General features: G+C 46.9%; 4 protein-coding genes and 3 pseudogenes across 9 annotated transcripts in view; 3 read left to right on the forward strand and 4 right to left on the reverse strand.

The window, feature by feature from the left end:
* Nucleotides 1-3,793, reverse strand: part of LOC146036275 (uncharacterized) — a 15,273-nt gene extending 11,480 nt beyond the window's left edge. Inside the window, exons 1-2 of the mRNA XM_083160187.1 lie at nt 3,641-3,793; nt 205-249 (exon numbers count right to left, since the gene is read on the reverse strand). Coding sequence (XP_083016313.1) covers nt 205-207 — 3 coding nt within the window. The 5' untranslated portion in view covers nt 208-249; nt 3,641-3,793. The remainder of the gene's footprint in view (nt 1-204; nt 250-3,640) is intronic.
* Nucleotides 3,794-14,589: 10,796 nt separating this feature from the next.
* On the reverse strand, nt 14,590-14,708 carry LOC146039896 (5S ribosomal RNA; annotated as a pseudogene).
* Nucleotides 14,709-27,034: 12,326 nt separating this feature from the next.
* On the forward strand, nt 27,035-35,246 carry LOC146036276 (major histocompatibility complex class I-related protein 1-like). Its single transcript, XM_083160188.1, has 4 exons — nt 27,035-27,888; nt 33,616-33,891; nt 33,976-34,251; nt 34,806-35,246. The coding sequence occupies exons 1-4, from the start codon at nt 27,519-27,521 to the stop codon at nt 34,940-34,942; spliced, it is 1,059 nt and encodes a 352-aa protein (XP_083016314.1). The 5' UTR covers nt 27,035-27,518; the 3' UTR covers nt 34,943-35,246.
* Nucleotides 35,247-44,670: 9,424 nt separating this feature from the next.
* LOC146036278 (class I histocompatibility antigen, F10 alpha chain-like) lies at nt 44,671-170,290 on the reverse strand. 6 transcript variants are annotated; one of them, XM_083160192.1, is made up of 10 exons: nt 170,270-170,290; nt 158,905-158,948; nt 145,911-146,221; nt 96,649-96,909; nt 92,830-93,108; nt 82,203-82,475; nt 60,448-60,558; nt 58,759-58,794; nt 57,055-57,094; nt 44,671-45,669 (listed from the first exon to the last, which is right to left on the reverse strand). In XM_083160192.1, exons 3-9 carry the CDS (start codon nt 146,062-146,064, stop codon nt 57,057-57,059), a joined length of 1,152 nt encoding a protein of 383 aa, XP_083016318.1. In that variant the 5' UTR covers nt 146,065-146,221; nt 158,905-158,948; nt 170,270-170,290; the 3' UTR covers nt 44,671-45,669; nt 57,055-57,056. The 6 variants fall into 6 exon arrangements, with proteins under 6 accessions (XP_083016318.1, XP_083016320.1, XP_083016317.1 ...); XM_083160194.1 differs by lacking the exon at nt 170,270-170,290 and adding an exon at nt 165,134-165,205; XM_083160191.1 differs by lacking the exons at nt 145,911-146,221; nt 170,270-170,290 and adding an exon at nt 165,134-165,313 and having other exon boundaries at nt 57,027-57,094.
* LOC146036468 (protein TFG pseudogene) lies at nt 107,793-108,919 on the forward strand (annotated as a pseudogene).
* Nucleotides 170,291-197,347: 27,057 nt separating the features above from the next.
* The window catches only part of LOC146036277 (class I histocompatibility antigen, Non-RT1.A alpha-1 chain-like), a 116,130-nt gene continuing 25,119 nt past the window's right edge, over nt 197,348-288,358 (reverse strand). Inside the window, exons 2-7 of the mRNA XM_083160189.1 lie at nt 283,867-284,127; nt 266,821-267,099; nt 232,400-232,672; nt 220,929-221,039; nt 220,380-220,415; nt 197,348-207,155 (exon numbers count right to left, since the gene is read on the reverse strand). Of these exons, the coding sequence (XP_083016315.1) occupies nt 207,151-207,155; nt 220,380-220,415; nt 220,929-221,039; nt 232,400-232,672; nt 266,821-267,099; nt 283,867-284,127 (965 nt within the window). The 3' untranslated portion in view covers nt 197,348-207,150. The remainder of the gene's footprint in view (nt 207,156-220,379; nt 220,416-220,928; nt 221,040-232,399; nt 232,673-266,820; nt 267,100-283,866; nt 284,128-288,358) is intronic.
* Nucleotides 250,684-250,820, forward strand: LOC146039977 (U2 spliceosomal RNA; annotated as a pseudogene).

Raw genomic sequence — 288,358 nt, forward strand, 5'->3', positions numbered from 1 at the left:
CCAGCCAGGTCCCCAGGTCCTAGGTAGCAGGGTTGGATTGCCGGCAAATTAGCCCGGTAATTTGTCCCGGGTACCTTTCACACCAGAGGTAGTACCGGGTTGTTCCCGGACTCAAAACGGGAATTTAGGCTGGTGTGAAAGGGGTATAAGATAACGGAGACTAAGATGCATATAGCATAGTACTGTGTGTGCTACTGTACTCACCATCACTCTGGGCGCTGCACTCTGTATACACCAGGATTGTGGCTTCTGCAAAACAGGGGATTATACTTTCATAATGAACTACAATACGTGTGGTTTTGTAACATTGCTTTACACGGGATACATACAGATGGCCAGCTGGTATTCCGATCGAGAGAATCCCGACAGGGGTCAGGTATGTATACTTAACCTCCACCTACCCCCCTTGCTAGAACCAGACCCTAACCCCTGTACCCCACAGACTAAATGTACACTTTCTTTATACAGAAATATCATTTTTCATTATCAGGGTCCTACTGTAATGCTTGGGGTTAGAGACCCCCTCCTACATTAAATTGGTAAAGTACCCCTGAACATCTCATCAAGATGACCTCATTCCGGTGGGTTCCTACACTACAAAATAGTGAGCAAATGTTATCTGTAACATTGCCTACATAACACAAAGAATGACAAATATAAACACAGCGATTGGCATAAAGACGCAGATGATGCATTACGAAGCCTGGCGCGGGCACTTGTATGGGACCTGACTCTTGGCTGTACAACCTGGATTTTGTACATTTTCTTTCATTTTGTGTTCTAGTTTCTTTATAGTTCCTGGTGCTGGTGTGACTGTAATGCTGATGCGGCAGCCATCCTTTTCAGTGACGGAGCAGTGAGACATCACAAGTGTAGTTGCCAACCACAAGTGAGACGTCCGCCGAAGCCATCGCAACATGTAACTCCACATAGTGGGGCAGATGAATTTAGCCTTAACAAGAGATACATGCAAGGGTGATTAAGAGAAATAAACGTCCAGCCTATCACCTGCTAACTGCCATGTTACAGGCTGTGTTTGAAAAAAGTCAGTAAGGAGCTGATTGGCTGGACGTTTATCTCTCGTTAAGGCTTAATACATCTGCCCCACTGTCACAGCTGGGACGCAGATGTGTGGAACAGCGACTCTTACAAATCCAAAGGCAAAGGATTTGCGACGCTGGCATGTTTGCCGTGGCTTATAAACAAAGTCTGTGGCACGATTTGAGGATAGGTGACTGTGTATACATCTGAAATGTCTGCATTCCCAAATTCATCAAATACTGTATAATGAGACACGTGCTTCACTGTTTATGGGTTGTTCATAGTGCACCACCAATTACGCAGTGCTGTAGAGACTACAATTCCTCATTCATATCAGTCACATTTGCACTTCCCTAACACATATAAGATGGACTGACGCGCTACGCAGCCGGAAAGGAAAATATCCTCATGTAAATCTCCTCCACCAATTCAGAGACGTAATGAAAATAAATGAGGCTGAAATCCATAGGAAAGCATCTATTCTCCTACAGACAGCAGACTCCTAACTATACAATGATCCTGCAGGAGGTGTGAAATTAAAGCATTAGTAAAAGATCAATTCCATTAAAAGTGGGATTACGGTCATCCAACAAGGGCACATAAAGATAAACACCCCCCCCCCCCCCCCCCATATCTATGCAATCACCCAATCTTGTTTTACTACAATTACAAAGTACCACAGAAAACCTTCAGATAGATAAAAGTTTATACATAAAGGGGCAGATGTATTAAGCTTTAACAAGAGATAAATCCAAGGGTGATAAAGAGATAAATGTCCAGCCAATCACCTGGTAACTGCCATGCTACAGGCTGTTTGAAAAAAGTCAGTAAGGAGCTGATTGGCTGGATGTTTATCTCTCCTTATCACACTTGCATTTATCTCTTGTTAAGGCTTAATACATCTGCCCCATTATCCTTAAACCCATATATATTACTGATGTCCCCATCATGTGTAATCAGTGCTCCAGCTGATAGACTGATGGTGTAACATCCCAGTGTGTGGATACCAGTCAGAGTGTGTGGCCATAACTAGGAACTTGATGGTGTAACATCCCAGTGTGTGGAATACCAGTCAGAGTGTGTGGCCATAACTAGGAACTTGCTATTAAAAGGTTTTTTGGTACTCTTTACCTAGCACGGCGCCCACGATGTCCATCGCGGTCATCGGGGGTAAAAAATCGCGAGCATCGCGGCAATCACATGCACTAAAAAACCGGGTGCGACGCGATTTCCCATAGGGATCAATGTTAAAAGTGTGATTAGACGCGATTTTACTGTTCAATGCCCGCGATTTTTCCATAGGAAACAATGTTAAATGGGCCACAGAGCCCTAATAGTCCCCCTGAAGTCTGAAATGGCCCCCACAATTGTTAACGCCACCCCACGATCAACGTGAACCCGAAGTGTGGCAAGCGCAGCGAGCCCGCGAGGGGCGGCGGTACGCATCCTCCGACCTTTTCATACCCCCACTATCCACGTCGGCGTGGAGTTGAGAATAGAATAGTGTGGCGAGCGCAGCGAGTCACCGAGCCCGAAGCGTGGCGAGCGCAGCGAGCCCCGCGAGGGGACGCGTTTACCTGTGAAGGTATCCGCGTGCGCTCGCCACGCTTCGGGCTCGGTGGCTCGCTGCGCTTGCCACACTATTCTATTCTCAACTCCACGCCGACGTGGATAGTGGGGGTATGAAAAGGTCAGAGGACGCGTACCGCTGCGCTCGCCACGCTTCGGGTTCACGTTGATCGTGGGGTGGCGTTAACAATTGTGGGGGCCATTTCAGACTTCAGGGGCACTATTAGGGCTCTGTGGCCCATTTAACATTGTTTCCTATGGAAAAATCGCGGGCATTGAGGCATTGAACAGTAAAATCGCGTCCAATCACACTTTTAACATTGATCCCTATGGGAAATCGCGGGCATCGCGGCCATCGCGTCGCACCCGTTTTTTAGTGCATTTGATGGCCGCGATGCCCGCGATGGGCGCCGTGCTAGGTAAAGAGTAGCGTTTTTTTTTTTTGGAAATAAACCAAGCGCGCAGATAGAAGGAAACATTCTCGGTGGAGGCACAGCTGCTGCAGAACTACAAGTCTCAGCATGCCGTGATAAGCTGGTAGAGTATGCTGCGCAGGCGGTACACAGCGGAAGACTATTTGGTGTAATCTTTAATTCTTAGACCAGTTCCAGAGAATGACAAGAATCCGCAAACACAATTTTGTAAATGAATAAAATAAGTAACGGCGCGTTTATCTCTGAACTATGCCTGCACTGCTGGGATTTATAGTTCTACAGCAGCAAAGCCACATACAGTGATTGCTATTCTGCAGCTGCACAAAATCTAGGATAGATAGATAGATAGATAGGAGAAGGACATGCACAGTGGGCAGCATCCCCACCTCACACCCCCAGCTCATGTACAATAGAGTCTCAGCCCCGGAGTTGGTTGGCTGCCCCGGGCTGAGGCTCCTGCTTTGTGTCCAGCAGCAGGCAGATCCCCGGGCAGGAGCAGGCACACTACCCCGGCACCACTACCAGGGCAGGAGGCCGTACCGTACACACATACTCCCAGCATTATATATATATACCACAGTAGAGGCCACATTTACCTTTATTCTGCGGCTGCTGCCACTGAGAAGGGCGTCACGTGACCCCGGAGGGCCGCAGTTGGCCGGCCGCTGCGTGACGTCACCCACCGCCGCTGCGCTCTCTGGGAGCGGTAGTGCTGGCGGGCCCGAAGCGCGCCAGTGCGGGCGGGCGGCGGGACTGCAACTCCCAGAGCACCCAGCGAGCGGCGTGACCAGGTGACCTCCCCCAGCCAATCAGTGTCACTAATTGCTGCTGCAGCGAGAGAGAGAACGAGCGCGTGTCGCGAGGAATGCCCCTTCTTGGTAGTTGCTAATTTCTAGTGGGCTAAACTAGGACCTTCCACGCCCATGACCTCTTAGAATCACAGACAGTGTCTCACAGTACACACACACACATTGGGGGTTATTCTTATCCATTCGGTCTGATGGTGCGTTTCTGCGCATGTGCAGATGTAGGGTGCGTGCACCCACGGCAAACTTTCGGTTCGCCGGGTGCATGCACCCATGTCGGCGTGCGGGGGGGGCGCCAGGCTTCCCCATTACCATATGGGAACGCCCAGCGTTCCATGGGCGTTCCCATGAGAACGCTAGGCATTCTCATGGTAATGAGACAGTGATGCGGGGGGCGGGCAGCTGTCATCACCGGATGTCAGCTGCCCGCCCATATCCACGCTAGCGTGCACGCATATGTAAGTGACTTAAAAGTCACTTATATATGCGTGCACGCACCTCATCATTCGATGGTCGGCGACCATCGAAAGATGTGGGTGGTTACCCGAGGCATGCGAATGGATGTTTATGCAAAACATCCATTCGCAGCCTGTGCGGGCGAAGCCGCACTTCTAGGGGGCGGCGGTTGGGCGTTCATTCGCCGGGCGGGGTTTGGTGGACTCGCAAGGCTGCGAATTTGCAGCCTTACGAATTAACCAGAATAACCCCCATAGAACGTTCGAGGCTGCAACAATGCCATACCCTCCAGCATACCTCCCAACTTTTTCAATAGAAGAATAGGGACACTCGCGCGGCGAAGCCCAAAAGGGGGTGTGGCGTATGCAAATGAGGGCACTGCTTATGCAAATTAGGCTGCGCCCCCGTTTTCAGCCACTGCGCTGCTGAATAGACGCTGTCAGATTGGGGGGTTCATGTAATTTTCATCCCATTTCCACGTGTTCCAGATGAGGCAGCCATGTTGGGCGCACTACGAAGGTTACACTGTGGGAGATGAGCCATATGAGGACACAATGCAGATATGGGAAAGCGGATGCTTGTGTAGTAGTATGATACACAGCGTATGGAAACATCTGCATAATGCACAGCCTGCCCGCAGAGGAACCATCCAAGGCAACCAGCCGGGGTGGACTGCGAAGAGGGTGTGCAACCTGTGGAGGTATACATTACAGGAATAGCACATGGTGAGGTAGAAATACACTGTTGGAGGGGAGGGGGATCTTTGCATCTTTGCAGGAGACCACGAAAGGGGGATAATTTGGGATTCATCATTTCAATAAAATCATACATGTCCTGGTCTCATGGGAGCAGAACAGGTGGGTGTGAGAAGGTGGGGAGCACTGGAAGTGTTTCTACGTAGGCTGGCCCCAGGGGGGGGGGGGGGGGGGACAAGTGTGATGGGCCCCAGCGATTTTAAGGGCCCCGGAGCTTTCATGCCCCAGCCCAGCTGCCTGTATTAGCTGTGAGTCAGTGACCCACGTGACCTGGCCGTCTAATGTGTCCACCCGTCTCTGTGTCTTATTTTGTATGGCGTCTGTGTGTGCGCTCGTCCGGCCCGCAGCCGCTCAGCGCTCGGAGACAGAGAGCCAGCTGACTCCTGTCTGCACTGGCAGTGCACCCACTGGCTGCTGCTGTGTAAGCTCCAGTTCCTGCATGTTTACTGCGCATGCGCATCACCCAGGTCATCTGTTCCGCACTCTCGGCTGCCTGCTCACCGCAACAGCCAAGAAGATGGATGTAGTATGGGAGAAGTCAAGTTCCCGACTGAAAGCAGGGCACTGGAAACATGAAAGTTTAGGTGAGGTCCGGCACGGGAGCTCAACTCTGCAGTTACAGTGAGTGATAGAGTCTCAACGATTGTTTTTTATCAACTCCAATGGGTTAAACTAGCTCAAAATAATATAAGGAGCACTAGGGGTATTATGTGATCAGTAAGAGTGTGCACCTGTAAAAAAGTAAAATTGGTTGACACACCTGTGGAGTGGTAGAAAACCTAACTGCCCCTACAGGAGCCTGGCTGCGGCACAGCTCGGCGATTGTTTGTACTTCAGCTGCGGTTTCTGGTCTGTAGTCTCGCTACTACAAGCCGAACATACCTCCCACTGCACTCCGACACACACAGGACTACAGACCGGAGGCCGTGAATGAATTACAACAGCCGCCAAGATGTGTTGCAACTGCCGCCACGGGGGGCCCCAGAAATACCAGTATACAAGGCCCTAAGATTTCTGTTGCGAGCCCTAGCTGGCCCTGGTACTCACACCCACCCCCCCCCCCCCCAGCTTCCTGCCGTGGCTCCAAAACCAGAAGCCGCCTGAGGTCCCCGCACAGCCGCGCACGCACACATTGGACGGTATTCAATGTGAATACCGGCGACGTGCAGCGAATCCTATTTAGGATTCGCTGCACATTCGCCACTGCTCGCTGCGTTCCGGAGCCTCGCCGGCTCCGGTATTCAATGAGTCAGGGGCTCGCTGCCCCTGACTGGCAAATTTGAGCTCCTGCGGCGGACGCCGCAGGGAGCCTGAGGACGGTGGCAGGCAGGGAGATGGAAGTCTCCCTGCCTGCCCCAGAACGTTTGTTGGGGGGAGGTTATCTCCCCGGGTGCCAGGCAGCACAGGCTGCCCCCCGGGGGTGCCAGCAGGGGACCGGGTATATTCACTACACCCGATCATGCATATGTAATGATCGGGTGAAGTGAATATATGAATATCTAATGAGCGTCTCGGCTCTGGCCCCCTGCTGGCTGGTCTGTGTAAAAAAAAAATATATATATATTTTTTAAATTAAATAAATTATCATGTGCTTACAGCACATGAATAAAAATAGCATGCCCCTCCTCAGAATAAAATTCCAGATTTTTTGACACCAATTGTAAAAAACAAAACACTTTATTCTAAAAGTTCACCTTCCACTTCACCATAAAAAGAAAGCGATTGCTACTTGGTGAATCATGGCGAAAAAAACCTTGAAATGTATTCGCCATCTGGTCATTGAATAGGGTGATTCACCGTTTTAGTAAAAAATTCGCCTTACAGCACAAAATCGCCATAAAAACCTGGCGAATCAGTCGCATTGAATACCGCCCATAGTGTGGCGCGTCATCAGCAGGCGACATGGAGAGAGCGTCCCGCCTTAGGAGCCCCCGTGGCAGGGTGTGTAAGCAGGGAGCGCCTGCAGGAAGGCCCCTGTTGTGTCCCCACCTGGAGGAGCAAGGAGCTGGACCGGACTGGACGGAGCTGCTGTGCCCTGGAGCAGCAAATCGCAGGAGAGGAGAAGGTAAGCCCTCAGTGAGGCTTTCTTTAACTGCATTTCTTGTGTAGCTAGGCTGTGTGTGTTCATTGTAGTTAGCCTGCATTTCTTGTGTAGCTAGGCTGTGTGTTCATTGTAGTTAGCCTGCATTTCTTGTGAAGCTAGGCTGTGTTTTAACCCTGAGGCCAATTGTTGGTTTACTGTGCTTTACCACAGGTACGCTGCATTTCAGGCCTAGCCAGCGTGGGTATTGTTATCAGCTGCATGGTGTCAGGTTGTTTAGAATTGCGCTAGGCCGCAGGCTATCCAGGATTGCGTAGGCCACGGGTTGCTTAGGTAGGTGCTAGGCCGCCAGCTGCGCAGGATTGCGTAGGCAGTGCCGTTTTGTGCTAGGCCGCAGGAGTCAACTTGCTAGTGAAGTTGCATTGCCCATTGTGTTGTTTGTGCTCCTTCCCCTCCCCAGAGTGGTTCCCTCCCCGAGTTACATCGGCCGTGTTTCACAAGCGGGTGTAACCAGTCTGAGGCCAGTAGTGCCTGTGATGACCATCCCCTCCCCCCATAGTGGGATTCTCCTTCCCCGTTTCCCCTACAGGTGGCGTTGCATCGGGAGCCAGAAGAAGTATCGGGACCATCATCGGTCCGAAGACGAGAGACTAAGAGTGGCGAGGTGAGTACGCGTGGCGAACGTCGGCGTAGGTCACGCCCCCGTGCCTCTCACATTTTGGCATAGTAGGCAGGATCTGATTGTCCCAGCGCCATGAACGACGTCACCCCTCCCACGGGGAACGTGGCGCCCAACCAGGGCACCTCTGGCCTAACCACAGGGACCATGCCGTCCGACCAGTTGATTGGAAGGATCAACTGGATACCACCCTCCAACAGCATCGGGTACCCAAATCCAAACAGGTGGACGTGGCCCTCGATACCCTGCAAGGGGACGCCAAGAGGACCCTACTGCGCTGGCCAAAAGACCAGAGGACTACCGCTGAGCAGGTATTCGCAATCCTCAAGTCCGTCTAAAGAGAGAAGCCCACGACTACAAGTCTCCAGAAAAGTCTGTTTGCCCAGGTGCAACGAGAGGATGAGAGCATTTCCCAGTTTGCGAATGCCCTCCAGGAATGTATGGAAGAAGTAAAGGCCTAGCCAGATGAAAACCTACTGACAGGCGACCCGGATCGCGCCCTGCGAGGCCTACTTGTGGAAGGGCTCAGGAACCAGAGGCTGTGGGCCCACCTCCAAGCCCGGATTGAGGGGACTCCCGGACTGACGCTCTACCGAACCCTCCCCCCAGCCCCGAACCTACACTGGGCCCCGGTGAAAACCAGCTCGCCGACATGTTGCGAAAGATGCAAGAACACCTAACCCAGCTGGCCCTGTGGGCGGACCAAGTAGAGGACCGACGTACCAGCGCCAGACCTGAAACAGGAGGGCCAGAGCGGAGGTCTGAGCCCCGCTCCCCCACACGCTCTCGAAGGTGGGAGGCGCCCCCCAACCAAGGGACTGACGGAGCCCGGGGAAGAGACACCCACGGACCCAGGTGTTGGGCGTGCGGTCAAACTGGACACATCTCCCGGGAATGCCCCGCTGGAAGGCGATATGGACACTCCCGCCGGAGGCCTTTAAACTAACCTCCCTCGCGATTGTGGGCCAAACCACGAGGAAAAAGGCAGAGGTGGTGGACATCAACCACTCCTCTGACTTAATTGGAGATTGCCCTACCATAATAGCCCGATTAGCGGGAAAGGACCAGTGATGCCTCTTGGACACGGGCTCGCAGGTGTCGACCATGTCCCAGCGATGCTTCCAGGAACACTATGCCCACCTGACCCAGACCAGCGTCGGGAACTGGGTGACCCTCAAGTCCAGACACTGGGGGTTTTTTTGTCAGAAAGAGAGACCGAGAGAGACCGACAAAGAAAGACAAAAACGCTTTTTGGGCGCTGTAACGATCAGATCAGGTGATCGATCAAATTAACGTATGCCTCCTGTTAGGATTATCTGTCCGGTCAATGTACAGTATGTCTGATATTGGTGTAATAGTTATGTCTCCTGTGAGTATTGGAATCAGGACATGTCTTGTATGTAAACTGTAGGTGACCCTGGTTTGAGTTTGAGGCCTGTATTCCCTCAGTGTGACATCTGTGGACTCCTCCGGAGTTAGGATGTAAGATAAGATCTGAGCCCCTCATAAACCATGGTCCAGGAGAAGAGGTTAGAGTTTGTCCCCTTCCTTCACATCTCTTATCAGTGGGTCTGCTATGCAAGGAAGGAGGATCAATCACTTTAAAAACAGCAGACTGTCAAGGATACATTGCCAGGGACCTTCCACACTCTTTCAGCATGGAAAGAGTGGAATCCCAAGGGTGGGAGGGATGAGGGAGTCTGCAAGGTATAACTAAGACCTTTCTCCCTATAGTCAGTGTCACTACCTGGGGGTCTAGCAATCAGGCTGTAGGCGACGAGAGATTTCTTGTGGAGAACCCCCCCACTTCAGGATTGTAAGATACGGTTCTGTCATTTTTCTCTTTTTATTTTATTTCTGAAATTGCATTCAAAACTTGTGTGTACTTTTAAAATCATTGTAATGTCTTGTAACCATTTTGTTTAAAGCTCTGTAGTATTTCTAGGAATAAATAATACATATCCCCAGTTCTGGTTCTGTGTTCCTAAGACTCATTAGCCTCAGGAGAGAAAGGCTGGAAAACGTTACCATTGTTATCTTGTATTGTGTGGTCAGGGGCGAGCCAAGCCGCCCCTTGCGCAGTTTCAGGCGCTAAAATCAGGTTTTGGCTGGTGGCAGTGTACCTCAAGGAAAGGACCCGAGTGTCCTGAGTGAACCCCAGTCACGGCCGGCGCTGCTCAGATTGACGTATCGGAGCAGGCGACCGGTGGGTCCGTGACATTTGGCGGCAAGCGGTGGGGTGGAGAATTCATTTTTCTCTTTAAGAACTTAAGTGAGTGTGGGTAGAATTTTGTGCAAAATACCCACATCACCAGAATCAGAACTCAGAGCTTTACTATAGTTTTAAAAGTCACACAGTGGATGCAATTTCTGTTCCCTCCCTTCTCTTGTTTTTCTTTCCTATCATTTTATTTGACAAGTGTGAGACTCCGGATGGCTGATTACCAGCAGATGAGGAGAGATGACCTGGCGGTCGTGTGTGTGCAGAGGAATATCCCTTGGTCTGGCCAGAGTAGAAAACGTATGATTCAGGCACTAGTGGATGCCGATAGGACTATTGCTTGCTGGAGGAAACCAGTCCATGGACAATCCTACCCCAGGGGCTCAGTCAGCACTGGACAGTACAAACGATTCCGCGCCAGGGTCAAACACTTCTGCTGGACCCAGCAAGTCTACACTGCCGAGCGACCTTCTAGCTGTTATCAGGCAAATTAAGAATGTGAACCCCGTATTCGCTTTGCAGCTGGTGCAGTTCTGCCAAGGCATTGTCGACAGAGAGGCTGCGGAGCGCAAAGCCACTGTGGACAGAGAGGCTGCGGAGCGCAAAGCCACTGTGGACAGAGAGGCTGCGGAGCGCAAAGCCACTGTGGACAGAGAGGCTGCGGAGCGCAAAGCCGTACGAGAGGCTGAGGAGCGCAAAGCCGTACGAGAGGCTGCAGAGCGTCAGGCTGAGCGTGAACACCAGTTGGTGCTGGGGAGGCTCAGAGGCCTGATCGCTGTTGGTGAACCAGTGGAGGATGATACAGGGCATCATGATGGCGAACCTTTACGTGAGACTTTATCTGCCGTGGCTACTGAGTTAGCAGGAGATGGGCTTCGTACTGAACTTTTACTGTCTGCGGAAGTAAATAATGTGTTGGATCATGATGTGGACTCTGTTATCAATCATGGGGAGCCTAACAAGGGACAGAGGTCCCAAATGACCGCTGACGCGAATTTCACCGGACCGCGTCATGCACAGTTCCCTGTCTTGGAAGCAGACAGAGGAAGCCAAGTGAGTGTCAGCTTGGTTGTGAGTAAAGAGCTGGCCCTGGACACTACCACCGATGCTCAGAGAGCTGACATCTCTGCTAGCACCAGGGAGACTGTAGGATGTGTGGCAGTCAGGGAGACTGCAGAGTACAAATCCCCTACAGCACCAGAAGAGCCCAGTGAGTATTCTGACTGCATAGTGAAAGTATGCAGGGAAGAGACTATGTCGGAAATAGGAATGGGACTTTCTGACTGTATGCACACAAGTATGTGTGGGACTACTGATGTGGGACTTTTATTAACTCCACACATATCTGTCGCTAACCCTTCTGAACCATATGATGCATCTCAGGTAGTATGTAACCATGCTGAACATTGCAATGTTGTTATTTTGTGTGAAGCCCCTGGGATGATCTGTGATAGTGCCGTACCTTCGGTGGAGGTGGAGGGTGAGTTAGAGACAGGTATAGTGGGTAATCCTTGCCAGTTTGTGGGGTTAAATGAATGCCCTAATCTGGTTGGGAATGAGACACCCTCACTCATCAGTGGTAGGAGTGCTGATGGTGATGTCATTAAGGTTGCTGTGCCAGACGTTAACCCTGTTCTTCCAGTGATGTCTGGTTGTGACATCGTGCCAGGGGTCGCTAACTGCACAAATGGGACAGATCTGAGTTGGTTGCAGGCAGAGCATGTACCTGCCAATAAGTTACTGGTGACAACATGCTCAGATAACCCCATTCCTGCTCAGAGACAATGGGATCCAGATATAGCGGTTTTGCCACGGTGCAATTGTAAGCCAGCAGGATGGGCCCCATGTGTTGTGGAAGATGCACAGGCTAATTTGCAGGTATTGCAGGATGTCTCCCCAGGTTATGATATTGATGTTACTGTTGATAATGTGATGTCTTGCGCTACTGTGGGAAATGTGGTACCAGGTATAATAAGTGACCCGGTGGGTCCTGTGTGCACTGTAGACCTGTCAGATAGGGAGAGAGTGTCCCTTACTGCAGCTTTCCCCCCAAACCCCCCTCCTTACTGTAGCCACACAAACAAAGATACAGGAACACAGCAGGGGTTCCCTCCAGACACTGAGAACCCTCCAGAGAGTGCATTTTTCCAGCATCACTGGATAACGGATGCCTCTCCTGAGAACCTCAGTGGCACCACCCCAGCCACAGAACCTGCGGGTCTGGGAGGGAAGGTCAGGCTCAGGAAGGTGTCCTGGACTGCCATGGAAAGCTTGGCTTTCCACACAGAACTGAGAATCAACCCTGCACAGGCTGCCCCATACCTGGGAAGTGGGAAAGATACCCCTGGGTACAGTAAGAGGGTTGTTTCAGGAATAGAGCCAGTGGCTAGTAGGGAAGCTGCTGTGTGTAACCAGAAGGGTGGGAGGGCCCGTGAAGCACAGGTAAACTCAGCTCCATTAACCTCAGGAAAGCTGAGCTGGGATGTTCCCAAGACAGGGGACAAGGACCTGCTGGTATTCCCCCTTGCAGAAACGTGCCCCCCTTCACAATTCACACACACAGACACAGAGAGCGAATCTCACAAAAGGATGAGGTGTGAGGTGTTGAGTGAGTGGACCTTCCCCCCAGTGAAGGGGAGGGGGGGTCAGTCAGCTCAGGAGAGGTGCTGGGAAGACATTTTTAAGTCTGTATATAGTGCTGGGAGAATGCCCCACACCTGTGGTATAGTTAAACGCGCTGAGTTACGAGTCCCGGCGGGATGGCCATTTGGGGTGTGGCGGAATGGTCTGGTACTGATCTCAGTGAGTAAGGCCAAACTGCCAGCTGCAGGGGAGAATCCGTGTCCAGGAGTCCGACGCACAGCTGTGGTGGGCTGTGTCAATACCAGCCGGGATGGACACAGCTCCCCCTATATCAGTGTGCTCACAGACTATGGGTTCGAGGACACCTGTGTGCTTTTAGTTTGCCATCTCCTGCGAGAGGGACAGGGACTATGCCCATTGCCCACCCTAGCCACGGCTATGGCGTCAGGTGGTGCCATGACAGACGTCAAGTATAGTGAAGTGTTAGTACAGATCCCGCAGAATCAGTGGCAGTCTGTCTCAGCACAGAGACCACTGCTACCTGTCCAGGTGATGTAGTTAATAGCGCACTGATGAGACGGTGACGTGGGTCACCGCCTCTGTGCGCCATTTTAAAAGGGGGAGGTGTAACGATCAGATCAGGTGATCGATCAAATTAACGTATGCCTCCTGTTAGGATTATCTGTCCGGTCAATGTATGTCTAATATTGGTGTAATAGTTATGTCTCCTGTGAGTATTGGAATCAGGACATGTCTTGTATGTAAACTGTAGGTGACCCTGGTTTGAGTTTGAGGCCTGTATTCCCTCAGTGTGACATCTGTGGACTCCTCCGGAGTTAGGATGTAAGATAAGATCTGAGCCCCTCATAAACCATGGTCCAGGAGAAGAGGTTAGAGTTTGTCCCCTTCCTTCACATCTTTTATCAGTGGGTCTGCTATGCAAGGAAGGAGGATCAATCACTTTGAAAACAGCAGACTGTCAAGGATACATTGCCAGGGACCTTCCACACTCCTTCAGCATGGAAAGAGTGGAATCCCAAGGGTGGGAGGGATGAGGGAGTCTGCAAGGTATAACTAAGACCTTTCTCCCTATAGTCAGTGTCACTACCTGGGGGTCTAGCAATCAGGCTGTAGGCGACGAGAGATTTCTTGTGGAGAACCCCCCCACTTCAGGATTGTAAGATACGGTTCTGTCATTTTTCTCTTTTTATTTTATTTCTGAAATTGCATTCAAAACTTGTGTGTACTTTTAAAATCATTGTAATGTCTTGTAACCATTTTGTTTAAAGCTCTGTAGTATTTCTAGGAATAAATAATACATATCCCCAGTTCTGGTTCTGTGTTCCTAAGACTCATTAGCCTCAGGAGAGAAAGGCTGGAAAACGTTACCATTGTTATCTTGTATTGTGTGGTCAAGGGCGAGCCAAGCCGCCCCTTGCGCAGTTTCAGGCGCTAAAATCAGGTTTTGGCTGGTGGCAGTGTACCTCAAGGAAAGGACCCGAGTGTCCTGAGTGAACCCCAGTCACGGCCGGCGCTGCTCAGATTGACGTATCGGAGCAGGCGACCGGTGGGTCCGTGACAGGCGCACTCCTTTGTAAATGATTAAATTTGATAATTAATACATAACTTTTATTTAGACTTTATTTAAAATAAGGTGGCACAGAGAATTATTTTATATTTGAAATATTAAAGATGTAGTGTGATCCTTGGACTGGTTTAGTTCAAGGAATATTCGCAGATTGGTCACACATTTAATATGTCATTTGAGCACTGTTTTTATCAGAGGTACAATTACCAGTGATAATAGGCAGTGAAATGATTCAGTTCCCCTGAATGCACACAATATTATGCTTAATAGCGTCCGGTAATACACCTAAATTGGTAGCATGGGGAGAAAAAAGTTACACAGCCTCTGTATATGATTAATATTCTTTAATAAACACTCACTCTGGCAGTCATTATTACAGGTGTTATTTGATACGGCGGCTCCTACCCCTTGTTATAATGTTGCCACACCTGGGCTTCCCCGGGGGTCTCCCACCTGGGTACTGTCCTGGCCCTCCACTGCTTGGCTTCCAAGTTCGGAGAGGGTTTGGGCAGACCAGTGGGGTATGGTGGCAATATCTTTGAGTTCGGTATCTTATCAAATTTAGCCTGTTGGGCTGCAAGAGGGGATCACTCACCAGGCGCAACAGGTGAATCCTACTAATGCTGAAAATGAATGCTTGGGGCTGCACTTGTGGGTGATTAGTTCTTAAATTTAACTAGATTGCAACTAAGTTGTTATTAAGTATCTCAAAATTGAAAAAAGATATCAATGTTACAACTCGTATTGGTTTGGGAATAAGCTGTCCCTAGATACTTCAGCAACTGAAGAAAAGGGTCAGCATCATAATAAACATAGCTCTTATATTTCACTGGGTACATTTGGGTTTAGGTAAGATATAATTTGCTGGTAGCTATGTATGATCACCAATCTATGGCAGTTGCATGTTTGTTAGTTGCAGAGTTTAGAGATATAATCACGAGCGATGTGTGCACCATTTGAATAATGCCACACACTGTGTGGTTGCGGATTTTAAAGGTATAGTTACCAATGGTACTTATCCAGTTCGTGGCAATGCATTCAAAGAAGGCATAGGTAGCTTGTTGCAAAGATGAAATAGACACAATTTAGGCACAAATGGCTACAGATATTAGAGGCACTACCCAGCTGCTTGCCGCAGTGAGGGAGCGCTTGTCTGACCTGCTGCCGCTGCCTAGGTTAGCGGCTGACGTGAGGAGATCAATAGTCCCGTTGCTGGCTGACCGCACAGCTGTTCACAAAGACGGAGATGTGACCCACCGGATGCTGTGTGCCGGAGCTGGACGCGGGGACTTCGTGATGTCAGGCTCACTGGTTGGCAGAGCTGGAGCTCGCTGGTGAGCGTGTTGGTGGCGGCGTATGGGAGCCGTGGGTCGCCGCTGATGTGCTGTTTGATGGCCGGAGGAGTAAGAGGCTGGAACTTTGGACTGGACACGTGTTTCGCCTATCGGGCTTCTTCCTGCCATTTTGAATGACGGCAGTTGCCCTTACTTTTATTCTCTCTCATTTTGATGGACAGCCTGTTGAACCTATCGGATGTTAATAGGGCTGCTGATTTCAATTTTTGATGTTTAATCCTTTAATAAGATTGTCTTGCATTTTATTAGGAATATACATGTGTATATATATATGAAAATGGATCGTGCCTTGGGCAGATATAGTCTTATGAAACAAAGATGGTTATATTGATGCGTTAAATTGACGGGTTGATTTGAAAGGAAAAAATTAATTAATTATAATAGTATCCGCACTCGGCGTGTGGCTGTTAATAAACTGGATACTGGTGCCAGAGTTGGTTGACAAAATTGTGAGCAGTTTTTTAACCCGTGAAATTAATGCAGATATGTGAGAATGATTGTTATGAAAGCAATCATTGGGATTTGCTTCCATGTGAACTTATCTTTGTGATTAGGGGGTTGCTAGGCAGGGGGATGTGATAACGTGATGGTGCTAAAATGGAAAACAAAATGAATACCGTGCAACCGTGCTTGTGACATGAGGGAGGTCTAAGCCCCTATGTGCAAATTAAATGATGGTGGTATAGTGAGGTATCATACTCACGTGGAGCGTTTGGGCTGGGTGTATCAGGTGAACAGGGAAGGTTGGTACGGGATAATGGTGTTCCTACAATTGGATGTGAGGTCATAGTGATGGGGTGCCTGGGCACTAAGGTGTGTCAAAGGGATTGCCTTATGTGGGTATGTGCAGACAATTGGTGGGGTTTGGTAGTAGAAGTTTGATAATGGGTGTGGATTACCCTGTGATAAGGTATAAAGCTTAGAGGGTATAGTTGTTGGTGGTTTTATTTCAGGAAGGATCCATATTTGATGTCCTCGTTAAGGCCATCAGGGGCCAGGGATCCTAAACAAAAAATCCATTTACTTTCTTTTTGGAGAAGTATCTGGTTCAGGTCCCCTCCCCTTAGTCCTAGGTGGATCTGTTCCAAACTGCATATCTGGAAACCAGCTGGTTTTCCTTCATGTGCTTTCAAGAAATGTCTGGCTACCGTGGTCAGTTTTTTCATTTTTATGACGTCTGATGGAGCATTACGGATATTGCCTAGATGTTCTAGGGCTCGCTGTTTGAGCATCCTTGTAGTTAATCCCACGTATTTCATGTTGCATTGGCATGTTATACAGTAAATTACATTTTTGCTCCTACAATTGAAAAAATCCTTGATTGTGATGGTGTTGTCATATCTGTCATTTATTGTGATGGTCTTATTGACATAGGGGCAGATTTTACAGCCTCCGCAGGGGTGGGTGCCTTTGGGGAGTGAAGATTTAGTTGTTCTATTGGTGAAGTGGCTGTGTACCAATTGATCTTTCAAATTTGGGGCACGCCTCCAACTCATGTCCACTTGGGGTTTCACTTTTGCAGCCAGGTCAATGTCACTAAGGATGATGGGCCAATGGTTTTGAATGATGTTTTTTATTTCTTTCCATTCTGAGCAGTAATTGCCTACGAATCTGATGGTATTATCAGTAGGTTTGGATGGAGGTCCTTTGTCTTGGAATAGCATTGTTGATCTATCCGTGGAAATTACCGTTCTTTCTGCTTTCTTGATTGCCCTGTTAGAATATCCTCTCTCTTTTAACCTCTTAGTAAGGTCTTTGCAGTTGGATTTATAGGTTTCATCATTGGAGCAGTTCCTGCGAAGTCTTAGAAACTCTCCTTTCGGAATGTTATTTACAGTAGGCGGAAAATGCGCGCTTGATTGATGGAGAAGACTATTGGTAGCCGTTGTCTTGCGGAACAGTTCTGTTTCTATCATGTTTTGGGCCCCTCTGTAAATTTTTGAGTCCAAAAATGAAATACTGGAACAGTCGTGGGTATACGTCAGCTTGAGGTTTAAGGTGTTTGTATTCAGGTGGTTGACAAATTCTTTGAGTTGTTGTTCACTGCCCCTCCATATCATAAAGATATCGTCTATGTAACGCATCCATGTTGTGACCCTCAAGTCCGCCAAGAACCTCCCCATCCCCATTGTAGGGGTCATATGGATCGAAATGGAACTGTATGGCCAGGCCCTGGGCAAGAAGGGCGTGATGGTAGTTGTCGGGGAGGAGTTAGCCCATGGCCCCATCATCCTGGGCATGAATATCCTACACTGCATGGATAAGGCCCTGGTCCAGGAAAAAGGCCCTCGCTATTGGAAACACCTCCGAGTGCAGAAGCCGGTCCAACAGGCCCTCCAGAGGGTGGTGCAGCTGTGTAAAGAGCCAGGGGCCGCTGAAAGAATGGGGCTGATTAGTCATGTCAAGACACAGCATAAGCAGAATTTGAAAATTCCCGCCCGGCAGGAGGTGATCCTGGACTTGCCAGTGAGGTCGCAGCGCCGGTTGGAAGGGAAGGAAGTACTCATCGAGCCCTGTTGGTTTCGACAAGCAGAGGCTGGCCTCATCGTGGCCCAGGCCCTCGCCATGGTCAAAGGTGTGACGGTGCCAGTCAGGATATGCAACCTGGGGAGCCACCCTGCCCCGATCCCTGCCAGGACCACCATGGCTCTAGTACACACGATTCCTGCAGACCGCATCATACCCCAACGGGGCGTGACACTCCACCCCGATGCTAAGGTGCCCTGGACGCTGTCCGTGGGCATGGAGGAACAGGAGGCCCCCACTGACAGCTGGAACGGTCGGGTCATCCTGGAACAGACGGACGTGACTCTGGACCAAATTCACCCGGCAGATGCAAAGCGTCTGGAGCGGCTGTTGTGGAAGAGACAGGATTTTGGCTACACCCGCGAGATAGAACACAAAATCAACACAGGGCCCACCCCTCCAGTCCGTGAATGCTACCAACCAATACCACCCTGGTTGTACCAGGAGGTAAAGCCCATGATTCGTTAGATGTTAGAAAACCGGGTCATTAAGGAGAGCAAGAGCCCCTGGGCTGCGCCAATAGTCCTAGTCAAGAAGAAGGACGGGGCCCTCTAGTTCTGCGTCGACTACCGGAAACTGAACAGCTGCATGGTAAGGGATGCCTACCCCCTCCCCCGCATCGAGGAATCATTAGCCGCCCTAGGCCAGTCTCGCTATTTTTCAACGCTGGATCTGGCCAGCGGGTACTGGCAAGTACCGATGGTGGAATGTTACCAAGCCAAGAGTGCTTTCATCATCCCCATGGGGCTCTTTGATTTCTGCCGGATGCCATTTGTGCTCTCCAATGCACCTGCCACATTCCAACGCCTCATGGACCATTGCCTGGGGGACCTAAATTTCGAAGCCATCCTGATCTACTTAGACGACATCATCGTCTTCTACCCCACGATGGACAAACACCTACGGAGGCTCGATTTGGTCCTACAGCGCTGGAGAACTACGGCCTCAAGTTGAAACCCCGGAAATGTCACCTGCTGAAGACCTGCCTAGAATACCTAGGCCACGTGGTTTCCGAGGATGGTGTGCAACCAACCCCTGGAAAGCTGGCCACAATACAAGGATGGAAGGCGCCGACTACCGTAACCGAAGTACGTGCCTTCCTGGGCCTAGTAGGTTACTATAGGAGATTCATTAAAGGTTTTGCCAAGATAGCGGCCCTGCTTCATGAACTGCTAAAAGGTGTAGCCACTGACACTCGAAGGAGAGTGGTTGAGTGGGGTCGCAGGCAAGACGACGCGTTCCACCAACTCAAGGAAGTCCTCACGCAGGCGCCAATACTGGCATGCGCGGACTTCGACAAGCCGTTTATACTCTACAACGACTGGAGCCACAAGGGACTGGGGGCCATTCTGTCACAAGTTCAAGGAGGCCAGGAGAGAGTGATTGTCTACGGATGTTGAAGCCTACGGGACACCAAGCGCAACCCCGACAACTACAGCTCGTTCAAGCTGGAACTGCTGGCCCTGGTGTGGGCGGTCACCGAGAAATTCCCAGAATACTTAACAGCGGGCGAAGTTGAAGTGGTCACTGACAACAACCCCCTAGCCCACCTAAACACAGCCAAGCTCGGGGCCCTAGAACAACGCTGGAATGCCCGGCTGGCCAAGTTCCCCCTGAAGATACACTACCGACCGGGAAAAGAAAATGCCGATGCGGATGCCCTGTCCTGGTTCCCAGTGGATGTCCCCACCGGCCCCACGGATGAGGAGCGGGAGGGACTCGAGATGCCCCAGTTTGCCAAGATAGGCCCACCGCCGACGATCCAGCAGGCCACCTCATGTGGCCTACAATTGCAAAGGTTGGGCCACGGAGCAAGGACAAGACCCCACCTTGAGGGCCATTTGCGACTGGAAGGAACCTCACGAGAGAAGCCGGCCAGGGTGTGCTGCACCAGTAGGACCGACTTGTGGTCCCAGAGGGGGTGTTGTATCGTCGCGCCTACCTGGAACAAGAGCTCCGCACAGTGTAGCAGATTGTGGTCCCGAAACAAGTCGCCGGGGAGCTAGCTAAGAAAGCCCATCAGGAGGGTGCCCACCTTGGAGTTGCCAAGACCCTCTAGTGGTTACATCGGCAATACTTCTGCCCAGGGCTCCAGCAGATGGTGGAGGAAGCATGTCGGGCGTGCGAAAGATGCAAGGTCACCAAGCCCATGGAACAGAGGGCACCTGTGCAGACCATCGTCACCACCCAACCCCTACAACTCCTCATGATCGATTACGTGCTCGTCGGAGAGTCAGTGCAAGGGCACCAGTACACCCTCGTGATGACCGACCACCACACTAAGTTCACAGTTGTCGCCCCCACTCGGGATCAGACTGCAGACACCGCAGCCAAGGTGATCTTTGACCAGTTCATCCGGCGGTACGGCTGCCCCGAACGCATCCACTCTGACCAGGGGGCGTGTTTCCAAGGCCGAGTGATGGAACACCTGTGCCAGACCTACGGCATGCAGAAGTCCAGGACCACGCCATATCACCCAGAAGGTAACGGAGCCTGTGAACGCTTTAACCGGACCCTCCTCCAGATGCTCAGGACCCTGAAGGTGGAACAGAAACGGCGGTGGCCAGACTTCGGCCAGGAGTTGGTGTGGGTCTGCAATAACAGAGTCCAGCGCACCACAGGATTCTCCCCTTCCCTCATGATGTTCAGTAGGCCAGGGAGAGAAGTGCAAGACCTCGACCTCTCCCTGGCGACAGAAGAACAGATAACCCCCAGTGGGTGGGTGGAAGAGCTAAGAAGCCACTTACGGACGACTTGGGAGAGATTGGCAAGAGAAACATGGGGACCACCACCCACCCCCAACCAGGACGAGCCTTGGGAGGACCCCTAACCATGGGTCAAAGCATCCGTGACAAGCGGCCACAGAGCAAGTTGAGCGACCGATGGGAGACCCAGGCCTCTGTGGTCCATCGGCAATTGTCCCCCGATAATCCCGTCTATGAAGAATGAAGAATGCAATGAAGAAGGCAAGTCAGATGCTTGGTTGCATAGGGAGAGGTATCAGCAGTAGAAAGAAAGAAGTAATAATGCCACTGTATAGGTCATTGGTACGACCTCACCTAGAGTATTGTGTTCAGTTCTGGAGGCCATATCTCCAGAAAGATATAAATACATTAGAGACTGTACAAAGAAGAGCAACTAAAATGGTGCATGGCCTACATCACAAAACGTACCAGGAAAGACTAAAAGATCTTAATATGTATACTTTAGAGCAGAGAAGGGAAAGGGGGGACATGATAGAAACTTTCAAATATATCAAGGGCTTTAACAAGGTACAGGTGGGAGACATTCTTCACAGGAAGAGGAGCAACAGAACACGAGGACATGCACTGAAACTAGAGGGAGGAAGATTCAGGGGAAATGCGAGGAAGAATTTTTTCCCAGAAAGAGTAGTAGATAAGTGGAATAGCCTCCCAACAGAGGTGGTAGACGCAAATACAGTAGTACAATTTAAACATGCTTGGGATAAGCATATTGATATCCTTACAAAAAAATAAGGATCAAATATGGTTTGAGGTAACATGTTTAAAAAAAGGGGCAGACTAGATGGGCCAAGTGGTTCTTATCTGCCGTCAAATTCTATGTTTCTATGTTTCTATGTGGTAACCAATGAGGGTGGCAGCCGAAACAGCTGCGTCCTTCACTGAAACATGCTGCGGCCCTGTGGTGCACCCACGCCCTGTCCTCCGCAGCCCACCCCGGAAGGGATTGACACAGCTCCCGCCATGCTGTATTGGTGGCCTGCGCCCCTCCCAGGGCTCCCCACCATAACAGTGACCCCACCCGCTCAGGACCCCCCTTCGACATGCCGAGGCTTCCCCAGCCAGGACCAGATACCCTATCGCCAACCCCTCAGCACCATGAAGAAGGCGCCCCGACGACGGTTGACCCAGCCCGGCGCTCACACCGTACTACAAGGGCGGTTCCCGCCCCACGGTATGCCGACCCATCTTTCGACTGGTCCATGGACCACAAAGGAAAAGGAGGGGGGGAGTGTGGAGGGGCACAGAGGCGCTCCTCCCCCCCGGCACCTGGCCGTGGCTCCAAAACCGGAAGCCGCCCGAGGCGCGTTATCAGCGGGCGACGTGGGCTCGCCCAGCGGAGGCGAGCGTCCTGTCCCAGGAGCCCCCGCGGTGGGGTATGTAAGCAGGGAGCACCTACAGGAAGGCCCCTGTTGTGTCCCCACGTGGAGGAACAAGGAGCTGAGGTTGACTGAGTAATTTTAACGCTGCACGTCGCCCGCACGAATGGCCACCCCCCTCGCCAACCATCGAATGATTTCTACAGCGCTGGCAGATGTAAGACACCTCTCTGGTGTAACTAGCTCATAGTATTAAGCTCTTATGGGGCCTACACACGGGGAGATGAGTGTTCTGAGCGATGCTAGAAAATGCCTGGGAATCGTTAAGTTTGTAGGCCCCATTAGTCCCTTATATTACTGGCACCAAGAGCTTTACCCAGGGTTGCCTACCCTCCCAGAGTGGCCGGGAGGGTCCCGAAAATTGGGTCCCCCTCCCGGCCTCCTGGAAAGGTGGGCAACCCTCCCGGTTTCTGGGGGACCCCCGCTCCCCCATGCTACCTCACCCCTGACCGTGCCGGTTAAATAACTGGATATGCCGATCTCTGATGAGAAAGTGTCAGAATTGCGTCATTTTAGCCGACTTTCTCGGCTCCTGATTGGCCGCTAGGCGGCCAATGAAATCATTCTGAGGAGAGGCGCGGAAGATGAAACATCTCTGCGCCTCTCCAGTCCGTGAGCGGGTACCACAGCAGCCGGGAACAGCGCGCCTGGAGCTGAAGATGCCGGGGTCGTCGCCGGGGACCAGGTGAGTAGGATTTCCTTCCTCAGGTACCCCTGTGGACTACTTTGGATCCTGGACCCCGGATTCTTCAGCCCAGGAGCCCCGGACCAGCCCCGGAACCAGGACCAAGGCCCCGGAACCGGACTCTTCGGCCCTGGAGCCCGGACCCAGGGACCGACCTACGGGCTCAAGGTAGGTAAGTATCAGTATGTGTGTGTTATGGATGTATTAAACTTTTATTTTTCAGGGTGTCAGTGTGTTTTATTTAACTATTTTTTGTACTGTAGAACTACAAGTGCCAGCGGGCCCTTTAATGCTCCGCATGCTGGGACTTGTGGTTCTCCAAGTCCCAGCATGTGGGGTAGGCTTGCTGGGACTTATAGTTCTACAGTAGAAAACAATAGTTTATATTCTTTTTTTTACACTTTACATCAGCCCGATGCCCACCGCCCAGGGGCATCGGGGACAGCCCCGGACTTTCAGCATGGGCTGGTAAGTCCTGGAGGGGGGGACCCCTTCTTTGGGGGGGTCCCCACTTCCCCAGGACCCCTGCCCATGCTGACCAGCCAGGGGGTTAATGCTTTGGCCGCGGGACCTTATATAATAAGTGTCCCCCGGCTGTGGTATTACCCTGCTGGCTAGTTGGGTCTGGTGCTGGTTCTTAAAATACGGGGGACCCCTAGTCATTTTGTCCCCCGTATTTTGGGAACCAGCGCCGGACCTTGAGCCTGGTGCTGGTTGCATTAAATCAAGGGGACCCCTATTTGTCGGGGACCCTGATTTTATGTCACCAGCACCGGCTCAATGAGCCCGGGGCTGGTTATGCTCTGGCGGGGGACCCCGCGCTGGTTTTTTTTTATTTAAATTTGCGATTTAATGCAAACGTGCGATTTTCAGACATGAAAATCGCACATTTTCAGGACTAAAGACATCGCACCAACTCGCACTATTTGGCCCGTTTTTCGCACCTCATTAAATATGCGAAAAACGGGCCAATCTTGCGATTTTAAAAAGGGCGAAGTGGTGCGATAAAAAAAATGCGCATTTATCTCAAACCATAGAATGTCACCCAAAGTGTTTTATTTTCTCCCTGTGCTCTGTGGCATAAAGTGACTGATATTGTCCAGTAGAGGGCAGTAAGAGTTTTTTTTGTGTTGTCCTGCTGTCTACTGATTTGTACTTGTGTTTTCTATCATGATTTTCATTCATAAATAAAGTAAAATTGGCTGATTTTTTAATTTAGTAAATTTCCAATGTGGGATTCCCGGCCCAGGAATGGGAGATTTTTACCCATTTGATCTATGTAAATTTCCCCTTACAAGTGCAAGTTTTTGGATGGTGCCTGGAAATAGCTTCCAGCACTTGCGGCAGGCATTGGTTAGTATACCAGTCCCCAGTGATGATGCACTGCTACACAAGTGGTACAGTAGCTATGTAGCCAGTCTTGGCTACAAAAACAACCACCATCTGCTTGGCCATGCTGCGCTCACATCGGAACTTCACCTCCAACCATTCAGTCTCGGGGTTCTAACTGTAGGTCTAGGAGGCATCTCAACTGATCATCTCCTAGACAGAGTTTGAGCAACCATCACCAGTCCTGTCCAGCATGTTGCAGCACCATGTCCCCCAAGCCTTCTTCCATTCTCAAGTCTTCTAATTTGGCCCAGCAGGCAGAAATGTTGCTCAGGCCAAGATTTTTGTGGAGTATCAAGAGAAGAGATCCCGAGGAGATGCCTATCTCCTCTAACTGGGCCATGGTCACTATGGTGTCCACCTCAACTATGTCCCAACGGCCGCAGCATTCCCCGTCTTCCAGGGACCGTCTCCCCTGCCGAAATTCTGCAAACCATACAAAGACAGTTTTTCGGGACGTTGCTTTCTCCCCAAAATTAACTTTCAGTTGGTCAAAACTGTCCTGCTGTTGTAGACCACTGTTGTAGTCCAAGGTCCAGATGGTCAGTGCCAAGAAATAGCACATCAGCAATGATGATTGTACTGCGTGTGGTAAGATAGCTGATGCCATCCGGTGTATGGACAAGACTTTTCCAGCTCAATGTATGGACACAGATCTGCTGGTAAAGCTGGGTACATTTGCCAAACGATGCCAGGGGTTTTTAGAGTTTAGACATTATCTTGAAAAATGTCTAATTAAAATACTTCTAAGAGCTGGGGAATTTGGCCCTACATAGGAACACAGAGACAACACAACGTACAGCGATAATCACAGATAATCACAGATATATAAACTTCCATCTCAGGTGGATTTTGTGCTTACTTTAATTCTGAATATAATGACATAGTTAATAGGTGATTGGAAACATAATACCACCCGAGGATTTTCTGCCTTCTCTCTGCAGACTACTCCCATACATTCCATTTCTCATTTTCTTACTTATCCCAACCTGTATTACTAGGTGGCGTCAGCCATGGTTTCACCTGAACCCGTGGGATAATGTGAGGTATGCACATTATCTCCTATAGTATGATGGAACGTTTCCTGGCATTGCCTGGCATCCAGAGACCTTCCCCTAAGCTGACAGTTTGCACCATTTGGGGGTGGGGGGGGGGATAGATGCCAGCCGTAGGTTACACCAGTATTATCAGGATCAGAAACACAAGAACTCTACGCAGTCTGCACCTGCTTAATGATGGAGATATATAGAGTGCTTGGCGTTCTTATGCCTTTCCTATCTGCTCCCTGTGTCTTTGCAGGTAAGGTCACAGAGCTAGCACTCAGTATAAGGTTATTATTTCTTCTGCACTTGCTGAGGTTTACATTTGTTTACATTTACTGTTCCAACCCGATTTTACCTTTGCTGAGTCTAGTAGAAATGTGATAAAGCAGTGGTTCTCAAACTGGGTCCTCAGGACCCCACACAGCTCACGTTTCCCAGGTCACCCGGCAGGTGCACAGGTGCGCTCATTACTCACTGGAACATTTTATATGATCCACAAGTGGAGCTAGTTACATGGAATCATGAACTGTTTGGGGTCCCGAGGACCGAGATTGAGACCCTATGAGATAAAGGTAAGGAAGCCTTCTTACACGGAAATGTAATAAGTATTACTCTGTATTTGGTGTTAACCCAAAACGGTACTTGTGTAATATGTGGGCGCCCGATTTTTTCATCGGGTCGGAAAAATCGGGTCGATCGCATCGCATGCGACCAAATCCCATGTGATGCGATGCGATGGCCTGATTTTTACATTGGATCCAATGTTAAATGGTCCCTGAGACCCGATTTTACATTGGGTCCAATGTTAAATGCCCCCCAGACCCCATTTTTTATTGTATACCCACCCTGTTCATACCCCCACTATCCACGTGGGCATGGAGTTGATTTTATATAGTGTGGCGAGCGGACAAGGAATACATGTTATAGTGCTCGCCACACTATATAAAATCAACTCCAAGCCCACATGGATAGTGGGGGTATGAACAGGGTGGGTATACAATAAAAAATGGGGTCTGGGGGGCATTTAACATTGGACCCAATGTAAAATCGGGTCTCAGGGACCATTTAACATTGGATCCAATGTAAAAATCGGGTCCATCGCATCTAATTGTATGCCTTAAGTTAAGGCATACAATCAAAACCTCTCTCCAAGATACGGAGCCCATCTGTAATGTCTCTGTTACGTCTCTGTAATGTCTTATTGAGTAAAAGGCAGAGACATTTCTTCCCTGCAAGCATATTATGGAACATTGGGGCAGATTTATTAACCCCTTCAGTGGTGTTTTTTTTTTTCTTAGGGAGCGCTCCCCAGTGGGTGAGTTTTTCCTGGGGAGCGCTCCCTAAAAAACCCCCACCGCTGTGTCCCTGGGTCCTGGCTGCGCCGCTGAACTGTGTATCAGCCGCTGCCCGGCCCTGCACCCTGGCACCCCGTACCTTAATGCAGCAGCCCGGCTTGTCATAAGTAAGGGGGGTAAGGAGGAGGCGCGGTGGAGGAGAGGGAGCCGGGCAGCGCTGAAGCCGAAAATACGGCAATTCGTATTCGTATTGATAGCACATCAATACGACTACGAATTGCCATATTTTTGGGATAGTAAATGTCAAAAATAAGTGTATTTCTGGATACAAATACACCTATTTTTTACAAATTTCCTTTAGTAAATTCCCCCCATTTTCACTTCACCGAACTTAATAAATCTGCCCCATTATGTACTATTACGTATGTACCAAGGCTTGGAGAGTGATACACTGGCAAGAGATACATCAGAGATAGATAAAGTACCAGTCAATCAGCTCCTAGCTGCCATGTTACATTGTGGTGCTGATTGGTTTGTATTTTATCTCTCTCCAAGCTTTGATACATAGGCAACCAATCTTTTATAAGATAATAGGATCTCATTAGTTGCTAAGGGGAACATTCCATCTTCAATAGAACTTCTGGAGCCTGTTTGTGGCAGATGTATGAAGCAGCGTTATAGGGTAGAAGTAGTATCAGCACTATCTCCACAGCAGGGACAGTGCTGTCTGTGGCGACCACGGCTGCGCAGGAGATGTTGCGATAATAGCAAGATCTCACGCATGCCCAGTACAGCTGGCCGGACATGGACAGACAGCCCGCCGTTGTGCGGTGTCCGATCAAGGAGGCTTTGCCAAAGGGGGTTTTGCTCCTCCGCTGTGACGTACAAGATGATACATTGTCCCTTCGGTAATGAGGCGAAGCAGGGAGATTTATTGCCGTTATAATACATCTGCCCCTTTATGTTGTATGAGACATCACCCTCATTATGACCGTTATGTGTGTGTCATTTCCTCCCGTGCAGACAGCCACTCCCATTATTTATTTGCGACCGTCACCAATGATCCTACGCCTGATATCCCCTCATTCTACGCAACAAGGGCGATAGATGACATCACTCTATACTGGTATGACAGCATCAATGAAATAGTAGAGCGCAGAGTTCCGTGGTTCAGAAGCACCTCTGCCACATTGCTGGATGCAAGTCTCCATCACTACTACCTGCAGAATGTCCTGCAAAGGTTCCTACAGTCTGTGATGGAGCACCTAAATGATACGGAGGGTAAGTAGCCTTTATGTAATACACAGCATCTCCCAAACTATCACTACTGGATTTACATATAAGCTAGTCATATAGAAACGGCCAAAGCCAAGTAATGTACCTGAAATATATAATGATCAAATAGATCTCTGCCACCAAAGGGCATAGGAACAGGTGACATTGCAGGCCATAAGGAAATGGAGACCTAGGGACTCTGTGTAAGTTGCGGTGTGGGAACGCCTGACACACCACCGCTACACTATCCCTAACTTTGTGCGGACATCACATATTCTCTAGACATAATGATATTATATGATGAAGAGTTGGGTGGATGATGGTGTTAAGTCACATACACACTAGAGGATTCACTCCATTTAAAGTGACATTGTTACTATGATCCTCAGATTATAACACTATCATACTGTATATTTGGAAAAAAAATTACAAAAATTGTTACATCCACTCGTCTCTTATACAATGACCTGTAGGTAGTGTCACAAACTTGGGGTGCACTACCACTCGGGGATTGGCTAGACCTGACACAGGGGCGCGGAGTCTAACCGTGCCGGGGGTTTTCTGCCAGTGACCCCTCCAAGCGGGATATGGGCTTCTGCGGCACCCGACACGTCGGTCGCGGCCCCCTGGTCAGGTTCCCCGTATGAGTGGCGGTAGCTTGTGAAATATGGAATCGTGGTCGTCTAGCCGAGTTGGTATCAGTGCGGGCAAGTAGGAACACAAGGGAAATGCAAAGGAGTATCCAAGGACAGGCCGGGTCATACACTGGAAGCACAGTTCGCGGTACACTGGGATAAGGCTGAAGAATAGTCAAACGGCAAGCTGGGTCATACACAGAGTCACTGGATACGGTACCAAAGGATCAGGCAGGAGAATAGTCAGGAACAAGCCGGGGTCAAAATATGGTAATCAGGAAACTGGAAATATACTAAGCACAAGGACGCTGGAGCTGGTGTGAACCTATACTCTGGCAGCTTCTGTCTCCCAGAGGCTGCCCTTTATAGGAAGCACAGGGAACCCACAGGTGAACTTAATCAATGGGCTGAGCATGCTCAGTTTACACTGAACTCTCCTGCAGGAGAGAGTTACCCAGGTGTAACTAATTAGCTGAGCTCAGATCTCACAGCACAGTTCAGCTATACAGAGATTGTCAGCAGCAAGGACTCCTCCAGGTGCTGTAATTAGCAAAGCTCAGGCCACACAGAACTTCCTTGCAGCATGGAGCAGGCTGAACAGACAGGAGAAGCCACAAACCAGGTAAGAAACAATACAATAACTGAATGTTGTGACATTACCCTCCCCTCTAGGGGTGGGCTCCGAACACCCCACATGGATACTTTCAAGGTCGTCTGCGGTGCTTCGTCTTTTTGGAAGATCGTTTGGATTTGGTTGATTGAGATGTGGCCTTTGGTTCTACAAAACGGGCAGTAGAGAATATTGGACGTCCCAACAAAGCAGTGACATCATGATCTGAGCCACACTCTGAACTTGAATCCTTGTCCATGATCAGTGTAGGGAGTTCATGAGGATCCACCACCAACTTGGAAGAACCTACACATATAACTCCACCTCTTAAATTCAAGGAATCTGGTCTCAAAAAATTTTTTGGAGATGCTCTGGGAATTTTAGAATGTAGTCTAGCTGACTCACCACTCTGACTGATCTCAGGTGCGGCAAGGATAGACCTATCACCAGGAGTCTTGGGTCCAAATCTTTCAACCACAGCCCTGGAAAAAGAAATTAGGTCTTTTAGCCTGGGATCATGAGTCTCAATGAGTGGACTAACCCACTCCATAGCTTCTCCCTTGAATGACAACACTAAGTACTTGACAATGTTTGCCAAATTAACCCCAGAGGATGGATCAGAGTTCATAGCATCTAAATAATAGTCTGCTAGGGCTTGAAAATGGGTGAGATTTCCATCAAATTGGACGAACCGAGGCTCTTTAGATGGATCTAATTGAACTGGATTCCCCTGAAGAATGGACTGGGAGGACAGTTCGGGTAGGGTAGGGACTTCCAGCATGGCAGGTAAATCTTCCTGAATGGCAGGCATTGGAACCTTAGAGACCCTGATGGTACTGGAGACAGGTCCGGAGGCTGCGGAGGAAGACCCGGAGACCTTGGAGGCAGGCCCGTAGGCCATGGAGACTGGCCCGGAGGCTGTGGAGACTGGCCCGGAGGCTGTGGAGACTGGCCCGGAGGCCGTGGAGACAGGCCCGGAGGCCACGGAGACAGGCCCGGAGGCCACGGAGACAGGCCCGGAGGCCACGGAGACAGGCCCGGAGGCCGTGGCACATAGGTCCTCATGCCCGGAGGCAAGGGCAGATGGGTCCTCATGCCCGAAGGCAAGGGCAGATGGATCTCTACTGGGAGTGACACACTCGGAACTCCCGTCTGGAGTGAAGGACTCGAAACCCCCATCTGGGGTGATTGGCTCGGAATCCCCTTCTGAGGTGATTAACTGGGGACACCCTTCTTGGGTGCTTAACTCGGAACCCCCTCCTGGGGTAACGGACTCGGAACCCCCACCTGGGGTAACGGACTCGGAACCCCCACCTGGGGTAACGGACTCGGAACCCCCACCTGGGGTAACTGACTCGGAACCCCCACCTGGGGTAACTGACTCGGAACCCCCACCTGGGGTAACTGACTCGGAACCCCCACCTGGGGTAACGGACTCGGAACCCCCACCTGGGGTAACGGACTCGGAACCCCCACTTGGGGTGATAGACTCGGAACCCCCACTTGGGGTGATAGACTCGGAACCCCCACTTGGGGTGATAGACTCGGAACCCCCACTTGGGGTGATAGACTCGGAACCCCCACTTGGGGTGATAGACTCGGAACCCCCACTTGGGGTGATAGACTCGGAACCCCCACTTGGGGTGATAGACTCGGAACCCCCACTTGGGGTGATAGACTCGGAACCCCCACTTGGGGTGATAGACAGAGCCCCTTCTTGAGGCAAAGTGCTCGGTGGCCCTACTTGGGAAGCCACACTCAGAGACTCCTCTTTGGGTGTGACGTCCAGAGGGTCCTTTTGGGGTACCACCTTCAGAGACACCTCTTGGGGTGCAGTGCTCAGGAAACCCACCTGGGGCGCAATGCTCAGAGACCCTGTTTGGGGTGTGGTACTCTGAGACCCTGCTTGGATCCTGACAGTCTGAGACCCCTCCTGGTGCACGACACTCTGAACCCCTTTCTGTGGCTTGAAGTTTTGAGAACCCTCCTGGGAATTTACCCTCCGAGACCTCTTCTGAGGTGAAGTACTCTGTATCCCTTCTTGGGGCTCACTATTCTGAGATCCCTCTAGGAACTCGACGCTGTGAGGATCCACTTGGGGTGTAGTACTTTGATGCCCCTTCTGGAACACAACACTTGGAAACCCTTCTTGGGGCAAAATGCTTGGGAATACCCCCGTTGGGGTTGGAGACTTTGGGCATCTGGATGTGTGCAGACCCCCACTTGGGGCTGGGACCGACAGGATCTCCTCTTGTGGCTTGCCCAAAATTTTACTGTCTTTATGTAAAACGATCTTAGTTCTGGGACCCCAGTGATAACCACGGAACTTTTCCGGAGTGAGCGTAGAAGCAGTACTCTTAATCCTGGCCTCACGGAGGGAACAATCCTGGATAAAATGGTTCTGGGCTCCACAATAGAAGCACAAGTTCAAGGACCTGCGCCGCTGGCGTTCCTCATCTGTCAGCTGAGGACGAGGCTGACTCAGGAACCTGTCCTTACAAGACACAGATGCATCTGCCGATGGGGTTCCTGGACTAGAATCTAAGGGTCTAGCAGGTACCAAACCCATAGCGGAATCGCCAAGCAATTTAATGACAAGAGTGAGGATGTTGGCCAGCAGCCCCTGTAACTGCTGTATTAGCTGGCGAAGCACTCCAATAGTGCCTGGATCTGATATAGCAGGTGTTGGAGAGGGTGGAGCGAAGTCCATTTGCTGCTGCAGAGTCTGCAAGCTTTGCATAATCAGAGCTTGGTCCTGTTCTTGCTTGTTAACCCTGGCCAGCAGGAGTTCCAGGAGTTCTTTCTGAGACAAACCACTAGCGGACTCCATATTCCAGTTCGGCCAGAGTATTCTGTCACAAACTTGGGGTGCACTACCACTCGGGGATTGGCTAGACCTGACACAGGGGCGCGGAGTCTAACCGTGCCGGGGGTTTTCTGCCAGTGACCCCTCCAAGCGGGATATGGGCTTCTGCGGCACCCGACACGTCGGTCGCGGCCCCCTGGTCAGGTTCCCCGTATGAGTGGCGGTAGCTTGTGAAATATGGAATCGTGGTCGTCTAGCCGAGTTGGTATCAGTGCGGGCAAGTAGGAACACAAGGGAAATGCAAAGGAGTATCTAAGGACAGGCCGGGTCATACACTGGAAGCACAGTTCGCGGTACACTGGGATAAGGCTGAAGAATAGTCAAACGGCAAGCTGGGTCATACACAGAGTCACTGGATACGGTACCAAAGGATCAGGCAGGAGAATAGTCAGGAACAAGCCGGGGTCAAAATATGGTAATCAGGAAACTGGAAATATACTAAGCACAAGGACGCTGGAGCTGGTGTGAACCTATACTCTGGCAGCTTCTGTCTCCCAGAGGCTGCCCTTTATAGGAAGCACAGGGAACCCACAGGTGAACTTAATCAATGGGCTGAGCATGCTCAGTTTACACTGAACTCTCCTGCAGGAGAGAGTTACCCAGGTGTAACTAATTAGCTGAGCTCAGATCTCACAGCACAGTTCAGCTATACAGAGATTGTCAGCAGCAAGGACTCCTCCAGGTGCTGTAATTAGCAAAGCTCAGGCCACACAGAACTTCCTTGCAGCATGGAGCAGGCTGAACAGACAGGAGAAGCCACAAACCAGGTAAGAAACAATACAATAACTGAATGTTGTGACAGGTAGCCAGAATATCAGACTTCGCTAGATAAATTTGCCAGGCTTGGGTTCTCTGGTCTGGGAAGGGTCCAGTGCACTGAGAATGTCTCCTCTGAGCGGTGAGGAAGTGGAGGAGGAAGGGAGGAGCAGCGGGCGCAGTAGGAGGGGGGACCGGCCCTCCCAGTGTCACTCAACATCTCGGGACGTTGCTTTCTCCCCAAAAGTAACTTTCAGTTGTTCAAAACTGCTACATTATTTCTATAATGCTATGTCTTGCTAGACCGCTAGACCGAAGAAGACCAAAAAAAAAAGACCAAAAATAATTTGCATTACATTAAGGTGTGTGTGGGTGCGTCCCAGTGCATTTCATCCTGTCTTGGGACTTTTCAAGTCATGTTCCAAGATGGGATAAAATGCCCACACACACCTTAATGAAATGCAAATACTTTTTTGGTCTTTTTTAGTTTATTTGTTTTATTTTGGCTTCTGGTTTTGATCTATTGATACAACTGACCTGTATTTTCATTCAGTGCTTGTTTGGAGTCAATAACTACTTTTCACGAATTGGCAATTGAATAGGGGAATCACCGGTGTGTGCATACCCAGTATAAGTTCTGTTTTTACAGCTTTCGCAGCAAATACGGAATCGCTGTAAATGATCATGATTTTTTGACTAATTGAATTCACCTTTGTTTACTTTCTGTACACCCCTTTCAGTGTACTGTATGTCTCATTCCCATGTTGGCGTTAGACTCTCATTCCTATTTATATTAAAAACAAAAGACCGTCATTGCCAAATGGCCCTGACCGTCTGTGTAAGCACTATTACATTGTGACTTGTAGGATACCACATTCTGCAGCTGTTGGAGGGATGTACGGCCTATGAGAATGGCACAGCAGAGACAGTGGCCAGTTACCAGTATGATGGGAACCCTTTTATGTCTTTCAATATGACGACGGCAAAGTGGGCAGCGAGTTCCACTGACGCTCGTTACTTTGCAGAGAGGTGGAATAAAAACACGACAGTAGCTGAGGAGATCAGGAATATCTTATTGAATTCATGTATTCCACACATACAGGAGCTGCTATTATCAGGCAACTGCACGTTTAATAGGAGAGGTAAGTCTGAGCTATATACATATATATATATATACACACACACACACAATCTCCACAGTCACGGCTGTTATTTTACGCCCACAGAACAGCCCGTTGTGAGAGTGGCTCAGGTTCCTATTACCAATGGCAGTAGCAGACTGTACTGCCGGGCGTACGGACACTACCCTAAGGACATTGCCATGATGTGGTACAGGAATGGGCAGAGGATACCAGGGGATGCGATGGACAGAGTGACTGTGCCTCTTCCTGATTTGGTGTATCTAACCTCCTTGTCTCTCACCATCACCCCATTGGCTGGTGACACTTACACCTGCAACGTCTCTCACAGCAGCCTGATGTCACCATACATACATGATTGGAGTAAGTGTGATGTGTCATTGTCTATACTATGAGTAATCTAGGACTGTGATAGGGAGAGAGAGATAAACTGATCCTCCAATGTTATTCCTTATTACCCTGGTCCCCTCAGCCAATAGTGGGGAGAGCCCTAGTGTTTATCAGAGCAGGGTGGGTGGTTCCCTGGAGGGAGAAAGGACGTATTATGCTTTCTCTGGCCTCTGCCACTGAGGAGGTGCGATCAGATTAGATAGTATTATGGATAAGCCTGGGCCGGCAAGCAGTATGATCCGGACGAGCCCCCTTCTCTGTCTGGGCCCGAGATTCCAGTCGTCCCCCCCGATGGCAGCCCTGGTAACTTATAATATTGTGATAGTATAAACAGCACAATGGAGACTCCCGATGGGACTAGTGGAGGTAAATAAGAATCGTTTGTGTCATTCCCCTGCACATCCTCTATTCCTTCCGTTAGACACCACCCCTAGAACTTACTAGTATCGTCTTAGCACATGGTGGTAACTGGATGCAGCTGGTCTCTGTGACTCTCTAATAATTGTATCTGTATTGTCCTTATGCAGAATTCTCAGGTGATCCCCCACATCGCCCCAGCGGTCCCTCTATCGGGGCAGTGATTGCTATCTGTCTGGCGGCCATCTTGCTACTGGGACTCATAGTAATTGGCTCTGTGTCACTGGGAAGGAGCAGGAGGCAGTGATGTTATAGTCTCACGAATCCATACGGGTGCTGGATCTTATATCACCAACATATATACGTATTACCACAGCTGTAAGGTCCGGAACCAGAACTTGATGATGGCTTTATTCATGCTGCAACATGAAGGATGTACTGACGGCCTGCACTTCTGTCTCTGACCTGGGATCCTGGTGGTGTAATTATTTTTAACAGGTGTCATAATATAACTGATATATCACTTATGTGCTCACCTATTAATAGTGAGAATGCATTCTGTCCCTATATATGTATAAATGATCTTACCATGTGCTGCTACAGTCCTTTGGCTTGCATGTTTGTGTAGCTCCTATGTGTCCCAGACTTCTTTATGTCTTTGGACTATCTATACTGATCAATAAGTACATTAAGGACTGCAATGACATAGGGACTGGGTTCCGGACCACAGCATCTGTGACTGGTCCTGCAAGAACCAGTGAGAGTTGGCTCTGGAGATCTGGCTCATCCTGTGTGTCTACTGCCCAGCAAAGCAATTCTGTACAATATTCCTCTACTGTCTACCGCAGACAGGATTCCGCAGAGGTAGTCCTGCCTGGATCATCACACAAAAGTCCAGAGCCTGATAGAAAGAATCGGGGGGCAAGAGATTAGAACAGTGGTTCCCACACCTTTTTAATCAAGGTGCCCAGGAAACGCCCCCTGCCCGCCTACTACATGCCCCCTCCTTTGCAAGCGCCACGGAGACTATACAAGTATCCGCAGGCACCCACAGAGAAGCCCTATACAGATGGAGCCGGCTCTATCTTTGCAGTGGATGGCGATTCTACCGCCATCCACCGCCAGGGGCGTGTACGAGACGCTTATGCGCCTGTGGCAACGGAGTTTGGTGGGGGTCCCCAGTGCCTCCCCCGCCATCGCCACCAGTCCCCCTCGCCGCCCCAACCCCCCACCGAACTGGGCAGTGTCTCCCTGAAGCCGGGACGGGCAGGATACGCTGCCCAGCCACCGTGATACTGGGGTGCGCGCGAGACGCACGCTCGTCCCAGTCTCTATCACCGACGCTCGCCAGTGAAAGACATCTGGCGAGCGCTGGCCAAGGATGAGCCCGGATCCATCTGTACATGCACATAAGTGAAGAGCTTCACCATTGAACCCCTGTGCAAATGTATGGGTGAGTTCACAAACAAGAATGACCACCAAAAGCCCAGAGCCTGATAGAAAGAACCATAGATTAGATCAGTGGTTCCCAAACTCTAGAGCAGCGGTGGCCAAAGTAGTCCTCGAGATCTACCAATGGTCCAGGTTTTAAAAATCACCTAGCTGGTTCACAGCTGTAGTCATTACTAACTGTCACATTTCCCAGATCCCCTAGCTGGTGCACAGCTGTAGTCATGACTTACTGTCACATTTTCATGCTGCATTCATTCCTACTGTAGACCCACAGGTGGCCTGAAAAACATGAGCTAGGGATGGCCATCGTTGCCTTTGCCATCAAAGTGGCCATCGATAGTGTATAACTATGCAATGGATGACCATTGATGTTTTTACATATCGATAGTCACCCAATGTCTTTGACTGATTGACCTGTGGGCCAATCAGATTACGGAGGGCGGGGCTTCATGAATCCCGGCACCTTGGGGAAAAAGCAAAAATATGCAAAACAAACCTATTCGTTTAAGCTTGACATCGATGGTGGGAAACCATCTGGTTCTCCCCCATTGATGTCAAAACTATTTGACATCGGCCATAAACCATCAATATTTTCTAAACATCGATGTTCGATGGCCATCCCTAACATGAGCTGTTGGTAGATCTTGAGGACAGGTTTGGCCAGCCCTGCCCTAGAGTATCAGAATTTTCTCTAGTTGGAAAGCAGCATTTTTTAGAAGAAAAGGTAAAAAACAGTCAATCTATTCAATCTATCCAACTGCCACAGGAGTCGTCCTATGGTCGAATCTGCATGGCAGAAAATGCAGTGGAAAATGACAGTATTGAATATGTATGTGCCGGTATATCCGGCTGCTGGAAATATCAGCACGCATTGAATCCACCCCACCCTATGGCAGTGGGCAAAGAAACATAACAGAATACTGATAGAACTATTCATCATCACATCACAACCTGATACTGAGCGATGGGTTCTGCGTGTAGGGGTCACACCCAGCCAGCGGAGGGATAACGCTGTATGTCAGGGGTCACACCCAGCCAGCGGGGGATAATGCTGTATGTCAGGGGTCACACCCAGCCAGCGGGGGATAACGCTGTATGTCAGGGGTCACACCCAGCCAGCGGGGGATAAAGCTGTATGTCAGGGGTCACACCCAGCCAGCAGGGGGATAACGCTGTATGTCAGGGATCACACCCAGCCAGCAGGGGGATAACGCTGTATGTCAGGGGTCACACCCAGCCAGCGGGGGATAATGCTGTATGTCAGGGGTCACACCCAGCCGGCAGGGGGATAACGCTGTATGTCAGGGGTCACACCCAGCCGGCAGGGGGATAACGCTGTATGTCAGGGGTCACACCCAGCCAGCGGGGAGATAATGCTGTATGTCAGGGGTCACACCCAGCCAGCGGGGAGATAACGCTGTATGTCAGGGGTCACACCCAGCCAGCGGGGGGATAACACTGTATGTCAGGGGTCACACCCAGCCAGCAGGGGGATAACGCTGTATGTCAGGGGTCACACCCAGCCAGCGGGGGGATAACACTGTATGTCAGGGGTCACACCCAGCCAGCAGGGAGATAACGCTGTATGTCGGGGGTCACACCCAGCCAGCAGGGGATAACGCTGTATGTCAGGGGTCACACCCAGCCAGCAGGGGGATAATGCTGTATGTCAGGGGTCACACCCAGCCAGCAGGGGGATAATGCTGTATGTCAGGGGTCACACCCAGCCAGCGGGGGGATAACGCTGTATGTCAGGGGTCACACCCAGCCAGTGGGGGGATAACGCTGTATGTCAGGGGTCACACCCAGCCAGCGGGGGGATAACGCTGTATGTCAGGGGTCACACCCAGCCAGCGGGGGGATAACACTGTATGTCAGGGGTCACACCCAGCCAGCAGGGGATAACGCTGTATGTCAGGGTCACACCCAGCCAGCAGGGGGATAACGCTGTATGTCAGGGGTCACACTCAGCTAGCAGGGGGATAATGCTGTATGTCAGGGGTCCCACCCAGCCAGCGGGGGGATAACGCTGTATGTCAGGGGGTCACACCCAGCCAGCAGGGGGATAATGCTGTATGTCAGGGGTCACACCCAGCCAGCAGGGAGATAAGGCTGTATGTCAGGGGTCACACCCAGCCAGCGGGGAGATAACGCTGTATGTCAGGGGTCACACCCAGCCAGCAGGGGGGATAACACTGTATGTCAGGGATCACACCCAGCCAGCAGGGGATAACGCTGTATGTCAGGGTCACACCCAGCCAGCAGGGGATAACGCTGTATGTCAGTGGTCACACCCAGCCAGCGGGGGGATAATGCTGTATGTCAGGGGTCCCACCCAGCCAGCAGGGGGATAATACTGTATGTCAGGGGTCACACCCAGCCAGCAGGGGGATACCACTGTATGTCAGGGGTCACACCCAGCCAGCAGGGGGATAACGCTGTATGTCAGGGGTCCCACCCAGCCAGCAGGGGGATAATACTGTATGTCAGGGGTCACACCCAGCCAGCAGGGGGATACCACTGTATGTCAGGGGTCACATCCAGCCAGCAGGGGGATAACGCTGTATGTCAGGGGTCACACCCAGCCAGCAGGGGGATAATGCTGTATGTCAGGGGTAACACCCAGCCAGTGGGGAGATAACGCTATAGGTCAGGGGTCACACTCAGCCAGCAGGGGGATAACGCTGTATGTCAGGGGTCACACCCAGCCAGCAGGGGGATAATACTGTATGTCAGGGGTCACACCCAGCCAGCGGGGAGATAACGCTGTATGTCAGGGGTCACACCCAGCCAGCAGGGGGATAACGCTGTATTTCAGGGATCACACCCAGCCAGTGTGGGGATAACGCTGTATGTCAGGGGTCCCACCCAGTCAGCGTGGGGATAACGCTGTATGTCAGGGGTTCCACCCAGTCATCAGGGGGGATAACGCTGTATGTCAGGGGTCACACCCAGCCAGCAGGGGGATAACGCTGTATTTCAGGGATCACACCCAGCCAGTGTGGGGATAACACTGTATGTCAGGGGTCACACCCAGCCAGCAGGGGGATAACGCTGTATGTCAGGGGTCACACCCAGCCAGCGGGGGGAAAACACTGTATGTCAGGGGTCACACCCAGCCAACAGGGGGATAATGCTGTATGTCAGGGGTCACACCCAGCCAGCAGGGGGATAACGCTGTATGTCAGGGGTCACACCCAGCCAGTGGGGATAATGCTGTATGTCAGGGGTTACACCCAGCCAGTGGGGATAATGCTGTATGTCAGGGGTTACACCCAGCCAGTGGGGATAATGCTGTATGTCAGGGGTCACACCCAGCCAGCGGGGGGATAATACTGTGGGGGAAATTTACTAATAATACGAGTACAAAAAATCATATTCGTATTCTTAATACGATGACTATGACTGCATACGGCTGTTTCAGCCGTATGCAAAGTCGTGTTCCGGAGGGGAATTTACAAAGCAGTCAAATACGACTGCTTTGTAACCCTCCGATGTCGTATTAATTTGTATTAACAGCCGTATATACGGCCGCTAATACGAATTCGTGCAGGCAGTGTGCACGGATCAGTCAGATCCGTGCAGGCTGCAGTGTGTAAAAAAGAAAATAGAAAAGTAAATAAATCGTCGTGGGGTCCCCCCCACGGCCGTAACCAGCAACAGGCTAAAAGAGCCGGGGCTGGTAATAAAAAAATCAGGAAACCCGGCAAATAGGGGTTCCCCGATTTTTTACAACCAGCTCCACTTCCGGGGCTGGTTCCCAAAATACGGGGTGGGGGACCCCCCCAATAAAGGGGTGTCCCCCCCTCCAGGACTTACCTGACCAGGCTGAAGCCTGGTGCTGTCCCCGGTGACCCTGGAGCGGTGGTCACCGGGCTGATTCTGTGTAAAAAAAAATAGAATAAACTATTGTTTAATACTGTGGAACTATGAGTCCCAGCAAGCCTCCCCGCAAGCTGGGACTTGGAGAACCACAAGTCCCAGCATGCGGGGCATTAAAGGGCCCGCTGGCACTTGTAGTTCCACAGTAATAAAAATAGTAAAATAAACACACACACACACACACACACACACACACACAGACACAATAAAAATAAAACTTTAATACATCCAAAGCCCACACATACTGATACTTACCTATCTTGAGCACGTCGGTAGGTCCCTGGGTCCGTGGTCTGGTGCTCCTGGGTCCAGGTCCGGGGCTCCATGGTCCAGGGTCCGGTGTCTTGGTTCCTGGGCTGCAGAGTCCGGGGCCTTGGTTCCTGGGCTGCAGAGTCCGGGGCCTTGGTTCCGGGGCTCCAGGACTGAAGAGTTCGGGGTCCTGGATCCGAAGAAATCCATGGGGGACCTGTGGAAGGAAATCCAACTCACCAAGCTCCTCCTGCAAAGATCTGTCCTCTTTGTTCCGAAGTAGTCATGGTCTTCTCCCAAATGCTGGTGATTCTGGCAGCTCCCCGCATTGGACTGAGGAGAAACGCAGAGATGTTTCAGTCAGCCTGGTCAGGTAAGTCCTGGAGGGGGGGACCCCTTTATTGGGGGGGTCCCCACTCCCCCGGGACCCCTGGCCAGGCTGACTGGTCGGTAGGGTTAATGCTTTGACCTTATATAATAAGTGTCCCCTGGCTGTGGCATTACCCTGCTGGATGGTTTGGCCTGGGGCTGGATCTTAAAATACGGGGGATTTTTTATTACCAACCCCGGCTCTTTCAGCCTAGTGCTGGTTACAGCCGTGGGGGAGACCCCACGCCGATTTGTTTATTTATTTATTTTACCTTTTTTTTTTACACTGAAGCCTGCACGGATCTGACTGATCCATGCAGGCTAAACCAAATACGACTGGAAAATAAAGTGTGTTTTCCTGCCGTATTTGGCCGGCAATTTACGGCCGTTTCACACCAATTAGCGGATGTATTGAAAATACGGCCGCTTAGTAAATCAGGAATCACCATTCTTTTGAATGGTGATTTCTGTCGTATTCTTTTGATGGTGTAATCATTCGTATTTGTAAATACAAATACGAATGTCCCATCAATAAGAATACGAAAATTCTTATTTTTGGCATAGTAAATGCCAAAAATGACTATACGGCAAAAAAAATTGTATTTTCGTATCAAGATACGATTTTCCCCCCACAAATTTTTGTTAGTAAATTTCAACCTGTATGTCAGGGGTCACACCCAGCCAGCAGGGGATAACACTGTATGTCAGGGGTCACACCCAGCCAGCGGGGGGATAACACTATGTCAGGGGTCACACCCAGCCAGCAGGGGGATAACACTGTATGTCAGGGGTCACACCCAGCCAGCGGGAGGATAACACTGTATGACAGGGGTCACACCCAGCCAGCGGGGGGATAATGCTGTATGTCAGGGGTCACACCCAGCCAGCGGGGGGATAATGCTGTATGTCAGGGGTCACACCCAGCCAGCGGGGAGATAACGCTGTATGTCAGGGGTCACACCCAGCCAGCGGGGAGATAACGCTGTATGTCAGGGGTCACACCCAGCCAGCGGGGAGATAACGCTGTATGTCAGGGGTAACACCCAGCCAGCGGGGGATAATGCTGTATGTCAGGGGTCACACCCAGCCAGCGGGGGGATAACGCTGTATGTCAGGGGTCACACCCAGCCAGCAGGGGATAATGCTGTATGTCAGGGGTCACACCCAGCCAGCGGGGGGGATAACGCTGTATGTCAGGGGGTCACACCCAGCCAGCGGGGGGGATAACGCTGTATGTCAGGGGGTCACACCCAGCCAGCGGGGGATAACGCTGTATGTCAGGGGTCACACCCAGCCAGCAGGGGGATAACGCTGTATTTCAGGGATCACACCCAGCCAGTGTGGGGATAACGCTGTATTTCAGGGGTCCCACCCAGTCAGCGTGGGGATAATGCTGTATGTCAGGGGTCCCACTCAGTCAGCGTGGGGATAACGCTGTATGTCAGGGGTCCCACCCAGTCATCAGGGGGGATAATGCTGTATGTCAGGGGTCACACCCAGCCAGCGTGGGGATAATGCTGTATGTCAGGGGTCACACACAGCCAGCGGGGGGAAAACACTGTATGTCAGGGGTCACACTCAGCCAGCAGGGAGATAACGCTGTATGTCAGGGGTCACACCCAGCCAGCAGGGGGATAACACTGTATGTCAGGGGTCACACCCAGCCGGCGGGGATAATGCTGTATGTCAGGGGTCACACTCAGCCAGCGGGGGGATAATACTGTGGGGGAAATTTACTAATAATACGAGTACAAAAAATCGTATTCGTATTCTTAATACGATGACTATGACTGCATACGGCTGTTTCAGCCGTATGCAAAGTCGTGTTCCGGAGGGGAATTTACAAAGCAGTCAAATACGACTGCTTTGTAACCCTCCGATGTCGTATTAATTTGTATTAACAGCCGTATATACGGCCGCTAATACGAATTCGTGCAGGCAGTGTGCACGGATCAGTCAGATCCGTGCAGGCTGCAGTGTGTAAAAAAGAAAATAGAAAAATAAATAAATCGTCGTGGGGTCCCCCCCACGGCCGTAACCAGCAACAGGCTAAAAGAGCCGGGGCTGGTAATAAAAAAATCAGGAAACCCGGCAAATAGGGGTTCCCTGATTTTTTACAACCAGCTCCAGGCTCCAGGTTCGGGGCTAGTTCCCAAAATATGGGGGACAAAATGACTAGAGGTCCTCTGTATTTTAAGAACCAGCCCCAGGCCGGGGCATATAAGGTCCCGCGGCCAAAGCATTAACCCTACCGACCAGTCAGCCTGGCCAGGGGTCCCGGGGGAGTGGGGACCCCCCCAATAAAGGGGTCCACCCCCCTCCAGGACTTACCTGACCAGGCTGAAGCCTGGTGCTGTCCCCGGTGACCCTGGAGCGGTGGTCACCGGGCTGATTCTGTGTAAAAAAAATAGAATAAACTATTGTTTAATACTGTGGAACTATGAGTCCCAGCAAGCCTCCCCGCAAGCTGGGACTTGGAGAACCACAAGTCCCAGCATGCGGGGCATTAAAGGGCCCGCTGGCACTTGTAGTTCCACAGTAATAAAAATAGTAAAATAAACACACACACACACACACACACATACACAATAAAAATAAAACTTTAATACATCCAAAGCCCACACATACTGATACTTACCTATCTTGAGCACGTCGGTAGGTCCCTGGGTCCGTGGTCCGGTGCTCCTGGGTCCAGGTCCGGGGCTTCATGGTCCAGGGTCCGGTGCCTTGGTTCCTGGGCTGCAGAGTCCGGGGCCTTGGTTCCGGGGCTCCAGGACTGAAGAGTCCGGGGTCCTGGATCAGAAGAAATCCTGTGGAAGGAAATCCAACTCACCAAGCTCCTCCAGCGAAGATCTGTCCTCTTTGTTCCGAAGTAGTCATGGTCTTCTCCCAAATGCCGGTGATTCTGGCAGCTCCCCGCATTGGACTGAGGAGAAACGCAGAGATGTTTCAGTCAGCCTGGTCAGGTAAGTCCTGGAGGGGGGGACCCTTTTATTGGGGGGGTCCCCACTCCCCCGGGGACCCCTGGCCAGGCTGACTGGTCGGTAGGGTTAATGCTTTGACCTTATATAATAAGTGTCCCCTGGCTGTGGCATTACCCTGCTGGATGGTTTGGCCTGGGGCTGGTTCTTAAAATACGGGGTCATTTTGTCCCCCGTATTTTGGAAACCAGCCCCGGACCTGGAGCCTAGGCTGGTTGTAACAAATCGGGGAACCCCTATTTGCCGGGTTTCCTGATTTTTTATTACCAACCCCGGCTCTTTCAGCCTGGTGCTGGTTACAGCCGTGGGGGAGACCCCACGCCGATTTGTTTATTTATTTATTTTACCTTTTTTTTTACACTGAAGCCTGCACGGATCTGACTGATCCATGCAGGCTAAACCAAATACGACTGGAAAATAAAGTGTATTTTCCTGCCGTATTTGGCCGGCAATTTGCGGCCGTTTCACGTCAATTAGCGGCTGTATTGAAAATACGGCCACTTAGTAAATCAGGAATCACCATTCTTTTGAATGGTGATTTCTGTTGTATTCTTTTGATGGTGTAATCATTCGTATTTGTAAATACAAATACGAATGTCCCATCAATAAGAATACGAATTTTTTTATTTTTGGCATAGTAAATGCCAAAAATAAGTATACGGCAACATTTTTTTATTTTCGTATCAAAATACGATTTTTTTCCCCACAACTTTTTGGTAGTAAATTTCCCCCTGTATGTCAGGGGTCACACCCAGCCAGCAGGGGGATAACACTGTATGTCAGGGGTCACACCCAGCCAGCAGGGGGATAACACTGTATGTCAGGGGTCACACCCAGCCAGCAGGGGGATAACACTGTATGTCAGGGGTCACACCCAGCCAGCAGGGGGATAACACTGTATGTCAGGGGTCACACCCAGCCAGCGGGGGGGGGGGGGCAACACTGTATGTCAGGGGTCACACCCAGCCAGCAGGGGGGGATAACGCTGTATGTCAGGGGTCACACCCAGCCAGCAGGGGGATAACACTGTATGTCAGGGGTCACAGGGTTATTGTCACCGTCAGTGATGGAATCAGTCTCATAAACACCAACAACAGGAAAATTCATTTAAAACATGTTTATTGATGATTCCATGACACATCTGACAGTATTCAGCCAATCACAGGTCTCCTTTATTCCTGTTATATCCATAAACACCGCTGTCACATTGTATCAGTACAGAAATGAGAAGAGTTTATGTTATGGGTGTTATTAGAAAGCCTGGCTATACAAGTTGTGGAACTATATAGCAAATTATCATTATTGTAATTGTTACTTATACTGTAGTAAGGGGGAACTGGAGAAACGCTTCATTTTATCATTGTGCTTTCAGTTCATTTATCTGTATTGTATCTTGTCTTACAATGTTAGCACACGTGTAATGTCACATACGTGTCGCACAGTGTAGGACTGAGGAACTAGGAGATATGTATCATCCTATCACCATGAGAACTTACACAGCCCATCAGATAAATACATCACACAAATGGAAGAGATAAAATGTCTCACGTAGGTATAAAAGCAGTAATGAATATACAAATCACCCCTAATACACATGACACTGATCTGATCAGTTACAGTTAGACTCCCTGCACCCTATCGGCTGGGGAATGCATTTGAAATTGTAAATATTATTTTTAATTAAATTCTATCATCACTATAGAAAGCGTCCTGGAACTTATAAGGAAGATTCTTCATTTCTAAATGTAATTATTCATTGGAAATAATAAACACATTGGGACAGATGCAGAGGTTTGGTAGCAACATGGGTTTAAATTCATAAAAGATATATATATAATTCCGCTATCTAATTGCGCATCACTATATAACACAATCACTATCTGGGCACACGCAGTGTGAAAGACGCAGAATAAGCCCCATTATCTGTAGAGAGTATGTAGGTTTCCTAATCCAGCAGAATTATCAGTAATATATCGCACAGCAATCGCATCACAGTGTACACTCAGCAAGCAGGAAATAATCACAGGTGACATTAATACTAGTAGCCAGAACAGGACGACTCGTTAGCTTCCTGCGTGATGCTCCTCAGTGGTTCCTTATGCTGTAAAGAAAGAAGATTACATTAATGTGTGCTGCTGTGTTTCCTGCTTATTGCACATGTTGTACTCAGATTAAGGGGCCTATTTATCAAGTAACATTTGCGGCTAAATCCCCGAAAACACCAGTTTTCGGGGGTTAACCGCAAATATTATGTATCACTGAAATGTATTAAAGGGGGACAGCAGCAGGGATCTCCGATCCCTGCTGCGATCCCCCCCTGCAGCGCCGCCGGACGCATCCCCCATAGGTTTCTATGGGGGATGCGAAGCTGCCCGATGTATCAACATCGGGCAGCCCGGCTTCGCATCCCTGGGCTATCGCCATTCTGATAAGGACGATAGCCCATTGTAGCCTATGGCTACGGGATCGCACTACGAGCGGGGCAGTGCAGTCACAGGGGTCGGCGGGGGTCAGCGCATAACCGCGCATGCGCAGACCTCCCAGCTTCCGGGGCAGGGCTTCGCAGGGACGGGCTCCTATCGGAGCCCTGTCCCTGCGCCCTCAAATTGATACATCCAGGCGGTATCAGATGATACCGCAATGCGATGCCTGGCGGTGTTATCACGCCGGCATCGCAATACAATGATAAATGCGCCCCTAAAGCTGTAATCACTGGTGCAGGGGAGGGGGGGGGGGTACTAATTACATGGGCTCAGGCTTGTTGGAGGGCCCAGACAAATCCCTGCATGTCACTTTACCCTGCTACCCAACCAGGGGCGTAACTAGAAGTGTGTGGGCCCCATAGCAAACTTTTGTAAGGGCCCCCCACCATTGTCAATAAAGAGAGAGAGTCATGGAGAGAGACAGGGAGTGAGAGATGCCGAGAGAAAAAGAGAGAGACAGAGGGGTTTATTCTAGTTCATTCTTTCTGACAAAATCCTTCTTAGATGGACAAAACCATGTGCACTGCAGGGGGGCAGATGTAACATGTGCAGATAGAATTAGATTTGGGTGAGTTATTTTGTTTCTGTGCAGGGAAAATACTGACTGCATGATTTTACACTGCAATATAGATCTCACTTTGAAGAAAAACCCCACCCAAATCTAATTCTCTCTGCACAAGTTACATCTGCCCCACCCGCAGTGCACATGGTTTTGTCTATCTAAGAAGGATTTTGTCAGAAAGAATGAACTAGAATAACCCCCAGAGTGAGGGAGAGTGTCATTAAGAGAAAGAGGGAGAGATGGAGTGAGAGATGGTGTTAGGGACTGACGGAGTGAGAGAGAAGGTTTCAAGTAGAGAATGGGAGACTGTCTAAGTGAGTGACTGAGCGGAAGGAAAGAGTGAGGGTAAGTGTGGGAAGAGAGAGAGGAGAAAGAGACTAGGACAGAGAGATATAAAGAGAGAGGGGAGAGGGAATGCGAAAGAAAAAGAAGGGCATGGGAAAGAGGAGAGAGAGCAGGGGAGAAAAAAGGGGGAGAGAAAAGGGGATGAGGGAGAGAGCAAAAAAGAGGAAAGAGACAGGGTGGGTGAGAAAAAGGAGTGAGAGTGGGGGAGAGATAGAGGGATTGAGGGATGAGGTGTACCATGTCTCCTGTGTGCAGTGTGCAGGGGCTCCTGCAAGCAGCTCCTGAAGTGTGCGCCAGGTATTCTCACCAATCAGTAGCACCAGCAGTGGCTGCATCCTTAGCCCGGGGTGGCTCCTGCTCTCTCCTGCGCCGAGTCTCTTACAATATGCGCAGGCATCTGCTGCTCTACTGTGCACCAGCTCCTGCAAGCGGCTCCTGTGCCCGGGTGTCTGTGCCGCCGATCTCCGACCTGAGTCCTAGATATGCTGTACGCAGGTGCTCCAGCCTCCTGCAAGCAGCTGAGGAAGCGGCCGGCCAGCCGCCAATCTCATGTGCGCCTGGAAGCCCTGTGGGCACGGTCTCCTGCAAGACACGCAGGCAGCCGCCGATCTGCTCTCTGCTGTGCAGGGAGATGCTGGACAGCGGTGCAGCCTTTGCCCGCGCTGCAGCAGTATACTGTATGGGGGGAAAAAAATCAAAAGGGTGCAGGGGATAGCCTGCTGGGTGTTCGGGCCCCCCAAAGGCCCGGGCCCCATAGCAGCTGCATCCCCTGCACCGTCTGTAGTTACGCCACTGTACCCAACGGCCTCACTGACATCTATGGCAGCTGGGAGTTATGTGTTACATGCAAGGCTGCAGCCACATGAAGATCTTTATTTAGAGGGTCCTCGGGCATGTATCTCTTATACGGTAGTCAGTCCTGCTAAGCCCTGCCCCTTATAGTTTAGGCACTAGAGTAAGCTGCTGGTTCACGTCCTGGGTTCCTGTACCTAGAGCCTATCCTGTGGATACTCTGCCCATTTGGTGAGTACTCTGCCTAGGATGAGTGAGTATAACTGGACTCGCCAGTACACTGCAGTGCACTTCAACAGCACTGACGGGAGTCTGCCGACAGACACTTCACCCCCGAGTTCAAGGCAAAGGTACAGTACTCAGCATTCAAGCACCCGCACCCACCAACATCCATCTTTGCTCAAATTTGAGCCTAAGCGTATATCACAAACATTGAAGGACAAGAAAAAATTAAAAATTGGTAACGCAGTGACAATTTGGGGGAAATTTACTAATATGAATTAGTGGGAAAAAATAGTATTTTCCTAGGAAAATACGATTTTTTTGGGGTGTATTCGTATTTTTGGCATTTACTATGCCAAAAATACAAATATTCATATTGATGGGACAGAATGTCTAAACCATCGTTAGAATACGACAGGAATCACCAGTCAAAAGAATGGTGGTTCCTGATTTACTAAGCAGCCGTATTGAAAAGACAGCTGCTAATTGCCGTGAAACAGCCACGATTATACGGCAGGAAAATAAATCTTATTTTCCTGTTGTATTTGGCTTTAGCCTGCACGGATCAGTCAGATCCGTGCAGGCTGCAGTGTAAAAAAAATAAATAAATAAATAAATGAAAAAAAACCAGCGTGGGGTCTCCACTACAGCTGTAACCAGCACCAGGCTGAAGGAGCCGGGGCCGTTAATAAAAAATCAGGGAACCCGACAAATAGGGGTTCCCCGATATTTTACAACCAGCCCCAGGCTCCAGGTCCGGGGCTGGTTTTCCAAAATACGGGAGACAAAATGACTAGAGGTCCCCCATATTTTAAGAACCAGCCCCAGGCCAAACCAGCCAGCAGGGTAATGTCACAGCCGGGGGACACTTATTATATAAGGTCCCGTGGCCAAAACATTCATCCCTACTGACCAGTCAGCCTGGCCAGGGGCCCTGGGGGAGTGGGGACCCCCCAATAAAGGGGTCCCCCCATCCAGGACTTACCTGACCAGGCTGAAGACTGGTGCTGTCCGCAGTGGCCCTGTGCGGTGGCCACCAGGCTGATTGAAGTGTAAAAAAAGAGATGAAAAACTATTGTTTAACCCCTTCCCGACATTTGACGTATATATACGTCATGGCCGGGATGTACTTCCCGACACATGACGTATATATACGTCATGACTTCAAACTGTCACTGCGTCTAGAGACGCAGTGACAGAGGGACGATGTCTGCTGTCCCTGACAGCAGACATGTCCCTGCATGCCCAGGGGGGGCGGCGATGTCGCCCCCCCCGTCGGCGATCGCTGTGATTGGCTGTTCAATGTGAACAGCCATTCGCAGCATTTTCCTGTGTTACCGGCGAATCAGACGCTCGGTAACACAGGTGTCAATCACCGCCGGGTGTGAGGGGGCATGAGGGGGTCATCGGTGACGACGACACCTCACCCCACCTGCCCCCAAGGCTGTGATTGGTCCGTCGGACCGACGGACCAATCACAGCCAAGGCGCGCCATTTAAACTAACGGTGACTGCGCTGCAGACGCCATTCCGGTCTGGAATTGCGTGCAGAGCGGTCACCGGCCACTCTGTCCTGCTATACATACCTGAACCTTGCCTGATACTTACCTGATCACCGCTGATCACCGCTGGTAGCGTGCTGCCAGCAGCTGGATGCTTCCTGGATCTTGTGACTTCCTGTGTCCTGCTGCTGCAGTGTTATAGAGTCACAGATCGTGAGAGATAGTCAGAGATAGTCAGATATAGTGAGAGAGAGTGATAGAGAGTGCTATATTTTGTGTCTGCTGCACCCCCTTTTGTGCTGATCACTATATCTGAGCTGATCAGCAACTTTTTGGGGGTGCAGAGGTTTTTTTTTTATATATATACCTGTCAGTTGCACCAAAGGTTGTGCTGCCTGTGCAACTGACTGCTGCCCCCCCTGCTTCCCCCCCTTTTGTGCTGATCAGTTTAAATTAATTAATCAGCAACTTTTTGGGGGTCCAGGGTTTTTTTTTTTATATATATACCCTGTCAGGTTGCACCCACAGTTGTGTGCCTGCTGCCCCTCACTGCATCACAGATCTGCAGTGTTGCATCACTGCATCACAGATCTGCAGTTTTTTTTTTTTTTTTGGAGAGTGTAGTGGGGTTTTGTTTTTACACCCACGTTGCTTTTGTGGGTGTCCTGTGGCCGCTGATCAGTGACGTACAATCACTGAACAGCATTTTTGGCACAGGGTTGATATAATTTTTTTTCTGCAGTTTTTTTAAATTGTTTTTTTGTTTTTACACCCACGTTGCTTTTGTGGGTGTCCTGTTGCCTTTGAGCGCTGTTCAGTGACGGACGTTACTGACCAACATCTGTGCTCAATTTTTGGCGCAGGACCTTTTATTTTTTTTTTTTTTAACCCCTTCAATTTTTTTTTTTTTATTGGGATCAAATTCCTGTATAAAGTATTTTTTTTTCGCCACTACATACACACTACACACTACATACCCCCCGTGTTGAAATAAAGTTTGTACCCCCCCTACACTATACACGTGTTGAAACATTACACTTACAGAAACACAAAAATAAAAATGTCAGCCCAAATGTCATCCCAAATGTCATCCCAGTCATCCAGAAGAATGTATTCAGCGGAGGAGGCATATGCCATGCTTGCCTCTGACTCTGACACAGCCAGTGATGCAAGCGGGGAATTTGAAGGATTCGTCTTAAGCTCCTCTTCCTCCTCTGGTGATGAGGGACCCCCTCAAAGACGCCCCCGTAGAGCAGCTGAGACCCCCCCCCAAATGATTGATCCCGTATGGACCCCACCACCAGACAATTTTTAGCCCCAGGTTCCTGAGTTTTTGGCCATCCCAGGAATCCAATTTGATTCAACAGGTCTCAGAGAAATTGACTTTTTCAAATTATTTTTCTCTGATGATTTTATAAATTTAATGGTGGACCAAAGTAATTTATATGCCCAGCAGTTTATTGCTCAAAACCCCACGTCATCATTTGCTAGGTGGACCCCTGTAGATGCAGTAGAGATGATGATGTTTTGGGGTCTGGTGTTACATATGGGCATAGTAAAAAAGCCAGAAATTAGGCAATATTGAAGTACAGATGTTCTGTACAGCACCCCACTTTACCGTATGGCCATGACTCAGACTCGTTTTGAGATAATCCTTAAATTTTTACATTACACCGATAATGCACAGTGCCCACCCAGAGATGATCCCACCTTTGACCGGCTATTCAAAGTCAGGCCGGTCATTGATCATTTCAGTGCCAAATTTGCAGAGATGTACATCCCTGAAAAATTTATTTGTATCGACGAGTCCCTTATACATTTTAAAGGAAGGGTTAAATTCCGCCAGTACCTTCCCAGTAAGAGGGCAAGGTATGGCATAAAAATGTATAAACTGTGTGAAAGCACCTCAGGGTACACCCACAGGTTTAGGGTATATGAAGGGAAGGATTCAAGAATTGAACCGCCAGAATGCCCCCCCTCCCTCGTAGGTGTTAGTGGAAAAATTGTCTGGGATTTAGTGCACCCCTTCCTGGATAAAGGTTATCACCTCTATGTGGATAACTTTTACACTAGCATCCCCCTGTTTAAGGCTCTTGGTTTAAGAGGTACAGCAGCTTGCGGTACTGTGCGCAAGAACCAAAGAGGCCTCCCAAAAACGCACATTGCCCAAGTACTGAGAAGGGGTGAAAGCAGGGGAATATGCACCGAAAATATGTTGTTGGTCAAATATAAGGACAAGAGGGATGTCCTTATACTGACAACAATTCATGGAGACAGTACCACCTCCGTCCCTGTACGAGGTACCAGTACCCACACCTCAAAACCTAATTGTATCCTAGATTACAATAAGTACATGGGCGGAGTGGATCTTTCAGATCAGGTACTGAAGCCGTACAGTGCCCTGCGGAAAACAAAAATCTGGTACAAGAAGCTGGCCGTGTATATCATCCAGATGGCACTGTATAACGCTTACGTGCTATTCCGTTCTACCGGCCAGAGGGGGACATTTATGCACTTTCAAGAGGAAGTCATAAAGGGCCTAATATTTGGGAACCAGCAGGCAGAGGGCCCCAGTACTTCTAGTACTGGCCCCCGTATTGTACCAGGGCAGCATTTTCCAAACGAAATCCCCTCCACTGCAAGAAAGGGCAGGACACAAAAAAGGTGCAAAGTTTGCTATAAAAAGGGAATAAGAAAGGATACTATTTTCCACTGTGAAACTTGCCCCGACAAACCCGGCCTATGTATAAAGGAGTGTTTTAAAATATACCACACATCTATGGATTATTAGGTTCATCATTTCACTGTGCTTCGGGGGTCTTGCTAATGCCACATAGCACCCACCATTCATTCCACCAGAATCTGAGCTGCAAAATCCAAAAATCACTCCTTCCCTTCTAAGTCCTGCCATGCACCCAACTGGTATTTTTTGGTCACATATGAGGCATTGCCATACTCGGGAGAAATTGGGGCACAGATTTTCGGGTGCTTTTTCTCCTTCATACCTTATGAAAATGAAAAATTGAGCCAGAACTGCATTTTTGTGTAAAAAAATGTAATTTTTCATTTTCACTGCCCAGTTGTATCAAAATTGGTGAAACCCCTGGGGGTTTGAAATGTACACTATACCCCTAGATGAATTCCCTGAGGGGTGTAGTTTGCAAAATGGGGTCACTTGTGGGGGGGTTCCACTGTATTGGTGCTTTGGGGGTCTTGCTAATGCGACATAGCACCCACCAACATTCCACCAGAATCTGTGCTGCAAAATCCAAATATCACTCCTTCCCTTCTGAGTCCTGCCATGCACCCAAATGGTATTTTTTGGTCACATGTGAGGCATTGCCGTACTCGGGAGAAATTGGGGCACAGATTTTGGGGTGCTTTGTCTCCTTCATTTCTTTAAGAAAATGAAAAATTTTGAGCCAGAACTCCATTTTTGTGTAAAAAATGTAATTTTTCATTTGCACAGCCCAGTTGTATCAAAATTGGTGAAACCCCTGGGGGTTTGAAATGTACACTATACCCCTAGATGAATTCCCTGAGGGGTGTAGTTTGCAAAATGGGGTCACTTGTGGGGGGGTTCCACTGTATTGGTGCTTCGGGGGTCTTGCTAATGCGACATAGCACCCACCAACATTCCACCAGAATCTGAGCTGCAAAATCCCAAAATCACTCCTTCCCTTCTGAGTCCTGCCATTTTTTGGTCACACATGAGGCATTGCCGTACTCAGGAGAAATTGGGGCACAGATTTTGGGGTGCTTTGTCTCCTTCATTCCTTGTGAAAATGAAAAATTTTGAGCCAGAACTGCATTTTTGTGTAAAAAATTTAATTTTTCATTTTCACTGCCCAGTTGTACCACAATTGGTGAAACCCCTGGGGGTTTGAAATGTACACTATACCCCTAGATGAATTCCCTGAGGGGTGTAGTTTGGAAAATGGGATCACTTGTGGGGGGGTTCCACTGTATTGGTGCTTCGGGGGTCTTGCTAATGCGACATAGCACCCACCAACATTCCACCAGAATCTGAGCTGCAAAATCCAAATATCACTCCTTCCCTTCTGAGTCCTGCCATGCACCCAAATGGTATTTTTTGGTCACATGTGAGGCATTGCCGTACTCGGGAGAAATTGGGGCACAGATTTTGGGGTGCTTTGTCTTCTTCATTCCTTGGGAAAATGAAAAATTTTGAGCCAGAACTGCATTTTTGTGTAAAAAATGTAATTTTTCATTTTCACAGCCCAGTTGTACCACAATTGGTGAAACCCCTGGGGGTTTGAAATGTACACTATACCCCTAGATGAATTCCCTGAGGGGTGTAGTTTGCAAAATGGGGTCACTTGTGGGGGGGTTCCTAACTTTTAGCATCTTATGGTGCCTAGAAACCTACATGGTGCCTAAAAAATAATCTCATAAAAAGGAGGCTCCAAAATCAAGTAGGTACTCCTTCTATTATAAAAGCCTGTGGTTTGGTCAACGTGCACACTAGGGCCACATATAGGATATTTATGAAAACAAAAGAATTGGGGGAATCAATTTTTAGTCACATTTCTCTAGTAAAATCTACTGTGTTCCTTAGAAAAATGTATTAAAATTGCAAATCTGCAAAAAAAATGAAATTTTGAAATTTCACCTACACTTTGTTTTAATTCCTGTGAAACACCTAAAGGGTTAACAAACTTCCAAAATGCTGTTTTGAATACTGTGAGGGGTGCAGTTTTTGAAATGGCATCATTTATGGGGGTGTCTCACATACAAGTCCCTCAAAGTCACATCAGAACTGAACTGGTCCCTAAAAAAATCAGTGTTTGAAATTTTCTGGAAAATTTGAGAATTTGCTATTCATATTTTAAGCCTCCTAGTGTCCAAAAAATTTAAAAGGAAGTTGAAATAATGATGGAAACATAAAGTAGACATATGGTCTATGTTAGTTATTAACTATTTTGAGTGGTATGATTATTTGTCTCACAAGCAGAAAATTTAACATTTTGCAAATTGCTAAATTTTCCATTTTTTTACGACATTTTGGTATTTTTCACAAAAAAACACAGACTGTATCGACCCAAATTTACCACTAACTTGAAGTACAATGTGTCACGAGAAAACAATCTCAAAATCACTGGGATAAGTAAAAGCAAAAAAAAGTTATCCCCACTTAAGTGATACATGTCAGATTTGAAAAAAAGGGCTCTGTCAGGAAGGCAAAAACTGGCTGCGTCAGGAAGGGGTTAAAACTGTGGAACTATGAGTCCCAGCAAGCCTCCCCCGCAAGCTGGGACTTGGAGAACCACAAGTCCTAGCCTGCGGGGCATTAAAGGGCTGGCACTTGTAGTTCCACAGTACTAAAAATAGTAAAATAAATACACACTGACACAATGAAAATAAAACTTTAATTCATCCAAAGCCCATACATACTGATACTTACCTATCTTGAGCCCGTAGGTAGCCCTCGGTCCTGGTGTCCGGTGTCCTGTGTCGTCCTCCATGTCGGCGTCCGTGTCGTCTTCCAGGTCCATGGCGGTGTCCGGGTCCGAAGTAATCCATGGTGGAGCTGTGGAAGGAAATCCTACTCACCTGGTCCTCTGGCGAAGAGGTCTTCTCTTGATCTGCCGTAGTCCAGGTAATCTTCAGCATGTCGGCGCTCCCCGCACTCTCTGCATCGGACTGAGGAGACACGCAGAGATGTTTCATCTTCTGCGCCTCTTCTCAAAATGATTCTATTGGCCGCCTAGCGGCCAATCAGGAGCCGACTTTCTTGGCTCCTGATTGGCCGCTAGGCGGCCAATAGAAATCATTATGAGAAGAGGTGCAGAAGATTAAACATCTCTGCGTGCCTCCTCAGTCCGATGCGGAGAGTGCGGGAAGCGCCAACATGCTGAAGAATACCTGGACTACGGCGGATCAAGAGAGACATCTTCGCCAGAGGACCAGGTGAGTAGGATTTCCTTCCACAGCTCCACCATGGATTACTTCGGACCCGGACACCGCCATGGACCTGGAAGACAATTTTAGCAAACCAGACTAATCTCTGTATGTGGTTCGTTCAACCTTGCTTATAACCTGTTTTTTTTTAAGAATATTTGACTCTACCTTATACTGTTAACTGAGAGTTAATATCATCTAAATAAAATTGTCGCATTTATACCCACCTTAGTCTGATTGTTCCTTTTGATTCTATGCAAAAACCTCCATTCTAAGTGTATGCGAGCGCAGAGTGACACCTGTTGGTGTACCCCCATTCTCAGAAGTCATCTCCTGACCTGAACACTTGACTTGTTCCTGTTTTGTAAAGATTTGTGTTCTCTTACAGTGCATTTACCCAGTGTTCAGTCTCCAAGTATTCCCAACTGCACAGTGTGTCTCACAAACTCACTGTATCTTATCTGAATCCATTGAGATCCTGACCCTGACCTGCCATACCTCAAATTTGTATATTACTTCAACCAATAATCCTGCAATCTCCAGCCAACTAAGTAATACCCTGCTGTTAGAGGTGTAAGGCTTGGCAGCATCCTAAGTACCGGTGTAAATATCTAACACTAATGGAACAACAGGCAGCTGTTATAGGCGGAAACCCCTCTCATTGGCTTTAGGGTTCTTACACAAATGTGCTGGAATCCCCTAACATTAACAGGGGTTGGAAAACAGGTCATCATTCAATTAGAGAGCTCAAAGGTGCCCACAGAAAATATCTGGGGGTGATTCAGTTAGGTGTAAGTTGCTTAGAACCCTGTTATAAACAAAATAAGGTGCAGGATGAGTAGCAATTAGATGTACCCGGATCCTCCTCGCAACTTAAAAATGGATAGGAAGTGTGCAAAGATACAGTACCAGACAATCAGCTCCTTACTGTACATTTTCAAATACTGTCTATAACATGGCAGTTAGGAGCTGATTGGCTGGTACTTTATCTCAGTCAACTTGATCTCCTCCCAAGGCTTAGTAAATAGAACCCTGAATCCTAAATTAATGCTAATGTTCCATCACGCCTTGTCAAAGTTTTGCTACTATGGAATGCTGGGATCTGTAGTTTCACAACAGCTGGAGGGCCACAGTTTGGACATGCCTGCCTTAGACGGAAGGTTTTGGCAATGTTACCGTTACAGGAGGCACAGTGCCTCTTCCCTGCTTTAAATTTTACATCAAATCAATCATCAAAACATTTTTTTGGTTTGGGAGTAATAGTGTGTACCCACTGTGCGATATGGCTTCCGATGTTGCCGATATAGTGAACATCGGAAGCCATATCGCATGCTGATTGTGTGCTTTTTTAAGGCTTGCGAGCCCGATGCGCGCTCCCTTGTCAGTGAAAATCGTCAGTCAAATAGAGAGGGCAGCCAAGACTATATAGCCAAAATTGTGCCTCTGCATGCATGCCGTGCTATGCAAGTCCCGATACGATCTGATCGCATCAGGACTCGCATAGCACGGCATATCTACCGTGTGTACACACCTTAACTGTGCCAATATTGCTGTTACTACTCCTTGAAGTGATCTAACGTGATTACACAACATTTAATGTAAACAGCATTAAAGAAGAGAGATGGACTCGTCCAGGCAGTCCAGGGCTCAGGAACTTACACTCAGATTCCAGAGGAGGCAGAGGAGCCATCTTCTTTGTCTGTAGGAGGAGAGTATAGGATGTATGAGATTGTTCTTACTGTGCAGTAATATCAGCCACCATCACCACACAGAGACATCTGTGCTTACTATACACTACTGACCACCATCACACACAGGGACATCTGTGGTTACTATACACTACTGACCGCCATCACACACAGGGACATCTGTGCTTACTCTACACTACTGACCACCATCACCACACAGGGACATCTGTGGTTGCTACACACTACTGACCACCATCACCACACAGGGACATCTGTGGTTACTACACACTACTGACCACCATCACCACAAAGGGACATCTGTGGTTACTATACACTACTGACCGCCATCACCACACAGGGACATCTGTGGTTACTATACACTACTGACCACCATCACCACAAAGGGACATCTGTGGTTACTATACACTACTGACCACCATCACCACACAGGGAAATCTGTGGTTACTATACACTACTGACCGCCATCACCACACAGGGACATCTGTGGTTACTATACACTACTGACCACCATCACACACAGGGACATCTGTGGTGACTATACACTACTGACCACCATCACCACACAGGGACATCTGTGGTTACTATACACTACTGACCGCCATCACCACACAGGGACATCTGTGGTTACTATACACTACTGACCACCATCACCACAAAGGGACATCTGTGGTTACTATACACTACTGACCATCACCACCAAACAGGGACATCTGTGGTTACTATACACTACTGACCACCATCACCACACAGGGACATCTGTGGTTACTATACACTACTGACCACCATCACCACAAAGGGACATCTGTGGTTACTATACACTACTGACCGCCATCACCACACAGGGGCATCTGTGGTTACTATACACTACTGACCACCATCACCACCAAACAGGGACATCTGTGGTTACTATACACTACTGACCACCATCACCACACAGGGACATCTGTGGTTACTATACACTACTGACCACCATCACCACACAGGGACATCTGTGGCTACTACACACTACTGACCCCCATCACCACACAGGGACATCTGTGGTTACTACACACTACTGACCACCATCACCACAAAGGGACATCTGTGGTTACTATACACTACTGACCACCATCACCACCAAACAGGGACATCTGTGGTTACTATACACTACTGACCACCATCACCACACAGGGACATCTGTGGTTACTATACACTACTGACCACCATCACCACACAGGGGCATCTGTGGTTACTATACACTACTGACCACCATCACCACCAAACAGGGACATCTGTGGTTACTATACACTACTGACCACCATCACCACCAAACAGGGACATCTGTGGTTACTATACACTACTGACCACCATCACCACCAAACAGGGACATCTGTGGTTACTATACACTACTGACCACCATCACCACCAAACAGGGACATCTGTGGTTACTATACACTACTGAGCACCATCACCACACAGGGACATCTGTGGTGACTATACACTACTGACATCAGCAGGGAAGTGTCTGTATAATTCTGTATGCATGAAGCAGTAGCCACCTTATTTTCCCATTATCCCCTTCATATGCACATTCACACACTCTATATATCAGCATGTTACACGTATCCCACACACCATACAGATGAGGAGAGCAGATAATAGCAATGTTACTTACTGGGGGTAGAAACATAGACATTACTAGGAGTCTTCCCTAGAATGAATACAAGACACTGGGGTAAGTACAGGAAAAGCAGAACATGTTACAGTCACATCACAGAGGAGATGAATGAGCAGCTACCATTAGAGCTGTATTACCCAGATACCTGATCCAGTAATTGTCCTCACATGCTCACTCCTGCACCCAGATCCCTGATCCTACCCCCCTCCCCCCCCCCCCACCATCTATACAGTTTGCTAGAAAGAGTAGGCAGTTCTCACAGTCAGAGCTGTAGGTCTGTGTGTCCCCGGGCCAGTGCCAGGACCATGTTCCCCCACAGCAGCTGCAGGACTGTGGCAGGTCCATGCAGAGCCAGAGCCGGACTGGCCATCTGGCACTTCTGGCAAATGCCAGAAGGGCCGATGGCCTTGAGGGCCGTTTTTTTGTGAAGACTGCAGCGGTGCAGTAGCACCGCTGATGCCTTCATTGTGTTGAGCGCACGGAACTCCGGGGTCAGCGCAACGCCGGGTGACGTCACCGGAAGCCGCCTTAGCTTCTGTTGAGCTCTGTGCTGTGGGGACGGATGCTGCCTGCGGTGCACGCAGGAGGCAGCTACACCAAGGACACCGCCGAGGGACGGATCAAACTACAGGGGACCTGTGGTCACACTACATCCGCCAAGGTACTGCTGTGGAGGCTGACTATAAGTGACTTGGACGCCAGTTCAACTTAAGCAGCTCCTGAGATCTGCCTGTATCTGGCACTGTGGGGCATGTGTATCTGGCACTGTGGAGCATGTGTATCTGGCACTGTGGGGCATGTGTATCTGGCACTGTGGGGCATGTGTATCTGGCACTGTGGGGCATGTGTATCTGGCACTGTGGGGCATGTGTATCTGGCACTGTGGGGCATGTGTATCTGGCACTGTGGGGCATGTGTATCTGGCACTGTGGGGCATGTGTATCTGGCACTGTGGGGCATGTGTATCTGGCACTGTGGGGCATGTGTATCTGGCACTGTGGGGCATGTGTATCTGGCACTGTGGGGCATGTGTATCTGGCACTGTGGGGCATGTGTATCTGGCACTGTGGGGCATGTGTATCTGGCACTGTGGGGCATGTGTATCTGGCACTGTGGAGCATGTGTATCTGGCACTGTGGAGCATGTGTATCTGGCACTGTGGAGCATGTGTATTTGGCACTGTGGGGCATGTGTATCTGGCACTGTGGGGCATGTGTATCTGGCACTGTGAGGCATGTGTATCTGGCACTGTGAGGCATGTGTATCTGGCACTGTGGGGCATGTGTATCTGGCACTGTGGGGCATGTGTATCTGGCAATTTGTAATGGGCATTACGGTGTGCTCAATAATGTGTAATGCCTCCTTTTTGTGATGCCACACCTCCTTCCGTGAGGCCACGCCCCCTTTTGCAGCACGGCTTCGCCGCAAAATGGTCCCGCCCGCGTCAGGTGGGCCTGTGTGCTCAAAATGCCAGGGCCTATTTCTGGTCCCAGTCCGGCCCTGTGCAGAGTCCTGTACAGCTGTAGATATGTGCGCCCCAGTACTCAGGTGCTGAGAGGGGAGGGGTATATGTCCCCACATTGTACGTCTCTGTACAAATGTAGGTTTGTGTCTACATTACTTCTATGCTATATACAGTCCCAGTGTCTCTGCCTGTATCACCCTGTGACTGTCTGTCACACTCACCTGAGCGTCTCCTGTACAGAACGATCCCAGTTACAGCAATGACCAACACTAGAAGAACAGCGATGATGCCACCAATAATCCCAATGTATGATGCCCGGTTCTCATTAGGATCTAAGAGAGAAAGGAGGAAATATAGAATAAAGTGTCCTGTAATTACTGATGGATATCAGACAGTTACATAGAATCAGATAGTTTATGGGGGGGCATGTTGGGATATAAAGTAGGCAGGTGTCCCTGGTGAATACCTCTGCACCCCTGGTTTGGAGTTCAGACAACACCCACGTAGGTTGGTATGAGCACAATCACTATATACAACCAGCTACGCTCCCAGCAGAACAGTCTCCAGCCATTCCAACTGCATGACCAAAGGTAGATCCACAAAAAACAGTCCTTGTGACACTGCACATTGCAGGAACAGGCTAAGATCCTGCCCAGATCGTATTGAATATGTGATCGATCGTAAATGGGCCCCTAAGTCCAAGTTACTGGGTAGATTCAGAAAATTATGTTACACATTCTGACATTAAGTGCCAAAGCAACTGAACCAAGGAAATCATTCTCTGTGAAGGAATGAGATTTCATTTGGGAATACTTCAGGATCCAACCATAAGCCTTCAAGGTGACCACTACCACCCGCAGATGTTTTAGCAGCAAGACTTCCAAAAGGTGGCTTTATCAGAAAGTGGTTCAAATAAGGGATGAAGGGGATTCTTCTACACCTCACCAATAATACTATGTGGGCTGTTCCCTTTGAAACCCCCCATAACACCTGGAACTAAAAATGAAGATCTCTCACTTCAAAGCAGAAGTTGGGGATATCCTTTCTAGATTGGAATATGAAGATATGCCTCCTCTTTATCTATTGATGCTAAGTATTCCCAGCCATCCACTGTACTGCTAACCTCAATATTCCTGAATTCTGTAAAAAAAAATCAATGGAGATTTAGTTGCTTTACATTCAGAATCGGCTTGCTTACTGGGATGACAAAGTAAATCCAGAGCCCTTGCTAGCTTAAAGGAACCAGAACAATAATTCCAGAATCTAAAGGCCTATACATACTAGGCGGTTTTGTCGAGTGTGTATTCCGAGTGATGATGTAAAAATTTCTGGCCGATAAATCACTCACGGCATTAAGACTGACCAATTTTCACCCGACCCAGCAATTTTTCACAGGGGGAAAGGAGGAAAGTGGTTTGGCCGGTGATGATCGCCTAGTGTGTATTTGTCTTAAGAATGTACCACAGCCTAAAAGGCCATCCTTCTGGCTGGATTGTGATGCAGAAGAGTGTGAAAAGTCTCCTGGTTTTGGACCCTGCTAAGTGCAGCATGTATAATGTATTCTCAGGACATCATGATGCTCACGCAAAGGTCTGTGAAGGATTGCATCTAGATCCCCCCCATAATCTGAGCAAGTCTGCCCCAACCACCCAAGAGGAATCGAAAAAGGACGGAGATACAGTATACCTCTGCCAGGGAAGCAAAAGTAACAACATGGAGGCATTGAGATCAGAAGATACAGGCTTTCCCTCCAGTAGCCAGAGTTATAATTTAAGTAAGTTCAGGACTAAAGAAGAATTCCACTTCAAAAGTAAACTTTGACTCTGGGTCAGTGTCAAATGATCTCAGTCAAATACTGTAGATCTTCTGGCAGACATGGCCAAGCCAGAGATGTGACTATAGAAAAGCAACATCTAGAGAAGCCTCTCCAATTCCAATATACAGTAAGCATGCACATCACAAAGCTGCTTGATCAAAGCAAGGAGCTCTAAAGCATCTACTTCTGCCTGTATTCTTGAAGCCAGCTGTTCCGTCCAGGACTCTATGGTCTTGTTAACCGAGGCATTGGCCAAGATGGGATAAAGAGAAGAAAAAGTGCTAGCAGAAGGAAATGGTGATGGTCTGCACCATAGGAATGGTTGTGGCTTTATCTACCATAACTATAGCAGCCTCCACATGAGGTAGAGCTTCCCAAACTGAGTCCTCATCCTTAAAAAGGGTGAAGGATCCTCTAGGGAACCTGAAACTTCCTATCTGACTTGAGATCAGCCTCCAACAAGAGATCAGAGAAATGGATAATTACTTCTTCTTATGGTTAAACAAGGAAGAACTAGACTCAGGAACTTCTGTATCAATTGGGTCACAGACACTAATGCTGGAAGATGCATCCTCCACCAATCCTGATGCATCCTTCCAAAAAGATCCATTAATTCACTTTCCTCTTGTGAGGAACCTACAGAATCAGACTCCAGGTAAACATCTGCCACAACTGCTACTTATAACTGCTGAGGATGACAGAACCCTACCCATAGATACAGGCATGTTAGAAAGGCACTTTCCGTTATTACAGGCCTGTAATGGCTCAGCAGAAGGATCATATAGAAGCTGAGGGACCTTCTGGGCACAAGGATAACAAGTGTCACCTCTATCCTTAACCCTTAACATTTCTGCAATGGCTTGAGCCATGGACTTCCAGCCATTCCGCTAGTACCGATTCATCCATTGAATACCGGTACCCGGCTTACACCTTACAAACTGTACACAAAAACAAAGAGAAAAGATGACTCTCTTTTTGGGGCACTCTTTAAATATTTTTTATAATCTACTGATATATGTATTATAGCATTATAATTGACAGCTTAATTACGTCTGGGTACACAAATATTGCCAGCTAAACACTTGACCACGTGTCAAAAAAATGTATAAATGTATCAGCAGGGATATTTGATGTTTCTCAGATTGCGGGTTAACACAACCCTATGAGACATTCATAATCCCCGGCTGAATTTTATGTGCAAGGGGTACAAATCATAAAGGTAAAACGATTTTTTTGAAATTTTCTGATGCAATTAAAAAGCTTGACGAAATCTTAACATGCTTGCGCTTATTCTGATGGGGTACCTATGTTCATGACCCTCTTAGATAGAGACACTCATATAGTCATGTATAGGGACATCTGGAGAGTCAAAAAATGAAGTAAAGATAAATGCAGCTCACCAATAGATTTCCCTTGGTGGGCCTTTTATACTCAGCCGTGTGTCCGAAGGACAGTGAACGGAGCTGAGAGGTTTACCTCCAATTGTCGGGGTCTCTATTGGATGAGTGAAGAAAGATATGGGGATCTGCTGTTGCTGACAGAACCCAGTGGCACCCCTGTTAGTTTACCCAGTGCAAGGGTACTCTCTCTGGGACCGGCAGCAATGAGAGTCCCCTAATTCAAAGAGAAGAGAAGAGGACAGTATTATTCTGCTGGGTTTAATTAATATTTTCCATAACCACAAAAGATTTTGTCCCCTTTAAATCTCAATGCCAAATATTCTAAACAAAGGCTTAATATTCTAGTGATCTCTACTTATGATGTGGATGTTTTTATAATATCATAATTCTGACAAACTTAAGTTATTCAGGTTATACCAGTAGTGTCTCCCTGATACTCCTGAAGGGAGTAGTCTGGCGGCAATTTGAAAAGGTTTTTTTATATATATATTTTTTCCAAACACGCAATCTCACCATATCCTCAAAATTGCTCAGTGTGTATACTAAGTCTTGGCGAGTAGGTCATGCAAGCCTGGGATACACAGACAAGATTTGCATATGTTTAGAAATAAGGTTGGCAAGTCGGCAGAAATATACTGCCTTTTCTAATGATCTGATTAATTTCCAAAAATATATAAACACACCTTATTCACAAAATTTAAAAAATTGACATCAGTGGCACGTCATTTCCATCATGTACATAACAACTCATTCACAGGCACAAAAGTATTTGGCCTGGAGAAAGTGAAATTAGGCATCAGAGGTGGGGACCTACAGAGAACCCTACTACAGAAAGAAAGTGAATGGACATTCAGATTAAATGCATTGGCTCCGCAAGGCTTAAATGAGTATATAAACTATCAGGTTTTTATCTGAGGCCAAAACTACAATATAGAGGGACCGTTTTCCGGATCATAAGAACATCAGACCAATGAGAACCTCAAAACACATATATCAACATCCTCTTCTTTTTCCTCTTGTTTTATTAATTTTATTTTTGTTTATTTATTATTACCTTCTACTCTCCGCTTCCCCCCTGGTCCCCTCCCCTTCCCTCTTCCCCCTTCTGTCTTCCTGCTGGCATAACCGATATTTATATAATGATTAGTATACCAGCTAACTACAATCAAAATAAGGAATGATGCCAATTAAATTAATTTATGATAGTGACTTGAGCTAGGATAATCAAACCTTTGTTATCTATTTGTAAGAAATATCTCGTATGTCAGACAAGACATGGCTATACGAAAAAAACATGTATAAACAATCTGGTAGCAGAATAACATCAATATATAAAAAATAAAAAGGAAAGAACAAAAAAGGAACCAGTGTTCATAGATAGAATTTCCTCCTGCTTAAATTTAATATATTCTTTCACCACATCTTTTTCACGTTTTTTTTAATAGTATTTAAAAAAAAATTTGCACGTCATTTTTTGGTTTGTACAGCACTAACGTTCTCCAACTCATCCACATGATCACATAACTGTGATATAAAAATCACAATTAGGTGAGAACTAATATGGATCCACGTACACAATTATGCAGTAATAAGCATTTTCAACCACTTAGCTATAAATGTCACTTATCTTATATTTATTTTACAATAATTTTTATTATAACACAATTAAGGGTGTCAGTAGCGTAACTATAGCTCCGCAGCCCCCGCGGTAGCGGGGGGGGGGGGGGCGCAGAGAAATTGGGGGTGCCGCCGGGGGGGCTGCGGGGCTATAGTTACCCGCGGTCTGCGTCTCGCCCGGCTCTCTGTCGGGACTTTCCTGACGTCACGGTCCCGGCCGGCTCCTGCTGCAATGAAAACTGACAATTAGAGAATGGCTGCCCCCATACTGCAGACAGTTTTCTGTCTGCAGTATGGGGGCAGCCATTTTCTAAAAATCCGTTTTAATTGTAGCAGCAGGAGCCGTCCGGGACCATGACGTCAGGAAGGTCCAGACAGAGAGCCGGGCGAAACGCAGACCGCGGGTAAGAAGGGGGGGCAGGTTAGGTGCGGCGGGGGGGCCCCCCCCACGTGCAGCGGGGGGGGGCGCTAAATATTTAGTTACGCCCCTGAAGGGTGTATTCCTTCTGTCTTCTTTATTTCGTATTCACAAATATCATGCACATATATATTTCACCATTAAATATTATTAAACATATATTAAAAAACCATTTCATATTTATCTAATATTTATATTATTTTTATTTATATTAATATAATAATTTGTTATATTCTTTCTCAAGAGGAATAAATCAAATAATCTTAGAATAAGTGCAGAACTATCTGACAGTAATATAGCCATATAATTATATAAATGGTTATAAATAAGCTATAACAGAACACAGCAAGAACATACGTAACTACCGATTTAGCGTATAGTAGAGATTAGCTTACACATAAACCTGTGGGGATAATGTCATTTCCTCAGAAACAGGTATAGACTACGACAACACAAGCAATTGTGAACAACTTTGGAGGTAACTAAGCAACGTCGCTCGGGGAAGATGCTTAGGCACGTAGGGACCCAGGGAAGCTTAAAATTAGAGAACGTCAAGGCGTCTTGACGTATACTGACGCACACAGGGAACAGGGAAACAGCGAGCCGGTCCCACGTGGGGGAGGCAGCCAGAGAAATAATAACCCAATCAGGAGAAATACGATCTCCTACGTCACAGATGAAGCGCCAACATAGCGCTATAAAATACAGTCCAGCGGCAGCGATACCACGTGGGTGAACAAGCCTCGGTATTCAAGGCAAAACGCGCGTCCATCACGCATATGCTTATTCTCTGATGGGACCTAACATATGGATTGGGACGGAGGAGACCATATAACAGAGTCATCAAAAGGCTAAGTGATTCTCCTTTGTGTGCATGATTAGTAAAATGTTTCTCTGAAATTGGCAACTTTGTTTTCAGATAGACTGTATCTATGTTTGGGTATTTCAGGCTAGTATAACTGAGCCGTCAATATCCAGTCTATATGCTAAAATGTCTCTCTCTGATTTTCACATGTATTGATACATACTTGGCGGTATCTTCCTACTGATCTGGCAACATTATTTCTAAATAGATGGAATTCCTATCCATGTATCCTAGGCTTGTACAATCAAGCCGTTAACACTTGGCACACACACAAGGCGATTTTGTGAATAAGGTGTGTTTATATATTTTTGGAAATTAATCAGATCATTAGAAAAGGCAGTATATTTCTGCCGACTTGCCAACCTTATTTCTAAACATATGCAAATCTTGTCTGTGTATCCCAGGCTTGCATGACCTACTCGCCAAGACTTAGTATACACACTGAGCAATTTTGAGGATATGGTGAGATTGCGTGTTTGGAAAAAATATATATATAAAAAAACCTTTTCAAATTGCCGCCAGACTACTCCCTTCAGGAGTATCAGGGAGACACTACTGGTATAACCTGAATAACTTAAGTTTGTCAGAATTATGATATTATAAAAACATGCACATCATAAGTAGAGATCACTAGAATATTAAGCCTTTGTTTAGAATATTTGGCATTGAGATTTAAAGGGGACAAAATCTTTTGTGGTTATGGAAAATATTAATTAAACCCAGCAGAATAATACTGTCCTCTTCTCTTCTCTTTGAATTAGGGGACTCTCATTGCTGCCGGTCCCAGAGAGAGTACCCTTGCACTGGGTAAACTAACAGGGGTGCCACTGGGTTCTGTCAGCAACAGCAGATCCCCATATCTTTCTTCACTCATCCAATAGAGACCCCGACAATTGGAGGTAAACCTCTCAGCTCCGTTCACTGTCCTTCGGACACACGGCTGAGTATAAAAGGCCCACCAAGGGAAATCTATTGGTGAGCTGCATTTATCTTTATCTTTACTTCATTTTTTGACTCTCCAGATGTCCCTATACATGACTATATGAATGTCTCTATCTAAGAGGGTCATGAAAATAGGTACCCCATCAGAATAAGCGCAAGCATGTTAAGATTTCGTCAAGCTTTTTAATTGCATCAGAAAATTACAAAAAAATCGTTTTACCTTTATGATTTGTACCACTTGCACATAAAATTCAGCCGGGGATTATGAATGTCTCATAGGGTTGTGTTAACCCGCAATCTGAGAAACATCAAATATCCCTGCTGATACATTTATACATTTTTTTTGACACGTGGTCAAGTGTTTAGCTGGCAATATTTGTGTAATCAGACGTAATTAAGCTGTCAATTATAATGCTATAATACATATATCAGTAGATTATAAAAAATATTTAAAGAGTGCCCCAAAAAGAGAGTCATCTTTTCTCTTTGTTTTTGTGTACAGTATACCCATGACTCTTGGGAGCACCACCAATCAATAATATATACATTTGTGTATGATAAATGAATTTATACATTGGTTTCAAATTGTTACAGTAACATTTTCAGTCAGTGCGAGAATCTTTTTCCCTTCCCCCCCTCCCCCCCCCCTCCTCCCTCTTTTTCCCTTTTTAAGACCTTACAAACTGTGCAGGGTACTCCGGGTTCTGTATGACCCTTGGAAAAATGTTGTTCCAGATTTGGAACATAAATAATATACACAATGCTTTGGAAGCCTTTTCTGTTTTCCTGTCATGTTATGTAAAATCAGACACAGAAAATAACAATAAACCTGCCTAACTATCATCTAATGAATGACTAGTGTAGGCAATAAAGCTGAAACTAACTAAACAACTAAATACTGCCTAGAATCCTAATAGCAGAAGAAGCAGATGGTAAGAATGATGTAGCGATGCTGAAATGCGATAATATTTCGCCCAGATCGCATTGTAAATGCGATCATTGTTAAATGGGCCCCAAATAAACAAAACAATCCACTGGAGAGAATATTTAGGTTTAAGAACTGTAATAAGTTTTCGGTACTTGTGTAATATCTGGGCGCCCGATTTTTTTTATTGTATTGCATCGCATCGCATGCAGTATAGTCACATACAATTCATGCGATGCGATTTTTCATTGTAAAGACCCGATTTTTAATTGTGTAGTCACCCATGGGTGATTTCATACCCCCACTATCAAACTACGCATGGAGTTGATGTTATATAGTGTGGCGAGCACAGCTAGCCACCGAGCCCGAAGCGTGGCGAGCGCAGCGAGCCCAGTGAGGGGACGCTGAATACATGTAAAGTAATACGCGTCTGCTCACCACGCTTCGGGCACAGTGGCTCGCTGCGCTCGCCACACTATATAAAATCAACTCCATGCGTAATTGGATAGTTGACTATACAATAAAAAATCGCATCGCATACCTTAAGTAGTGGCATGAGATGAAAAAATCGGGCGCCCAGATAATACACAAGTACCAAGTTTTCTTTCATCAGAGTTATGAAATCTTGAAGAAAGCTTCTCACAGCTCTGAAACGTTGAGATTCTAATCAGGAGATTGTCGTGTTTATTCACCAAATCCTCCAGAGTGACAGCTTTCTAATGTGTTATTTGTATCCATTACCCTGTGTTAAGTAATAGTAAGGCACCAGCCACCAATGCAGTGCCGCCTTATTTGTATATCTGTGTGTCAACAATGATCAGCAAGTTGTTGTTATTATTACTGTAGTATTAGTTTCTTTTATAGCGCAGCATATTCCGTGTGCTTTTCAATTAGAACAATAGAGGTAGGAAGGCCCGGCTCACAGGCTTACTCTCTATATGGATATAGGTGCTACCTGTTCCAGAATAGTCCAGCCAGATTGCAGAGGCTCTGGCTGGGCTGTATGAAATGGTCACCATGTAATGTCAGGAGGATGTGAAAGTGAAGAAAGACCAAAAATGCGAGGTTATGTGTGGATTGTACAGAGGGGATGTAATTATATAGGGAGGCATTGAAGGTTATGTGGGTGGATATGGAAGTTGATAAGCTGACTAAGGAGGTGAGCTATCAGAGAACATTGGAAGGTTGGAGACTAGAAGAGAGCCATGTTGAGCGTGGGAGGGAATTCCAGAGCACAAAAAAGTCCTGTAAGTGAGAGCAAGTAATGCATGTGGATGAGACGCAGATCTTGTGCAGAGCGAAGATGTTGGGTAGGGAGATACTTTGAGATGAGTGAAGATATGCACCATTTTTTTCAGATCCTATCAATCTTGTCCATAATATGGGAAATGGGATCTTGTGCACTAATAGTAAAAGTTGTTGGCGTTAAAGAGCCACACACACTGGGCGATTTTGAGCTGAAAGCAGCTGTTTCACTGTTTGAGCTGCTTTCAGTTCAAAAGCCGCACAGTGTGCATGCTCCCGCACCATCGTTCATGCTATGGAAAGCCATCCAGCGATTTTAGCGATCATCGCTGTGAATGCAAAATTGCCCAGTGTGTATGCACCATAAGAGTCTAGACTGGTCTATATGTGAGGGAGTTACATGGAATACAACTTACCCAGTGATGTTCTACTTTATATGAGATGTTATAGGTATCCTGTGAAGGTAGAGTGCCATGGTTGACATCTAAGGTTACATGGAGTGTGATGAGTAGCTGGAGCCACTAGGAGTGCTATTTCTGTGTGATACAGATGTCACAGGAGAGGTGAATGTAGAAATCGGTGAGAAGATTTGTTGCAGAGCTGGATAGTTGGAAATAGGGTTAGGAATGGAGTCTGCGCTGGATCCTTCCCTTAGTCCCAATCCATCAATAGAGTGATGGGATAGTAGTCAGAGGACAAATTGATGTACAGTATGGTACCCAATCTTATTTTGTGTCACCAGATTGGTAAGTGGTTACAAGTGGGTGGTGCTCCCCAGAGTCAGATATTTAAATTGACAAGTAAGGAAAGAAAAAGAAGACTGTTTGTTCGGGGCATTCGTTGAAATACAATAATGTACTTTTATTGGTCAATTGAAATACACAAACAACATAAAGACATCCACCTATGTGTTAATGGTACACAATGAGTTTTTTTTTAAAATGTATTAGAGCTGGATAGAAGCTGGATAGTAGCTCTACAGCTAATAGCGTTAATCTCTCTGCGGGATGAGGAGGCTTGGGGCACTTTAATGACAGAGTTTGATGTAATAGAGAGCTTTCAGGTGATAAGGTTGTGATCAAAGAGGGAAAGGAGAGTAATGGGCCCCATACATCAGCAATCACAATTTATGGATTTCCAGATCCAGGGATTTTTTGGCCAGATAAATGGATTTTACAATCTATCTGACTTTGCCCACACATTACAGATTTATTTCAGTGATCGGCAGATTTTTCCATCTAAAGATTGCATCTTCATATCTGGAAATTGCCCAATCGGTTGTCATTTCAGCCGTTCATAATGTAAATAGATGAAGAAGACTAATTGGGAATGCCCACACATATAAAAAAGATCTGCAGATAATACCAGATTATTAAACATGTTTATAAATTTGATTAAGCAATCGATTGGCGATTTTGATTGGGATTGCCAAAAGGGGGAGCCCACACATCTAAAATTAATTGTGGCAATCATCTCCATATCTGAAAATTGTCACAATTAATTGCTGATGTATGGGGCCCTTAAGTAAATGTAAAAACTGCGCATAGGGGGTCATTCAGACCTGATACCAAAGCTGCTTTTTTCAGATAAGGGTGGGGTCACTGTTGTGTGTTGAAACTGAAATCTAAATTGCAGTGTAAAAATAAAGCAGCCAGTATTTACCCTGCACAGAATAACTTACTCCAAACCTAACTCTGCACATCTTCCCCACCTGTAGCGCAGCCTGATTTTATCCATTTGAGTAAAAAAGCAGCTTTGTGATCAGGTCCGAATGACCCCCATAGTCTGGTGAATACAAGATCAAGGCTGCTTCCCTCATGATGAGCATTGGAGTCAGTCCATTGGGAGTGTCATATAGAGGAGGTTGGAGAGAGTAGTTGGAGGCATGGGGAGATTAGGGACTGGTAATAGGGGTATTGAAATTGCCCATATGATCATGGGGAAGTCAGTGGATAAGAAGTAGTTACATAGTTACATAGTAGTTAAGGCTGAAAAAAGACTTGCGTTTTTATGTAGCAAATTCTGATATTTTATTTTAAAGACAGATTGTTTTTCTTAATTGTACTCCTGGATGTTTTTAATCAATAAATGTTTGTCCAACCTTATTTTAAATTTTTTTATTGTGTCTGCCCACACAACCTCACCAGGGAGAGAGTTCCACAGTTTAGTTGCCCTGCCCGTGAAAATTTTTTTCCTTCTAAAAGGTGCCCATACACGGTTCGTTTATCGGATCTGTTTTGTGCTAAATCGCATCGCATCGCATGCCTTGTGCATGCAATGTGATGCGATGAAAAGCAAGTACAAAAAGTATGTGCAGCACATACTTTTTGTACTGTACGATGAGATGCCGCGGGAGCGCATCTCAAAGTACAAAACGGATCCGCCGCAAACGGACTGTGTATGGGGACCTTAAGGGAACAAAATCTTTTCTCTTCTAATCTAAACTCATGCCCACGTGTCCTAGAGTCCTTCCTTGTAGTAAAAAGTGCACTGGACAGTTCCTTATATTGTCCCCTGATATATTTGTACATGTTGAGCATGTCCCCCCTTTAACGTCTCATCTCTAGCGTAAAAAATCCCAATTTGTTCAATCTGACCTCGTAGCTTAAATTCTCCATTCCCCTAATAAGCTTTGTTGCTCTTCTTTTGATTCTTTCCAGTTCTATGATGTTCTTTTTATAGTGCAGGGACCAGAAATGTACTCCATATTCAAGATGTGGTCTAACCAATGCTTTGTACAGTGGCGTAATTACTTTTGAGTCCCTAGTCTCCATGCCCAGGGGCGTAACTAGACCTTTCTGGGCCCCATAGCAAAATTTAGAATGGGGCCCCCCTCATTATTGCAGATATGCTTCCGAGCAGTGTACAAAATGGGAATTTAGAAGTGGGGAAATGGAAATAGGATCATCCTAGGTATCCCTTTTACATGCTCTCCTTTGTGTCTGGTCACATGTGTCTCTCTCCTTTAATAACTCATATACAACTCTCTCCCTACCACCCTTTCAGCCCCTTCTTCCCTCTCAACTCCTCCACTTCTCACTAAATACCTCCACCCCTTCACCCCCTACTCAAGTCTTCCTCTCTAACCCCTAGTCTTATCCTCAGTGCTTTTTTCACCCACTTCTTTTGAAATAGTGTTCAGTGCCAGGACAAATACACACTGCATTGCACAATGTCACAGTCACTGTCACACATGGCACGCACCAACTGTCACACAGGTCCCCAGCGTTGTATCCAGACACATCTTGATGAAGCTATGCAGATGTCAGGGTGGCCGGGGTCTCTAAGCGCGGCTCCGCTCCTCTGTGTGAGAGCCGGCCATCACTGCTACATCAGGGGGGGGTGGATATCGCACCGGGTTCCAGTGCTGCTGGTGCAGTTGAACTAAATGGGGAACGGCGCGTGTGGGAAGTGAGACTATGCCCCGCCCACTTCCAGCGCTGCTTCTGTTCTAATCTACACTACAGAATCCGATTACTCTGCAGCGCAGCCCCACAGAAGCCCGGCTCCGGAACCCTACATGCTGCAGCATGGAAGAGGGTGCAGGGGATGATCTGCTGGACCGCCCCCCCCCCAAGATGACAGGCAGGCGGGCCCCATAGCAGTTGCATCCCCTGCACCCTCTGTAACGCCACTGTCCATGCCCCTTTTTATACATGCTAGTATTCTATTTGCCTTGTTAGTTGCTATATGACATTGAGCATTGCACCCCAATATGTTATCTATTTGGACTCCTAAGTCCTTTCCAAGTTCTGAATTACCCAATGCCTCCCCACTTAGGTTATAACTAGCACACTGGTTATGTCTCCCAAGGTGCATAACCTTGCATTTATCCACATTGAACCTCATCTTCCACTTGTTTGCCCAATCATCTAGTTTATTAACCCCTTCCCGACATTTGACGTATATATACGTCATGGCCGGGATGTACTTCCCGACACATGACGTATATATACGTCATGACTTTAAACTGTCCCCGCGTCTATAGACGCGGTGACAGTTTAAACATGTCTGCTGTCCCTGACAGCAGACATGTCCCTGCATGCCCAGGGGGGGCGGCGATGCCTCCCCCCCGTCGGCGATCGCTGTGATTGGCTGTTCAATGTGAACAGCCATTCACAGCGTTTTCCTGTGTTACCGGCGAATCAGACGCTCGGTAACACAGGTGTCAATCACCGTCAGGTGTGAGGGGGCATGAGGGGGTCACCGGTGATGACCACACCTCACCCCACCTCACCCCACCTGCCCCCAAGGCTGTGACTGGTCCGTCGGACCGACGGACCAATCACAGCCAAGGCGCGTCATTTAAACTAACGGTGACTGCGCTGCAGACGCCATTCCGGTCTGGAATTGCGTGCAGAGCGGTCACCGTACCAATCTGTCGTGATATACATACCTGATCCTTGCCTGATACTTACCTGATCACCGCTGGTAGCGTGCTGCCAGCAGCTGGATGCTTCCTGGATCTTGTGACTTCCTGTGTGCTGCTGCTGCAGTGTCATAGAGTCACAGATCGTGAGAGATAGTGACAGAGAGTGACAGAGAGTGACAGAGAGTGCTATATTTTGTGTCTGCTGCACCCCTTTTGTGCTGATCAGTATATCTGTGCTGATCAGCAACTTTTTTTTTTTTTTTTATTTTATATATATACCTGTCAGTTGCACCAAAGGTTGTGCTGCCTGTGCAACTGACTGCTGCCCCCCCTTTTGTGCTGATCAGTTTAATTAATTTAGATCAGCAACTTTTTGGGGGTCCAGGTTTTTTTTTTTTATATATATACCCTGTCAGGTTGCACCCACAGTTGTGTGCCTGCTGCCCCTCACTGCTAATCAGTGTTGCATCACTGCATCACTGATCTGCAGTTTTTTTTTTTTTGGAGAGTGCAGTGGGGTTTTGTTTTTACACCCACGTTGCTTTTGTGGGTGTCCTGTGGCCTCTGATCAGTGACGTACATCACTGAACAGAATTTTAGGCACAGGGTTGATATAATTTTTTTTCTGCAGTTTTTTTAAATTGTTTTTTTTTTTGGAGAGTGCTGTGGTTTATTACACCCACGTTGCTTTTGTGGGTGTCCTGTGGCCGCTGATCAGTGACGTACATCACTGAACAGAATTTTAGGCACAGGGTTGATATAATTTTTTTTCTGCAGTTTTTTTAAATTGTTTTTTTTTTTGGAGAGTGCTGTGGTTTATTTTTTTTTTAAATTGTTTTTACACCCACGTTGCTTTTGTGGGTGTCCTGTTGCCTTTGAGCGCTGTTCAGTGACGGACGTTACTGACCAACATCTGTGCTCAATTTTTGGCGCAGGACCCTTTTTTTTTTTTTTTTTTTTTAACCCCTTCAATTTTTTTTTTTTTTAATTGGGATCAAATTCCTGTATAAAGTATTTTTTTTTCTGCACTACATACACACTACACACTACATACCCCCCGTGTTGAAATAAAGTTTGTACCCCCCCTACACTATACACGTGTTGAAAAATTACACTTACAGAAACACAAAAATAAAAATGGCATCCCAAATGTCATCCCAAATGTCATCCCAGTCATCCAGAAGAATGTATTCAGCGGAGGAGGCATATGCCATGCTTGCCTCTGACTCTGACACAGCCAGTGATGCAAGCGGGGAATTTGAAGGATTCGTCTTAAGCTCCTCTTCCTCCTCTAGTGATGAGGGACCCCCTCAAAGACGCCCCCGTAGAGCAGCTGAGACCCCCCCCCAAATGATTGATCCCGTATGGACCCACCCACCAGACAATTTTGAGCCCCAGGTTCCTGAGTTTTTGGCCATCCCAGGAATCCAATTTGATTCAACAGGTCTCAGAGAAATTGACTTTTTCAAATTATTTTTCTCTGATGATTTTATAAATTTAATGGTGGACCAAAGTAATTTATATGCCCAGCAGTTTATTGCTCAAAACCCCACGTCATCATTTGCTAGGTGGACCCCTGTAGATGCAGTAGAGATGATGACGTTTTGGGGTCTGGTGTTACATATGGGCATAGTAAAAAAGCCAGAAATTAGGCAATATTGGAGTACAGATGTTCTGTACAGCACCCCATTTTACCGTATGGCCATGACTCGGACTCGTTTTGAGACAATCCTTAAATTTGTACATTACACCGATAATACACAGTGCCCACCCAGAGATGATCCCACCTTTGACCGGCTATTCAAAGTCAGGCCGGTCATTGATCATTTCAGTGCCAAATTTGCAGAGATGTACATCCCTGAAAAATTTATTTGTATCGACGAGTCCCTTATACATTTTAAAGGAAGGGTTAAATTCCGCCAGTACCTTCCCAATAAGAGGGCAAGGTATGGCATAAAAATGTATAAGCTGTGTGAAAGCACCTCAGCGTACACCCACAGGTTTAGGGTATATGAAGGGAAGGATTCAAGAATTGAACCGCCAGAATGCCCCCCCTCCCTCGTAGGTGTTAGTGGAAAAATTGTCTGGGATTTAGTGCACCCCTTCCTGGATAAAGGTTATCACCTCTATGTGGATAACTTTTACACTAGCATCCCCCTGTTTAAGGCCCTTGGTTCAAGAGGTACAGCAGCTTGCGGTACTGTGCGCAAGAACCAAAGAGGCCTCCCAAAAACGCACATTGCCCAAGTACTGAGAAGGGGTGAAAGCAGGGGAATATGCACCGAAAATATGTTGTTGGTCAAATATAAGGACAAGAGGGATGTCCTTATACTGACAACAATTCATGGAGACAGTACCACCTCCATCCCTGTACGAGGTACCAGTACCCACACCTCAAATCCTAATTGTATCCTAGATTACAATAAGTACATGGGCGGAGTGGATCTTTCAGATCAGGTACTGAAGCCGTACAGTCCCCTGCGGAAAACAAAAATCTGGTACAAGAAGCTGGCCGTGTATATCATCCAGATGGCACTGTATAACGCTTACGTGCTATTCCGTTCTACCGGCCAGAGGGGGACATTTATGCACTTTCAAGAGGAAGTCATAAAGGGCCTAATATTTGGGAACCAGCAGGCAGAGGGCCCCAGTACTTCTAGTACTGGCCCCCGTATTGTACCAGGGCAGCATTTTCCTAACGAAATCCCCTCCACTGCAAGAAAGGGCAGGACACAAAAAAGGTGCAAAGTTTGCTATAAAAAGGGAATAAGAAAGGATACTATTTTCCACTGTGAAACTTGCCCCGACAAACCCGGCCTATGTATAAAGGAGTGTTTTAAAATATACCACACATCTATGGATTATTAGGTTCATCATTTCACCGTGCTTCGGGGGTCTTGCTAATGCCACATAGCACCCACCATTCATTCCACCAGAATCTGAGCTGCAAAATCCAAAAATCACTCCTTCCCTTCTGAGTCCTGCCATGCACCCAACTGGTATTTTTTGGTCACATATGAGGCATTGCCATACTCGGAAGAAATTGGGGCACAGATTTTGGGGTGCTTTTTCTCCTTCATACCTTATGAAAATGAAAAATTTTGAGCCAGAACTGCATTTTTGTGTAAAAAAAATGTAATTTTTAATTTTCACTGCCCAGTTGTATCAAAATTGGTGAAACCCCTGGGGGTTTGAAATGTACACTATACCCCTAGATGAATTCCCTGAGGGGTGTAGTTTGCAAAATGGGGTCACTTGTGGGGGGTTCCACTGTATTGGTGCTTCGGGGGTCTTGCTAATGCGACATAGCACCCACCAACATTCCACCAGAATCTGTGCTGCAAAATCCAAAAATCACTCCTTCCCTTCTGAGTCCTGCCATTTTTTGGTCACACATGAGGCATTGCCATACTCGGAAGAAATTGGGGCACAGATTTTGGGGTGCTTTTTCTCCTTCATACCTTATGAAAATGAAAAATTTTGAGCCAGAACTGCATTTTTGTGTAAAAAAATGTAATTTTTCATTTGCACAGCCCAGTTGTATCAAAATTGGTGAAACCCCTGGGGGTTTGAAATGTACACTATACCCCTAGATGAATTCCCTGAGGGGTGTAGTTTGCAAAATGGGGTCACTTGTGGGGGGGTTCCACTGTATTGGTGCTTTGGGGGTCTTGCTAATGCGACATAGCACCCACCAACATTCCACCAGAATCTGTGCTGCAAAATCCAAATATCACTCCTTCCCTTCTGAGTCCTGCCATTTTTTGGTCACACATGAGGCATTGCCGTACTCGGGAGAAATTGGGGCACAGATTTTGGGGTGCTTTTTCTCCTTCATACCTTATGAAAATGAAAAATTTTGAGCCAGAACTGCATTTTTGTGTAAAAAAATGTAATTTTTCATTTGCACAGCCCAGTTGTATCAAAATTGGTGAAACCCCTGGGGGTTTGAAATGTACACTATACACCTAGATGAATTCCCTGAGGGGTGTAGTTTGCAAAATGGGGTCACTTGTGGGGGGGTTCCACTGTATTGGTGCTTCGGGGGTCTTGCTAATGCGACATAGCACCCACCAACATTCCACCAGAATCTGTGCTGCAAAATCCAAAAATCACTCCTTCCCTTCTGAGTCCTGCCATGCACCCAAATGGTATTTTTTGGTCACATGTGAGGCATTGCCGTACTCGGGAGAAATTGGGGCACAGATTTTGGGGTGCTTTGTCTCCTTCATTCCTTGTGAAAATGAAAAATGTTGAGCCAGAACTGCATTTTTGTGTAAAAAATGTAATTTTTCATTTTCACTGCCCAGTTGTACCACAATTGGTGAAACCCCTGGGGGTTTGAAATGTACACTATACCCCTAGATGAATTCCCTGAGGGGTGTAGTTTGCAAAATGGGGTCACTTGTGGGGGGGTTCCACTGTATTGGTGCTTCGGGGGTCTTTCTAATGCGACATAGCACCCACCAACATTCCACCAGAATCTGAGCTGCAAAATCCAAAAATCACTCCTTCCCTTCTGAGTCCTGCCATGCACCCAAATGGTATTTTTTGGTCACATGTGAGGCATTGCCGTACTCGGGAGAAATTGGGGCACAGATTTTGGGGTGCTTTTTCTCCTTCATACCTTATGAAAATGAAAAATTTTGAGCCAGAACTGCATTTTTGTGTAAAAAATGTAATTTTTCATTTTCACTGCCCAGTTGTACCACAATTGGTGAAACCCCTGGGGGTTTGAAATGTACACTATACCCCTAGATGAATTCCCTGAGGGGTGTAGTTTGCAAAATGGGGTCACTTGTGGGGGGTTCCACTGTATTGGTGCTTCGGGGGTCTTGCTAATGCGACATAGCACCCACCAACATTCCACCAGAATCTGAGCTGCAAAATCCAAAAATCACTCCTTCCCTTCTGAGTCCTGCCATGCACCCAAATGGTATTTTTTGGTCACATGTGAGGCATTGCCGTACTCGGGAGAAATTGGGGCACAGATTTTGGGGTGCTTTTTCTCCTTCATACCTTATGAAAATGAAAAATGTTGAGCCAGAACTGCATTTTTGTGTAAAAAAAATGTAATTTTTCATTTGCACAGCCCAGTTGTATCAAAATTGGTGAAACCCCTGGGGGTTTGAAATGTACACTATACCCCTAGATGAATTCCCTGAGGGGTGTAGTTTGCAAAATGGGGTCACTTGTGGGGGGGTTCCACTGTATTGGTGCTTCGGGGGTCTTGCTAATGCGACATAGCACCCACCAACATTCCACCAGAATCTGAGCTGCAAAATCCAAAAATCACTCCTTCCCTTCTGAGTCCTGCCATGCACCCAACTGGTATTTTTTGGTCACATGTGAGGCATTGCCGTACTCGGGAGAAATTGGGGCACAGATTTTGGGGTGCTTTGTCTCCTTCATTCCTTGTGAAAATGAAAAATTTTGAGCCAGAACTGCATTTTTGTGTAAAAAATGTAATTTTTCATTTTCACTGCCCAGTTGTACCACAATTGGTGAAACCCCTGGGGGTTTGAAATGTACACTATACCCCTAGATGAATTCCCTGAGGGGTGTAGTTTGCAAAATGGGGTCACTTGTGGGGGGGTTCCTAACTTTTAGCATCTTATGGTGCCTAGAAACCTACATGGTGCCTAAAAAATAATCTCATAAAAAGGAGGCTCCAAAATCAAGTAGGTGCTCCTTCTATTATGAAGCCTGTGGTTTGGTCAACGTGCACACTAGGGCCACATATAGGATATTTATGAAAACAAAAGAATTGGGGGAATCAATTTTTAGTCACATTTCTCTAGTAAAATCTACTGTGTTCCTTAGAAAAATGTATTAAAATTGCAAATCTATAAAAAAAATGAAATTTTGAAATTTCACCTACACTTTGTTTTAATTCCTGTGAAACACCTAAAGGGTTAACAAACTTCCAAAATGCTGTTTTGAATACTGTGAGGGGTGCAGTTTTTGAAATGGCATCATTTATGGGGGTGCCTCACATACAAGTCCCTCAAAGTCACATCAGAACTGAACTGGTCCCTAAAAAAAATCAGTGTTTGAAATTTTCTTGAAAATTTGAGAATTTGCTATTCATATTTTAAGCCTCCTAGTGTCCAAAAAAATTAAAAGGAGGTTGAAATAATGATGGCAACATAAAGTAGACATATGGGCTATGTTAGTTATTAACTATTTTGAGTGGTATGATTATTTGTCTCACAAGCAGAAAATTTAACATTTTGAAAATTGCTAAATTTTCCATTTTTTTACGACATTTTGGTATTTTTCACAAAAAAACACAGACTGTATCGACCCAAATTTACCACTAATTTGAAGTACAATGTGTCACGAGAAAACAATCTCAAAATCACTGGGATAAGTAAAAGCAAAAAAAAGTTATCCCCACTTAAGTGATACATGTCAGATTTGAAAAAAAGGGCTCTGTCAGGAAGGCAAAAACAGGCTGCGTCGGGAAGGGGTTAAGATCATTTTGAAGCGCGGAGACATCCTCGGTTGATCTAATAACTCTGCTCAATTTTGTGTCTTCAGCAAAGATGGAAACTTTGCTGAGACTTCCCACCCCAATATCATTAATAAATATGTTAAATAAAATGGGCCCTAGTACCGATCCTTGTGATACTCCACTTAGTACTGGTATCATATCTAATACTGCGCCATTCACAACCACTATCTGTTCTCTATTACACAACCAGTTCCCTACCCACCTACAAATTATTACCCCTAGTCCCAGTTCCTCCATTTTGTTTATCAACCTCTTGTGCGGCACTGTATCAAAGACCTTAGCAAAATCTAAGAAGACCACATCTACAGCATTTCCATTATCAAGATTTTTTCTGACATCCTCATAGAAGCCTAGTAAATTTGTTTGGCATGAACAATTTTTCACAAACCCATGTTGGTTGATACGAATTAAACTATGAAGATCTAAATATTCCAGGATGCCATCCATTAAGAAACCTTCAAATAATTTACCCACTATTGATGTTACGCTCACAGGCCTGTAATTAGTTGGGTCATCCCTTTTTCCTTTTTTGAATATTGGCACTACCTCAGCTAATCTCCAGTCTTTTGGTACTTACCTGATGTTAGTGAGTTATCAAAAATGTAATACAGAGGGGTTGTTAATTCCTCCCTTAATTTATTTAGTACCCTTGGATGAATCCCATCTGGTGATTTGTCTGTTTTTATTTTGCTGAGCCGCAATTATATCTAGCTACTGTACAGATGGGTCAGGTCCCATCCTGGCTGGCGGGTCGCCAGAACGTCCGCGCTGGCGACCCGCCAGCAGCCGCGCCAGCGAATACACTGAGACGCGCGTGCGTCTCACGCGCACGCGCGTCTCAGTCTCCGTCGCCAGCGCGACGGAAACCCTGTCCGTCTCCGCCTCAGGGAGACGGACAGGGTTAGGGGGGGGTTAGGGGGGGGATGCGGGCAGGTGGCGGGGACCCCGGGTTACCGCCGGCAAGCCGGCGGGGACCCGGGGGAACGGATGGAAGCGCTGTCGGAAGGGGACGCGCGTGCCTCTCGTGCGCGCGCGTCCCCTTCTCACCATCGCCATGGCGCTGGCGGGGGATGGCGGCTGGCGACGCCAGCGCCATCCCCTGCCAAGATGGGACCAGACCCATCTGTATATTTGTTTAATATTGATGTGTTTGAAAAACTTCTTGGGATTGGTTTGCTCTCAGAGGCTATGCACTCCTCATTTTCCCTTTTAGCTACTTTGATTACCCCTTTAAAAATTGTATTTAATTCTTTGTTTTTGCTGAATGCCTCGTCATTCACATTATCCTTATAAAATTTAAATGCTCTTGTCTTATTGTTGATTACTGTCCTTACTTTTTTATCCAACCATGATGGCTTTTTCTTATTAAATTTACCTTTATTGCTTTTTGGGATGTATTTAGTTGTTAGTGATTCAAGCACATTTTTTAGTGTTTCCCACATTTCCTCTGCATTCTGCCCCTCAAATAACGCTTCCCACTCAATATCTTTTAAAGATTCCCTTAATAATTCGGAGTTAGCTTTCCTAAAATGTAATATTTTAGCCTTTCCTGTATGTTGTAGTTTATTTCTAGTGAAACCATGTTATGGTCACTGTTCCCTAGGTGTTCTATTACTTTGGTATTTGAAACTAGATCTATGTTGTTTTTTAATACTAAACCCAATAGTACCTCCTTCCTAGTTGGAGTTACTACCGATTGTGTGATAAACTGATCATTGAGTAAGTTTATGAACCCTCTGCTTTTTTCTGACTTACATGACTCATTTGTCCAATCTATGTCTGGATAGTTAAAACCCCCCATAATTAATGTTAGTACTATGCTCTAATGCACACATGCCCCAAGCACAGCTGACACTCACCCCACAGGACATTCAGTGACTCCTCCAGGCTGCTGTGATCCACATAACAGGAGTAAGTGTCCTCATCCCTGAGTATGACTTCCACAGAGGCTCTGGTCTGATAGGTGCCGTCAGGATGGGGGAGGATCTTTGTAGCTTCATGTGAGGGAACCTCGTCTATCCCATTCCTCATCCACTTCACATCCACTGCTCGGGGGTGAAACCCGTACACCTGACAGTGGAGCTTTGTGATACCATCTGATTGGTGACTGGAGACCTTCACCTGTGGGCGAACTGGGAGGGAGACAGAGATCCAGATGTTACATAGAATGATCTATGGACTGTCACTCAGTGTTCCTGTGTGAGAGCGCTCCGTCTACATGTGATCCTGGGGGATGGCGGCAGGGAGTACACTGGCTGCAGCTCACTCACTCACTGGTGTGAGACGCTCTTCTGCTTCCCACTCAGTCTCTAAATACTTACTGACCAGTTCTCTATCCTGTGACTGGCTGCATCCTCTGTACTCTGCTTCCCACTCAGTCACTCACACTGTCTCTCACCACCCTCTATCCTGTGACTGGCTGCATCCTCTGTACTCTGCTTCCCACTCAGTCACTCACACTGTCTCTCACCACCCTCTATCCTGTGACTGGCTGCATCCTCTGTACTCTGCTTCCCACTCAGTCACTCACACTGTCTCTCACCACCCTCTATCCTGTGACTGGCTGCATCCTCTGTACTCTGCTTCCCACTCAGTCACTGACAATGTCTCATGGTTGTCTATCCTGTGACTGACTGCATCCTCTGTACTCTGCTTCCCAATCAGTCACTCACACGGTCTCTCACCGCCCTGTTCTCTATCCTGTGACTGGATGCATTCTCTGTACTCTGCTTCCCACCCAGTCACTCACACTGTCTCTCACTAACCTGTTCTCTATCCTGTGAGTGGCTGCATCCTCCATACTCTGCTTCCCACCCAGTCACTCACACTGTCTCTCACCGCCCTGTTCTCTATCCTGTGACTGGATGCATCCTCCATACTCTGCTTCCCACCCAGTGACTCACACTGTCTCTCACCGCCCTGTTCTCTATCCTGTGAGTGGCTGCATCCTCTGTACTCTGTTTCCTATAGTACTATACTATGCAAACCACTGCACCTATGGGATCATGAATTGGAAATAAAGTGATATATTTGTGAAGCAAAAGGCACTTTTTCTCCTTGAGTTGCACCTTAAAATATATAGTGGCAATAATATTAATTGTGACGTCCGGCGTGTGTTGCACATAGTATTCCTGCCACTTGTCTTTGTAAATATACCTGATGGCGTCAGTTCTCCAGAAGGGGATATGAGAAGAGGCAGCGCACTATGGGTTTGTGTCCTGTTACTTCCTGATGGGCCTTATAGTTTAACTGGCTGCTGACCGATGACATCACATAAGTGAGATCACTGAATATCCCACTTTGGATTTATTGGTAGATGCCTACAGGTTGGTGGGTGCATAGTGTATCTGAGCAAGGCGGTTAGTCCACACACTGATGCCAATATACTAGAGGTTGTACAGAAGATAGCAGGATATAGGTGATATAAGATATACAGCAGCCAGTATAAGGTACCAGGTGCAGTAACTGCTGATGCTGGATATGATCACGCACTATGATGGGCTGTCTGATACCACCGGCGAAGCTACTGCGCACAAGCCTTAATACACTGCACTATGTCACCTTGTTAGGGAATAAATATGCTGCTTTATACTGCCTGAAGACAGGTGAGTGCCCTGCTTTACAATATGTAAGTGGAATTTAACCAGTGGATGGATAATGTTCACCTACGGTGCCAACCCCCAGCCGTCCATTATCTCTAGCGGTGAGTGCATTGGATTCTAATGGTATTTATATTTATTATACACACAAAATCCATTTACAATAATATACATTTCATTAAACTCCATAAAACCCTGTTTGTGTGACGTAGATGTCCCCCATGCTGCACACACAATGTATTATAGTGGGTTATATACACTAGGTGGGTATGGAGACACACAGGAGCACCAGATACATAGGATGCCACCTGATACATAGGATGCCACCTGATAACACAGCCTATAAATTCCCTAGTACTTCCCAGTGCACAGTTACCTGATTATTAGGACAGCCCACAACATGGCGGCCTCCACTGTCAGAAACCTCTATGTGTGGAGGTGATAGATGCACTTTTATACATTGAGAAAATACTCAAAATAAAAGGTTCACAAGCAGGGCCGGACTGACCATCTGGCAAATGCACACAGGGGCTGGCTGCCAACTTTCAGCCTTCGGGGGAAAACACAGGGATGTGGCCAGGGCCGGATTATAGTGGGGGAACAAGGGGTCAGTACCCCTGGGACCCCCTCTAGCTAGGGGCCCCCTGTGGTTGGCATGTATTTAAAAAAAAACAAATATTTTTAATTTATTAATTTTTTTAGCTAAGGGTTTTCTGCATGGGAGTGCGATAGTGCTGCAGCTTTACCTATCTGCCAATGTGACAATGATTAATGGTGCTGAGCATCGGGAGCCAAGGCACACTGACTGCACAAGTGTGCAGTGCATTACTGGGAGTTGATTAAGTCCCATGACACTTTGCACCAGAGGGCAGAGGCTGAGACGTTTGTGCTGAGCTCTGATTGGTGGAGATCATTACATGCTTCTCAGGTCATATCCTCATGTGTAATGAGACACATGAGGACATGACCAGTATAACTGATAGGGATGTATGATGGGGTGTAATATAAATGTGATACAGGTATATAGATAAAGTGTATATAATGTGTGGTGTCACCTCTCTTCCCCAGATCCTCTCTCCCATTGTTACACCACTGAGTACAGGACAGTATAATGTAATGAGACACATGAGGAAATGACCAGTATAACTGATAGGGATGTATTATGGGGTGTAATATAAATGTGATACAGGTATATAGATACAGTGTATATAATGTGTGGTGTCACCTCTCTTCCCCAGATCCTCTCTCCCATTGTTACACCACTGAGTACAGGACAGTATAATGTAATGAGACACATGAGGAAATGACCAGTATAACTGATAGGGATGTATGATGGGTGTAATATAAATGTGATACAGGTATATAGATACAGTGTATATAATGTGTGGTGTCACCTCTCTTCCCCAGATCCTCTCTCCCATTGTTACACCACTGAGTACAGGACAGTATAATGTAATGAGACACATGAGGATATGACCAGTATAACTGATAGGGATGTATGATGGGGTGTAATATAAATGTGATACAGGTATATACAGTGTATATAATGTGTGGTGTCACCTCTCTTCCCCAGATCCTCTCTCCCATTGTTACACCACTGAGTACAGGACAGTATAATGTAATGAGACACATGAGGATATGACCAGTATAACTGATAGGGATGTATGATGGGTGTAATATAAATGTGATACAGGTATATAGATACAGTGTATATAATGTGTGGAGTCACCTCTCTTCCCCAGATCCTCTCTCCCATTGTTACACCACTGAGTACAGGACAGTATAATGTAATGAGACACATGAGGATATGACCAGTATAACTGATAGGGATGTATGATGGGTGTAATATAAATGTGATACAGGTATATAGATACAGTGTATATAATGTGTGGAGTCACCTCTCTTCCCCAGATCCTCTCTCCCATTGTTACACCACTGAGTACAGGACAGTATAATATAATGAGACACATGAGGATATGACCAGTATAACTGATAGGGATGTATGATGGGTGTAATATAAATGTGATACAGGTATATACAGTGTATATAATGTGTGGTGTCACCTCTCTTCCCCAGATCCTCTCTCCCATTGTTACACCACTGAGTACAGGACAGTATAATGTAATGAGACACATGAGGATATGACCAGTATAACTGATAGGGATGTATGATGGGTGTAATATAAATGTGATACAGGTATATACAGTGTATATAATGTGTGGTGTCATCTCTCTTCTCCAGATCCTCTCTCCCATTGTTACACCACTGAGTACAGGACAGTATAATGTAATGAGACACATGAGGATATGACCAGTATAACTGATAGGGATGTATGATGGGTGTAATATAAATGTGATACAGGTATATAGATACAGTGTATATAATGTGTGGTGTCACCTCTCTTACCCAGATCCTCTCTCCCATTGTTACACCACTGAGTACAGGACAGTATAATGTAATGAGACACATGAGGATATGACCAGTATAACTGATAGGGATGTATGATGGGGTGTAATATAAATGTGATACAGGTATATAGATACAGTGTATATAATGTGTGGTGTCACCTCTCTTCCCCAGATCCTCTCTCCCATTGTTACACCACTGAGTACAGGACAGTATAATGTAATGAGACACATGAGGAAATGACCAGTATAACTGATAGGGATGTATGATGGGTGTAATATATATGTGATACAGGTATATACAGTGTATATAATGTGTGGTGTCACCTCTCTTCCCCAGATCCTCTCTCCCATTGTTACACCACTGAGTACAGGACAGTATAATGTAATGACACACATGAGGTAATGACCAGTATAACTGATAGAGATGTATGATGGGTGTAATATAAATGTGATACAGGTATATACTGTGTATATATTGTGTGGTGTCACCTCTCTTCCCCAGATCCTCTCTCCCATTGTTACACCACTGAGTACAGGACAGTATAATGTAATGAGACACATGAGGAAACGACCAGTATAACTGATAGGGATGTATGATGGTGTAATATAAATGTGATACAGGTATATACAGTGTATATAATGTGTGGTGTCACCTCTCTTCCCCAGATCCTCTCTCCCATTGTTACACCACTGAGTACAGGACAGTATAATGTAATGAGACACATGAGGAAATGACCAGTATAACTGATAGGGATGTATGATGGGTGTAATATATATGTGATACAGGTATATACAGTGTATATAATGTGTGGTGTCACCTCTCTTCCCCAGATCCTCTCTCCCATTGTTACACCACTGAGTACAGGACAGTATAATGTAATGACACACATGAGGTAATGACCAGTATAACTGATAGAGATGTATGATGGGTGTAATATAAATGTGATACAGGTATATACTGTGTATATATTGTGTGGTGTCACCTCTCTTCCCCAGATCCTCTCTCCCATTGTTACACCACTGAGTACAGGACAGTATAATGTAATGAGACACATGAGGAAACGACCAGTATAACTGATAGGGATGTATGATGGGTGTAATATAAATGTGATACAGGTATATACAGTGTATATAATGTGTGGTGTCACCTCTCTTCCCCAGATCCTCTCTCCCATTGTTACACCACTGAGTACAGGACAGTATAATGTAATGAGACACATGAGGATATGACCAGTATAACTGATAGGGATGTATGATGGGTGTAATATAAATGTGATACAGGTATATAGATACAGTGTATATAATGTGTGGTGTCACCTCTCTTCCCCAGATCCTCTCTCCCATTGTTACACCACTGAGTACAGGACAGTATAATGTAATGAGACACATGAGGAAATGACCAGTATAACTGATAGGGATGTATGATGGGGTGTAATATAAATGTGATACAGGTATATAGATACAGTGTATATAATGTGTGATGTCACCTCTCTATCCCATATCCTCTCTCCCATTGTTACACCACTGAGTACAGGACAGTATAATGTAATGAGACACATGAGGATATGACCAGTATAACTGATAGGGATGTATGATGGGGTGTAATATAAATGTGATACAGGTATATAGATGCAGTGTATATAATGTGTGGTGTCACCTCTCTTCCCCACATCCTCTCCCCCATTGTTACACCACTGAGTACAGGACAGTATAATGTAATGAGACACATGAGTAAATGACCAGTATAACTGATAGGGATGTATGATGGGTGTAATATAAATGTGATACAGGTATATAGATACAGTGTATATAATGTGTGGTGTCACCTCTCTCCCCCAGATCCTCTCTCCCATTGTTACACCACTGAGTACAGGACAGTATAATGTAATGAGACACATGAGGATATGACCAGTATAACTGATAGGGATGTATGATGGGTGTAATATAAATGTGATACAGGTATATACAGTGTATATAATGTGTGGTGTCACCTCTCTTCCCCAGATCCTCTCTCCCATTGTTACACCACTGAGTACAGGACAGTATAATGTAATGAGACACATGAGGTAATGACCAGTATAACTGATAGGGATGTATGATGGGTGTAATATAAATGTGATACAGGTATATAGATACAGTGTATATAATGTGCGGTGTCATCTCTCTTCCCCAGATCCTCTCTCCCATTGTTACACCACTGAGTACAGGACAGTATAATGTAATGAGACACATGAGGATATGACCAGTATAACTGATAGGGATGTATGATGGGGTGTAATATAAATGTGATACAGGTATATACAGTGTATATAATGTGTGGTGTCACCTCTCTTAACCAGATCCTCTCTCCCATTGTTACACCACTGAGTACAGTACAGTATAATGTAATGAGACACATGAGGATATGACCAGTATAACTGATAGGGATGTATGATGGGGTGTAATATAAATGTGATACAGGTATATACAGTGTATATAATGTGTGGTGTCACCTCTCTTCCCCAGATCCTCTCTCCCATTGTTACACCACTGAGTACAGGACAGTATAATGTAATAAGACACATGAGGATATGACCAGTATAACTGATAGGGATGTATGATGAGGTGTAATATAAATGTGATACAGGTATATAGATACAGTGTATATAATGTGCGGTGTCACCTCTCTTCCCCAGATCCTCTCTCCCATTGTTACACCACTGAGTACAGGACAGTATAATGTAATGAGACACATGAGGAAATGACCAGTATAACTGATAGGGATGTATGATGGGTGTAATATAAATGTGATACAGGTATATACAGTGTATATAATGTGTGGTGTCACCTCTCTTCCCCAGATTCTCTCTCCCATTGTTACACCACTGAGTACAGGACAGTATAATGTAATGAGACACATGAGGATATGACCAGTATAACTGATAGGGATGTATGATGGGTGTAATATAAATGTGATACAGGTATATACAGTGTATATAATGTGTGGTGTCACCTCTCTTCCCCAGATCCTCTCTCCCATTGTTACACCACTGAGTACAGGACAGTATAATGTAATGAGACACATGAGGAAATGACCAGTATAACTGATAGGGATGTATGATGGGTGTAATATAAATGTGATACAGGTATATACAGTGTATATAATGTGTGGTGTCACCTCTCTTCCCCAGATTCTCTCTCCCATTGTTACACCACTGAGTACAGGACAGTATAATGTAATGAGACACATGAGGATATGACCAGTATAACTGATAGGGATGTATGATGGGGTGTAATATAAATGTGATACAGGTATATACAGTGTATATAATGTGTGGTGTCACCTCTCTTCCCCAGATCCTCTCTCCCATTGTTACACCACTGAGTACAGGACAGTATAATGTAATGAGACACATGAGGAAATGACCAGTATAACTGATAGGGATGTATGATGGGTGTAATATAAATGTGATACAGGTATATAGATACAGTGTATATAATGTGTGGTGTCACCTCTCTTCCCCAGATCCTCTCTCCCATTGTTACACCACTGAGTACAGGACAGTATAATGTAATGAGACACATGAGGAAATGACCAGTATAACTGATAGGGATGTATGATGGGGTGTAATATAAATGTGATACAGGTATATACAGTGTATATAATGTGTGGTGTCACCTCTCTTCCCCAGATCCTCTCTCCCATTGTTACACCACTGAGTACAGGACAGTAAAATGTAATAAGACACATGAGGATATGACCAGTATAACTGATAGGGATGTATGATGAGGTGTAATATAAATGTGATACAGGTATATAGATACAGTGTATATAATGTGCGGTGTCACCTCTCTTCCCCAGATCCTCTCTCCCATTGTTACACCACTGAGTACAGGACAGTATAATGTAATGAGACACATGAGGAAATGACCAGTATAACTGATAGGGATGTATGATGGGTGTAATATAAATGTGATACAGGTATATACAGTGTATATAATGTGTGGTGTCACCTCTCTTCCCCAGATTCTCTCTCCCATTGTTACACCACTGAGTACAGGACAGTATAATGTAATGAGACACATGAGGATATGACCAGTATAACTGATAGGGATGTATGATGGGTGTAATATAAATGTGATACAGGTATATACAGTGTATATAATGTGTGGTGTCACCTCTCTTCCCCAGATCCTCTCTCCCATTGTTACACCACTGAGTACAGGACAGTATAATGTAATGAGACACATGAGGAAATGACCAGTATAACTGATAGGGATGTATGATGGGGTGTAATATAAATGTGATACAGGTATATACAGTGTATATAATGTGTGGTGTCACCTCTCTTCCCCAGATCCTCTCTCCCATTGTTACACCACTGAGTACAGGACAGTATAATGTAATGAGACACATGAGGAAATGACCAGTATAACTGATAGGGATGTATGATGGGTGTAATATAAATGTGATACAGGTATATAGATACAGTGTATATAATGTGTGGTGTCACCTCTCTTCCCCAGATCCTCTCTCCCATTGTTACACCACTGAGTAACCCTCTCTTTCACCCCCCACATTCGTGCTCTCTCACAGTCTTGCCGCTTTCACCTACGCAACATCTCACGCATCAGACCATTCCTCTCCACTGACGCGACCAAAATTCTCATTCACTCTCTTGTCATCTCCCGCCTTGACTACTGCAACATCCTTCTCTCTGGGCTACCTCTCACCCGCCTCGCACCTCTCCAATCCATTCTTAACGCTGCTGCTAGGCTCATCTTCCTCTCCCGCCGCTCTACCTCCGCCTCCCCCCTCTGTTTATCTCTTCACTGGCTCCCCATTCCTTTCCGAGTTCTCTTTAAACTCCTCACCACCACCTACAAGGCTCTCTCCTCCTCCACAGCTCCCTACCTCTCTTCACTGATCTCTATCCACACTCCCTCCCGTCCTCTTCGCTCCATCGCTGACCACCGACTGACCTCTCACCTAATCACCTCCTCCCACTCCCGTGTCCAAGATTTCTCTCGCGCTGCCCCCCTGCACTGGAACAACCTCCCGCCACCCATCAGGCTATCTGATTCCCTTACCTCCTTCAAGCGCTCCCTCAAAACCCACTTTTTTCGACTAGCCTATCCCTCCTCCTAACCTCTTTTGATCCTCCTATCCTGCCTCCGTTCCCCTCCGTTCCTACTTATCCTATTGTATTTCGTTCGTCCACCCACCTATTTTTAGTATGTTAACTCTTATGAGCAGGGCCCTCCTTCCTCACGTACTCACCCTACCTCATTACCTCACCTGTGCTCCTGTCCTGTTCTTCCCTTCCTCTACTTCATCTTCGGTCTCCTTGACTATTTTGACACCTACTTCTGAACTGATGCTGATTTTAGTTCTACCAGCTATACCCCTATTTATACTGTATCTTTCTACACACCCTGTACGTTACCTTGTAATTTGTTTTTTGTTTTTGTTTGCTATGTACGGCGCTGCGGACACTTTGTGGCGCCTTATAAATAAACGTACTACTACTACTACTACTGAGTACAGGACATTATAATGTAATGAGACACATGAGGAAATGACCAGTATAACTGATAGGGATGTATGATGGGTGTAATATAAATGTGATACAGGTATATACAGTGTATATAATGTGTGGTGTCACCTCTCTTCCCCAGATCCTCTCTCCCATTGTTACACCACTGAGTACAGGACAGTATAATGTAATGAGACACATGAGGATATGACCAGTATAACTGATGGGGATGTATGATGGGTGTAATATAAATGTGATACAGGTATATACAGTGTATATAATGTGTGGTGTCACCTCTCTTCCCCAGATTCACTCTCCCATTGTTACACCACTGAGTACAGGACAGTATAATGTAATGAGACACATGAGGATATGACCAGTATAACTGATAGGGATGTATGATGGGTGTAATATAAATGTGATACAGGTATATAGATACAGTGTATATAATGTGTGGTGTCACCTCTCTTCCCCAGATCCTCTCTCCCATTGTTACACCACTGAGTACAGGACAGTATAATGTAATGAGACACATGAGGATATGACCAGTATAACTGATAGGGATGTATGATGGGTGTAATATAAATGTGATACAGGTATATACAGTGTATATAATGTGTGGTGTCACCTCTCTTCCCCAGATCCTCTCTCCCATTGTTACACCACTGAGTACAGGACAGTATAATGTAATGAGACACATGAGGAAATGACCAGTATAACTGATAGGGATGTATGATGGGGTGTAATATAAATGTGATACAGGTATATACAGTGTATATAATGTGTGGTGTCACCTCTCTTCCCCAGATCCTCTCTCCCATTGTTACACCACTGAGTACAGGACAGTATAATGTAATGAGACACATGAGGAAATGACCAGTATAACTGACAGGGATGTATGATGGGTGTAATATAAATGTGATACAGGTATATAGATACAGTATATATAATGTGTGGTGTCACCTCTCTTCCCCAGATCCTCTCTCCCATAGGTGATGTATTTCTTCAGTGACTCTATACAGCGATTCTGTAGAGCAATCTTCCATCTCTCCCCCTCTTGTACATCGGGGCTGTTCCATGTCTGTGTAGTGATCTGAGCCTCGTGCATGGTGGGGATATAGATCCATCTCTCTGTGTCCAGGTGCATGAAGTCTCTCCCGTCATATCCGTGCTGATCATACCCCGCGGTGCTGCCGTCATCTCTCAGCTCACAGCCTGACATCTCCTGGGCGGAATGGAGACCTGCACACAGCACAGGAACATGTTACACGGGAGCACAGAGGGTGGTGTCATGTGTGTGACATGTGTAACATGCAGTGTATGTGTGACACATGTAATATAGTGTGTCTGACATCATGTGTCTAACATGTTACACGGGAGCACAGAGGGTGGTGTCATGTGTGTGTCAGTGTGTGACACGTGTGACATGCGGTGTGTGTGTGACATTACTACATGGATCACATTTCTCTGTTATCAGGGAATACATTGCTCACAGCTCTACCATAGCCTGGACTCTGAGGTGATTGGGTCACATGATCCAAACATCCAATAGAATTGGAGAAAGGCAAATTAGTATTTTATCACTGAGGAGCTGCTCTTCCCTGATTGGTTGTCCTTAGCTGGCAAACAATTCCCTCAGCCAATTAGGGGTGTAGTCTTGTGGCAGGCAGCTTATTGGCTCTAGCTTCCCTCCAATTTCTAACAACCAATCACGCAGGGAGTGGGACAGAGTCAGGCAGAATGTACCATTGTGTGATACAGGAGGGGGAGCAGTCAGTGCAGAGCTGTGTGATGTGTCACCGCTATATACATACATGATAGGGTACTCTTTACCTAGAAGGGCGCCCGCGATTGAAATCGCGGGCGTCGGGGGTAAAAAATCGCGGGTAAATCGCGGGTACATTAAAAACGGGTGCCCGCGATGACCGCGATTTTCCCATAGGGATCAATGTTAAAAACGGTGATTGACCGCGATTTTAATGTTAAATGCCTCAATGCCCGCGATTTGCCCGCGATTTCAATGTTAAATGGGCCACAGAGCCCTAATAGTCACCGTGAACTCTGAAATGGCCCCCACAATTAGTTAACGCCACCCCACGATCAACGTCAACCCGAAGCGTGGCGAGCGCAGCGAGCCCGCGAGGGGCGGCGGTACGCGTCCTCCGACCTTTTCATTCCCTACTATCCACGTCGGCGTGGAGTTGAGAATAGAATAGTGTGGCGAGCGCAGCGAGCCACCGAGGCCCGAAGCGTGGCGAGTGCAGCGAGCCCCGCGAGGGGACGCGGATACCTTCACAGGTAAACGCGTCCCCTCGCGGGCTTCACAGGTGTCCGCTTTTCGCCACGGACGCGTATAACTGTGAAGGTATCCGCGTCCGCTCGCCATGCTTCGGGCCTCGGTGGCTCGCTGCGCTCGCCACACTATTCTATTCTCAACTCCACGCCGACGTGGATAGTAGGGAATGAAAAGGTCGGAGGACGCGTACCGCCGCCCCTCGCGGGCTCGCTGCGCTCGCCACGCTTCGGGTTGGCGTGGATCGGACAAATTTGGGGGGACATTTAAGTGTTAATTGTGCCTATTTGGGCTCTGTAGCCCATTTAACATTGATTCCTATGGCCAAATCGCGCCCATTGAAGCATTGAATGTAAAATCGCGGGTAGCACTAAATTTAACATTGAACCCTATGGGAAATCGCGGTGATCGCGGGCGTCGCGGCCGTTAATGTACTGCCCGCGATGCCCGCGATCACCGCGATGGGCGCCCTTCTAAGTAAAGAGTACCCATGATAGTAACTGGGACACATACCTCCCAACATGACCCTCTCCAGGAGGGACACAATGCTCTGTTTCTGGACTTCCCTCCAAATGTAAGATTGCCATTACCTGTGTTGAACAGGTTAATGGATAAGAAAGATGCTTCATCACAGGTGATGGCAATCATAAAGTAAGAGGGAAGTCCAGGAACAGAGCATTGTGTCCCTCCTGGAGAGGGTCATGTTGGGAGGTATGGGGACATAACTGTGAGATTCACATCACATCAGGACTCTGCACTCGTGGATGGGCACACTCTAATCCAGTGATGGGCACCAGACAGCCCTACCCCCCGCCCCCCCAATTCTGCTTTGGTATCACTTTGGTATCACATCGCTGTGAAAGCTGTTCATCTACTGGTTATTCCAGCAGATGAGCGGCTTTCAGGACGGCTTTGCATAGCGCTCCGCTATGTAACGCTGTTCTCCCCCCTCTGTCAGTGCCGGGCAGGGGGAGTGCGGCTCAGTGTGTGTGCACTGAGCGGCTTTCCCCTCAGCAATGAGGGGAACAGTACTGTTCATTAAATTAGTAGGATGCACAATATAAAATATATATTTAATTCTAACTAATGTGTATATACAGTGTAGTGTGTGTGCCATGTGTATATACAGGGCAGTGTGTGCATGTCATGTGTATATACAGTGTAGTGTGTGTGTGCTATGTGTATATACAGTGTAGTGTGTGTGTGCTATGTGTATATACAGTGTAGTGTGTGTGCCATGTGTATATACAGTGTAGTGTGTGTGCCATGTGTATATACGGTGTAGTGTGTGTGCCATGTGTATATACAGTGCACAGTGTGCGTGTCATGTGTATATACAGTGTAGTGTGTGTGCTATGTGTATATACAGTGCAGTGTGTGTGTCATGTGTATATACAGTGTAGTGTGTATATAGAGTGTAGTGTGCGCCATGTATATATACAGCGCAGTGTGTGTGTGTGTCATGTGTATATATACAGTGCCATGTGTATATGTAGTGTGTGCCATGTGTATATACAGTGTAGTGTGTGTGTGTGTGTGTGTGCCCCATGTGTGTATATACAGTGTAGTGTGTGCGCCATGTGTATATACAGCGCAGTGTGTGTGTCATGTGTATATATACAGTGCCATGTGTATATGTAGTGTGTGCCATGTGTATATACAGTGTAGTGTGTGTGCCCCATGTGTGTATATACAGTGTAGTGTGTGCGCCATGTGTATATACAGCGCAGTGTATTTGCCATGTGTATATACAGTGTAGTTTGTGCCATGTGTATATAGTGTAGTGTGTGTGTGCCATGTGTATATACAGTGCAGTGTGTGTGTCATGTGTATATACAGTGCAGTGTGTGTGTCATGTGTATATACAGTGAATTGTGTGTGCCATGTGTATATAAAGTGCATTGTGTGTCATCTCTTATATATTTGGCTACATCTGTCACTCAAAGTGTGTGAGTGTGTCTGTAACGCTGGGTGGAGCCTCTGACTCACATGACAGAGAACCAGCCCAGTGAGCCCACATTGCCAGATACCCACTGCCTCCCCATGCTGCCATGACACTGCTACTCCACAGCCACCAGGTTAGCGCCCCCCCCGCAATTCACGGCACCCCCCCTCCCGCGATTCACGACAAACACCCCCTACCGCACGATTCGCGGCAACCCCCGCCCCCCCCCCGGGACCCCCCCTCCTCTCTGCGACACCCCCTCTCCCGCGATTCACATTTTTTCTTGTGGCTAATCGCGGCAACCCCGCCCCCCTGCGATTCGCGACACAGTGTAGTGTGTGTGTGCCAGATGTATATACAGTGTAGTGTGCGATGTGTATATACAGTGTAGTGTGCGATGTGTATATACAGTGTAGTTTGTGTGCGTGTCATGTATATACAGTGTAGTGTATGTGTCATGTGTATGTATAGTGTAGTGTGTGTGCCATGTGTATATATAGTGTAGTGTGAGCCATGTGTGTATACAGTGCAGTGTGTGTCTCACCTCCAGTCTGGTTGAAGCGACTCATCGCTGTCCTCACATTGTGTTTGAATGCAGCCTCATTGGTTCTACCAATCTGTGTCTGTTCCTCCCAGTACTCCGGTCCCTCATTATTCATCCACGGAGCCACAGGACGTGCAACACGAGAGTCACTGTTATAATTATCAATCTGTCGATCATCCACATATCCAACTATAGAGAACTCCGGCAGCCCCGATCCTTTACCTGAGACCACGGTGTAATAATACTGCAGCGTGTGACTGTCTGAGAGAGACACAGAGACTGTTACATATCACATATATTATACACAGGACACAGACCACAGCCATGTACAGCCCGGTATTACCTGTATACATACATATATCTTATAGTGTAATAATACTGCAGCGTGTGACTGTCTGAGAGACAGAGACTGTTACATATCACACATATTATACACAGGACACAGACCACAGCCATGTACAGCCCGGTATTACCTGTATACATACATATATCTTATAGTGTAATAATACTGCAGCGTGTGACTGTCTGAGAGACACAGAGACTGTTACATATCACACATATTATACACAGGACACAGACCACAGCCATGTACAGCCCGGTATTACCTGTATACATACATATATCTTATAGTGTAATAATACTGCAGCGTGTGACTGTCTGAGAGACAGAGACTGTTACATATCACACATATTATACACAGGACACAGACCACAGCCATGTACAGCCCGGTATTACCTGTATACATACATATATCTTATAGTGTAATAATACTGCAGCGTGTGACTGTCTGAGAGACACAGAGACTGTTACATATCACACATATATTATACACACAGAGCACAGCCATGTACAGCCCGGTATTACCTGTATACATACATATATCTTATAGTGTAATAATACTGCAGCGTGTGACTGTCTGAGAGACACAGAGACTGTTACATATCACACATATTATACACAGGACACAGAGCACAGCCATGTACAGCCCGGTATTACCTGTATACATACATATATCTTATAGTGTAATAATACTGCAGCGTGTGACTGTCTGAGAGAGACACAGAGACTGTTACATATCACATATATTATACACAGGACACAGACCACAGCCATGTACAGCCCGGTATTACCTGTATACATACATATATCTTATAGTGTAATAATACTGCAGCGTGTGACTGTCTGAGAGACACAGAGACTGTTACATATCACACATATTATACACAGGACACAGACCACAGCCATGTACAGCCTGGTATTACCTGTATACATACATATATCTTATAGTGTAATAATACTGCAGCGTGTGACTGTCTGAGAGACACAGAGACGGTTACATATCACACATATATTATACACACAGAGCACAGCCATGTACAGCCCGGTATTACCTGTATACATACATATATCTTATAGTGTAATAATACTGCAGCGTGTGACTGTCTGAGAGACACAGAGACTGTTACATATCACACATATTATACACAGGACACAGAGCACAGCCATGTACAGCCCGGTATTACCTGTATACATACATATATCTTATAGTGTAATAATACTGCAGCGTGTGACTGTCTGAGAGAGACACAGAGACTGTTACATATCACATATATTATACACAGGACACAGACCACAGCCATGTACAGCCCGGTATTACCTGTATACATACATATATCTTATAGTGTAATAATACTGCAGCGTGTGACTGTCTGAGAGACACAGAGACTGTTACATATCACACATATTATACACAGGACACAGACTACAGCCATGTACAGCCTGGTATTACCTGTATACATACATATATCTTATAGTGTAATAATACTGCAGCGTGTGACTGTCTGAGAGACACAGAGACTGTTACATATCACACGTATTATACACAGGACACAGACCACAGCCATGTACAGCCCGGTATTACCTGTATACATACATATATCTTATAGTGTAATAATACTTCAGCGTGTGACTGTCTGAGAGACACAGAGACTGTTACATATCACACATATTATACACAGGACACAGATCACAGCCATGTACAGCACGGTATTACCTGTATACATACATATATCTTATAGTGTAATAATACTGCAGCGTGTGACTGTCTGAGAGACACAGAGACTGTTACATATCACACATATTATACACAGACCACAGCCATGTACAGCCCGGTATTACCTGTATACATACATATATCTTATAGTGTAAAAATACTGCAGTGTGTGACTGTCTGAGAGACACAGAGACTGTTACATATCACACATATTATACACAGGACACAGACCACAGCCATGTACAGCCCGGTATTACCTGTATACATACATATATCTTATAGTGTAATAATACTGCAGCGTGTGACTGTCTGAGAGACACAGAGACTGTTACATATCACACATATTATACACAGGACACAGACCACAGCCATGTACAGCCCGGTATTACCTGTATACATACATATATCTTATAGTGTAATAATACTGCAGCGTGTGACTGTCTGAGAGAGACACAGAGACTGTTACATATCACACATATTTATACACAGGACACAGACCACAGCCATGTACAGCCCGGTATTACCTGTATACATACATATATCTTATAGTGTAATAATACTGCAGCGTGTGACTGTCTGAGAGACACAGAGACTGTTACATATCACACATATTATACACAGTACACAGACCACATCCATGTACAGCCCGGTATTACCTGTATACATACATATATCTTATAGTGTAATAATACTGCAGCGTGTGACTGTCTGAGAGACACAGAGACTGTTACATATCACACATATTATACACAGTACACAGACCACATCCATGTACAGCCCAGTATTACCTGTATACATACATATATCTTATAGTGTAATAATACTGCAGTGTGTGACTGAGAGACACAGAGACTGTTACATATCACACATATTATACACAGGACACAGACCACAGCCATGTACAGCCCGGTATTACCTGTATACATACATATATCTTATAGTGAAATAATACTGCAGCGTGTGACTGTCTGAGAGACACAGAGACTGTTACATATCACACATATTATACACAGGACACAGACCACAGCCATGTACAGCCCGGTATTACCTGTATACATACATATATCTTATAGTGTAATAATACTGCAGTGTGTGACTGTCTGAGAGAGACAGAGACTGTTACATATCACACATATTATACACAGGACACAGACCACAGTCATGTACAGCCTGGTATTACCTGTATACATACATATATCTTATAGTGTAATAATACTGCAGCGTGTGACTGTCTGAGAGACACAGAGACTGTTACATATCACACATATTATACACAGGACACAGACCACAGCCATGTACAGCCCGGTATTACCTGTATACATACATATATCTTATAGTGTAATAATACTGCAGCGTGTGACTGTCTGAGAGACACAGAGACTGTTACATATCACAAGTATTATACACAGGACACAGACCACAGCCATGTACAGCCCGGTATTACCTGTATACATACATATATCTTATAGTGTAATAATACTGCAGTGTGTGACTGTCTGAGAGACACAGAGACTGTTACATATCACACATATTATACACAGGACACAGACCACAGCCATGTACAGCCCGGTATTACCTGTACACATACATATATCTTATAGTGTAATAATACTGCAGCGTGTGACTGTCTGAGAGACACAGAGACTGTTACATATCACACATATTATACACAGGACACAGACCACAGCCATGTACAGCCCGGTATTACCTGTATACATACATATATCTTATAGTGTAATAATACTGCAGCGTGTGACTGTCTGAGAGACACAGAGACTGTTACATATCACACACATATTATACACAGGACACAGACCACAGCCATGTACAGCCCGGTATTACCTGTATACATACATATATCTTATAGTGTAATAATACTGCAGCGTGTGACTGTCTGAGAGACACAGAGACTGTTACATATCACACATATTATACACAGGACACAGACCACAGCCATGTACAGCCCGGTATTACCTGTATACATACATATATCTTATAGTGTAATAATACTGCAGCGTGTGACTGTCTGAGAGACACAGAGACTGTTACATATCACACATATTATACACAGGACACAGACCACAGCCATGTACAGCCCGGTAATACCTGTGTAGGGCCCACAAGGAGGAGTTACCTTATGGGTACGGCGGTGCCGTGCTTCCCCAATATCCGGATCTCAGTCAGGAGTCTTCTCAGGATGCAGGAATGGACACAGAACACTCCACTATCAGATTAGATTTACCTTTTAATTTTAGGTAAAAAGGAAATGCTTTACGGTGCAATAACCATTCAGGTAAAAGGAAATGTTTTACAGTGCAATAAACATTCACGTAAAAGGAAATGTTTCACAGTGCAATAAACATTCGAGTAAAAGGAAATGTTTTACGACACCTTTCTCTGTACTAATGACGTATCCCAAACTAAGCTAAAGTTACCAGTAACTTACTCAACTTACACCTGACAACCCTTCGCAACAATTTTACAACGTCCTAACTCGCAGGCCCTAATGGCCCGACCTGTGCACAGGGGTTTGGCTGGGGCCCATGGTGGTGCACAAATCCAGTCGTAGGACAGGGGTAGGGTCTGCCTAATGTCTTGGGTATTTACTGGCCCGTATGCAGTCTTAGCAGCAGTGAGGAGGCCTTCTCGGCCCTTATAGTGAACGAGTTTCCTCACTGGGTAGGGCGGTCCGGGGGAAGAAAGGCCGGTGGCCTGGAAGTTGCGGGCAGGCCACTAACAGGGGGGGTGCCCAACTCCAAGGATGCAGGGTCTTCCCCTGTGTTGGGTATGACTCTGGTGGGGCTTAAAGTAGGTGTAGTGCCGGATCCCTAGGGGCCTCAAGGGCAACACTCACGGTTAGGTGCTCCTGCTCAGGAGGGGTGACAAGATGGCGGCCAGTCCTTCTCAATCCTGAAACCTCAAGATGGAGGCAGTCTCCCTCAGCGATCCTGTAGACTCAGCCCAACCAATGCAGCAGCCTACAGGGCCTCTCTCACTCCTCTGGCGTGCGGGCAAGGTCTCAGCACTGTCGCACTAAGCCCCTATAGCGTGGGCAGTGCACTGGCTCTCTCCTCCGCGCTGGGGATTGCCGCTCCGTCACACGCCGCGGGTCCCGGGTCTGGCACTGTCAGGCTGCTCCTTGCGTGTCTCTCGAGGTCAGCGGGGGTCGCGTGACGTCACCCGTCTCTCCCTTCTGGCGCGCTGGTGCTGGCTCGCTGCTGGGGAGGTCAGCGGGGGTCACCGCCGTGCAGCCCGCTTCTCCGTGCCAGGCTAGAGGATGGGGAGGCGCGCCGCGTCCCCTCTCTCTCTCCCTTCTCCTAGAGGTCGGCGGGGGTCACCCGACGTAGACCGCGTCTCGTGCGGCTGTGACAGGCACTTACTCTGCCCGTCTTCTCCACGCTGCTGCGGCTCCTCTCCTGTCTCTCTCTTCGCGCTTCCTCACTCCACGTGAGTCACCCTGCCCCTTCCTCCTACCACGCTGTCAGTCACTCAGCGCCGTCACTGGGGGTTAACCCCTTCACTGTCCTGGGGCTTACATCTGCCCATACTTTTTTGTGGTTGTGTCCTCACACCACGCTACTGGAGCCACAAGTCTGAACCGTTCAAAAAGTTCGGAATCAATAAAGTCTCTTTCACAGTCCACATACTTTCAGTAAGGAGGACAACCTATTAACCGTTATCACAGCAAAATTATAAGCAAACAACCTACACATACATATTTTGCATAACATTAGAACGGCATTATACATAACGGTAGGACACATTTAGATACAATGCTGATAGCGCCCTAGGGCGTGGGACTTAAATATTGAGACCATGCTGGTAGTGTACCCACAACACAGTTGGGCCTCGTCTGGTATTCCGCTTCCGTGGACTTCGACCACTGCCCTCGGTTTCTTGGTGACCATGTAGGGCTCGGCCTCCCAGGTATGGCGGACTCTACGCCGTGGGCGTCTGTTAACCATAGGGGTGCGGCAATTCCACTCCTCTTCAGCGACCGGCTTCTGTCCTCTATTGGCGGGGACGAGGTTCACTTCTGAGAATGAATGCCGCGAGACTGGCCTGAGGGAAATCGATGCCGCCATCTGCTCACTTTGACACCGATGGGTACGCCTGCGGAAAGGACGCCTGTCGAGGTCCGGCCGGTTTCTTCTCGCTGGCAGCCCACCTGGACCAGTCACGTCCACCGCTTTGGCACCCTTTTCCTCCTCTACCACGTCGAACTCCACCGCCTCGCCTTCTCTGAGACTGTACGAAGATCTCCGCGAGTGGCTCCTCCTAAGGGCTGTAGGGGGACAAAAATGTCATCCTTCGTGTCGTTCCGGTTGATGAAGCCATACCCCCTTCGGACGTTAAACCACTTGACCGTCCCTTGGGTACGCGGGGCCAGCACTCTCTCGCCCACTTGGCTCCCCTGGACACAGATGATATGCTGTTGGGTGAACTCTCCAGCTTGGTCTTGGTTAACTGGTTCTTGTTTTAACGCTGCAATCAGCTCCTCAGGGCAATTCCTTAATATGTTCATGCCCAGGATGATGGGGGCGACTCTCCCTTCCCCACAGGTGATCACTAAATACCCCTGCCTGGGTAAACATGTTCGTCCAATCTGTAAATCGGCTTCCCAGTACCCATTGCATATGACCTCGCGGCCATTGGCAGCGACCACCTTCACCTGAGTGGGGGGCTGTCTGAGCGGTACTTCTTTTCCCCAATACTTTTGGAGAGTGGGTAACTGTATCATGGATACCTGTGACCCAGTGTCGATCGTGGCCACTGCCTCTATCCCATCGATCACCACTGGGATCCTCGGGCATTGTCCTACATATTGGGCCCACCATTCCTCCGGGTCTGAGTCTACTCCCGGCATTCTCCCCGAGGTTCGGCCCTCTCCCTCGGGGCATTGGAGTTTAAATGGTCGGGCGAGGGGCAGATTCTCTCGACGTGCCCGGCCTCCTGACAGTGGTGACAGATGGGTCGACCTTGATGGTCAAATTGATCCGAGGCTCGCCTCCCATATTCCCGAGGCGGGTCCCATCACCTCCGGTTTGACGGCTGCCTCTCCGCCCTCCATCTGGCTTCCTCGTGGTCCGGCGTGGTCTGTTGCACCAGCTGGCGTATGTCCCGCTGCATAGCTGCCATCCCGAGGGCCAGGTCTTCTACCTGACGTTGGAGGGCCTGCTCTGAATCATCCGCTGGTGGTTGGCCACCCCGGCTGGCTGGGCCCTTCAGTCGGCCGACTTGTTCCGAGCTCGAGGCTACGGCTCCTCGGGCCCCCACCATCTCCGGGTATTCCACCTCGGGGTCCACGTGGTTCCCGACGGTCAAGATGGCGGCGTTCTTAAAATCAGCAAAGGACTTCCCCGACATCTGCATCCTTAGGAGTCGCAGTTGGGTCTTAATGTTGGAGTTCGACACCCCTTCCACGAATTGGAGTGTGAGCGCCTCATCACTGTTACGCACCTCATCCTTGTCGGCCGCTTGGATGAGCCTCAGGGTCTTTTGTAGACTTATGGCGAAGTCCCGGAGGTTTTCGCCTGGTCGCTGTTTCCGACCGTAGAGTTGCATCTTCAACTCCGGGAGGGTGGCGGTCTCGAAGATCGTGGCTAGCCGAGTCAAGATCTGGTCGGCGTTCTTCTTTTGGTCGTCCTCCCACGATTCGACCTCGCTAAGGGCAGAGCCCGTGAGTTGGCCAACTAATATCTGCACTCTCTGCTCTTCACTTGGGGTATAGAGCTGACCCATGGACTTCATCTGATTCCTGAATGCCGTGAACGTGGCGCCTTTGTTGGGATCCCCACTGTAGGTCAGCATCCATGGGGCCCCAAAGTAATAGGGTAGCGTGATGGGGGCGTGAGGAGCTGCTGCTGGAGCAGGCACTGCCACTGGCGGGGCAGCCTGTTGGTCGCCGTTGGGGGGCACGTCGGGCGGTTGCCCACCCCCGGCCTGTGGTGCGTCCATCCTGGGATCAGATTATACTCCGTGTCGACTAGATCCTGTTCGTGACGCCAGAAAACTGTAGGGCCCACAAGGAGGAGTTACCTTATGGGTACGGCGGTGCCGTGCTTCCCCAATATCCGGATCTCAGTCAGGAGTCTTCTCAGGATGCAGGAATGGACACAGAACACTCCACTATCAGATTAGATTTACCTTTTAATTTTAGGTAAAAAGGAAATGCTTTACGGTGCAATAACCATTCAGGTAAAAGGAAATGTTTTACAGTGCAATAAACATTCAAGTAAAAGGAAATGTTTCACAGTGCAATAAACATTCGAGTAAAAGGAAATGTTTTACGACACCTTTCTCTGTACTAGTGACGTATCCCAAACTAAGCTAAAGTTACCGGTAACTTACTCAACTTACACCTGACAACCCTTCGCAACAATTTTACAATGTCCTAACTCGCAGGCCCTAATGGCCCGACCTGTGCACAGGGGTTTGGCTGGGGCCCATGGTGGTGCACATATCCAGTCGTGGGACAGGGGTAGGGTCTGCCTAATGTCTTGGGTATTTACTGGCCCGTATGCAGTCTTAGCAGCAGTGAGGAGGCCTTCTCGGCCCTTATAGTGAACGAGTTTCCTCACTGGGTAGGGCGGTCCGGGGGAAGAAAGGCCGGTGGCCTGGAAGTTGCGGGCAGGCCACTAACAGGGGGGGTGCCCAACTCCAAGGATGCAGGGTCTACCCCTGTGTTGGGTATGACTCTGGTGGGGCTTAAAGTAGGTGTAGTGCCGGATCCCTAGGGGCCTCAAGGGCAACACTCACGGTTAGGTGCTCCTGCTCAGGAGGGGTGACAAGATGGCGGCCAGTCCTTCTCAATCCTGAAACCTCAAGATGGAGGCAGTCTCCCTCAGCGATCCTGTAGACTCAGCCCAACCAATGCAGCAGCCTACAGGGCCTCTCTCACTCCTCTGGCGTGCGGGCAAGGTCTCAGCACTGTCGCACTAAGCCCCTATAGCGTGGGCAGTGCACTGGCTCTCTCCTCCGCGCTGGGGATTGCCGCTCCGTCACACGCCGCGGGTCCCGGGTCTGGCACTGTCAGGCTGCTCCTTGCGTGTCTCTCGAGGTCAGCGGGGGTCGCGTGACGTCACCCGTCTCTCCCGCTGCCTCCTTCTGGCGCGCTGGTGCTGGCTCGCTGCTGGGGAGGTCAGCGGGGGTCACCGCCGTGCAGCCCGCTTCTCCGTGCCAGGCTAGAGGATGGGGAGGCGCGCCGCGTCCCCTCTCTCTCTCCCTTCTCCTAGAGGTCAGCGGGGGTCACCCGACGTAGACCGCGTCTCGTGCGGCTGTGACAGGCACTTACTCTGCCCGTCTTCTCCACGCTGCTGCGGCTCCTCTCCTGTCTCTCTCTTCGCGCTTCCTCACTCCACGTGAGTCACCCTGCCCCTTCCTCCTACCACGCTGTCAGTCACTCAGCGCCGTCACTGGGGGTTAACCCCTTCACTGTCCTGGGGCTTACACCTGTATACATACATATATCTTATAGTGTAATAATACTGCAGCGTGTGACTGTCTGAGAGACACAGAGACTGTTACATATCACACATATTATACACAGGACACAGACCACAGCCATGTACAGCCCGGTATTACCTGTATACATACATATATCTTATAGTGTAATAATACTGCAGCGTGTGACTGTCTGAGAGACACAGAGACTGTTCCATATCACACATATTATACACAGGACACAGACCACAGCCATGTACAGCCCGGTATTACCTGTATACATACATATATCTTATAGTGTAATAATACTGCAGCGCGTGACTGTCTGAGAGACACAGAGACTGTTCCATATCACACATATTATACATAGGACACAGACCACAGCCATGTACAGCCCGGTATTACCTGTATACATACATATATCTTATAGTGTAATAATACTGCAGTGTGTGACTGTCTGAGAGACACAGAGACTGTTACATATCACACATATTATACACAGGACACAGACCACAGCCATGTACAGCCCGGTATTACCTTTATACATACATATATCTTATAGTGTAATAATACTGCAGCGTGTGACTGTCTGAGAGACACAGAGACTGTTACATATCACACATATTATACACAGGACACAGACCACAGCCATGTACAGCCCGGTATTACCTGTATACATACATATATCTTATAGTGTAATACTGCAGCGTGTGACTGTCTGAGAGAGACACAGAGACTGTTACATATCACACATATTATACACAGGACACAGACCATAGCCATGTACAGCCTGGTATTACCTGTATACATACATATATCTTATAGTGTAATAATACTGCAGCGTGTGACTGTCTGAGAGACACAGAGACTGTTACATATCACACATATTATACACAGGACACAGACCACAGCCATGTACAGCCCGGTATTACCTGTATACATACATATATCTTATAGTGTAATAATACTGCAGCGTGTGACTGTCTGAGAGACACAGAGACTGTTACATATCTCACATATTATACACAGGACACAGACCACAGCCATGTACAGCCCGGTATTACCTGTATACATACATATATCTTATAGTGTAATAATACTGCAGCGTGTGACTGTCTGAGAGACACAGACTGTTACATATCACACATATTATACACAGGACACAGATCACAGCCATGTACAGCCCGGTATTACCTGTATACATCATACTTGCCTACTTTTCAAAATCAAAATGAGGGAGATTTTAGATGCTAGCAAAATGCACCGAGCTCAGCGTTGCAACATTGAAGGGGTGTGTCATGTTTCGACCAAAGGGCGTGTCTAGTGACACATGAGCGTGTCTATTTCCACCCAGGGGTGTGTCCTACAGTTCTTGGTAATAGAGATATAGATATATATATATACACACACACACACACACACATATACATACATACACACACACACACACATATATATGCAATATGGCGAAGGCGGTACGGAATTTGCATTAAAGAAGTCTCTGAGTGCCGCCTTCGCCATATTGCATGTCTGTGGGCCTTTCAGAAGGCACCAGGGCAGGTTGCATGTGTATGTATGTATGTATGTGTATATATATATATATATATATATATATATATATATATATATATATACATACACACACACACACGTCAGCTCTGACTTATCATTTGCTATACAGTGTAGTAGGATATTGAAACTGACTCTATTTGTTAATGGACAACCACGTCCTCTAGAATCCAGTCAGATGAAGTATCTATGCTGAGATCTCGTAGAACTTAGTTACAAAGTCAACCATCTGCTGGATTGTTTAGCGCCTCCTATGGAACCTGGGATTCCAAGCAGCTTGCAGGACACTGAATCTGTGGATGGTTGTGAACCCACTGCTCCAGACTCCTCTGTTAAGCCCTCTAATCAAGTTATGGATGCAGCATGTCTGCTTTTGATCCCCTCAAGAATATAGTAAATCAATAAAAATGTCATGTCTGCTTTTGGACTAACAGAGGACCAAGTTACTGGGCCTCCCAGCGCTCCAGTAGAGGAACGCTCAAGCACACCTGATCGTATTGCCTCCTCCTCCTCTGCTCATCCTCCAGGGGTCCAGCCTCAGCAACAGCCATAGCCCAGAGCTCAGCAGCCAGGTCAGATGGAAGGCCAAATGTATCAACAGTATCCACAGCAGCCTGTATATCCATCAGTTCAAGGTCAACCCCAGCCTCAAGCTTAGCCCCAGCAGCAGTATGGCATGCAGTATCCTGTTAAAATCAGCAGTTTCAGGGCTATAGTCAGCAGGCTGCACAGGCTCCTGCCTTTGGATTTCAAGGCCAGTCACAGCAACTACCTTAAAAAACATCTCAACAGTACCCATCTGGTTCCTACCCACTATGTACTATTGCTATGTACGGTGCTGTGGACACTTTGTGGCACCTTATAAATAAACAAACAAACTACTACTACCCACCACAGACTTACACTACACAAGCCTTTCAGCCTGCCAGTTATAACGTCCCACCTGCTTTCCAACCTGGCATGGCACAAAGCCAGCCAGGGAACTATCAGCCTAGGCATACTCCACCCCTTGGTAGCACTGTAACTCTCCCTCCAAGTGGGCCTAACCCGTATGCCCGTAATAGTCATCCATTTGGTCAGGGGTATGCCCAACCAGGACCTGGATACTGATAAATCCAATATCATTGCCAAGGCATAGGCTGCTAGATATATTTCCTTCCCAACAGACACTAATATTAAGCTTACAATTAATGATATTTTAATACATTCCGCCCATAGCAAAAGTTCATCACAACTTCTCCAGTGCAAGCAGCAGCACAGGGAATTGTGCCCAGGCTCAGGGTGACACCGCCACAACCACTAGTGCCATGCAGACCCTGCTGACTACATACACATGAGTGCAGAGGAGGAGAGGCGGTGCGTGCATTGGGATTTACATAACTGACAGAACCCGCTAGCAAACATTACCGACCCCGCTAGCAAACATTACCGATCCCTCTGGCAAACATTACTGACAACCCCCCTCCCCCCCCCAAGCAAATTTTACTGAAACCCCCAGCAAACACTACTGACAACCCCACCAGCAAACCAGCAAACATTACTGATCTCTCTTCCCCAGCAAGATTTACTGCCCCCCCAATCAAACATTACTGACAACCCCCCCCCCTCAGCAAACTTTACTGAAACCCCCCAGCAAACATTACTGACAACCCCCCCCAGCAAACATTACCGACAACCCCCCCCCCCCAGCAAACATTACCGACAACCCCCCCCAGCAAACATTACCGACAACCCCCCCCCAGCAAACATTACCGACAGCCCCCCCCCAGCAAACATTACCGACAACCCCCCCCCAGCAAACATTACCGACAACCCCCCCCCCAGCAAACATTACCGACAACCCCCCCCCAGCAAGCATTACCGACAACCCCCCCCCCCAGCAAACATTACCAACAACCCCCCCCCAGCAAACATTACCGACAACCCCCCCCAGCAAACATTACCGACAACCCCCCCGAACAAACACTACTGACACCCCTTCCAACAAACACTACTGACACCCCCTCCAGCAAACACTACTGACACCCCCTCCAGCAAACACTACTGACTACTGAGGTACCGGCACGGGGTAAGTCGACACGGGGGGGGGGGACGCCGACACGCGGGGGGGTGGGGTGGGGGCGTCGACACGCGCGGGGGTGTCGACATGCGCGGGGGGCGTCGACATGCGCGGGGGCGTCGACGACGTGCGCGGGGGGCGTCGACATGCTCTCGGTCGACACGCGCGAGGGGGGGGAGCTGCACGGAGGGGAGGGCTGAAGGCTGCACTGGCTTTGACCCTGTATTTGGAAAGGTTCCAAAAACGGGTCTGCCAGTGTCAAAAAATCGGCACTTAAACGGTAATATACCGTTTAAGTGCTGCGGTGTGAAAGGGGTTTTATCTGGCAGACCTGTTTTTGGAAACGTTTCCAAATACAGGGTCAAAGCCAGTTATGCGGTCTGAAAGCAGCATGAGAGACACAGAGACTGTTACATATCACACATATTATACACAGGACACAGACCACAGCCATGTACAGCCCGGTATTACCTGTATACATACATATATCTTATAGTGTAATAGTACTGCAGCGTGTGACTGTCTGAGAGACACAGAGACTGTTACATATCACACATATTATACACAGGACACAGACCACAGCCATGTACAGCCCGGTATTACCTGTATACATACATATATCTTATAGTGTAATAATACTGCAGCGTGTGACTGTCTGAGAGACACAGAGACTGTTACATATCACACACATTATACACAGACCACAGCCATGTACAGCCCGGTATTACCTGTATACATACATATATCTTATAGTGTAATAATACTGCAGCGTGTGACTGTCTGAGAGACACAGAGACTGTTACATATCACACATATTATACACAGGACACAGACCACAGCCATGTACAGCCCGGTATTACCTGTATACATACATATATCTTATAGTGTAATAATACTGCAGTGTGTGACTGTCTGAGAGACACAGAGACTGTTACATATCACACATATTATACACAGGACACAGACCACAGCCATGTACAGCCCGGTATTACCTGTATACATACATATATCTTATAGTGTAATATAACTGCAGCGTGTGACTGTCTGAGAGACACAGAGACTGTTACATATCACACATATTATACACAGGACACAGACCACAGCCATGTACAGCCCGGTATTACCTGTATACATACATATATCTTATAGTGTAATAATACTGCAGCATGTGACTGTCTGAGAGAGACACAGAGACTGTTACATATCACACATATTATACACAGGACACAGACCACAGCCATGTACAGCCCGGTATTACCTGTATACATACATATATCTTATAGTGTAATAATACTGCAGCGTGTGACTGTCTGAGAGAGACAGAGACTGTTACATATCACACATATTATACACAGGACACAGACCACAGCCATGTACAGCCCGGTATTACCTGTATACATACATATATCTTATAGTGTAATAATACTGCAGCGTGTGACTGTCTGAGAGACACAGAGACTGTTACATATCACACATATTATACACACAGAGCACAGCCATGTACAGTCCGGTATTACCTGTATACATACATATATCTTATAGTGTAATAATACTGCAGCGTGTGACTGTCTGAGAGACACAGAGACTGTTACATATCACACATATTATACACAGGACACAGACCACAGCCATGTACAGCCCGGTATTACCTGTATACATACATATATCTTATAGTGTAATAATACTGCAGCGTGTGACTGTCTGAGAGACACAGAGACTGTTATATATCACACATATTATACACAGGACACAGACCACAGCCATGTACAGCCCGGTATTACCTGTATACATACATATATCTTATAGTGTAATAATACTGCAGCGTGTGACTGTCTGAGAGACACAGAGACTGTTACATATCACACATATTATACACAGGACACAGACCACAGCCATGTACAGCCCGGTATTACCTGTATACATACATATATCTTATAGTGTAATAATACTGCAGCGTGTGACTGTCTGAGAGACACAGAGACTGTTACATATCACATATATTATACACAGCACACAGACCACAGCCATGTACAGCCCGGTATTACCTGTATACATACATATATCTTATAGTGTAATAATACTGCAGCATGTGACTGTCTGAGAGACACAGATACTGTTACATATCACATATATTATACACAGCACACAGACCACAGCCATGTACAGCCCGGTATTACCTGTATACATACATATATCTTATAGTGTAATAATACTGCAGTGTGTGACTGTCTGAGAGACACACAGAGACTGTTACATATCACACATATTATACACAGGACACAGAGCACAGCCATGTACAGCCCGGTATTACCTGTATACATACATATATCTTATAGTGTAATAATACTGCAGCGTGTGACTGTCTGAGAGACACAGAGACTGTTACATATCACACATATTATACACAGGACACAGACCACAGCCATGTACAGCCCGGTATTACCTGTATACATACATATATCTTATAGTGTAATAATACTGCAGCGTGTGACTGTCTGAGAGACACAGAGACTGTTACATATCACACATATTATACACAGGACACAGAACACAGCCATGTACAGCCCGGTATTACCTGTATACATGCATATATCTTATAGTGTAATAATACTGCAGCGTGTGACTGTCTGATAGACACAGAGACTGTTACATATCACACGTATTATACACAGGACACAGACCACAGCCATGTACAGCCCGGTATTACCTATATACATACATATATCTTATAGTGTAATAATACTGCAGCGTGTGACTGAGAGACACAGAGACTGTTACATATCACACATATTATACACAGGACACAGACCACAGCCATGTACAGCCCGGTATTACCTGTATACATACATATATCTTATAGTGTAATAATACTGCAGCATGTGACTGTCTGAGAGACACAGAGACTGTTACATATCAGATATATTATACACAGCACACAGACCACAGCCATGTACAGCCTGGTATTACCTGTATACATACATATATCTTATAGTGTAATAATACTGCAGCGTGTGACTGAGAGACACAGAGACTGTTACATATCACACATATTATACACAGGACACAGACCACAACCATGTACAGCCCGGTATTACCTGTATACATACATATATCTTATAGTGTAATAATACTGCAGTGAGTGACTGTCTGAGAGACACAGAGACTGTTACATATCACACATTATACACAGGACACAGACCACAGACATGTACAGCCCGGTATTACCTGTATACATACATATATCTTATAGTGTAATAATACTGCAGCGTGTGACTGTCTGAGAGACACAGAGACTGTTACATATCACACATATTATATAGAGATGAGCGGGTCCGGATCCCCGAGATCCGACAGATCCGAATATCGGGGATCCGGGCCAGATCCGAGCCGGCTCGGGTGTTTCCGCCTGAATTCCGGACCAATAACGAGGCCGAACGTCATCATCGCGCTGTCGGATTCTCGCGGGAGCGGGATCTTATAAAAGACGCACGCGCGCCCGCCATCTTCACTCCAATCTTGGAGAGGGAAGAGGGTGGTTGGGAAGCTCCGTGTGCTCCGTGCTGTGCTCTGTGCCATGTGCTCCGTGACCTGACCTGTGCCCTCACTGCCCTGTGCTGTGCTCCGTGCCATGTGCTCCGTGCTGTGCTCCGTGACCTGCCCTCACTGCCCTGTGCTGTGCTCCGTGCCATGTGCTCCGTGCTGTGCTGTGCCCTGTGTTGTAGACTTGTGGCCTGAGCCCTGTAGTGTGATTTAACTAACTAGGTGCTGTAGTGCTCACACGCAGGGGCTGCAGTGTCCACTGTCCAGGGGCTGTCCTGTGGCCCGTGCCCTGATGTGATTTATTTAGCCCTAAGCCCTGTGTTGTGATTTATTTTATTTAGCCCTGAACCCTGTGTTTTTTTTTGTGATTTAACTAACTCAGTGCTGCAGTGCTCACACACAGGGGCTGCAGTGCTGCTGAGTAGTACACTGTGTACAGGGGCAGCATTAATACAAGGGGCTGTGTCCAGTGTGACGGCCTATATCTTATCCATTGTCCAGTGTCACAAGTCACTCACGACATATATCCTGTGTCCTGTCCTGTGTGACGACTGACGACATATCCTGTGTCCAGTGTGACGACATATATCCTGTGTCGTGCTGCAGTGCTCACACGCAGGGGCTGCAGTGCTGCTGAGTAGTACACTGTGTACAGGGGCAGCATTAATACAAGGGGCTGTGTCCAGTGTGACGGCCTATATCTTATCCAGTGTCACAAGTCACTCACGACATATATCCTGTGTCCTGTCCTGTGTGACGACTGACGACATATCCTGTGTCCAGTGTGACGACATATATCCTGTGTCCAGTGTGAAGACATATATCCTGTGTCGTGCTGCAGTGCTCACAAGCAGGGGCTGCAGTGTCCACTGTCCAGGGGCTGTCCTGTGGCCCGTGCCCTGATGTGATTTATTTAGCCCTAAGCCCTGTGTTTAGCCCTGAACCCTTTGTTTTTTTTGTGATTTAACTAACTAACTCAGTGATGCAGTGCTCACACACAGGGGCTGCAGTGCTGCTGAGTAGTACACTGTGTACAGGGGCAGCATTAATACAAGGGGCTGTGTCCAGTGTGACGGCCTATATCTTATCCATTGTCCAGTGTCACAAGTCACTCACGACATATATCATGTGTCCTGTCCTGTGTGACGACTGACGACATATCCTGTGTCCAGTGTGACAACATATATCCTGTGTCCACTGTGACGACATATATCCATTGTCCAGTGTGACGACATATATCCTGTGTCCAGTGTGACGACATATATCCTGTGTCCAGTGTGACGACATATATCCTGTGTCCAGCGTGACATATATCCATTGTCCAGTGTGACGACATATATCCTGTGTCCAGTGTGACGACATATATCCAGTGTCCAGTGTGACGACATATATCCTGTGTCCAGTGTGACGACATATATCCTGTGTCCAGTGTGACGACATATATCCTGTGTCCAGTGTGACGACATATATCCTGTGTCCAGTGTGACGACATATATCCTGTGTCCAGCGTGACATATATCCATTGTCCAGTGTGACGACATATATCCTGTGTCCAGTGTGACGACATATATCCTGTGTCCAGTGTGACGACATATATCCTGTGTCCAGTGTGACGACATATATCCTGTGTCCAGCGTGACATATATCCATTGTCCAGTGTGACGACATATATCCTGTATCCAGTGTGACGACATATATCCAGTGTCCAGTGTGACGACATATATCCTGTGTCCAGTGTGACGACATATATCCTGTGTCGTGCTGCAGTGCTCACACGCAGGGGCTGCAGTGCTGCTGAGTAGTACACTGTGTACAGGGGCAGCATTAATACAAGGGGCTGTGTCCAGTGTGACGGCCTATATCTTATCCAGTGTCACAAGTCACTCACGACATATATCCTGTGTCCTGTCCTGTGTGACGACTGACGACATATCCTGTGTCCAGTGTGACGACATATCCTGTGTCCAGTGTGACGACATATATCCTGTGTCCACTGTGACGACATATATCCATTGTCCAGTGTGACGACATATATCCTGTGTCCAGTGTGACGACATATATCCTGTGTCCAGCGTGACATATATCCATTGTCCAGTGTGACGACATATATCCTGTGTCCAGTGTGACGACATATATCCTGTGTCCAGTGTGACGACATATATCCTGTGTCCAGTGTGACGACATATATCCTGTGTCCAGTGTGACGACATATATCCTGTGTCCAGTGTGACGACATATATCCAGTGTCCAGTGTGACGACATATATCCAGTGTCCAGTGTGACGACATATATCCTGTGTCCAGTGTGACGACATATATCCTGTGTCCAGTGTGACGACATATATCCTGTGTCCAGTGTGACGACATATATCCTGTGTCCAGTGTGACGACATATATCCTGTGTCCAGCGTGACATATATCCATTGTCCAGTGTGACGACATATATCCTGTGTCCAGTGTGACGACATATATCCAGTGTCCAGTGTGACGACATATATCCAGTGTCCAGTGTGACGACATATATCCTGTGTAACGGGCTGTGTCGTGCTGCAGTGTCCAGTGACCAGGGGCAGTGTCCAGTGTCACAGGCTGTGTCCAGTGTAAAAAATCAGAAAAATAAAAAAAAGTATTAAAATTTTTTTTGGGGGGGGAGGATGATGGAGGAGGAAATAGTGGGAGATCAGCAACCTGATAGAACTTCTGAAGCTGCTACCACCAGTCAGATTCATGATGGCAAGGCCGATGGTCAAAGGCCTAGAGGCCATGTAAAAGCAAAGCAGAAATCAAATTTTACAATGGTCCATAAAAAAAAAATTAAGTCACGTGCGGAGAAAAATAAAATTGGCAATATGCCGTTCACCACACGCAGTGGGAAGGAAAGGCTACGGCCTTGGCCTTTGTTTCTGACTGATGGTACAGCGTCTCAGAAGAATGATGGTAGCCCTTCTGCTACTACAAAAAAAAGAATGAAAGTTTTTAAGACAAAGGCGAGTTCACAAATGTCACAAATCCCAGAGGAGAGTCTAAGTGTGTCCGCGGATGCCATATGTGAGCCGGACCTTTCAAATACTGTTTGTGAAGAGGAGGTTCATTCCACCATTTGCATGCCCTCTGCAAGTGTGTGCAAGAGCATCCCCAGTCAAGATTTTGACCTGGTTATTGAGGATGCTTCTGAGGAATTGGATGTGGATTCTGTTGGTGAAGCTGGCACACAGAGGGATGCGGATGATGACGATGTTGGGGATGATGTTGTTTGTTTTAAGGCACCGACGGAGACAGTTGTTGTCCGGGGTGTGGAAAAGCCCATTGTCATGCCAGGACAAAAGACCAAAAAATCCACCTCGTATGTATGGAATTATTTCTACCCAAATCCGGACAACAACTGTCAAGCCGTGTGTAGCGTTTGCAAAGCTATTGTAAGTAGAGGTAAGGACGTGCAGTACCTTGGGACCTCCTCACTGTTACGGCATTTGCAGCGCATCCATCAGAAGTTTTTGTCAAAAGAAACTGTGAACAAACATGTAGCAGCCCGCCCAGCGTCACCGTCCTGCTCCCCTTTCTCTGTTAAATCCAAGGTCCTGCAATCTCCTCAAACAACTGCATCATCCCCATCCTCAGAGATTATGGGATTGGGAAGTAGTCCTGCACCCAATGTCATGATCCTGACTGAATCCTCTCCTATCCTGGATTCCTCAGAAGCATCCTTATCAGGTACACCTGTTGCTTCTGCTGCTGCTGCTGCTGCTGCTTCAAGGAAAGGGACCAGGAATGCTAGTCCTGATCACTTAGCCAAGCAACTGACTGTAAGTCAATCCTTTGAAAGGGGGATGAAGTATGCCAGCAGTCACCCCGTTGCACAGCGTATTACTGACGCCATAACAACTATGTTGGTAATAGACGTGCGTCCAGTATCCGCAATTAATTCTGTGGGTTTTACCCAGTTGCTAGAGATCCTGTGTCCCCGTTACCAAATTCCATCTAGGTTCCACTTCTCCAGGAAGGCAATACCCAGGCTGTACACGGACATTAAAAAAAGCGTTGTTACTGTCCTTAAAAATGCATCTGTACCCACTGTCCACTTAACCACGGATATGTGGACAAGCGGAACAGGGCAAACAAAAGACTACATGTCTGTGACTGCTCACTGGGTGGATGTATTGCCTTCAGCAGCAGCACCAACAGCAGCAGCAGCAGCAACATCATCTCCCATTGCTATTCAGAGGCAGGCTACACTGTGTATCACCGGTTTCAGTAAAAGGCACACAGCGGAAAACCTCCTAGAAAAACTACGGGAAGTCATTGCGCAATGGCTTACCCCACTTGGACTCTCCTCGGGATTTGTGGTATCCGACAATGCCACCAATATTGTGAGTGCATTACATGTGGGCGAATTCCAACATGTCCCATGTTTTGCTCACACAGTAAATTTGGTGGTGCACCATTTCTTGAAAAAGGACAGGGGTGTTCAAGAGATGTTGTCCGTTGTTCGGAAAATTTGTGGACATTTTCGCCATTCTGCAAGTGCGTGCAGGAGATTGCAAGACTTGCAAGAAAAGCTAAATTTGCCCTGCCATCAGCTGAAGCAAGAGGTGGAATTCCACCCTCTATATGCTTCAGCGGATGGAGGAGCAGCAAAAGGCCATCCAAACCTACACCTCGACCTATGACATAGGGAGAGGAACGGGAATGCACCTGAGTCAAGCTCAGTGGAGAATAATTTCCGTGGTGTGCAAGATCCTGCAGCCCTTTGAGGCTGCTACACGCGAAGTTAGTTCTGACACTGCCAGCTTGAGCCAGGTCATTCCCTTGATAGGCCTTTTGCAAAAGCAGTTGGCGAAATTGAAGGAGGAGTTGAAGCACAGTGAATCTGCAAAATATGTAGGACTAGTGGATCACGCTATTAGTTCACTTAGCAAGGATCCAAGGGTCGTCGATCTCTTACAATTAGATCATTATATTTTGGCGACAATACTGGATCCTAGGTTTAAGTCTTACATTGTGTCTTTGTTACCAATGGGAACAAATCTGCAGAGGTGCAAAGACCTCTTGCTCCAAAATTTGTCAGCTGAAGCGGAAAGTGGCAGGCACACAACTTCTCCTTCAATTTCTACCACTGGGGTTGCGAGGAAAAAGCTAAATTTTCCTAGGAGACCCACTGCTATTCAGTCCGGAAATATATTTGACATCTGGTCCGGACTGAAGGAGCTTCCTAGCATAATGGACATGTCGACTGCTACTGACTATGATGCTATCACAATTGAAAGAATGGTGGATGACTACTTTGCAGATAGCATCGATATAGGTATGTCAGATTGTCCATTCCATTATTGGCAAGAAAAAAGAAAAGAAGGCAATGTGGCGTCCTTTGCACAAACTGGCTTTGCTTTACTTAAGTTGTCCACCCTCCAGTGTATATTCTGAGAGAGTCTTCAGCGCAGCTGGGAACCTTGTAAGCGATCGGCGTAGGAGGTTACTTCCCCAAAACGTGGAGAAGATGATGTTCATAAAAATGAATTTCAAATTCCACGAACTTGACCTCCTTCACCAGCACTTATGTCCTCCTAATACACACAGTCCTCCTGTATTGGTTGATTCCAGCGACGACGAATTAATTGTGTGTGAAGAAGAGGATGAGGCTGAGGAATCTGATGCTGAGGATGACATCTTGTAAAGCCAGTTTGTGCAATGGCCATTGCCATTTATTTTTCGTGGGGGCCCAAACAAACCAATCATTTCAGCCACAGTTGACAGTCCCTGCCGCTGAAGTCCCTGTCGCTGAAATGATTGGTTTGTTAAACAGTGCATGTCCTGTATACTACATAAGGGTGGGTGGGAGGGCCCAAGGACAATGTCATCTTGCACCTCTTTCTGCGTCGTTTTGTTGGCTGTTGTAGCGTCCTAATTTTTTTACCTCTTTGGTGGATGAATGTTGGGGAGATGGGTGATTTCTCTCTCCACATCATCTATTATGGATGAAAATATGTCCTCATGGACATCCATGGTCTCATCCATTCCTATCGTACTTCTTTTTTGGATGGGATGTGATGGATGGATGGCTGGGTGGCAGGGCCCCAGCAAATCTTTTTCTTGCACCTCTTTCTGCGTCATTTGTTGGCTCTTTGTAGCGTCCTAAATTTTTTACCTCTTTGGTGGATGAATGTTGGGGAGATGGGTGATTTCTCTCTCCACATCATCTATTATGGATGAAAATATGTCCTCATGGACATCCATGGTCTTATCCCTTCCTATCGTACTTCTTTTTGGATAGGATGTCCCGGATGGATGGATGGCTGGGTGGGTGGCAGGGCCCCAGCAAATCTTTTTCTTGCACCTCTTTCTGCGTCATTTGTTGGCTCTTTGTAGCGTCCTAAATTTTTAAATCTTTGATGGATGAATGGTGGGGAGGTGGGTGGTTTCTCTCTCCACATCATCCATTATGGATGAAAATATGTCCTCATGGACATCCATGGTCTTATCCCTTCCTATCATACTTTTTGGATGGGATGTGATGTGATGGATGGATGGCTGGGTGGCAGGGCCCCAGCAAATCTTTTTCTTGCACCTCTTTCTGCGTCATTTGTTGGCTCTTTGTAGCGTCCTAAATTTTTAAATCTTTGATGGATGAATGGTGGGGAGGTGGGTGGTTTCTCTCTCCACATCATCCATTATGGATGAAAATATGTCCTCATGGACATCCATGGTCTTATCCCTTCCTATCATACTTTTTGGATGGGATGTGATGTGATGGATGGATGGCTGGGTGGCAGGGCCCCAGCAAATCTTTTTCTTGCACCTCTTTCTGCGTCATTTGTTGGCTCTTTGTAGCGTCCTAAATTTTTAAATCTTTGATGGATGAATGGTGGGGAGATGGGTGGTGTCTTTCTCCACATCATCTATTATGGATGAAAATATGTCCTCATGGACATCCATGGTCTTATCCCTTCCTATCATACTTTTTGGATAGGATGTCCCGGATGGATGGATGGCTGGGTGGCAGGGCCCCAGCAAATCTTTTTCTTGCACCTCTTTCTGCGTCATTTGTTGGCTCTTTGTAGCGTCATAAATTTTTAAATCTTTGATGGATGAATGGTGGGGAGATGGGTGGTGTCTTTCTCCACATCATCTATTATGGATGAAAATATGTCCTCATGGACATCCATGGTCTTATCCCTTCCTATCATACTTTTTGGATAGGATGTCCCGGATGGATGGATGGCTGGGTGGCAGGGCCCCAGCAAATCTTTTTCTTGCACCTCTTTCTGCGTCATTTGTTGGCTCTTTGTAGCGTCATAAATTTTTAAATCTTTGATGGATGAATGGTGGGGAGATGGGTGATTCGCTCTCCACCCCATCCATAATGGATGAAAACATGTCCTCAGGGACATCCATGGTCTTATTCATTCCTAGACCGAGTGCGTGGCTTCGGGAGGAACACACGTGATTTGGTGAAGTGGTGAGGGAGGTAAGGGAAAACACACCTAGCCAGCCAGCTCAAACAAATTAACCTTAGCGGTGAATTGGGTGACAGATGTAGCAGACTAATTGACCCTACTACATAGATAGCGGTCTATAAGGGTAGACCTATATAGGGATCTCCTAACCTGGGGTCCTAGAGAGGTGGAGGCCACCAATTACCCCACCCCTGCCACCAATTACCCCACCCCCCTCCACCCATTAGGTGATGGATGAGGAGGCAACTGGTAATGCTCCCAGCGTTCAGAAACCACGTGACCTCACGCCAGATAGGGGTCTTGTTAGATATTAAACTGATATAATCAGATACTACCTTGCAGACTAAATAAGTGCTGCACGAAACGCCCACTGCTCCTTGGCTGAACATGAGGAAGAGTGCTCAATCAAGCCAAACAGGGGTTTTGGTACTTGATTGGATCTTCTACCAGAGGAGCGCAGCTACTAGTATAGCTTTGAACGAAGATCGGTCCTTCTCTATTGGGGAAGAATAGATGTCATCAGTGACATCCAGAGTATATCCTCCTTTTGGGATAGTATGGATGGATTGATAAATGTTTGGGAAGAAGTAGTCCCAACAGCTGCTGAAGGTCAGTGTACTAGACCAAGTGCGTGCCTTCGGGAGGAACACATGTAATGTGGTGAAGTGGTGAGGGAGGAAATGGAAAACGTACGCCTAGCCTGTCTGATCAAGTTTGATAAGGAGGTATCTTCACAAACCACGTGACCTCACGCCAGATAGGGGTCTTGTTAGATATTAAACTGATATAATCAGATACTACCTTGCAGACTAAATAAGTGCTGCACGAAACGCCCACTGCTCCTTGGCTGAACATGAGGAAGAGTGCTCAATCAAGCCAAACAGGGGTTTTGGTACTTGATTGGATCTTCTACCAGAGGAGCGCAGCTACTAGTATAGCTTTGAACGAAGATCGGTCCTTCTCTATTGGGGAAGAATAGATGTCATCAGTGACATCCAGAGTATATCCTCCTTTTGGGATAGTATGGATGGATTGATAAATGTTTGGGAAGAAGTAGTCCCAACAGCTGCTGATGTTCAGTGTACTAGACCAAGTGCGTGCCTTCGGGAGGAACACATGTAATGTGGTGAAGTGGTGAGGGAGGAAATGGAAAACGTACGCCTAGCCTGTCTGATCAAGTTTGATAAGGAGGTATCTTCACAAACCACGTGACCTCACGCCAGATAGGGGTCTTGTTAGATATTAAACTGATATAATCAGATACTACCTTGCAGACTAAATAAGTGCTGCACGAAACGCCCACTGCTCCTTGGCTGAACATGAGGAAGAGTGCTCAATCAAGCCAAACAGGGGTTTTGGTACTTGATTGGATCTTCTACCAGAGGAGCGCAGCTACTAGTATAGCTTTGAACGAAGATCGGTCCTTCTCTATTGGGGAAGAATAGATGTCATCAGTGACATCCAGAGTATATCCTCCTTTTGGGATAGTATGGATGGATTGATAAATGTTTGGGAAGAAGTAGTCCCAACAGCTGCTGATGGTCAGTGTACTAGACCAAGTGCGTGCCTTCGGGAGGAACACATGTAATGTGGTGAAGTGGTGAGGGAGGAAATGGAAAACGTACGCCTAGCCTGTCTGATCAAGTTTGATAAGGAGGTATCTTCACAAACCACGTGACCTCACGCCAGATAGGGGTCTTGTTAGATATTAAACTAATCAAATGTTCTTGCTAATGGTGTGGAGGTTCTAAAAGAGGAGTGCAGCTACAAGGGGGGGGGGGGGGTTTATTAAACTGCCACAATGTCTGCCCCTGTAGTGCTGCTCTGCTTCCGACATGTGCCAGGTTGGAAGTGTAAGGTCCACATGTATGTGATGCCCACTGCTGTCGCCTAGCTTAGTCATCCAGCTACATCGGGATAACCAGGGCTATTTTTGTGCAGGCTCCAGCAGGAACTGTGGCCCTTATTCTAGTTCACTGTTTCTGACAAAATATTCCTCAGATGGACAAAACCATGTGCACTGCAGGTGAGGCAGGTGTTACTTGTGCAGAGATAATTAGATTTGGGTGGGGTTTTACACCTGCCTCACCTGCAGTGCACATGGTTTTGTCCATCTGAGGAATATTTTGTCAGAAACAGTGAACTAGAATAAGGGCCTCAGTTCCTGCTGGAGCCTGCACAAAAATAGCCCTGGGGATAACCTTATGGCCCTACTACAGTAAATGAAAACGATTTTGTGAGCTGTGAAGTGATCAAAATTGTCTAGAAATGAGTGGAAACTAATGTTATTGAGCTCAATAACACTTTAGGGGCAAAAACAGGCCTGAAAACTATTATTTTAGCAATTTTTAGCATTTTTCCAAATAAATCCAGATCCAAAACCAAAACCAAAACCCGCAAGGGTGGTTTTGCCAAAACCAATCCAGATCCAAAACACGAAGGGAGATCCAGATCCAAAACCAAAACCAAAACCCGAAAAAGTGGCCGCCGCACATCTCTAATATTATACACAGGACACAGACCACAGCCATGTACAGCCCGGTATTACCTGTATACATACATATATCTTATAGTGTAATAATACTGCAGCGTGTGACTGTCTGAGAGAGACACAGAGACTGTTACATATCACACATATTATACACAGGACACAGACCACAGACATGTACAGCCCGGTATTACCTGTATACATACATATATCTTATAGTGTAATAATACTGCAGCGTGTGACTGTCTGAGAGACACAGAGACTGTTACATATCACACATATTATACACAGGACACAGACCACAGCCATGTACAGCCCGGTATTACCTGTATACATACATATATCTTATAGTGTAATAATACTGCAGCGTGTGACTGTCTGGGAGACACAGAGACTGTTACATATCACACATATTATACACAGCACACAGACCACAGCCATGTACAGCCCGGTATTACCTGTATACATACATATATCTTATAGTGTAATAATACTGCAGCGTGTGACTGTCTGAGAGACACAGAGACTGTTACATATCACACATATTATACACACAGACCACAGCCATGTACAGCCCGGTATTACCTGTATACATACATATATCTTATAGTGTAATAATACTGCAGTGTGTGACTGTCTGAGAGACACAGAGACTGTTACATATCACACATATTATACACAGGACACAGACCACAGCCATGTACAGCCCAGTATTACCTGTATACATACATATATCTTATAGTGTAATAATACTGCAGCGTGTGACTGTCTGAGAGACACAGAGACTGTTACATATCACACATATTATACACAGGACACAGACCACAGCCATGTACAACCCCGGTATTACCTGTATACATACATATATCTTATAGTGTAATAATACTGCAGCGTGTGACTGTCTGAGAGACACAGAGACTGTTACATATCACACATATTATACACAGGACACAGACCACAGCCATGTACAGCCCGGTATTACCTGTATACATACATATATCTTATAGTGTAATAATACTGCAGCGTGTGACTGTCTGAGAGACACAGAGACTGTTACATATCACACATATTATACACAGGACACAGACCACAGCCATGTACAGCCCGGTATTACCTGTATACATACATATATCTTATAGTGTAATAATACTGCAGCGTGTGACTGTCTGAGAGACACAGAGACTGTTACATATCACACATATTATACACAGGACACAGACCACAGCCATGTACAGCCCGGTATTACCTGTATACATACATATATCTTATCTCCTATATATTTGGCTACATCTGTCACTCAAAGTGGGTGTCTGTGTCTATAACGCTCTGTTCCTGGACTTTCCTCTTAATGTGTGATTGCCTTCATCTGTGCTGAACACCTTTCTGAGAAATTAACCTGTTTAAAACAGGTGATGGCAATCATACATTAAGGGGACGTCTAGAAACAGAGCATTGGGTCCCTCCTGGAGAGGGTCATGTTGGGAGGTATGTGACAGAGAACCAGCCCAGTGAGCCCACAGACAGTGCCAGACACCCTCTGCCTTCCCATGTTGCCCAGCACTGCTACTCCACAGCCACCAGGTGAGCGCCCCCCTCCCGCGATTTGCGGCAAAACCTCCCCTCCCACGCGCCCCCCCCCCCTCCCGCGATTCGCGGCAAAAACACCCGCTCCCCCGCGACCCCCCCTACCGCGATTCGCAGCAAAAACACCCCCGCGACCCCCCCTCCCGCGATTCGCTGCAAAAAGAACCCCCCCACGACCCCTCCCGCAATTCGCGGCATAACCACCACCCCGTGACCCCCCCTCCCGTGAATCGCGGCAAACCCTCCCCCCGTGACACCCCCCCCCCCGATTCGTGGAAAAAACACCCCCCCCCGCGACCTCCCTCCCGCGATTCGCGGCAAAAAGAACCCCCCCGCGACCCCCCCTTGCACGATTGGCGGCACCCCCCCTGCGACCCCCCTCCCGCGATTCTCATGTGTCGACATGGACACCAATGAAGTGCCACACTTATGTCAACATTTACATGTGTTGACCTTTCTGTGTTGATTTTTTCTTGTGGCGATTCGCGTCACACCCCCCCCGCAACCCCCCCTCCCGCGATTCGCGGCACCCCCCGTGACCCCCCACCTCCCGCAATTCGCGGCAACCCCCCACCGGAACCCCTGTGAACCCCGCCCTCCCGCGATTCGCGGCACCCAACCCCGCGCCCCCCCCCTCCCGCAATTCGCGGCACCCCCCGTGATTCGCGGCAGCTCCAGAATTAAATTGCACATGGAAAACACTGACATGGCTATGGTCGACAATGAAAAAGGTTGACATGAGTTTTTGAAGTTTTTTTTTCATTTTTTTAATATTTTCATATTCATTCTCATGTGTCGACGAGGACACCAATGAAGTGCCACACTTATGTCAACATTTACATGTGTTGACCTTTCTGTGTTGATTTTTTCTTGTGGCGATTTGCGTCACCCCCCCCTCCCACAACCCCCACTCCCGCGATTCACGGCACACACACACCTCCCCCGCGATTCTCAGCACCCCACCCCGTGACCCCCCCCTCCCGTGATTCACGGCACACCCCCGCGACCCCCCCTCCCATGATTCGCCGCAACCCCCGCCCCTTAACCCCCCTCCCGCGATTCGCGGCACCCACCCCCGCGACCCCCCTCCCGCAATTCGCGGCACCCCCCCGCGATTCGCGGCAGCTCCAGAATTAAATTGCACATGGAAAACACTGACATGGCTATGGTCGACAATGAAAAAGGTTGACATGAGTTTTTGAAGTTTTTTTTTCATTTTTTGAATGTTTTCATATTCATTCTCATGTGTCGACATGGACACCAATGAAGTGCCACACTTATGTCAACATTTACATGTGTTGACCTTTCTGTGTTGATTTTTTCTTGTGGCGATTCGCGTCACACCCCCCCCCCCACCCCCCCTGCAACCCCCACTCCCGCGATTCTCGGCACCCCACCCCGTGACCCCCCCTCCCGTGATTCACGGCACACCCACCGCGACCCCCCCTACCATGATTCGCCGCAACCCCCGCCCCCGTAACCCCCCTCCCACGATTTGCGGCAACCCACCCCGCGACCCCCCTCCCGCGATTTTCTGCAATCCCAACCCCCCACCGGAACCCCTGTGAACCCCGCCCTCCCGTGAATCGCAGCATCCACCCCCCCACAACCCCCTCTCCTGCAATTCGCGGCACCCCCCGCGACCCCCCCTCCTGCAATTCGCGGCACCCTCCGCGACCCCCCCTCCCGCGATTCGCGGACACCTAAGTTGCAATACAGGGCATCTTTCATACAGTTCTAACCATATTTCTCATGCGTTCACAAATTAAGGGGGCGCAGCCCCTTACGACGGTGTGAAGAGCGCCCGTAGGGCGCGATGAATCACCTAGTAGTGTAATAATACTGCAGCGTGTGACTGTCTGAGAGACACAGAGACTGTTACATATCACATATATTATACACAGGACACAGACCACAGCCATGTACAGCCCGGTATTACCTGTATTCATACATATATCTTATAGTGTAATAATACTGCAGCGTGTGACTGTCTGAGAGACACAGAGACTGTTACATATCACACATATTATACACAGGACACAGACCACAGCCATGTACAGCCCGGTATTACCTGTATACATACATATATCTTATAGTGTAATAATACTGCAGCGTGTGACTGTCTGAGAGACACAGAGACTGTTACATATCACACATATTATACACAGGACACAGACCACAGCCATGTACAGCCCGGTATTACCTGTATACATACATATATCTTATAGTGTAATAATACTGCAGCGTGTGACTGAGAGACACAGAGACTGTTACATATCACACATATTATACACAGGACACAGACCACAGCCATGTACAGCCTGGTATTACCTGTATACATACATATATATTATAGTGTAATAATACTGCAGCGTGTGACTGTCTGAGAGACACAGAGACTGTTACATATCACACATATTATACACAGGACACAGATCACAGCCATGTACAGCCCGGTATTACCTGTATACATACATATATCTTATAGTGTAATAATACTGCAGCGTGTGACTGTCTGAGAAACACAGAGACTGTTACATATCACACATATTATACACAGGACACAGACCACAGCCATGTACAGCCCGGTATTACCTGTATACATACATATATCTTATAGTGTAATAATACTGCAGCGTGTGACTGTCTGAGAGACACAGAGACTGTTACATATCACACATATTATACACAGGACACATACCACAGCCATGTACAGCCCGGTATTACCTGTATACATACATATATCTTATAGTGTAATAATACTGCAGCGTGTGACTGAGAGACACAGAGACTGTTACATATCACACATATTATACACAGCACACAGACCACAGCCATGTACAGCCCGGTATTACCTGTATACATACATATATCTTATAGTGTAATAATACTGCAGCGTGTGACAGAGAGACACAGAGACTGTTACATATCACACATATTATACACAGGACACAGACCACAGCCATGTACAGCCTGGTATTACCTGTATACATACATATATCTTATAGTGTAATAATACTGCAGCGTGTGACTGTCTGAGAGACACAGAGACTGTTACATATCACACATATTATACACAGGACACAGACCACAGCCATGTACAGCCCGGTATTACCTGTATACATACATATATCTTATAGTGTAATAATACTGCAGCGTGTGACTGAGAGACACAGAGACTGTTACATATCACACATATTATACACAGGACACATACCACAGCCATGTACAGCCCGGTATTACCTGTATACATACATATATCTTATAGTGTAATAATACTGCAGCGTGTGACTGTCTGAGAGACACAGAGACTGTTACATATCACACATATTATACACAGGACACATACCACAGCCATGTACAGCCCGGTATTACCTGTACACATACATATATCTTATAGTGTAATAATACTGCAGCGTGTGACTGTCTGAGAGACACAGAGACTGTTACATATCACATATATTATACACAGGACACAGACCACAGCCATGTACAGCCTGGTATTACCTGTATACATACATATATCTTATAGTGTAATAATACTGCAGCGTGTGACTGTCTGAGAGACACAGAGACTGTTACATATCACACATATTATACACAGGACACAGGACACAGACCACAGCCATGTACAGCCTGGTATTACCTGTATACATACATATATCTTATAGTGTAATAATACCTCAGCGTGTGACTGTCTGAGAGAGACACAGAGACTGTTACATATCACACATAATATACACAGGACACAGACCACAGCCATGTACAGCCCGGTATTACCTGTATACATACATATATCTTATAGTGTAATAATACTGCAGCATGTGACTGTCTGAGAGACACAGAGACTGTTACATATCACACATATTATACACACAGACCACAGCCATGTACAGCCCGGTATTACCTGTATACATACATATATCTTATAGTGTAATAATACTGCAGCGTGTGACTGTCTGAGAGACACAGAGACTGTAACACATCACACATATTATACACAGGACACAGATCACAGCCATGTACAGCCCGGTATTACCTGTATACATACATATATCTTATAGTGTAATAATACTGCAGCGTGTGACTGTCTGAGAGACACAGAGACTGTTACATATCACACATATTATACACAGGACACAGATCACAGCCATGTACAGCCCGGTATTACCTGTATACATACATATATCTTATAGTGTAATAATACAGAAAACCGATGGCTGAATAAGCTGGAGGTAACATAAACTACCGAAGGAGTCTGAGATGCCTGCACTTTGGTTGTGGTTTGTGTTTAGGCTATGATGCTGCAGCTATAGCCAATTAGGGAGTAGGGAGGAGTTTCCTGTAGTAGGAATAGCCAGAGAGTCAGGTGATCTGCACTCTGGTCCGGTTTTCCAAGGAGCAGGTTGGTTTCAGACTCTCTCCTGTACTTATTCCTCTTTCATCGCTACTTATTCCCCTGCTGTCAAACCTACTTCTCTCTCATTTCCTTTTTGCACCTATCTCTCTCTCTCTTTCATTCCGGCTGCTCCTTGGGGGATTTGGGCCAGATAGTGTAGCGCTGCTGCTGCCCGGCCTAACCATGCCGTGCCCGCGTAGGAACACTCACCCACCCGCCCGATTTGCACAGCCCGGCTCCCCCTCTGCTCCTCCAACAGCCAGCGTCCCGCAGGCCGGACGGGGAGGCAGAGCGTCGGCGAGAACGGGACCACAGCGGCGGGGCGCGGTCCGCGTCATCGGGCGATGACGCGGTGGTACGCGGCGTTAGGCCGCAGGCTAATAGAGCGGGTAGCGCTCCCGCCCGGGGTAGCGGAGGCACCCCCGGCGGACGCAGTCAGCGTGGCAGGCGCACGCGGTCTCAGGGGCCCGCAGCAGCAGGTTCAGGTGCGTCCGCGTCTGCCCAAGATGGCCGCCGGACGCGAGCAGCGGGTCCTGGGCCTCAGCCAGGGGACTCTGCTTCCCTGTCAGCCCAGCATACTTTGCCCACGCAGGGTCACCCCTCCACGGGGTCCCCCATGACTCCTCTAAGGAGGGCAAGGAGCGGGTGGCTCTCTAGGGCGCGCTTGCTATCCCAGCGCGTCAGGCTGACCCAAGCGGCGCAAGTGATCTCAGCCACGGCCGCAGGGCCGGTGCTCCCTGGCGTTGCGCAGGCACCCTCCACAGAGGTGGACATGGTGGTGGTTCGGCAGCTGGTGGCGATGCTGACGCCGCGGGCGGGTCAGCAATCTGTACAGCCAGGGTCTGGGGATCAATCTCCTGCTATCCTCCCTTCTGCTCTTTCCAACCGGGACCCTGCTGCACACGTGATGGCAGCTCTGGGCACGCCATTCACAAGGATGGGATCCACGCCTCCAAGGGACGCAGTTGTGCCGACACCGTCACAGCACCAGGTAGAAGGGGCCATTGCCGGGCCGACAGAGGTGGCTGGTCCTTCCGGAACAGCGGGTGCGGCCACAGCGGGAGCTGTGTCAGGTGGGTCTGCCAAGGCACGCAAGAAGCGCAGGCGCCGGTATTCCCGTACCTCCTCCTCCTCGGGGTCGGAGTCAATGACCTCCGGCGAGGAGGGGGGACGTAGATCCAGACACAGGCGCAGATGCTCTGGGAGACGCCGTCGGCGCTCGCAGTCCTCTAGTGGCGACTCGGGCTCCCCGTTGTTTCCTAGAGGGCAGGTGGTACACTGCGAGAATACGGCAGTGCTAAGAGGCCTCAGGCGCAGCGTAAGGGATAGGATAAGGGAGGGCAGATACGTCAGCTTCTTTACCATGACGGCGCAAGATGAGAAGGATTATCGCGAAGCGAAGCGTAAAGGGGGGATTGGGGAGGCTGCGTACTGCACGTACCAGAGATGGCAAGTGGGGCTGTTTATGTTTGCTGCATGTTACTTGGAAACCAGACCCCAGGAGCATATGAATGTGATTAGATACATCCATATGATGCATGCCATGTATATGGACGACGGCGAGAACGTCTGGCGGGCTTATGATGAGCAATTCCGACGGAAGCAGTCGGGTTGTGAGATCATGGCCCTTGGGGCTAAGGATGTTGAGGTGTGGATGGGTAAGAAACCGTCGGTTTCGACCTCCGCCGCCCCGGCTCCGGTGGCCCCGACACCTGCGGCAGCCCCGCGCAGGGCCCCCTCGTCCTTTCGTGGGGGCCCTGGAGGGGGGCAGTCTGCGGGCAGATGTTTTGCTTTCAACGGGGCAGGATGCGCAGCGGGTTCCCGCTGTAAGTTTCGTCACCAATGCTCAAAATGCTGGGGAGGACACCCGGTCAAGGAATGCCCGCGTGGCAGGCAGGCTGGAGGGGCTCCCAGGCAGAATGCCGGTGCCACCCCGGCCCCTGCCCCTCCTCAGTAAGGCCCCTTCTCCGGTGCGGGGTGACCGCTTGGCCAGATGGCTGGGGCGTTATTCCCTCCGGGAGGAGGCGCAGTTTTTGGCCGCAGGTTTCTCGCAAGGTTTCCTCCTCCCCATTCAAGGGGAGGTGGCGTCCGGGTCTCCGAGAAACCTGAAGTCTGCAATCGACATGCCTCAGGTGGTCCTGGACAAGGTCGAGAAGGAGGTGAAATTGGGCAGGATGGTGGGTCCATTTCCCGAACCTCCGGTTCGGGATTTGGTGCTGTCACCTATTGGGGTGGTTCCCAAGAAAGAGACAGGCAAGTTTCGTTTGATACAGCATCTGTCCCACCCACCTGGATTGTCCGTGAATGATGCAATTCCTATGGAGTTGTGTCACGTACGGTACCAGTCCTTTGAGGAAGCGTTGGCTATTGTGCGCGGCTTCGGGGGGCGGGCCCTACTGGGCAAAGTAGACATCGAGTCGGCATTCCGACTACTGCCTCTACACCCGGACTCCTTTAGGTTCATGGGGTTTAGGCTGCCTTCCGGTTATTATGTAGACCGTTGCTTGCCTATGGGCTGCTCCGTGTCCTGCGCCTATTTCGTGTGTTTTAGCAGCTTCCTGCATTGGTGCGTCACAGAGTATACGGGCGAGCCGGGGGTCGCCCATTATTTGGACGACTTCCTGTGCGTAGGCCCGGCCGATTCCCCGCGCTGCGGGGCTCTCCTGAACGCAATGCAGCAGCTGTTCTTACATTTCGGAGTCCCAGTCGCGGCGGACAAGACAGAAGGGCCGACTGAGTGCCTTTCATTCTTGGGCATTGAGATTGACACGCGGGCCGGGTGCTGCAGGTTGCCCCTTGATAAGCTTGCACGGCTGCAAGGGGCGATCTCCCAGTCCCTGGCCTCCGGCAAACTCCGGGTACGCCAGCTACAGTCCCTGCTGGGCCTGTTTCACTTCTCTTGCCGGGTCATCCCCATGGGGAGGGTTTTCTGTCGGAAACTGGAACTGGCCATGGCAGGTCCAAATAGGCCCCAATTCTTCGTCCGCCTGAATGCGGAACTCAAACGGGATCTCAGAGTATGGGAGGTTTTCCTCCGCGACTTCAATGGTGTGTTGCTGTGGCCTAGCCCTCCGCGGTACAGCGAGGACTTACAGTTATACACCGATGCTGCGGGGGGGAATTGGCTTCGGAGCCTTCTTGCACGGCTCTTGGTGCGCTGAGACCTGGCCGGAGGAATGGGCGCTAGAAGGGCTCACCAGGAACATGCTGCTCCTGGAGCTGTTCCCTATTGTGGTGGCCCTGGAACTGTGGGGCGAACGGCTACGTGATGCCTGCATCACCTTCTGGTGTGATAACCTGGGGGTGGTGCAGGCCATCAACAGGCAGAGCTCTTCTTCCCTGCCGGTCATGCGCTTGCTCTCGCGCCTTGTATTGGTATGTCTGCGGCCTAACCTGCATTTTGTGGCCAGGCACGTTCCCGGGGTGGACAACTCGGTTGCCGACGCCCTGTCCAGGCGGGACTGGGCTAGGTTCCGGTCCCTAGCTCCGGGGGCTGATTTGGTTGGTGAGCCTTGTCCTCCTTATGTTTGGCAGGTCATCAGGCCGGCATGGAGGAACTAGCCATGCGGGCTATTGCTCCCAGGACGCTGCGTTGTTACCAAGCTGGCTGGCTGGAATGGGAACAATTCAGAATGTCCGCGTCACAACAAGGTAAGGCCCCTGGCGATGCCATGCTGGCTTTTGTGTGGAGTTTGTACTCCGGAGGGCGGTCTGTGGCGGCCGTGAGACGGCTGTTGGCCGGCGTGTCGTTCTTCTCATCGCTGCATGGGAGGATCGGACCCCGGTCGGTCTTTTCTTGTGTCTCGGGCCCTGAGGGGCTGGCGACGCGCTTCCCCTGTGGCTCCAGATAGCAGAAGGCCCATTGACGTGTCCCTGCTGCCTCCCTTATTGGGGGCAGTTTGGGATGTATGTCACTCAGAGTATGAGGTCCGACTGTTTCGCTTGGCATATGCCATGGCGTTCCATGGAGCTTTCAGGGTCGGCGAGCTGGTAGCCCCATCGAGGCATCGACCTTCTCCTCTGTTGTTAGAGGACGTATTGATTCAGGGTGATTTGGTGTGGTGCCGGGTAAGACGTTCCAAGACGGATCAGACTGGGAGAGGCCAATGGCTGTCATTGCAACCGTGCCCGGTGGAAGGGATTTGCCCAGTGGCGATGGCAAGCGCCTAAGCCCTGCTGCGTCCTGACTGCCCCGGGGCATGGTTAATGCATTTAGATGGCTCTTCATTGACAAAATACCAGTTCTGCCATGTTTTGCGACGTGCCCTGGGATCTCTTGGCCTGGATCCGAGGGAGTTTGGTACACACTCCTTTCGGATCGGGGCGGCCACATCTGCTGCTGCTGGGGGTCAATCCGACGCAGAGATACAGTCGCTGGGTCGATGGCGCTCGGCAGCATTCCGCAGATACATTCGGCCTGGCCTGTCTCTACATCTGCAAGACTGTAACCGACTGGACGCATAAGTACTCGTCTCACTTTAGCGGGAGTCTTGAGGTGGTCCACTTTCCCCCGGGGGCACAATTCGGCTTAATTCCAATCTGACATGGCGTCCTGGTTAGTTTACTCCGGGGGTTTTCTGTGCAGTGTGCCTCAAGGTCTGGTCGGTTACGGTTTCCTTTATCTTTGCCTTCTCCGGTGTGGTTGGTCTGTCAGGCGAGGTGTGATTTTGATGGCATGTGTCCTAACCTGTTTACATCTTTCAGGTCGCAGGGACTCCAAGACGGTGTGGGTGATGGGACACTCTTTTGTCCACTGGGCATCGATGGCACGTGGCAGTTTGAATGACAGTATGCGAGTGAAAGCTCAGAAAGTGCGATGGTTGGGTGTGCGAGGCATGCTTTGGGGAGCGCTGCAGGGTCTGTTGCTAAGGTCGGTGCGGGACTTTGGAGTCCCTGAGGTACTAATTTTGCACCTGGGCGGAAACGATCTAGGCCAATGCACCGCCTTGGAACTGCGGTCGATTATCATCAGAGACCTGCATATTGTGGCTCAGGCGCTCCCTTGCTGCCGACTGATTTGGTCCTCAATGATTCCTAGGCGAGTCTGGAGGAATGCTAGGTCAGGGCCCCGCTTGGATAGCGCACGGAGGAAGGTCAATGCTGCGGTGCAGCGATACCTGTTGGCTAATAGGGGTGGGGTCATCAGGCATGACTCCATCACCTATAAGCGGGGTTCCCTGTATAGGCCGGACGGTGTCCATCTGAGTCCTGAAGGAATGGCCATATTCCTGGACGATTTGTTTAGAGGTTTTTAGTTGATGTGTTGTTGTCTAGTAAGTGCTGAGCGTTTAGGGTGGCGGTGCTGCAGCCTTAAGCTTGGCTTGTGGCGGTAAAGAACGGTCCTTGTTCAAATGAAGTGTTATGAGGATAGTGGGGTGCGCTCTCCCGTCAATGATACACTTGTAGCCCATGCCCCTTGGACAGGGGTGGGATACACCACTTGCCCGAGTGGGTAGCGTGGGAGAGTTGAACACCAATGATGTATGAATGGTGTGACGTCATCTTACCCCTCTTTTCTCTATGACCGTTCTTTAGGGTCGCCACCCTCTTCTATAGATTAATATATATAGTTGTCAATTAATAAATTTGACATTCATTATTTGAAACGCCAGCACTTGTGTCTGTCTCTTTATTTGTAGTGTTAAGTTAGATAAGATTAGGTAAGTTATTAAAGTGTTATGGCATAAAGATTGCCGATGGTACGTTTAAGAAAACCGATGGCTGAATAAGCTGGAGGTAACATAAACTACCGAAGGAGTCTGAGATGCCTGCACTTTGGTTGTGGTTTGTGTTTAGGCTATGATGCTGCAGCTATAGCCAATTAGGGAGTAGGAAGGAGTTTCCTGTAGTAGGAATAGCCAGAGAGTCAGGTGATCTGCACTCTGGTCCGATTTTCCCCACCCTCCCTCCCTATTTTTCTATCCTTTTCTTGGCAGCGGTAAAGAACGGTCCTTGGTCAAATGAAGTGTTATGAGGATAGTGGGGTGCGCTCTCCCGTCAATGATACGCTTGTAGCCCATGCCCCTTGGACAGGGGTGGGATACACCACTTGCCCGAGTGGGTAGCGTGGGAGAGTTGAACACCAATGATGTATGAATGGTGTAACGTCATCTTACCCCTCTTTTCTCTATGACCGTTCTTTAGGGCCGCCACCCTCTTCTATAGATTAATATATATATAGTTGTCAATTCATAAATTTGACATTCATTATTTGAAACGCCAGCACTTGTGTCTGTCTCTTTATTTGTAGTGGTAAGTTAGATAAGATTAGATAAGTTATTAAAGTGTTATGGCATAAAGATTGCCGATGGTACGTTTATGCAGTGTGTGACTGTCTGAGAGACACAGAGACTGTCACATATCACACATAATATACACAGGATACAGACCACAGCCATGTACAGCCCGGTATTACCTGTACACATACATATATCTTATAGTGTAATAATACTGCAGCGTGTGACTGTCTGAGAGAGACACAGAGACTGTTACATATCACACATATTATACACAGGACACAGACCACAGCCATGTACAGCCCGGTATTACCTGTATACATACATATATCTTATAGTGTAATAATACCGCAGCGTGTGACTGTCTGAGAGACACAGAGACTGTTACATATCACACACATATTATACACAGGACACAGACCACAGCCATGTACAGCCCGGTATTACCTGTATACATACATATATCTTATAGTGTAATAATACTGCAGCGTGTGACTGTCTGAGAGAGACACAGAGACTGTTACATATCACACATATTATACACAGGACACAGACCACAGCCATGTACAGCCCCGGTATTACCTGTATACCAGGGCCGGATTAACAATGGGCCTGATGGAGCTACAGCTCCAGGCCCACAGTACAAATAGGCCCATTTTGAAGCTGATGGCCAGGACTTTCCAACGAGCCCGGCCCTGCGTCTCTAGCCCCCCGGGAACCAGAGATACAACCAGGCAAATCTGGAACATTTTCCCCATAACCTGGGACACCCCTACCTGGTTCCAACAGCTGCCAGCATCACAGAAGCTTGAGGTTGATCTCAGTCAAATCCAAATCGCTGGGCCTTAATCTGATACCAGGCTGGTCTATATGGGTTTATTGGTTCTAGAGATATTGTAGGTAAACCGATTTTTTCATTTCTGAAATGTAATTTCATGGCTGTTCATGTTGTTTGAGGACAGATTTCTCTGGAACTAAATGGCCCAATTTCAAAATCATTCAAAGCCCACTTAAAAGTTCTTCATGTAAATGGGTCAGTTGGTTTTGAAGATATAGCTGGTTGTTTAAAGGGGGGGTGGTTTTTTTCTCCCCCTCACACCAGAATATGCAGGGACTAGGCTGGTGTAAAAGGGGCCAGTCCCTGCATTTTCTGGTGTGAAAGGGGTATTATTTCAAATAGCCGAGACCTGTAGTGCTCTGAATACAGCCCCCTGCTCTCTGCCCATCTGTCAATGGCTGTCATTTCTGCCCGGCGGCGTCTGTCCCCCAGTTACCGCGAGCATGTATTCCCCCTTGGCAATATGCATGTAATCCCACATGGCAATGAGCATGGAACCCCTGGCAATGAGCATGGAACCCCTGGCAATGAGCATGTACAGATGGAGCCGGCTTAAACTTTTCAGGGGTTGGCGATACTTTCGCTAGCCCCGCCAGTGCCCCGTGGCAACAGAGCTTCCACCGGGTCTCCGCCACCGGTCCCCCTCGCCGCCCGACCCCCCCTAACCCTGCCTATCTACCTGAAGCGGAGATGCGCAGGATGCCGCTGCCCCGCCGACAGAGGATTTGGGCACGCGCGTCCCAGTTCAGTGTAGCCCCTGTCCACCAGCGCTCGCCAGTGGGGAGACTCTGGCGATCCCCGGCCAAAGAGGACAGGGGCTACATCTATTGATAAGCAGCACTTATGTAGAATAATTTTAATAGACATTATGGTGTCTGGCATAATAGGTAATGGAGATTATGGTGTGTGGCTTAACATGTAATTGGCATTATGGTGTAAATTTTTAATGCGCGCCTTTGGCGCACAATGCCCCTGTTTATGAAGCATGTTGTGCAATATTGCTCAATCTCTTTGGATAAAGTGTGTATTTTGGCTCAATCCATGTGGCATAATGTGTAAGAGGCAAGTACAGTATAAGGGGTTACTATTGTGCTGCATGATTTGTATAAGGGGTATATGTTGTGGTAAACTTAGGTGACCACATAAAAGGCGCTGAAATGTTGTCTACCAAGTTTCGGCTTTCAGTAATTTTTCATGACTGGAGTGCCGCCTCACCCTACAAGTATCTTAGGACATTGGGATCCTGCGGGTGCACCTTTGGAGGGCACCCGCCAATATATCTCCCTGCATTTTTCCTATGCCAGCCCCCTGCATTTTCCAGGCATATATAATTAGTTGAAAGTATTTACACAAATAGAGACACTCCCATGAGCTGACCACCCAACCAGAACACTGGTCACGCCTCCCACATTAACAGGTGCTGGCCGCAACCCCTATTATTGCGCATAATAGGCCCTTGATCATTTTCAGCTCCAGGCCCATTTAAATCTTAATCTGGCACTGCTGTATACATACATATATCTTATAGTGTAATAATACCGCAGCGTGTGACTGTCTGAGAGACACAGAGACTGTTACATATCACACATATTGCACACAGACCACAGCCATGTACAGCCCGGTATTACCTGTATACATACATATATCTTATAGTGTAATAATACTGCAGCATGTGACTGTCTGAGAGACACAGAGACTGTTACATATCACATATTATACACAGGACACAGACCACAGCCATGTACAGCCCGGTATTACCTGTATACATACATATATCTTATAGTGTAATAATACTGCAGCGTGTGACTGTCTGAGAGACACAGAGACTGTTACATATCACACATATTATACACAGGACACAGACCACAGCCACGTACAGCCCGGTATTACCTGTATACATACATATATCTTATAGTGTAATAATACTGCAGCGTGTGACTGTCTGAGAGACACAGAGACTGTTACATATCACACATATTATACACAGGACACAGACCACAGCCATGTACAGCCTGGTATTACCTGTATACATACATATATCTTATAGTGTAATAATACTGCAGCGTGTGACTGTCTGAGAGACACAGAGACTGTTACATATCACACATATTATACACAGGACACAGACCACAGCCATGTACAGCCCGGTATTACCTGTATACATACATATATCTTATAGTGTAATAATACTGCAGCGTGTGACTGAGAGACACAGACACTGTTACATATCACACGTATTATACACAGGACACAGCCATGTACAGCCCGGTATTACCTGTATACATACATACATATATCTTATAGTGTAATAATACTGCAGTGTGTGACTGTCTGAGAGACACAGAGACTGTTACATATCACACATATTATACACAGGACACAGACCACAGCCATGTACAGCCCGGTATTACCTGTATACATACATATATCTTATAGTGTAATAACACTGCAGTGTGTGACTGTCTGAGAGAGACACAGAGACTGTTACATATCACACATATTATACACAGGACACAGACCATAGCCATGTACAGCCTGGTATTACCTGTGTACATACATATATCTTATAGTGTAATAATACTGCAGCGTGTGACTGTCTGAGAGACACAGAGACTGTTACATATCACACATATTATACACAGGACACAGACCACAGCCATGTACAGCCCGGTATTACCTGTATACATACATATATCTTATAGTGTAATAATACTGCAGCGTGTGACTGTCTGAGAGACACAGAGACTGTTACATATCACACATATTATACACAGGACACAGACCACAGCCATGTACAGCCCGGTATTACCTGTATACATACATATATCTTATAGTGTAATAATACTGCAGCATGTGACTGTCTGAGAGACACAGAGACTGTTACATATCACACATATTATACACAGGACACAGACCACAGCCATGTACAGCCCGGTATTACCTGTATACATACATATATCTTATAGTGTAATAATACTGCAGCGTGTGACTGTCTGAGAGACACAGAGACTGTTACATATCACACATATTATACACAGGACACAGACCACAGCCATGTACAGCCCGGTATTACCTGTATACATACATATATCTTATAGTGTGATAATACTGCAGCATGTGACTGTCTGAGAGACACAGAGACTGTTACATATCACACATATTATACACAGGACACAGACCACAGCCATGTACAGCCCGGTATTACCTGTATACATACATATATCTTATAGTGTAATAATACTGCAGTGTGTGACTGTCTGAGAGAGACACAGAGACTGTTACATATCACACATATTATACACAGACCACAGGCATATACAGCCCGGAATTACCTGTATACATACATATATCTTATAGTGTAATAATACTGCAGCGTGTGACTGTCTGAGAGACACAGAGACTGTTACATATCACACATATTATACACAGGACACAGATCACAGCCATGTACAGCCCGGTATTACCTGTATACATACATACCGTATATCTTATAGTGTAATAATACTGCAGCGTGTGACTGTCTGAGAGACACAGAGACTGTTACATATCACACATATTATACACAGGACACAGACCACAGCCATGTACAGCCCGGTATTACCTGTATACATACATAGCAGTCAGGATGCCGTTATTTGCAGGTGTAATGCTCTGATGCTGGAAGCAGTGCGGCTGGGTACTGAGGATAGTCTCTGGTCAGAACCTGTAGTACCACAGTGCAGGTATATAGCAGTCAGGAAGCTGTTATTTGCAGGTGTAATGCTCTGATGCTGGAAGCAGTGCGGCTGGGTACTGAGGATGTTCTCTGGTCAGAACCTGTAGTACCTCAGTGCAGGTATATAGCAGTCAGGATGCCGTTATTTGCAGGTGTAATGCTCTGATGCTGGAAGCAGTGCGGCTGGGTACTGATGATAGTCTCTTGGCAGAACCTGTAGTACCTCAGTGCAGGTATATAGCAGTCAGGATGCCGTTATTTGCAGGTGTAATGCTCTGATGCTGGAAGCAGTGCAGCTGGGTACTGATGATATTCCCTAGTCAGAACCTGTAGTACCTCAGTGAAGGTATATAGCAGTCAGGATGCCGTTATTTGCAGATGTAATGCTCTGATGCTGGAAGCAGTGCGGCTGGGTACTGATGATAGTCTCTGGTCAGAACCTGTAGTACCTCAGTGCAGGTATATAGCTGTCAGGATGCTGTTATTTGCAGGTGTGATGCTCTGATGCTGGAAGCAGTGCGGCTGGGTACTGAGGATATTCTCTGGTCAGAACCTGTAGTATCTCAGTGCAGGTATATAGCAGTCAGGATGCCGTTATTTGCAGGTGTAATGCTCTGATGCTGGAAGCAGTACGGCTGGGTACTGATGATATTCTCTGGTCAGAACCTGTAGTACCTCAGTGCAGGTATATAGCAGTCAGGATGCCGTTATTTGCAGGTGTAATGCTCTGATGCTGGAAGCAGTACGGCTGGGTACTGATGATATTCTCTGGTCAGAACCTGTAGTACCTCAGTGCAGGTATATAGCAGTCAGGATGGTGTTATTTGCAGGTGTAATGCTCTGATGCTGGAAGCAGTGCAGCTGGGTACTGAGGATGTTCTCTGGTCAGAACCTGTAGTACCTCAGTGCAGGTATATAGCAGTCAGGATGCCGTTATTTGCAGGTGTAATGCTCTGATGCTGGAAGCAGTGCGGCTGGGTACTGAGGATATTCTCTGGTCAGAACCTGTAGTACCTCAGTGCAGGTATATAGCAGTCAGGATGGTGTTATTTGCAGGTGTAACGCTCTGATGCTGGAAGCAGTGCGGCTGGGTACTGATGATAGTCTCTGGTCAGAACCTGTAGTACCTCAGTGCAGGTATATAGCAGTCAGGATGCCGTTATTTGCAGGTGTAATGCTCTGATGCTGGAAGCAGTGCGGCTGGGTACTGAGGATATTCTGTGGTCAGAACCTGTAGTACCTCAGTGCAGGTATATAGCAGTCAGGATGCCGTTATTTGCAGGTGTAATGCTCTGATGCTGGAAGCAGTGCGGCTGGGTACTGAGGATATTCTCTGGTCAGAACCTGTAGCACCTCAGTGCAGGTATACAGCAGTCAGGATGCCGTTATTTGCAGGTGTAATACTCTGATGCTGGAAGCAGTGCAGCTGGGTACTGAGGATATTCTCTGGTCAGAACCTGTAGTATCTCAGTGCAGGTATATAGCAGTCAGGATGCCGTTATTTGCAGGTGTAATGCTCTGATGCTGGAAGCAGTGTGGCTGGGTACTGAGGATATTCTCTGGTCAGAACCTGTAGTACCTCAGTGCAGGTATATAGCAGTCAGGATGCCGTTATTTGCAGGTGTAATGCTCTGATGCTGGAAGCAGTGTGGCTGGGTACTGAGGATATTCTCTGGTCAGAACCTGTAGTACCTCAGTGCAGGTATATAGCAGTCAGGATGCCGTTATTTGCAGGTGTAATGCTCTGATGCTGGAAGCAGTGCGGCTGGGTACTGATGATATTCTCTGGTCAGAACCTGTAGTACCTCAGTGCAGGTATATAGCAGTCAGGATGCCGTTATTTGCAGGAGTAATGCTCTGATGCTGGACGCAGTGTGGCTGGGTACTAAGGATATTCTCTGGTCAGAACCTGTAGTACCTCAGTGCAGGTATATAGCAGTCAGGATGCCGTTATTTGCAGGTGTAATGCTATGATGCTGGAAGCAGTGCCGCTGGGTACTAAGGATATTCTCTGGTCAGAACCTGTAGTATCTCAGTGCAGGTATATAGCAGTCAAGATGGTGTTATTTGCAGGTGTAATGCTCTGATGCTGGAAGCAGTGCAGCTGGGTACTGAGGATATTCTCTGGTCAGAACCTGTAGTACCTCAGTGCAGGTATATAGCTGTCAGGATGCCGTTATTTGCAGGTGTAATGCTCTGATGCTGGAAGCAGTGCGGCTGGGTACTGATGATATTCTCTGGTCAGAACCTGTAGTACCTCAGTGCAGGTATATAGCAGTCAGGATGCCGTTATTTGCAGGTGTAATGCTATGATGCTGGAAGCAGTGCCGCTGGGTACTAAGGATATTCTCTGGTCAGAACCTGTAGTATCTCAGTGCAGGTATATAGCAGTCAGGATGGTGTTATTTGCAGGTGTAATGCTCTGATGCTGGAAGCAGTGCAGCTGGGTACTGAGGATATTCTCTGGTCAGAACCTGTAGTACCTCAGTGCAGGTATATAGCAGTCAGGATGCCGTTATTTGCAGGTGTAATGCTCTGATGCTGGAAGCAGTGCAGCTGGGTACTGAGGATATTCTCTGGTCAGAACCTGTAGTACCTCAGTGCAGGTATATAGCAGTCAGGATGCCGTTATTTGCAGGTGTAATGCTCTGATGCTGGAAGCAGTGCGGCTGGGTACTGAGGATATTCTCTGGTCAGAACCTGTAGTATCTCAGTGCAGGTATATAGCAGTCAGGATGCCGTTATTTGCAGGTGTAATGCTCTGATGCTGGAAGCAGTGCGGCTGGGTACTGAGGATATTCTCTGGTCAGAACCTGTAGTACCTCAGTGCAGGTATAAAGCAGTCAGGATGCCGTTATTTGCAGGTGTAATGCTCTGATGCTGGAAGCAGTGCGGCTGGGTACTGAGGATATTCTCTGGTCAGAACCTGTAGTACCTCAGTGCAGGTATATAGCAGTCAGGATGCCGTTATTTGCAGGTGTAATGCTCTGATGCTGGAAGCAGTGCGGCTGGGTACTGAGGATATTCCCTGGTCAGAACCTGTAGTACCTCAGTGCAGGTATATAGCAGTCAGGATGCCGTTATTTGCAGGTGTAATGCTCTGATGCTGGAAGCAGTGCGGCTGGGTACTGAGGATATTCTCTGGTCAGAACCTGTAGTACCTCAGTGCAGGTATATAGCAGTCAGGATGCCGTTATTTGCAGGTGTAATGCTCTGATGCTGGAAGCAGTGCGGCTGGGTACTGAGGATATTCTCTGGTCAGAACCTGTGGTACCTCAGTGCAGGTATATAGCTGTCAGGATGCCGTTATTTGCAGGTGTAATGCTCTGATGCTGGAAGCAGTGCGGATGGGTACTGAGGATATTCCCTGGTCAGAACCTGTAGTACCTCAGTGCAGGTATATAGCAGTCAGGATGCCGTTACTTGCAGGTGTAATGCTCTGATGCTGGAAGCAGTGCGGCTGGGTACTGAGGATATTCTCTGGTCAGAAATCATAGTACATACATTGAAAATGACAGAAACCATGTAAAGTATATTAGAAAAGCCGGAAATCATAGCAAATGCATTGAAAAAGCCGGAAACTATGTAAAGTGTATTAGGAAAAGCTGGAAATCATAGTAAATGCATTCAAAAAGCTGGAAATCATAGTAAATACATGTAAAGTATATTAGAAAAGCCGGAAATCAAAGTACATGCATTGAAAAAGCTGGAAAAGGCAGCGAATTTACCTTACAGTAGGATTTTGCTAATATTTTTGCAAATTAGCTGACATAGGTTCGTGACCCTATACAATAAACATATTTGTTTTTCTCTAGCCAATGCTATATACAAGAAGCTGCTGCTGCTCAATAAAACAGGGCCCATTTACCATAGATTGCATATGCTTTTCAATGCATTTACTAGGTTTCTGGCTTTTTTAAATCATTTGCTATGGTTTACAGCTATTCTAATACACATTACATGGTGTTTGGCTATTTCAATATATTAACTATGATTTCCAGCTTTTTCTAATACACTTTACATGGTTTAATGCTTGTATTGACCTAATGACATGTCGACCTGACCCACGTCGACCTTCAGTCATGTCAACATCCTGCATGTCGACCTTCAGTCATGTCGACCTAATGCTTGTTGACCTACTTGCTGTGTATCCAATGATCCCAACCCAATACAATTTACATGGTTTCTGGCTTTTTCAATACATTTACTATGATTTCCAGCTTCTCCTAATACATTTTACATAGTTTCCGGCTTTTTCAATGCATTTACTATGTTTGCGGCTTTTACCCTCTTCCTATTTTACACCTGATACCACATACACATACCTCCCAACATGACCCTCTCCAGGAGGGACAAAACGCTCTGTTCCTGGACTTCCATCTTTATTTATGATTGCCAGCACCTGTTTTAAACAGGTTAGTTGATAATAAAGGTGTTTCAGCACAGGTGATGGCAATCATACATTACCAGGGAAGTCCAGGAGCAGAGCATTGTGTCCCTCCGGGAGAGGGTCATGTTGGGAGGTATGCATACATGTTACTATACACCTGCTACCACATACATGTTACTATACACCTGATACCACATACATGTTACTATACACCTGCTACCACATACATGTTACTATAACTCTGCTACCACATACATGTTACTATACCCCTGCTACCACATACATGTTACTATACACCTGCTACCACATACATGTTACTTTACACCTGATACCACATACAAGTTACTATACACCTGCTACCGCATACATGTTACTATACACCTGCTACCGCATACATGTTACTATACACCTGCTACCACATACATGTTACTATGTACCTGATACCACATACATGTTACTATACACCTGATACCACATACATGTTACTATACACCTGATACCACATACATGTTACTATACACCTGATACCGCATACATGTTACCATACACCTGATACCACATACATGTTACCATACACCTGATACCGCATACATGTTACTATACACCTGCTACCGCATACATGTTACTATACACCTGCTACCACATACATGTTACTATGTACCTGATACCACATACATGTTACTATACACCTGATACCGCATACATGTTACTATACACCTAATACCGCATACATGTTACCATACACCTGATACCACATACATGTTACCATACACCTGCTACCGCATACATGTTACTATACACCTGCTACCGCATACATGTTACTATACACCTGATACCACATACATGTTACTATGTACCTGATACCACATACATGTTACTATACACCTGATACCACATACATGTTACTATACACCTAATACCGCATACATGTTACTATACACCTGATACCACATACATGTTACTATACACCTGATACCACATACATGTTACTATACACCTGATACCACATACATGTTACTATACACCTGCTACCACATACATGTTACTATACACCTGCTACCACATACATGTTACTATGTACCTGCTACCACATACATGTTACTATGTACCTGATACCACATACATGTTACTATACACCTGCTACCACATACATGTTACCATACACCTGCTACCACATACATGTTACCATACACCTGATACCACATACATGTTACCATACACCTGATACCACATACATGTTACCATACACCTGATACCACATACGTGTTACTATACACCTGATACCACATACATGTTACTATACACCTGATACCACATACATGTTACTATACACCTGCTACCACATACATGTTACCATACACCTGATACCACATACATGTTACCATACACCTGATACCACATACATGTTACCATACACCTGATACCACATACGTGTTACTATACACCTGATACCACATACATGTTACTATACACCTGATACCACATACATGTTACTCACCAGAGCAGACGCCTGACAGCCCCAGAATCAGCAGGAAGAGGGGGAACATTCTCCTGTCTGTGATATGTTGGGCTGACACCCTCCCGTGGGTGATATGTTGGGCGGGTCCTGGACCAGTAACAGAAGAAAGTTCCCAGAGAGACGCTGATATCATGTATAACACTGTCACCCAGTCACACACAGAACTCTGTGCACAGGAGGTGTGGTCTCCCTGCTGATTGGATGGTGTCTGGATTTCTAACCAATAGGAAAATTTGCAGATAGAGGATCCACAGTTACCAGGCAGACGGTGGCTGGAAAAGTTAGGAAAGCTGAGAGAGAAAGTGAAAGTGAGATGTGTCTGACTCTGACTTGGGGCCTGATTCATTTCAGGCCTGACTCAGTTGCAGATGAGTGCGAGTAGATAGCCACCACCCAGACAGAAAGAAACCCCCGATACACTAAACAATAGTGGAGATGAAAAAAAAAAAACGGTACTTGTGAGTTATCCGGGCGTCCGATTTTGAAATCGGGTCGGATCGGGACATCGCATCGCATCGCATGCGACCATCGGATGCGATGCGATGCGATGACCCGATTTTTCCATAGGAATCAATGTTAAAATGGACTGAGTCCATTTTAACATGGAATTCAATGGGAAAAAGGGTCCTTTTCATACCCCTACTATCCAAGTGGGCATAGAGTTGGATATAAACCTGTGGCGAGCGTAGCGAGCCACCGAGCCCGAAGCGTGGCGAGCGTAGCGAGCCCCGCGAGGGGACACGGAATACCGTCCCCTCGCGGGGCTCACTTCGCTCGCCACGCTTCGGGCTCGGTGGCTCGCTGCGCTCGCCACAGGTTTATATCCAACTCCATGCCCACTTGGATAGTAGGGGTATGAAAAGGACCCCTTTTTCCATAGGAATCATTTTAACATTGATTCCTATGGAAAAATCGGGTCATCGCATCCGATGGTCGCATGCGATGCGATGCGATATCGCATCGCATCGCATCTGATTGTATGCCTTAACTTAAGGCATACAATAAAAAAATCGGACGCCCGGATAACTCACAAGTACCAAAAAAACAATTGAAAAAAGAAATTTTTCTACTTTAAATATACATCATTTAATTTCTCTTGTGCATACCTCCCAACCGTCCTGATTACCGTGGGAACATCCCGGTTTTCGGAGACGTTCCCACATCCCTCCCGTGGCCGGCAGTGTCCTGCGGCAGGGGGGCGGCAGTTGCATACCCTCCAGCATGACCGCATACATGTTACTATATTAGACACAAAATACACTGTTTCTGGACTTCCCTCTTATACCCCTTTCAGACAGTAAAAAAGACCCGGGAATTTCCCTGCTCTTGCCGTGTCAACCCGGGTTTTTCTTCTGTCTGAAAGGGTCAACACGGGTCTAACGTTCCGGGACTTCGACCCAGGTATTTACCTGGGTTTTTCCCGGGTCTGTATTCCAAAAACCCCGGGACGCCGGCTGTCTGAAAGGAAACGACCCGGGTTTTTGGGATTATTACACATTGTTAGGCACTGATTGGCTCTCCTGGTGGGGTGCTGGCTGATTGGTTGTGAGGATAGGCTTCTCTGATTGGCTGGGAGGGCATGGCAATGGAGCTGGCCTCTGAGGTCATTAGGGAGTTGAAAAAAGGATAGCATGGCCCACTGGTAGAAGCAAGAATTGAGAGCTGCTGGCAGTGAGAGGGGAGGAGGATATCGGCAAACAGATGACTGGGAAAGTCAAAGATGCCACAGTGTACTCAAACATTGCAAATATACTGACAGCCATGTGAGGTAACATGTACCTTCCAGTACATAAAAACAATAAAACTTGTTTACAACATATCCTTGTGTCATGCCATGGTTAATGCAATGCAGTGAGCAGACACCTCCCACTTTTCATGATCTCATCTCTGTGTGCCTTTAAAACTGTCCTATTCTTATGACACACAGAGTTTTGCAGGAAAAATCCGGCTTCTGTGTGAAAGGGGTCGACACGGGAAATACCCGGGTTTTTGCTCCTGTGTGAAAGGAGGTCAGCCCCTTGCTGCCTAGTTGTACCCGGGTTTTTGTATCCGGGAAATACCTGGGTTTTTGGGATTTTTCTGTCTGAAAGGGGTATAAATTGATAATTGCAGTCACCTGTGTTGAACTAGTTCAGTGATGATAACGGTGTTCTGTGATATATACATATATATTTGTAGTGGGCTATTGTGAGGAGGACTGGGTACCTGCGGGGTCACGCACAGCCTGGATGGATGCCCGACGCTGTGCCTCTATCACAGCCCCGCACATGCACAGTAGGGGGGGACCTCTACAAAAGACTACATCTCCCATGAGCCATACCGATGCAGGGGGCGGCCTCAAAAAGGGAGAGGAGTGAAGCGCGCGGAGGTGGAAGCGCGAAGAGGGGAGAGGAGGAGGAGGACGCATGTGGAGAGTGGGTGAACGGAGCGCGGGAGGAGGGAGGCGGCAGAAAGAGAGAGAGAGAGAGCAAGGCACCGGGAGGTCCCAGACCTGCAGCTGACAAGCGGCGCTTCCATACCAGGAGGGGGCCGCGAGCGTGGATCGGCAGCCGCAGCAGCGAGCGCAGCACCCAGCAACAAGAGAGAGAGACACACGTGGGGTGGAGAGACCAGCAGCATTCAACTGTCCAGCGGCGGTGAGTCCCACAGTAACCCCTGGCACCTGTATGAGTACCTGGACCTCATGCCCCTAGGACTGTTTCTTAGTATCCTCCCTGTCTGGACACTTGATTCCCCCCCACTCCCAATACTGCACATTTACACCTTCCCTACCTAGAGAGAGAAAGGAACAGGCTGAGAATTATTAACCCCTTGGTTACTCCCTCCCTAACCCAGTTAAGGAAGCCTCAGGGAAGACACCTGTGCCTGCAATGGATTAAACACTCTGTTTAACCCCTTGGATTACAAATACCCCTTCAGGCCCCTGTTGGAGGCAAGGAACTTCTGTGAAAGACTCTGTTTGGGACATACCAAAGGAAGGACACATTGAGTCAAGGACTGTTAGTGATATCACTCAGGTGCCCCAAAGTGCACTTTAGGAACTTTTATTATTGCACAATAATAGCTTTTATTTGTGTACTGTGATCCACGTAATAATAATCCTGTTTATCTGTTTCTATGCAATAATAACTACTGGGTTATTTATGTAAGAATTATATTTATCGGTACTTGTTTCCTAGCACGGCCACCCCGATTTCCATCGGGGTGGTCGTGTCGGAAAAATCGCGTTGGTCGCATCGCATGCGACCAAATCGCATGCCATGCGATCGACGCGATTTTTCAATTGAATGAAATGTGAATAGGGTCCCTGGGACCCGATTTTACATTTGATTCAATGTAAAATATTCCCTACACCCCCAATTTGACACCCTCAACGCCACCCCACGATTGACGCCAACCCGAAGCGTGGCGAGCGCAGCGAGCCCGCGAGGGGCGGCGGAGCACGTCCTCCGACCTTTTCATACCCCTACTATCCACTTCGGCGTGGAGTTGAGAATATAAAGTGTGGCGAACGCAGCGAGCCACCGAGCCCGAAGCATGGCGAGCATTACTTCACAGGTATACGTGTCCCCTCGCGGGGCTCGCCACTCTTCGGACTCGGTGGCTCGCTGCGCTCGCCACACTTTAAATTCTCAACTCCACGCCGACGTGGATAGTAGGGGAATGAAAAGGTCGGAGGACGCGCACCTATTGCAAAATCGCGGGCATGGCGTTAGGGGATATGTTAATGGCCGCAACCGACGCGATGCCCACGATTTTGCCTTTGCCGGCAAAATGGACCTGATTTCAAAGGAATTTCAAAGGAAATCGCGTCCATCGCAGGCATCGTGTACCTTAACTTTAAGGTACACGATGCCCGCGATTGTGGCCGTGCTAGGAAACAAGTACCCATTTATCTGTTACTGTTGTTGATTCAATAGTATTATTTGTTGTTTATCCTGGTCTATGCAATAATCCCTACGGGTCATTCTGATTCATGCAAATGTGAAGTTTAGATAGACTTGTAGCATCAGGAACCGTAGGCGAAGTATATTCTCTCATTGATAGAAGTGGACGGTCAGAACCGTAGAGTTTAGCGATTTCTTGCAGTTTTAGTCAGTCAACTGTTATTGTGCATTTCTCGCTGTTTGATTTAAGACGCAGGTTGTGGAATACTGCGCAAGTAAAGTGTTAACCCTTTTGAGCAATACCTGTTTCCCGCCTTCAATTCTTTCCTAAGAAAAAGGAGAAAGCACACCGTTCTGCACCTGTGGTTTCACAGTTCCAACAAAGGTGAAGGAAATCCTAAATTAAGGAAGAAGTCCAGGAGCAGAGCATTTTGTACCTAATGGAATGGGTCATGTTGGAGGATATGCACAAACCTACCAACATGACCCTCTCCAGGAGGGACACAATGCTCTGTTCCTGGACTTCCCTCTTAATGTATGATTACCATCACCTGTTTTGAACAGGTTAATTGAAAAGAAAGGCGTTTCCCCACAGGTGATGGCAATCATACATGAAGAGAAAAGTGCAGGAGAGCATTGTGTCCCTCCTGGAATGGGTCATGTTGGGAGGTATGCAGTCGGGAGTCCCCCTGTCAGTTGCTGGCCAGCGGTAATAGACGCTGTGTGGATGAACACCGTCTATTTCCACAGCCAGTGGGGCTGGGGGCATGGCTAGAGGCTCATAGAGCCACTGGGCCATGCCCTCACAGCATCAAAATGGGGGCGTGGCCTCAGAACAATGCGACTATAGGCCATGCCCCCTAATTTCAGACGCACACCAGTGTCCCGTATTGCAAAACATACAAGTTGGGAGTTATGCTTGTGTCATTTTTCTGATTCAGCTGCAGCCCATACTTAGTGGGTATTTGTATAACCCCCTAGAGCAGGCATGTCCAACCTGCAGCCCTCCAGCTGTTGTGAAACTACACATGGACACAAAAACAAGAAAAAAGAAACTCGGGTGGGGTGCACGCTTGACCCCTAGAACTGTTTTGCCTACTTGCAGTTAAAACATTTTATTTAAATTCATTTTATATATGTATTCCCACACAATAAAGAAAAGGAGAAAATGTATTAAATATTAATACGCCTGCCTTGCGTTCGCGAAATATTTAAGTGTTTTTATTTTTGCCGGTCAGATTATAAATATGCACATTCCCACATCCAATTATTGTACAAGGTTGTGCAGAATAATGTGAAAAGTGTGAAAAATGACCATCATATTTCCTTATACCCGATTAACCATCAGAGCTTTTTATATTCACTCATTAGATGGTGGTAAGGATTTAGGGCGGGATGTATTAAAATACATCGCCGCCCTTCGCGGCCCCCCGCCGCGATGCTGCCGCACCTCCCTGCCGCCACGCTCTCCCCTCACGCCGGGGACAGCTAAGCATACTGTCCCCGGCGCTTCCTCCTCCCCCCTGCAGCCGGAAGGACATCCGGCTGCTTCACTAGGGGGAGGCAGGGCTTACCTTCCGGGGTCCAGGAGGACCCTTCAGGAAGGTAAGCCAGAGGGGGGGGTCGACGAGGCGGCGGGTTTGCGTCGGCGGGCGGCGAAAAGAAGCCCATAGGCTTCTATAGGGTATCGCCACCCAAAGGTGGCGATACCCTTCAGTGCGGTATCATTTTTGATACATTGGAAAATGCGGTAAAACCAGGGTTTTACCGCATTTTCCATTTGATACATCTCGCCCTGAATCATGGGTCATGCAGGGTAAGAGATATCACACAGTCTTATTACATACAGTTGGAACTTGTATGATACATCAGACTTCTGCTGCTCACTCGTCTTGCTGTAGTGTATTGGACGAGGAGTGAGAGAGTCTCATGCCATATATGATCCCAGAAAGATAGTGAGGAAGGGTGGTCTTTTAGACAAACAAACGTGGCACCCCCTTGTTTCCACCTGGCATTGCAAGGTAGGTGATCCCTGTATATTCATCAAGACCCTCCTTTGACAAAAAAGAGATATTCTCTATTTTAAGTCATAGAGGTTGGGTTTGACAGTACATTAGTTAGGGCTTCTATGGTGCACAGGGCTCCTGCTGCTCACTCGTCTTGCTGTACCGTACAGGACGAGGAGTGAGAGAGTCCCGTGCCCATACGCGGCCCTAGAGAGATAGATAGAGAAGGTGGTGCTTAAAGCGGGTAACCGGGGCACTCCCCTGTTACCACAGCATTGCAGGGTGAGTGGTCTCGGTGGATCCGCAGAAAGATCCCACCTTGAAAAAGTACAGAATGCTGTTTTATTACAGTTATCTATTGACCAATATAGGGATCAGCCAATTATTTATCTAAATCTCCTATACAGACCACTGTTGAATCACTATCCAAATTTCCTGTGTAGACCACTAATGGTTGATGATTCTCAGGTTTTTCAAACCACTATTAAATTGCTGAGTCACACAATTCACAATTTTTTTAAACCATATTACGATATTAAATCACAATTTGCAATTTAATGGACCAATATTAAATCACGTTATGTGAGGTAGCATACGGTTTTATATATACTTGTTTGTCTGATTGCAGAAGAATAGTATCAAATTCACACACTTTGCTGAGGATATACAATCCAAAATGGTTACTGTATAGTGCTTTAGGATTTGACACAAAACTGTAACAATATTCTGCTAAGTTGCAGATATAGAACTATATAGAACTATGTATCTATTCTTGTAGTTATATTTATACCCAGAATTATTCCTGCATGTTCCAGAGTCTTGACACAATAAGCCGCACTTTGCGCTCCTAGTAATAGGAGCGAGTGGCGACCAGCCGGGAGAGACCATAAACTATTAGTCTGGGCTCCCAAGGCCAGGAGGTGTGCCCCTTTGGGCGGTATTCAATGAGGCTGATTCGCCATGTTTTTATGGCGATTTCGTGCTGTACGGCAAATTTTTGACTAAAACGGTGAATCACCCTATTCAATGACCAGATGGCGAATACATTTGCAGGTTTTTTTCGCCATGGTTCACCGAGTAGCAATCGCTATCTTTTTATGGTGAAGTGGAAGGTGAACTTTTAAAATAAAGTGTTTTGTTTTTTTACATTTGGTGTAAAAAAATCAGGAAATTTAATTCTGAGGAGGGGCATGCTATTTTTATTCATGTGCTGTAAGCACATGAATATATATTTAATTAAAAAATATATATATATTTTTTTTACACAGACCAGCCAGCAGGGGGCCGGATCCGAGCCGCTCATTAGATATTCATATATTCACTGCACCCGATCATTACATATGCATGATCGGGTGTAGTGAATATACCCGGTCCCCTGCTGGCACCCCCGGGGGGCAGCCTGTGCTGCCTGGCTCCAGGGGAGCCCACGTCCCCCCCACAAACGTTCTGGGGCAGGCAGGGAGACTTCCATCTCCCTGCCTACCACCGTCCTCGGGCTCCCTGCGGCATGGCCACAGGAGTTAAAATTCACCAGTCTGGGGCAGCGAGCCCCTGACACGTTGAATACTGGAGCCGGCGAGGCTCCGGAATGCAGCGAGCAGTGGTGAATGTGCAGCGAATCCTACACAGGATTCGCTGCACATCGCCAAAATGCTCATTGAATACTGCCCATTGTCTTGCTGGTATTAGGAAGGGGGCAAGGAGATATCAGGGAAGAGATAGAGGGAAGGTAGGATAGAGCTATTGGGAGCAGGCCCCTCCCTGGGGGTGTATACCCATACTTAAGAACAGGACAGGTATAGGGGCAAGGGCGTAACTACCATAGGTGCAAGGGGTGCAGCTGCTATGGGGCCCAGAGCTGAAGGGGCCCATCTTTGCAGTCTAAGTAATATGTTTTGCATACATTTCTCACCATCAGTTGCTAAATAGGGGGCCCTTACAAACTTTTGCTATGGGGCCTCCGAATATCTAGGTACGCCACTGTATAGGGGGAGGATCAGATATAGCAACTGGTGATGCACAAAGGATTGTCCAGCAAGAACATCCAGAAAGCAGCAGAGGAATGATACAGAAATATTATGATAAGTATCTAGGGATATTTATTTGCAAGTATTTCTTCTTATTCTTTTACTTAATTCCATATTCGGTACCCTGCTGCAATCTGCTGTTACAAACTCCCAATGTCTCTGTAATTTTATGAATTCAATCTTTAATGCAGATAGAATTTTACCAATCTATTTTTCCCCTCTTTTTTTTTCAGTTAGTATATTCACACATGTTTTGTATTATGCTGGGCAACTTTCCCCTAAGGCAGTGGTTCCCAAACTTTTCTGCATCACGGCACACTAGATTATCAGAATATGTGTCGCGGCACCCCTAGGTGCAAAGTTTGCTACCGAGAATTTCAGAAAACAATATTAAATTAAATAAGTTGTGCTTATATGTTATCCTTAGGTCCAGTTATGTGGTGAAGGACAGGATTCACTTCTGTTTATCCACATATTTTAAAACTGGAAGCCACAAGCTCTGGTTTTGCCTATTACATTGACCATAAATAATTTGAATTGGTTCTGGACCACCAACCCAACACACCCCTGCAAGTGCTCCGAGGCACCCCAGGGAGCCTAGGCGCACAGTTTGGGAACCACTGCCCTAAGGAATAAAAGAAAAGCATAGAATTAGGCCCAATGTTCAGGCAGGTTATAAACAAGTCCCATCCCCCCCTCCCCCTAATTATATTACTGAGGGTTATTTTTATAATTATTAGGATATGACAAAGCATAAGTTTAGATAGGCAGAATGCAAATATGGGAACCCATGGTTTTGTTTTTAAAGTTAATATAATGCAGGAAAATTCATTATGTGGTGCAATTTTCAGCATGCAAGGCATCATAGGGGTATAATAGACAGCATTATGAAGATGTTGCTGAATGGGGAAATTATATATTGTATCGGGTTAGATTAAGCTGCAGTCAGTAATATAATATGGTGTCACATACAAATGAGTAAGTTCATTGTTACAATCGTGTATGTACAATAATAATAGTAGTACAGGATATCAATAAGTGAATTCATTACATTTGTGCATGATAAGCATTTTACTTCATATTAGACTGTTATATCTTTGGCAGGCCAGAGCAACCTTACGTTACTTCCTGAAGAGCGCTGGGTTAATCTGCTGCTTTATACAAAATCCTTTCATGTTAGAATTTTGTTAAGTCAATTCATGCAATTGTATAAGAAGAAATGAATATAATTAGGGCACAGGGGTGGAACCATAGTTCTCGCAGCAACTAAGTTTGTAAGTTAAGTTTTTTTTTTTTTTTTTTGTAAGTTAAGTTTTTAAGGGGTACATGCTTGGCCTTAGCAGGGAAGTAATATTGCTGATGCTGGGTGCAAAGCAGATGGGACCTTTAACAGATTATGCATTAAAAATAAATAAATGGATGGACGCATAACTACACCGGGCAGGTAACCGCTCAGTGCACATTAGCTTGCCAATTAGGCGGAATGTGCTGGAAATTCAGAAATGGAATAAGCAAATCAGAATAATCACAGCAAAATCTAAGTGATTTTGTGTAACATGGGTGGAAAACAGTCATAGGTGCAATAGCATGAGCAGGGTGTAGAGCAGGGGTGTCAAACTCAAATTCATCGGGGGCCGCATCAGCAGTTTGGTCACCCTCAAAGGGCCGGTTGTATCTGTAGGTCCCCCTGTATAATTATAATGCCATGACACCACAGGCTGCTCCCCCTGTATAATATAAAATGAATGCCATGACACCACAGGCTGCTCCCCCTGTATAATATAATAAAAGTAATGCCATGACACATAAATGATTATACAGGAGGAGCAGCCTGTGGTGTCATGGCATTATTATTATTATACACGGGGACACCTCAGGAAACAGCAGATATATATATTTTTTTTATTGTGAGTGTGATCCTCATCCTCACTTACTGTTTCTCCGTCTGTCCTGCAGCTGCTGCGGCTTCCAGCTTTTCTTTACTGCTTGCTGCGGCCACACTGTCCCCGACTCCCGGTCCAGCTTCCCTGCCTGCTTCTACTTCTCTACAGACGCATGGGCGGGCGGCGTCATCGTCATGACGTCCCCACCCAGTGTCTGTCACTGCCGGGCATCAGAGGGAACAGGCAGCCGGGCCCTCCTCCACGTAGCTGTGGAGGCCGGCGGCCATGTTTCTGTAGCCGCATACATATGTGCCTACAGGAACATGGCCGCCGACAGTGGAGGAACAGGTAAGGCGGCCACGGACGCGGCCTACAGCACTCCTGTTTTAGACACACTGCCCCTGCATGCTATCTCCTCGCATGGGCCACATGACGAGGTCTGGCGGGCCGGATTTGGCCCGCAGGCCTTGTGTTTGACACCCGTGGTGTAGAGCAAATTATGTATAGGAATCAGAAGGGTGCAAGGAGACCTATGCGCAGTGCACCTGCCAGCAATGTGGTGGCAACATCTTACAACCTTTATGCTAATACAAGGGATAACAGCCCCTTCTTTGGAAGCTTAGTACAGGTTCTCTTTCACGGTCATATAGAACAAAGGTAATGCACTATTTAATGAACAAGCTCCGTGAAATGTCTAATGCCAATGGGGCTTAATGGGACATTACAAATTTCCATGGGGGTAGCTATTTAGTCACTTGTATACGGATAGAGGCAGGGTAGTGTAATATCCTGTGTAAATAATGTTATGCTTAGAGTAGTATTTACATACTGTGGGCCTGTGATGCCCTAGTTTCTTGTTTTATTGTAAGATATGGTTGCTGTGTACCTATATACCACCTCCATAGGGGACATTACATGTTTCATGGACATATATAAAGATGCCTTCACAGAAGGCAATAGAGACTCTCATAGAAAGCAGTGTGTTTATTATTTATTTTATGCACTAAAGTTCCCTGGAGGGGAATGCCCTTACAGAGTTAAAATGCCCTGTACAGAGGGGATCAAAGACAACAATAAATCTCTGTGTAATAAAGTTTTACAGCACGGCGCTGAGAGCGGGAAGCTGGAGGCTCGCGTGCTGCTGGGTTATAAATAGAACACAGCTGATAACGGAGGGGAGAGTTACCTCAGGGAAGAAGGAGTTAAGACTGCAGAGCTGGGCAGCAGGAGGTCGGAGCAAGACGGAGGCTGGGCCGTGACACAGGGTCTGAGTGACAGGACGGAGGCAGAGAAGAGACGGAGCAAGAGGGCTGATCAGGAGTGATGCAGCATTGGAGTAACAGCTGCCGAGGCGGAGATTGGGGAAACCTGGAACCGAGTGACATAGATGGGGAGTGGTGAGTGATAAACCCACCCACACAGCAGCATAGCACATCTCCAGCACGGCCTCTATCTCAGTCACAGCCACTCACAGAGCCTTACTACGCAGTGACAGTTCAGCCTAAACACAGCCCTTACCCGCCCAGCACCATATAGGGAGCCATTTACCTCAGCCCTGACAGCTCACATTGTACAGCTACCTAGCAGCCCAAGCGGAGAGGGAGAGAGTGGAAGATGGACTAGTAAAGTGATATAAAATTGCCAGCTATATTGTGTTCAGTGTGAACTCCATTGCATTCAGTCTCAGGCACTGCTGATGTTCATAAGGCTGCCAGAACTCCACAGGCAAAGTGGTCCAGGGTGCATGTTATACAAGCAATAAACAGCTACCTAAGCAGCGAGTTCAATCCCTTCCCTATCACTCACAGAAGCACTCAGTGTAGCCCTAGACAGTTTATCTCCACATATCCAAGCAGAGTCAGCAAAGAGCAGTTTGTTGATCCCTCTGAGCAGGATACAGGCTATGGTCAATATACAGTTTACAGTAACTATACAGTCTGTGGATTACAGTATTTGCCAACTAAGTAAGGTCAGTCAGTGTTAACATATGGAAAGCTAACTGACAGGAATCGAGTGAGAAAACCTTACAGCATTCAGACACTCCTTACCTTTCTGCAAATATATCTGTTAGAAGTTACCTCAGGAACGCAGTGGCTCTTGCATATAAGTATTATACTACATAAAAGAGACTAACTGTTACATATTCAGCCAGCGCAGTGTATCCTAAGGGAGACTCATTTATGCTTGTCCGTTTCACACAGTGCAGCGTACTGACAGGCAGTGTATCTTCCATTTAACTGTATGTAAACAGAGTAGCTGAATTGAACTCTAATTAACACAGCACAGACTCCAGGAAGACATATAAGCCTGCTACTTTAATCATATAGCTTACAGCTTGTAATTCTGACAGGAAAGGAAACAACTGAGGCCTGTTGCCAGGGTAACCAGGGAAACACTGCTGTAGCTATAGAACTGCTTCATAGATCCGTGCTTACTGTCATTAAATTGTTTCACGAATTATAACTCGCCCAAGTAGAACAGACAGAGAACTCAGACAGTTTAGACAACTTGGAGGAAGTTTATTCATTATATCCATCTGCAAGTAAAGAGAAGAGCTAGACCCGGTTCACTGAGCCAGGGGGCGCTCCTCTGAATCTGCATACAGCTTGAAAGTGTACACTGAGTAATTTATAGCAACATCCTGAGTGGACAGGATAAGTACAAGTTACAGTGCATCTATACAAGATACCAGTTGGAGTACAAATATTTTGTGATTAGCCGTATACTACAGGGAAGTTAAACGCTGATCAAAACTATCTTGGCAAGGAGGTTAGCATAATCTGGGACTCCGAGACTCATTAACTGATTGAACTTGGCACCTCCTTGCTAGATATACAGACTGTACAAGTACCCTTGTAGAGTATCGATTTACCGTATGCTGGTTGGTACCATATCTTAAAATAATATGGGTCCAGTTGTGGGAATATAAAGATTCATTTGTGTTATCATAGAGTTAATAGATAAACTTTAACAGGTCATTGAAAACTTTTGTGAAATTGGTAGTATTCTATATCGCTGGTACGCACTTAGTGTAATTTTATCAGTATCCTGTTACTTTTCTTCATCACATAAAGTGTTACAACTGCATGTATATAAATATATGTATTGCAAATATATTCATCTGTTATATAAATAAACGTTTCATGATACACAACCGTGACTATACTTACCGAAGAAAAATTCTGGAAGTCGGCCGGGAGAGAGACAATAGAACCTGAAAGAAAGAAAAAGGTAAAGAAGCATTAATACTGAGGTTAGGATATTACAGTAGGAAACATAAAAAGGAGAATGCAGGGAGGTGGCATTATAGGATTATTGCTCAGGTTTGGGAGACTGCATGATGCAACATATTTACACACAGTACAAACTAACATGTTTTATGTCACCTCGCAGTGCAACCCTTCCTCTTCCACCTGCAGATGCCTAAGGATTGGGGGGGGGAATGGCCAAGCTGATGACCTGGACGGACGCTGAACTACGGAAATGCCGAAAGCATAGTATGCAAACGTACTCTGCCTTGACAGGAATGAGTTCTAGTGTGGTGGCAAAATGATGGTATAACCAGGTTCCAATGGCCCATACATTTCCCTCCACGTTGTGTTAGTATGTGCAAAAGTAGCAAGAGCCTTACATTCGCCATAGCGAAGAAAGCATTAGTGACAGCGGCACGGAGAAGCTGCAGGTCAGCACACATTGAGAAAGCCTCAGGGCGAAACGATCGTTTGTGGATACAAACTATACACGCTGACAGCAGAGTGAGGGGACTCGTGGATTACCCAGCCCGTCCCCTGCCATTACCTTGCACCACAGCTCGCGCTGCTCTGGCCGGCTTGGAGAGACCCCAACGGCAGCTTATACTGGAAATATTTCAGAGCGCAGTACCGAGAGCAGCATCATACAGCCGGCTGCAGAGTACTACACTTCCCCCAAGACAGCAGATGCTGTCTCAGCAAACGCAGAGATCCGCTGTGGATGCAGAGTACACACGCTGACAGCAGCGTGTGGGAACTTGGGGATTACCCGGCCCGTCCCTGGTGATTACCTTGCACCACTGTTCGCGCTGCTCTGGCCGGCTTGGAGAGACCCCAACGGCAGTTTGTTGTTTGGAACACTTCAGAGCGCAGCAACGAGAGCAGCATAGACGCGACTACACAGTCGGCTGCAGAGTATTACACTCCCTTCGCGGCAGCAGACACTGTCACAGCAGCCTTTGAGACCCGCGGCCACATTTGAGCAGGATACCCGGGCGCGATCACAGACCTGATCCCCGGGGTGAACAGTGAGGTAATCTCGGTCTCCTCCGCCCGCTCTCTTCTCTGTCTCCATCTTTACTTTATCTCTCACTATACTATCTCTCTCCCCTCCTCTTTTTCCTACTTGGTCTTTCTATCTTGCTGCATTTTACTCATATACTACCATTCTCCACTATACCTACCATTATACCTTCCTTAAAATTGTGGTATTTTTCTCTTTGCTGGCTAAACTCTATGGCACAAAGAGTTAGTATATAGCCACCATTATACTGCTATTTATTGCATTACTTAACAGAAGGGTATATTGTTTTCAAACATGCAGCGATAGATATATGCATCTTCCCTACTTCCCCTCTCTTATATAACTTTTCTTTGATACCAAACAAACTAGTAGGGTCCGCTCACCCGTTATACCTTATTGGCCCCTCAGTGTCACCTGACCCTGACAGGAAGCCTGCATTTATTTGGACCATTTGAGTACACAGAGGGGGTGACCCCTCTGCAGGAAATTTATGAGTCTAGTATTGCCACAGGTATAGAAATGGGCAGCAGCCACCCCACCTCCTTCCCACATAGATCCCTAGGCCATTTGGGGTCCGCTCACCCGCAATACCTAAAAGCCCATCAGTATCCTGACGGAAGCTAGCAAAACCTGGGACTTTCAAGTACACAGAGGGGGTGACCCCACTGCAGGAAACCATTGATCCCCAAAACTTTGCTATAGGTATATAAAGCTGGGCAGCAGCCACCCCAAGGGGACTTATAGGGAATTAAGGTTGACTTCCCACAATACCTGTAAAGGCCCACTAAAAACATACCTAGTGGTAGCTGGTATGGGGCAATGTGACCAGTAGCAGTCAAGGAGACTTGACTGAACAATTACCTTCCTATCCATACTATAGGTATACAAAGTCGGCGTAGTGTCACCTTGGAGTGTTCTGTTTTGGTTATCAATCTTTATACCTTGATTCGTTCTGCCTTCCTTTTTCCTTTTTCTTCTCTTTTTTCCTTTTTTACTTCTTTCTTTCTTTCCCTTATTTTCTGGTAGAATGGAGACCGTTTTCTTGCCTCTTTTTGCAAAATTGACTATAATACCTACTTATATTTTCGCTGAGACCTATATTATTCTCTGTGAAACTGATACACATACTGCCAAAAATTACTAGCCTTCTTTCTAAAAACCCATCAATTCTCTAAACAATTTGATAAGAGTTTATTAAACATAACTATATCAGTTGGAACTGTGTAGGAGAAGGGTGGCAATTGCAGCCTAAAACAAGGGAAATCTACATGAGCATAATATATTAAAAAGTGCAAAAACTTTGTTCTGTCTAAAGTATTTCAGTGTATCCAAACAACATTCCGAACATTGATACTTTTGATACAAGTGTGGAAACACTGTAAACTTCTGATGTAAGAAGTGACTACATATAACACTTCAATATCATAACCTTTACATAAACTGTGAAGCACTTGTTTTGTAGATTATGGAGCAATAATTTTTTCTCTGTACATACATTGTCTATGGCTGTTTTGTGTCTGACCAATTCAGACTTGTAGAAAGAAACACCCAGAAATTTGCTAGAGGGAGCCTATTCCTCAAATATCTATCAGAGGGATCACATCCCAGGTATAGTGTTGGCCTAGGCGGTTGTATCTATTCATGTTATCTGTTTGTGTGTCCATGTCTAGTGTCTAATTTTACTGTAATCTTACTAAAAGCTATATTTAAAAAAAATTAAGAATACTTGTATCAGGGAACATCCCTGAACATACCAATAGTGTATCACTACAATTTAAGGGTTTTACCACAATTGACGTAGCTGTGTCTGCCACATGCTCACCCATCTTTTCTAATTTTCTTTATTAAACTGTATTAATTACTGTATAAGAGTGCCCCGACAAAAAGAGAGTCTTTCCCTTTTTTTCCCAATACTATACTTTTACTCTCTAGGGAGCACCTCCACACTCTTTATTCTTGAATATAAGTCTTGTACTTACATCTATAAATATATAATACTGTGGATTTGAACACACTTCATTCTTTATTTTCTCATACCTGTGCCCTGGTAACCTCCCATTCCCCTTTCCCTACTACAGACAGCCGGAGAAGGGTTAGTGCAGGGAGTCCAAAGCGCATGCCGAAAGGCCAGGTCATGGGAAATTCAGGCTCATCCAACACATGTAATTCCCAGCAGGAAAATCAGTGAATGACGCCTTGGAAAAGCAGCAGTGCAGCGTCGCTTACCAGTCTTTTGAAGATGCGCTCAGAATAGTGCGCAACTGTGGGGTAGGGGCCCAATTGGGCAAGATAGATATTGCATCAGCATTTAGGCCCCTCACCCTTTACCTACATACAGTAGTCACGGATTCATGGGACTAAAGTTCAAGGGCAGTTACTATGTGGCTCTATGCTTACCCATGGGTTGCGCCATTTCATGCGCGTTCTTTGAAAAATTCAGCACGTTCCTGCACTGGTGCGTTGAGGCGGGGACGGGCTGCAGGACAATTGCACACTATCTGGATGACTCTCTAATGGTCAGCCAGGCGAACACTGACACATGCGAGCGGCTCTTAAATCCTTGCAGGCACTGTTCCACACTTTTGGGGTTCCCATAGCAACAGAAAAAACAGAGGAGCCTATGAACAAACTGTTGTATCCTGGAATAGAAATAGATACCACCGACGGGCTGTGTAGAGGACAAGGTTGCTGGCATTATGAGGCAGATTAGAGAGCAGGCCAGAGCAAACAAGATTACCATAAAACAGCTCCAATCGTTGCTGAGGTCACTGAACTTCGCATGCAGGGTTATCCCATGAGGCAGAATCTTCTGCGGACAACTGGAAAGGGCCACAGCAGGGGTAAGAAAGCCGCATCATCTGATTAAGCTGACAACAGAAATCAGAGAAGACATGTTGATGTGGGAAACATTGCTAAGGTAATTCAATGGTATTCGCATCTGTCCGGCACCGCCTGTGTCGAGCAGGAGGCTGCATCTGTACACCGATGCAGCAGGGTCTTGTGGTTTTGGGGCATATCTCGAGGGAGAATGGTGCACATCGCAGTGGCCGCAGAGCTGGGTCAGGGCACGGCTGACCAGAAATATGCTGCTGCTAGAGCTGTTCCCGATCATAGTAGTGTTGGAGTTGTGGGGTAACAGGTTAGCCAACAAGGAAATAACCTTCTGGTGTGACAACATGGGGGTGGTCCAGGCTGTCAACAAGCAGAGTGCCTCCTCCCCACCAGCGATCAATCTGATCAGGTATTTGGTATTAGTTTGCCTGAGGCACAACATTAACTTTCGCGCCAAGCACATCCCAGGGGTAGATAACATCAGAGCGGATGCCTACTCAAGGGGAAAGTGGGAAGCGGCACCTCATGCGCAGCTGCAAGATTTAACATGTCCTCCTCATTTATGGCAGGTTGTCAAGATGGCGTGAACAAGCTGGTGAAAGACTCGTTCGCGCCTGCGACATGGAGAAGCTACAGACGGGAAGTCTAGGGACAAGTGAGGGTAGTGCTGGTGGCCATTGCTTTCTTTAAAAAAGTAGCAGGGGAGAGGACATTACAAGGAGCTTTACCATCAGCCGAATGATGAAAGGTTGGGGCAGGCGGAGCCCAACGGAACCTGATACTAGACGGCCCATTACCGAGACAATGCTGGGGCAGCTCATGGCGGCAGCAAAAGACGTGTGCAAAGGGGTGTTTGAAACAGCATTGCTCAGGGCAGCATTCGCAATGGCATTCCATGGGGCATTTAGGGTAAGCGAGCCTGGTGGCTGCATCAAAAGCTTGCAAGGGGGCAGGCATGTTGGCGGGCAATGTATCAGTGAGCGGAACGGTGGTGGCCTGCAAGAGACACAGGCCTAAGACAGACCAACAAGGCAAAGGAAAATGGGTGGCATTGCGGGAAGGAAGCAACCCAGAGACCTGCCCCATTAGGTTTGTAAAATAATACTTGGCGCTCAGAGCCAACGAGGGTAAAGGAGGGGGATCTGAGGCCTTTTTGGCTCACGCGGATGAGTCCCCACTCATGGTATACCAATTTAAAATCCTGCTTAAGCGATATGTGAAGGCTAACGGTTGGCAGGAAAAGGAGTATGGTACGCACTCATTTAGAATTTGCGCAGCCACCAGAGCATTTGAAGCAGGGTGTTTGGAGAAAGAGATAAAATGCATCGGGAGGTGGCGCTCAGCTAGCTACAAGAAGTACATCAGGGAGAAAGGAATTGATGCATAGCTGACACCCTGCCTGAGCGGAGGGGCTCCTGTGGTTGGTCATTTTATGTAATTTGTGTGCAGTGGGTCCTTATGAAGGTTTGAGTCATAGGGTGAGGGAAGGTCACGGTAAGGTGGCGGGCTACGGTTCTGAGAACCTAGCGTTGGCTGAAGTACCTGTGGGCCAGCCATAGTGTAGCGCCAGGAAGCGGAGGCACCCAATAAAGAGGGTGCAAATCTCCAAAGGCCTGGCGTCGGGGGGGGGGGGGCAAGTTGGGGACCCAGGTCGGTTACCGGTTTCAGTTGCGAGAAAGGCCCCCCCCACGGTCGGCTTGATTCAGTTACGTTCGAGGGCTGGTGGACCGCAGTGCTTTCTTTGCCACCTAAGTGATTAAGATTATATTGGTAATCTGATTAATAAATGTGACCTTTAATTCGCCATAAATAAATGACTCTGTTTGGTTATTCCAGGAGAAAGGGGAGCAGGTGGAAAGGGAAGGGAGGGATGGAGGATGTTTAAGGGGGTGGGGTTTCTTAGTCTCTTTAGGGGTAAAAGTATGACGGGAGCATCAGATGCTCAGAGGTTTAATAGGAGCGAGCTGCGACTAGCCGGGAGAGACCATAAACTATTAGACTGGGCTCCCAAAGCCAGGAGGTGTGCCCCATTGTCTTGCTGGTATTAGGAAGGGGGCAAGGAGATAGCAGGAAAGATATAGGGAGAAGGTAGGATAGAGCTATTGGGAGCAGGCCCCTCCCCGGGGGCATATACCCATATGTAAGAACAGGACAGGTATAGGGGGAGGATCAGAAATAGCAACTGGTGATGCACAAAGGATTGTCCCTCCCACCCTTGGACGAAGAAGGAGCAACATCCAAGAAGCATCTAGTTATAGCAGAGATTGTCTTAACGGGGCAGAAGTACTGTACCTGCGGGCCAGCCAAAGTGTGGCGCCAGGAAGCGGAGGCACCCAATAAAGGGGGTGCAGATCTCCAAAGGCCTGGGGACCCAGGTCGGTTACCGGTTTCAGTTGCGAGAAAGGGTCCATGCCTCCCACGGTCGGCTTGCTTCAGTTACGTTCGAGGGCTGGTGGACCGCAGTGCTTTCTTTGCCACCTAAGTGATTAAGATTATATTGGTAATCTGAGTAATAAATGTGACCTTTAATTCACCATAAATAAATGACTCTGGTTATTCCAGGAGAAAGGGGAGCAGGTGGAAAGGGAAGGGAGGAATAGAGGACGTTTAAGGGGGTGGGGTTTCTTAGTCTCTTTAGGGGTAAAAGTATGGCGGGAGCATCAGACGCTCAGAGGTTTATGTATTATACCTGGGGGTACCCCGTGTGGGTGGTGTGATGCATCGCGCCCTACGGGCGCTCCTGGCACCGTTGTAAAAGGCTCCACCCTCAATCTGTGAACGCCTTTATTGCTTGAAATATGGTTTGTGCGGGAGGGGCGAGTGTGGTGTTTTCACAGGTGGATGTGGGGGTGGTGGAGTGGCGGGTGCGGTGATGTGGCGGGTGGGTGTGGTTTAGTGCTATTGGTGGGTGAGGTTGAATGGGGGTGGTGGAGTGGCGGGTGCGGGGATATTGTAGGTGGTGGAGTTGCAGGTGTGGGGGTATCCTGTGTGGGTAGGGTTGGTTGGTGTCTTGGGTGGGAGCATCGGTTAAGTAGGGTGCAGTAAAGGTAGGGGAGGTATGGGTGTGTGGGTACTGCAGGTGGGTGATTGGTGGGTGCAGTGATGGTCCGGGTCTGTGAAGGGTTACTGTTGGTTGTGGAGGTGTGCCATGAGTGGGTGCATTAGTAACGGGGGTGTGGGAGTGGCAGGTGTGGGGTTGCTGGCTGCACACCTGAAACGGAGCTATGATGCTGTGGCTGGTGTTCACTGGAGGGGATGCAGTCTCCATCTGGTAAATCAGTTAGTATAGTAGTGCAGAATATTAGGGCAGATTGTCACGTTGTGATTTTTTTTATTTAATTATTATTCGACGGCAGGCATAGGCCGCAGCTGTACACACTGCCCCATCCAAGATGGCCTCCTCCAGGGAATGACAGAAAGCCGGATCAGAAGTCCGTCTGCCTGTCCGTCCCTGAGCACCAATAAGTGAAGCACATAGTACTTAGGGGTGAGGGGGTCGGGGGGGTCATCTACAGGCAGGCGCACAGGCGGTGGGAACAGCTGTAAAATCACAGATGGCATAGTCCGCAGCTGTACACAGTGCACACTGCCCCAAGATGACAGAAAGCCGGAGCAGAAGCTCGGACACCCGTCCATCCCTGGGCCTGAACACTGCTAGGTGGAAGCACAATAGCACTGACGCGGGGCCTGTAGGCTGGATGGGTGGCCGTGCTGCAGGCCAGGGATCCAGGTTCTACCTCTGGGTCTTAGCCCAGGAGGTGTGTGTAAAACGCTGGGTGAGGGGCAAAGTTCACTCTATGACTCCACCCAGCATTATACACACACACTCACAGATTGACAGCTCTGGGCTATATATATATATATATATATATATATATATATATATATATATATATATATATATATATATATATATATATATATATATATCTCCTATATATTTGGCTACATCTGTCACTCAAAGTGGGTGTCTGTGTCTATAACGCTCTGTTCCTGGACTTTCCTCTTAATGTGTGATTGCCTTCATCTGTGCTGAACACCTTTCTGAGAAATTAACCTGTTTAAAACAGGTGATGGCAATCATACATTAAGGGGAAGTCTAGAAACAGAGCATTGTGTCCCTCCTGGAGAGGGTCATGTTGGGAGGTATGTGACAGAGAACCAGCCCAGTGAGCCCACAGACAGTGCCAGACACCCACTGCCTTCCCATGTTGCCCAGCACTGCTACTCCACAGCCACCAGATGAGCGCCCCCCTCCCGCGATTTGCGGCAAAACCTCCCCCCCGCGCCCCCACCCCCTCCCGCGATTCGCGGCAAAAACACCCGCTCCCCCGCGACCCCCCTACAGCGATTCGCAGCAAAAACACCCCCCGCGACCCCCCCTCCCGCGATTCGCTGCAAAAAGAACCCCCCCACGATCCCTCCCGCAATTCGCGGCATAACCACCACCCGCGACCCCCCCCCTCCCGCGAATCGCGGCAAACCCTCCCCCGTGACCCCCCCCCCCGATTCGCGGAAAAAACACCCCCCCGCGACCTCCCTCCCGCGATTCGCGGCAAAAAGAACCCCCCCGCGACCCCCCCTTGCACGATTGGCGGCACCCCCCCTGCGACCCCCCTCCCGCGATTCACAGCAGCCCCAGGATTAAATGGCACATGCAAAACACTGACATGGCTATGGTCGACAATGAAAAAGGTTGACATGAGTTTTTGAAGATTTATTTTTAATTTTTTCATATTCATTGTCATGTGTCAAAATGGACACCAATGAAGTGGCACACTTATGTCAACATTTACATGTGTTGACCTTTCTGTGTTGATTTTTTCTTGTGGCGATTCGCGTCACACCCCCCGCAACCCCCCTCCCGCTATTCGCGGCACCCCCCACCTCCCGCAATTCGCGGCAACCCCCCACCGGAACCCCTGTGAACCCCGCCCTCCCGTGATTCGCGGCAGCTCCAGAATTAAATTGCACATGGAAAACACTGACATGGCTATGGTCGACAATGAAAAAGGTTGACATGAGTTTTTGAAGTTTTTTTTTTCATTTTTTGAATGTTTTCATATTCATTCTCATGTGTTGACATGGACACCAATGAAGTGCCACACTTATGTCAACATTTACATGTGTTGACCTTTCTGTGTTGATTTTTTCTTGTGGCGATTTGCGTCACACCCCCCCCCCCCCCACAACCCCCACTCCCGCGATTCACGGCACACACACACACCTTCCCCGCGATTCTCGGCACCCCACCCCGTGACCCCCCTTCCGTGATTCATGGCACACCCCCGCGACCCCCCCTCCCATGATTCGCCGCAACCCCCGCCCCGTAACCCCCCCTCCCGCGATTCGCGGCAGCCAACCCCGCGACCCCCCCCCTCCCGCAATTCGCGGCACCCCCCGTGATTCGCGGCAGCTCCAGAATTAAATTGCACATGGAAAACACTGACATGGCTATGGTCGACAATGAAAAAGGTTGACATGAGTTTTTGAAGTTTTTTTTTTCATTTTTTGAATGTTTTCATATTCATTCTCATGTGTCGACATGGACACCAATGAAGTGCCACACTTATGTCAACATTTACATGTGTTGACCTTTCTGTGTTGATTTTTTCTTGTGGCGATTCGCGTCACAACCCCCCACCCCCCCTGCAACCCCCACTCCCGCGATTCACGGCACACACACACCCCCCCGCGATTCTCGGCACCCCACCCCGTGACCCCCCCTCCCCTGATTCACGGCACACCCCCCGCGACCCCCCCTACCATGATTCGCCGCAACCCCCGCCCCCGTAACCCCCCTCCCGCGATTTGCGGCAACCCACCCCGCGACCCCCCTCCCGCGATTCTCTGCAATCCCTCCCCTCCCGCGATTCGCAGCATCTACCCCCCCACAACCCCCCCTCCTGCAATTCGCGGCACCCTCCGCGACCCCCCCTCCCGCGATTCGCGGACACCTAAGTTGCAATACAGGGCATCTTTCATACAATTCTAACCATATTTCTCATATACAAACGTTCACAAATTAAGGGGGCGCAGCCCCTTACGACGGTGTGAAGAGCGCCCGTAGGGTGCGATGAATCACCTAGTATATATATATATATATATATATATATAGCAAAAAATGGGGGTTATCGGAGTGCGCTAATTGGGGTACCACCTAGCCAGATTTCACAATTAGTCCATTACACTGATGTGCTTATCAGTAATTTTAAAACACACGGCTCTTCCGTCCACTTTTTCATACAAGATGATGACTCCAAGTCAGACAAAATGGTCCTTTATTCATAAAACCCAACGCGTTTTGTCACAAGGGACTTCGTCAGGGGTATGGCTACAGTAGGTACAGATAAAACAAAGTACGATATAAGTGTTTTATACATAAACACCAAATATAAAATTATAAAAATGAAATGGTATGGGATATACATACCAAATCCGTAGTTAACCTCGCAGCAAAATTAAGTGCAGGTAAGTGTCTTCACACAATAGTATAAAATCTAAAATATAACTGATTGCAAAGTTTCTGGATCAGAGGATGGGCAGGCAATGTTGGAATGACAAAACATACAGTTGAGTATGTGAAATAGTTTCTCACCTAAGAGATTCAAGGACAACGTCCAGGTTTATGTAATGGGCAGTCGGTGTAGATGATAAATGAAGCTCTATAAAGCCTATGGGGAGGTTAAAGTGACGATCTTCAAGTGATGTATAAATCTGGGTGGTCGGGGGTCAAGCGTCCACCTACCATGATGTTAGTAGTAATGTCTTACTTTCGGTGTAACTGTCTAATGGGTGTCCTGCTCAGTCGTGGGTATCCTCAACCCAAATCCCGGCACCTCCTGTAGTGAAGGCGGGTTTAGGTCTCCTCTGGTGATCAATAATACTCTGATTAACCACTCATTTAAGGCTAACCGCGTAATATCAAATAATTCCCGTTGGGCGTAATGGCTTATTTAGCATAATTTTAGATGGTTTTAACCATTTAATATTGGCTGGATCTTAATAGAAGTCCCAATGGTAGCTACATATGATTGGATATTCCCGTATCTATCACAATGGCTCCTTGTCGTTATTACAATCGCATAAACACAGTAATATTTCACCATACTTCAAAGGTTAAAGCATATGGGACCTTCATCATATAGTTGTACCTAGTAGGTAGGGCTTCATTTGCATATTCAACAGAAATTACCATAATCTCCCCTCCATACATATTATAAGTTAACATATTATAGGTGAACTTTTTTAGGTGGACCTCTCAAAGGATAATAATTAGAAACACCAGTATATACTTTGCAATGTCCTGAGTGTGCTACTAACAGGTAACTCTTGGAGTAAATCCTATTGGAATGGGATATAAGTGAGGTCACTGGGAATCATGTGACATTAATTATTTAATTTATAAATAACTAATGTGATTCTTACCCCAGTATAAGTATCCAGTCGCTTCTGTTAGTAGACAGAATGGACTAGGCTTACCACTGGGGTTTATATGGGGTGGTGGGAAGAACGTCACTTCCGTTTTTCAATTAGGGGTATTTCTGAGATTAAATGATCAAATGAATATGGTGGGTGAAAGGGGGATATGTGGGCGGGTTGTCACTATGTGAAGGGCTCTGTGTGCCATCGCTAACTATTAGGATTCTTAAGGAATCCTTCCCTTTCGTAACTATTGGGCAGTGGAACGCACGCTAAGCGCTTCCTGCGTTCCACTGACTTCCGGGTCCGGCTGGCGCTAGGCGTCCCCCGTGAACGAAGGTAGCTTTGCATACCAAATTTTCAGTTCCTCTTTTTCTTTTGCTGTGCAACGTAGCTATAATCTCGCAACACGCCGGCGTCCTGTCTCCTCCTTCACTTCAATCAATGTGTCTGGAACGCATTGCGTTCCACTTCAGTTAAATTTCTATCTTATTAACCCCGTAGGTGCCAGTTGGACAATTTATATAGGCAGAACTCCCATTGGCGCATCTAATTATATAGGGGGACTGTGCACATCATATAGTTTATAGTACCCGATGAGACAGTATATGTATAAGGGAATTACATGATTGGTACATATAGATTATTAAAAAACAATATTTCATAATTGGTGCATATGAGTCATTAAAAAACAGTAATATATAATTACTATAGGGTATTCTTTAACGATACTAAAATGACCAAATTTGAACCCAAAGTGAGGTACGTAGGACCCCTATATTTTAGGTTTCTAGTATATAAGTGGATGCCTAAAATAAACAAACATATATGGATAGGATGAAGAAGGATATGTACAAAATGGGATTCTAAGTAAGTCAAGGTCAATTCGGACAGAGCTATGCGTAGCTGGATGGTGTAATCCTTAGTGTTAATCTGAGTTCTCTGTCCCCTCCTCTGGGGTCTTGTTTGATGTGTTCAATTACTGTGAACGAGAAATTAGATTTATCCACTTATTTGAAAATAAAGTCAGTGGTAGACATCTGCGCCTTCAGTGCATACATCCCAACTGTCACGATTCCGTCGGGACAGTCCCGATTTTCGGGTCCTGTCCCGACGTCCCACCCGCGGCAGGCATTGTCCCGCTGCGGGGGGTGGCAGTTGGGAGACCCCCCAATGTAGTAGAATAAACGCTGTGCGCATGCGCACAGCGTCTATTCTCGTATGAAAATGAGGTCGCGGCTAATTAGCATAAGCCGCGCCCTCATTTGCATACGCCACGCCCCCTTTTCGGGCGCTCGCGCGGCTTCGCCGCGCGAGTGTCCCTATTTCTTCACATGAAAAGTTGGGAGGTATGTCAGTGTAAAACGTGAATAGTGAATATACTTAAAAGTAGAGTGATGTGCGTATCGGAAAAGAAGAAAAAGATCACTCGTAGCAATGTCTTCCTTATGTCAGTCTCCTGATTGGTCCTCCTCATCCGTAGGTGTGGAACTCAGATGGAATACACGGGCCCAAAGGAGAGGATATACTTTGTTACTAGGTGATTCATCGCGCCCTACGGGCGCTCTTCACACCGTCGTAAGGGGCTGCGCCCCCTTAATTTGTGAACGTTTGTATTGTGAGAAATATGGTTAGAATTGTATGAAAGATGCCTGTATTGCAACTTGAGTTATAGGTGAAATGTGTTAAATAGAGAGCATATGATGTGGAAGGGGGGGGGGGGGTGTATTGTTTTGTTTAATTAAAAAGCGGTTACAGAGTAAGATGTACATTTGATAGTGTGGATGGTACAGTGACATTTGTGGGTGTGGGGGGGGGGCTGTGTGTGCATGTTGTTTAGGTGTGTGTGTGCAATAGTATAGTAGGGTGTTTCTGAGTCAGCGGCTCCCCACTGGTGGAGGTCACGACACAGGAAAACAGGAGGCTGGGTAGTGATAGGGGTGTGTGGGCATAAGGGGGACTAAAGAGGAGGGTGGGAGATACTGTGCAGCTTCTGCCAGTGGGTGAGGGTCCAGCGTGGCAGTACAGGAGTACAGAATGGTGGCCCTTAGTCAGTGTCTCCTCCTACTGGGTGGGAGTTCGGGTGCATGAGAGCAGGAGGCTGGGCTATGAGGCATGATAGGGGCATGTGGGCAAAACAGCGTCAGCGACTCCCCAGTGGTGGAAGTTACGTTTCAGGAGAGCAGGAAGCTGGGTAGTGATAGGGGTGTGTGAGTATACGGGGGACTAAAGAGGGGCTTAGGGGTGCCGTGAATTGCGGTAGGGGCGCGGGGGGTGCCATGAATCAAGGGAGGGAGGGGGCGCAGGTGTCGGCGAATCGCGGGAGAGGGCGGGGGTCCGCAAAGCATGGGAGGGGGCGTGAATTGCGCGAAGGGGGGTTGCGAATCGCGGTAGGGGGGGGGTTCGTGGGGGGTCCGTGAATTGCGGGAGGGGGGGCACTGGGCGCGATGAATCACCTAGTAGGTTATATATTCTTGTAGAAGGATGGTAGGATGTTGCTGTCATTCAGAATGCATTTACATAAACAGTAATAGTAGCAGTAAAAGGTCTGACTTAAAACACCTACAGTAAAACAGAACTGGTGTTATATATTATACAAAGAATTGGTTGATGATGTGTAGGTTGACGTGCACATAGTTCATAGTTGTCACAGGAAAAAAAAATGTCGACACATGAGAATGAATATGAAAACATTCAAAAAAAGAAAAATAAATCTTCAAAAACTCATGTCAACCTTTTTCATTGTCGACAATAGCCGTGCCAGTGTTTTGCATGTGCCATTTAATCCTGGGGTTGCCGTGAATCACGCGCGGGGGTGGGGGGGGGAGGTGAGGGGTGTCCGCGAATCACGGGAGGAGGGGTCGTGGGTGGATGCCATGAATTGCGGGAGGGGGGGTTGCGGGGGGGGTGGGTGGGTGCCGCGAATCGTGGGATGGGGGGGCGCAGGGAATCGCGGGAGGGTGGGTCGCGGGGGCGGGGGGTTGCCGCAATGACAGGAGTGGGAGTCAGGGGTGGGGAATCGCGGTAGGGGGGGTCGTGGTGGGCACCGTGAACCGCGGGAGGGGGGGCCGGGGGGTTTGACGCGAATCGTGGGAGGGGGGGTCGGGGGGTGCCGCGAATTGCAGGAGGGGGGTGTGTCACGGGGTGGGGCCGCGAATCGCGGGAGTCACCGGGGGTGCCGCGAATTGCGGGGGATGTGCTGCAAATCGCGGGAGGGGGGTCGTGGGGGGTGCCGCGATTCGCCACAAGAAAAAATCAACACAGAAAGGTCAACACATGTAAATATTGACATAAGTGTGGCACTTCATTGGTGTCCATGTCGACACATGAGAATGAATATGAAAACATTGAAAAAGTGAAAAATAAATCTTGTCAACCTTTTTCATTGTCGACCATAGCCATGTCAGTGTTTTGCATGTGCCATTTAATCGTGGGGATGCCGTAAATGGGGGTGGGGGGGTTAGGGAGGGAGGTGCAAAAAAAATTCTCACCAAGGGGGGTAAGAAATGGATAGTGTGATAACGTTTCAGGGATTTTAATAGATAAAAAACATAGGTAATGTGTACAATTTAACACAAGAACTGGTCTAGGACCAGATGCACTAAGCTTCAAAAGTAATAAAATTGAGAGTGATAAACAACCAACCAATCAGCTCCTACCTATCATGTCACAGGTTGGGTTTGAAAAATGTCAGACAGGAGCTGATTGGTTGGTTGGTTGGTTATCACTCTCCATTTTATCACTTTTGAAGCTTAGTACATCTGGCCCTCAGTCTCTAACATTGACGATAAATGATCTGAATTGGTTCTGGACCACCAACCCCAGGCTTCCCTGCAAGCGACCTTAGACCTTGTGACACCCTAGATCAGGGGTGGCCAGACTTTTGCGACCTGGGATCTAAGTTTGTTAACTTGCCATATTGACAAAAAAAAGCTCACTGGACTACCGGGAGTTGGTCTTCTGGGACCCAAGAAGTCATCACACGTTTTTGTTGAGTTGGTCATGATCTCCTGGTGGATGCCCTGTGTGCAACCAGTAGATTGTGATCTACCTTTGGCCACCCCTGCCTAGATTAATCTTCTTGAGCTGACAGTTCCAGTACAATCTACTGTATGATAGAGCTCGGAGCTGGGTGGCCAAAACCGGAACTCCTGTCAATGACCTCACAGCCATAGGAAAACCTCCCAATGATATTGTGGCTGGTTATAATGCTACAAAACTCATACACAACATAAATGACCAACCTATTACATCTATTGTAACTGTATGGGGCATATAAATAGGGTCAGAGTGTGCATTATTTGGGGGATACCGGACAATATCGGATGGTATTTTATAGCGGCAATCAATTACAAGGCATGGTTAGATCTGCCAGCATCCCTCGCCTTCAGCAAACTCAGACCCTGTTACATATGCCCCTCTATGGAAGATTTATCAAACTTTCTGTGCCGGGAAAACTTTTTTTTTTTTTTTTTAAATTTCCAAAATTGCTGTAAAATGTTGTCTTATGCTGCGTTAAAGGCTCAAGATTGTAATTTTTTAAAACCTCCACCATAATGTTAGAATGTGTTTGCATTGATACTCAATGCCAGCCATGAAATCAAGGGTGTTGTTGTTGTTTGAAACGCACTACTCCTGACTTCATAGCTTGTGTGTGTTGATGAATTCCACATCCACTCCTGAGATTTAGCACCTACAGTATGATGCCTTTATTTTTGTGTGTTTGTGTGCGTTGTACTGTTTTTGTGTGTGTTGTAATGTATGTGGGTGTGTGGTGTGTTGTGTTGTATTGTATCTGTCCAATGTGTAAGTGTGTGAGGTGCGTTATGTATAAATATGTGTGTGCAATAGTCGAAGTAGAATTTTTTAAGTGGGGGTATGGGAAGGTTTGGGAAATTGAAGGCTGAAGTTATGTGCACACTCCAGAAAAAGATGGTGCCGCCACTGAAAAGAGGGCATGTCCTTGAGTGTAGTGTACCATGCTGTATGCCCCTTATACACATTATGCAAAACAGTAGTAGACCCCCTTACACTTGCCCCTTAAATATTATGTGACGCGGAAAGAGCCAAAATTCCCCTTATGAATGAGCAAAAAAAAAATCACATTATACCCCCCGGATTGAGCCAAAGTGGAAGAGCCAAAATTCCTGTTATGCCAGGGCCGTCTTTTCGTATGGGCTTAATGGGCACTTGCCCAGGGCCCCCAGGTGTATAAGGGCCCTAGGCTGATAGCTGAGGATCTCTTTTTTCCAGGGATACCAGAATTTTGAAAATCGGCCCTGGGGAACTGGAGATATCCAACTTCAAAGCAGCAGTCCACATCCGACCTGTTCATTGCAATTCCCAGTCATATTTATCAGGTTCTCTCTGACGTAGCAGCTTGTCTCTATCATGCCCAGAACCAGAGATATCAGCCTCCAAGCAGCCAGTCCCTGCTCCAGCTCCAAACGTCTGGTGTACAGTTTTATATTTTTGTCAATGGATTGCTCTGGCTCCTGATCTCTGATACCCAAGTTCCCAGCACCTCCTGAAAGTTGGGACTCTAGGTTTTTATACTATTGAAGGCTAAGAAATCTGTTTCCAGATAATGGCGATATCCGCAGTCAAACAAGCTGCACTTCCACCGGAAAATGACGAATATTAAGCCCACTCCATTATCCAACCCTCCCCTGCGTATAAAACACCCCCTACCTCCCTGGAAGTCATTTACAAGGGACCCTTCATTCAGCTCAGTGCCCCCTTCCACACGTTAGTGTTCTCCCTCCCACCACCTGTGCAGTAAAGGAGTAATTAGCAGAAGTTACTGCTCCAGGTCCTACATGTTGAATGGAAGATAGAGCACCTCCCGCCACCCGTGGGACATCAAAGCTGCTGCTGATAGCACCCCACACCCCTAGGAGGGGAGAATGGGTAAGGGTCCACACTGCTGCAGTGCATTGCTTTGCCCAGGGGCCCACACTGCTGTTAAGATGGCCCTGTGTTATGTCACATAAATTGAGGCAAAATTCACATTATGCAACAAGGATTGAGGCAAAATTCACATTATACCACACAGAAAGAGACAAAATTCACTTTATGCCACACGGATTGAGCAACAATTCACATAATGCCACCTGGATTGAGCAAAAATTCACATTATGCCACATGGCAGAGACGTTGGGGTGATGCAGGGACAGAGATGGCGGGGTGATGCAGGGACCAAGATGGCGGGGTGATGCAGGGACAGAGATGGTGGGGTGATGCAGGGACAGAGATGGCGGTGTGATGCAGGGACAGAGATGGCGGGGTGATGCAGGGACAGAGATGGCGGGGTGATGCAGGGACAGAGATGGCGGGGTGATGCAGGGACAGAGATGGCGGTGTGATGCAGGGACAGAGATGGCGGGGTGATGCAGGGACAGAGATGGCGGGGTGATGCAGGGACAGAGATGGCGGGGTGATGCAGGGACAGAGATGGCGGGGTGATGCAGGGACCAAAATGGCGGGGTGATGCAGGGACAGAGATGGCGGGGTGATGCAGGGACAGAGCTGGCGGGGTGATGCAGGGACAGAGAAGGCGGGGTGATGCAGGAACAGAGATGGCAGGGTGATGCAGGGACAGAGATGGCGGGGTGATGCATGGACAGAGATGGCTGGTTGATGCAGGGACAGAGATGGTGGGATGAATCAGGGTAAGAGATGGCGGGGTGATGCAGGGACAGAGATGGTGGGGTGACACAGGGACAGAGGTGGTGGGGTGATGCAGGGACAGAGATGGCGGGGTGATGCAGGGACAGAGATGGCGGGGTGATGCAGGGACAGAGATGGCGAGGTGATGCAGGGACAGAGATGGCGGGGTGATGCAGGGACAGAGATGGTGGGGTGAAGCAGGGACATGCACCTCTGTCACACTTCATGTCACATTCATCCCACCTGCTACCTGTCTCTTTCATCTGACACGGCTCCTGTTTACATCAATGGAGGAAGCCCAACCTCCGGACTGCAGCATCCTGTGGTCAGTATGGAGGTTTGACGGGGGTCACACACAGCCTCCGCAGCTGTCTGCTGTACTCTGTAGAAAGCAGCGAAGTCAGGGAGGAGGTGAATGGATGTCTGTGTGCGGCATCCATTCACCTCGCAGACGGGGGGCTGGAGGGGTGCACGGGGGCAGTCCAGCAGCTTACTTTGGTGCTGGGCTTGCCCCCAGCGCGATGATCGGCTGTCCTGGCGGGGGTGATCGCGGTCCCAGCGCTTGGAGATTATGTCATCTTCAAGCGCCACCTCCGTCTACACTGCTGGTAGGCACCACAGTGTAAAAGGTGCAAATCCCGGATCCGACCTGCAGGGCCGGCGCCACCACTAGGCAGCTCTAGGCATTTGCCTAGGGCGCCGGCACCTGGAGGGCGGCAGTTCGTCCCTCACCCCCAGTGAACTGTATAAAAAAATTGCTGCCCCGGCGTCCCTGCAGTGCTGGGGCGGTCAGGGTCCCTACAGGGAATAGCAAATAACCAGCGGTCGGGATTCCGGCGTTCAGTATCCCGACGCCGGAAACCCGACCGCCGAAATGCCGACAAGGGGGGGACGTGGATCGCCCCCCCCCTGCGGGCTCGCTGCGCTCGCCACGCAGCGGGCCCGGTGCCTCGCTACGCTCGGCACACTAATTTATTCTCCCTCCAGGGGTGTCGTGGACACCCACGGGGGGAGAAAGTGTCGGGATTCCGGCGTCGGGATTCTGAACGCCGGGATCCCGACCGCCGGGATTTTAACTGCATCTCGTCAGAAGGCATCTCCTTGCCTGAACACTTGACTTGTTCCTGTCTTGAAAAGTTTGGTTTACCCCCTCAGTGCATTTACTAAGTGATCATTCTCCAAGTATTACCAGCTGTGCAGTGCTTCATACTCAAACTCACTGGGTGAGATTTAATAGGATGAGAGATTCAGAAAGTGAGAGAGTTGGGAAGAAATCTATAGTTTTTTTGGTACTTGTTTCCTAGAACGGCCACACCGATGTTGATCGGGTCGTTCACATTGCATCACATGCGACCAAATCGCATGCGATGCGACCGACGCGATGGTCCCGATTTTTACATTGATTGAAACGTGAATAGGGTCCCTGGGACCCTATTTTACATTGGATTCAATGTAAAATTCTCCCCAGACCCCAATTTTAACCCCCTCAATGGCACCCCACGATTGACGGCAACCCGAAGCGTGGCGAGCCCGCGAGGGGCGGCGGTACGCATCCTCCGACCTTTTCATACCCCTACTATCCACGTCGGCGTGGAGTTGAGAATATAAAGTGTGGCGAGCGCAGCGAGCCACCGAGCCTGAAGCGTAGCGAGCCCCGCGAGGGGACGCATATAACTTCACAAGTATACGCGTCCCCTCGCGGGGCTCACCATGCTTCGGGCTCGGTGGCTCGCCACACTTTATATTCTCTACTCCACACCGACGTGGATAGTATGGGTATGCTCGCCACACTTTGGGTTGGCGTCAATCGTGGGGTGACGTTCACAATGGGGGGGGGGGGCCATATACAATGAGAAATGGCCCATATTGGGTCATTTCCAATTTTTTTTCCCATTTACAATGTTAAAAATATTTTAACATTAAACCCTGTGGCAAAATTGGGACCATCGCGTCGGGTGCCATGTTAATGCGCCCGACCGACGCGATGGACCCGATTTTGCCTTTGCCAGCAAAATGGACCTGATTGCAAAGGAAATCGGGTCCATCGGGGGTAATCGTGTACCTTAAGTTAAGGTACACGATTACCCCCGATTGTGGCCGTTCTAGGAAACAAGTACCGTTTTTTTAAAGCGGCAATCATTTACAATGCAAAATCAAACTGGTTTTGCTGTGTAAATTATTGCCGCTTTAAAAAAACAGGAGATTTCTTCCCAAATATCTCACTTTCTGAATCTCTCATCCTATTAAATCTCACCCACTGTGTTTCTCCTTCCTCCACTAGGTGTCACTGGAGCGTAGACAGTGGGGATAGAAGGGCGACCTCAGGGAGCTAGGGCACTCTATTGTAAATTCAGTGTGGCCAACTCCTCCCCTTCTACTCCCCCCACGGCAGTCATAGATCGTGCCCAAGGGAGCTGGGCATGTTTCCTGATGCTCCTGGGCAATTGTTATTAGTTAGGCTTTATTATGTTATTAAAACAAGAGGACAGGCTGGCAGTATGCTGTCACTGCCAGCCTGCTACGTGGGCGCTGCCGGGGGGACCCGGCCGCCGCTACAAAGCACTGCGCTCGGGTCCCCGGCTGAAGAGACCACAGTCTCCGTGAAGACGCGCGCGCCCCATAGAGAAAATGGCGGCAGCGCGACGCTTCCACAGCCGCTCCGCCGACCGGCCAGCAGGACGGCTGTGAGTATTCTGACCTCTCTCCAGTTAGTGGAGGAGGTCAGCAGAGCAATAAGGCGGATTGCAGAGGGGTTTTTTCTATGTATAGAAGCCCTGGCACCGGAGCGCAGACGGGAGGCGGGGCTTAGCGCGGACCCCTCCTCAGTAAGGGGGGTAACGAGGCAAGGCTCATAACCTCAGTTCAGCCCCCTGCAGCGCTGCTGGCAGCCATTTTTAGACATTTGGCGCCTCAGGCAGAGCGTGCAGGAGAAGGCTGTGCAGTAATCCTGACTCCGGTGACCGTCCTGCATATACTCTACCCAGTCTGTGAGGTACACAGCGGGGGCTAGAGTAGGGTGAGCCAGATTTGGGCTGTGCTAAAGTTGTTAGGCTACAGTGCCTTTGTTGTAAGGCAAGTTTGGCCTGGCCAGCTCTTAACCCTTTCTCTGCTGTCTCCCCTGTCAGTTTCACTTCTAACCTTATTCTTACTGTTGGAAGTGTGTAGAGTGTGGTGTTATATCTCTGTTCAGTATGGCAGGAGGGAACACCAAATGTAAGGGCTGTAAGGGGAAGTTTACTCCTTCTGCTGATAGAGTTATTTTCTGTGAGAATTGTGCTGTTAACCCCTCCTCATCCACAGCTCAGGAAGTACCGGTATGGGCTTCTCAGCTTACTGAGGTAATGACACGCTTGGCTTCTGAACTTTCTGCCTCACAGAAAGACAGAGAGCAGGCAAGAGACCAGCAAATCTCTTTAGCCACAGCTGTACAGGGGTTAACAAAAGCCCTTGTCCCGCCGGCTTCTGCGGAGCAGGGTCAGGCATCTTTACTGCCCCCTCTTCTCTCACAAGGAAGGAGGCAGTTGACTCATGACTCTGGCACTGATTCAGACGAAATGCCTGAGTTAGAGGAAGGAGAATATTATATTCCTAGTGCTGCTGCACCAGAGACTCAGGATCAGCAGATGGCGGTCCTACCGGACCCTGATCCTGTGGTACATGGCTTAGAGGATTTGATTGCCATGGTGAAGTTAGCCACGGATTATGTTGATACATCTGAGACTCCAGCAAGGCCTTCTCTGTTTGGGAAGAGGCCCAAGCAGTCGTCTAGCTTCCCTCAGTCTGAGGAATTAGATGATTTTGTTACACAGGCCTGGAATCATCCGGATAAAAAATTTCAGATTCCTAGGAAATTTTATGTTTCTTATCCACTCCCTGCAGATAGTAGGAGGAAAGTGGAAACGCCTCCGGTGGTGGACCCATCGGTGACTCGTCTATCTAAGAAGACGGTATTGCCGGTGCCTGGGGCCACGTCTCTGAAGGATGCTTCTGACCGTAAGTTAGAACTAACTTTAAAGTCTATTTTCTCTGCGGCAGGAGTTTTACAGAGACCAGCGCAGGTAGGATGCTGGGTAAACAAAGCAATGGGGGTCTGGGCCTCCAAGATTTCTGAAGGTTTAAAAGACAACCCAGATCCAGCCGAGCTTAATAGGTTAGCTGAACACATACGGGAGGCCTCTGACTACCTGATGGAGGCTTCGGCTGACATTTGTAAAATGTCCGCACGTATTTCAGCCTTATCCATTTCTGCGCGCAGGGCTTTATGGCTTAGGCAATGGCAGGCAGATGCGGAGTCCAAGCGGGCGGTTGAAGCATTGCCCTTCAAGGGAGAAGTCTTGTTTGGAGCAGAACTAGACAAATGGATCTCCCTGGCAACAGGGGGTAAGTCTTCTTTCCTCCCTTCAGCAGCTCCACCTGCTCCTCGTAAGGCCTTTCAGAGTCACACTTTTAGGTCCTTTCGTCCCCAAAACAGATTTCGCGGTAGATCGAGAGGAGCTTCCGTCGCCCAGAGGGGAACTCGGGGCAGAGGAAGAGGTATGGCCGCAGTACAGCAGGAGGCAAAGTCCACCCCTAAGCAGGCATGACGGTCTCCCCTCCCTGAAGGAGACCCTCCAGGTGGGAGCGCGTTTGAGGCACTTCAAGCATGCGTGGCTTCAATCTTGTCAGGATGCTTGGGTACGGGATCTGGTGTCAGAAGGTTACCAGATAAAATTCATGTTTCTTCCTCCTCAGAGATTTTTCAAGACAGGTTGGCCAGCTTCTCCAGAAAAAGCACTCCTTTTGAGGGAAGCAATTGCCAAGCTTCAAAGGATGGAAGTGATTCTCCCAGTCCCGACAGAGGAAAGGAACCAGGGATTTTATTCTACCCTGTTTCTGGTGCCGAAACCGGACGGATCGGCTCGTCCCATCCTGAACCTGAAACAACTGAATCCGTACCTACAGCCTCTGAAATTCAAGATGGAATCCATTCAATCCGTAATTGCAGGTTTGAGTCAGGGGGAGTTCCTGGTATCCCTGGATATCAGGGACGCCTACCTGCACATTCCAATTTGCCCATCCCACCAGGCTTTTCTGCGATTTGCAGTTCTGGAACACCATTGGCAATTTCAAGCCCTGCCCTTTGGCCTCTCCTCGGCACCTCGGGTGTTCACCAAGGTGATGGCCGTAATGATGGAGATTCTTCGCTCAAAAGGTGTAACGATAATACCATATCTGGACGACCTCCTTCTGAAGGGCTCTTCTCAGGAGGAACTTTTGACAAACATCAACCTGACCAAGAGGATACTGGTAGAACACGGCTGGATCCTAAACTACGAAAAGTCCCAGCTGCAGCCATCGCAGAGGATGCAGTTTTTGGGATTGATCCTGGACACGATACAACTGAGGGTTTTCTTACCGGAAGACAAGATCAGATCACTGCAGGAGTCGGTGCGTCTAGTACTGCAGCACAGGAAGGTCTCAGTACTCCTCTGCACGCGTCTGCTGGGGAAGATGACCGCTTCTTTCGAAGCAGTCCAGTATGCTCGCTTCAGGTCAAGACCATTTCAACTAAATCTTTTGAGACAATGGTCAGGATCACACCTACACCTACAACGTCTGGTGACCCTGTCCCCGAGAGCGAGGCTCTCCCTTTCATGGTGGCTTCACTCAGCCAATCTCAGGGAGGGGAAACGCTTCGCTCTTTGGAATTGGACGGTCATCACAACGGATGCAAGTCTCCGAGGATGGGGAGCACTGACAATGGACCATCAGTTCCAGGGCCGTTGGACTTCTCAGGAATCCCGCCTACACATCAATATCCTGGAACTCAGAGCAATATATTACGCTCTCATCCAAGCACAATCCCTGCTTCAGGGTCGACTAGTCCGGGTTCAGTCCGACAATGCCACCGCGGTCGCCTATATAAACAAACAGGGCGGCACAAGAAGTCGGACGGCCATGAAAGAAGTGACCCGAATCCTGGTGTGGGCTCAGGTTCATGCGATGGCCATCTCAGCGATCTTCATTCCAGGAGTGGAAAATTGGGAGGCCGACTACCTAAGTCTACAGGATGTCCACCAGGGAGAGTGGTGCCTTCATCCTCAGGTTTTTCAGCGACTGGTTCGAAAATGGGGGTGTCCTCAGGTAGACCTGATGGCTTCACGTCTCAACCATCAACTTCCGTTGTATTTCGCACGAACTCGAGACCCAGCAGCGGCGGGAGTGGATGCCCTGACGGCTCCTTGGCCATTCAGCTTTGTATACCTGTTCCCTCCGTTTCCGCTGATACCCAAGATTCTACAGCACATAAGGAGGGAGAGGGTCTTGGCCCTCCTAATTGCTCCGGACTGGCCTCGGCGAGCTTGGTACACCAGCCTCACAACCCTGCTGGTCGAAGAGCCGTGGCCTCTGCCGTTACAAGAAGATCTTCTCAGTCAAGGCCCTTTCGTCTTCCCAGACTTAAAGCGGCTACATTTGACGGCGTGGCTGCTGAAAAGTCCATCTTAAGAAAAGCAGGGATTCCAAGAACAGTAATCCCGACCATGATGAGTGCAAGGAAAGAGGTAACATCAAGACATTACCACCGTATTTGGAGGTCGTATGTGGCATGGTGCGAAGGCCGCGGGGTCTCCACAACGGCATTCAAAAAGGCTAGACTTCTTTTATTCCTTCAGGCTGGGCTGTCTGCAGGTTTGCGTCTGGCGTCCCTGAAGGTTCAGGTGTCCGCCTTATCCGTTTTTTTTCAAAGACGGCTAGCACTGCTACCTGAGGTACAAACCTTCTTTCAGGGGGTTTTACGATTGCAGCCTCCGGTTCGCCCTCCTACGGCCCCATGGGACTTAGACTTGGTCCTTGATTATCTTTGCTCCTCGGTTTTTGAACCTTTGGAAGAGGTAGATCTCAAATACCTCACTTGGAAGACGGTTCTCTTACTAGCTTTGGCCTCAGCCAGAAGGGTTTCAGAGCTGGGAGCCCTTTCATGTCGCTCGCCTTTTTTGGTATTTCACTCAGATAGAGCCGAGCTTCGTACATCCTTATCCTTCCTTCCAAAGGTGGTTTCCTCCTTCCACCTTAACCAGCCGATCGTAGTTCCTGCATTTACCGAAGATCCTCAAGCAGAATCTTTGGACGTGGTGAGGGCCTTAAAAGTTTACGTGGCCAGAACAGCCTCAGTTAGAAGATCGGACTGTCTCTTTGTCACCTATGATCCAATCCGTCGGGGATGGCCTGCATCTAAACAGACTTTGGCCAGATGGATACGGCTGACGATAAGACAAGCATACGTGAAAGCGGCTCAGACTCCTCCGGCTTTCATTTCGGCGCATTCTACGCGTTCAGTAGGACCCTCTTGGGCGGCTGCTCGAGGGGTTTCCATTACTCAGCTTTGCCGAGCTGCTACGTGGTCGGGCAGGCGAACCTTTGTTAGGTTCTATAGATTCGACACATTTGCTTCATCGGCCTCTCAGTTTGGCCGAGCAGTTCTTGGGGGTTCTCAGCGCCTTCCCACCCATGTTGGGAGCTCTGGGATGTCCCCACTGTCTACGCTCCAGTGACACCTAGTGGAGGAAGGAGAAAATAGGATTTCTGTACTTACCGTAAATCCCTTTCTCCGAGTCCACAGGTGTCACTGGACGCCCTCCTCGGCGCTGTTGCCGACTTACCTAGGAAGGACCTTCTAGTCCTGGTTTGGGGTTTCTTCCTGCTAACTAGTTTTTGTGTGGTTAACTATGTTCAGTGTTTGTGTTATTTCATCACTGCTTGACTCAGTTTCCATGTCTGCATGAATGTTGGTTAAAAGTTTACCTCCTCTTCGGAAGTGTGTTTCTATCTTCCAGCTCCCTCTGGGCACGATCCTTGAGACTGCCGGGGGGGGAGTAGAAGGGGAGGAGTTGGCCACACTGAATTTACAATAGAGTGCCCTAGCTCCCTGAGGTCGCCCTTCTATCCCCACTGTCTACGCTCCAGTGACACCTGTGGACTCGGAGAAAGGGATTTACGGTAAGTACAGAAATCCTATTTTTATCTGCATCCACTGAGGTCCTGATGACTTGCCATAACATTTCATATCTCAAATTTGTACATCACTTCAGCCAACTATGCAATACTATGTTGCTAGAGGTGTGAGGCTTGGCAGCAACCTAAGCACTGGTGTGTACATCTAACACTAAGGGAACAACAGACAGTTATAGCCAGAAACCCCTCTTACTGGCTCTGGTTGGTACTTTATCTATGTTCTCCTTATCTCCAACCAAGGCTTAGTAAATACAACCCCAGTGATCGCAAATACGAGATATAGCGCATATTTTGACACCGGGGAATCAGTTTTACAAAATGAGTGTGTCTCCAAGGATGCACTCTGCTGGACCTGCATGGCATTGTCAGACGGTGCTGGGGAGAGGAGCCGCTGCAGCAACGAAGCCACTTGTGGAGTCCCGATGAATGTGTCAGGAGCATGCATACAGGGGCCACAGACCGGATGTTGAGAGCACCCCATCTCTAGTACCACCCAGCCAGCGGGGAGATAACGCTGTATGTCAGGGGTCACACCCAGCCAGCAGGGGGATAATGCTGTATGTCAGGGGTCACACCCAGCCAGCGGGGAGATAACGCTGTATGTCAGGGGTCACACCCAGCCAGCGGGGAGATAACACTGTATGTCAGGGGTCACACCCAGCCAGCAGGGGGATAATGCTGTATGTCAGGGGTCACACCCAGCCAGCGGGGGATAATACTGTATGTCAGGGGTCACACCCAGCCAGCGGGGGATAATACTGTATGTCAGGGGTCACACCCAGCCAGCAGGGAGATAACGCTGTATGTCAGGGGTCACACCCAGCCAGCAGGGGGATAATGCTGTATGTCAGGGGTCACACCCAGCCAGCGGGGGATAATACTGTATGTCAGGGGTCACACCCAGCCAGCGGGGGATAATACTGTATGTCAGGGGTCACACCCAGCCAGCAGGGAGATAACGCTGTATGTCAGGGGTCACACCCAGCCAGCGGGGAGATAACACTGTATGTCAGGGGTCACACCCAGCCAGCAGGGGGATAATGCTGTATGTCAGGGATCACACCCAGCCAGCAGGGAAATACCGCTGTACGTCAGGGGTCACACTCAGCCAGCGGGGAGATAACACTGTATGTCAGGGGTCACACCCAGCCAGCGGGGAGATAACGCTGTACGTCAGGGGTCACACCCAGCCAGTGGAGATAACGCTGTATGTCTGGGGTCACACCCAGCCAGCGGGGAGAAAACACTGTATGTCAGGGGTCACACCCAGCCAGCAGGGGGATAACGCTGTACGTCAGGGGTCACACCCAGCCAGCAGGGGGATAACACTGTATGTCAGGGGTCACACCCAGCCAGCGGGGGGGATAATGCTGTATGTCAGGGGTCACACCCAGCCAGCGGGGGGATAACGCTGTATGTCAGGGGTCACACCCAGCCAGCGGGGAGATAACGCTGTACGTCAGGGGTCACACCCAACCAGTGGAAATAACACTGTATGTCAGGGGTCACACCCAGCCAGCAGGGAAATACCGCTGTACGTCAGGGGTCACACTCAGCCAGCAGGGGGATAACACTGTATGTCAGGGGTCACACCCAGCCAGCGGGGGGATAACGCTGTATGTCAGGGGTCACACCCAGCCAGCAGGGGGATAACGCTGTATGTCAGGGGTCACACCCAGCCAGCGGGGAGATAACACTGTATGTCAGGGGTCACACCCAGCCAGCAGGGGGATAACGCTGTACGTCAGGGGTCACACCCAGCCAGTGGAGATAACGCTGTATGTCAGGGGTCACACCCAGCCAGCAGGGGGATAACACTGTATGTCAGGGGTCACACCCAGCCAGCAGGGGGATAACATTGTATGTCAGGGGTCACACCCAGCCAGCGGGGAGATAATGCTGTATGTCACGGGTCACACCCAGCCAGCGGGGAGATAACGCTGTATGTCAGGGGTCACACCCAGCCAGCGGGGAGATAACACTGTATGTCAGGGGTCACACCCAGCCAGCAGGGGGATAACGCTGTACGTCAGGGGTCACACCCAGCCAGCGGGGAGATAACACTGTACGTCAGGGGTCACACCCAGCCAGCAGGGGGATAACGCTGTACGTCAGGGGTCACACCCAGCCAGCAGGGGGATAACACTGTATGTCAGGGGTCACACCCAGCCAGCGGGGGGGATAATGCTGTATGTCAGGGGTCACACCCAGCCAGCGGGGGGATAACGCTGTATGTCAGGGGTCACACCCAGCCAGCGGGGAGATAACGCTGTACGTCAGGGGTCACACCCAGCCAGCGGGGAGATAACACTGTACGTCAGGGGTCACACCCAGCCAGCAGGGGGATAACGCTATACGTCAGGGGTCACACCCAGCCAGTGGAGATAACGCTGTATGTCAGGGGTCACACCCAGCCAGCGGGGAGATAACACTGTATGTCAGGGGTCACACCCAGCCAGCAGGGGGATAACGCTGTACGTCAGGGGTCACACCCAGCCAGTGGAGATAACGCTGTATGTCAGGGGTCACACCCAGCCAGCAGGGGGATAACACTGTATGTCAGGGGTCACACCCAGCCAGCGGGGGGATAACGCTGTATGTCAGGGGTCACACTCAGCCAGCAGGGGGATAACGCTGTATGTCAGGGGTCACACCCAGCCAGCAGGGGGATAACGCTGTATGTCAGGAGTCACACCCAGCCAGCAGGGGGATAACGCTGTATGTCAGGGGTCACACTCAGCCAGCAGGGGGATAACGCTGTATGTCAGGGGTCACACCCAGCCAGCAGGGGGATAACGCTGTATGTCAGGAGTCACACCCAGCCAGCAGGGGAGTAACGCTGTATGTCAGGGGTCACATCCAGCCAGCAGGGGGATAACGCTGTATGTCAGGGGTCACACCCAGCCAGCAGGGGGATAATGCTGTATGTCAGGGGTCACACCCAGCCAGCGGGGAGATAATGCTATATGTCAGGGGTCACACCCAGCCAGAGGGGAGATAACGCTGTATGTCAGGGGTCACACCCAGCCAGCGGGGGGATAACACTGTATGTCAGGGGTCACACTCAGCCAGCAGGGGGATAACGCTGTATGTCAGGGGTCACACCCAGCCAGCGGGGGGGATAATGCTGTATGTCAGGGGTCACACTCAGCCAGCAGGGGGATAACGCTGTATGTCAGGGGTCACACCCAGCCAGCGGGGGGGATAATGCTGTATGTCAGGGGTCACACCCAGCCAGCGGGGGGATAACGCTGTATGTCAGGGGTCACACCCAGCCAGCGGGGGGATAATGCTGTATGTCAGGGGTCACACTCAGCCAGCGGGGGGATAACGCTGTATGTCAGGGGTCACACCCAGCCAGCAGGGGGATAACGCTGTATGTCAGGGGTCACACCCAGCCAGTGGGGAGATAACGCTGTATGTCAGGGGTCACACCCAGCCAGTGGAGATAACGCTGTATGTCAGGGGTCACACCCAGCCAGCAGGGGGATAATGCTGTATGTCAGGGGTCACACCCAGCCAGCAGGGGGATAACGCTGTACGTCAGGGGTCACACCCAGCCAGTGGAGATAACGCTGTATGTCAGGGGTCACACCCAGCCAGCAGGGGGATAACACTGTATGTCAGGGGTCACACCCAGCCAGCAGGGGGATAACACTGTATGTCAGGGGTCACACCCAGCCAGCGGGGAGATAACGCTGTATGTCACGGGTCACACCCAGCCAGCGGGGAGATAACGCTGTACGTCAGGGGACACACCCAGCCAGTGGAGATAACGCTGTATGTCAGGGGTCACACCCAGCCAGCGGGGAGATAACACTGTATGTCAGGGGTCACACCCAGCCAGCAGGGGGATAACGCTGTACGTCAGGGGTCACACCCAGCCAGTGGAGATAACGCTGTATGTCAGGGGTCACACCCAGCCAGTGGAGATAACGCTGTATGTCAGGGGTCACACCCAGCCAGCAGGGGAGATAACACTGTATGTCAGGGGTCACACCCAGCTAGCAGGGGGAAAACGCTGTACGTCAGGGGTCACACCCAGCCAGTGGAGATAACACTGTATGTCAGGGGTCACACCCAGCCAGCAGGGGGATAACACTGTATGTCAGGGGTCACACCCAGCCAGCGGGGGGATAATGCTGTATGTCAGGGGTCACACCCAGCCAGCGGGGGGATAACGCTGTATGTCAGGGGTCACACCCAGCCAGCAGGGAGATAACGCTGTATGTCAGGGGTCACACCCAGCCAGCGGGGAGATAACGCTGTATGTCAGGGGTCACACCCAGCCAGCGGGGAGATAACGCTGTATGTCAGGGGTCACACCAGGCCAGCAGGGAGATAACGCTGTATGTCAGGGGTCACACCCAGCAAGCAGGGGGATAACGCTATATGTCAGGGGTCACACCCAGCCAGAGGGGGATAACGCTGTACGTCAGGGGTCACACCCAGCCAGCAGGGAGATAACGCTGCACGTCAGGGGTCACACCCAGCCAGCAGGGGGATAACGCTGTATGTCAGGGGTCACACCCAGCCAGCGGGGAGATAACGCTGTATGTCAGGGGTCACATCCAGCCAGCAGGGGGATAACGCTGTATGTCAGGGGTCACACCCAGCCAGCAGGGGGATAATGCTGTATGTCAGGGGTCACGCTCAGCCAGCAGGGGGATAACGCTGTATGTCAGGGGTCACATCCAGCCAGCAGGGGGATAACGCTGAATGTCAGGGGTCACACCCAGCCAGCAGGGGGATAATGCTGTATGTCAGGGGTCACACTCAGCCAGCGGGGAGCTAACACTGTATGTCAGGGGTCACACCCAGCCGGCGGGGAGATAACGCTGTACGTCAGGGGTCACACCCAGCCAGCGGGGAGATAACGCTGTATGTCAGGGGTCACACCCAGCCAGCAGGGGGATAACACTGTATGTCAGGGGTCACACCCAGCCAGCGGGGGGATAACGCTGTATGTCAGGGGTCACACCCAGCCAGCGGGGAGATTAGGCTGTATGTCAGGGGTCACACTCAGCCAGCGGGGGGATAACACTGTATGTCAGGGGTCACACCCAGCCAGCGGGGAGATAACGCTGTATGTCAGGGGTCACACCCAGCCAGCGGGGAGATAACGCTGTATGTCAGGGGTCACACCCAGCCAGCGGGGAGATAACGCTGTATGTCAGGGGTCACACTCAGCCAGCGGGGAGCTAACACTGTATGTCAGGGGTCACACCCAGCCAGCAGGGGGATAACACTGTATGTCAGGGGTCACACCCAGCCAGCAGGGGGGATAACGCTGTATGTCAGGGGTCACACCCAGCCAGCGGGGAGATAACGCTGTATGTCAGGGGTCACACTCAGCCAGCAGGGGGATAACACTGTATGTCAGGGATCACACCCAGCCAGCAGGGGGATAACACTGTATGTCAGGGGTCACACCCAGCCAGCAGGGGGATAACACTGTATGTCAGGGGTCACACCCAGCCAGCAGGGGGATAACACTGTATGTCAGGGGTCACACCCAGCCAGCGGGGAGATAACGCTGTATGTCAGTGGTCACACTCAGCCAGCAGGGGGATAACACTGTATGTCAGGGATCACACCCAGCCAGCAGGGGGATAACACTGTATGTCAGGGGTCACACACAGCCAGCGGGGGTATAACACTGTATGTCAGGGGTCAAACCCAGCCAGCGGGGAGATAACACTGTATGTCAGGGGTCACACCCTGCCAGCGGGGGGATAACGCTGTATGTCAGGGGTCACACCCAGCCAGCGGGGAGATAACGCTGTATGTCAGGGGTCACACCCAGCCAGCAGGGGGATAATGCTGTATGTCAGGGGTCACACCCAGCCAGCGGGGAGATAACGCTGTATGTCAGGGGTCACACCCAGCCAGCGGGGGGATAACGCTGTATGTCAGGGGTCACACCCAGCCAGCGGGGGGATAACGCTGTATGTCAGGGGTCACACCCAGCCAGCGGGGGGATAACGCTGTATGTCAGGGGTCACACCCAGCCAGCGGGGGGATAACGCTGTATGTCAGGGGTCACACCCAGCCAGCGGGGGGATAACGCTGTATGTCAGGGGTCACACCCAGCCAGCGGGGAGATAACACTGTATGTCAGGGGTCACACCCAGCCAGCAGGGGGATAACACTGTATGTCAGGGGTCACACCCAGCCAGCAGGGGGATAATGCTGTATGTCAGGGGTCACACCCAGCCAGCGGGGAGATAAAGCTGTATGTCAGGGGTCACACCCAGCCAGCGGGGGGATAACGCTGTATGTCAGGGGTCACACCCAGCCAGCGGGGGGATAACGCTGTATGTCAGGGGTCACACCCAGCCAGCGGGGGGATAACGCTGTATGTCAGGGGTCCCACCCAGCCAGCGGGGAGATAACGCTGTGTGTCAGGGGTCACACCCAGCCAGCGGGGAGATAACGCTGTATGTCAGGGGTCACACCCAGCCAGTGGAGATAACGCTGTATGTCAGGGGTCACACCCAGCCAGCGGGGAGATAACGCTGTACGTCAGGGGTCACACCCAGCCAGTGGAGATAACGCTGTATGTCAGGGGTCACACCCAGCCAGCAGGGGGATAACACTGTATGTCAGGGGTCACACCCAGCCAGCGGGGAGATAATGCTGTATGTTAGGGGTCACACCCAGCCAGCGGGGAGATAACGCTGTATGTCAGGGGTCACACCCAGCCAGTGGGGAGATAATGCTGTATGTCAGGGGTCACACCCAGCCAGCAGGGGGATAACGCTGTATGTCAGGGGTCACACCCAGCCAGCAGGGGGATAATGCTGTATGTCAGGGGTCACACCCAGCCAGCGGGGGGATAACGCTGTATGTCAGGGGTCACACCCAGCCAGCGGGGGGATAACGCTGTATGTCAGGGGTCACACCCAGCCAGCGGGGGGATAACGCTGTATGTCAGGGGTCACACCCAGCCAGCGGGGGGATAACGCTGTATGTCAGGGGTCACACCCAGCCAGCGGGGAGATAACACTGTATGTCAGGGGTCACACCCAGCCAGCAGGGGGATAACACTGTATGTCAGGGGTCACACCCAGCCAGCAGGGGGATAATGCTGTATGTCAGGGGTCACACCCAGCCAGCGGGGAGATAACGCTGTATGTCAGGGGTCACACCCAGCCAGCGGGGGGATAACGCTGTATGTCAGGGGTCACACCCAGCCAGCGGGGGGATAACGCTGTATGTCAGGGGTCACACCCAGCCAGCGGGGGGATAACGCTGTATGTCAGGGGTCACACCCAGCCAGCGGGGGGATAACGCTGTATGTCAGGGGTCCCACCCAGCCAGCGGGGAGATAACGCTGTGTGTCAGGGGTCACACCCAGCCAGCGGGGAGATAACGCTGTATGTCAGGGGTCACACCCAGCCAGTGGAGATAACGCTGTATGTCAGGGGTCACACCCAGCCAGCGGGGAGATAACGCTGTACGTCAGGGGTCACACCCAGCCAGTGGAGATAACGCTGTATGTCAGGGGTCACACCCAGCCAGCAGGGGGATAACACTGTATGTCAGGGGTCACACCCAGCCAGCGGGGAGATAATGCTGTATGTTAGGGGTCACACCCAGCCAGCGGGGAGATAACGCTGTATGTCAGGGGTCACACCCAGCCAGTGGGGAGATAATGCTGTATGTCAGGGGTCACACCCAGCCAGCAGGGGGATAACGCTGTATGTCAGGGGTCACACCCAGCCAGCAGGGGGATAATGCTGTATGTCAGGGGTCACACCCAGCCAGTGGGGAGATAATGCTGTATGTCAGGGGTCACACCCAGCCAGCGGGGAGATAACGCTGTACGTCAGGGGTCACACCCAGCCAGTGGAGATAACGCTGTATGTCAGGGGTCACACCCAGCCAGCGGGGAGATAACACTGTATGTCAGGGGTCACACCCAGCCAGCGGGGAGATAACACTGTATGTCAGGGGTCACATCCAGCCAGCGGGGAGATAACACTGTATGTCAGGGGTCACACCCAGCCAGCGGGGAGATAACGCTGTATGTCAGGGGTCACACCCAGCCAGCAGGGAGATAACGCTGTATGTCAGGGGTCACACCCAGCCAGTGGAAATAACACTGTATGTCAGGGGTCACACCCAGCCAGCAGGGGGATAACGCTGTATGTCAGGGATCACACCCAGCGGGGAGATAACGCTGTATGTCAGGGGTCACACCCAGCCAGCGGGGAGATAACGCTGTATGTCAGGGGTCACACCCAGCCAGCGGGGGGATAATGCTGTATGTCAGGGGTCACACTCAGCCAGCAGGGGGATAACGCTGTATGTCAGGGGTCACACCCAGCCAGCGGGGAGATAACGCTGTGTGTCAGGGGTGACACCCAGCCAGCAGGGGGATAATGCTGTATGTCAGGGGTCACACCCAGCCAGCAGGGGGATAATGCTGTATTGTCAGGGGTCACACCCAGCCAGCGGGGAGATAACGCTGTATGTCAGGGGTCACACCCAGCCAGCGGGGGGATAACGCTGTATGTCAGGGGTCACACCCAGCCAGCGGGGGGATAATGCTGTATGTCAGGGGTCCCACCCAGCCAGCGGGGAGATAACGCTGTGTGTCAGGGGTCACACCCAGCCAGCGGGGAGATAACGCTGTATGTCAGGGGTCACACCCAGCCAGCAGGGGGATAATACTGTATGTCAGGGGTCACACCCAGCCAGCAGGGGGATAATACTGTATGTCAGGGGTCACACCCAGCCAGCGGGGAGATAACGCTGTATGTCAGGGGTCACACCCAGCCAGTGGAGATAACGCTGTATGTCAGGGGTCACACCCAGCCAGCGGGGAGATAACGCTGTACGTCAGGGGTCACACCCAGCCAGTGGAGATAACGCTGTATGTCAGGGGTCACACCCAGCCAGCAGGGGGATAACACTGTATGTCAGGGGTCACACCCAGCCAGCGGGGAGATAATGCTGTATGTCAGGGGTCACACCCAGCCAGCGGGGAGATAACGCTGTATGTCAGGGGTCATACCCAGCCAGCAGGGGGATAACGCTGTATGTCAGGGGTCACACCCAGCCAGCAGGGGGATAACGCTGTATGTCAGGGGTCACACCCAGCCAGCAGGGGGATAATGCTGTATGTCAGGGGTCACACCCAGCCAGTGGGGAGATAATGCTGTATGTCAGGGGTCACACCCAGCCAGCGGGGAGATAACGCTGTACGTCAGGGGTCACACCCAGCCAGTGGAGATAACGCTGTATGTCAGGGGTCACACCCAGCCAGCGGGGAGATAACACTGTATGTCAGGGGTCACACCCAGCCAGCGGGGAGATAACACTGTATGTCAGGGGTCACATCCAGCCAGCGGGGAGATAACACTGTATGTCAGGGGTCACACCCAGCCAGCGGGGAGATAACGCTGTATGTCAGGGGTCACACCCAGCCAGCAGGGAGATAACGCTGTATGTCAGGGGTCACACCCAGCCAGTGGGGATAACACTGTATGTCAGGGGTCACACCCAGCCAGCAGGGGGATAACGCTGTATGTCAGGGATCACACCCAGCCAGCGGGGAGATAACGCTGTATGTCAGGGGTCACACCCAGCCAGCGGGGAGATAACGCTGTATGTCAGGGGTCACACCCAGCCAGGGGGGAGATAACACTGTATGTCAGGGGTCACACCCAGCCAGCAGGGAGATAACGCTGTATGTCAGGGGTCACACCCAGCCAGCAGGGGGATAACGCTATATGTCAGGGGTCACACCCAGCCGGAGGGGGATAACGCTGTACGTCAGGGGTCACACCCAGCCAGCGGGGAGATGACGCTGCACGTCAGGGGTCACACCCAGCCAGCAGGGGGATAACGCTGTATGTCAGGGGTCACACCCAGCCAGCGGGGAGATAACGCTGCATGTCAGGGGTCACATCCAGCCAGCAGGGGATAACGCTGTATGTCAGGGGTCACACCCAGCCAGCAGGGGGATAATGCTGTATGTCAGGGGTCACACTCAGCCAGCAGGGGGATAACGCTGTATGTCAGGGGTCACACCCAGCCAGCAGGGGATAACGCTGTATGTCAGGGGTCACATCCAGCCAGCAGGGGGATAACGCTGTATGTCAGGGGTCACACCCAGCCAGCAGGGGGATAATGCTGTATGTCAGGGGTCACACTCAGCCAGCAGGGGGATAACGCTGTATGTCAGGGGTCACACCCAGCCAGCGGGGAGATAACGCTGTGTGTCAGGGGTCACACCCAGCCAGCAGGGGGATAACGCTGTATGTCAGGGGTCACACCCAGCCAGCGGGGGGATAATGCTGTATGTCAGGGGTCCCACCCAGCCAGCGGGGAGATAACGCTGTATGTCAGGGGTCACACCCAGCCAGCGGGGGGATAATGCTGTATGTCAGGGGTCACACCCAGCCAGCGGGGATATAACGCTGTATGTCAGGGGTCACACCCAGCCAGCAGGGGGATAACGCTGTATGTCAGGGGTCCCACCCAGCCAGCAGGAGATAACGCTGTATGTCAGGGGTCACACCCAGCCAGCGGGGAGATAACGCTGTACGTCAGGGGTCACACCCAGCCAGTGGAGATAACGCTGTTTGTCAGGGGTCACACCCAGCCAGCAGGGAGATAACACTGTATGTCAGGGGTCACACCCAGCCAGCAGGGGGATAATACTGTATGTCAGGGGTCCCACCCAGCTAGCGGGGAGATAACGCTGTATGTCAGGGGTCATACCCAGCCAGAGGGGGGATAACACTGTATGTCAGGGGTCACACCCAGCCAGCGAGGAGATAACGCTGTATGTCAGGGGTCACACCCAGCCAGCGGGCGGATAATGCTGTATGTCAGGGGTCACACCCAGCCAGCAGGGAGATAACACTGTATGTCAGGGGTCACATCCAGCCAGCGGGGGGATAACACTGTATGTCAGGGGTCACACCCAGCCAGCGGGGAGATAACGCTGTATGTCAGGGGTCACACCCAGCCAGCGGGGGGATAATGCTGTATGTCAGGGGTCAAACTCAGCCAGCGGGGGGATAACGCTGTATGTCAGGGGTCACACCCAGCCAGCAGGGGGATAACGCTGTATGTCAGGGGTCACACCCAGCCAGCGGGGAGATAACGCTGTATGTCAGGGGTCACACCCAGCCAGTGGAGATAACGCTGTATGTCAGGGGTCACACCCAGCCAGCAGGGGGATAATGCTGTATGTCAGGGGTCACAGCCAGCCAGCGGGGGGATAATGCTGTATGTCAGGGGTCACACCCAGCCAGCAGGGGGATAATACTGTATGTCAGGGGTCCCACCCAGCTAGCGGGGAGATAACGCTGTATGTCAGGGGTCATACCCAGCCAGAGGGGGGATAATGCTGTATGTCAGGGGTCACACCCAGCCAGCAGGGGGATAATGCTGTATGTCAGGGGTCACACCCAGCTAGCGGGGAGATAACGCTGTATGTCAGGGGTCACACCCAGCCAGCGGGGAGATAACGCTGTATGTCAGGGGTCACACCCAGCCAGCGGGGGGATAATGCTGTATGTCAGGGGTCAAACCCAGCCAGTGGAGATAACGCTGTATGTCAGGGGTCACACCCAGCCAGCAGGGAGATAACACTGTATGTCAGGGGTCACACCCAGCCAGCGGGGGGATAACACTGTATGTCAGGGGTCACACCCAGCCAGCGGGGAGATAACGCTGTATGTCAGGGGTCACACCCAGCCAGCGGGGGGATAATGCTGTATGTCAGGGGTCACACTCAGCCAGCGGGGGGATAACGCTGTATGTCAGGGGTCACACCCAGCCAGCAGGGGGATAACGCTGTATGTCAGGGGTCACACCCAGCCAGCGGGGAGATAACGCTGTATGTCAGGGGTCACACCCAGCCAGTGGAGATAACGCTGTATGTCAGGGGTCACACCCAGCCAGCAGGGGGATAATGCTGTATGTCATGGGTCACAGCCAGCCAGCGGGGGGATAATGCTGTATGTCAGGGGTCACACCCAGCCAGCAGGGAGATAACACTGTATGTCAGGGGTCACACCCAGCCAGCGGGGAGATAACGCTGTATGCCAGGGATCACAGCCAGCCAGCGGGGGATAATGCTGTATGTCAGGGGTCACACCCAGCCAGCGGGGAGATAACGCTGTATGTCAGGGGTCACACCCAGCCAGCAGGGGGATAACGCTGTATGTCAGGGGTCACACCCAGCCAGCGGGGGGATAACGCTGTATGTCAGGGGTCACACCCAGCCAGCGGGGAGATAACGCTGTATGTCAGGGGTCACACCCAGCTAGCGGGGGGATAACACTGTATGTCAGGGGTCACACCCAGCCAGCGGGGGGATAACACTGTATGTCAGGGGTCACAGGGTTATTGTCACCATCAGTGATGGAATCAGTCTCATAAACACCAACAGCAGGAAAATGTATTTAAAACATATTTATTGATGATTCCATGACACATCTCACAGTATTCAGCCAATCACAGGTCTCCTTTATTCCTGTTATATCCATAGGCACCGCTGTCACATTGTATCAGTACAGAAATGAGAAGAGTTTATGTTATGGGTGTTATTAGAAAGCCTGGCTATACAAGTTGTAGAACTATATAGCAAATTATCATTATTGTAATTGTTACTTATACTGTAATAAGGGAGAACTGGAGAAACGCTTCATGTTATTATTGATGGCTTGTATTTTGAGCCCCAGGATAGTTGAAGTACTTTAGACATCACACCACACAGTTACGCTGACCGTCAGACAGATGATGGTGAAGCAGATGTGTTTTAATATCAGCTCGTTGCCTTTTATACCATAAAGACACCATTCCTTTACTCCCATAAAAGGAGTGCTTATTACAAAAACATATTCATATACAACACACCCCTAAAGTGGGGTTAACATTAAATCTTTGGTTCGACATGAGAAACGTAAGAATAGTCAGATAAATGGTATCTCTTATATCCATTAAAGGAGTGAAGTTCTATAGACTGGGAGTTGCTTCTATATTATGCTGACTCTTGCAGTAAGTCTAAGTAGAACATACGTCTTTTGTATAAACATATGAGGTCTCATACATTCCTGTACTATCTTGGTTTACATTGAAGGGGCCCATTTTCAGTAATGTCTAGTTTTTCTAATGGAAACTAGAATTAGAGAGATATACATTTATATTTAACTGTTTCAGCAGTCTGCAGAGAGAGGCACAATAAAGTTTAAGCAATACTTAATACTGGCTAGCAAGTCTAATATGATATTAGAAATATAATGTTAAGTACTATAACTCTATCATTTACTCCCTCCTTTTTATAATAATTAAACATTACAATTGAGATTACATTGTTTACATACAGTAGTAAACAAAACACACAAAAAAATTATTATAAATGTAAGAAAAAACTCATAGTGGTTGGACATCTTACAATACAAACTGCCTAACTATGCTAAGGATTAGTCACATCAGATGGTTCTAGTGGGTTATAGCCCTGAGAACAAGGTAGCTTCTCCCCGTTGTCAGAGAGCAACTGGCCGTTCGCTCACATCCATCGGAATAGACTGATCCTCTGCTTTCTGTGTCCGTCCAGATATGAGTTGTTTGTACTTGGTTGTAGTTATTGCAGACTGGCACTGTTTCAAACAGACAGAGAAAACACACATCAATATCTTGACAACAATATAAACCAGTATGCATAATCCTATAATTTTTAAGGCTGAACATGAGAATTCCCATAAACCATCCACTGATTCCCGAAAACCATGTGGATGGATTCAAGAATGATAGCCAGCCCCAATTTCCTCCTAGAGTGTCAGGTGTATTATGCTCAGTGGCATAAATCCGTTTTTCCTCTTCTATCTCTTGTATATGTTTTTCTATTGTCTCTTGAGCATTGTCAGTCTCATTGGTAATAAATGTACAACACAATATTCCTGTCTGAGTATATAAGGTCATACAATAGCCCCCTGTCTGTGCCGTTAAATGGTCCAGAACTAATCTGTGTTGTAACTGTTCTTTTTATTACCTCTTGGATTTTTCTACCTACATATCTGAAGGTGTTATCATATATTTCAGTAATGTTATCTAATAACATTGCAAGTGATTCAACTCTATAATATGGTTTTGATCCAAATAGGTCCAAAAATCCCATTCTCTCATGCCAGGGTGTGTAGATTAGCTTTCTTGCCTTTTTCCCTGCTTCTTTTATTTCCCTTCTGTCCCTGTGTATGGGATTATACTTCCCTACCAGGCCTTCTTGGCCTTTGATTATGTTTTTTTTTAAATTTAATGCAAAAAGATACATTTGGGGTAATTAGGTGTGCTAGCAGTTTAGGGGATTCTTTGCGTAAGTATTGGCTAACTGATGCTTTGAATGGTTCGCTATCTGCACGGTTATCTTCAAATAGTGCCCATTCTTCATATGTGATGGGGATAAATGTCCACTCTCCTCCTCTAGAGGTAGGACCTTGAGAGTAGATCCAACAGTTTGTAGTGTTAAGGGCATTCCCTACCAAATTATGTAATTGCAACAACATATTTTGGTTTTCTCCAGTAGGGGCCTTACACCATTCTATACATGTCTCCTCAGGTGACTGTCCACAATACTCACAAATACACCTTGAGATGTGTGGTAAATTTCTACATTCATGATCAGGGTTTGTTACTTCCCTTTTTCTCACATAATATGATTTGGGATAGACTATAGAGGTAACTTGTACTGTACTGTTGTTTTTAGCATAATCTGGTACCTCCTGTACTGTACATAACCATATTATTGCCACTATTGTGGTTGCCAAACACATAATACATCCCCATAGACTTTTATCAGATTTGGGCCCCAATAACATTTCAGCAAACTGCATCATCAAACTTAACTCGTAATTGATTACAATGGGATGAGTGTATCCCTTCCTTCTAGCTTCACTGATGTTGGTGTAGTCAGTAGAACCTGGAATGGACCATCAAATCTGGGCTCAAGTGATTTCCGAACGTGTCTTTTGAGATATACCCAATCTCCTGGCTGGAGATGATGAGGATTGTTCTCTACTGTAGAATCTGTGTCTTTTTCCTACTGGCTGGGCTTTTGCTGCTCTCTTAGCTTCTGCATCTGCAAGAGTGTTTCCTCTTGTTTCTTTTGTTTGATTCTTTGTGTGTGCTTGAATCTTGATGATGGCAACTTTGTATGGCTTCATTAATGCTTGAAAAAGTTTTTTTTTAATGAGGTCAGCATGTTGTATCTGTTTACCTGTAACTGTTTTAAAGTCTCTGCTTTTTCCAGATCAACACATAGTCCATTGTCACTCTCCAGCTGTATCTGGAATCTGTATAAATGGTCGCTGTTGTATGCTCTGCGTGCTCCAATGCTTTAGTAAGGGCCACAAGTTCAGCTGCTTGTGCTGATAAGTGTGCTGGTAGGGCTCCAGAAGTTACTACTTCAGTGTCGGTAGTGACGGCATATCCAGTGTAGGGTGTGCCATTTTCATAGTACCTGGACCCATCAACATATAGTTCGTAATGAGCATTGGGTATGGGCATATCTTGGACGTGTGGCAATGTCTGGGTTTCTTGTTCCATCAAAGCAAGACAGTCATGAGAAAAATTTTGAGTACAAGTATTTTCATCTTTGTCCTCACCGTCACCTTCTGCATCTACTTCCATTCTCTGGGCTGTTGTAGACGATACTGTGCTGCCCGAAGGTGCTTGTTCCCTCATTCTTTCTCATTCTCCCTCCTTTTGAACATTTGATGTTCATACTCCTTCTGTTCTGGCAACAGGGCTGGGAGGAGCGTTGCTGGATTTAGAGTGAGACACCTCTTGATTGTCACATTGGGTGCACTCAATAGGGACACTTCGTACTTGGTGAGTCTAGCTGCTGAAAGATGTTTGGTTCTTGCTTGTTGTAGGATTTCTGTTACAGCATGTGGTACTTGTATGGTTTGTTCATGATTAAGAACAATGTCTATGCACTTATCCTTCAATACAGCAGCCGCTGCTACAGCTTTAATACATGTAGGTGATCCTTGAATGATATTGTCAAGCCTGCTGGAATAGTAAGCAAGAGGTCTTTGTCTTGTTCCGTGGCTTTGTTGTTTACACTCCCAAAGCATGTCCTTTTTCCTTGTGGCAATACACGGTAAAAGGTTTAGAATAGTCTGGTAGGCCTAGGGCAGGTGAAGAGGCAATGGCCAACTTTAATTGCTGAACTGCTTGAGCCATTTCTTCATCTGTTGGATGTGGACCATCTGTTTTGATTGCATTGTATAATGTTTGCATGTAAACTGATGCAAGAGGTATCCAGTCCCTGCAGTAGCCCACCAGGCCTATAAATGACCTGACTTGTTTAACAGTCTTTGGTATTTTAGCTTGTAGTATTAGCTTCTTCCTGTCTTTTGTCAGGTGTTTGATGCCTTGAGAGATACAATGTCCAAGGAAGACAACTTTTTGCTTACAGAGCTGTAGTTTTTCTTTTAAAGCCTTGCAGTCTTGTTCTCTCAGGAACCTGAGTAGGGACACTGTTTCTTGCTGGCACTTGTCTTGAGTTGTTGTAGTTAACAAGAGGTCATCGACATACTGGATAAGCTGAGTTTCTTCTGAGTAAAAGGGTCTCCAAGCCTGGAGAACCAGTGACATTGCTTCAGAGTAGTCACTGGGGCTAGTGGCGCCCCCTTGAGGCAATCTTGTCCAGCAGTATTGTTTGCCATCATGTGTAAAAGCTAACAGTTCTTGAGAGTCTTTAGTGATAGGCATATCATTTGCCAAATCGGTCACCGTAAAACAGGCCCCTGATGGTGGGATCTGATTCAGCAAGGTGTATGGATTAGGCACAATGGGACAATTAATTAACAGTCTCTTGTTGACCTCTCTTAGATCATGAATTATTCGTAAAACAAAGGCGTCGACCATTCGGATCTATATTGAACAAGGATGCCGGAATGTAGATAAGCTTGTAGTTGCTTGGTGATGGCGACTCTTTGATCAGGATTCAGTGGATTTTGCTTTACGGATACTGCCACTGCTCCTGACTTTAGTTGCAGTTGGACAGGTTGTACGTTCAGCTTGCCAGTGTCTATCTTCCCCTTAGACCACAGCTTGTCCAGTACTTGGGATGTGATCCAGTCTGGGAGGATAACTTCAGCAGAATCTGTAATAGATGATTGGGAGAGAAACACATACAGCCTCTATTTGAGGTAGTAAGTCCTTGGATATATTGGATTTATATTTGATACAAAGTAGCAGTGGAGACTGTTAGTTGATAAGAGAGAAACTGCCTATACCCACAAATGACACAAAACAGACTATAAAATCCACTAATGAGCACACAAGCTACACTTGTGCAGCCTAACAGAACACTTAAGCTATAGATCCATAGGAGCAACTGTGCTCACAGATACAAGAACGATTGAATAAGGTAAAACCCCCAAAATTAATGCAAAACCTAGAAAACTAATCCGGAGAGACCATACAAACTAAACACAGAACATAAAATTTCTAATGAAATATCCAAAACAGGAATGAGCCACTCTGTGGCTTGCAACAATGTTCCAGTAAAGTATCATTGTTCATATTAGGCTATGAAAGATAACAGTCACATATGACCAATAGGAACTGTGTTTATCTTAGCACTACATTTTTAACGAAAAACTACATTTCCAAATAATGTCATAATAAAGAAATATAACATTCCCTTCAAATACTAAGTTCTTATTAAATGCACACATATGTGTTTGAGTATGTGTGCATATATCCACATATTTTCTTACTTTAAGGAAAAATTCAAGTAGTAATACCCAATGAAAAATAAGAAATATCTGATATGCAAAAAAATACACTTAATTGTACTGAAAAGTTTGCTATGATTCTATAAAAGAAAGAACAGAAAATAGCAGTCAGCTCGTATCTTTAACTTTCTACTAAGGAGACAAAAAACAAATGTTACTGTCACATAATTGTTTTTAAAAAAACAAATAAAACATACAACTTAAATACTATTCAGATTTCTAAAATAAAAATAAAAACAACAATTTTAAAGTTAGCGCATTCAATCCTATAGAATGATTCTTTTAGCTAGCGTACTGCAATAGCAGCTGTAGTCGACGTCACATGCATTGAACATAAAAAGACATTCACTGTTACATACTGCAGCTACGTAACCTTTCGTGACCTTTGGCTGTCATGCAGTCAGTTAAATCCTTAACGTGCTTAAATGTTAAATACTGAATGTTCAAATATACTTTAGTATTAAAATTCACCAAATGCAAAGATCATAATTGCATACATATGAATTTGAAATGTACACTAAACATTACACACATGTAATGTCACAAACTTGATGATTTTAGTTCATTACTTTGAACACAAAACTGAACATTTGATTCTGCTCATTGGTAATATAGGGAAAATTTAAAATATTTATTTATTCTCCTGGCCAGGATATTTTCCAAAATTACCAACTTACAGACTTTCAAACATAAAGTTTTTTTTTTTTTTTTCTCAGATCAGTTATTTGATCTGGGCACATATTTATTTATTCCTAGGATTTTTAAATAAAAAAACAAAACTTTAATTTCTTCTTATAGTTACTTTGGTTGCCATTATTTTTATCTGGATTTTTATACTCTCTGTCTTTGTTTACGATACTTATTTTTATTCTTAATTGCTTGCGTGTCCTAGCCTCAGATAACCCATCTTTGGGTGGACTTTAGTTATAATCTTTTAGCCTTATTACAGATCTTACTTCTGGGTCACATGGTAAAAACCTCTGACCCTACCCAATTCCCACAATTTGGACATTTTGTGCCTCCTTCTGATATACAAAACATACATATTGGACACTTCCTTTGTGGATAATAATTTCCAATTTTAAGGGATTGCAGATCTGAGGTTGGGTACAATTCCCCAATCCCCATGCCTGACCTGGCTATACTAGTAGTACTGCTACCTGATGTTGTAATTGTGGATGTGGTGCCCCCTGCTGTGAGCAAGTCGACTTCTGTTATGCCCTGTTCCCCAGCTGCCTGGGGTTGTTCAATTACCTGTGGGGGTTGGTGTACAAATGGTGCATTATCTACCTGATTATCTACTTGTGGTGGTGCATTAGGTCTTGGTAAGTGGTATAGTGGTGGACTTTCAAATGATAACTCCTGTTTCTGCTTTTTTTCATCTTCTAATTCCTGTGATACTGTAAGCCATATATTAACTGTATCTATATAACCTTTTTTCTGTAGTCAATGAGCGTTCGTCACTTGAAATTGCTTCCATGCGACAGGATTTAAAGTTCCATTTGTAGGAAAAATTAGCCCTTCTTAAAATCGAACCGATCGATTTGTTACCTTCCCTTTCTGCCACAACCTCTAGGGGGAGCGCTCCATGAACCTTCCACTTTTTCCTCCCATTGGGGTAATTAATCCCTCTGGGCGTGGCCTTATCCACTTGCGGAAAGTAGTGTATAACGTTGTGCAGAAAGGTATACTGTGCCCTATTGGCTGAAGTTTAATATAGATGCGGCTTTCAGTTCCCTGTATTCAATCTAAGTCAAAATATCATAACCACTTATCAGGACAATAATAAAACACCACTTTCATAACATGGACAGGCACCTTGTTCTGAGCAGTTTAAATATGAACTAGAGCGTGTTGTGTCCTTAATGCAAAGTGCTGATGTTGTCTATTTCTATTTAAGCACTTCCTCCATTGCTTATAACAATTGTTGAAGTATGGGTTTGTGTGGTCACTTTTCTGCAAAATGTTATCTCGTGTGTGTGTCACCCCAGAGTAACTGTTTTGACAAATTATTGGAAATATTTACTTCTCTATTGGTACTTATTCAAGGCAGCTTGGGTAATGTTCTCCATTTAACTGTTGCAGAGCCTCTTGCAATATGACACCCCACTCTTAAAGTAAACTCTACACCGTCAATATCAATTTCTTCATTTGTTACTTTAAAATGTGCTTGTGGTTTTACTGCAAGCACTTCTGGTTCTCTATATTGCAGGCCCAGTAAAATAAATTCTAGAACTATGCTGCATTTACACTCTGAACATGTTCCATGTGATGCATTATGAGACATGATTACATAGACCCAAGACACTTATCATGTACGTAAAACACACTTAGTTTCATAAGGGCTGTATCCTAATTGGTTCAAACTGACTGCCAGGGTCAGTCTTTGATGAAAGCCAGGTCCTGCCTATTACAGCTTCTATCAAAAAAAAAAGTCTTAACAGTCTTGTGAACACTGTTACACCTCATGACTTATATTGTGTTTACCACACATACAGACAAACAAACAAATACACTTTAGATCTTTTCAACTGAGCGTTAACCAGAAGTAATACTCAGTGTTTATTGATCATCAGTCACGCCTCGTGAAGATGGCGTCCAGTCATCCAACATAAAACATACAGATACTGACACACAGTAGACACTGACAATACAGTAAACAATGACAATACAAACACAGTACAATCACAGTACAAACATATTACAGCTATACTTAATGTTGTGTGATATCGAAGTACCTCTGGTTCTATAAAAATGAAGTCTACAAGGAAGAACTGAAATGTACATTTATATTCTGCTTACTACATAGGTAACTAACAGATCTGAGTGAGCAAAGCAGTCTTATAATTAAAAACAGATTGTACTCACTCAGATATGTAACGTAGCTTCAGCAGAGAACAATACACAGTTCTATTCCTTCAAATTTCCATCCCGGACGAGCCCCCAAATGATGGCTTGTATTTTGAGCCCCAGGATAGTTGAAGTACTTTAGACATCACACCACACAGTTACGCTGACCGTCAGACAGATGATGGTGAAGCAGATGTGTTTTAATATCAGCTCGTTGCCTTTTATACCATAAAGACACCATTCCTTTACTCCCATAAAAGGAGTGCTTATTACAAAAACATATTCATATACAACACACCCCTAAAGTGGGGTTAACATTAAATCTTTGGTTCGACATGAGAAACGTAAGAATAGTCAGATAAATGGTATCTCTTATATCCATTAAAGGAGTGAAGTTCTATAGACTGGGAGTTGCTTCTATATTATGCTGACTCTTGCAGTAAGTCTAAGTAGAACATACGTCTTTTGTATAAACATATGAGGTCTCATACATTCCTGTACTATCTTGGTTTACATTGAAGGGGCCCATTTTCAGTAATGTCTAGTTTTTCTAATGGAAACTAGAATTAGAGAGATATACATTTATATTTAACTGTTTCAGCAGTCTGCAGAGAGAGGCACAATAAAGTTTAAGCAATACTTAATACTGGCTAGCAAGTCTAATATGATATTAGAAATATAATGTTAAGTACTATAACTCTATCATTATTGTGCTTTCAGTTCATGTATCTGTATTGTATCTTGTCTTACAATGTTAGCACACGTGTAATGTCACATACGTGTCGCACAGTGTAGGACTGAGGCACTAGGAGATATGTATCATCCTATCACCATGAGACCTTACACAGCCCCTCAGATAAATACATCACACAAATGGAAGAGATAAAATGTCTCAAGTAAATACAAAAGCAGTAACGAATATACAAATCACCCCTAATACACATGACACTGATCTGATCAGTTACTGTTAGACTCCCTGCACCCTAATTCCGCAATCTAATTGCACATTTGTACACATTCACTATCTGAGCATGTGCAGTGTGAAAGATGCCATTATCTGTAGAGAGTATGTAGGTTTCCTAATCCAGCAGGGGATTAGTACCAAAATCGGCGGTCGGAATCCCGGCGTTTAAAATCCCGACGCCGGAATCCCGACCGCCGAAATCCCGACAAGGGGGGGACATGGATCGCCCCCCCTTGCGGGCTCGCTGCGCTCGCCACCTATTCTATTCTCCCTCTATGGCGGTCGTGGATCCCCACGAGGGAAAATAGCAGGTGGCTGTCGGGAACCCGGCTGTCGGTGTTTTGACAGTTGGGATCCCGACGTCGGGTAAATGCCTGTTGGGATCCTGACTGTCGGGACCCCGTCCGGCACCCGTTGTGGACACCTATAGAGGGAGAAAGGGTCGGGATTTCGGCGGTCGGGATTCTAACTGCATCCCTCAAGCAGAATTATCACCAATTACCTATATATCTCAGTAATATATCGCACAGCAATCGCATCACAGTGTACAGCAAGCAGGAAATAATCACAGGTGACATTAATACTAGTAGCCAGAACAGGACGACTCATTAGCTTCCTGCGTGATGCTCCTCAGTGGTTCCTTATGCTGTAAAGAAAGAAGATTACATTAATGTGCGCTGCTGTGTTTCCTGCTTATTGTACATGTTGTACTCAGATGATAGCTGTAATCCCTGGTGCAGAGATGAGGGGGGAGGGTACTAAATACATGGGCTCAGGCTTGTTGGAGGGCCCAGACAAATCCCTGCATGTCACATTACCCTGCTACCCAACAACCTCACTGACCTCTATGGCAGCTGGGAGTAATGTGTTACGTGCAGGGTCCTCTGGCTTCTCTGACTGGTGCATATATCTCTTATATGGTAGTCAGTCCTGCTAAGCCCTGCCGGTTATAGTTTAGGCACTAGAGTAAGCTGCTGGTTCATGTCCTGGGTTCCTGTACCTAGTGCTTATCCTGTGGATACTCTGCCCATTTGGTGAGTAATCTGCCTATCAGAAGTCATCTCTTGGCCTGAACACTTGACTTGTTCCCGTTTTGTAAAGATTTGTGTTCTCTTACAGTGCATTTACCCAGTGTTCAGTCTCCAAGTATTACCAACTGCACAGTGTGTCTTACAAACTCACTGTATTCCACTGCATCCATTGAGATCCTGACCCTGACCTGCCGTGTCTCAAATTTGTACAGTATATTACTTCAACCAATAATCCTGCAATCTCCAGCCAAGTAATACTCTGCTGTTAGAGGTTTAAGGCTTGGCAGCATCCTAAGTACCAATGTTAGCATCTAACTCTAATGGAACAACAGGCAGCTGTTATAGGCAGAAACCCCTCTCATTGGCTTTAGGGTTCTTACACAAATGTGCTGGAGTTCCCTAACATTAACAGGGGTTGGTAAGCAGGTTATCAATCAATTAGAGAGCTAAAAAGGTGCCCACAGAAAATATCTGGGGGTGATGCAGTTAGGTGTAAGCTGCCTAGAACCCTGTTATAAACAAAATAAGGTGAAGGATGAGTAGCAATTAGATGTACCGGGATCCTCCTCGCAACTTAAAAAAGATAGATTTGTCCTCAAAGATTAAGGGGACTATTTATAAAGTCTTGTATGGATAAGAAGTGCGCATAGATACAGTACCAGCCAATCAGCTCCTAACTGTACATTTTCAAATACTGTCTATAACATGGCAGTTAGGAGCTGATTGGCTGTTACTTTATCTCAGTCAACTTGATCTCCTCCCAAGGCTTAGTAAATAGAACCCTGAATCCTAAATTAATGCTAATGTTCCATCACTCATTGCCAAAATTTTGCTACTATGGAATGCTGGGATCTGTAGTTTCACAACAGCTGGAGGGCCACAGTTTGGACATGCCTGCCTTAGACAGAATGTTTTGGGAATGTTACGTTACAGGAGGCACAGTGCCTCTTCCCTGCTGTCAATTTTACATCAAATCAATCATCAAAACAATTTTTGGTTTGGGAGTAATAGTGTGTACACACGGTGCAATATGGCTTCAGATGTTGCTGATATAGTGAACATCGGAAGCCATATCGCATGCTGATTGTGTGCTTTTTTAGGGCTTGCGAGCCCGATGCGCTGCCGATGCGCGCTCCCTTGTGATGAAAATCCGCAGTCAAATAGAGAGGGCAGCCAATACTATATAATGCAGATCTGCACTATATAGTCAAAATTGTGCTTCTGCATGCATGCCGTGCTATGCGAGTCCCGATACGTTCTGATCACATTGGGACTCGCATAGCACGGCATATCTACCGCGTGTACACACCTTAACTGTGCCAATATTTTTTTTTGTATATTCTTTTTTTATTATTGAAATTACATATTAATACAGAAGTAGTGAATTGAGCAGCTCCATATAAAATGAATATTCAGGCAGTCAATATTTCTCGGCGCAGCGAGAAGAACAATTCTGTAGTTCTAAATAGTCGGGTGTTCCTGTAACTAGAGTCCCGAAAATATGCAAAGAAAAACTGTGTACAGAACAGGAGAGCTTGGGAGCCGAAAATGTTATGTTATAAATATTTCAATATTACAAACATATAAAGATGTGGGGGGAGACAGAAAGAGTAAAGAGGAAGAAAGGTGAGGGTGTAGGTAGGGGGTGGGGTTTACCTTTCCCAAGGTAAGGTGAGCTAGTAGAAGCGGATTAACGCTAAATTAATCTGGCAAAATAGTTAGTTATTCTGTTTAAGAGGTAAGGTTTTTGTATTCTCGACTTTCCTTGTATTCCAGCCAGGGAAGCCATGTAGTCATGAAAGCTGATTGTTTATCAACAGAAGATAGCATCGTGTCCTCCATAGTCATGTAGTAATCAATTTTAGTGAACCAGGATTTCCGTGTAGGGGGGGTTGTGGATTTCCACAGTGCGGGAATTACGGCTCGTGCGGCGTTACTTAAGTGTCTGCACAATGATGATTTGTATAGAGAGATCGGGGTAATGGAGAGATTAAGTAGCCAGAAGGCGGGGGTAGAGGGGAGGAGGGTATGGAGTATGTCTTTTGAGATCTTAATAACTTCTAACCAGAATGGTGTGATGAGTGGGCATTCCCACCAGACATGTAGTAGTGTCCCGGTGGCATTTTTGCACCTCCAGCAGTTTGCTGGGATATTGGGGTTCATAATATGTAATATAGAAGGATGTCTGTACCATCTCATGATTAGTTTGTACTGGGTTTCCCTGGTTTGGATGCAGATGGAACTGGCGTGTGCTTTCATAAAGATGGATTCCCATTCTTTATCCGAGATGGTCAGACCTAAGTCTCTCTCCCATGCCTTGGTGAAAGACGATGTTATTTCTGAATTTGAGTTTTGAAGGATTTTGTATATTATTGAGATTGTATGAGTGGGGTCGTGTGTGGCTACACACAATCTTTCAAATGGCGTCATCTCGCGGGAGGCTAGTGGGAGTCTAGAGTTCGTTTGTAGGAAGTGTCTTGCCTGGAGATATTTCCAAAAGTCTCTATGGGGGATCCCCCATTTAGTTTGGATATCGGAGAATGATCGTACTCCTACGGACGTAACTAGCTGACCTACCCTGAAGATCCCCTCCAAGGCCCACCGGGTGAAGTCAGGGATATTTGTTCCGGGTCGGAAGTCTGGGTTGTATAAAAAGGATGTCAGTGGACCAAATTTGGAGGATATGTAGTGTCTTTGACGCAGAAGTTTCCATGAGGCCAGGGTTGGGGGGATAGTGGGATGGGAGGGAGGGGGCTTGAGGAGTGTGGGAAGCCAAGGGAATATTTCTGGGAATTGTTGTGAGCATACACCCTCGAGTTCAACCCACTGTTTATTGTTTCGGCTCCTCGTCCAGTCCAATATTCTGTTTAAGTGTACGGCGTAATAATAGTTTTTAATATCTGGGAGTTGAAATCCTCCTCGAGAGACGGATCTAGTGAGAATATCTCTTTTAATCCTAGGCCTTTTACGGAGCCAGATAAATTGCTGGGTGAGTTTCTGTATGGTTCTGAACCAAACTTCTGGGACGGAGATTGGTAGGGCTTGAAGGATATAAAGCAATTTAGGTAGGGAGTTCATTTTGATGACGTTTATTCTCCCCAACCAGGAAAGTTGTTTGTTGTGCCATCTGCTGTAATCTGCTCTAAGTGATTTAAGGAGGGGCAAGTAGTTTAAAGCATATAGACGGGTTAGGTCGCTAGATAGTTTAATTCCTAGGTATGTAATGTGAGACGGTTGCCATATAAAGGGGAAGGATTTGTGCAAATAGGGGGCTGATGTAGGAGGTACAGATATATTGAGGATACTGGATTTGGACATATTTACTTTGAAGTTTGAAAGGGTGCTAAAACGATCTAGTTCCTGTAAGAAGTGGGGTAGTGAGGCCTCTGGGTGTGTCAGGATTGCTAACAGGTCGTCAGCAAACAATGCTAGTTTGTGTTCCCTTTCTCCCACTAGTAGTCCCGTGATATGATTGTTATTTCTGATTGCTCTAGCTAGAGCTTCCATGCAGAGGACAAAAATTAGTGGCGAGAGGGGACAGCCTTGCCTCGTTCCATTACTTATTGGGAAGGGTTCAGACAGGTAACCATTTGTTCTTACTCTAGCTGTTGGCATATGATATAGGGCGAGGATTCTGTGGAGTGTCAGAGGACTCAGACCAATGTGCTCCAGCACAGCCCGCATAAAGCTCCAGCTGACTCTATCGAATGCTTTTTCAGCATCTGTGGAGATCAGGATGGCCGGGATTTTATGCTGGGAGGCAAGATGGATCAGGCTCAGGACTTTGGTGGTATTGTCCTTCGCCTCTCGACCTGGGACGAATCCCACCTGGTCATTGTGAATTAGTGCTGGGAGGACTCTGTTTAATCTGTTTGCCATCAGTTTTGCAAAGAGCTTTATGTCGATGTTTAATAGAGATATCGGTCTGTAACTGGAGCACATGGAGGGGTCTTTTCCTGATTTGGGGATGACTGTAATGTGTGCTTCTAGTGACTGTCTAGTAAAGTGAGAGTTTGCGGAGATGTTGTTGAAGGCTTGAAGGAGTCTAGGGGTCAGGAGATTTTTGAATGTCTTATAGTATGGTGCAGTAAAGCCGTCTGGGCCTGGACTTTTCCCAGATGGCAAAGAGGATATTGCCGAGTCTAGTTCTTGCATTGTGAATGGTTGATCTATAAGTTCCCTGTCGGAGTTGGGGAGAGTAGGGAATGCTACTGATGATAGGTATTCCTTTGCTTGTAAGGTGTCATGCAGTAGATCAGTTGTACTTGGGGATGCTTTAAGGTTATATAATGCTGAGTAATAACGCTGAAAGCATGCCGCAATTTCCGGGGTTTTAAAGCAGAGTGAGTTTGTGTCGTTTTTCATCTCACTGATGAAAGAGGCCGCTCTCTGTGCTTTAATAGCCTGGGCGAGTAGACGGCCTGGTTTATTTCCCCATTGGTAAAATTTTCGCTTGCATTTGCGTATGTCCAATTTAGTGCGTTCAGAGAGCAGTTTGTTTAGGGTGGCTCGGGTTTCTGTCAGATCAACCAGTGTCTGAGGTGAGGCGTTAGATTTGTGTAAATTCTCTAAAGTGTGAATCTTGTGCAGTAGTGTGCGTATTTGCTCTGATTTTTGTTTTTTTATAAGGGTGCCAAGCTGTATGAGTTTGCCCCTTATGACACATTTGTGTGCTTCCCACAAAGTTATTGCGGATGTGTCTTCTGTGTCATTGATGCTGAAGTAGTCTGATATAGCTTTGTCTACCTCAGCTTTACAATATGTATCTTGCAGTAGAGATTCGTTTAGTCGCCATGTCCATTGGCCTGGGGAGTGTTGGGATGTCGCTATAGTCATCGAGATTGGGGCATGGTCTGACCATGTGATAGATCCAATGGATGTATCAAGAAGCAAAGGGAGATGTTTATGGCTTAAAAAAAGGTAATCTAGGCGCGAGTATGATTGATGGGGGTGTGAGTAGAATGAGTAATCTCTGCCGGAGGGGTTTAGTATTCTCCAGGAGTCTGCTAATTGCAGTTCGTGGAAAATTTTCCTGACTCTTTGGTATTTGCGGTTAGGGAATCGGTGGGATTTGGTGGATGTGTCTAGCGTTGGGTCCATAGTCCAATTTAAATCCCCTCCCATTATCACCGTACCCTCAAGAAAGGAGTCTAGGTGGGCGAGATGGGTTTGGAGAAATGTGTGTTGGTCCTGGTTCGGGGCATATATCACCACAAAAGTGTAGGGTTGCGTGAAGATTTTGCATTTGACAAGGAGAATTCTACCCGGGACTATTTTTTGTACTGACATATCGGATAATTGGAGATTTTTGGAGAATATAATTGCCACTCCTTTAGTTTTACTATTTGGGGTATTGCAATAGTAGGCGAAGGGGAAGTGGCGGTTAGAGATAGATGGGTTACGTGCAGAGAGTTTGAAGTGTGTTTCTTGTATCATAGCTATGTCTGCCTTTTCAGCTCTGAGGGTTCTGAGTAGGTTGGAGCGTTTTTCTGGGATATTGAGGCCTTTCGCATTAATTGATAGAATTTTTAATTTACCAGGTGTAGACATGTTTCTTTATGGGTGGATTATAGGTCGAGTTTTTGGGAAAGGTCAGGAAATAAGAGGATAAGAAAAGAGACATGGGGACACAGAAAAAATGTGTGAGAACAAGTAACAACAATAACTGTATTGAAATTCCCGCATTGGGATCACTAGCGTCTAAATGCGCCAGCAACCCAAATGGCATAATGGCCTAAGGCGGGTTGGGGGTAAGGGAGTCACCGCCTATGAGCAGTGTATAATAAACATTTCAAAAATGCACAATAATAATAGAGAGGGTGCAGCCGAGACATGTGTTAGAGGTAAGAAAAATTACGAGAAGAACAAGAAAAACATTTCAAAAAAGGCACCAATAAAGAGCATAGTAATCAACTGTCGGTATGGGGAGGAAGAGGGTGTGGGAGAGACATGGGAAGTATTATATTAAGTTTAAACACAGTGTTTCAATGGATTAGCATATTCACCAATCCTTCCGGGTGGTCAGACCAGGGTCTGACAGGCAATCATCAGTTGAAGGGTTTTGATTGTTCACGGAGGGTCAGCGGCGTGGGATGCAAAGTCGGAGTTAGGCTTCTTTCTTGAGTGACGAACGTCTTGCCATGGTTGGTCGTGTCTAGGTCGTCGGGTAGGAGGTGGTTCAGGGTGTGCGAATTCCCAGTTAGGGATATCGAGAGGGGGAAGGCCCAGGTTGGTGCAGAATGAGGAGAGGTCCGAAAAAGAGTTTAGGAAGTGAGTTTTCCCAGCGAAGGAGACTTGTAGGTTAAAGGGGAAGCCCCATTTATACTTCAGCTGGCGTTTGCGGAGTTCTGAAGTCAGAGGTTGGAGCATCTTCCTTTGTTGGAGAGTGTGCCAGGATAGGTCTTGATAAATCTGGATATTCGAGCCATTAAAGTCCACTCCCTCTAATTGGCGAACTTTGCGGACAATATTTTCCTTCTGTGCATAGTAATGAAGACGGCAGATCACATCGCGTGGGCGGTCTGAGGGCGCACCTCTTGGTTTAAGAGCGCGGTGGGCTCTGTCGAAGGTTATGGTGTCTGAAGGGTCATTACCCAGTACTTCATTGAAAATCTTAGTTAGAGCATCTGTCAATGCGTCTTGGGTGATGTCTTCGGGTAGGCCTCTTACTCGGAGGTTGTTTCTCCTCCCCCTGTTGTCGAGATCCGTCAGGCGTGTTTGAAGTGAGCGGATTTCTGCCGTCTGGGCAGTGAGTATTTCTGACAGAGAGTTACAGAAAGTCTCCGTCTCGTCTTGGCGAGTCTCTAGGGTATTCGTGCGGTGATTAAGCTGGGCAATGTCTTGTCGGACAAGGGCTATTTCCTGTCGGATGGTATCTTGCATATCTCGCTTAGTAGGGAGGGATTTAATGTAGGAGAGGACCTCCTTCAGGTCTGATAATTCCGATGTGAGCATGGAAATCTGGGTTGTAGATGGGGGGGTAGAAGGTGAAGGCAGGATAGGTGGGGAGGGGTTATGCTCTGGTGATTCTTCTGTGAGTCGGGACGTGGTGGGTTGTAGGAATGGTCTCATGTTTGTTTGAGACATGCTTTCTTTGAGAAGAGGAGCGGTACTCTTTTTAGAAACTTTCTTGCCTTTGACCATAGTTTGCACAGTAGATAGTATAGAAAGAAGTTTAGGTCCGATAGTTGTGTCTCGGACTGCGCTGTTGGTTGAAGCGGATTGTCACATCAGGCGGTGACCCCCAAAGGCCTGGCGTTAGTAGCACATCGTTAATTGGAAGGTAGTATAGTTAGGATCGGTTTCCTTCTGCTCCGTCTGGAGCGTTCATCTAGGGCCCACAATATAGTATTCGTGGCCCTTCGTGCACTCCTTTGAGGTATATGGGGTTATGCGAAACTGCTTCAGATAATTCTGATCAGTTAAATTTCTGTATCAGTAGTTGTAATTGTGCCTGGGACACACTAGAGGGCAGTCTTGTATAGCAGATGGAGGTTCTTTTATGCAATGTGCATTCACAGTAGGATTGGGATTGTCTGCGTCAAGGTTTGTTAGGTGTACAATTGGTAACCATAAGTGCAGTAATTATATAGCAGAGGGGGAGTGAGGAGAGGGGGATTTTGCGGTGTGGCTTTATCCCTGCTTAATATCTATCAGGGGGAAAGGGGGGTCTGTGCACACTAGCGCAGCAGCGCTGCTCCCAGGCCACCCACTTCAAGTTCAAGCCTTTATTTTGTGAAGCTGGGCTGCCCGTTAGGTCAGACCCAGAGCCTGCTGTGTGAACTCTCTGGATGGGGGGAGAGAGGGGGAGCGATTTGTCCGGCGTCAGTCTGCACAGGATCCAGCCGGCAGCCTTGCTATGTGCCCTGGCTGGGGATCCAAGATGGCGGGCGCAGCACTCACCGGCCGTCCCGCAGATCAAGTAAGCCTCTGCTGCTTCTGTGCTGGGATGGGGTCCGGTCGCAGCGGCTGCGTCGCTGGTTGCTATGCCGCAGCGCCGCTCGGTAGTAGCGGGTGTGATCTCCGCCGAGTCCGGCCGGCCTCACTAATTGAGGTCCCGGCTTGTGGGAACGGAGTAGGCCGCAATCTGCGGAGGGGCCTAGAGCCTCTCCCGATTCCGCGGGTTCCTCCTCCTTCGTCTGGATGTGTGCTCGGGTTCTCTGGAGTGTCTCCGGTCCCGGCACTGGGGTAGTATTTGGTGTTTTAGGGGTGATTTGGGGCAGAAGGGACGGGAGCCCTGGGATGATGTGTGCTTCCCTAATGTCCGCCAGGCCACGCCAACTGTGCCAATATTGCTGTTACTACTTCTTGAAGTGATCTAACGTGATTACACAACATTTAATGTAAACAGCATTAAAGAAGAGAGATGGACTCTTCCAGGCAGTACAGGGCTCAGGAAGTTGCACTCTGAATATTGGATGTATGAGATTGTTCTTACTGTGCAGTAATATCAGCAACCATCACCACACAGAGACATCTGTGGTTACTATACACTACTGACCACCATCACCACACAGGGACATCTGTGGTTACTATACACTACTGACCACCATCACCACACAGAGACATCTGTGGTTACTATACACTACTGACCACCATCACCACACCGGGACATCTGTGGTTACTATATACTACTGACCGCCATCACCACACAGGGACATAGAAACATAGAATTTGACGGCAAATAAGAACCACTTGGCCCATCTAGTCTGCCCCTTTTTTTAAACATGTTACCTCAAACCATATTTGATCCTTATTTTTTTTGTAAGGATATCAATATGCTTATCCCAAGCATGTTTAAATTGTACTACTGTATTTGCGTCTACCACCTCTGTTGGGAGGCTATTCCACTTATCTACTACTCTTTCTGTGAAAAAATTCTTCCTCGCATTTCCCCTGAATCTTCCTCCCTCTAGTTTCAGTGCATGTCCTCGTGTTCTGTTGCTCCTCTTCCTGTGAAGAATGTCTCCCACCTGTACCTTGTTAAAGCCCTTGATATATTTGAAAGTTTCTATCATGTCCCCCTTTCCCTTCTCTGCTCTAAAGTATACATATTAAGATCTTTTAGTCTTTCCTGGTACGTTTTGTGATGTAGGCCATGCACCATTTTAGTTGCTCTTCTTTGTACAGTCTCTAATGTATTTATATCCTTCTGGAGATATGGCCTCCAGAACTGAACACAATACTCTAGGTGATGTCGTACCAATGACCTATACAGTGGCATTATTACTTCTTTCTTTCTACTGCTGATACCTCTCCCTATGCAACCAAGCATCTGACTTGCCTTCTTCATTGCTTTGTTACATTGCCTACCTGCTTTTAAGTCCCCTGAAATAGTGACACCTAGATCCCTCTCTTCCTCAGTAGTTTCCATTATAGTGCCATTTATACTATATTGAGTCTTTGGATTTCTGAGACCCAAGTGCATGATTTTGCATTTTTTGGCATTAAACTGTAGGTGCCATTCTCTTGACCATTTCTCTAATCTGCCTAGATCCTCAATCATTTGTTTTACCCCTCCTGGTGTGTCTACCCTGTTGCATACCTTTGTGTCATCTGCAAAAAGGCACATTTTACCCTCAATTCCATTTGCAATATCACCAATAAAGATATTAAAAAGCACCGGTCCAAGTACAGATCCCTGGGGTACTCCACTTGTAACCTTTCCCTCCTTTGACTGTACTCAGTTTACTACAACTCTCTGTTTTCTGTCCTGCAACCACGATCTTATCCATTCAACTATCTTAGAATCCAATCCCAAGCTTTCAAGTTTATTTAACAGTCTGCGATGTGGGACAGTGTCAAAAGCTTTACTAAAGTCTAGATAAGCTACATCTACAGCCCCACCTTGATCTATTACTTTAGTCACCCAGTCAAAAAAGTCAATAAGATTTGTTTGACATGATCTTCCCCCAGTAAACCCATGCTGTTTTGGATCCTGTAAATTGCTGGTTTTGAGATATTCTACAACTCTTTGTTTTAAGAGTGTTTCCATCAATTTCCCTACTACTGATGTAAGGCTCACTGGTCGATAGTTGCTTACCTCTTCCTTGCTTCCACTTTTGTGCAGTGGGACTACATTCGCTGTTTTCCAGTCCTCTGGGATTACTCCAGTAGCTAGTGACTGGTTGAATAATTCTGTTATTGGTTTTACCAGCTCCCCTTTAAGATCTTTTAGTATCCTTGGATGTATCCCATCTGGCCCCATTGATTTATTCACTTTCAGTTTTGAGAGTTCTGTGAGGACTTTCTCCTCTGTAAATGTACTTGTCTCTCCCCTCAGTTTTCTGACTATACTTGCAACTTAACTGTGGCCCCTTCCCCTCTCTTTCAGCAGTGAATACTGAGCAGAAATAATTATTAATATTATCTGCTATTACATTGTCCCCCTCAAGAAAACTTTCACTCTCTGTCTTCAGTCTAATTATTCCACTTTTTGTTTTTCTCCTTTCACTTATATACCTAAAAAAAAGTTTTCCCCCCTTTACCCACTGACTGGGCCATTTTCTCTTCAGCCTGTGCTTTTGCACATCTGATTACCTTCTTAGCCTCCTTCTGTCTAACAAGATACACCTCTTTGTCCTCATTCTTCTGCGTCTGCTTAAATTTCTTAAAGGCCAACATCTGTGGTTACTATACACTACTGACCGCCATCACCACACAGGGACATCTGTGGTTACTATACACTACTGACCGCCATCACCACACAGGGACATCTGTAGTTACTATACACTACTGACCTCCATCACCACACAGGGGCATCTGGTTACTATACACTACTAACCACCATCACCACACAGGGACATCTGTAGATACTATAAACTACTAACCACCACCACCACACAGGGACATCTGTGGTTACTGTACACTACTATTCACCATCACCACACAGGGACATCTGTAGTTACTATAAACTACTAACCACCACCACACAGGGACATCTGTGGTTACTATACACTACTGACCACCATCACCACACAGGGGCATCTGTGGTTACTATACACTGCTGACCTCCCTCACCACACAGGGGCATCTGGTTACTATACACTACTTACCACCATCACCACACAGGGGCATCTGTAGTTACTATACACTACTTACCACCATCACCACACAGGGGCATCTGTAGTTACTATACACTACTTACCACCATCACCACACAGGGGCATCTGTAGTTACTATACACTACTGACCGCCATCACCACACAGGGACATCTGTGGTTACTATACACTGCTGACCTCCCTCACCACACAGGGACATCTGTGGTTACTATACACTACTGACCACCCTCACCACACAGGGGCATCTGTGGTTACTATAAACTACTAACCACCTCCACACAGGGACATCTGTGGTTACTATACACTACTGACCACCATCACCACACAGGGGCATCTGTGGTTACTATACACCGCTGACCTTCCTCACCACACAGGGGCATCTGATTACTATACACTACTTACCACCATCACCACACAGGGACATCTGTAGTTGCTATACACTACTAACCGCCATCACCACACAGGGGCATCTGGTTACTATACACTACTGACCACCATCACCACACAGGGGCATCTGTGGTTACTATACACTGCTGACCTCCCTCACCACACAGGGGCATCTGGTTACTATACACTACTTACCACCATCACCACATAGGGGCATCTGTAGTTACTATACACTACTGACCACCATCACCACACAGGGACATCTGTGGTTACTATACATTACTGACCGCCATCACCACTAGGGACATCTGTGGTTACTATACACTACTGACTTCCATCACCACACAGGGATATTTGTGGTTACTAAACACTACTGACCGCCATCACCACACAGAGACATCTGTGGTTACTATACACTACTGACCGCCATCACCACACAGAGACATCTGTGGTTACTATACACTACTGACCGCCATCACCACACAGGGACATCTGTGGTTACTATACACTACTGACTGCCATCACCACACAGGGACATCTGTGGTTACTGTACACTACTGACCGCCATCACCACACAGGGACATCTGTGGTTACTGTACATTACTGACCGCCATCACCACACAGGGACATCTGTGGTTACTATACACTACTGACCCCCGTCAGCACACAGGGACATCTCTGCTTACCATACACTACTGACCGCCATCACCGCACAGGGACATCTGTGGTTACCATACACTACTGACCACCATCACCACACAGGGACATTTGTGGTTACTATACACTACTGACCGCCATCACCACACAGGGACATCTGTGGTTACCATACACTACTGACCACCATCACCACACAGGGACACCAGTGGTTACTATACACTACTGACCGCCTTCACCACACAGGGACATCTGTGGTTCCTATACACTACTGACTGCCATCACCACACAGGGACATATGTGGTTACAATACACTACTGACCGCCATCACCACACAGGGACATCTGTGGTTACTATACAGTACTGACCGCCATCACCACACAGGGACATCTGTGGTTAGTATACACTACTGACCGCCATCACCACACAGGGGCATCTGTGGTTAGTATACACTACTGACTGCCATCACCACACAGGGACATCTGTGGTTCCTATACACTACTGACCGCCATCACCACACAGGGACATCTGTGCTTACTATACACTACTGACATCAGCAGGGAAGTGTCTGTATAATTATGTATGTATGGAGCAGCAGCCACCTTATTTTCCCATTATCCCCTTCATATGCACATTCACACACACACACACACACACACAGTTCTGTATATGAACACGTTACACGTATCCCACATAACATTCAGATGAGGAGAGCAGATAATAGCAATGTTACTTACTGGGGGTAGGCACATAGACATTAGCAGGAGTCCTCCCTAGAATGAATAGAAGACACTGGGGTAAGTACAGGAGAAGCAGAACATGTTACAGTCACATCATAGAGGAGATGAATGAGCAGCGACCATTAGAGCTGTATTACCAGCTGCCTGATCAAGTAACTGTCCTAACATGGTCACTCCTGCACCCAGATCAATGATCACACCCCCCCACCATCTATACAGGATTGCTAGGAACAGTAGGCAGTTCTCACAGTCAGATCTGTAGGTCTATGTGTCCTCAGGGCAGTGCCAGGACCATGTTCACCCACAGCAGGAGGTCCATGTCAGCACCCTGCTCCCTAAGGGCAGCTGCAGGACTGTGGCAAGTCCATGCAGAGCCCTGTACAGCTGTAGATATGTGCACCCCAGTACTTAGGTGCTGAGAGGGGAGGGGTATATGCCCCCACATTGTACGTCTCTGTACTAATGTAGGTATGTGTCTACATTACATCTATGTTATATACAGTCCCAGTGTCTCTGCCTGTATCACCCTGTGACTGTCACACTCACCTGAGCATCTCCTGTACAGAACGATCCCAGTTACAGCAATGACCAACACTAGAAGAACAGCGATGATGCCACCAATAATCCCAATGTATGATGCCCGGTTCTCATTAGGATCTAAGAGAGAAAAGAGTAAATATAGAATAAAGTGTCCTGTAATTAGTGATGGATATCAGACAGTTCCATAGAATCAGATAGTTCATGGGGGGCATGTTGGGATATAAAGTAGGCAGGTGTCCCTGGTGAATACCTCCATGACCCTGCTTTGGAGTTCAGCCAACACCCACGTAGGTTGTTATGAGCACAATCACTATATACGACCAGCTATGCTCCCAGCAGAACAGTCTCCAGCTGTTCCAACTCCAAGACCAAAGGTAGATCCACAAAAAACAGTCCTTGTGACACTGCACATTGCAGGAACAGGCTAAGATCCTGACCAGATCGTACTGAATATGTGGTCTATCATAAATGGGCCCCTTAGTCCAAGTAATGGGGTAGATCCAGAAAATGATGTTACACATTCTGACATTGACTGCCAAACAAGGGAACCAAGGAAACCATTCTCTGTGAAGGAATGAGATTTGATTTGTGAATAGGTCAGGATCCAACCATAAGCCTCCAAGGTGACCACTCCCATCCGCAGATGTTTTAGGAGCAAGACTTCCAAAAGGTGGCTTTATCAGAAAGTCTTTCAAATAAGGGATGAAGGGGAGTTTTCTACACCTCACCAATAATACTATGTGGGCTGTTCCCTTTGAAAACCCCACATAACACCTGAAACTAAAACTGAAGACCTCTCACTTCAAAGCAGAAGTTGCGGATATCCTTTCTAGATTGGAATATGAATATGAAGATATGCCTCTTCTATATCTATTGATGCTAAGTATTCCCAGCCATCCACTCTACTGCTAACCTCAATTTTGCTGAATTCTGCAAAAAAATCAATGGAGATTTAGTTGCTTCACATTCAGAATCAGCTTGCTTACCAGGATGACGTGTAAGTAAATCCAGAGCCCTTGCTGGCCTAAAGGAACCAGAACAATAATTCCAGAATGTAAAGGCCCATACATACGAGGCATTTTTGTCGAGTGCGTATGCCGAGTGATGATGTAAAAATAGCTGGCCGATAAATTGCTCAGAGCATAAATACTTAGCAATTTTCACCCGGCCCGCAATTTTTCACGGGGGGATTGTGGAAAGTGATTTTGCCGGCGATGATAGTCTAGTGTGTATATGATTTAAGACAGAATGTACCACGGCCTAAAAGGGCCATCTTTCTGGCGGGATTGTGAGACAGAAGAGTGGGAAATGTCTCCTGGGCATGGATCCTGCAGTGCAGCATGTATGAGGTATTCTCAGGACATAATGATGCTCACACAGAGGTCTGTTAAGGATTGCAGCTAGATCACACCCAGAATCTGAGCAATTTCGCCCCAACCACCCAAGAGGAATCGAAAAATGGACTGAGATATGCCTTTGCCAGGGAAGACAAAGTAAAAACATGGAGGCATTGAGATCAGAAGATACAGGCTTTACCCTCCAGTAGCCAGAGTTATAATTTAAGTAAGTTCAGGACTAAAGAAGAATTCCACTTCAAAAGTAAACTTTGACTCTGGGTCAGTGTCAAATGATCTCAGCCAAATACTGTAGATCTTCTGGCAGACACGGCCAAGCCAGAGATGTGACTATAGAAAAGCAACATATAGAGAAGAATCTCCAATTCCAATATACAGTAAGCATGCACATCACAAAGCTGCTTGTTCAAAGCAAGGACCTCTGAAGTATCTCATTCTGCCTGTAAACCTGAAGCCAGCTGTTCTGTCCAGGACTCTTGTTAACCGAGGCATTGGCCAAGATGGGATAAAGAGAAGAAAAAGTGCCAGCAGATGGAAATGTTAGCAGGGCCTCTCACTTCCTGTCTGTCTGATCCTTGATGGTGACGGTCTGCACCATAGGAATGGTTGTGGCTTTATCCACCATAACTATAGGAGTCTCCACATGAGGCAGAGCTTCCCAAACCGTGTCCTCATCCTTAAAAAGGGTGACGGATCCTCCAAGGAAAACTTCCTATCTGACTTGAGATCAGCCTCCAACAAGAGATCAGAGAAATGGATAATTACGTCTTCTTATGGTTAAACAAGGAAGAACTAGACTCAGGAACTTCTGTATCAATTAGGTCACAGACACTAATGCTGGAAGACGCATCCTCCTCCCTTCCTGATGCATCCTTCCAAAAAGATCCATTAATTCACTTTCCTCTTGTGAGGAACCTACAGAATCAGACTCCAGGTAAACGTCTGCCACAACTGCTACTTATAACTGCCGAGGATGACAGAACCCTATCCATAGATACAGGCATCTTAGAAAGGCACTTTCCATTATTACAGACCTGTAATGGCTCAGCAGAAGGATCAGATAGAAGATGAGGGACCTTCTGGGCACAAGGATAACAAGTGTCACCTCTATCCTTAACCCTTAACATTTCTGCAATGGCTTGAGCCATGGACTTCCGGCCATTCCGCTATTACCGATTCATCCGTTGAATACCGGTACCCGGCTTACACCTTACAAACTGTGCAGGGTACTCCGGGTTCTGTATGACCTTTGGAAAATTTTGTTCCAGATTTGGAACATACATAATATACACAATGCTTTGGAAACCTTTTCTGTTTTCCTGTCATGTTTTGTAAAATCAGACACAGAAAACAACAATCTAACAATAAACCTGCCTAACTATCATCTAATGAATGACTAGTGTAGGCAATAAAGCTGAAACTAACTAAACAACTAAATCCTGCCTAGAATCCTAATAGCAGAAGAAGCAGATGGTAAGAATGATGTAGAGATGCTGAAATGGTCTATAACGTACTATACTATATTTTACAATGCGATCCTGGGTGATAATATTTCGCCAAGATCGCATTGTAAATGCGATCATTGTTAAATGGGCCCCAAAGAAACAAAACAATCTACTGGAGAGAATATTTAGGTTTAAGAACTGTAATAAGTTTTCGGTACTTATGAGTTATCCGGGCGCCCGATTTCTAAATCGGGTCGGATCGGGCACATCGCATCGCATCGCATGCGACCATCGGATGCGATGCGATGCGATGCGATGACCCGATTTTTCCATAGGAATCAATGTTAAAATGGACAGAGTCCATTTTAACATGGAATTCAATGGGAAAAAGGGGTCCTTTTCATACCCCTACTATCCAAGTGGGCATGGAGTTGGATATAAACCTGTGGCGAGCGTAGCGAGCCACCGAGCCCGAAGCGTGGCGAGCGTAGCGAGCCCCGCGAGGGGACATAGAATACCGTCCGCTCGCCACGCTTCGGGCTCAGTGGCTCGCTACGCTCGCCACAGGTTTATATCCAACTCCATGCCCACTTGGATAGTAGGGGTATGAAGAGGACCCCTTTTTCCCATTGAATTCCATGTTAAAATGGACTCTGTCCATTTTAACATTGATTCCTATGGAAAAATCGGGTCATCGCATCCGATGGTCGCATGGCACTGTAGGGGCATATATGTGTGGCACTGAGGGGGCATATCTGCCACTGTGGGGGCATATATATGTGGCACTGTGGGGGCATATATGTGGCACTGTGGGGACATACTTGGCACTGTGTGGGCATATATTTATGGCACTGTGGGGGCATATATATGTGGCACTGTGGGGGCATATGTGTGGCACTGTGGGGGCATATGTGTGGCACTGTGGGGACATGTGTGGCACTGTGGGGGCATATGTGTGGCACTGTGGGGGCATATGTGTGGCACTGTGGGGGCATATGTGTGGCACTGTGGGGGCATATATGTGTGGCACTGTGGGGGCATAGCTGTCACTGTGGGGGCATGTTTGGCACTGTGGGGGCATAGCTGTCACTGTGGGGGCATATATGTATGGCACTGTAGGGGCATATATGTGTGGCACTGAGGGGGCATATCTGCCACTGTGGGGGCATATATGTGGCACTGTGGGGGCATAGCTGTCACTGTGGGGGCATATATGTATGGCACTGTAGGGGCATATATGTGTGGCACTGAGGGGGCATATCTGCCACTGTGGGGGCATATATATGTGGCACTGTGGGGGCATATATGTGGCACTGTGGGGACATATTTGGCACTGTGGGGGCATATATGTATGGCACTGTGGGGGCATATATGTATGGCACTGTGGGGGCATATCTGCCACTGTGTGGGCATATTAGTAAACAGCATCAGTTGTATGGCAGCGGCGTGTGGGGCATAATGTGTAATAGGCATTACGTTGTGGGGAGTATTGTGTAATTGCCATCATGGTGTGCGGCGTAATATGTAATTGTCATCACAGTGTGCCTAATGTGTAATTGTCATCATAGTGTGCGGCGTAATGTGTAATTGTCATCACAGTGTGCGACATAATGTGTAATTGTCATCATGGTGTGCGGCGTAATATGTCATTGTCATCACTAGAGACAGGATTATATGCATTTGCATATTTGCATATGCATTTGCATATTTTGCCCATTCTCACTGGTTATTGCATATTTTACCTAAAATCTAGTGATGGTGCATATTTTAGGCCCAGCCCTCTTCCCACCCGCGAGTCACAGCACTGCTTTGCCCTGCTGCTGCTGGCCAGGTAGTGGTAGAGTGTACAGGCTGGGGCAATATGTGCGCAGAGTGGGGAACCTTGAACGTACGCTATGTCTGACACTGCTCTAGGCTGCCAATCCATGTTGATAAAAGTCAGTCAGGGCAGAAGCCATTATGAAACTCCAGAACCTTTGCTTGCCCCTGGCCTGGGACCTTACAACAAGAGACAGACTTCTGCAGCAGATGAGGTGGGCAGAAGGATTGTGACATCACGCGGCGCGGAGAAAATGCTGTGTCACAGTGAGTATGCGGCGCAGGGAGGAAGCCTTCCACTGCGCCGCCCTCACACGCTATGCTGACATTTGATCCATCGGCGCTGGAGATGAGGGTCCGTGTAGTTGGTGCAAGAAGAGATTTGGATGCTGCAGTAGCCAGCATACTGACATCTGCAGATGCTGTGGGCCTATTTTTGAGGTTTATTTGCAACTAATTGTATGCTGATTTTTAAATAAATAAGTTAAAAATTACTTTTTTTACTATTTAATGTAGCATATTTTAACACTTTTCATGCATATTTTAAGTATTTTTCATGCATATTTGCATGCATATTTCAAGCTTTTTTTGTTGCATATAATCCTGTCTCTAGTCATCACAGTGTGCGGCGGTGAGTTGTGCTGCTGCTGGGATATAATATTCTAGCACTGTGGGGGCATATAGGTCTTGCACTGAGGGGGCATATGTGTGGCACTGTGGTGGCATATATGGCACTGTGTGGGCATATGTGTAGCACTGTGTGGGCATATGTGTGGGGATATGTGTGGCACTGTGGGGGCATATGTGTGGCACTGTGGGGACATATGTGTGGCACTGTGGGGACATATGTGTGGCACTGTGGGGACATATGTGTGGCACTGTGGGGACATATGTGTGGCACTGTGGGGGCATATATGTGTGGCACTGTGGGGGCATAGCTGTCACTGTGGGGGCATGTTTGGCACTGTGGGGGCATAGCTGTCACTGTGGGGGCATATATGTATGGCACTGTAGGGGCATATATGTGTGGCACTGAGGGGGCATATCTGCCACTGTGGGGGCATATATGTGGCACTGTGGGGGCATAGCTGTCACTGTGGGGGCATATATGTATGGCACTGTAGGGGCATATATGTGTGGCACTGAGGGGGCATATCTGCCACTGTGGGGGCATATATATGTGGCACTGTGGGGGCATATATGTGGCACTGTGGGGACATATTTGGCACTGTGGGGGCATATATGTATGGCACTGTGGGGGCATATATGTATGGCACTGTGGGGGCATATCTGCCACTGTGTGGGCATATTAGTAAACAGCATCAGTTGTATGGCAGCGGCGTGTGGGGCATAATGTGTAATAGGCATTACGTTGTGGGGAGTATTGTGTAATTGCCATCATGGTGTGCGGCGTAATATGTAATTGTCATCACAGTGTGCCTAATGTGTAATTGTCATCATAGTGTGCGGCGTAATGTGTAATTGTCATCACAGTGTGCGACATAATGTGTAATTGTCATCATGGTGTGCGGCGTAATATGTCATTGTCATCACAGTGTGCGGCGTAATGTGTAATTGGCATCACGGGTAAAAAGTGTATAATGATTTAAGTAGCCAGTCATTGTTTGGCCTGTGAGGCGTACTAGGTAACTGTGTGGGCCTTTATATTTTTATGTCACTGTGTGGCCTTCAGCCCGCCAACTAAGAGTGCGGGAGGACAATGTCTAGACGTGCAGGTTGCAAAAGTGAGATGTAAGGTAATTGTTTCCTGCTAGACCACGCCCTTATATTAAGCCACGCCCCTTTTAAAATAAACCACGCCCCCTATTTCGGCGCACGCCTTCGGCACGCGCAATTTCTTCTGTACCATGTTATGTATTTGGGGGGGGGGGAGCTAAATTGTCTAGAAACGGCCCTGTACAAGGGCATGAAAGTGGGAGGAGAAGAGATGAAAATAGCATTGTTTGCCGATGACATGCTCCTGTTTGTGTCAGACCCTACGACCTCCATCCCCGAAATCCTATGCCTCATTACTCTATTTGGTAACAGAGCGGGGTATAAGATTAATATCACCAAATCAGAATTATTACCCCTTAATGTACCACAGGAAGCAATACAGGACCTAACCAAGTCCACGCAACTAAATATCACCCAATAACCATTTTAAATATCTTGGAATATTGATTTCTAAATCACCTTCCGATATTTATCAGCTAAATTTCACAAAAATTATATCTACCATTCTCACAAAATTAGATGGCTGGCATGATCTCCCGATTTCTTTAATGCAGTGGTAAAAACCATCATCTTTCCAAAAATCTTCTATTTCCCTTCATTATAACTAAAGAAGACAATCAAAAATTAAAGAAAGCCATTGTACGTTTTATATGGCAAGGGAAAAAAACAAAAATTGCATTCTCCAAATTAGTTATGACCAGAGAAGACGGGGGATCGGAGATCCCGGATATATACTCTTATTCTCTAGCTATTCTCATGAGATATGCTGCAGACTGGATTCATTTGGAAAAAGACCTGATGGGGTATATGTGACCACGATAAAAACCCTGCACTCTGCACACCTGCAAGAAGTCCACCTCAAGACTCTACATAGTGCCTATATGTCCCCTAATGTTAGAACTCACTTTGTCCCAGATGAAGAAGGGCGATGCCCGAAATGTGGAGTTCTGGCAGCTTCCCTTTTCCACTGCTTCTGGGATTGCTTCAAAATCAGAAGGTATTGGAACAAATTATTTATGTTTATAAATTCTCAGCTCCATATCAAGGTCACGCCAGAAGCATGCTTATGTATTAACTTTGATGGCCGGTTGGACATGGCTCTGCGCAGAGCGGTGACTCCACTGCTCACGATCATGTTTACGATTTCAAAGAAACTGATACTAAAGCATTGGATAGCCAAGACTAGTCCGAGACTAGAAGAATTACACAGGATGACGCTGCAGCAAATGTATTATGATCGTAAATATTTACCGGATATGTCTTCTACTGGTAGAAAATGGGAGAGATACTGTACATACTAACCCTTGACACAGATACTTGATCCGAGATCTACTTATATACTGAACATCCGTCTTGGACCCTTGCGAAAAAGGGCTCCTGTCCGACGGGCTATAACAATTGAGGTACAGAGAAATGCGTCAAACTCCATCCCATACAAGTATTCATACTCACATTCCACTCTGTCTTAGTAGAGCAAACCTTGGGCGGCTCAGTCCCCTCCTTCTATTTTGTTTCTAAGGTCATACGAAACGTAGCCCTAAGGGCCTCACCGACAGTGAGTGACTTAATAGAGCCTATAGGCATTGTGCTACTTACCCCCCCATACCCCACCCCCCTCTCTTTCTTCCACTTTCTTTCATTTTCTTTCTCCTTCCTTATGTTCTATGATATAATATAAGTAAGGTGTTTATGTTTGTTGTCAGCTGAGACCGAAAAACCTCATTATATTCATACAGACCTATATATTGGGACTTTAGAATGACCCAGCTGGGACAGATTCCGGAAGCAATGCTTAAGGTTAAGCTTCATATACTAGTTATGTTAAACACATTAGATCCTATATCTGTTGCTAAGGAAAAGAGAAAATGGAAATGATAACGTATTCTATTGTAATCTGAATTTACAGTATGTCATATTCTTTCTTTTTACCGTTATAAATTCAATTGTATTCGATTGATTGTAATACTATAATGCTCAATCCTGAATAAAAATAATTTGAGAAAAAAAAACACATTAGATCCTGTGTCCCACAGGATGGATCTGCACAACAAAAATGTAACAATTGGTCTCTGATTTGTTGCTGTTTGATGTATATCGGTATCCAAATTTAAATGTGTACTTTCAATGTAATACTTCTTAAAAAACAAACGTTTATTAAAAAAAAAAAAATACGAAGATGAAAAATCGTATTTGTATTCCTAATACGAATGGATACGGCTGTTTTAGCCATATGCAAATTCGTATTCCGGAGGAAAATGTACTAATCAGTCGTATTTGACTAATTCGTATATAACCAGCATCAGGCTCAAAGAGCCGAGGCTGGTTTTAAAAAAAAACAGGGACAATTTTGCATTGGGCTCCGCCGATTTTTTTTAAACCCAGCCCCAGGCGAATACGGTCAATCGTGGACAACAGAGGCTTTAAGGTGTCTAATCCAGAGGATATAGCTAATGCCTTTGCCGCATATTATTCTAACCTTTACAACCTGGCGGCCGACCCAGAGACTCCACAGCCTACTAATTCTGCCATAGGCCAATTTCTAGCTCAGATTACGCTCCCTTCCCTTAGTGTGAATGACCTTCACACGCTAGCACGGCCCTGGTCAGTGGAGGAGATTAATTCAGTTATTAAATCACTCCCGGCCGACAAAGGGCCGGCCCAGATGGATACACTAACAAGTTTTATTCCTGCTTCAAAGATGTTCTTTCCCCTATTTTGGCCCAAATGTTCAATGAAGCATCTATGTTAGGTAGCTTCCCCAAAGAAATGCTGTAAGCCAGGATAGTTGCTTTCCCTAAACCAGGGAAGAACCCAACTATCATAACCAATTATCGACCCATAGCATTGCTTAATTCGGACGTTAACATTTATGCCAAATTGATAGCTAACAGACTCAACCCTCCCACTCTCATTCATCAGGATCAAGTGGGTTTCGTACAAGGTAGACAGTCACCTGATAACACTAGAAGAATAATCGATTTGGTTGAGGCCTTCTCTGGATCGGAGGAACCGTTGCTGTTGCTGTCCTTGGATGCGGAGAAGGCCTTTGACAGACATCATTGGGGCTATTTACATGCGGTTCTACGCAAGTTTGGGATAACGGGTCGTGCTGTGACATCCATATCTGCCTTATATTCAACCCCATCAGCTAGAGTGTTTGTGAGCGGTCTGCTTTCCTTCTCCTTTATGATTTCCAATGGAACTCGCCAAGGTTGCCCCCTGTCACCCTTAGTTTTTGCACTGGCTATTGAACCACCTGCCGAGATTATAACATCATCGGATACCGTTAAAGGTCCGAAGATATCGGGTGTGACATATCAAATATTCTTATTTGCGGATGACGTTCTGCTCTCCCTCATTGATCCAGAGTATTCCCTGCCCAATCTGCATAGGATCCTAGATGAATATTCCGCTGTATCTTATTACAAACGTGTCCAAAACTGAAGCACTCCCTATGAACTTCTACTCTGATCTCCTTCAATCCCTAAGAACTAAATTCCAATATTCCTGGCAAACTAGTAGTCTTAAATATTTCAAGCTAATTATGCCCCGCTCTTTCACAAGATCTCACTGATGTCCACTGACTGGATGATGTTGCACATCTCATGGCTAGGTAGAATTGCGGCTCTGAAAATGATGATATTAACTAAGATCTTATACCTATGAATGTCCCGGAGAACTGTCACTTTCAGAATTGGAGGAGGGGGCTCAAGATAGGCAAGTATCAGTATGTATGGGCACTGTATGTATTAAAGTTTTATTTTTCTAGTGTCAGTGTGCTTTTATCTAACTATTAAAGGGCCACATGCTGGGACTTGTGGTTCTCCAAGTCCCAGTATGTGTTCCAGACTTGCTGGGACTCACAGTTCCACAGCAAAACCCAATGGTTTTGTCTATTTTTTACACTTGAATATGCCCAGTACCTACAGGCCAGGGGTACTGGGGACAGCACCAGGCTTCAGCCTGGGCAGGTAAGTCCTGGAGGGGGGACCCCTTTGTTGGGGGGACCCCACTCACCCAGGACCCCAGCCCAGGCTGACTGGCAGAGTTAATGTTTTGGCCGTGGGACCTTATATAATAAGTGTCCCCCGGCTGTGACTGGGGCTGGTTCTTAAAATATGGGGGACCCCTATTCATTTTGTCCCCCATATTTTGGGATCCAGACCCAGCCCTGGAGCCTGGGGCTGGTTTTAAAAAATCAGCGGAGCCCTACGCCAAATTTTCCCTGAGTTTTTAAAACCAGCCGCAGCTCTTCGTGGGAGACCCCACACTGTTTTTTTTTCTTTTTTTTTTACACACTGCAACCTGCACGGATTTTACTGATCCATTCAGGCTTCTGACAAATACACCAGGAAAATGAAGTGTATTTTCCAGGTGTATTTGGCGAGCAATTACGTCCGTTTACCACTAATTTGTGGCCTATATTCAATATGGCGCTTAGTAAATTGGGAACCACCATTCTTTTTTATTCGTATTTTCCAATGGCGTATACATTCGTATTTGTAAATACAAATACGAATGCGCATGAATAAGAATACATGTATTTTTGGCATAGTAAAGTGCTAAAAATACAAATGTGCCTTAAAAAAATAAATACAATTTTTTAGACATATTTTGCTTAGTAAATTCCCCCCCCTAAGACTGTAAGAATGTATGTATGTACAGTATGGATGTGGGTACAGTATGGATGGATGTGGGTACAGTACCAATTGTAAAGCACAGCAGAATATGCTGCGCTATATAAGAAACTGTAAACAAATAAATATGGATTATGTACAGTATGGATGTATGTATGGATGTACAGTATGGATGTACGTACAGTATGGATGTATGTACAGTATGGATGTATGTATGGATGGATGTACAGTATGGATGTACGTACAGTATGGATGTACGTACAGTATGGATGTACAGTATGGATGTACGTACAGTATGGATGTATGTACAGTATGTATAGATGTATGTACAGTAAGTATGACATGTTCATTTCAAAAGTTTAATATAAATACTATGTCAGATCTCTGCATTATTACAGTATATGGTACAAGTGATACCTGGTACAATACAGAATGTTAGTACTATGCTATAATGCACACGTGCCCCAAGCATAGCTGACACTCACCCCACAGGATATTGAGTGACTCCTCCAGGCTGCTGTGATCCACATAACAGGAGTAAGTGTCCTCATCCCTGAGTATGACTTCCACAGAGGCTCTGGTCTGATAGGTGCCGTCAGGATGGGGGAGGATCTTTGTAGCTTCATGTGAGGGAACCTCGTCTGTCCCATTCCTCATCCACTTCACATCCACAGCTCGGGGGTGAAACCCGTACACCTGACAGTGGAGCTTTGTGATATCGTCTGACTGGTGACTGGAGACCTTCACCTGTGGGCGAACTGGGAGGGAGACAGAGATCCAGATGTTACATAGAATGATCTATGGCAGGGGTGGCCAAACCTGTCCTCAAGATCTACAAATGGTGCATGTTTTCCAGGCAACCTGTGGATCTATAGTAGGAATGAATGCAGCATGTTTGAAAATATGACAGTTAGTAATGACTACAGCTGTGAACCAGCTAGGTAACTGGGAAACGTGAACCGTTGGTAGATCTCGAGGACCGGTTTGGCCACCCCTGATCAATGGACTGTCACTCAGTGTTCCTCGTGTGAGAGTGTTGTGCCTACATGTGATCCTTGGGGATGGAGGCAGGGAGTACACACTGGCTGCAGCTCACTCACTCACTGGTGTGAGATGCTCTTCTGCTTCCCACTCAGTCACGCACACTGTCTCTCACTGTTCTCTCTCCTGTGACTGGCTGCATCCTCTGTACTCTGTTTCCCAGTCACTCACAATGTCTCTCACTGTTCTCTATCCTGTGACTGGATGCATCCGCTTTACTCTGCTTCCCAATCAGTCACTCAAAATGTCTCTCACTGACTGGTTCTCTATCCGGTGACTGGATGCATCCTCTGTAGTCTGCTTACCACTCAGTTACTCACAATGTCTCTCACCACCCTCTATCCTGTGAGTGACTGCATCCTCAGTACTTTGCTTCCCACTCAGTCACTGACAATGTCTCTCACCGCCCTGTTCTCTATCCCATGACTGGCTGCATCCTCTGTACTCTGCTTCCCACTCAGTGACTGACAATGTCTCTCATGGTTCTCTATCCTGTGACTGGCTGTATCCGAATTATTCCAAAAACCGTGTTTTTTTGGAATAATTCAAATTTTTTTTTGTTCCCCCCCCCCCCCCCCCCCCCCCCCCCCCCCTTACCCTCTTTTAATACTTACCAAGTCCTCCGGCGTCCACGGCATGCCTTCAGCATCCTCTCCGGTGTCTCCATCGGTCCCAGGAGTGCTTTGCACCGGCGTGCCTGGGAACTTGCGCAAAGCACTCCTGGAGACGCCGGAGACAGTGCTGGTAGCCTGCCATGGACGCCGGAGGACTCCATGGATGCCGAGGGACCATCGGGGACCCACCAGGGGCAGGTAAGTATGGCAAAAAAAAAATTATTCCAAAAACCGGAATTTTCCCTTATCCGGAATGCTCGTGGTCCCGAGCATTTCGGATAAGGGATACTCAACCTGTACTATACTACGCAAACCACTGAACCTATTGAATTATGAATTGGAAATAAAGTGGTATATTTGTGAAGCAAAAGGCACTTTTTCTCCTTGAGTAGCACCTTAAAATATATAGTGGCAATAATATTAATTGTAATGTCCGGCGTGTGTTGCACATAGTATTCCTGCCACTTATCTTTGTAAATATACCCGATGGTGTCAGTTCTCCAGAAGGGGATATGAGAAGAGGCAGCGCACTCTGGGTTTGTGTCCTGTTACTTCCTGATGGGTCTTATAGTTTAACTGGCTGCTGACCGATGACATCACATAAGTGAGATCACTGAATAGCTCACTTTGGATTTATTGGTAGATGCCTACAAGTTGGTAGGTGCATAGCGGATGTGAGCAAGGCGGTTAGTCCACACACTGATGCCAAACTACTAGAGGTTGTACTGAAGATAGCAGGATATAGGTGATATAAGATATACAGCAGCCAGTATAAGGTACCAGGTACAGCAACTGTTGATGCTGGATATGATCACGCACTATGATGGGCTGTCTGATAACACCGGCGGTGCTACTGCGCACAAGCCTTAATACACTGCACTATGTCACCTTGTTAAGGAATAAATATGCTGGATTTCCAATGCAGGCCACCATCTCTGTGGAACATTGGAGCAAGAGCGGGTGTCTGGGGGAAGCGGTAGAAGAAGCTAGTAATGACCCTGGACATTAATATACACATTAGTCTTTTTATACAGTGGATATTGTATGGAATACACTATTAATATCTAACACTATAGATGGTGTATAGCAGTGGTTCCCAACCCTGGTCCTCAAGTACCCCCAACAGTACATGTTTTCCAGGTCACCCAGCAGGTGCACAGATTATTCAGGCACATTTTAAAAGATCCACAGGTGGAGCTATTTATTTCACTGATTCTGTGTGGAAACCTGCAAAACATGCACTGTTGGGGGTACTTGAGGACCAGGGTTGGGAACCACTGGTGTATAGTATAGACTGTATCACACATATATATAATATAAAGAAGTGGTCAGGAAAAATGTTAAACATACCATAACAAACAAAAAACAAACCAAATAGGGCCAGGACTTAAATTCTTTTTTTTTTTATTTCAATACATTTTTATTGTTTTTTAGATGCATAAAGAACAAAAAAAAGAGCAAAACGCAAACGTACAAGCAAGACATAGTACAGAGGTACATGTTCACCCATCAAATAAATGACTACATTGTGCAAATATATATATAAGGTTGTATACAGATACCATGGTACAGTAGATACAATAGCAATATAATCAATACTAACATCAGAATAAAGAGCATCAAACATACCATCATTGTATATTATTTCCATGTGTGATCCCATATCGACATGCACAGGCAAGCTTATAAAGAATAATTCGAGGCACAAAGACAAGTAGATGAAGAGGCACATATTATGGCAGGTCACAATGTCGAAGTGTACTAATTTATCAGTAGACGTACAAGACAGTAGTATCCAAATGCCAGGATATAGACATATATTAACCTAGCGGTAAGGCACATTGGTCATTGTGAATCATAGGATATTTGTCATGTATTAGGGCACAAGTCCCAAGGCATTAATTTCTAGGAGTATTCTTTGTTGAGTAGTTAGACTCCAACCATTTAGACCATATGGAATGGAACTTTTTTTCACTACTTCTGGACAGGTAGACAAATTTTTCATGGCTCACTGTTTCATTGACCAGGGAGACCCAGGCCGGAATACTCGGTGCCTCCCCACCCATCCACAATCTGGCTATAACCACTTTGGCCAGGGCACATATATTAATCATAAAACGTTTATCTGAAGTAGTGAGGGCTTCCTCGTCGAAAGCAGAGAGTAAGCAAGAGACAGGGGTGATAGCATTCCCGGGGATACCTAAGCTGATCAGAAAGTCAGTAACAGCCTTCTAGTATATAGTTATCCTGGGACATGACCATAATAAATGCAAAAAGGTACCTTCTGCTAAATTACACCTGGGACATGTCGAGGAGGAGGATCATGTACACCCGGTGCAGAATATAGTACTGTATCTGTTGGAATCTAATATTAGTCGTGGATAACCTGTGGGCCTCCAAGGCACTAGACCATATCTCATCGGTCATATCTCCCAGGTCAGCCTCCCATTTTAACCTAACAGAGGGGAGAAGGTCTGAGTGAGATTTCTGCTGTATAGCCGAGTACAGTATGGATACAAGATGTATGTCCGAGGCATTCTGAATCAATGTTTTAACGGGGGAATTGTTAATAGATGGGGAGGATGAAGATCCCACTTGTTTGTTGAGGGCATGTCTTATCTGGAGGTACCTATAAAATTGCGAGTTGGGAATGGGGAAAGTGACCTGTAGTTCCTGGAAAGTTTTAAGAGTGTTGTTATGGTACAAGTCTCCCAAATTACATACATTCCACCTATTCCACGTGTTCTCCACTTCCAGAGAGGCCAACTCAGGCAAGGCACGGGTGTTAAGTAGAGAGATCTCCGGGTCCCATCCCTGGCCACCCATAGTTCTGTGAACCAGTCGCCATATAATAACTGCTTGTTTTATCAAAGGGATTCTGATATTTTTAGTGATGCTGCCTAATAAAGTTTGTAGTGGGGAAGTTCCCGGGCATTGTTGAGCAAACATTTTTACATGAAGAGTAGTATCATCCTTTACATTTAGCCATTCCCATATAAAGCACAGCTAGGCTGCATAGTAATAGTATCTGAAATCAGGTAGGGCTAGGCCGCCTGAGTTTTTGGGTCTGGTGAGGGTTTGAAGTCTAACCCTAGGGCGCTTACCCACCCATATTAGTGAGGAGAGTAAGCTTTCGATTTGTTTAAAGTGTTTCTGTGGGATATAGATCGGGGCTTGTTGAAGAATGTAAAGGAGTTTAGGTTGGAAGACCATTTTCACCATATTGATTCTTCCAGTGACTGTTAGTGGTAATTTACTGAAGAGTGGCGTTTTAGTGCGAAGATAGTTTATTTGTGGGAGGTTTAGTGGGATATAAAAGCTGGGTTTGTTCGAGACCCAAATTCCTAGGTATTTAAAGGTATCCGACCATGGAAGTGGGAATTGTACAGGAAGAGGATTCGGAATGCTGCCTCTAAGTGGTGTAATAGAGGATTTGGACCAGTTAATTAATAAGCCAGAGTATTGACCAAAATCTGTAGTAACACTGAATATTAAAGGTAATGAATTAGAGTAGTCATGGATAAATAGGAGGATATCGTCAGCATATAAAGCTATTTTGTCTTGCCTAGACCCTATTTTTAGGCCAACGATGTTTTAATTTGATATAATTAAACAAGCCAGGGGCTCGATGGCAATGGCGAATAGGGCGGGGGACAGGGGGCAGCCCTGCCTAGTGCCTCTGAATAGGGGAAATGAGTGAGATATATATCCATTTACCGATATCCTGGCCGTTGGTGAAGCGTATAGTGTTTGAATAAATCGAATAAATTTTGGTCCAAATCCAAATCGGTCTAGTACCTCCCAAAGGTAACCCCATTCGACCGAGTCGAATGCCTTTGCTGCATCGAGGGAGGCAATAGCCGAAGTGCACTGGTCATCCCTAGGAGTCTGTAGGTGTGTAAATAGCCTTAGGTTAATGGAAGTGGTTTTATTGGGTATAAAGCCCGTCTGGTCCGGGTGTATTATGTGTGTTATAATTCGATTCAATCTGGCAGCTAACACTTTGGTCAAAATCTTAACATCTGTTGGGAGTAGGGAAATAGGACAGTAGGAGTCGGGATAAGAGGGGTCTTTGCCGGGTTTGGGGAGAACGATAATTATAGCCTCTGACATTGATGTCGGAAGAATACCCTTATCAAATATTTGTTGGGAAATGTTAAGTAGGTGGGCTGAGAAGAAGTTAATGTGTTTCTTGTATAGTTTGGACGGGATACCATCGGAGCCCGGTGCCTTGCCGTTGGGGAGGCCTGTATAGCAGATGTTATTTCATCAAGCGTGAAAGGTGCTTCTAGCAGATTACGATCTTCAGTAGATAGGGAGGGGAGTGATATACTGTGTAGATATGCTCGGAGATCATCTAAGTCACATGAGGATTTGGAAGTATAGAGATTGCTATAGTACGAAACAAATTCGTTGGCGATGTCGGGGGTCTGACTGACTGCCTGGTCGCCCGCTGTGTGGAGCTCTGTGACTGTACAAGGGCCTCTCTCCCCACGCATAAGACGTGCCATGTAACTACCCGGTCTATCACTAAAGGCATAGGTCGAATGGGAAGTGAACAATAGTTTATATCGAGTTTTTTCTAAGAGACATTTTTTCGATTCTTTTTGGGCATCTAACCACTCTAATTTGGAGGATTCTAATTTGTCCGTAAGGAATTTTAACTCAGTTGCAACACACAGTGTTTCTAATTCTGACTCCTGTTTCTTGTAAAACGCTTTCAGGCTGGAGACCCTTTGGATTAAAGTCCCCCCAAGAAAGGCCTTAAAAGCATCCCACAAGATGTCTGTAGACACAGAGTCAGAGTTTTTATCAAAGAATTCCTTCCATGTCACCTCGAGGTCCAGTCCTATACCCATACGAGTCAGCCAAAAGGGGTTAAGTTTCCATATTGACTGGCCTCGGTGACAATTGAGGTCTAGATGTAACGTGATAGGGGAATGATCCGAAATGCCTCTGCTCTCATACTTAGTGTGACGGATCCTAGGTATCAGGTGCTAGGTCAATCCTGGAGAAGGAGAAGTGGGAATGTGAGAAGCACGAGTATTGTCTAGAAGTAGGATGTTTCACTCTCCAAGCATCCATGAGGCACATCTCTGCTACAACGCCCGGGAAGTGGGACGGCCGGGTTTGAGTGGGATGTGATCTCAGACATTCTATCCATCATGGGGTCTAGGAGGTTATTAAAGTCTCCCATACATATAGTGGCAGTGCTGGGAGAGGACGCCATAAATTCGGCCACCTTTTTAAGGACAGAGGGAGAATACGGGGGTGGGACATATACCACCATCAATAGTACAGGAAGAGAATTTAGTAGACAGTTTATAAAAACAAATTTACCCCAGGGGTCGATTTGCACCCCTATCACAGAGAAGGGAACAGTTTTCCTAATGAGTACAGATACCCCCCTGGAGGAGGAGGTATGGGTAGAATGATATGTCCAGCTGACCCAGGGCTTCTTGAGGGACAGCACTTTGCTACCTGTTAAGTGTGTTTCTAAAAGACATGTTACATCTGGATTATACTGCTTTAATTGTCTAAGAACTGTCATGAACCTGACTTGGTTCACCGTGATTTCCTGATGTTCCATGCCTGTTTGTTTCCTAGCTGCTGCTGTTGCAGCTGCTCTGCATTTTCAGTGATTAGAACTCCAGTGAAGCTCCCTAAATTCAGCACCAGTCACATGATCCCAGGTACTCAAGGCATACTTCCTGGTTCTGTCTGCTGCTGCAAGCTGCAGACAATCAAGCAATCACCTGGAGGAATATAAGCCAGTTTCCCAGAGTCCTCCTTGCCTTGAACAATTGCTTTACCTGTTCCAGAGTTCTCCTGTGTTCAGAGGAAGTTCCCAAGGCTCCAGGGTATCCAGGTTCACCTGTGTCCCTGTCTACAGCGTTTCTCACAGCTGCTGTTACTTTCCTGGTTCGTCCCATCTCCAGAAGTCTCCTGCGACACCATCTCTGCAGTCGAGTATAAGGTGTCTCGCTGAGCACCTCACTGGCTCTTAAGTCAGTTGCCATTTTCAGTGACTATCAACATCTTGTCCTGAACTGCCGACAGGCTCCGTCGACTCCAGGGTTGACACCCCTCTGCTGTGTATCATAGTGACTTACCATCTACGTCCTATTGCTCCAGCGTATCCCCAGAGTCTCTCACCAGCTGTCGGCACCACGGTCGACACCATTGGTCGACATCTCCTGCAATTCCCAGATTGCGTCCTCCTTGCTGAGCTCTCAAAGCTCCTTCCCGAGCTCAAGTATTCTCGCCCCAGCCTGCGTCCAGAGGACCAGGGCAGGGGGCCGCGACCTGCCTGTCAGACGCAGCTAAGTCCAAAGCTCCTTGCGGGGCTCCCTGGTGAATACCGCTGGCAGGTTAGACTCCGCGCCCCTGTTCCTGGTCTCCGCCAACACTCTGGTTCGCTGATCTCCTGTCCCTCCGTGTATGTCACACATCAAGCCTCCAGCGTTCTGCTACCCAGCGCCCTCCACTGCTCCACCACGGTCACAGCCGGGAACACAAAAGCCGCCTGCGCTGACAAGAACCAAGGACCTCTTCACCCTGTCATTGAGACCCCTCACATTCCAGGAGAGGAAGTTTAATGAAGCCATATCTTAACCCCTTCCTGACAGAGCCAGTTTTTGCGTTCCTGACAGAGCCCTTTTTTTCAAATCTGACATGTATCACTTAAGTGGGGATAACTTTTTTTTGCTTTGACTTATCCCAGTGATTATGAGATTGTTTTTTCGTGACACATTGTACTTCAAATTAGTGGTAAATTTGGGTCGATACAGTCTGTGTTTTTTTTGTGAAAAATATCAAAATGTCGGAAAAAAATGGAAAATTTAGCAATTTGCAAAATGTTAAATTTTCTGCTTGTGAGACAAATAATCATACCACTCAAAATAGTTAATAACTAACATAGACCATATGTCTACTTTATGTTTCCATCATTATTTCAACTTCCTTTTAATTTTTTTGGACACTAGGAGGCTTACAATATGAATAGCAAATTCTCAAATTTTCAAGAAAATTTCAAACACTGATTTTTTTAGGGACCAGTTCAGTTCTGATGTGACTTTGAGGGACTTGTATGTGAGACACCCCCATAAATGATGCCATTTCAAAAACTGCACCCCTCACAGTATTCAAAACAGCATTTTGGAAGTTTGTTAACCCTTTAGGTGTTTCACAGGAATTAAAACAAAGTGTAGGTGAAATTTCAAAATTTCATTTTTTTTGCAGATTTTCAATTTTAATAAATTTTTCTAAGGAACACAGTACATTTTACTAGAGAAATGTGACTAAAAATTGATTCCCCCAATTCTTTTGTTTTCATAAATATCCTATATGTGGCCCTAGTGTGCACGTTGACCAAACCACAGGCTTCATAATAGAAGGAGCACCTACTTGATTTTGGAGCCTCCTTTTTATGAGATTATTTTTTAGGCACCATGTAGGTTTCTAGGCACCATAAGATGCTAAAAGTTAGGAACCCCCCCACAAGTGACCCCATTTTGCAAACTACACCCCTCAGGGAATTCATCTAGGGGTATAGTGTACATTTCAAACCCCCAGGGGTTTCACCAATTTTGATACAACTGGGCTGTGAAAATGAAAAATTAAATTTTTTTACACAAAAATGCAGTTCTGGCTCAAAATTTTTCATTTTCAGAAGGTATGAAGGAGAAAAAGCACCCCAAAATCTGTGCCCCAATTTCTCCCGAGTACGGCAATGCCTCACATGTGACCAAAAAATACCAATAGGGTGCATGGCAGGACTCAGAAGGGAAGGAGTGATTTTTGGATTTTGCAGCTCAGATTCTGGTGGAATTTTGGTGGGTGCTATGTCGCATTACCAAGACCCCCCAAGCACCAATGCAGTGGAACCCCCCCACAAGTGACCCCATTTTGCAAACTACACCCCTCAGGGAATTCATCTAGGGGTATAGTGTACATTTCAAACCCCCAGGGGTTTCACCAATTTTGATACAACTGGGCAGTGAAAATGAAAAATTACATTTTTTTACACAAAAATGCAGTTCTGGCTCAAAATTTTTCATTTTCAGAAGGTATGAAGGAGAAAAAGCACCCCAAAATCTGTGCCCCAATTTCTCCCGAGTATGGCAATGCCTCATATGTGACAAAAAAATACCAGTTGGGTGCATGGCAGGACTCAGAAGGGAAGGAGTGATTTTTGGTGGTGGAATGTTGGTGGGTGCTATGTCGCATTAGCAAGACCCCCAAAGCACCAATACAGTGGAACCCCCCACAAGTGACCCCATTTTGCAAACTACACCCCTCAGGGAATTCATCTAGGGGTATAGTGTACATTTCAAACCCCCAGGGGTTTCACCAATTTTGATACAACTGGGCAGTGAAAATGAAAAATTACATTTTTTTACACAAAAATGCAGTTCTGGCTCAAAATTTTTCATTTTCAGAAGGTATGAAGGAGAAAAAGCACCCCAAAATCTGTGCCCCAATTTCTCCCGAGTACGGCAATGCCTCATGTGTGACCAAAAAGTGGCAGGACTCAGAAGGGAAGGAGTGATATTTGGATTTTGCAGCACAAATTCTGGTGGAATGTTGGTGGGTGCTATGTCGCATTAGCAAGACCCCCAAAGCACCAATACAGTGGAACCCCCCCACAAGTGACCCCATTTTGCAAACTACACCCCTCAGGGAATTCATCTAGGGGTATAGTGTACATTTCAAACCCCCAGGGGTTTCACCAATTTTGATACAACTGGGCAGTGAAAATGAAAAATTACATTTTTTTACACAAAAATGCAGTTCTGGCTCAAAATTTTTCATTTTCAGAAGGTATGAAGGAGAAAAAGCACCCCAAAATCTGTGCCCCAATTTCTCCCGAGTACGGCAATGCCTCATGTGTGACCAAAAAGTGGCAGGACTCAGAAGGGAAGGAGTGATATTTGGATTTTGCAGCACAAATTCTGGTGGAATGTTGGTGGGTGGTGCTATGTCGCATTAGCAAGACCCCAAAGCACCAATACAGTGGAACCCCCCCACAAGTGACCCCATTTTGCAAACTACACCCCTCAGGGAATTCATCTAGGGGTATAGTGTACATTTCAAACCCCCAGGGGTTTCACCAATTTTGATACAACTGGGCAGTGAAAATGAAAAATTACATTTTTTTACACAAAAATGCAGTTCTGGCTCAAAATTTTTCATTTTCAGAAGGTATGAAGGAGAAAAAGCACCCCAAAATCTGTGCCCCAATTTCTCCCGAGTACGGCAATGCCTCATGTGTGACCAAAAAGTGGCAGGACTCAGAAGGGAAGGAGTGATATTTGGATTTTGCAGCACAAATTCTGGTGGAATGTTGGTGGGTGCTATGTCGCATTAGCAAGACCCCCAAAGCACCAATACAGTGGAACCCCCCCACAAGTGACCCCATTTTGCAAACTACACCCCTCAGGGAATTCATCTAGGGGTATAGTGTACATTTCAAACCCCCAGGGGTTTCACCAATTTTGATACAACTGGGCAGTGAAAATGAAAAATTACATTTTTTTACACAAAAATGCAGTTCTGGCTCAAAATTTTTCATTTTCAGAAGGTATGAAGGAGAAAAAGCACCCCAAAATCTGTGCCCCAATTTCTCCCGAGTACGGCAATGCCTCATGTGTGACCAAAAAGTGGCAGGACTCAGAAGGGAAGGAGTGATATTTGGATTTTGCAGCACAAATTCTGGTGGAATGTTGGTGGGTGCTATGTCGCATTAGCAAGACCCCCAAAGCACCAATACAGTGGAACCCCCCCACAAGTGACCCCATTTTGCAAACTACACCCCTCAGGGAATTCATCTAGGGGTATAGTGTACATTTCAAACCCCCAGGGGTTTCACCAATTTTGATACAACTGGGCAGTGAAAATGAAAAATTACATTTTTTTACACAAAAATGCAGTTCTGGCTCAAAATTTTTCATTTTCAGAAGGTATGAAGGAGAAAAAGCACCACAAAATCTGTGCCCCAATTTCTCCCGAGTATGGCAATGCCTCATATGTGACCAAAAAATACCAGTTGGGTGCATGGCAGGACTCAGAAGGGAAGGAGTGATTTTTGGATTTTGCAGCTCAGATTCTGGTGGAATGTTTGTGGGTGCTATGTGGCATTAGCAAGACCCCCGAAGCACGGTGAAATGATGAACCTAATAATCCATACATGTGTGGTATATTTTAAAATACTCCTTTATACATAGGCCGGGTTTGTCGGGGCAAGTTTCACAGTGGAAAATAGTTTCCTTTCTTATTCCCTTTTTATAGCAAACTTTGCACCTTTTTTGTGTCCTGCCCTTTCTTGCAGTGGAGGGGATTTCGTTCGGAAAATGCTGCCCTGGTACAATACGGGGGCCAGTACTAGAAGTACTGGGGCCCTCTGCCTGCTGGTTCCCAAATATTATGCCCTTTATGACTTCCTCTTGAAAGTGCATAAATGTCCCCCTCTGGCCGGTAGAACGGAATAGCACGTAAGCGTTATACAGTGCCATCTGGATGATATACACGGCCAGCTTCTTGTACCAGATTTTTGTTTTCCGCAGGGCACTGTACGGCTTCAGTACCTGATCTGAAAGATCCACTCCGCCCATGTACCTATTGTAATCCAGGATACAATTAGGTTTTGAGGTGTGGGTACTGGTACCTCGTACAGGGACGGAGGTGGTACTGTCTCCGTGAATTGTTGTCAGTATAAGGACATCCCTCTTGTCCTTATATTTGACCAACAACATATTTTCGGTGCATATTCCCCTGCTTTCACCCCTTCTCATTACTTGGGCAATGTGCGTTTTTGGGAGGCCTCTTTGGTTCTTGCGCACAGTACCGCAAGCTGCTGTACCTCTTGAACCAAGGGCCTTAAACAGGGGGATGCTAGTGTACAAGTTATCCACATAGAGGTGATAACCTTTATCCAGGAAGGGGTGCACTAAATCCCAGACAATTTTTCCACTAACACCTACGAGGGAGGGGAGGCATTCTGGCGGTTCAATTCTTGAATCCTTCCCTTCATATACCCTAAACCTGTGAGTGTACCCTGAGGTGCTTTCACACAGCTTATACATTTTTATGCCATACCTTGGCCTCTTACTGGGAAGGTACTGGCGGAATTTAACCCTTCCTTTAAAATGTATAAGGGACTCGTCTATGCAAATGAATTTATCTGGGATGTACATCTCTTCAAATTTGGCACTGAAATGATCAATGACCGGCCTGACTTTGAATAGCCAGTCAAAGGTGGGATCATCTCTGGGTGGGCACTGTGCATTATCGTTGTAATGCAAAAATTTAAGGATCGTCTCAAATCGAGCCCGGGGCATGGCCATACGGTAAAATGGGGTGCTGTACAGAACATCTGTACTCCAATATTGCCTAATTTCTGGCTTTTTTACTATGCCCATATGAAACACCAGACCCCAAAACGTCATCATCTCTACTGCATCTACAGGGGTCCACCTAGCAAATGATGACGTGGGGTTTTGAGCAAAAAACTGCTGGGCATATAAATTAGTTTGGTCCACCATTAAATTTATAAAATCATCAGAGAAAAATAATTTGAAAAAGTCAATTTCTCTGAGACCTGTGGAATCAAATTGGATTCCTGGAATGGCCAAAAACTCAGGAACCTGGGGCTCAAAATTGTCTGGTGGTGGGGTCCATACGAGATCAATTATTGGGGGGGGGGGGTCTCAGCTGCTCTACGGGGGCGTCTTTGAGGGGGTCCCTCATCACCAGAGGAGGAAGAGGAGCTTAAGACGAATCCTTCAAATTCCCCGCTTGCCTCACTGGCTGTGTCAGAGTCAGAAGCAAGCATGGCATATGCCTCCTCCGCTGAATACATTCTTCTGGATGACTGGGATGACATTTGGGATGACATTTGGGATGCCATTTTTATTTTTGTGTTTCTGGTAGTGAAATGTTTCAACACGTGTATAGTGTAGGGGGGGTACAAACTTTATTTCAATGTAGTATGTAGTGTGTAGTGTGTATGTAGTGCAGAAAAAAAAAAAAAAAGGTCCTGCGCCAAAAATTGAGCACAGATGTTGGTCAGTAACGTCCGTCACTGAACAGCGCTCAAAGGCAACAGGAATTTGATCAAAAAAAATTAAAAAAAGACCCCACAGCACCCTCAAAAAAAAAAAAAAAAGGTGATCAGTGATGCGACACTGATTACCAGTGAGGGGCAGCAGGTGCACAACCTTTGGTGCAACTGACAGTGCAACTGGCAGGTATATATAAAAAAAAAAACCCTGCACCCCCAAAAAGTTGCTGATCAGCACAGATATACTGATCAGCACAAAAGGGGGGGGGGTAGCAGACACAAAATATAGCACTCTCTATCACTCTCTGTCACTATCTCTCTCTATCTATCTCTCTCTATCTCTCACTATCTATCACTCTATGACACTGCAGCAGCAGCACTGACAGTTATATATATAAAAAAAAACCTGCAGCCCCAAAAAGGGGGGGTAGCAGACACAAAATATAGCACTCTCTATCACTATCTCTCTATCTCTCACTATCTATCACTATCTATCACTATCTATCACTATCTATCACTATCTATCACTATCTATCACTCTATGACACTGCAGCAGCAGCACTGACAGTTATATATATAAAAAAAAACCTGCAGCCCCAAAAAGGGGGGGTAGCAGACACAAAATATAGCACTCTCTATCACTATCTCTCTATCTCTCACTATCTATCACTATCTATCACTCTATGACACTGCAGCAGCAGCACTGACAGTTATATATATATAAAAAAAAAAACACCCTGCACCCCCAAAAAGGGGGGGTAGCAGACATAAAATATAGCACTCTCTGTCACTATCTCTCTATCTCTCTCTATCTCTCTCTATCTCTCTCTATCTCTCTCTCTATCTCACTGCAGCAGCAGCAGGAAGTCACAAGAAGTCAGATCCAGGAAGCATCCAGCACGCTACAAGCAGTGATCAGGTGATCAGGTAAGGTATTTGCAAGGATCAGGTAAGTATTTGCAAGGATCAGGTCAGTATCACGGCAGATAGGCACGGTGACCGCTCTGCACGCAATTCCAGACCGGAATGGCGTCTGCAGCGCAGTCACCGTTAGTTTAAACGGACCAATCACAGCCTTGGGGGCAGGTGGGGTGAGGTGTCGTCGTCACCGATGACCCCCTCATGTCCCCTGACGCCCGGCGGTGATTGACACCTGTGTTACCGAGCGTCTGATTCGCTGGTAACACAGGAAAACGCTGTGAATGGCTGTTCACACTGAACAGCCAATCACAGCGATCGCCGACGGGGGGGCGGCATCGCAGCCCCCCCTGGGCACGCAGGGACATGTCTGCTGTCAGGGACAGCAGACATCGTCCCTCTGTCACTGCGTCTCTAGACGCAGTGACAGTTTGAAGCCATGACGTATATATACGTCATGTGTCGGGAAGTACTTCCCGGCCATGACGTATATATACGTCAAATGTCGGGAAGGGGATAAGGTTAGTAGGATGGGGAGTGAACAGATCAACCACCCAGCTATACCTGTGCCAAAAATCAAGGGATCCCTGCATCACTGCAATGTTAAATGAGAACAACATGAACCGGTCTTGCTGAAATAACAGAGACATATAAACAATAACATACAAAATCCTATTTCCCATCAGGGAAATGTAAACCCTGCCCCCTCCCCGTATACCAATACACAACTGTGGCATACCTGGATCCCAAAACATCTACCAATCTAAAACCTCAGAACATAAAAAAGAAAATAAACATTACCCAACTAAACCCAAGTTATTATACCTATAGTGGGGGCAAAGAATGTAATGACTACCGGTCACAGATCTCCCACCATAGCATTGTTATATAACAAGGGCGTACCCGCCCGGGGCACCAGCACATTAGTAAGATAAAAGGAGAACATCCTTAGCAGCATAGGCTGAAATAGGACTTCGCATTAAAACATGTATACATAGCTGATCTTGATAATACAGTTCAAGCAATAATATGAAGCAACATTAATGAAGTAACTACTTATCCCAGTGGATTCAAGGGATTGATGGGTGCCTAACATCAGTCATTGTTAAGCGCACGCCTCTGTGGTCTGTGTCTGTCTAGCCAGGCCGCCGCCTCTCGTGGAGTTGCAAAGAATTTTGTTTCTCCGTCAGCGATAACTCTCAGTCGCGACGGGAAAAGCATGCTGTATTGGATGTTAAGTTCTTTAAGCCTCCGCTTTATCGGAAAAAATTGCGCCCTTTCCTTTTGAATGTCCACCGCAAAGTCAGGGAACACCGAGATAGGCGATCAATTCCACTTAAGGGGGCCCGCCGTGCGGGCCAAGCGAAGGAAGGTGTCACGATCCCGGTAGTGTAGGAGTTTAGCCAGGAACGTGCGAGGTGGCGCTCCAGGTGGAAGGGGGCGCATTGGAACTCTATGCGCACGCTCAAATTGGTTAGTGAATGCCTTTGCTCCAAAAAAGTCAGTGAGGCATTTTTCCAGGAATTGTTCTGGTGAGTTGCCCTCCTCCCTCTCAGGCAGCCCCTCAAATCGGATGTTATTACGCCTAAGGCGACCCTCCATATCAGTCATTTTCTTATGGACTGCCTGCATTTGGGACTCCAGGGTAGCTGTACGTCTGTCCAGGGGGGCCACCGTGTCCTCCAACGTGGATGTACGTGCTTCTACCTCATCCACCCTCTCCCGAACTCGCTGCAGGTCATGATGAATAATGGACAGGCCGGATTGCAATTGACCTATCTTATCTGCCAGTCTTGTTTCAGTGGCCGGAACTGCATCAAGGACCCTTTGAAAGGGATCGTCAGGGGCCTCAGCAGCAGGGGTTGGGTTTGCAGGATTGCACATCGTCAGTTTGTTTAGGTTGTGGGGGCTGCCTGGAGAATTTTTCCAGCTTAGCAGCTGCTGAATTTTGATTACCTTTCACCATTGTGAGACCAGTAGGGGTCGCCAGAGGGCGAGCTGGTATTAAAGTAGATAGGCAAGGGGGCGTGGTTTGGCTGCCGACAGGACAGGACGCATAGCCGGAGAGCTCCTCCGGCTTCATTAAGAAAATTGGGCAATCTCACCACTAAATAGCCCCCTTCAGCATACTCACCTACCTGCACCCGGTCCTGTCACCACCGGAGCTGGCTGCGGAGTCCTGAGCTGTCCGGCGCACATTTACGCTCTGCGGCCTAGTACTACAGAGAAGCTGGGGACTAAATTTGTTGCCCGCCCCCGGCCGGAGATCCGGGACCGCCGCGGACGCGCCGCTGCGCCCTCCGCTGGCGCTGAAAGCCTCCACCTCACCCCTCAAGTGCCCCCCTGGTCCTCCTGGAGCCGGGGCCCGTCCAGGCCCGAAATACAGCAGATACCGGAGCTTTCTGGGAGCTGCAGGCTTTACAGAGGACATGATAGGGATGTATGATGGGGTGTAATATAAATGTGATACAGGTATATACAGTGTATATAATGTGTGGTGTCACCTCTCTTCCCCAGATCCTCTCTCCTATTGTTACACCACTGAGTACAGGACAGTATAATGTAATGAGACACATGAGGAAATGACCAGTATAACTGATAGGGATGTATGATGGGGTGTAATATAAATGTGATACAGGTATATAGATACAGTGTATATAATGTGTGGTGTCACCTCTCTTCCCCAGATCCTCTCTCCCATTGTTACACCACTGAGTACAGGACAGTATAATGTAATGAGACACATGAGGAAATGACCAGTATAACTGATAGGGATGTATGATGGGGTGTAATATAAATGTGATACAGGTATATACAGTGTATATAATGTGTGGTGTCACCTCTCTTCCCCAGATCCCCTCTCCCATTGTTACACCACTGAGTACAGGACAGTATAATGTAATGAGACACATGAGGAAATGACCAGTATAACTGATAGGGATGTATGATGGGTGTAATATAAATGTGATACAGGTATATATATACAGTGTATATAATGTGTGGTGTCACCTCTCTTCCCCAGATCCTCTCTCCCATTGTTACACCACTGAGTACAGGACAGTATAATGTAATGAGACACATGAGGAAATGACCAGTATAACTGATAGGGATGTATGATGGGGTGTAATATAAATGTGATACAGGTATATACAGTGTATATAATGTGTGGTGTCACCTCTCTTCCCCAGATCCTCTCTCCCATTGTTACACCACTGAGTACAGGACAGTATAATGTAATGAGACACATGAGGAAATGACCAGTATAACTGATAGGGATGTATGATGGGTGTAATATAAATGTGATACAGGTATATAGATACAGTGTATATAATGTGTGGTGTCACCTCTCTTCCCCAGATCCTCTCTCCCATTGTTACACCACTGAGTGCAGGACAGTATAATGTAATGAGACACATCAGGAAATGACCAGTATAACTGATAGGGATGTATGATGGGGTGTAATATAAATGTGATACAGGTATATACAGTGTATATAATGTGTGGTGTCACCTCTCTTCCCCAGATCCTCTCTCCCATTGTTACACCACTGAGTACAGGACAGTATAATGTAATGAGACACATGAGGATATGACCAGTATAACTGATAGGGATGTATGATGGGTGTAATATAAATGTGATACAGGTATATAGATACAGTGTATATAATGTGTGGTGTCACCTCTCTTCCCCAGATCCTCTCTCCCATTGTTACACCACTGAGTACAGGACAGTATAATGTAATGAGACACATGAGGATATGACCAGTATAACTGATAGGGATGTATGATGGGGTGTAATATAAATGTGATACAGGTATATACAGTGTATATAATGTGTGGTGTCACCTCTCTTCCCCAGATCCTCTCTCCCATTGTTACACCACTGAGTACAGGACAGTATAATGTAATGAGACACATGAGGAAATGACCAGTATAACTGATAGGGATGTATGATGGGTGTAATATAAATGTGATACAGGTATATAGATACAGTGTATATAATGTGTGGTGTCACCTCTCTTCCCCAGATCCTCTCTCCCATTGTTACACCACTGAGTGCAGGACAGTATAATGTAATGGGACACATAAGGATATGACCAGTATAACTGATAGGGATGTATGATGTGGTGTAATATAACGCTTCTCGGCCTTTTGGCTAAGATCAAGTGTAGTATCTGTTCTTATCAGTTGGGTATGGACTGGCCTCTGGCAGAGAATAGAGAAAGGTTGGACTGAGTAGCTGCTCTGATGGGCGGAGGGTGTGGGACCCCTCTGTTTTTTCCCGGGAGCAGTGAAAAGTCTCACTGAGTATCTTCACCTCTGCCTTTGGTAGGAGGTGTTGTTTCCGTAAATCCACTGGTAAGAGGGGGGGAGAAACACTGGGCCTAGTAGTTTGACTCTCCTGACGGGGTTTGTAGCCCCCGAAGGATGAGCAGCGAAAGGCTCAGTCTAGTATCCAATCCCAGGGAGCAGAGAAAAGCTGAGACCGAGTAGATTGGTCCAGGTTGGGGCAGGTCCTCAGCCTGGGCACAGCGAAAAGCTCAGCCTAGTATCTTAACCCTGGGAGCGGAGAAACACTGGGACTGAGTAGATTGCTCTTCCGGAGGGGGTGCAGCCCCAAAGGGAGTCTTTCGAAAAGCCCAGTGGAGTACCCATTCCCATGCCGGGGGCTGGAAAATGCCTGCTGGTGAGACAGAGAAAAGCTTGGTTGGACGCTGAAGGGTCGGCTGCCTGGAGCCCGAGGCTGCACTGTGCCCCCGGGGAAACTCGGGGGTGCCTGATTTGCACTGGTGATGTCCAGCACCATGCACTGAATGGCACACACACTGCGCACTTCCCTCTAGGTTAGGCTACACGTCCTTACCTCGTCCTTTTGGATGGGGTAGGACAATTTTTTACACCCCCACCCCGGCCTTCTGGCTAGGGCCTCTTTTATTTATTTCTTTGATTTGCACTTTTGAGCACTTCACGTTTTTCGTTAGTTTGTCACGTTTTTTTGATTTGGGTAGTGCGGCTGTACCTAACGGGCCTTCCGTTCCCCAAACGTGGCTGGGACTCTTCACCTTTTGGGGAGAGTCCCGGTCCCCTCGAGGGCAACCCCGAGCCGCAAGGCGGAGGGAAGCCTAAGCGGGTCTCTCCGAACCTTCGGGTGCGGAGGACCCACCGTCCAAAACCCTTCCGGGGGTGGAGGAAAAGCGGGTCTCTCTGAGCTTCGGCGAAGAGGACCCACCGATCCCTTTTTTCCCTTCCTCGGCCTTATGGTTGAGGGGGGTTAGGGGAACCATGGGGCCTTTCTCCTTTGGGAGAGGGTCCAAACGTTCGTACGGCTGCCCACTTTGCACGTGTTTAGGCACAGCACTGGTGGTGGTGGGAGCACACCTCGGGCTCCCTGAGTTTCTTCAAACTCATAAATGTGATACAGGTATATAGATACAGTGTATATAATGTGTGGTGTCACCTCTCTTCCCCAGATCCTCTCTCCCATTGTTACACCACTGTGTACAGGACAGTATAATGTAATGAGACACATCAGGAAATGACCAGTATAACTGATAGGGATGTATGATGGGGTGTAATATAAATGTGATACAGGTATATACAGAGTATATAATGTGTGGTGTCACCTCTCTTCCCCAGATCCTCTCTCTCTGTGTTACACCACTGAGTACAGGACAGTATAATGTAATGAGACACATGAGGATATGACCAGTATAACTGATAGGGATGTATGATGGGGTGTAATATAAATGTGATACAGGTATATACAGTGTATATAATGTGTGGTGTCACCTCTCTTCCCCAGATCCTCTCTCCCATTGTTACACCACTGAGTACAGGACAGTATAATGTAATGAGACACATGAGGATATGACCAGTATAACTGATAGGGATGTATGATGGGTGTAATATAAATGTGATACAGGTATATAGATACAGTGTATATAATGTGTGGTGTCAGCTCTCTTCCCCAGATCCTCTCTCCCATTGTTACACCACTGAGTACAGGACGGTATAATGTAATGAGGCACATGAGGAGATGACCAGTATAACTGATAGGGATGTATGATGGGGTGTAATATAAATGTGATACAGGTATATACAGTGTATATAATGTGTGGTGTCACCTCTCTTCCCCAGATCCTCTCTCCCATTGTTACACCACTGAGTACAGGACAGTATAATGTAATGAGACACATGAGGATATGACCAGTATAACTGATAGGGATGTATGATGGGTGTAATATAAATGTGATACAGGTATATAGATACAGTGTATATAATGTGTGGTGTCACCTCTCTTCCCCAGATCCTCTCTCCCATTGTTACACCACTGAGTACAGGACAGTATAATGTAATGAGACACATGAGGAAATGACCAGTATAACTGATAGGGATGTATGATGGGTGTAATATAAATGTGATACAGGTATATATAGTGTATATAATGTGTGGTGTCACCTCTCTTCCCCAGATCCTCTCTCCCATTGTTACACCACTGAGTACAGGACAGTATAATGTAATGAGACACATGAGGTAATGACCAGTATAACTGATAGGGATGTATGATGGGTGTAATATAAATGTGATACAGGTATATAGATACAGTGTATATAATGTGTGGTGTCACATCTCTTCCCCAGATCCTCTCCCCCATTGTTACACCACTGAGTACAGGACAATATAATGTAATGAGACACATGAGGAAATGACCAGCATAACTGATAGGGATGTATGATGGGTGTAATATAAATGTGATACAGGTATATAGATACAGTGTATATAATGTGTGGTGTCACCTCTCTTCCATTGTTACACCACTGAGTACAGGACAGTATAATGTAATGTGACACATGAGGATATGACCAGTATAACTGATAGGGATGTAAGATGGGTGTAATATAAATGTGATACAGGTATATAGATGCAGTGTATATAATGTGTGGTGTCACCTCTCTTCCCCAGATCCTCTCTCCCATTGTTACACCACTGAGTACAGGACAGTATAATGTAATGAGACACATGAGGAAATGACCAGTATAACTGATAGGGATGTATGATGGGGTGTAATATAAATGTGATACAGGTATATAGATACAGTGTATATAATGTGTGGTGTCACCTCTCTTCCACAGATCCTCTCTCCCATTGTTACACCACTGAGTACAGGACAGTATAATGTAATGAGACACATGAGGATATGACCTGTATAACTGATAGGGATGTATGATGGGTGTAATATAAATGTGATACAGGTATATAGATACAGTGTATATATTGTGTGGTGTCACCTCTCTTCCCCAGATCCTCTCTCCCATTGTTACACCACTGAGTACAGGACAGTATAATGTAATGAGACACATGAGGAAATGACCAGTATAACTGATAGGGATGTATGATGGGTGTAATATAAATGTGATACCGGTATATACAGTGAATATAATGTGTGGTGTCACCTCTCTTCCCCAGATCCTCTCTCCCATTGTTACACCACTGAGTACAGGACAGTATAATGTAATGAGACACATGAGGATATGACCAGTATAACTGATAGGGATGTATGATGGGTGTAATATAAATGTGATACAGGTATATACATACAGTGTATATAATGTGTGGTGTCACCTCTCTTCCCCAGATCCTCTCTCCCATTGTTACACCACTGAGTACAGGACAGTATAATGTAATGAGACACATGAGGATATGACCAGTATAACTGATAGTGATGTATGATGGGTGTAATATAAATGTGATACCGGTATATACAGTGTATATAATGTGTGGTGTCACCTCTCTTCTCCAGATCCTCTCTCCCATTGTTACACCACTGAGTACAGGACAGTATAATGTAATGAGACACATGAGGATATGACCAGTATAACTGATAGGGATGTATGATGGGTGTAATATAAATGTGATACAGGTATATAGATACAGTGTATATAGTGTGTGGTGTCACCTCTCTTCCCCAGATCCTCTCTCCCATTGTTACACCACTGAGTACAGGACAGTATAATGTAATGAGACACATGAGGATATGACCAGTATCACTAATAGGGATGTATGATGGGTGTAATATAAATGTGATACCGGTATATACAGTGAATATAATGTGTGGTGTCACCTCTCTTCCCCAGATCCTCTCTCCCATTGTTACACCACTGAGTACAGGACAGTATAATGTAATGAGACACATGAGGATATGACCAGTATAACTGATAGGGATGTATGATGGGTGTAATATAAATGTGATACAGGTATATAGATACAGTGTATATAATGTGTGGTGTCACCTCTCTTCCCCAGATCCTCTCTCCCATTGTTACACCACTGAGTACAGGACAGTATAATGTAATGAGACACATGAGGAAATGACCAGTATAACTGATAGGGATGTATGATGGGTGTAATATAAATGTGATACAGGTATATAGATACAGTGTATATAATGTGTGGTGTCACCTCTCTTCCCCAGATCCTCTCTCCCATTGTTACACCACTGAGTACAGGACAGTATAATGTAATGAGACACATGAGGATATGACCAGTATAACTGATAGTGATGTATGATGGGTGTAATATAAATGTGATACCGGTATATACAGTGTATATAATGTGTGGTGTCACCTCTCTTCTCCAGATCCTCTCTCCCATTGTTACACCACTGAGTACAGGACAGTACAATGTAATGAGACACATGAGGATATGACCAGTATAACTGATAGGGATGTATGATGGGTGTAATATAAATGTGATACAGGTATATAGATACAGTGTATATAGTGTGTGGTGTCACCTCTCTTCCCCAGATCCTCTCTCCCATTGTTACACCACTGAGTACAGGACAGTATAATGTAATGAGACACATGAGGATATGACCAGTATCACTAATAGGGATGTATGATGGGTGTAATATAAATGTGATACAGGTATATACAGTGTATATAATGTGTGGTGTCACCTCTCTTCTCCAGATCCTCTCTCCCATTGTTACACCACTGAGTACAGGACAGTATAATGTAATGAGACACATGAGGATATGACCAGTATAACTGATAGGGATGGATGATGGGTGTAATATAAATGTGATACAGGTATATACATTGTATATAATGTGTGGTGTCACCTCTCTTCCCCAGATCCTCTCTCCCACTGTTACACCACTGAGTACAGGACAGTATATTGTAATGAGACACATGAGGATATGACCAGTATAACTGATAGGGATGTATGATGGGTGTAATATAAATGTGATACAGGTATATAGATACAGTGTATATAGTGTGTGGTGTCACCTCTCTTCCCCAGATCCTCTCTCCCATTGTTACACCACTGAGTACAGGACAGTATAATGTAATGAGACACATGAGGATATGACCAGTATAACTGATAGGGATGTATGATGGGTGTAATATAAATGTGATACAGGTATATACAGTGTATATAATGTGTGATTTCACCTCTCTTCCCCAGATCCTCTCTCCCATTGTTACACCACTGAGTACAGGACAGTATAATGTAATGAGACACATGAGGAAATGACCAGTATAACTGATAGGGATGTATGATGGGTGTAATATAAATGTGATACAGGTATATAGATACAGTGTATATAATGTGTGGTGTCACCTCTCTTCCCCAGGTCCTCTCTCCCACTGTTACACCACTGAGTACAGGACAATATAATGTTATGAGACACATGAGGATATGACCAGTATAACTGATAGGGATGTATGATGGGGTGTAATATAAATGTGATACAGGTATATACAGTGTATATAATGTGTGGTGTCACCTCTCTTCTCCAGATCCTCTCTCCCATTGTTACACCACTGAGTACAGGACAGTATAATGTAATGAGACACATGAGGATATGACCAGTATAACTGATAGGGATGTATGATGGGTGTAATATAAATGTGATACAGGTATATACAGTGTATATAATGTGTGGTGTCACCTCTCTTCCCCAGATCCTCTCTCCCATTGTTACACCACTGAGTACAGGACAGTATAATGTAATGAGACACATGAGGATATGACCAATATAACTGATAGGGATGTATGATGGGTGTAATATAAATGTGATACAGGTATATAGATACAGTGTATATAATGTGTGGTGTCACCTCTCTTCCCCAAATCCTCTCTCCCATTGTTACACCACTGAGTACAGGACAGTATAATGTAATGAGACACATGAGGAAATGACCAGTATAACTGATAGGGATGTATGATGGGTGTAATATAAATGTGATACAGGTATATAGATACAGTGTATATAATGTGTGGTGTCGCCTATCTTCCCCAGATCCTCTCTCCCATTGTTACACCACTGAGTACAGGACAGTATAATGTAATGAGACACATGAGGAAATGACCAGTATAACTGATAAGGATGTATGATGGGTGTAATATAAATGTGATACAGGTATATACAGTGTATATAATGTGTGGTGTCACCTCTCTTCCCCAGATCCTCTCTCCCACTGTTACACCACTGAGTACAGGACAGTATAATGTAATGAGACACATGAGGATATGACCAGTATAACTGATAGGGATGTATGATGGGTGTAATATAAATGTGATACAGGTATATACAGTGTATATAATGTGTGGTGTCACCTCTCTTCCCCAGATCCTCTCTCCCATTGTTACACCACTGAGTACAGGACAGTATAATGTAATGAGATACATGAGGATATGACCAGTATAACTGATAGGGATGTATGATGGGGTGTAATATAAATGTGATACAGGTATATACAGTGTATATAATGTGTGGTGTCACCTCTCTTCCCCAGATCCTCTCTCCCATTGTTACACCACTGAGTACAGGACAGTATAATGTAATGAGACACATGAGGATACGACCAGTATAACTGATAGGGTTGTATGATGGGTGTAATATAAATGTGATACAGGTATATACAGTGTATATAATGTGTGGTGTCACCTCTCTTCCCCAGATCCTCTCTCCCTCTGTTACACCACTGAGTACAGGACAGTATAATGTAATGAGACACATGAGGATATGACCAGTATAACTGATAGGGATGTATGATGGGGTGTAATATAAATGTGATAAAGGTATATACAGTGTATATAATGTGTGGTGTCACCTCTCTTCCCCAGATCCTCTCTCCCATTGTTACACCACTGAGTACAGGACAGTATAATGTAATGAGATACATGAGGATATGACCAGTATAACTGATAGGGATGTATGATGGGGTGTAATATAAATGTGATACAGGTATATACAGTGTATATAATGTGTGGTGTCACCTCTCTTCCCCAGATCCTCTCTCCCATTGTTACACCACTGAGTACAGGACAGTATAATGTAATGAGACACATGAGGATACGACCAGTATAACTGATAGGGTTGTATGATGGGTGTAATATAAATGTGATACAGGTATATAGATACATTGTATATAAGGTGTGGTGTCACCTCTCTTCCCCAGATCCTCTCTCCCTCTGTTACACCACTGAGTACAGGACAGTATAATGTAATGAGACACATGAGGATATGACCAGTATAACTGATAGGGATGTATGATGGGGTGTAATATAAATGTGATACAGGTATATACAGTGTATATAATGTGTGGTGTCACCTCTCTACCCCAGATACTCTCTCCCATTGTTACACCACTGAGTACAGGACAGTATAATGTAATGAGACACATGAGGATATGACCAGTATAACTGATAGGGATGTATGATGGGTGTAATATAAATGTGATACAGGTATATACAGTGTATATAATGTGTGGCGTCACCTCTCTTCCCCAGATCCTCTCTCCTATTGTTACACCACTGAGTACAGGACAGTATAATGTAATGAGACACATGAGGAAATGACCAGTATAACTGATAGGGATGTATGATGGGTGTAATATAAATGTGATACAGGTATATAGATACAGTGTATATAATGTGTGGTGTCACCTCTCTTCCCCAGATCCTCTCTCCCATTGTTACACCACTGAGTACAGGACAGTATAATGTAATGAGACACATGAGGAAATGACCAGTATAACTGATAGGGATATATGATGGGTGTAATATAAATGTGATACAGGTATATAGATACAGTGTATATAATGTGTGGTGTCACCTCTCTTCCCCAGATCCTCTCTCCCATTGTTACACCACTAAGTACAGTACAGTATAATGTAATCAGACACATGAGGATATGACCAGTATAACTGATAGGGATGTATGATGGGTGTAATATAAATGTGATACAGGTATATAGATACAGTGTATATAATGTGTGGTGTCACCTCTCTTCCCCAGATCCTCTCTCCCATTGTTACACCACTGAGTACAGGACAGTATAATGTAATGAGACACATGAGGAAATGACCAGGATAACTGATAGGGATGTATGATGGGTGTAATATAAATGTGATACAGGTATATATAGTGTATATAATGTGTGGTGTCACCTCTCTTCCCCAGATCCTCTCTCCCATTGTTACACCACTGAGTACAGTACAGTATAATGTAATCAGACACATGAGGATATGACCAGTATAACTGATAGGGATGTATGATGGGTATAATATAAATGTGATACAGGTATATACAGTGTATATAATGTGTGGTGTCACCTCTCTTCCCCAGATCCTCTCTCCCATTGTTACACCACTGAGTACAGGACAGTATAATGTAATGAGACACATGAGGTAATGACCAGTATAACTGATAGGGATGTATGATGGGTGTAATATAAATGTGATACAGGTATATAGATACAGTGGATATAATGTGTGGTGTCACCTCTCTTCCATTGTTACACCACTAAATACAGGACAGTATAATGTAATGAGACACATGAGGATATGACCTGTATAACTGATAGGAATGTATGATGGGGTGTAATATAAATGTGATACCGGTATATACAGTGTATATAATGTGTGGTGTCACCTCTCTTCCCCAGATCCTCTCTCCCATTATTACACCACTGAGTACAGGACAGTATAATGTAATGAGACACATGAGGATATGACCAGTATAACTGATAGGGATGTATGATGGGGTGTAATATAAATGTGATACAGGTATATACAGTGTATATAATGTGTGGTGTCACCTCTCTTCTCCAGATCCTCTCTCCCATTGTTACACCACTGAGTACAGGACAGTGTAATGTAATGAGACACATGAGGTAATGACCAGTATAACTGATAGGGATGTATGATGGGGTGTAATATAAATGTGATACAGGTATATAGATACAGTGTATATAATGTGTGGTGTCATCTCTCTTCCCCAGATCCTCTCCCCCATTGTTACACCACTGAGTACAGGACAGTATAATGTAATGAGACACATGAGGAAATTACCAGTATAACTGATAGGGATGTATGATGGGTGTTATATAAATGTGATACAGGTATATACAGTGTATATAATGTGTGGTGTCACCTCTCTTCCCCAGATCCTCTCTCCCATTGTTACACCACTGAGTACAGGACAGTATAATGTAATGAGACACACGAGGATATGACCAGTATAACTGATAGGGATGTATGATGGGTGTAATATAAATGTGATACAGGTATATACAGTGTATACAATGTGTGGTGTCACCTCTCTTCCCCAGATCCTCTCTCCCATTGTTACACCACTGAGTACAGGACAGTATAATGTAATGAGACACATGAGGATATGACCAGTATAACTGATAGGGATGTATGATGGGTGTAATATAAATGTGATACAGGCATATATAGTGTATATAATGTGTGGTGTCACCTCTCTTCCCCAGATCCTCTCTCCCATTGTTACACCACTGAGTACAGGACAGTATAATGTAATGAGACACATGAGGATATGACCAATATAACTGATAGGGATGTATGATGGGTGTAATATAAATGTGATACAGGTATATAGATACAGTGTATATAATGTGTGGTGTCACCTCTCTTCCCCAAATCCTCTCTCCCATTGTTACACCACTGAGTACAGGACAGTATAATGTAATGAGACACATGAGGATATGACCAGTATAACGGATAGGGATGTATAATGGGTGTAATATAAATGTGATACAGGTATATAGATACAGTGTATATAATGTGTGGTGTCACCTCTCTTCCCCAGATCCTCTCTCCCATTGTTACACCACTGAGTACAGGACAGTATAATGTAGTGAGACACATGAGGAAATGACCAGTATTACTGATAGGGATGTATGATAGGTGTAATATAAATGTGATACAGGTATATACAGTGTATATAATGTGTGGTGTCACCTCTCTTCCCCAGATCCTCTCTCCCATTGTTACACCACTGAGTACAGGACAGTATAATGTAATGAGACACATGAGGAAATGACCAGTATAACTGATAGGGATGTATGATGGGTGTAATATAAATGTGATACAGGTATATAGATACAGTGTATATAATGTGTGGTGTCGCCTATCTTCCCCAGATCCTCTCTCCCATTGTTACACCACTGAGTACAGGACAGTATAATGTAATGAGACACATGAGGAAATGACCAGTATAACTGATAAGGATGTATGATGGGTGTAATATAAATGTGATACAGGTATATACAGTGTATATAATGTGTGGTGTCACCTCTCTTCCCCAGATCCTCTCTCCCACTGTTACACCACTGAGTACAGGACAGTATAATGTAATGAGACACATGAGGATACGACCAGTATAACTGATAGGGATGTATGATGGGTGTAATATAAATGTGATACAGGTATATAGATACAGTGTATATAATGTGTGGTGTCACCTCTCTTCCCCAGATCCTCTCTCCCATTGTTACATCACTGAGTACAGGACAGTATAATGTAATGAGACACATGAGGATATGACCAGTATAACTGATAGGGATGTATGATGGGTGTAATATAAATGTGATACAGGTATATAGATACATTGTATATAATGTGTGGTGTCACCTCTCTTCCCCAGATCCTCTCTCCCTCTGTTACACCACTGAGTACAGGACAGTATAATGTAATGAGACACATGAGGATATGACCAGTATAACTGATAGGGATGTATGATGGGGTGTAATATAAATGTGATACAGGTATATACAGTGTATATAATGTGTGGTGTCACCTCTCTTCCCCAGATCCTCTCTCCCATTGTTACACCACTGAGTACAGGACAGTATAATGTAATGAGACACATGAGGATATGACCAGTATAACTGATAGGGATGTATGATGGGTGTAATATAAATGTGATACAGGTATATACAGTGTATATAATGTGTGGCGTCACCTCTCTTCCCCAGATCCTCTCTCCTATTGTTACACCACTGAGTACAGGACAGTATAATGTAATGAGACACATGAGGAAATGACCAGTATAACTGATAGGGATGTATGATGGGTGTAATATAAATGTGATACAGGTATATAGATACAGTGTATATAATGTGTGGTGTCACCTCTCTTCCCCAGATCCTCTCTCCCATTGTTACACCACTCAGTACAGGACAGTATAATGTAATGAGACACATGAGGAAATGACCAGTATAACTGATAGGGATGTATGATGGGGTGTAATATAAATGTGATACAGGTATATAGATACAGTGTATATAATGTGCGGTGTCACCTCTCTTCCCCAGATCCTCTCTCCCATTGTTACACCACTGAGTACAGGACAGTATAATGTAATGAGACACATGAGGAAATGACCGGTATAACTGATAGGGATGTATGATGGGTGTAATATAAATGTGATACAGGTATATAGATACAGTGTATATAATGTGTGGTGTCACCTCTCTTCCCCAGATCCTCTCTCCCATTGTTACACCACTGAGTACAGGACAGTATAATGTAATGAGACACATGAGGAAATGACCAGGATAACTGATAGGGATGTATGATGGGTGTAATATAAATGTGATACAGGTATATATAGTGTATATAATGTGTGGTGTCACCTCTCTTCCCCAGATCCTCTCTCCCATTGTTACACCACTGAGTACAGTACAGTATAATGTAATCAGACACATGAGGATATGACCAGTATAACTGATAGGGATGTATGATGGGTATAATATAAATGTGATACAGGTATATACAGTGTATATAATGTGTGGTGTCACCTCTCTTCCCCAGATCCTCTCTCCCATTGTTACACCACTGAGTACAGGACAGTATAATGTAATGAGACACATGAGGTAATGACCAGTATAACTGATAGGGATGTATGATGGGTGTAATATAAATGTGATACAGGTATATAGATACAGTGGATATAATGTGTGGTGTCACCTCTCTTCCATTGTTACACCACTGAGTACAGGACAGTATAATGTAATGTGACACATGAGGATATGACCAGTATAACTGATAGGGATGTAAGATGGGTGTAATATAAATGTGATACAGGTATATAGATGCAGTGTATATAATGTGTGGTGTCACCTCTCTTCCACAGATCCTCTCTCCCATTGTTACACCACTGAGTACAGGACAGTATAATGTAATGAGACACATGAGGATATGACCTGTATAACTGATAGGGATGTATGATGGGTGTAATATAAATGTGATACAGGTATATAGATACAGTGTATATAATGTGTGGTGTCACCTCTCTTCCCCAGATCCTCTCTCCCATTGTTACACCACTGAGTACAGGACAGTATAATGTAATGAGACACATGAGGAAATGACCAGTATAACTGATAGGGATGTATGATGGGTGTAATATAAATGTGATACAGGTATATAGATACAGTGTATATAATGTGTGGTGTCACCTCTCTTCCCCAGATCCTCTCTCCCACTGTTACACCACTGAGTACAGGACAGTATAATGTAATGAGACACATGAGGATATGACCAGTATAACTGATAGGGATGTATGATGGGGTGTAATATAAATGTGATACCGGTATATACAGTGTATATAATGTGTGGTGTCACCTCTCTTCCCCAGATCCTCTCTCCCATTATTACACCACTGAGTACAGGACAGTATAATGTAATGAGACACATGAGGATATGACCAGTATAACTGATAGGGATGTATGATGGGGTGTAATATAAATGTGATACAGGTATATACAGTGTATATAATGTGTGGTGTCACCTCTCTTCTCCAGATCCTCTCTCCCATTGTTACACCACTGAGTACAGGACAGTGTAATGTAATGAGACACATGAGGTAATGACCAGTATAACTGATAGGGATGTATGATGGGGTGTAATATAAATGTGATACAGGTATATAGATAGAGTGTATATAATGTGTGGTGTCATCTCTCTTCCCCAGATCCTCTCCCCCATTGTTACACCACTGAGTACAGGACAGTATAATGTAATGAGACACATGAGGAAATTACCAGTATAACTGATAGGGATGTATGATGGGTGTTATATAAATGTGATACAGGTATATACAGTGTATATAATGTGTGGTGTCACCTCTCTTCCCCAGATCCTCTCTCCCATTGTTACACCACTGAGTACAGGACAGTATAATGTAATGAGACACACGAGGATATGACCAGTATAACTGATAGGGATGTATGATGGGTGTAATATAAATGTGATACAGGTATATACAGTGTATACAATGTGTGGTGTCACCTCTCTTCCCCAGATCCTCTCTCCCATTGTTACACCACTGAGTACAGGACAGTATAATGTAATGAGACACATGAGGATATGACCAGTATAACTGATAGGGATGTATGATGGGTGTAATATAAATGTGATACAGGCATATATAGTATATATAATGTGTGGTGTCACCTCTCTTCCCCAGATCCTCTCTCCCATTGTTACACCACTGAGTACAGGACAGTATAATGTAATGAGACACATGAGGATATGACCAATATAACTGATAGGGATGTATGATGGGTGTAATATAAATGTGATACAGGTATATAGATACAGTGTATATAATGTGTGGTGTCACCTCTCTTCCCCAAATCCTCTCTCCCATTGTTACACCACTGTTTACAGGACAGTATAATGTAATGAGACACATGAGGATATGACCAGTATAACGGATAGGGATGTATAATGGGTGTAATATAAATGTGATACAGGTATATAGATACAGTGTATATAATGTGTGGTGTCACCTCTCTTCCCCAGATCCTCTCTCCCATTGTTACACCACTGAGTACAGGACAGTATAATGTAATGAGACACATGAGGATATGACCAGTATAACTGATAGGGATGTATGATGGGGTGTAATATAAATGTGATACAGTTATATACAGTGTATATAATGTGTGGTGTCACCTCTCTTCCCCAGATCCTCTCTCCCATTGTTACACCACTGAGTACAGGACAGTATAATGTAATGAGACATATGAGGAAATGACCAGTATAACTGATAGGGATGTATGATGGGTGTAATATAAATGTGATACAGGTATATACAGTGTATATAATGTGTGGTGTCACCTCTCTTCCCCAGATCCTCTCTCCCATTGTTACACCACTGAGTACAGGACAGTATAATGTAATGAGACACATGAGGAAATGACCAGTATAACTGATAGGGATGTATGATGGGTGTAATATAAATGTGATACAGGTATATAGATACAGTGTATATAATGTGTGGTGTCACCTCTCTTCCCCAGATCCTCTCTCCCATTGTTACACCACTGAGTACAGGACAGTATAATGTAATGAGACACATGAGGAAATGACCAGTATAACTGATAGGGATGTATGATGGGTGTAATATAAATGTGATACAGGTATATACAGTGTATATAATGTGTGGTGTCACCTCTCTTCCCCAGATCCTCTCTCCCACTGTTACACCACTGAGTACAGGACAGTATAATGTAATGAGACACATGAGGATACGACCAGTATAACTGATAGGGATGTATGATGGGTGTAATATAAATGTGATACAGGTATATAGATACAGTGTATATAATGTGTGGTGTCACCTCTCTTCCCCAGATCCTCTCTCCCATTGTTACATCACTGAGTACAGGATAGTATAATGTAATGAGACACATGAGGATATGACCAGTATAACTGATAGGGATGTATGATGGGTGTAATATAAATGTGATACAGGTATATAGATACATTGTATATAATGTGTGGTGTCACCTCTCTTCCCCAGATCCTCTCTCCCTCTGTTACACCACTGAGTACAGGACAGTATAATGTAATGAGACACATGAGGATATGACCAGTATAACTGATAGGGATGTATGATGGGTGTAATATAAATGTGATACAGGTATATACAGTGTATATAATGTGTGGTGTCACCTCTCTTCCCCAGATCCTCTCTCCCATTGTTACACCACTGAGTACAGGACAGTATAATGTAATGAGATACATGAGGAAATGACCAGTATCACTGATAGGGATGTATGATGGGTGTAATATAAATGTGATACAGGTATATACAGTGTATATAATGTGTGGTGTCACCTCTCTTCCCCAGATCCTCTCTCCCATTGTTACACCACTGAGTACAGGACAGTATAATGTAATGAGACACATGAGGAAATGACCAGTATCACTGATAGGGATGTATGATGGGTGTAATATAAATGTGATACAGGTATATACAGTGTATATAATGTGTGGTGTCACCTCTCTTCCCCAGATCCTCTCTCCCATTGTTACACCACTGAGTACAGGACAGTATAATGTAATGAGACACATGAGGAAATGACCAGTATCACTGATAGGGATGTATGATGGGTGTAATATAAATGTGATACAGGTATATACAGTGTATATAATGTGTGGTGTCACCTCTCTTCCCCAGATCCTCTCTCCCATTGTTACACCACTGAGTACAGGACAGTATAATGTAATGAGACACATGAGGATATGACCAGTATAACTGATAGGGATGTATGATGGGTGTAATATAAATGTGATACAGGTATATACAGTGTATATAATGTGTGGTGTCACCTCTCTTCCCCAGATCCTCTCTCCCATTGTTACACCACTGAGTACAGAACAGTATAATGTAATGAGACACATGAGGATATGACCAGTATAACTGATAGGGATGTATGATGGGTGTAATATAAATGTGATACAGGTATATACAGTGTATATAATGTGTGGTGTCACCTCTCTTCTCCAGATCCTCTCTCCCATTGTTACACCACTGAGTACAGGACAGTATAATGTAATGAGACACATGAGGATATGACCGGTATAACTGATAGGGATGTATGATGGGTGTAATATAAATGTGATACAGGTATATACAGTGTATATAATGTATGGTGTCACCTCTCTTCCCCAGATCCTCTCTCCCATAGGTGATGTATATCTTCAGCCACTCTATACAGCGATTCTGTAGAGCAATCTTCCATCTCTCCCCATCTTGTACATCGGGGCTGTTCCATGTCTGTGTAGTGATCTGAGCCTCGTGCATGGTGGGGATATAGATCCCTCTCTCTGTGTCCAGGTGCATGAAGTCTCTCCCGTCATATCCGTACTGCTGATACCCCGCGGTGCTGCCGTCATCTCCCAGCTCACAGCCGGTCATCATCTGGACGGAATGGAGACCTGCACACAGCACAGGAACATGTTACACAGGAGCACAGAGGGTGGTATCAGGTGTGTGTCAGTGTGTGACATGTGTAATACACATTGTGACTGACATCATGTGTGTAACATGTTACATGGGAGCACAGAGGGTGGTGTCATGTGTGTGTCAGTGTGTGACATGTGTAATATACAGTGTGACTGACATCATGTGTGTAACATATTACACGGGAGGACAGAGGGTGGTGCCATGTGTGTGTCAGTGTGTGACATGTGTAATATACAGTGTGTCTGACATCATGTGTGTAACATATTACACAGGAGGACAGAGGGTGGTGCCATGTGTGTGTCAGTGTGTGACACGTGTGACATGCGGTGTGTGTGACATTACTACATGGATCACATTTCCCTGTAATCAGGGAATACATTGCTCACAGCTCTTCCACAGACTGGACTCTGAGGTGACTGGGTCACATGATCCAAACATCCAATAGAACTGGAGAAAGGCAAATTAGTATTCTATCACTGAGGAGCTGCTCTTCCCTGATTGGTTGTCCTTAGCTGGCAAACAATTCCCTCAGCCAATTAGGGGTGTAGTCTTGTGGCAGGCAGCATATTGTCTGTAGCTTCCCTCCAATTTCTAACAACCAATCACGCAGGGAGTGGGACAGAATCAGGCAGAATGTATGATGATTTGAAATCATCGATGGTTCATGGGCGATGTTGAATACTTTTGCCATCAATGGGGGAGAACCAGATGGAACAGCAAAATTATGTTTTGCTTTTTTTTTTTTTTTAAAGTGCCGGGACACGGAGCATAGCTCCGTCCCCAACACACGCGAAGCCCCGCCACCGTGTTTTGATTGGCCCACAGGCCAATCAATCAAACACAATGGATGACCATCGATATGTAAAAATATCGATGGTCAGCCATTGCATAGTTTAGCACTATCGATGGCCAGTTGCAGAATTGCCATCGATGGCAACCATCGATGGCAATGATGGCCATCCCTACAGGAGGGGGAGCAGTCAGCTGTGCAATGTGTCACCACTATATACATACATGATAGTAACTGGGATATAACTGCGAGATTCAAATCACATCAGGACTCGGCACTCTGAAGGTGGCTGTGTCCACATGGTAACTGGCCCAGGTGCCCCAAATGCTGATACAGATCTCACTAGTGGATGGGGGCCTTAAATGTAACATCTTATAAGAGCTACTGAGCAATACCATTGTCACTGCTAAATCCTGCTCTGGTCCTGGGACCAACAGGTTACAGTCACACTCTAATCCAGTGATGGGCACCAGGCAGTGCTCCCCTCCCCCCCCTCCCCCTCCCCTCCCCCCTCCCCCTCCCCTCCCCGGAGCCTGACAGTGGCAGGCAGCCAACTCACCAGGCAGTCGTGGGTGGGCCAGGGCCTGGCACCAGCAGGCGGACACAGCAGCAGCCAGCAACGCAGGGAGCGCCCAGGCAGCGCACACAGTAAAAGGAAGCCTGGGCGCGGGCGGAGGCAGGGCATGCTTGCACTCGAGTCTCACGTGCACTGACTGTGCCAAGTGCACGTGGGTGTCTGACTCCAAGTCCTAGGAGCACAGTCAGCAGCGGGCAGAGTCAGCGCGCCGAGGCAGGCGGTTGAGGCATCGCGGCAACACGTCGCAGGCAGGGCGGGCAGCTGGCTCTGCAGTTACTCGCGAGATGATGACATCACTGTCTCGCGAGTGCACCTATCAGGCTGCAGAGGCAGGCCTGACAGGAGCAATGAGGGGCATGACATCGGCTAGTATCTGGGGATGGGGAGAGCCGGCGAATAGGCCAGGAGGCTTTTCCAGACACCCGGATTCCGGGAGAATCACGGAATCCAGGAGACTGGAAAAGTCTCCTGGAGGGTTGCCACCAAAAGCGTGAGATTCCCGGAAAAACGGGAGAGGTGGCAACCCTACATGCAGGTGCCTGTTACTGAATAAAGGGATTAGTTATCTTACTACTGAGATTAGGAGTAACGTGTGGCCCCCTTGGAGGTTACAGGTCTGTACTATGGGCCCCCAGGAGTGTATCAGTTTGCCTATTACCCATCTCCTTGTGCTGAGCTCAGTATCCGGCCTCAGTGCCCTGCCTGCTACCAAGCAGCCCTGGTGTAATGTGAGCGGGCAGGAACCAGCAGCAGGTGCCCAGGCAGCTAACACACTGTATGGAAGGGTATGTGGCCACTCACAGCCGCTGAGCGGGTATCACAAGTGATCACAGTTTGCTGGATAATAGTGAAAAACCACAATATAAACAGGATCCGGACTATTTGTCTACAGCAAAAAGAGAGACAACCATTAGGTCAACACCATTAGTTTGACAAGCGAAAAGGTCGACATGTAAAAAGCTCGACGTGCAAAAAGGTCGACACTACCATTAGTTCGACAGTGGCTAGGTCGACAGTCAAAAGGTCGACATGGGTTTTTCCACTGTTTTTTGAGCAGACATGTGCCGACAGGCAGTATTTCATGCCCTACCATCCACTAGGGCGAGGTGTGAGAATAAAATAGTGTGCCCGAAGCATTGCGAGCGCTGCGAGGGGCTACGGTTCACTTCAAACTGTGCCCATGTCGACTGTGTCGACATTTGGGTAAAAAAAAAAAACTGTGAAAAACCCCATGTCTACCTTTTTACTGTCTACCTAGACACTGTCGACCTGATGGTAGTTTCAACCTTTTTGCATGTCGACCATTTTGCATGTCTACTTTTTGCTTGTCGAACTAATGGTGTCTACCTAATGGTTGTCTATCTATTTGCTGTAGATCCCTTGTTCCGGTTCCATATAAACTGGTTGTTGACATTTTAACACAGTGTGCTAATGTTCCTGGGCTGCACACAACTGGGGGATAGCTGAGTAGACAAGGGGCACATTATGTATATATATGTATATATATTACACAGGTACAATCCCAGAAAAAAATATGAGCACGTCTTAAAATGTATTTCAACTAGTGTCCACAAGATGGTGCTCTAACATGCTGCAGAGGAGGTTAGCAGCGACGGAGAAAGCCGGCTAATCCCGCTGTCACTGGGGTAGCCGGCTATGCAGAAGGGAGACCAGCGCTGGATCGGTAAGTATGTTGGTGTAAAAGTGAGGTGTGTGGTTGTGTGTAAAATAAAGTTATACTTTTCTGTGTGTGTGTGTGTCTTTTCTTTTAACATTCTCTTTACAGGTGGACTACAAGTCCCAGCGGACCCATTAATGCCCCGCATGCTGGGACTTGTGGTTCTCCAAGTCCCAGCATGCGGGGGAGGTCTGCTGGTACTTGTAGTTCTCCTGCATAAAGCAATGTTACGAATGTCAGATTTAACCCTATCAGGCCGGCGTCCACTGGGCACGGACGCCGGTGACAGCCCCAGGCTTCAGCCCGGGATGGGTGAAGCTTGGGGGGGGGCCTTTATTGGGGGGGTCCCCACTCCTCCAGGTACCCCATCCAAGGCTGACCAGCCACGGTGCTCATGTTTCGGACGGGGGACCTTATATAAAAAGTGTCCCCTGGCTGTGGCATGACATCGCGGGCTGTTGGAACCCGTGCTGGTTTCAAAATACGGGGGACCCCCAGATTTTTTGTCCCCCGTATTTTTGGAACCAGGACCGGTCCAAGAGTCCAGGGCTGGTTTCAGAAATACGGGGGACCCCTACGCTTTTTGTCCCCCGTATTTTTGGAACCAGGTCCGGCTCAATGAGCCCGGGGCTGGTTATGCTCAGGAGGGGGGACCCCACGCCATTTAAAAAAAAAAAAAAACACCTTAACACATTTTTTACCACAGGAGCATGCACAGATCTCAATGATCTGTGCAGGGTTCTGGCCAATTCGCATATCAGAACCTGGTCTGATTTTTTGGCGAATTTAAGACACATTTCCAAAATTTGCATCTCATTAAATATGCAAATTCGGGATTTCAGCCGTTTTTCGCCAAAATATCGCAAAAGTAACATTTTTGCATCTCATTAAATGTCACCCCTTGTTTGATAAGTGCACAGCGGGCTAGGGGGGTGATTCAGTTCCTGGCACTGCACACATGGCAGAGCGGTCCAGTACAGTAATATCACAGATTACCGGCGCTCTGACAACGCGCACATTGTAATTGTATCACTTTGTATTTTCTTCTATTGATAGATATGAAAATGGTTTTAATAAATCTCCAGGATTTAAATATTGCAAAAACAGAAAAAATTTAAATTCGCTCTTTTGTAAATTTCCCCCTAAATCTGCTTCTTTCCTTCTGCCAGTTACGGGATCATCTTCCCTCTAATATTAGGAACGTAGGTGCATCAGGGAACGGACATCTTGGGAAATAACCATTCCACGTTCCAGCTATCAGTGTATAAGGCGCTGACACGGGAACCTGGGGGCTACAGCTGCGTTACGGTTTCTAAGTTTTCTGTCAAATGTTTTATACTAAGGGGCCAATTTATTACACTAATTCTCCTTTCTATAGGTATGTTATTACTGGGGCTATGTAACAACCTCTGAGATTACAGTATATTGGGGCCTATTTATTACACTAATTCTCCTTACTATGGAGATTACGTATGTTATTACTGGAGCTATAAAGATTACCTATAGAGATTACCTTTCTTACAGTATATTGGGGCCTATTTACTATGGGATGGCAATGAGATGTGGCCGGGATCTAGCACCCAGGATTGCATATGTCTGCAGGGATTCAGTATGAAATCCCGGCGGTCGGGATCCCGGCGTTCATAATCCCAACGCCGGAATCCCGACCGCCGAAATCCCGACAAGGGGGGACGTGGATCGCCCCCCCTTGCGGGCTCGCTGCGGGCTCGCCACGCAGCGGGCCCGGTGCCTCGCTACGCTCGGCACGCTAATTTATTCTCCCTCCAGGGGTGTCGTGGACACCCACGGAGGGAGAGAGTGTCGGGATTTCGGCGGTCGGTATTCCAGCGTCGGGATTCTGAACGCCGGGATTTTAACTGCATCCCGTCTGCAGAATGTATGTGGGGCAGACACAGGGACAGAAACCTATGGGGGATACGGCTCAGGTGGGACAGAAGGGAGATTTCTGCTGCGGTCCCTCCGTGATACATGTGGGGGGTGATTAATATTTCCGGTGTTTATGGGGAATTAGCCTCAAATATTCAATAGTAAATGGACCCCTTTACCTTCATCAGCTGATGCCAGCCCTGGGCAGAGAGGAATCTTTTAATGGTAATAGGCCATGGCATAGGCCTATCAATTAACAGCGGCCTAGCTGTTGTTTGACAGTCAGGCCACTCACAGCCAATCAGCGGCCTTTTCCTATGGTCCCGTCTGTGTCACAATCCGGGTAATGAGACTTTCTTACCACCTAAGTGTCTGTGCAGGCTCTGCTTGCGTCTCATTCCAGGATGCAGCCGGTGTCCTAGGTACAGTACAGCTGCTCTGCAATCACCTCCCAGTCTCCAAACGCTGCTGTGTCTGCAGCGGTGCAGCATGTCTCCCTCCTCACGCTGAGGGACAGTCCTCAGTGCCCAGCAATCTCCCAGTATGCCGCCATTGCTCCGGCCACAAGCATGCTGCATACAGACTTTCCCGCCATAGCCTGACATGGGGGCTGCCATGTTTTTTCCAGTCACATGTCATTCTGAGCCAATCATGTGTAGTCTGGTTCCCTGTCATAATTGCCCAGCCAATCCCGGCTTCTCAGTGGACTGGGTATATGTATGCTGGGAAATCCAAGACACATTGCTAGTGCTTCAATTGTGTCCTGTGATACAGTTGTGTCTCTCTGCTGCAGTGTGCTTAAGCTCCAGGTATTCCAGCTCCTGTGTTCCTGTGTCCAGCAAATGATACTCACCTCAGCAGTTCCCAGCCTAGCTCCAGTAAATGGTCTATCATTGTTCCGCATTCCAGTCGATGTTCTACCATCATTCTACATTCCAGTGGATGTTCTACCATTGTTCCGCATTCTAACCAGCATTCCAAGTATTCTGCAGTCCAAGTAACTCCACGTAACGCACCAGCTTTTATTTGGTTATTGGCTCATAGCCATTTCTGGACTTCATCAGTGCGCTGTGCTGCAACTACAACTCCTGTTTCCATAATTTGCATACCAAATACTCTATTGCACACGTTACCATTTATCATCTGTTTACCATCTGCTACAATAAATCCGGTTGTACTTGTACATCTGCCGGTTTCCTGCCTCTGGGTGCACTACGGTGCTTTTACTATACAAAGGTCTACTCAAGCCTCCCCGATTCATACAACAGTCCGAGCCTATGCCTAAGGCCTTCATCACATTGACTCAGAGCCCAGGTAGCTAAACAATGACAGGAAGCACCAGGTTACCGCCATCTGTGAAGAGGAACTATCTGTGTATCCACCTACAGCATCTTTATGACCGGATGGTTCATGATCCTTGTTAATTGTTAATGCCCTAGTGACATTGGAGCAGGAGACTGACCTGAGCAAGTGTAGGTGAGTATATTAGTCAGTAGTCCGTGTAGTCAGGATTGTACTGGAGTAGACTGACCTGAGCAAGTGTAGGTGAGTATATTAGTCAGTAGTCCGTGTAGTCAGGATTGTACTGGAGGAGACTGACCTGAGCAAGTGTAGGTGAGTCTATTAGTCAGTAGTCCGTGTAGTCAGAATTGTACTGGAGTAGACTGACCTGAGCAAGTGTAGGTGAGTCTATTAGTCAGTAGTCCGTGTAGTCAGGATTGTACTGGAGTAGACTGACCTGAGCAAGTGTAGGTGAGTACATTAGTCAGTAGTCCGTGTAGTCAGGATTGTACTGGAGGAGACTGACCTGAGCAAGTGTAGGTGAGTCTATTAGTCAGTAGTCCGTGTAGTCAGGATTGTACTGGAGCAGGAGACTGACCTGAGCAAGTGTAGGTGAGTATATTAGTCAGTAGTCCGTGTAGTCAGGATTGTACTGGAGTAGACTGACCTGAGCAGTGTAGGTGAGTCTATTAGTCAGTAGTCCGTGTAGTCAGGATTGTACTGGAGGAGACTGACCTGAGCAAGTGTAGGTGAGTCTATTAGTCAGTAGTCCGTGTAGTCAGGATTGTACTGGAGGAGACTGACCTGAGCAAGTGTAGGTGAGTCTATTAGTCAGTAGTCCATGTAGTCAGGATTGTACTGGAGCAGGAGACTGACCTGAGCAAGTGTAGGTGAGTATATTAGTCAGTAGTCCGTGTAGTCAGGATTGTACTGGAGGAGACTGACCTGAACAAGTGTAGGTGAGTCTATTAGTCAGTAGTCCGTGTAGTCAGGATTGTACTGGAGGAGACTGACCTGAACAAGTGTAGGTGAGTATATTAGTCAGTAGTCCGTGTAGTCAGGATTGTACTGGAGGAGACTGACCTGAGCAAGTTTAGATGAGTCTATTAGTCAGTAGTCCGTGTAGTCAGGATTGTACTGGAGTAGACTGACCTGAGCAAGTGTAGGTGAGTCTATTAGTCAGTAGTCCGTGTATTCAGGATTGTACTGGAGAAGGAGACTGACCTGAACAAGTGTAGGTGAGTATATCAGTCATTATTCCATGTGCCATGACAAAACCATGTGCACTGCAGGTGGGGCAGATGTAACATGTGCAGAGAGAATTAGATTTGGGTGGGGTTTTACTTCAAAGTGAGATCTATATTGCAGTGTAAAAATAAAGCATCTTGTATTTACCCTGCACAGAAACAAAATAACTCACCCAAATCTAATTCTATCTGCACCTGTTACATCTGCCCCCCTGCAGTGCACATGGTTTTGTCCATCTAAGAAGGATTTTGTCAGAAAGAGTGAACTAGAATAAGGCCCAAGGTGAGGGTATGTCAGTGTGTATTACAGGTGTACTGTCTACGGTGTGTGCCCTGTGCTTATTTCATTTTTTTTTTTTTTTTTTTAAAGGTACCTGTGGGCCCTTAATGTCCCACATGCTGGTACTTGTGGGGAGGCTTGCTGGGACATGTAGTCCTCCTGTAACAGACAATATTACTCTTATTAAACTAATTGCTATCAACTCAACAACCACTACAGGACTGCCCGGGATGGCCCTGGGCTTCACCCAAGCCTTGGAGGATCCTTGGGAGGGGGGACCTCTTCTTTATTGAGGGGGGTCCCTATTTTTAGAGGAATATCCCAAGTATGGGAGAAATGAATGCTTTGACCAGGGGACCCTGTCAAGTGCATTCCCCAGCTGTGGCATTACCCCTTCATTCTTCCTATACAGGTGGAGCACCTCTCCCAGCCCTCATCAGATCTCCTCCGCTGGCAAAAGCCGTTGGAGATGCGCTCCATCTGATGGGGACGAACGTGCGTCCCCGTTGCTCCACAGTGGGTGGTGGAATCCCTGCCCGTCTCCACTTCAGGGAGACGGGCAGGGTTAGGGGGGTGCGAGGACCGGCGGGGAGGCAGAGGAAAGCTCCATCGGAATGGGGCATGCAAGTGTCTCGTGTGCTCGCAGCCCCTTTTGGCAGATGGCGGGGGGCAGGGAATCTATCACCAGCTGCTGGCTATATGAGAGGCGCTCCATCTGTAAGTGGACAGATCAGGACAATACAGATCACAGCATAGGCAGAGGTATAACTAGATACAACCTATTAGTATCATTGGTAAAGATAAATAGGGATATTGTACCTGCGCAGATTTATTAATTGGTACTTTATCACCAGGCAATAAACTCCTACCTGTGAAGTTCCAGGCTTGGGGGTCGCTCCTATTACCCCCAAAGAGAGCGAGTTGCCGCTCGGGTACCGTTTTAACACTGAAAATGGCACCAGAATTAAGCCTAACTCGCTGAAAATTGCTCGCACCCCTATGGAAGTGGGAGCGTTTTTCAGCTAATTCGGCCCACCGTAAAGTGCGCCCAGTGTCGTGATGATTCGCAACTCGTGAATCATCCGCGCCGTTTGGGGATAACAGGATCAACCCCTTGGTTTGAAAAATGACAGTTAGGAGCTGATTGGCCGGTGATAAAATACCAGACACTTTATCACTTCACGAGCTTAGTAAATCTGCCCCTCAGTGTCTGACTCGGACTAGCAGCAAACACTGCACGGTACTCGTTTCTTAGCACGGCGCCCGTCGTAGGTGATAGCATATCTTAACTTAAGGTATGCGATTGACGCAACCGACACGATTTTAGGGCTATTTTTAGCCTTTTCTCCGACAATGAAAAAATCGCGTCCATCGCATGCCTTAAGTTAAGGTCCCGATGCGACCAACGCGATTTAACATTGAATGCATTGTATTCAATGTTAAATGCCTATGTAAAATCGGGTCCATTGTATGCCATTATAATGGCATACGATGGACCCGATTTTACATAGGGAACAATGTTAAATGGGCCAATGGACCCGATTTTTCATTGTATACCCACCCTGATGGGCATTTTACATGACAAATGCCCCCCATTGTTAACTCCACTCCACGATGAACGCGAACCCAAAGCGTGGCGAGCGGCGGCGGTACACGTCCTCCGACCTTTGCATACCCCCACTATCCACGTCGGCATGGAGTTGATTTTATATAGTGTGGCGAGCCCCGCGTAATACCTGTGAAGTAATGCGCGTCCCCTCACGGGGCTCGCCACACTATATAAAATCAACTCCACGCCGACGTGGATAGTGGGGGTATGAAAAGGTCGGAGGACACGTACCACTGCGCTCGCCATGCTTCGGGTTGGCGTTCATCGTGGGGTGGCGTTAACAATGGGGGGCATTTGACCCATCAGGGTGGGGATACAATGAAAATTGGCGTCTGGGGGGCATTTAACATTGGGGACAATGTAAAATCGGTTCTCAGGGACCCTTTTACATTGATTCCAATGTAAAAATCGCATTCATCGCATGCGATTTGGTTGCATGCGATGGACGCGATTTTTGGGTCCCGATGGATACAATCTTTTTCGTGGCGCCGTGCTAGGAAACAAGTACCCACTAAACGGTTTGACCAAAACGGTTATGGACACCTAGCATATAATATTGGGTTTGTGTTGCACTCTGTCCGTAAGTGTCAAGCCGAGTTGCCGGGTTGGAGGGGCGGGTTGCCGGGGGGCAGGGGTGGGCAGCGGCTGACATAGTGCTCAGTGCAGTGGCGTAACTATATAATTTGCGCCCCCCCGCCAAACTTTTTCGGCGCCCCCCCCCCCCCCCTCCCCATACCCATACCCATACCTGACAGAGCGCTGCCCCAGTCTCCGCTGCGCTGCTGCCCGGCCGCATCTGTGGTCACTGTCCCGTCACTCGCCGGCTCCTGCTGATAATGAAAAGTGACTCTTAGAAAATGGCTGCCAAAACTGTCTGCAATACGGGGGCAGCCGTTTTCTAAGTGTCACTTTTCATTATCAGCAGGAGCCGGCGCCGGGAGCAAGTGACGGGACAGTGACCGAAGATGCGGCCGGGCAGCAGCGCAGCGGGTAACTATAGCACCGCAGCCCCCCCGGCGCCCATAGTTACTCTGCGCCTCCCCGCCATGGCGGGGGCTGCGGTGGCCTAGTTACGCCACTGGCTCAGTGGTACTGCCTGGTCCCGGGACACAGCGTGGTGGGGTTTTTAGGGAGCGCTCCCCCTAAAAAAACTCACCCAGTGGAGAGCGCTACCTAAAAAAGAAAAAACCACCACTGAAGGGGTTAATGCTTCAAAATACAAAGTGTATGTGCCATGTCTATATACATGTTACATCTGCCCCACCTGCAGTGCACATGGGGCCTTATTTTGGTTCATTCTTTCTGACAAAATCCTTCTTAGATGGACAAAACCATGTGCACTGCAGGGGGGCAGATGTTACATGTGCAGAGAGAATTAGATTTGGGTGAGTAATTTTGTTTCTGTGCAGGGAAAATACTGACTACTTTATTTTTACACTGCAATATAGATCTCACTTTGAAGTAAAACCCCACCCAAATCTAATTCTCTCTGCACAAGTAACACCTGCCCCACTTGCAGTGCACATGGTTTTGCCCATCTAAGAAGGATTTTGTCAGAAAGAATGAACCAAAATAAGGCCCATGGTTCTGACCATTTTAAAAACAAATTTATACTGCGATCAGATCGGAATAAGGCCCCACGTGTGTGTGTATACAGTGTAGTGTGTGCCATGTGTATATACAGTGCATTGTGTGTGCATACAGTGTAGTGTGTATACAGTGTAGTGTGTGTGCCATGTGTATACACAGTGTAGTGTGTGTGCCATGTGTATACACAGTGTAGTGTGTGTGCCATGTGTGTATACAGTGCAGTATGTGTGTGTATACAGTGTAGTGTGTGTGTGTGTGTGTGCCATGTGTGCATACAGTGTAGTGTGTGTGCCATGTGTATATACAGATGGAGCGGATCTCTTCTTTGCAGGGGATGGCGATCTGTATTTGCTTGGCTCGGCTTGTCGGCGGTCACCCGGGGTCCTCCCCGCAGCCCCCCCCCCTAACCCTGTCCGTCTCCCTGAAACGGAGACGCACAGGTTCCCGTCGCCCCGGCGCACGGACACTGAGACGCGCATGCGTCTCAGTCAGATGGCGAGCCGGGCTGCTGGATCGCCAGCGGTGATGTTCTGGCGATTTGCCAGCAAGAGGGAGCCTGGCTCCATCGGTACAGTGCATTGCGTTTGCCATGTGTGTATACAGTGCAGTCTGTGTGTGTGTATATACAGTGCAGTGTGTGTGCCATGTGTATATACAGTGCAATCTGTGTGTGTGTGTGTGTGTGTATACAGTGTAGTGTGTGTGTTATGTGTATATACAGTGCAGTGTGTGTGTTGTGTGTGTGTATACAGTGCAGTGTGTGTGTCATGTGTAGTGTTATGTGTATATACAGTGCAGTGTGTGTGTGTGCAATGTGTATATACAGTGCAGTGTGTGTGCCATTTGTATATACAGTACAGTGCATTCTATGGTCATATGAGTATATACAGTGCAGTGTGTTTCATGTGTATATACAGTGTAGTGTGTGTGTCATGTGTATATACAGTGTAGTGTGTGTCATGTGTATACTGTATGCAGTGCAGTGTGTGTCATGTCTATACAGTATATATATATATATATATATATATACACTGTATACTAGGTGATTCATCGTGCCCTACGGGCGCTCTTCACACCGTCGTAAGGGGCTGCGCGCCCCTTAATTTGTGAACATTTGTATATGAGAAATATGGTTAGAATTGTATGAAAGATGCCTGTATTGCAACTTGAGTGAAATGTGTTAAATAGAGAGCATATGATGTGGAAGGGGGTGTGTATTGTTTTGTTTAATTAAAAAGCGGTTACAGAGTAAGATGTACATTGATAGTGTGGATGGTACAGTGACATTTGTGGGTGTGGGGGGGGGCTGTGTGTGCATGTTGTTTAGGTGTGTGTGTGTGTGCAATAGTATAGTAGGGTGTTTCTGAGTCAGCGGCTCCCCACTGGCGGAGGTCACGACACAGGAAAACAGGAGGCTGGGTAGTGATAGGGGTGTGTGGGCATAAGGGGAACTAAAGAGGAGGGTGGCAGATACTGTGCAGCTTCTGCCAGTGGGTGAGGGTCCAGCATGGCAGTACAGGATGGTGGCCCTTAGTCAGTGTCTCCTCCTACTGGGTGGGAGTTCAGGTGCATAAGAGCAGGAGGCTGGGCTATGAGGCATGATAGGGGCATGTGGGCAAAACAGCGTCAGCGACTCCCCAGTGGTGGAAGTTACGGTTCAGGAGAGCAGGAAGCTGGGTAGTGATAGGGGTGTGTGAGTATACGGGGGACTAAAGAGGGGCTTAGGGGTGCCGTGAATTGCGGGAGGGGCGCGGGGGGGTGCCGTGAATCAAGGGAGGGAGGGGGCGCAGGTGTCTGCGAATCGCGGGAGAGGGCGGGGCTTCCGCAAAGCGTGGGAGGGGCGTGAATTGCGTGAGGGGGGGTTGCGAATCGCGGGAGGGGGGGTGCGCGGGGGGTCCGTGAATTGCGGGAGGGGGGGGGGGGGCACGGGGCGCGATGAATCACCTAGTTGGTTATATATTCTTGTAGAAGGATGGTAGGATGTTGCTGTCATTCAGAATGCATTTACATAAACAGTAATAGTAGCAGTAATAGATCTGACTTAAAACACCTACAGTAAAACAGAACAGGTGTTATATATTATACAAAGAATTGGTGGTTGATGTGTAGGTTGACGTGCACATAGTTCATAGTTGTCACTGGAAAAAAATTGCTACACGAAAAAATCAACACAGAAAGTTCAACACATGTAAATGTTGACATAAGTGTGGCACTTCATCGGTGTCCATGTCGACACATGAGAATGAATATGAAAACATAAAAAAAAAAAGAAAAATAAATCTTCAAAAACTCATGTCAACCTTTTTCATTGTCGACCATAGCCGTGCATGTGCCATTTAATTTTGGGGTTGCCGTGAATCGCGCGCGGGGGGGGGGGGGGGGAGGGAGGAGGTATGGGGTATCCTCGAATCACGGGAGGAGGGGTCGTGGTTGGATGCCGTGAATTGCGGGGGGTGTGGGTGCCGCAAATCGTGGGAGGGGGGGGGGCGCGGGGGGTTGCAGTGAATCGTGGGAGGGTGGGCCGCGGGGGGTTGCCGCAATGACAGGAGGGGGGGTCAGGGGTGGGGAATCGCGGTTGGGGGGGTCATGGGGGGCACCGTGAACCTCGCGAGGGGGGCCCAGGGGGTTGGCGCGAATCGCGGGAGGGGGGGGTCGCGGGGTGGCGCGATCGCAGAAGGGGGGGTGTCACGGGGTGGGGCCGCGAATCGCGGGAGTCACCGGGGGTGCCGCGAATTGCGGGGGATGTGCTGCAAATCGCGGGAGGGGGGTCGCGGGGGGTGCCGCGAATTGCCACAAGAAAAAATCAACACAGAAAGGTCAACACATGTAAATGTTGACATAAGTGTGGCACTTCATTGGTGTCCATGTCGACACATGAGAGTGAATATGAAAACATTGAAAAAGTGAAAAATAAATCTTGTCAACCTTTTTCATTGTCGACCATAGCCATGTCAGTGTTTTGCATGTGCCATTTAATCGTGGGGATGCCGTGAATGGAGGGGGGAGGGAGGGAGGTGCATACCAAACATGACCCTCTCCAGGAGGGACACATTGCTCTATTTCTGGACTTTCTTCTTAATTTATGGATTACCGCTCACCTGGTGTGTCTGGTGAGTAGCTGTGTCTTTGCTGTGTAACATGGAGAGGCAGAGGGTGTCTGGCACTGTCTGTGGACTCACTAGGCTGGTTCTCTGTCATGTGAGTCAGTCATGTGAGTCAGAGGCTCCACCCAGCGTTACAGCTTCAGACACACTTTGAGTGACAGATGTAGCCAAATATATAAGATATATATATATATATATATATATATATATATATATATATATATATATATATGCAGTGGTGGTGTGGCACTCACGACACTTACTCAGGAACACAAATGGTATGCCAGTCAGATATGCATCAACGTTTCAAATTTAATTTGTCATCACCTGATGACAAATTAAATTTGAAACGTTGATGCATATCTGACTGGCATACCATTTGTGTTCCTGAGTAAGTGTCGTGAGTGCCACACCACCACTGCCTATATTTGCTCTTGCTGAGCTGTGGAGGCACCGACCGCAAACTGCCACCATCGTTTGGAGTGCCGGACTATCTATCTATCTATCTATCTATCTATCTATCTATCTATCTATCTATCTATATATATATATATATATATATATATATATATATATAGTTTCCCCGATAATAAGACACTCTTATTTATTTATTTTTTGGAGAAAAAAAACACCTTAGGGCTTATTTTTGGGGTAGAGCTTATTTTAATTAACATGCCCCCCATTCCTGCTTTTATTCCTACGGTACTTGTTTCCTAGCACGGCGCCCGTCGGGGTTGATCGCATGCCTTAAGTTAAGGTACTTAAGGCATGCGATGGACCCGATTTTCTTTCATTTACAAGCTTATCTGCCGGTAAAAGTGAAAATCGTGTTGATCGCAGGGAACAATGTTAAATTATTTTTAAACTGTAAATCGGGTTGATCGCGCCGGTCAACCCGACCGCGATGCGATCAACGCGATCAACCCGATTTTACATAGGTGACAATGTTAAATGGGCCAATATGGGCCATTTCACATTGAATATGTTTAAAAAGTATGTTGAATGCCCCCCCCCCCCCCCCCCAATTTTTAACGCCACCCCCTATTGACGTCAACCCGAAGCGTGGCGAGCGCAGCGAGCCCGCGAAGGGCGGCGGTACGCGTCCTCCGACCTTTTCATACCCCTACTATCCACGTCGGCGTGGAGTTGAGAATAGAGTGTGGCGAGCGGACGCGGATACCTGTGAAGGCCGCGAGGGGACGGGGATACCTGTGAAGGTATCCGCGTCCCCTCGCTGCGCTCGCCACGCTTCGGGCTCGCCACACTTTCTATTCTCAACTCCACGCCGACGTGGATAGTATGTGGTATGAAAAGGTCGGAGGACGCCTACCGCCGCCCCTCAATGTAAAATCGGGTCTCAGGCACCATTTTACATTGATTCCAATGTAAAAATCGGGTCGATCGCATCGCATGCGATTTGGTTGGCCATGCGATGCGATCAACGTGATTTTTCCGACCCGATGGATACAATCAAAATCGGTGGCGCCGTGCTAGGAAACAAGTACCATCCCTACCATGCCCCCAGTCCTGCTTTTACCAAATACACATGATGCCCCTCAGTCCTTTCAGCACAACTCTCACTATTCCGTTTTTCAGCCTTTCTGCCGCTGCTGTCACTCCACTCCCGCCTGTGTTCCATACAGAAGCCGCGTGGATAATGCGCGGTGACATCATGTGCAATGAATCCCTGGGACCCGGATCCTTTAGCTGTACCAGTGCTGCTACCACACCGCAGCAGCATCCATTATGCAGGGCAGGGGTGAGGGGGATAGTGGGGGCAGAGATGGGGGCATTGTAACGGATATTTTAGCGCATGGACTTGGGAAAATGGGGATTTCGGGCGGGCTGATATTCAGGGTAGGGCTTATTTTGGACCATTTTCGGGGTAGGTCTTATTATCGGGAAAACACGGTACAGTGTAGTGTGTGTGTATATATATATATATATATATATATATATATATATATATATATATATATATATATATACAGTGCAGTGTGTCATGTGTGTGTGTGTGTGTGTGTGTGTGTATACAGTGCAGTGTGTGTGCCATGGGGGTTATTCTGATTTTTATCGGTCCCCCGTAGGACCGATTTTAGCGTCTGTGCATGTGCAGATGCTTGGTGTGAGCGGAGACGCCGGACTGCAATGCTGGCAGGAGGCGTGCGGCGGCAGCAGGGGGCAGAGCCCATGGCACCACCCAGCGTTTCATGGGCGTTCCCATGCTAATCGACTAGTGACGCGGGTGCGGGGGGGCATCAGTGGATGTCAGCTGCCCACCCATTTCCCGCACAGGGTGCTCGCAGATCAGAGACACCACAGAGGTTACATCTGCGAGCGTTGAAGAAAACATTTAATGGTCACCAACCATCGAGCAATTAATCCCCGCACCCCAGGCTGCGAATGGCTGTTTATGCTAAACATCCATACGCAGCCGTGCGAGGGATCGTGCGAGGGGGCGGGCAGCCGTGCGGGCGGCGTTACATCCACATGCAATGAAATTCACTGTGTTGCATGTGGACCAGAATGAGGTCCCAAGTGTTTATACAGTGTAGTGTGTGTGTGTCATGTTTATATACAGTGCAGTGTGTGTGTCATGTGTATAAACAGTGCAGTGTGTGTGTGTGTGTGTGTGTGTGTGTGTGTGTGTGTGTGTGCGCGCGCAATGTGTATATACAGTGCAATTTGTGTCTCACCTCCAGTCTGGTTGAAGCGACTCATCGCTGTCCTCACACTGTGTTTGAATACAGCCTCATTGCCTCTAGCAATCTGTGTCTGTCTCTCCCAGTACTCCGGTCCCTCATTATTCATCCACGGAGCCACAGGACGTGCAACACGAGAGTCACTGTTATAATTATCAATCTGTCGATCATCCACATATCCAACTATAGAGAACTCCGGCAGCCCCGATCCTTTACCTGAGACCACGGTGTAATAATACTGCAGCATGTGACTGTCTGAGAGAGACACACAGAGACTGTTACATATCACACATATTATACACAGGACACAGACCACAGCCATGTACAGCCCGGTATTACCTGTATACATACATATATCTTATAGTGTAATAATACTGCAGCGTGTGACTGTCTGAGAGAGACACACAGAGACTGTTACATATCACACATATTATACACAGGACACAGACCACAGCCATGTACAGCCCGGTATTACCTATATACATACATATATCTTATAGTGTAATAATACTGCAGCGTGTGACTGTCTGAGAGACACAGAGACTGTTACATATCACACATATTATACACAGGACACAGCCATGTACAGCCCGGTATTACCTGTATACATACATATATCTTATAGTGTAATAATACTGCAGCGTGTGACTGTCTGAGAGAGACACAGAGACTGTTACATATCACACATATTATACATAGGACACAGACCACAGCCATGTACAGCCCGGTATTACCTGTATACATACATATATCTTATAGTGTAATAATACTGCAGCGTGTGACTGTCTGAGAGACACAGAGACTGTTACATATCACACATATTATACACAGGACACAGACCACAGCCATGTACAGCCCGGTATTACCTGTATACATACATATATCTTATAGTGTAATAATACTGCAGCGTGTGACTGTCTGAGAGACACAGAGACTGTTACATATCACACATATTATACACAGGACACAGACCACAGCCATGTACAGCCCGGTATTACCTGTATACATACATATATCTTATAGTGTAATAATACTGCAGCGTGTGACTGTCTGAGAGACACAGAGACTGTTACATATCACACATATTATACATAGGACACAGACCACAGCCATGTACAGCCCGGTATTACCTGTATACATACATATATCTTATAGTGTAATAATACCGCAGCGTGTGACTGTCTGAGAGACACAGAGACTGTTACATATCACACATATTATACACAGGACACAGACCACAGCCATGTACAGCCCGGTATTACCTGTATACATACATATATCTTATAGTGTAATAATACTGCAGCATGTGACTGTCTGAGAGACACAGAGACTGTTACATATCACACATATTATACACAGGACACAGACCACAGCCATGTACAGCCTGGTATTACCTGTATACATACATATATCTTATAGTGTAATAATACTGCAGCGTGTGACTCTCTGAGAGACACAGAGACTGTTACAGATCACACATATTATACACAGGACACAGACCACAGCCATGTATAGCCCGGTATTACCTGTATACATACATATATCTTATAGTGTAATAATACTGCAGCGTGTGACTGTCTGAGAGAGACACAGAGACTGTTACATATCACACATATTATACACAGGACACAGACCACAGCCATGTACAGCCTGGTATTACCTGTATACATACATATATCTTATAGTGTAATAATACTGCAGCGTGTGACTCTCTGAGAGACACAGAGACTGTTACAGATCACACATATTATACACAGGACACAGACCACAGCCATGTATAGCCCGGTATTACCTGTATACATACATATATCTTATAGTGTAATAATACTGCAGCGTGTGACTGTCTGAGAGAGACACAGAGACTGTTACATATCACACATATTATACACAGGACACAGACCACAGCCATGTACAGCCCGGTATTACCTGTACACATACATATATCTTATAGTGTAATAATACTGCAGCATGTGACTGTCTGAGAGACACAGAGACTGTTACATATCACACATATTATACACAGGACACAGAGCACAGCCCGGTATTACCTGTATACATACATATATCTTATAGTGTAATAATACTGCAGCATGTGACTGTCTGAGGGACACAGAGACTGTTACATATCACACATATTATACACAGGACACAGAGCACAGCCATGTACAGCCTGGTATTACCTGTATACATACATATATCTTATAGTGTAATAATACTGCAGCATGTGACTGTCTGAGAGACACAGAGACTGTTACATATCACACATATTATACACAGGACACAGACCACAGCCATGTACAGCCCGGTATTACCTGTATACATACATATATCTTATAGTGTAATAATACTGCAGCGTGTGACTGTCTGAGAGAGACACAGAGACTGTTACATATCACACATATTATACACAGACCACAGCCATGTACAGCCCGGTATTACCTGTATACATACATATATCTTATAGTGTAATAATACTGCAGCGTGTGACTGTCTGAGAGAGACACAGAGACTGTTACATATCACACATATTATACACAGGACACAGACCACAGCCATGTACAGCCCGGTATTACCTGTATACATACATATATCTTATAGTGTAATAATACTGCAGCGTGTGACTGTCTGAGAGACACAGAGACTGTTACATATCACACATATTATACACAGCACACAGACCACAGCCATGTACAGCCTGGTATTACCTGTATACATACATATATCTTATAGTGTAATAATACTGCAGCGTGTGACTGTCTGAGAGAGACACACAGAGACTGTTACATATCACACATATTATACACAGGACACAGACCACAGCCATGTACAGCCCGGTATTACCTATATACATACATATATCTTATAGTGTAATAATACTGCAGCATGTGACTGTCTGAGAGAGACACAGAGACTGTTACATATCACATATATTATACACAGGACACAGACCACAGCCATGTACAGCCCGGTATTACCTGTATACATACATATATCTTATATTGTAATAATACTGCAGTGTGTGACTGTCTGAGAGAGACACAGAGACTGTTACATATCACACGTATTATACACAGGACACAGACCACAGCCATGTACAGCCCGGTATTACCTGTATACATACATATATCTTATAGTGTAATAATACTGCAGCGTGTGACTGTCTGAGAGACACAGAGACTGTTACATATTACATATATTATACACAGGACACAGACCACAGCCATGTACAGCCCGGTATTACCTGTATACATACATATATCTTATAGTGTAATAATACCACAGCGTGTGACTGTCTGAGAGAGACACAGAGACTGTTACATATCACACATATTATACACAGGACACAGACCACAGCCATGTACATCCCGGTATTACCTGTATACATACATATATCTTATAGTGTAATAATACTGCAGCGTGTGACTGTCTGAGAGACACAGAGACTGTTACATATCACACATATTATACACAGGACACAGACCACAGCCATGTACAGCCCGGTATTACCTGTATACATACATATATCTTATAGTGTAATAATACTGCAGCGTGTGTCTGTCTGAGAGACACAGAGACTGTTACATATCACACATATTATACACAGGATACAGACCACAGCCATGTACAGCCCGGTATTACCTGTATACATACATATATCTTATAGTGTAATAATACTGCAGCATGTGACTGTCTGAGAGACACAGAGACTGTTACATATCACACATATTATACACAGGACACAGACCACAGCCATGTACAGCCCGGTATTACCTGTATACATACATATATCTCATAGTGTAATAATACTGCAGCATGTGACTGTCTGAGAGACACAGAGACTGTTACATATCACACATATTATACACAGGATACAGACCACAGCCATGTACAGCCCGGTATTACCTGTATACATACATATATCTTATAGTGTAATAATACTGAAGCGTGTGACTGTCTGAGAGACACAGAGACTGTTACATATCACACATATTATACACAGCACACAGACCACAGCCATGTACAGCCCGGTATTACCTGTATACATACATATATCTTATAGTGTAATAATACTGCAGCGTGTGACTGTCTGAGAGACACAGAGACTGTTACATATCACACATATTATACACAGCACACAGACCACAGCCATGTACAGCCCAGTATTACCTGTATACATACATATATCTTATAGTGTAATAATACTGCAGCGTGTGACTGTCTGAGAGACACAGAGACTGTTACATATCACACATATTATACACAGCACACAGACCACAGCCATGTACAGCCTGGTATTACCTGTATACATACATATATCTTATAGTGTAATAATACTGCAGCATGTACGGGCAAATTTTTGGCTTACTTAGCTAGAGAGGACCTTCCCCCCACTGTTATACATAGTATAAAACAGAGTGACGGTACTTTGTGTGAGGGTACTCTCCCAATTGCCTTGGTCTTTCATGACCATTATCGCTCCGTATAT

This window comes from Crinia signifera, chromosome 9, assembly GCF_055691185.1.
Source record: "Crinia signifera chromosome 9, ASM5569118v1, whole genome shotgun sequence".
Lineage (NCBI taxonomy): Eukaryota > Metazoa > Chordata > Amphibia > Anura > Myobatrachidae > Crinia > Crinia signifera.

Coding starts and splice junctions, on each gene's coding strand:
- LOC146036276 (XM_083160188.1), top strand. CDS start 27,519: ATGAGGCGAAGCAGGGAGATTTATTGCCGTTATAATACATCTGCCCCT. Junction 27,889..33,615: donor GCACCTAAATGATACGGAGG/GTAAGTAGCCTT, acceptor TGTGACTTGTAG/GATACCACATTCTGCAGCTG. Junction 34,252..34,805: donor ACCATACATACATGATTGGA/GTAAGTGTGATG, acceptor GTCCTTATGCAG/AATTCTCAGGTGATCCCCCA.
- LOC146036278 (XM_083160191.1), bottom strand. CDS start 165,252: ATGGACCCTTTCTCGCAACTGAAACCGGTAACCGACCTGGGTCCCCAG. Junction 158,949..165,133: donor ACACTTTGGCTGGCCCGCAG/GTACAGTACTTC, acceptor TCTTTCTTTCAG/GTTCTATTGTCTCTCTCCCG. Junction 96,910..158,904: donor ACTTCCAGAATTTTTCTTCG/GTAAGTATAGTC, acceptor TGTCTCTCTCAG/ACAGTCACACGCTGCAGTAT.